Below are 277,988 nucleotides of genomic sequence, written 5' to 3' on the forward strand. Positions count from 1 at the left end.
GTATCTGAGCCAAAGCATATGTTGCATACAGTTGTTTGATAACTGACCAGTTGATTAAACCAGTAAAATCAGGTTTTGTGAATAGAATTGGACATAACAGGTCTATGTGGATATGTGTAGTCAGTATACTCCAATCAAGCATAACATTATGACCACTTGATTGTTTTTTTCAACCATTATACATGTTTTGCTCATTTAGGCATGTGGAAAAACTTTGTAGTTCTATAATTACAGACTTTAGTCCTTTTGTTTCTATGCATACTTTATTATTATCCTCCTTTCACCTTGTTCTTTGATGGTCAGGACCCCACAGGAGAGACCACCACAGAGCAGCTATTAGTTGAATGGTGGGTCCAGCATTCTCAGCACTGCAGTGGTGTTGATTAGTGTGTTAAGGCCAATTTATACTTCTGCGTTGAACCTATGCCATAGCCTATGCATATCTAGCGACAGTGTGCTATGCAGTGGTGCGCGTTTATACTTGTGCATGCACTTATCAGCAGCTAAGCGGGTTTTTACGTCATTAAAAACCTGGAAAAGTAATGGAATTTGAAAATAGCAATTCCCAGGCCTGGATAAGTTTTGGAAAAATAAACATATCCACAAAGTTTTGGAAATTTGCTCTACAAAAGATTGTGTTTCTGTTTATTGATGAAGAAAAACATTTTTTTTAGCTAACAAATACATCAGCTCAGAGTTATTTCAGTAATTTAGTCCTACACAATGGAGCTCTCAGGATCTGACACACATTTTATTATTGACGATTGTGTGTTAACATTTTTATCAGATTCATTTTAGGCCTACTATAATCAATTTCAATTATAGTTTTAGTTGATTTTTAGTTTTATTGTCCACGTTTGCACTGATGTTTAAAAATTGTATGTTCATGAAAATTTGCCTTGAAGATATGCAAAAATTCATATAATAATAATGGAAATATATTGGTTAAAAAGAGTATGAAACCTGAAACTGGCCTTTAGTGTGTTAGTGTGTGTTGTGCTGGTATGAGTGGATCAGACACAGCGGTGCTGCTGGAGTTTTTAAACACTGTAGCCTCAGTGAGCCTCCTTGTAGATGTATAGTCACAGAGACAGAAGCTCATCTGTGACTGCACAGTTTGTGTTGGCCATCCTCATCCACAGGATGCCGCTCACACACAGTCCAACAGTAACACTGAGGCAAGAAGACCCATATATAGCAGATTTACAACAACAAGGCCTACAAATTAGTTACTTTCTTTGTAACTAGGCATAACATTAACATATCTGCAGCAGGACAGCTTGTAGCTTGTTAAGGGCTGATATGGCAGAAGGTATTTTAAAAGTGTGATTTTGTAAACAATCATCCACTATTATTATGGCCCTTCCTAAAATATGCTTATTAACTGATTATTGATGTTAATATTTGTCTGAGCTGGAATGTGTCTAATATCAGTAAAGGGAGCCGTTTTAACCAGAGTTGTTAGTCTGCTAAACAAAATCAGAAGGCCAAAGACCAGTATACAGATCCTCATTTCATTCCCTTCTTTTTATAACTAGCTACCATCAATATCAGTTACATAGATATCACATAGTTCAGTATAGATAAATATTAAAGCCTGTAGACGAATGCTTAAAGTAGGCCGTCATCCAAGAATAATGATTTAGCACAACACTAGCGTAGTTTTTTTTTTTTTTTTTTTACTTTTGTAAACGTCTAATTAGGAGACACTTAGGTAGAAGTTATTTTTGAATACATATTGCCATGTACACAACATCTTCTTTTTTATGTCTTGCAAATCAATAAAGTCACAATAAACAAAAAAGTTTGGCCCTGCTCCCTCTGGGTGGGTAGATGGCACTCTCTCCCCACACTCACTACTATGGTGATGTCTGCAGCACAGGGCGTCTGTGAGCTGATGTACCGGAGCCGAGCCGCTGTGCTTTCCTCCAAGCGCGCTGGCTGCTCGGTAATGCTGCATCAGCAGCAGCTCGAAAAGAAGCGGTGGCTGGATTCACATGTATCGGAGGAAGCATGTGTTAGTCTTCACCCTCCTGGTGTGTTGGGGCATCACTAGTGATAGGGGGAGTCCTAATGAGTGGGTTGGGTAATTGGCCGTGTAAATTGGGGAGAAAATGGGAAAAATTAGAAATAAAATAAAAAAAACAAAACAAAAAAAAATTACGCAAAAGTTTCTAAATTACTAATACTGCAACAGCATCCTCAGCATCAATAGAAACTGTCATATTCTACAGTCTTATTTGATACAATTTGCCTAGATTTCCTTGATGCAACCATTTGTTCTTTAATGAGTATTTTAAATTAATATTGCTGGCACCTACAAATAATATTAAAACTGATGCACAAGTCAGTGTTCAGTATACATAATCAGAGGTTTGTTAAATATTTGTTTGTTGAGCACTCTGATGCTTCAGCAGAAAATGAATATTCCTAATATATGTGTATCTTCCCAAACTAGCTTGTCATTCACAGCATGTTTGACCACAAGATATCTAAAGTATTGAAGCTCTATCAGCATCTATAGCCACAGATAAAGTGATGCCAATATTACAAAATTTGGGCCTAGAGCTATCCTTTTGTAGATATTTTAGATATGCTGGCCATAACATTAACACCACCTTCTTGTTTCTGCATTTACAGTTCTGTAATTCCAGACAGTAGTCCAGCTGTAATATCCACACATACATATTAACATAAATAAACCATTAATAAGCATATTTTAGAAAGGGCCACAACAATAGGCTAAAAATACAAAATACTATTGTGTTCAAAAGCACACTTTTTCAAAACATTTATATGGCCTTCAGCCATATCAGCCCTTAACAAGCTACAAGCTATCCTGCTGTAGATATGTTTAAATGTCTAGTTGCAAAGAAAGTAACTGATGTGTAGGCCTTGTGTGTGTAAATCTGCTGTAGCTGGGTCTTGTTGCTTCCTGTACTTTGGGTACTTTTGTTTTGAAAAGTCTTTGGTCAGATATACACTGATTAAACATAACATTACGGCCATCTTCTTGTTTCTACACCCATTGTTTATTTTCTCAACTCCACTAATCCACCATATAGGATCAGTTTGTAATTCTATAGTTACAGATTGTAGTTCTGTATCTGTTTCTCTTCATACTTTATTAGTATCCTGCTTTTACACTGTTCTTCAAAGGTCAGGACCCCACAGGAAAAAAACACCACAGAGCAGCTATTATTATTATTATTTTTTTGCCTGGTGGGTCATTCATTCAGCACTGCAGTGACAGCACTGGCATGGTGCTGGCATGTTAGTGTGTGTAACATTCAATAATCATAGAACTACAAAAAGTGCTTCTATATGGTACATGAAGCTGACGAATTGGACAATGAGTGTAGAAACAGATAAAAATAGTTATTAATAGTTATTACAGTTATGGCTGATAGTTTACACTATATATTGTAATTGGAATCTTTGGGATAAGACTGGGTTAAAACTGTAGCCTAGGTATTTCCCTTATGTCACCTTTGTGGACAACATTATAAACAATGATTGTATTGTACATACATGAAATGTTTAGGTAAATATACATTATTATAGAGTTATAATGTTAACAAACATCTGTGCCTCATATGGGCCTCATATGCATCATGTCTATGCCAAAATAAGTCTAAGCCTTATATTTATATTTATTATGATAAGGCAGATACTTTAGAATTAATTTATTTACTGTGCCCAACAAGCAAGTATTTAACAAACATCTGTATTTGAATGCTTAGTTTTGTTTTTGTTGTTATATTGATTTGTATATTATATAGTCATTAAATTACCGTAAACTGATGATGACAGTGTAATATGAAGCTAAATCAATTAAAAAACATGGAGCTTTGGTAAACTTTTGACCACATAATGGCTATAAAAATCACTATAATAGTATAATAGATTAAACTTTTAAATCTTTCATGTTTATTAACCAGACAGCTGTTATTAGGCTTTTTTCATGTGCAGACAGATCTGTTATTGTTAAAGGTGTTTTGACTGAAAAGAGCAATCCTCTGAGTACCACCTGTCAGCTTCAGCACGCTCCTAATCACTCACGCTTCCTGCCTTTGCCACTAAGCAGCTAATTAATAATGATGTAATATCCCCATAATGACTCAAGCTCTCATTTCGGCTCCTGATTTGGAAACAGTTACCTGTTGGCACACGTCTAACGGGCCGCACCACACCTGTCACCTCCCTCAGGCCAGGGGAGGATGGTAACACTGAGGACGGTTTGAGACACCAACACTCCACCATGCCCCCCTCGGCCACGTGCCATTTAGACCACATGGCTGCCTCTCACCCCTCAGATCCAATTAAATCATGGCCTTGGGGCGTGCACTGATTAAAAACTGAAGCAAAGGCCCTGTTGCGGTGTGTCAGACTTCACAAACAACACACCTCAACCCCAGAGACCACTCTTTTGTTTGTTTTTGCCCGACTGCAACAGTCACTTTCCCCTCCAGAGACTGCCAACGGTGATCTTGCACAGACACATAGGCTCTCTTTATTGTCTTCTTTATTTGTTTAATGGGTGAACACTAATTGTTGATTGTTTTTTTTGGAACAATATGCTTTGGAATAAGTTGGTATTGCTCAATAATACAATAACAATCCCTGATCTTGCATCAGAAACTAATTAAATGTGTTTTCTATGCACCGAGTGTCCGATTTGTGGTGCAGATGAACTTACATGACCTTTTCAGCAAAATGTCTTAAACAAAATGTATTAAAATTATAATTGTAACACATTATAATGTGCATAATACAGTAAAGATCAATAGTAATTCTGATAATAGGTAATATGCATATTACATTCATATAATAGTCTGCTTTATAATAAATACACTTCAGACTGCATTAATATGTATGGTAAGCAATACTTACAAAATTTTTGACATGGCACCCTTTCATAATGTTTTGAATTAATTTTAGTGATTTAAAAAGATTGACAGCCAAAATCAAATCCACAAAAACTGGATGCTTAGTTGTCAGTTGCTTATTTTTTATAAAACAACAAACATTTTAATAAATGAATGTTATTTACTACTCACTATTACTGTTAGTGTTGTTTAGGTTATGTTTATGGTTATGATTATGTTTTGTGATGGTGTTCGTACAGAATTATAGACAAAGCACTTTGAGCCTATTTTCTTACTGTAACCCCAACAACAAAAATATTACTAAAAATGGAAAATAAAGTAAAATATGACAAAAACATATAAGAAGGCAGTAAGATACATAAACATTTCCGGGATGGTTGACGCTCACAAACTAAAATCACTAAGCATCCACCTAATTTTCCACCTAAGAAGTTATTTTATTTCACTACAGTTCATTTTTTAATAATAATAATAAAAAAATCTTCTCATTCAACCATCTCTTAAAATATGAAACAGCTTGTCAACCAAGTCAAAAATATTGCTTTTCTTGCTGCAGCCACGCCGGCCATCAGGGCCTGCTGCTGTATGGCAGGTAAAGACAGGGTTTTAACAGAATATCCAAAGATAGTCAAATTATGTTATGTGGTCATATTTAAACATACAGACCCAATGATAGGGCAAAAACTAATTAGAAATGGGACAAAGATACATTAGAAACCTTACACACATACTTCTAGTCTGGGTGAAATAAAACCTGTGTAAAATCTTAAGATATGTATCTGCAGTTCAATAACCACTGATGAATTCTAGACAGACTTCCTTTCCACATTTCTTCAGACAACAGCTGTGACTGAATTGGATCCCAATTTACATTTTAGGACACTATCAAGTAGATGAAGTGGAATTTGAACATGACTTGGATTGCATTGCATTGTTCCTAATAGGTCAATGACAGTTAGAAGACACTGGATGTCATGAATCTTCCACATTTTTCCATCAAGTAGTTTGGTAAGGGAAGGCCTATTTTTTGTAGTCATGAAAAAGCCATGTAAGGTTATCTGCGCCACTAATCTAACCCTCAGCGCACAGACAAGCACGTTAAATTAGTTTATGACTGTAGAAAAAACTGTATTCTGTTCAAGTCCAAGGTCAATCAGTAATGCACAAGACAAAATAAGTCAAAATGTCTTGCAGAATATTCATTTTACATTTATGAGGTTTTATACTAAGTTTTAATTTAGGGAGGCAAATGGTATTTGCATTAAAACATCAAATTTATTACAACAGTATGTAAACTGTATAACATTAGGCCATGTCAGTCATGACACGCTGTGAAAGTGGACACATTAGATCAGTTAAAATGATAACTTTCCTTTTTAACTTTTCCTTATTAATGCATATATGCAACCTATGCTCAAGTGAATGCCTAGATTGTAGATGTTTGTGTTAAATGTACAATAAACATTTTAGGGAAATTATCACCCCTTGCATAGAGAGGTTTACTGAAGTGAAAGGACATCATTTTATATGCTGGATCTGGAATGTATCTTGTTTATTTGAAATGTAAATTTGTTCATGTTTAGTATCATTTTATTGGTCTCAGTGCAAAAAGTACAATAGTCTCAGTAAAGATATGATAAAGATACCCTAAATGTGACATTTCTGAACTTTGGGAGAAATGTCTCCACTCTGAAGAGACTCTCCCCTTCCTGCTCATACAATTTTAATTGTCTTGTAAATCTGCTCTGGTTGGATATTTAAGGTAAGTGCATAGAAACAAAAAAAGGAGTTACAAAGGAGTTTGTCTGTAACCAAAAGATTTTCCATGCTCTGCATGTAACCACTATTCCAAATATACAACGCAATATTCGATTTAAAATAAATTATGCAATATTATTAACTGTTATCTTGTTTGACTTGGTCTTTTAGATTACTTTAGGAATATTGTAATATTGTCCCATATGCCTATGTATGTCACAATAAACCATTAACTGTTAATCTGTAGTGGTTGCTTTGTTGAGTATTTTTTCTAGTAGGCCTATGAGCCTAAGAGGTCTGTAGTCTGAGATTCTTTGAGATTTAGACTTTCATAGTTATGTTATGTTCTGAAACTGTTAATGTAAATGAGGTTCTGGACTGCTGAACATCTCAACCCAGGTATTGAGCTGCTTTCACATGTTTTGTAGTGTTGTTGTGCAGCTTTTATGCCTATATATCCTATTACTAAACAATTTAAACAGACCTGGTTTTGTTAGACAGAACCTAATTTTAGGAGGTGTGCTGCTTATAATGATTAACTGTTAACTTCCACTTAATTGGTATTTATAAAATTGGAGGCAGATTAGTTAAAATTAATAGCTCACCTAAATCTTATTTGAAGTACTGAAAAGACAGAAATGCATTGGGAAGACAATGCATAGGCCTGTTGGCTCTCCCCCTACAAAAGACTTTTACCATTTGTGGATTTGATCTGGTAATGTTAATCTTGGTTGTGTTCTTAAAATATAATGGTATAAGATGTACTAAAGGCATTTTTGCCTCTATTAGATGTGATTCGGATGCTTTTTGCTCATGTGTTACCATATGAATCTGGCTCACATATGGCTTGGTGAGTTAAACCTTAATTTCAGATGCATTGATGGTGCATTTGTGGTTGAATCAATATAATTATAATATTGTATAATATCTAGTAAGTGTGTTGTGTGCCATCTGGTATCACAGGATTGGATTTAACTTTTAAATCCTTGTTTTGGTCCTTTTTCCTTCTTTGGTAAAAAAAATCTTTATCAGCATTACATGATTGACAAGTTATTGCCTATTAGTGCTTTATGAAACATATCGTCGCTTTCCAATGAAAAACACTTATCTCCACCTTTGTCGATTTTTAGTTTACTATATAATTTGAACAGACAAACTGTCCCTTACACCGTGCCAAAATTTCTTGATGAACGGACCAATAGAAACTTTTTCAGAATTACCTGGAATAAACTCTTTTACATTGACTTCCATTAAAAGTTTACAAGGTTTTTTCTCTCTCCTGTAAAGTTGCTGTTTTGGAGATGTTTTTGGAGTATTTTTTTTTTACTGGACAGCGATGATATTCAAATGCATTTTTTTTCTAATATGACATCCTTGCACATACAGTCTTTCACCATTTAGGACAGAGTTATTGATAGTATAAATACATGAGATAATGGTACTGTTGTTCTGAGGCAGACATAAAGTTCTCAGCCAAAACATTAGGTGATGTTACTTATTTATTTTTTTTCCAGGACTTTAGACACTGCCAAAGCTGTTAAATATTAAGAACCTTTTTATGTAAAACTGAAATTTGTATTCATTTGTATGTACTGAAACTCTGTATTCAAATTATCCATTATAATTTAAATGGTGCAGCAAATCAAAAACATATTATGTACCCCTATCTGCAGTAAAACGCATGTGGTATGTATGTATTGTACTTCTCTGTGGTTTGTTTGTGTCTCTCAGCCGTGGTGTCAGAACTAACTAACATGAGCATTAAAAAGAATGTCCACTGGTGAATCTGAATATACAGATATAAAATGTGACTTAAAAAATGTACCTTAACAGAAATAAAATGAAATGAAATTATGTTAACTACAGCTTAAAAATGGTGAGTTTCTTTGATTTTACCAAATTGGAAACCTCTGGAATATAATCAAGAGGAAGATGGGTGATCCCAAGCCATCAAACCAAACTGAACTGCTTGAATTTTTGCACCAGGAGTGGCATAAAGTTATCCAAAAGCAGTGTGTAAGTCTGGTGCAGGAGAACATGCCAAGATGCATAAAAACTGTAATTAAAACCCAGGGTTATTCCACCAAATATTGATTTCTGAACTTTATGAATTATGAACTTGTTTTCTTTACATTATTTGAGGTCTGAAAGCTCTGCATCTTTTTTGTTATTTCAGCCATTTCTCATCTTCTGCAAATAAATGACAACATTTTTATTTGAAATTTGGAGAATGTAGTCCGTAGTTTATAGAATAAAACAACAATGTTCATTTTACTCAAACATATATATATAAATAGCAAAATCAGAGAAACTGATTCAGAAACTAAAGTGGAAACTGAAGTATCCACAGTTACTGTGTGGCATTGAGGCAGAGCATATCTTGGCCACCCCCACACCATGGGCAGAATGCTGCTCACTTTCTATTAAATTGAATAGCAGACTTCTCATTATTATTTTAAATTAAAATATCAAATAGGCAAAATGGGATTGAAAAGCCCACATTTCTGGTTTACTGGATTCCTAGATGCAAAACAGAACTAAAAACAACTTATTTGGCTCAATATATAGAAAGACTTTATATTCTCTGTGCCATGTGTAGATTAAGCTCACCCATTTATGTTTTTTGTTGTACTCTAAATGAGACTACTTGGGATCCTGATAGCATTGACATTTATATGTGCAGCAGACATTTTTTTATGATAAATGTAAAAGTCAAAAGAATTTATAGTTAATTAAACTATCAGTGATATTCCATGATTGCTTTATATCTGTATTAAAACAGTACATAAACTATATGGTACACCTCTTGCATCCATCCACTTATTTGTATCGCCAAGGAAATGTAATTTTTCATATTAATAGGTGTTTAACACCGAACAATCCATGCTATTTTAATGCTCCAACTACCCAGATGACACAACAATAATAGTAATACACTGACATGCCAAATGTCACATTAGATGGGACAAAAAGTAAGTCCCATTACTTTTGTTCTATGGAAGTCAAAGAACGCTGCATCAAGCTGTTTTGAATGTGGATGTGAGTTTTACCAGAGACGCTTTTCACCCAAGCAATTGTGAAAGGAAGCTGCTGATCATGATCATTATCACTTACTGTGGGTGGTAATTTAGCCTTCTGTGACATATTCCTGGTACACATAAGAAACTGTGGATTGAGGAATGTTAAATTACCACACAAGTTCCATCTGGCACCTACTATCAGGCCTCACTACCTCAGATTGCCTTGCAATGAGCATGCTGGCCAGTGTTTAACCTTACTTACAGTATACAGGTGTGGGTTTTCAAGATATCTGCTGAAGTAAAACTTCATTAATAATAATACATACTCATCTCAGTACTGTCCCATGGCATTAATATTCATATACATTTGTTCTTAAATGTCATTAGCAAGACAACAGTGTGTTGGATAATTACCACTAGGGGCACATACATGAAGGCTGACCCTAGGTGTCTAGCTTATTTGTTTGGTGTGTTTGTTTTCTAAAAAAAACATTTGGAAAGTTTTTATCTGGAGATTATTTTGGGGATTTGGCAGTCATTTGTGGTGCTGTGATTTTTCTTTTACCGTATACCGTATTTCCCACACTATAGAGAATAGGATAATGACGTCAGCAGACATGAACAATGCAGTGCATTGTGGGATTTTAGGGCACTGACACTATGGCAGAGGCAAGGCAAGTGGGGCGGTTCGGTTTTGTTTACGTATTTTAATGTACATTACGATTAAATGGTGAATGCTTGCTGTGTTATCAAGTGCCACAATTTCTCTCACGACCGCAGGGGGAAACGTATTGCAAACTAAGCGTGTTTTTTAGCTTTCCAGCTTGGAAGCAACACAGAGGATCACAGGTCAACAACATCAAACAACATTACCCAGTGTGGTCTAAGTGAAATACAAAAATAAAACACAAAAATGTATAATCTTACTGTTTTACACTAATCGCATTTAATTAGTTTTGTCAAAGTTGGCTACTTATAACTTATAAATTAAAGCTAGGTTTAGCTAATTATAACTTATAAATTATAGCTAGGTTAGCTAGTTATAACTTATAAATTAAAGCTAGGTTAGCTAGTCATAAATTAAAAAATTAAAGCTAGGTTAGCAAGTTATAACTTATAAATTAAAGCTAGGTTAGCTAGTTATAACTTTTAAAATTAAGCAAGGTTAGCTAGTCATAACTTTTAAATTAAAGCTAGGTAAGCTAGTCATAAATTAAAAAAAATAAAGCTAGGTTTAGCTAATTGTAACTTATGAATTAAAGCTAGGTTAGCTAGTTATAACTTAAAATTAAAGCTATAACTAGTTATTTATAACTTATGAATTAAAGCTAGGTTAGCTAGTTATAACTTATAAATTTAAGCTAGGTTAGCTAGTTATTTATAACTTATAAATTAAAGCTAGGTTAGCTAATTATAACTTATAAATTAAAGCTAGGTTAGCAGCTAACCTAGCTTTAATTTATAAGTTATAATTAGCTAACCTAGTTTAAATTCTTAAGTTAAAATTAGCTAAACCTAGCTTTATTTTTTTCATTTATGACTAGCTAACCTAGCTTTAATTTAAAAGTTATAACTAGCTAACCTAGCTTTAAATTAAAAGTTATAACTAGCTAACCGTTAGCTAGTTATAACTTTTAATTTAAAGCTAGGTTAGCTAGTTATAACTTTTAATTTAAAGCTAGGTTAGCTAGTTATAATTTAAAAATTAAAGCTAAGTTAGCTAATTATAACTTATAAATTAAAGCTAGGTTAGCTAATTATGAATTATAAATTAATGCTAGCTTAGCTAATTATAACTTATGAATTAAAGCTAGGTTAGCTTATTATAACTTAAAATTAAAGCTATAACTAGTTATATATAATTTATAACTTAAAGCTAGGTTAGCTAATTATAACTTATAAATCAAAGCTAGGTTAGCTAATTATGAATTATAAATTAAAGCTAGGTTACCTAGTTATTTGTAACTTATAAATTAAAGCTAGGATAGCTAGTTATAATTAAAAAATTAAAGCTAGGTTACCTAGTCATAAATTAAAAAAATAAAGGTAGGTTTAGTCAGCTACTCAGCTACACTTAGGAGCGCTACCCAGCCCTGCGTAGCAGCGCTAGCCAGCCCCGGTTAGCAGTGCTAGCCAGCCACGGTTAGCAGCATAACCAGCCCCGGTTAGCAGTGCTAGCTAACCCCTGGTTACCAGTGCTAGCCAGCCCTGGTTAGGAGCATAACCAGCCCCGGTTAGCAGTGCTAGCTAACCCCTGGTTACCAGTGCTAGCCAGCCCTGGTTAGCAGCATAACCAGCCCCGGTTAGCAGTGCTAGCTAACCCCTGGTTACCAGTGCTAGCCAGCCACGGTTAGCAGCATAACCAGCCCCGGTTAGCAGTGCTAGCTAACCCCTGGTTAGCAGTGCTAGCCAGCCACGGTTAGCAGTGCTAGCTAGCCCTGGTTAGGAGCATAGCCAGCCCCGGTTAGCAGCGCTAGCCAGCCTCGGTTAGCAGCGCTACTCAGCCACAGTTAGCCGGGCTACCCAGCTCAGGTTATCAGCATAGTGCAGCAACCAAATTTGGTCTGCCCTTGAGAACCAGCCATCTGGTCTGATGCCAGTTTTCTTGATCTTGAGCTGTGTTTAGGAGGAAGGACAAAAGCTAACCTGCTGTTGTGTTTCTTTGTTTATGTATGTATGGAATTGTTTGTATCCGTCGTTTGTCTACCAAACTGCCAAAGACAATTTACATGTAATTTTATTGAATGAATTGAATAGTCAACAAAGTTTTATGTAATTATTTTAAAACAAACCAAGCACACTGGCACTGAGTAAATAAGATCACATATTAATACGTTCACACAATATCCTGTCATGCATCTAGGATATTTAGTATATGGCAGTTAGGCCTTGATAATTAAAAATTGAAGGACCATGTGCCTTAAGGAATTTTCCACATTTTTTAATGGTCATGTCACCCTAGGCTAAATAAGCAGAGCATAAGAGGTTAAAGTAGCACTACTTTTTTGGCTAAGATTAATATTACCTTTCTACAAACCTATTCCGTGAAGCTCTCTACACACTGTTCTTGAGCTAATTTTAAAGGCCACATAAAGTTTGGAGGTTTGCAATGATGTGATGACCATTGCACACTATGTACCTCAGTACCCTGACCCAGCTTTGTTATGTTACGCTGACAGAGAGAGTGGATTTCATTCCACTTTGTTAGAATATCACTGAGAGTTGGCTGTAAAATATTTAGCAGCTTTCACAACTTAGTAGGAGCATTCTGATGCCTAGGTGCTTGGTTTTATACACATGTGGCCATGAAAGTAATTGAAATCTGATCTCAATGCCTTCGATGGGTAGGCGAATACGTTGGCTAATGTAGTGTAGTTTCAGCAGTGCTGTTTGTTATATTTATTGCAAATACTGTTTACTTGAAATCCACACAAATTAGGTTGGTTTTGAATGAGAGCGTCACTTTAAGAGGGTCGCTGCTTATGTTTTCTGCATCAGCAGAAATCCTACACAGTGCCTTGTGGTCTACTGAACAGCTCCTGGGAGAATAGCAACAATCTCCTGATACTATTAGACAGGATTAAGCAGGAAAAATAGCCCAGAGCCACAAAACAATATGTCTTTATTTTCACTCTGTCTCTGTGAAGATCGCCTGCAGCGTTAACAGTTATGAACTGCTCCCAAATGCCACTAAACAGCCTTTAATGACGCATTACTCCACAGGCTTAACTACCCTATAGAGAGAGCCTTAGGCTAGGTAGTACCTGAAAAGCACTGTCAAATGGCTTTCTCTTCTTCATTTTTAGAAAAAAAAGCCCATTTCCTTTACATGTAAGTACGTTACAGTAATCTGGTACACATTGGAGATTGCAATTTTAAGTATAGCACGGGAATATTAGATATAGGCTATTTGGAGCACTGTGAAATTTGGGTAACTGCTTTACAAGCTTCACATATTTAGCTGTTAATGTCAGATACTCCAAGGTGTCCTCTTGATCCTTCAGATCAAGAGGAAGAATCTTTGAGAGGAACCATGACTCAAAAGAAGAACCTATCCTTTTTCGGGTCAACACCAGATATCACAACAAATATCAATAAATTATTCTGTATTCTTCATGAACAGGGTGCACAGTGACAGAGTGGGCTGAAAGACACAATGACTATAAAGTACACTACATTGCCAAAAGTATTCACTCAGCCATCAAAATCATTGAACTCAGGTTCCAATCACTTCCATGTAGTATAAAACCAAGCACCAGGGGCCTCATGTACTAAAGGTGCGTACGCACGAAAACATTGCGTACGCCATATTTCACGCTCACGGGCAGATGTACTAAATTTGACTTGAACGTGAGAAAGTGCGTTCCCCCACGGCACTTTTGTTTCGGGCGTACGGATGCATTGAAATTACAACTATTAAGATATCCTTTACGCACACATTGTAGTAAGCCATTATTGGGTAAAATAAAGTAAATTAATAAGACAATTTCATTGGCTTCCTGAAATAATCGTTCAACGTGTTTCCACTTAGCCTAGATTATATAAACATGCATAAAATGTTGCGCTGGAGTTGGAGATGGCAGTGTTGACATTATTGCAAAATATTGCTAATGGCAGAATTCATTGAGAGCGCATTTTCCGTGACCATTATGTTTTTTTGGCTTATGATGATGACTGGCTTTTTAGATTTCCAAGAGTATAAGAGGATAAGACAAGCTGAGTGTGTGACGGGTGGCTTCTTGGTAAGCAACTCATTTAAATGAAAGCATTTATTATCCATCCTAGAATAATACATTTAAAACATGAGTAATTATTAGTTATTACGCTACGCGTCTTGCAACACTTTTCTTTCTTGACTTCCATATTATACTCTAACATATTATTGTTATTATTATTATTATAACATTATACTCTGCGTAATTGAGGGAGGAGACATGGCAGGTGTGATTTTTTCGCGCATATGCGCTTGATTTCAAGTTGATTGCGATGTAATAAGAGAAAGTACGTGGGATTCTGTCTACGCACGGTTTGATAAATCCGGATTTTTTGTGCGTACGGAACTTTTCAGGTCTGAGCATACAGAACATTTTAGTAGGAAGTCCACTCAAGTCTTAGTACATGAGACCCCTGGACTGCAAGTGGTCCAGCGGCTAAGTGCTGCCACTATGATCAAGAGGTCGCTGGTTTGAATCCTGGTCATGCAGCTTGCCATCAGCTGCAAGCATTGCCGCTGGCTACTCGGCAATACTACATCAGCAGCAGTTTGAAAAAGAAAGTCCAGGAGTCAAAACGCGGCAAGGCAAGAATCAGCCAACAAATCTGAAATAAGGTCAGTAAATGAGAAAAACAACACAAGCAAGGGTAACCAGGCAATACTCAGCAAGGTGTGTGCTGAGGGGAACAGGTGAGATCAATACTCTGGTGGCTTCTGGGTAGTGCAGTTTGCAGTGTCATGTGGTTGCATGAGGGGGTCAGTGTGGGGTGCATTCTGGGTAATGCAGTTCGGAGCCTGAGAGAGCACTCTTTTCACTCCTAGGGTGCAAGCCGCATTGGAACCAAATTGCTGCGCTTTCCTCCGAGTGCGCTGGTTGCTCGGCAATGCTGCATCAGCAGCAGTTTAAAAAAAGTGGCAATGGCTGACTTCATGTGCTAGTCTTCACCCTTGGTGAATTCCACTGGTGGTACAGTGATAGGATGGAAAATCCAGTCGTGGAATATCCACACAATTAAATATTCCACAGTAGGGCTGCCACGATTAGTCGACTAGTCACGATTATGTCGACTATTAAAATAGTCGACGACTAATTTAATAGTCGATTAGTCGTTTTTTTTTTTTTTCTTTGTTTTTCTCTCCAAACTGCTGCGACTGCCTTTCTGTCCTGGACGCACATGCGCAGTAGTGGAAACAGGGGTAGGTAGTGGACGACATCTCAGGACATTATACAGACAGGCTCTGGTTTCATGGCTACCCCGCTACAGAACTCAAAAGTGTGGGATCACCAAGAAAATAAAAGTGAAACGCGTGCAATGCAATATCTGCAATGAAGAACTTGCCTTCCTCGGCAGCACAACCGCGATGCACGAGCACCTGAAAAGGAGGCATGTTGTGGCTGATTAAATGACGAAGAAGCTAAATTGCTATTTAGCTGCTAAAATTAGCGTAAACAGAACGTTAACTTAGTACTTAACTTACTCATCTTGATAGCTTTAAAACAGAGGTCACTAATAGGCGGACCGCGATCCGGATCCGGACCCAGACGTTGTCACAAATGCCGTCCCAAACCGATAAACTACAGAGAAGGATTTCATTCTGACAGTGGCTTCTGTTTTCAGTACTTTTCGGTGCAGTAAACTCACAGATCAGTCATGTGTGGTGTAAAATCACCAAACGCTCTCCTCTGCCAATCAGATCTGTGCAGACCGCTGCCCTGTGTACGGTAATGTACACAATATCTGGACAGAGAGGCATTTTTTATTAATATACTTTTTTTCATAATAGTTCAAACAACCTCACGGTTGAGATGTTTCATAAATGCCAGTGCCTTATCCTTATTTTACACAGTTGTTTACACTTTATGCTAAACAGTAAAATAATTGTCTGTTACAACAAGCTGCATATTTCATTAAAGGTTTAATGAACTATGATTTTAATTGTTTTTATTTTTAGTTAGCATATAGCTGAAATCTAATGTTGGTTGTATAATAGCAGCTGCATTCTATTGTGATAAACTGTGTTTTATATTCAATTAACGTATGATCCGATTAGTCGACTAATCATAAAAAATAATCGGTGATTAGTCGACTATAAAAATAATCGTTTGTGGCAGCCCTATTCCACAGTCAACTGTCAGTGATATTATAACACATTGGAAGCCACTGGGAAGGCCAGCAACTCACATGGTCAATGTAAAATAACAGAGTGGGGTCAGTGGATGCTGAGGTGTATAGTGCACAGAGATCACCAAATATCTGCAGAGTTCAATTACTTCAGACTTCTGGACTTATTGTGTCCTTCAGATTAGCTCGGGAACAGTAGAGCATAGAGAGCTTCATGGAGTGGGTTTCCATGGCCGAACAGCTCCATCCAAGCCTTACATCACCAAACGCAATGCAGGTAAATGGATACTTTTGGAAAAATAGTGTACTAGAGAGCAGCTGATGCATAGAACAATTGGAGGCTTTTGAAGTTTGCTTGCTGCTTTCAATCTAATCTTGAAAAAGGGAGCGTGGAGTGTTCTTGCTGTGTACACTTTAAAACGGGGTGCAACTCTGTTTCCACTGAGCGATGTTCTCAAGGGCATTTGGTGGCCAATGTTGCACTGGCAGCTTGTGTTTGTTGGAGCAATATGTACAACATAAAAGTGAGAATGAGGGTGAGCCCTGCATTCGGTGCATGAGCACCGTCTGTCACTGTGCTCATCACAGTACGTCACGTAGAAAATGCTGCACTGTGGATTTTCAAGGCAGTGGATTTTAGGGGCAGTGTAAATTCGTCTCAGGCGGCTGGGTGTCTGGAGCTAGAATGCAGTGGAGTTTGTGTGTGTATGTGTGTGTGTGCGTACCTGTAGCATTCCTCTGTACTCTGATCTCTTCTCAGCTCCTCCAGCAGCAACCCTGTCGACTCATCCACCCTTCCAGCCTGCCTGTGGTGGCGGATGAGGGGAATATCACTCTGGGGGCTCTGTTCTCGCTCCACGATGCTGTTCTGGAATCACAGTGGACATTCAGCACTCAGCCTGAACTCGCTCAGTGCACTGGGTCAGTCACCTGCTAAGACATGCCTGGATTAACGCTTTTATAAAAAAATCTTCATATATGTATTTATTTATGCTTTTTATTAATATTTAAAACTTCCCATCTGTTCTACAACAGTATGCAAATGTTTGAACATCCGTGTTTAACTTGTTCAAGATGTTTGGTATATTTTTTATGTTCAAGTTTAAATATCATCTTCATCAGGATACTAAAATTTGACGACTAATTTTACAATTACTTGCAATTACTGCTTATTCTTATATAACATAAAGTGTTAACACTTTACAGTAGGGTGCATTAATTAACAGTACTTAAAACAGAATGTCACAGTTACTCATTACTTGACAGTAGTTAATCAATGTTAATCATTACAACTTTTTTTGTGAATGACCCAATTTATTATTATTTACAACATTCTTAAGCATTAAAATTCTGTTATGTTTAGTAAGTTCTTGAATAGTGTCAATTAATTAATTAATTAATTATCTGAGACATTAAAAAAACCTGTATTAATGTTTATTACTGTCATAAGTTCTGTTACTTGTGACCCTCATTGTGCAGTAGGTCAGTCACCTGCAAAGACATGCCTAGATTAATGCTTTTATATACAAAAAATAAATATGTGTATTTTTATGCTTTTTATTAATATGTATTCATTAATAGTCCATCTGTCTTTGCAACAATATACAAGTTTGGCTATGCTTGTTTAATGTCATGTTTTGTGCATTTTTCTAACTAAATATTCTCATAATTACAGTTAAATATGAAATTTGTCAGCAAATTTCTACTTATTATTGTGGAACATTAAATGTTAAAAATGTGCAGTATTCTTTGTACATGTTGCAAATTTGTTGAATTGTAAATTTTATGTAATTAAGCACAATAACAAGGTTATTGGGTTTTTTTTTTAAAGAATAGAACATCAGGAGCATCAAAACATGTAAAATATTTGCTTTTTTGAATACTGCAATTATTTTTAACACATGAAAAGTTTCATTACTTTCTGAGCTTACTAAAATGCAATTGCATTGACAGCACCAATATGCATTTACGTGGACATATATTTTTACATTAATATTTCAGCTCTTCTTGCGTCTGACAGGTTTAATTTCCGGACCTTCCGCTGGATGCAGACCATGATATTCGCGATAGAGAAGATCAACAGAGACACCCGTCTCTTGCCCAACATTAAACTGGGCTATAAGATCTATGACTCGTGCAGCTCACCTCTCCATGCGCTTCGCACAGCCGTGGAGCTGATGGGGGGGAGAGAGGAGGGGAGCAGTGGAACAGAGTGTCAGGGCAAGGTCCCAGTTGTCATTGGTGATGGTGGATCCACGTTATCAATGGTGGTTGCGCACTTTTTAGGTGTTTTCCAGGTGCCTCAGGTGAGAATATTACAGGTCATACTACGGCTGTGTTTTCACTATGCATAGTTTGCATAGTGTACACAATTGACTAATACCTTAACTTTATAGACACTTACTCTACTCCTTTTTTCTTTTTTCTGCTTCCTCTCTTCTCCAAAGGTCAGCTATTTCTCAAGCTGCGCATGTTTGAGCAACAAAAAGGCATTCTCCTCTTTTCTAAGAACCATGCCCAGTGACTTTTTCCAGGTGGATGCCCTGGCTCAGCTCGTACAGCACTTTGGATGGACCTGGGTGGGAACAGTGGCTGGCGATGATGCGTACGGCCGCGGGGGTGCCCAGATCTTTAACGACAAAGTCACCAAGCTGGGTGCATGCATTGCCTTTTATGAGATCATTCCCAAAAACCATGCCCCGGCTGAGATGAGCAGGATTGTCAAGCGTATCAGTGGGTCAGGGGCTCGAGTGGTGCTTGTGTTTGCTCTGGAGCAGGATGTGAAGGCTCTCTTCTCTGAGGCTCTGAAGCACAACCTTACTGGGATTCAGTGGCTGGCCAGCGAGGCGTGGATCACAGCAGCCGTAATCTCAACCCCGGAGTTCCACAGCATTCTTCAGGGCTCCATGGGCTTTGCCATACGCAGGGCTGATATACCCGAGTTGCGGCCTTTCTTGCTGCGTCTGAACCCCACCGCCTACTCGGACGACCCCTTCGTCCTGCAGTTCTGGGAGGAGATGTTTAAGTGCTCCCTTCACAATAGAAGCAGTGGGGCCATCTGTAATGGCTCTGAGAACTTGGCCAGTGTACAAAGCATTTACTCAGATGTCTCCCAGCTAAGGATCTCATATATTGTGTATAAAGCAGTATATGCGATTGCCTATGCTCTGAATGATATGATGAAGTGTGTGCCAGAGAGGGGACCCTTCCCTGGGGGAGCCTGCCCTGACACACGCAGCATTAAGCCATGGCAGGTAGAAATAATGATTTTCTCATTGAATTTATCTGTATAACCTGGTCTTTACTGTAGGCTCGACAAAAAACTTACTTAATTGAACTGTTACACAAATTAATTATCTTTTAGCTTCAGGTTTTTAGACGATACAGAAAATTAAAACATTTGAATAAGACATTTGACAAATTTTCAACAATTTCACCATGATTTATTTCCTTTTCTTTCAGTTAACTCATTTACTTTGTGAAGACCAATGAAAAATTACTAAAAATATACTTACTCTGCTCCCCAATGTTGTTCAATGTTAGAGCAAAAACTTAACAATATTTACTTAAAAAAGAAAAAAAACGAGACTATAAGTAAAAATACGTAAATCTTGTATTATCACACATTAACATTTGTCACAAGCCCTGTTTTTCACATTGTATATGCTTTCCCTTGCATATGCTATCTTGAACCCACCCACAATGCATTCCTCACTGCTCTTATCTTCTGTACTCAGCTCCTGTATTATCTGAAGAAAGTAGACTTCATTAATGAGTTTGGTGAACAGACCAAGTTTGATGAGAACGGTGACCCCGGGGCCATGTATGACCTGATCAACTGGCAGCTTTCAGAGTTTGGGGAGGTCCAGTATGCCACTGTTGGCACATTCGATGAAACTAAGACCACTAAACTAGTGATTGAGGCGAAAAAGATTGTTTGGAATGGTTATCAGAGACAAGTAAGCCAGTGTGAATTAGATTGCTTTCAATGTTTTATATTAACTGATTTTATATGTCTCATGTCCATTCTTAAGAAACTGATACATAGTGTAACTATACGTTAAATTCTGTCCCTGGAAAATAAAGGATTTATATCTCTTTAGTTGCCCTGCTCTCTGATCTACAGGTCCCTGTGTCTGTCTGCAGTAGCAGCTGTCCCCTGGGCACCAGGAAGGCCATTAGGCCAAGTTTCCCTGTCTGCTGCTTTGACTGCATTCTCTGTGCAGCTGGGGAGATTAGCAATCAGACAAGTAAGTCAGCTGGAGTAAGTAAGCTGCTGGATGTAAAGCCTTTACAGAGCTTGATTTATATGTATATAGTAAATATTAAATAAATTAAAGTATATACATATACACATATACACCAATAATTAGCCATGAATAATCCCACATCCCTCAACTGTCCAGTTTATCTTAAAAGTTGTGGATGGAGCAGGATCATTCCAGAGAACACAGTTCCACTGTTCCAATGCTTAATGCTGGGGGGACTTGTACCTCTAGCCCAGTGGTTCTCAAACATTTTAAGCCACGTACCAATTCACATGATGAACCACAAAAACTACCGCCTACTGGGGCTACTGTGCGGGCCTTGCTTGCTTTGCCAAAATCAAAATTTCTGATTATTGTTTCTGGTTACTCCAGTATTAATGCAGTATGCCTATTAAGACATCTCAGAAAGCTTGAGACATAAGGAAATAACTGGAGTGTAAGACAGTGTAGTGAACTACAATGACTACATGGTATCCCCTTATTAGTGCTGGAAAATTAATCAAACAGACTTCTGTCAGAAAACCTATAAAGAACTTTATGTGGCAGTGATTTTAATTTTTTACACTTCTATATTTTTCTATTTTCCACTTTTTTACAAGGAGGGTATGTTCACACGGTGTTTAACATAAAAGAAAAATTTGTCGATTTTTAGTTTAGTACATTATTTGCACAGAAAGACTGATCTTTACACTTCGTCAAAATTTCCTGAAATTTTCGGACATCATTAGGCATCAGTGATACACATTCCACAGTATGCGAACCACTTTTCTAGCAAATGCCAGGCTTTGTTCATGGTGCAAGTAGGCATGCTCCAGAGTGTCCTATTCTAAAAGCAATACATCTCTACAGGGACTAGACAGGCTATACGTATATGTGTGTGGATTTACAACACACACAATGGGATTCCACAATATTTAGACTACCCCTTATTGCAAAAATAAAAAATGCTGAAATGGATTGACAAGAATTTTTACAGCCCTTTTTATGTTAATTCACATTAAAATAATAGATACATCTGAATCTCGGTGTAGCTGTAATATGTCCTGTGCTTTTTCTTTGTTTTTTTTGTCAGATGCCGTAGAGTGTGTGACATGTCCACCTGAATTCTGGTCCAACCTGAAGAGGGACGCCTGCATACCCAAGCTGGTGGAGTTCCTGTCCTATGAAGACACCATGGGCATGGTTCTGCTGGCTGTGGCCCTCTTGGGATCCTGTGCCACTCTTGCCACTGCCCTCATCTTCGCCTGCAAGCGGCACACGCCCCTGGTCCGAGCCAACAACTCTGAACTGAGCTTCCTCATCCTCAGCTCTCTATGGCTGTGCTTCCTGTGTGCACTGGCCTTTATTGGGCAGCCCACTGCCTGGTCTTGCCAGTTGCGCCATACAGCCTTTGGCATCGCATTCTGCCTCTGCCTTTCTTGCATCCTGGGGAAGACCCTGGTGGTGCTGATGGCTTTTAAAGCCACTCTGCCAGGCAGCAATGCCATGAGGTGGTTTAGGCCTCCACAGCTGCGTGCTCTGATCTTTCTCTGCACTGCAGTGCAGATAGGGATTTGTGGTGCATGGTTAGGTTTGGCACCTCCTGTCCCCCGCAGGCTGATGACCCGGGAGTCCGCACGCATCATCCTAATGTGTGATATGGGCTCCACACTCGCCTTCTCCCTGGTGCTGGGCTACATTGGACTCCTGGCTGCCATCTGCTTTCTGCTGGCCTTCTTCGCCCGCAAACTTCCAGACAATTTTAATGAAGCCAAGTTCATCACCTTCAGCATGCTGATCTTCTGTGCTGTGTGGATCACCTTTGTTCCAGCATACGTCAGCTCTCCAGGGAAGTACACTGTGGCTGTGGAGGTCTTTGCCATTTTGGCCTCCAGTTACGGCCTTCTACTGTGCATCTTTGCCCCAAAGTGTTACATTATCTTACTCAGACCAGATAAGAACACAAGAAAGAACATGATGGCAAAGTAGTCAAGAAAAACTGCATGGACATTTACATAGAGAAAACACAATGAGTGATTTGGTGTGAAATGCTAAATGCCCCATTTAAGGTACATCACAAAATGTTTATATATGCCACTTGATGCCCAGGATATTTTTATGTTTTCTTTCTTTTAGGAGCCAATTATGATTACAGCAAAGTTACCACCCCTCAATGTCTGTAAGCGTGTCTATTAGGGGTGGGGATCTGTAGGCACCTTACTATTCAATAACAATGTAGAGTTTGCGATGCGATTATAAAACAAGTATCGGTGCATCTTGATGCATCTTTTTCTTCTATACAGCATTTCTTTTCTTCATTGCGTGACTACTTGGTACTTTTAAAGTAAACTTTTAATACTGATTAATACAAAAATTAATGATGTTAGAATAATATTAAAACCAGCTACAAGAAAAGCAGACACAAAAATGTTATGGCTACCCTGGTATGGTACTGTACGGAATTGGTTTTAATGTTGTGGCTGATCTCTGTTTGATCTGCAAGCTCGGTGTGTGTGTGTGTGTGTGTGTGTGTTAGAGTGAGTGTGTGTGTGTGTGTGTGTGAGAAAGAGAGAGTGCCTAAGAGTCTTAAGCACTGACACTCTGTTTCAACAATTTGGAGGAAAATGAAGCGTGGAGGAAGGTAGCAGGTGGCTCTATAGTTAGCTTGGTGGATTAGCGTTTGTGTTATCCGGACATAAATCAGTGTTGATACACAGCGCAAGCTGACACAAACACACTTACATAGAATTTGGGACAATATGAGGGAAATGTGAGATAAAATGTTATGCATACTTTAGAACAAGGAATTCAAGAGAACTAGGAAGTCAAAATGCGTTCTCGTTACAAAAAAACATACATGTTGGCAGGTCTAAAATAGATTTTTGCCATTTGTGAATCGATTCAGAATGATCACGTCCAAAACGAGATGCATCTACAGGCTAATTAATAACTCCACCCATTGCTTACTGAGTACAGCAATAACAAAAACATGTGCAAGCCTCCATCCACACGCTCCAGCCAACTGATTAGGTATGGCTGATTACATTAGTGTTTTTTGTCCTTGTGGACGATAAGGTGTGGTGGCACTCACCATAAATAACAGCATAGTGTCAAGAGTTCTATATGGCATACTAAGGCCTATTGTGGCCACATTCGATTATTCTATTAAAAAACAAAGAGCGTGTTCCAAGCTTTCTAATACTATTAATATTAGAACAAAAACATTACCCCAAATATTTAAGACGTCTGTATCTTTTTTCCTTCTCATAAAAATAAATACATTATTTTCATAAAAGTCTGACACCCTTTCACATCCAAAGACAAGTCATAAACCAGTCATAGGCTAAGATTTTGCCAAGACTGGGGAACTTGCAGGGTCAATTTTTGCAAGATTGCAACTAGATTCTTTATGAGAATATTATTTATTATTATAGATTATTATATATTTATTATTATTAAAAAAAACTTGCTCACTGCACAGCTCCAACAGTTTCTCCTCTTTTTGTACACTCTGAGCCATCGGCGGAGTCTCATCCATGCCCAGTTTCGCAAATGCTCCTTCGCTTGCCTAGCGGTTTCCTGTAGCTCTCCTATTGGTTGTTCACATTGTTCACATCACTTTTTGCGAGACACAAGTCTCAAGACTTATGATAATATTAAACACGGTTGATTACCGGTACACCAGGACGAGAAAAAGACTATAACCACCTAACACTAAACATTCGAGATAACACGACCGCTACTCCAGCAAGACTCTCATGATTTATCCCGACTCTGAAAATTTATCTGCAACAGTGAAATCACTTGAAAATAAATTTAAGTTAAATGTAAGATTGGCATTAGTTGCACTGCTGCAAATTGGATGTATTGGCTTTCAAAACACATACTGAAGTGGCAGAAAGAAGAACTGAAAATGTCAGATACAATTTGTGTTTTTCTGCTGTTCACATGTACACACAAACACATCTGTGTCACATGATAAATAAGAACAGATGGTGTAATAAACATTACACTAAAATGCAGATTTAGCAAAACATACATTGTGTATACAAGTACACTTAAATAATATCAATCCCCTCATCCAAAGCAAATGTACAGCTCAAATTTAGGGGTCCTAAACTTGATAAGAAAATAAGGAGAAATTAGTAGAAAACCAGGCAGAAACTAAAGAGTGAGGCTGCTGGAACTGTAAATGTAAAAAAATATCTGGTATGCTAAGATGGGTCAACTTAGCTCCAATACATCAGCTCACAGACGACTTGTGCTGTTCGACATCCCCCTTTGGAGTGATAAGGGGATCCCACCCAGAGAGCAAGGCCAGCTGATGGCAAGCCGCATCACTATCTTCCTCTAAAGCATGATCAACTTCCTCTGTTGATGATACAATCAACTTGGTTCCACTAAAACAGGGGCACACACACTTGGTGCTTTTTTCTGAAAAGCACCAAGGTTCTGAATAGAACCAGTTTAATAACCAGTTAACCAGAGTTATTCTGGTTGGAAAGTGCTGAGTATGCTTGTAGACACAAAAAAGCTGGACCCATATAGCTCACCCCTCAAAAACAGAACCTGTTTACTGAGTGAGAGGACTCATTCTTCCCAGTTCAACAAAAGCAGCCCTCTGCAAGGCAGACCCATTGAGCCAGGAAGCCTAAAACACTTGATGTTGATGACTATGAGATGATGTTACGGGCTAACCGTTGGTGTATGTATGATTTTGGAACTCATGCACGCATGCGTGTCCTTGCTTCAATGCATAACTCAGCCCACCGTTAAATTTCCCTACAGAGGGTCTTTTCATTCTTGTCCCTCTATAAATCTCCAGTCACTGCTGCTCTCCATACTAAACTCTGTGCGGGCCTCCGATGTGACCTGACGATCAGGACATGCAGCTCCTCCAGGTCACAACACTTCTGCTGATGCTGCTGCTGCTTATTCTCTTGTGTCCTGAACATTCTGCCTCTGAGATAGAATGTGAACGCTGGGCAGACCTGGACTCTGGAGTTTTCCAAAAGGAGGGCCAGATAATTCTGGCTGGATATTTTCCCATCCACTCTCAGGATGTTCCTCAGGAGCTGAGCTTTGAGAGTGCACCAGGCAAAACGAGATGCAAGGGGTAAAGACAACTGCTGGATAAAATACTCTGATGAACATACTCTGGATTTGCTGTGTTCTAAATGTATCTGTCACAGTGTTTAATTATGCAACCTGTCTGAAAATATAATGCTCAACTTGTTATTTTTGAAACATGTTAACATGTTAAATGTTTGAAAAATGTTAAATGTCTGGATTTGCACATAGAATATGCATAGCTATTGCCTGTATCAATTAAGGAAGGAATACCCACTGATCATGCCAAGAGACTTTGCTTGTGGGGGGGGGGGGGGGGGGGGATATGATATGAATATGATCTGTTCTACAGTTTAATTCATGACACCTTCACTGTCAGAACAAAACCATATAATGCCATATCTTTTCTTAAAAACACTCCAAAGATGCTTTTTGTTTGTTGTTGTTTGTTTGGTTAATTCATTTTTGCAATTATTTAAACTGGAACAATCTATGAACTCTATATTTCTGTAACCTTAAGGATGTGGTTCTATTCTTTGTGGTTCTAAAACCTAACCTAATCTGATAAATACTGTAAAACTTTGAAAAATACTTCTAAAATGTCAGGACTATTTCTGCCATGTAGCAAAAAGCCCTCACAGTAATAACAACTAACTTTGTTGTCTGCTTTTGATTGTCCTGTTGCTCCAGGTTTAACCTGCGTGCGTTCCGTTGGTCTCAGGCCATGATCTACTTCATTGAGGAGATCAACAGAAACCCTAACCTGCTGCCAAACATCACGCTGGGCTACAGGCTGTATGACCATTGCTGGCTGATGGCACAGTCTGTAAGATCATCCTTGTCTGTGGTCTCTCAATCCCTGAAGAGGAACAGTACAGGAGCGTGCTCATCACCTCCCATTCCTTTAATTATAGGAGACCCGTCATCCACCCTGTCTATGGGCATCGCCAGACTGCTCAATCTGTTCAAAGTCCCACTGGTGAGATTGCAAATTAACCGCATGCTCAAATGTGCATATTGTGGAAACGTTTCTTGCTTGCCTGTTCCAGATGATTTTCTCTCTGTTTTTTTTTCACAGGGAGCATTAACTTCGTCGTTTTGATATATATTTATAATTTTATGATTTCTGTTCATCATGCAATGGTCATGTTCATGCATTTGGTGTTTTTAAATAGTGTCAAAAGATATTAAGCTTAGGATTCTTGGTTGTTTGTCTTGAAAACATCCTCTCTCTCTCTCTCTCTGTTTTTCTCTCCTTTAATATTCCCAGGTTAGCTATTTTGCCTCATGTGCCTGCCTGAGCGATAAAAAGAAGTTCCCATACATCTTCCGTACAATCCCCAGTGACGCATATCAGGCCAGTGCTCTTGCCCGCCTCGTCAAGCACCTTGGTTGGACATGGATAGGCGCAATGGGGGGTGACGACGCTTATGGGCGAACTGCCTTGGAAATCTTCCTCGCTGAGGTGACTCGTCTGGGCCTGTGCACATCTTTCCGAGCCATCATTCCCAAAGTACCCACTCAGCAGCAAATTGAGAAATTTGTGAAGATAATTAGAGACTCTACAGCACGTGTGCTGGTGGCTTTCACCACTGAGGAAGACATTCAGCCTGTGATTGAAGAGATGATCAGGCAGAATGTAACGGACAGGCAGTGGGTCGGCAGTGAAGCGTGGGTAACTTCCACTCTCATCTCCTCTGGCTACCCCAATCTCAGTGGCACTATCGGTTTCGCCATCCGCAGGGCTGACATCCCCGGCCTCAAAAAATTCCTCCAAAATCTGCAACCTTTGGCTGAACCGTATAACCCTTCTGCTAGAGAATTCTGGGAAATGCAGTTCCAGTGCTCCTTTAATAAAGACTTACCACTCAGTATGGGAGATCTTGAGCACTATAACCGGACCTGCACCGGACAGGAGAGGATCGAGGACACTGACACCATCTACAATGATGTGTCCCAACTCCGAGTGACGTATAACCTGCACAAGGCAGTCTATGCTGTAGCACATGCACTACACAGCCTGCTTATGTGCCAGAAAGAAGAGGGAAATTCTGATCAGCAGAAGCAGTGTCCAGATATCCTTAAACTGCAGCCCTGGCAGGTACAACAAAGCCCAGATTATAACAGCAAATCTCAAATTATTAGCATGCTTAAATACATACAATTAGTTTTTACATAGTTTAACTTAAAACAATAGCAGGTCCTAAGGTGATGGCACATTTAATATGTTTTATTTTTCCCCAATATGTGAAAATAAGTAAATAAATAATAGCTGTTTCCTAAAATATATATATATATATATATATATATATATATATATATATATAAGTTTATTTTTCAGTATAAATTATTTTTATATATTTTTAGAATACTGTTTGCTTGTAACATCAACAAAATAGAATTTTATCTAAACCTTTGTACATGACTGTAGTATAAAGCAAATCAATATTTTTTCAGTTGACTTACTTTCAAAGATGTTCAATTTAGCACAGAAAAACCTTAAGTAACAGAACGAAACAAACTACATTTAAATATTGATGCTGCAATAAAGGCCCTTACATAAACACAACTTTAATTATTTTATGTATTTTCTCTTTACACTGCCAGAAAATTTTGATTGGATTTAAAAAATCCCCTGAAAATCAAAACTGTATTATAGTAAAATGTTGCTACATTTACTTTTTGTTCTTGTTTGCTAGGTGATTCCCTACCTAAAGAAAGTGAACTTCACCAACGAGTTTGGGGACTCTGTATATTTTGATGAGTTTGGGAACGCAGCGGGGTCGTATGATATTGTAAACTGGCACAAGGGAGCAGAGGGCAGGCCACTGGAGATTGTTAAAATTGGACGATTCGACTCCTACCTTGCAACTGAGCAGCAGCTAGTTCTCTATGAGGAGAACATTGTGTGGCATGATGGATCCAAGACGGTACGATTACTGACTGTTCTTGTGCACTGAGATTCATTTCAATTTAGTTATTTTAATAAGAGACATTTTATAGATATGACTGGTTTCCAGATAAAAAACAATTTGATTCTTGTTGGTAAATATTGATTCTGTTTAATTATGAATCGTATTTAAGCAATAGAACACGAGAGGGAGTGTGTTATCACGAATAATATATATACGCCGTTACTCGGCAACACGTCGGCGGAGTGATACAAGTTTAGTATGAGAAGGCCGTGATGTTATCACGAATATCATCACAGCTAGAACACTTCTCAACCAATCAGATTGTGAGGTCGGAACTAACTGTTGTATAAATTGTCAATAACACTGAATATTAAGTAATAATAATAATTTATAGAGGTTAATTCTCCAATAATCCTCTCTTTCTTCCATTTCCTGTACTCAGGTGCCTGTGTCTGTGTGCTCACCAAGCTGTCTGCCTGGCTACAGGAAGGCCACACGTAAAGGCCAGCCTCTCTGCTGCTATGATTGTGTGCCCTGTGCTGAGGGAAGCATCAGCAACAGCATAGGTAATCAGATGCGTAGTGGAGAACAATTTTAAGTCTTGCCTGCTTCAGCTAATTCAGAAGGGGTGCTACAATAAACTGAAGCAGGCAATCATAAAAAAGGTTTAATAGCAAAAGTATATTTTACAATTACAAACATTTTCCACTTGCTTTATTAAAATGTTTTCTAAAGTGTATACTTTTTATGTCCCATAACAGAATATGCAGGTTAGAAAGACTAAAGCTGAGTTAAAAACTCTCTGTCTGTCATAGAAAACCACGCACGCCTCTTTATCTCTATCTTCTAACCACAATAACATTGCCTCAGTCTCTCAGCTATCCTTTATCTTTCTGGTTTAAACACCCAACCAATGAGAATCACTGAGGTTCCCTTGCCATCTGATCCATACAATTTTAATACCAGAAAATCAGAATACCTTTTCTTTGATATGAAGCCACACCCATTCAGACATGTATGAAGACCCATACTTGAGTATAAGTTCTATCAAAAAAGTGACTTGAGCAGAAGTTAAAGTGTAAGTTTAGGCTTCACACTTTAGTGAGAATACTAAAGTATTCAACATATTTATACTTAAATATTGCAAGTAGTTTATTCAAACATTTACTACTTAAATTACAGTACTGTGCTATGTAGTTTTTACAGAAATCAGTGGAAAATTCTCAGAATGAAAGGCAGAACGGGTGAATCAGTTTGATCTCTTGATTCACTCAATGATTAGCAGCTTCATCAAACCCGGTGACAGGACAGAGCTTCTACCACTCTGGCTTCAGTGATAATGTGGGTTTGGAATGATTCTGAACATTTTTATAATTGTAAAGAGTACGATTCAGCACATTAAAAATGAATCTGAGTATTAAACTCATGTAAATTATATAGAGACAGATACAGCATTTAGTGCTTAAGTACAGTAATAAAATAGTATCCAAGGCACACAAAGATATGTTTAATTAAAAGTGAAAAAGATATTTTTTACTGCCTGCCCTCCCACCAATAGAAAAAATGTGGATGTGGGCCAAGCATAAGTTGAACCTATGTCTGTTCAGTGATTCTTATATCACTTGATATACTGTTTAATTTTTTTCTATACATATTGAAATAGACAAACAATTAACTTTTTAAACGTATTTTCTCAATTTTTCTCAATTAACAACCGTTTTGTGTTTTTCTCAGACCAGTCAGAGTGCACGTTCTGCCCCGAGGACCTCTGGTCCAATCCACAGCGTAACAGCTGTGTGGAGAAACAGATTGAGTTCCTGTCCTACACCGAGGGTTTCGGGATGGCCCTGGCAGCCACAGCCATCCTGGGAGTTGTTGCTACCTCTAGCGTGGCTGTTATTTTCCTCCGTCACCGTGACACGCCCCTGGTCCGTGCCAACAACTCTGAGCTGAGTTTCCTTCTGCTGCTGTCTCTCACTTTCTGCTTCCTGTGTGCCCTCACCTTCCTGGGCCAACCGTCACGCTGGGCCTGCCCACTCAGACGCACGGCTTTCGGTTTGACCTTTGCCCTATGCCTCTCTTGCCTGCTGAGCAAAACTCTGGTGGTCCTCATGGCCTTCAGGGCCACTCTGCCCGGCGACAACACTGCACGATGGTTCCGGCCCCCTCAGCAGCGAATGGGCGTGTTCCTGTGCTCGGCCTTACAGTGTGCCATCTGTGTGGCTTGGTTAACCACAGCCCCGCCTTATCCAGTGAAGAACAACTGGCTGTACAGAGACCGGATTATTCTAGAATGTCACCTGGGCTCTGTGGCGTTGTTCTGCTGTGTGCTCGGCTACATCGGCTGCCTCGCCTTCTTTTGCTTCATCCTGGCCTTTCTGGCTCGGAAGCTTCCAGGTAACTTTAATGAAGCTAAGTTCATCACATTCAGCATGCTCATATTCTGTGCAGTTTGGATCGCCTACATCCCAGCTTACGTCAGCTCTCCTGGGAAGTTCACTGTAGCTGTGGAGATATTTGCTATTTTAGCCTCTAGTTTTGGGGTACTTCTGTGCATTTTTGCCCCAAAATGTTACATCATCATCTTTATGCCTGAGAAGAATACCAAAAAGTATCTAATGTCTCAGAAAGTCAGGTGATCATAGAGCAGCTCATCACTCCTGACGAAGATCTACTATCCTGTTGACTTTAGTTTCAAACCTAAATTCAGTCCACTTGACTAATCTGATTATTGAATCCAGAAATCTGCTGTTTGCTAAATGAGGTGTGATAGATTTGTGTTGGAGGTGGAACCTGTATGAAGGTAGATCTCCAGGAAGAGGGTTGGTGATCACTACTCTAAATACTGTACTTTACTGAACACAGGAGGGGAAAAAATAAAAGTGTGTATTTTAAAATGCTGATCTCTTTCATGACTGAACTTCATATTTATTTATAATTACTTCATGTGAACAATGAGTACATAAATGGCTGATTAGCTAGAATAAAAAGGAGACCATTACTAGGCCTATTTATAAAACAAGTGCTTCCTTCCTGTTTTCACCACCAGAGAGCACTGATGTTCAAGTGAGCTCTCTCAGTAAGACAGAATTCCACACACAGCCCAGAACAAAAAGGATGAAACTACACAAGAGTTGAGTAAATCATTAATATTAGTGATGGACTGATCAGTGTTTTTGGGACCGATTTCGATTGCCATCGTCTTTCATCTCGAGCGGCTGATCATCGATACCAATCTTGGAGGGGGCCAAATGCCACATTAATGCCGCACAGGTGCCAGGCAATCCTGGTGCAGATTCACCTAATTACATCCACGCCTAAGCAAACACTGGTAATTTATGCTGATAGTAAATAAACAGAAGAGTGTTACTGACCAACACAAAGGCTTTCCAGAATTTTTATATTAATACCACAGGAATGGGTATCCCAACATCAGCCGCCTCACAGCCTGTTTTTCTGAGTCAGCTTACTGCTTAAAGGAGCTCATATTTACTGTTAATATATAACTAATAATATATTATTTTAAAAAAAGAACAACAGTAATTACAGCAATAAAACTGAGCTTTTAACTACATTTCCAAATAGTTGGGATGAGCAAAATCTGTGATGTTAATAAACAGTACAACATGGAAGATGACTATTTTCTTTTATAAAAATGTGACAGCGCTGCGTATTCTCCACTGATTTCCAATAACCCTTTTAATAACCTCAAATAGCCTTTAATAGTCTTCATTAGCCTTTAACAGTCTTACCTGGCTGCCATGTCCACTAAAACGCATAAATTCTGAGGTGAGCAGTGGGCAAACTGACCAACTGCAGTGTGGAGCTCAGGGTGGAAACAAAAGAAAACTTCTGCATATCTAGCTCTAAAAAAGTCTAAAAAGTGAACTATATTCCTCTAGCTCCTCTATTCCTCTGTGACTCCTGCTGCTGTTCGCTTGTGAGCTAACTATCTCTGTGACTCCTGCTGCTGTTAGCTTGTGAGCTAACTAGCTCTGTGACTCCTGCTGCTGTTAACTTGTGAGCTAACTAACTCTGTGACTCCTGCAGCTGTTAACTTGTGAGCTAACTATCTCTGTGACTCCTGCTGCTGTTAGCTTGTAAGCTAACTAGCTCCGTTACTCCTGCTGCTGTTAGCTTGTGTGCTAACTAGATCCGTTACTCCTGCTGCTGTTAGCTTGTGAACTAACTAACTCTGTGACTCCTGCTGCTGTTAACTTGTAAACTAACTAACTCTGTGACTCCTGCTGATGTTAGCTTGTGAGCTAACTAGCTCCGTTACTCCTGCTGCTGTTAGCTTGTGAACTAACTCTGTGACTCCTGCTGCTGTTAGCTTGTGAGCTAACTAGCTCCGTTAATCCTGCTGTTAGCTTGTGAGCTAACTAGCTCTGTGACTCCTGCTGCTAACTTGTGAACTAACTAACTCTGTGACTCCTGCTGATGTTAGCTTGTGAGCTAACTAGCTCCGTTACTCCTGCTGCTGTTAGCTTGTGAACTAACTAACTCTGTGACTCCTGCTGCTGTTAGCTTGTGAGCTAACTAACTCCGATACTCCTGCTGCTGTTAGCTTGTAAGCTAACTAGCTCCATTACTCCTGCTGCTGTTAACTTGTGAACTAACTAACTCTGTGACTCCTGCTGACGTTAGCTTGTGAGCTAACAAGCTCCGTTACTCCTGCTGCTGTTAGCTTGTGTGCTAACTAGATCCGTTACTCCTGCTGCTGTTAGCTTGTGAACTAACTAACTCTGTGACTCCTGCTGATGTTAGCTTGTGAGCTAACTAGCACAGATACTCCTGCTGCTATTAGCTTGTGAACTAACTAACTCTGTGACTCCTGCTGATGTTAGCTTGTGAGCTAACTAGCTTCGTTACTCCTGCTGCTGTTAGCTTGTGAACTAACTCCGTGACTCCTGCTGCTGTTAGCTTGTGAACTAACTAGCTCCGTTACTCCTGCTTCTGTTAGCTCCACATGAACTCTGTCGGTTTTGAATAAGAGGGTCACTTCTTGTCATACTATAAATCTTATCTCTGCATCAGCAGCAATCCTACACAGCGCCCTGTGGTCTATTGAACAGCTCCTGGGAGAACAGCAACAATCTCCTGATACTATTAGACAGGATTAAGCAGGAAAAATAGCCCAGAGCCACAAAACAATATGTCTTTATTCTCACTCTGTCTCTGTGAAAATCGCCTGCAGCGTTTACAGTTATGAACTGCTCCCAAATGCCACTAAACAGCCTTTAATGAGGAATTACTCCACAGGCTTCAGTAGACAGCCTTAGGCTAGGCAACACCTGAAGAGCACTGACAAAATGTCTACTTTTTCCCAGTCTTTGCCTCAGTCTTAGGGACTTACTATTTAACACTTGCCAAAAGGCTGGTGCACATCATAGTTTTAAGTGTAGTGCTGGAGCATCAGATCTAGGTAAAGAAAAATTAAAGTTATAATTTTGTTTTTTCTAAAAGTTGCTATTTTAGAGTCAGAAATGTTTTTGCATCATGATGGGGACCTATACACAATAGGAGGAAAGTGGTTTTAATGTAATGTGTGATTGCAGTACATGTATAAGTATTGAAAATATTAAAATTAGTAATGGCAATTGAAAAAAAAAAAATTAAGATTAATTACAACAATAGTCTTAACCGCACTTGTTCTTCTTCAGACACAACATTTTATATTAGATATTTAAATGAAAATGAAAAAAGAATGTAAGCAAATATATTTAAATTAGTGTTGTCAATTAAAATACTAGTATAAACTTGTAGGTTTGATGGGATATAAAGTCAACATAGAGATAAAGAATAAAGTATGCATGACAAGTTGAATAGAGAGAAGTTTCTCTTTTTTTACATTATTGTAAACATCTAAGCTTGGCTGTAAGGATTTTTGAAGTTTTAAAACTTAATTTGCTGAGTATAAAAGGGCGTTTTCACACCTTTATTTGGTTTCTATGTTTCGGCTCAGTTGATAAGTTTGTTTACTTGGACTGTTTTCTCCCTCTGTTTGGTTTGGTTTTACACAGGCATAAACCTAAACGCACCAATAAACCACACAAGCTCATTGTCTCCTCTATTATCTGGCTAATATATCAGATTAAACTGCACCTTATCAGAACTTTAGCTCAAATAAAAATCATTTTTCTACCAATAACTTTTGCAAATACATGGGCACAAAGATACTGTGTATATATAACAGTAATCTGGAGGCCCTGACAGTCCGTGAAGTGTTAGCCCTGTCTCACTGCTTTGTGATCTCTCAGAGGAGCCCAGGCATTGTCCCTTAGAGCACCTCAGTTAATGGGCAGCTGCTGCAGGATAATTAAAAACTCACTTAATGGCCTATTTTTGCTCACTGAATACAGCAATAACAAGCACACGCTAACGGCTCCATCCACACCCTCCTCTCCAGCTGACTGATTAGGTATGGCTGATTATATTAGTATTTTCCATCCTTATTGAATATGAGGTTTGGCCGTAATCAACAAACAAAAAACAGCATACTTAGATGACTAGAGTGTAAATCGTATGTGTCAATGCAATGTGTCATAAATTTGACATTTTCACCACTTTCTAATTTGATTAAGCTGTTTCCTTTAGTGTAGTTAAATGATTTTGAATAATATACACAAAAATAAAATATATATATATATATATATTATATAAAATATAAAAATTATAACTGCAAACATGAATGGTATCATTATAGGGCTGCCACGATTAGTCGACTAGTCACGATTATGTCGACTATTAAAATAGTCGACGACTAATTTAATAGTCGATTAGTCGTTTTTTTTTTTCTTTGTTTTTCTCTCCAAACTGCTGCGACTGCCTTTCTGTCCTGGACGCACATGCGCAGTAGTGGAAACCGGGGTAGGTAGTGGACGACATCTCAGGACATTATACAGACAGGCTCTGGTTTCATGGCTACCCCGCTACAGAACTCAAAAGTGTGGGATCACCAAGAAAATAAAAGTGAAACGCGTGCAATGCAATATCTGCAATGAAGAACTTGCCTTCCTCGGCAGCACAACCGCGATGCACGAGCACCTGAAAAGGAGGCATGTTGTGGCTGATTAAATGACGAAGAAGCTAAATTGCTATTTAGCTGCTAAAATTAGCGTAAACAGAGCGTTAACTTAGTACTTAACTTACTCATCTTGATAGCTTTAAAACAGAGGTCACTAATAGGCGGACCGCGATCCGGATCCAGACCCAGACGTTGTCACAAATGCCGTCCCAAACCGATAAACTACAGAGAAGGATTTCATTCTGACAGTGGCTTCTGTTTTCAGTGCTTTTCGGTGCAGTAAACTCACAGATCAGTCATGTGTGGTGTAAAATCACCAAACGCTCTCCTCTGCCAATCAGATCTGTGCAGACCGCTGCCCTGGCTAGTGAATTGGGACGCGGACGGGGAAAAACGCCTTTATAAAGAGATAGGGAGCCCAAGAACTGGCAGAAAAACAAGATCGGGCAGAAACTAAAGACACACTGAGTGCGACAGAGAGACGGTAATGTACACAATATCTGGACAGAGAGGCATTTTTTATTAATATACTTTTTTTTCATAATAGTTCAAACAACCTCACAGTTGAGATGTTTCATAAATGCCAGTGCCTTATCCTTATTTTACACAGTTGTTTACACTTTATGCTAAACAGTAAAATAATTGTCTGTTACAACAAGCTGCATATTTCATTAAAGGTTTAATGAACTATGATTTTAATTGTTTTTATTTTTAGTTAGCATATAGCTGAAATCTAATGATGGTTGTATAATAGCACCTGCATTCTATTGTGATAAACTGTGTTTTATATTCAATTAACGTATGATCCGATTAGTCGACTAATCATAAAAAATAATCGGTGATTAGTCGACTATAAAAATAATCGTCTGTGGCAGCCCTATATCATTAGTGATGCCCCAACACCAGGAGGGTGAAGACTAGAACATGCCTTCTCCAACACACGTGAAGCCAGCTACCACCTCTATTTTAAACTGATATGGATATCGGGAGTCACATGACACAATCTGGAAATGGACGCTTAATGGGAGACCTCTGATTTCTTTCTTATATCCGAAAAATTAATATCCGTAATTCTGTCTTGTAAAATTAGGAATATGATAATCTCAGACCATGCCTGTGTGACACTTCGTATGCAACCATTCACCCAAACAATAAAATCTTGTAGATGGAGGCTGCTAATGGGCGAATCATTTAGAACAGCCCTTAGTGCTTAGATTAAGATGTATTTAGAGATTAACCTAACTACGGCATCATCTGCAGCTGTGGCATTGCATACACTTAAGGCAGTTTTAATACACATTACAATATTACTGCAAAACAGTTGGAATTAGAACAGAGAATCAGTGTCACGGAAGCTAAATTTAAAATAGACTTGTCCAATGAGTCCTTACTCAAACTTTCGCAACTAAAATATAAGTTTAATACTCTTCTCTTACAAAAAGTTAAATTCAACTTGCCAGCTACATAAAAAAAACAGGAATGCTTAAGCACAATTTCAAGTATAAGAGGTCAATGTGGGGAACTTAGAACCTCTTACAAAAGAGATTAACAGATCATTTTATAATTTCTATACAAACCTTTACAGTACAGAGTTGTCAGTGGATGATAGTAAGATTGAATCTGTTCTTGACAAACTCAGTTTACCAGTATTAACAACAGACCAAAAAGAGGAGCTTGACAAACCCATTTCTGAGGAGGAAATTGTAGATGCGATTGCACTCTTAACCACTGGCAAATCACCTGGCTCAGATGGGTTTACAGTAGAATTTTACAAGACGTATTGTAAGGAATTAACTCCCTATTTAATGAATATGTATAAAGAATCCTTCACAAATGGCTTCCTTCTTCCAACCTTATCTGAGGCATTAATCTCTATCATCCTCAAGAAGGGTAAGGACCCACACAACTGTCAGAGTTATCGACCAATTTCTCTTAATAACTGTGATGCAAATATTCTAGATAAGGTCTTTAGGTGATAGATAAAGTAGTTGCAACACTGGTACATCCTGACTAGTAAACTGGCCGAGAGGACTATTGACAGACTTCTGGAGCCGCTCCATGGGGAGCCGAGTCTTTGCCACGAGTCGCAAAACGCTCCGCAGGGAGCCGAGTCTTCGCCACATGTCGCTAAACACTTCACGGGGAGCCGAGTCTTCAAAACGAGTCTTCGCCACGAGTCGCTAAACACTTCGCGGGGAGCAGTGTCTTCCCCGCAAGTTGCAAAACGCTCCGCTGGGAGCCGATTTTTCGCCACGAGTCGCTAAACACTCCGCGGGGAGCCGAGTCTTTGCCACAAGTCGCTAAAAGCTCCACGGGGAGACAAGTCTACGTCGCGAGTCGCTAAACGCTTCGTGGAGGGCAGAGTCTTCGCCACAAGTCGCTAAACGCTCCGCGGGGTGCCGAGTCTTTGCCACGAGTTGCTAAACGCTCCGCGGGGAGCCGAGTCTTCGCCACAAGTCGCTAAACTAACTGCAGGGAGCCGAGGGGAGCAGAGGGCAGGCCACTGGAGATTGTTAAAATCGGACGATTCGACTCCTACCTTCCAACTGGGCAGCAGCTAGTTCTCTATGAGGAGAACATTGTGTGGCATGATGGATCCAAGACTGTAAAATTACTGACTGTTCTTGTGCACTGAGATTTATTTCAATTTAGATATTTTAATTAGATTATACTAAGCCTGGGATTCAAGAGGTTAATTCTCCACTAATCTTCCCCTACTTCCATCTCCTTTACTCAGGTGCCTGTGTCTGTGTGCTCCCGACACTGTGTGGAGCCAAGTCTTCGCCGCGAGTCGCTAAATGCCCTGCGGGGAGCCGAGTCTTCTTTTAGAGCAAACTTAAAAGACTGCTCAATCTGCTTAAGGTGTTCTTTGGAAAGCATGTTAATTCATTGTGTTGCAGCTACATGGAGCTATTGAAGGGACATTTGGGGTACAGTGTCCCTATTTGCCCAGCCTATACGTTTTGGGAGGTCCAAGTCCTTTGATTTCCTTGACAGACTATAATTCTGATTAAATCCAGGCTTTAAGTGAATGGTACGAGTTAGTGGCGTCCTATTAAAGACTCTCTTTTAGGCTGATAGGGACACCTAATAAGTATTTTAAGAAATGGCAAAGAATCCTGGCTCATATTGGTAATCAGTTTACTCTGGTATTTACTACTGTGTATTTTAAGCAGGCTATGTCAATTGTACTATAGTAGCATTACCGAGTAGCCAGCGTGCTCAGAGGAAAGTGCAGTGACTCGCCTCCGATAAAGCAGCTCACAGACGCTTTTAGCCGACCAACATCACCCTAGGAGTGATGAGGGGAAAGAGCGCCATCTACCCACCCAGAAACAGCAAGGCCAATGCTGCTCTCTCTGGGCTCCGGTAGCTGATAGCGAGCTGCATGACTGCCTTCCTTTCAAGCATGATCAACTTCCTCTGTTGATGATGTAATTCTGTGTCATATCCTTGATTCCACTAAAACGGGTGCAAACTGGTGCGGGCAGGTTCACTGAAAAGCACCAAAGAACCAGATATTCTGGTCGACCCATATAGCTCAGCCCTCAATAATTTGAACAGGAACAGAACCTGTTTTCTGAGTGAGAGGATTCATTCTAACGAGTGCAACATAAGCTGCCCACTCCAAAGGCAGAACCATTTAGCGAGAAAAAAATTAAACATTTAATGTCAGGAGTACAGGAGTACGGAACTCATGCACGCATGCGTGTCCTTGCTTCAGTGCATAACTCAGCCCATTGTTTAATTTCCCTACAGAGGGGCTTTTCATTAATCTCCCTCTATAAATCTCCAGTCACTGCTGCTCTCCATACTAAACTCTGTGCGGGCCTCCGATGTGACCTGACGATCAGGACATGCAGCTCCTCCAGGTCACAACACTTCTGCTGATGCTGCTGCTGCTTATTCTCTTGTGCCCTGAACATTCTGCCTCTGAGATAGAATGTGAACGCTGGGCAGACCTGGACTCTGGAGTTTTCCAAAAGGAGGGCCAGATAATTCTGGCTGGATATTTTCCCATCCACTCTCAGGATGTTCCTCAGGAGCTGAGCTTTGAGAGTGCACCAGGCAAAACAAGATGCAAGGGGTAAAGACAACCGCTGGATAAAATTCCTTGATGAACATACTCTGGCTTTGCTGTGTTCTAAATTTCTGAATCTGCCACAATGTTTAATTATGCAACCTGTCTGAAAATATAATGCTCATCTTGTTATTTTTGATACATGTTGTTAAATGTCTGGATTTGCACATAGAATAAGCATAGCTATTGCCTGTATTAATTAAGGAATACCCACTGATCATGTCAACAGACCTAATGTTATATGATATTCTATATTATATATTTTTGTTATAGTAATAACAATTCATATTAATTAATTTTAATAACAACTAACTTTGTTGTCTGCTTTTGATTGTCCTGTTGCTCCAGGTTTAACCTTCGTTCGTTCCGTTGGTCTCAGGCCATGATCTACTTCATTGAGGAGATCAACAGAAACCCTAACCTGCTGCCAAACATTACGCTGGGATACAGGCTGTATGACCATTGCTGGATGGTGGCACAGTCTGTAAGATCATCTTTGTCTGTGGTCTCTCAATCCCTGAAGAGGAACAGTACAGGAGCGTGCTCATCTCCCCCCATTCCTTTAATTATAGGAGACCCGTCATCCAGCCTGTCTATGGGCATCTCCAGACTGCTCAATCTGTTTAAAGTCCCACTAGTGAGATGCAAATTAACTGTGTGCTCGAATGTGCATATTGTGAAAACATTTATTGTTAGCCTGTTCTATATGATTTTCTCTTTTTTTTTATATGTAACTGGAAATGTTTGCCCTTCATAATTTCTGTTTATCATGCAATGGTTATGTTCATGCATTTGGTGTTTTTTAAATAGTGCCAAAAGATATGAAGCTTAGGATTCTTTGTTGTTTGTCTTGAAAACATCCTCTCTCTCTCTCTCTCTCTCTCTGTTTTTCTCTCCTTTAATATTCCCAGGTTAGCTATTTTGCCTCATGTGCCTGCCTGAGCGATAAAAAGAAGTTCCCATACTTCTTCCGTACAATCCCCAGTGATGCGTATCAGGCCAGTGCTCTTGCCCGCCTCGTCAAGCACCTTGGTTGGACATGGATAGGCGCAATGGGGGGTGACGACGCCTATGGGCGAACTGCCTTGGAAATCTTCCTCGCTGAGGTGACTCGTCTGGGCCTGTGCACATCTTTCCAGGCCATTATTCCCAAAGTACCCACTCAGCAGCAACTCGAGAAATTAGTGAAGATAATTAAAGACTCCACAGCACGTGTGCTGGTGGCTTTCTCCCTTGAGGAAGACATTCAGCCTGTGATTGAAGAGATGATCAGGCAGAATGTAACAGACAGGCAGTGGGTTGCCAGTGAAGCGTGGGTAACTTCCACTCTCATCTCCTCTGGCTACCCCAATCTCAGTGGCACTATCGGTTTCGCCATCCGCAGGGCTGACATCCCCGGCCTCAAAAAATTCCTCCAAAATCTGCAACCTTTGGCTGAACCGTATAACCCTTCTGCTAGAGAATTCTGGGAAATACAGTTCCAGTGCTCCTTTAATAAAGACTTACCACTCGGTATGGGAGATCTTGAGCACTATAACCGAACCTGCACCGGACAGGAGAGGATCGAGGACACTGACACCATCTACAATGATGTGTCCCAACTCCGAGTGACGTATAACCTGCACAAGGCAGTCTATGCTGTAGCACATGCACTACACAACCTGCTTATGTGCCAGAAGGAAGGGGGCAGTTCTGATAAGCAGCAGCAGTGTCCAGATATCTATAACCTGCAGCCCTGGCAGGTATAACAAACCCCAGAGCAAATGTTTGTGGACCCCATGTCAAATTCTTAACATGCTTAAAAACAGACATTTTGTTTTTACATAGTTTAACTTAATACAATAGCAGGTCCATATGTGATGGCACATTTAATATGTAAATATTTTTTACCATTAATACAGGTTGTTGTTGTTTTTTAAATTATATTATAGTAAAATGTTGCTACAATTTTCTTTTTTCTGTTTGCTAGGTGATTCCCTACCTAAAGAAAGTGAACTTCACCAACGAGTTTGGGGACTCGGTATATTTTGATGAGTTTGGGAACGCAGCGGGGTCGTATGATATTGTAAACTGGCACAAGGGAGCAGAGGGCAGGCCACTGGAGATTGTTAAAATCGGACGATTCGACTCCTACCTTCCAACTGAGCAGCAGCTAGTTCTCTATGAGGAGAACATTGTGTGGCATGATGGATCCAAGACGGTAAAATTACTGACAGTTTTTGTGCACTAAGATTAATTTCAATTTAGTTATTTTAATAAGAGACATTTTATAGAATACTAAGCTCAATAGGTTAATTCTCCACTAATCGTCCCCTACTTCCATCTCCTTTACTAAGGTGCCTGTGTCTGTGTGCTCAGCAAGCTGTCTGCCCGGCTACAGGAAGGCCACACGTAAAGGCCAGCCTCTCTGCTGCTATGATTGTGTGCCCTGTGCTGAGGGGAGCATCAGCAACAGCATAGGTAATCAGATGAGTCGTGGAGAACAATGTTAAGTCTTGCCTGCTTCAGCTAATTCAGAAGGGTGCTACAATAAACTGAAGGAGGCAATAATAAAAAAAAAGTTTAATAGCAAAAGTATATTTTACTATTACAATAATTTATTACAATATTTTTCTATTTCCATCTTCTAATAAGATCAGCTTGATCGTTTAAATCACTTACGCAGGTTCATCAAATCTGGTGACAGTGCAGAGCATCTACCACTCTGGCTTTAGTGATGATATGGGTTTGGAATAATTCATAACATTTTTATAACTGTAACGAGTAACAATGCAACACATAAAACGTATCAAAGTATTAAACTCATGGAAAATATGTACTGATACAGCATTTTAGCACTTAAATACAGTAGTGAAGTAGTTCTAATTTGTTACTATACATCTCTGCATCCATGTATCCAAGAAACACACAGATATGTTTAATTAAAAGTGAAAAAGATCTTTTTTACTGCCTACCCTCCCACCAAGTGAAAAAAGTGTGGATGTCGGCCAAGCATAAGCTGAACGTAGGCCTGTCCAGTGATTCTTACATCAGTTGATAAACTGTTGATATATCAGCTGATATAATGTTTTTTTGTTCTATACATATTGAAACAGACAAACCCTAAACCCAGTGCCAAGTTCTGAATTTATTGGACGTGTTTCCTTAGTTAACATTCCCTCTTCCTGCCTGTTTTGTGTTTTTCTCAGACCAGTCGGAGTGCACGTCCTGCCCTGAGGACCTCTGGTCCAATCCACAGCGTAACAGCTGTGTGGAGAAACAGATTGAGTTCCTGTCCTACACCGAGGGTTTCGGGATGGCCCTGGCAGCCACAGCCATCGTGGGCGTTGTTGCTACCTCTAGCGTGGCTGTTATTTTCCTCCGTCACCGTGACACGCCCCTGGTCCGTGCCAACAACTCTGAGCTGAGTTTCCTTCTGCTGCTGTCTCTCACTTTCTGCTTCCTGTGTGCCCTCACCTTCCTGGGCCAACCGTCACGCTGGGCCTGCCCACTCAGACGCACGGCTTTCGGTTTGACCTTTGCCCTATGCCTCTCTTGCCTGCTGAGCAAAACTCTGGTGGTCCTCATGGCCTTCAGGGCCACTCTGCCCGGCGACAACACTGCACGCTGGTTCCGGCCCCCTCAGCAGCGAATGGGCGTGTTCCTGTGCTGGGCCTTACAGTGTGCCATCTGTGTGGCTTGGTTAACCACGGCCCCGCCTTATCCAGTGAAGAACAACTGGCTGTACAGAGACCGGATTATTCTAGAATGTCACCTGGGCTCTGTGGCGTTGTTCTGCTGTGTGCTCGGCTACATCGGCTGCCTCGCCGTCTTTTGCTTCATCCTGGCCTTTCTGGCTCGGAAGCTTCCAGGTAACTTTAATGAAGCTAAGTTCATCACATTCAGCATGCTCATATTCTGTGCAGTTTGGATCGCCTACATCCCAGCTTACGTCAGCTCTCCTGGGAAGTTCACTGTAGCTGTGGAGATATTTGCTATTTTAGCCTCTAGTTTTGGGGTACTTCTGTGCATTTTTGCCCCCAAATGTTACATCATCATCTTTATGCCTGAGAAGAATACCAAAAAGTATCTCATGTCTCAGAAAGTCAGGTGATCATAGAGCAGCTCATCACTCCTGACGAAGATCTACTATCCTGTTGACTTTAGTTTCAAACCTAAATTCAGTCCACTTGACTAATCTGATTATTGAATCCAGAAATCTGCTGTTTGCTAAATGAGGTGTGATAGATTTGTGTTGGAGGTGGAACCTGTATGAAGGTAGATCTCCAGGAAGAGGGTTGGTGATCACTACTCTAAATACTGTACTTTACTGAACACAGGAGGGGAAAAAATAAAAGTGTGTATTTTAAAATGCTGATCTCTTTCATGACTGAACTTCATATTTATTTATAATTACTTCATGTGAACAATGAGTACATAAATGGCTGATTAGCTAGAATAAAAAGGAGACCATTACTAGGCCTATTTATAAAACAAGTGCTTCCTTCCTGTTTTCACCACCAGAGAGCACTGATGTTCAAGTGAGCTCTCTCAGTAAGACAGAATTCCACACACAGCCCAGAACAAAAAGGATGAAACTACACAAGAGTTGAGGACAATCATTAATATGCATATTAAAAGGGATCCAGGGTTTTTAAATAATTCAAATGTATTCAAAGATGAAGCTATAAAAGCATTTTTACACTTCATTTATGTAACTATGCATATTGTCTCATCAAAAGTAATTCAAGTAGTAACTGAGAGGTTTATTTAAAATCCACATGAACTCTGTTGGTTTTGAATAAAAGGGTCACTTCTTGTCATACTATAAATCTTCTTTCTGCATCAGCAGCAATCCTTCACAGTGCCCTGTGGTCTACTGAACTGCTCCTGGGAGAACAGCAACAATCTCCTGATACTATTAGACAGGATTAAGCAGGAGAAATAGCCCAGAGCCACAAAACAACATCTTTATTCTTACTCTGTCTCTGTGAAGATGCCTGCAGCGTTTACAGTTATGAACTGCTCCCAAATGCCACTAAACAGCCTTTAATGGGGCATTACTCCACAGGCTTCAATAGACAGCCTTAGGCTAGGCAACACCTGAAGAGTACTGACAAAATGTCTCTTTTTTCCCCGCATTAAAGGGACTTTATTTAACCTAAAGGCTGGTGTACGTCATAGATTTTAAGTGTAGTGCTGGTGCTTCAGATCACGGTAAACGGAAATGAACTGTTAGATTAAAATATATGTTATAATTTTGTGTTTAATACGAAGTTGCTATTTTAAAATCAGAATTACTAGACAATAGGAGGAAGATAGTTTTATTGTAGTGTGTAATTGCAGTATTATTAAATAAATATTAAAACTTGTTCAAACCTTTTAAAATTTTGCATAAACAGTAATGCAATAAAGATAGGGCAGAACATCTGGGTAATCACTGTCAACAGTACTTTGACATTACTAATACATGGGTGCTTAAGTAATATTTCAACAAATAATTAATAGACACAAATTAAGACATTAATAATGTTAACTAAATGTTTATGCTTAAGAATGTTGTAAATAATAATGATTTAAATCATTATTATTTGTGATAATAATTAGTTGTAAAATTGTTGCAAGTACTGTTAATTAATGTACCCTTACTGTGATAAGTGTTACCACAAAGTATATTCTCTTTTAAATATGATTTATTTATTTCCCAATAAATAAACTTAAATCTATTTTTATTTAGAGGTTTATATTTGATAAAAATATATATTTATATAGCATAGTAAAGCACAGCAATTATAGCATTATTTGTTGTAATATTAGCAATGTCAATCAGTCAGTGAGCATTTCTTACATATGTGCACGTTTACTGGATGACCACTAAGAGGTGTTGTTGAGAAGAGTTTGTACGGTTCAATATTCTATCTCTGTAACTTTTCATTTTAGTGAAAATCATACTTTTCTACCAACAGAAACTGATGTTGTGACTATTCCTTTTACTATTTTTCTACCAATCACTAACTTTTGCAAACGCATATGCACAGACATACTGTCTATATTTCTCTCTCTGTCAGGCCTAACAGTCATCTGAAGGCCCTGACAGTCCGTGAAGTGTTAGCCCTGTCTCACTGCTTTGTGATCTCTCAGAGGAGCCCAGGCATTGTCCCTTAGAGCACCTCAGTTAATGGGCAGCTGCTACAGGCTAATTAAAAACTCACTGAATACAGCAATAACAAGCACATGCTAACGGCTCCATCCACACGCTCCGCTCCAGCTGACTGATTAGGTACGGCTGATTATATTAGTATTTTCCATCCTTGTTGATTATGAGGTTTGACCGTAATCAACAAACAAAAAAAACAGTATACTAAGACGTCTAGAGTCTAAATCTTTAACGTTACAAAACAATGCTGTATGTCATAAATATGACATTTTCTCCACATTTCAATTTGATTAAAATTGTTTACTTTGGTGCTTTTATTTAATTTTGAATAATTTACACATAAAAAAAATTAACTGAGTACATAAATAGATTGAAAACACAAATGATCAGAACACCCTTTAAAAGGTTTTTTTCACAGGGTCTTTAGTTTTATATACATTGTAAAACAGGGTTAAAAACAACTCAACCTGTCTAACACCACCTAACAATCCCATTATTTTTCTTTATGCATCAACTGTTTTTATTAGAGATGGACCGATCAGTGTTTTTGGGACCGATTTTGATACCGCCAATAGCGATCTTGGGCGGGTGCCAGGCAAACCTGGTACAGATTCTCCTAGTTACATTCAGGCCTAAGCAAACACTGGTAATTTATGCTGATTGTAAATAAACAGAAGAGTGTTACTGACCCAAAGCTAACTAGCTCCATTACTCCTGCTGCTGTTAGCTTGTGAGCTAACTAGCTACATTACTCCTGCTGCTGTTAGCTTGTGAGCTAACTAGCTCCATTACTCCTGCTGCTGTTAGCTTATGAACTAACTCTGTGACTCCTGCTGCTGTTAGCCTGTGAGCTAACTAGCTCTGTGACTCCTGCTGCTGTTAGCTCGTGAGCTAACTAGTTCCGTTACTCCTGCTGCTGTGAGCTTGTGAGCTAACTAGCTCCCTTACTCCTGCTGCTGTTAGCTTGTGAGCTAACTAACTCTGTGACTCCTGCTGCTGTTAGCTTGTAAGCTAACTAGCTCCCTTACTCCTGCTGCTGTTAGCTTGTGAGCTAAATAACTCAGTGACTCCTGCTGCTGTTAGCTTGTGAGCTAAATAACTCCGTGACTCCTGCTGCTGTTAGTTTGTGAGTTAACTAGCTCTGTTACTCCTGCTGCTGTTAGCTTGTGAGCTAACTAGCTCTGTCACTCCTGCTGCTGTTAGCTTGTGAACTAACTAGTTCTGTGACTCCTGCTGATGTTAGCTTGTGAGCTAACTAGCTCTGTTACTCCTGCTGATGTTAGCTTGTGAACTAACTAGTTCTGTGACTCCTGCTGCTGTGAGCTAACTAACTCTGTTACTGCTGCTGCTGTTAGCTTGTGAGATAACTAACTCTGTGACTCCTGCTGCTTTTAGCTTGTAAGCTAACTAGCTCCCTTACTCCTGCTGCTGTTAGCTTGTGAGCTAAATAACTCTGTGACTCCTGCTGCTGTTAGCTCGTGAGCTAACTAACTCTGTGAGTCATGTCAGTCAGTTTCTCTCAGTCGTAGATTTTTTTATTGGAGCGTTGAACTTTTTTTTTAGAGGCTGTCAGTCTAGCCCACCACAATTTCTGCACTCTCTCTTTACATTAGGAAAAAAATATATAAAACTTAAGCCACCAGAGGGAAATAGCCACTCCAGAATGTCCTCATGGTTTGTCTGGCCTCTAGAGGGTGCTCACGAGTCTCATAGAGCATTTGAGCAAAATCAGGGTTTTATAAATGCTTGATTATTTTATACTAAAATATGCATTTTTATAATAAAATTAACAATATTAAATGTTTAAAAAACACAAACATAATGTTTAAAGCGTTTAACTCCACTTAAGAGCTCACCCACAGACTTTCCTCAAACTGGCTTTGGCATTACCCAGCTTTGAGGAGTTGAAGGCTCCAACTTAAATACAGCTAACTACATTTCTGCATTTTTAAGGTGGAAAGAGAACATTTAAATAGACACTGGCAAGTGAGAAGCTAACTTTCTTGTCTGAACTTCATTATTTTTTTTTTATAAAAATGGAGCCAATTATTAGCAATGAAAGTCAGAATGGGAATATTTACTGGTAAACACAGTGGTTCCCTCTTTTTTCTGAAGGAATGTTAGCTAGCTAGCTTAGCTAAGTAAGTTAGCTTAGTTAGCTAGTTAGCGTTCTAAATAAACAGTCAATGTTTCAAGATAACTAAGCTAACTAGCTAACTATTTTATAAATATATATAAATATAGCAATCTCCTAAATGTGTGTTCAAATGAGCAATGTTGAGGATTTGGTAAGGGCAATGGCAGACCTAGGATTTTTTCTGAGTAAGGGGTCCATAATGGCCCACAATATTGAGTTAAGTGAAAATTGTTTGCATTTAAATTTTGTCTCCTTTATTTTTGTGTGTTTTTTGTGGATTTGAGCTAGAATAATGCTTATTTTGTTTTTGGCATACATAAGCCAATATGAAATACATGTACTTTTTTAGAAAAATAAAAAGGTAAACATTTGATTTTTAAATAAATTGAAGTTGTTAATTGAAAGTTAATTGAAATAAATTGAAAGTGACATATTTCTATTACTTTGTTACTGTCTATCGCTGCTAACCTTAATATTACATAATATGAGAATGAAAGAGAATTACTCTAGAAAAACTGTCCAACTGGCCCAACTCAGCACTTAGCCTTATTGGATGAATCTCTATGTTTGTCACACAGATCGTAAAGTCAGAGTTTGGCAACAACATGAATTGTGTCAGCAGTCCAGACTTATGAAGGGGGTGCAATGGTAAGGAAATGTTTTCTTACATTCTTACGCTTCACCTAATAGCTGCCTCTAATGTGTTAATGTGCTATTTTACAAGGCAAAAATTCAGCATTCTATATCTATATACGGTCTCTGAATAAAGAACATAGTTGTGACATATCAGAGAGTCCTTTCCATTAATTATATGTAATTACACATTTTTATAGTGAATTACAGACACACAAAGTAATAGTCCAATAAAGGTCCAGTATTTTAATTTAAGAGAAAATTCAAGAATTAATTAAATAATTGATTTAATAAAGGTTGAGTTTAATAGTTTTTTACAGTGTGTTTTCTGTGCTTTATAATCCTTCTTTCTCTCCAGTCTATAAGTGTTGGACACTGTTCAGGGTCATAAGGACAGAGAGCTGTTTTAGTTGTACTCTTGGAACTTATTTCGAGCTTCTTGATTGGCTAATCTTAGATTATATAAAATCGTGTCAAAGATACTTCAGTGAAAAATTAAAAAAGCAGAAAGTAATGCTGAAGGTTGATGACAGCAGCAGCAGATTTGCAGGAACGTGCAGTCTGTCCAAACAGACTAAAAGCACTGATCGATTCTTATCTTCATGTTCTTTCCAAATGTAAAAGGACTTCGTCGAAATGACTGACACAAAGCCATACGCTGGTGTCTTACAGCTAGTAAGCACAATTGGAAAAACACGAATGCGATTCATATGACGATAAATATTTCACCTGACAGTTTGGAACATGTCTAGTTACTTAAATTGCAATACTTTAGCAGAGACTGACAGCACAAATTGCATTCCACATGTTACAGTTTATTTGCCATGTAATCAAACTTTCCAAGATGTTTGTTTTTGTCTTTAGCGAACTTCCTTTGAACCTGCACGTCTGGCCAGGTTTGTTTGACAGATTTGTTCAAGCAAGAATGCTTGAGTTGTTGCAAGACACACTCCTCCACCTCCTCATATTGCCTCAAACATGCTGAAGCCCTTCAAGACAGTCCTTTTGGAACTGCTAAGAAAAACACAGCATGACCAGCTGGTCAAGGTGGTTCAGCAGGTTGCTTATCTTGACTCTAGACCAGCGTAAAGTATGTTTTAGGTGAAATGTGATTAGCATTAGCATCACCAGAAATTAGCATCACCAGGCCAGTTGACCAGCATTACCAAAATTAATTCAGTGGTCGATTAATCGTTTGTAATTTCACTGCACTACACAAAGTACATGGGATAGAAACACAATGTGGAGGAGTGAGGGCTGCTCACTTGTTCAGTTCACACAAATACATTTGATTACACCATTAAGCCTACATTTTATATTTGAGCTTCATTGATCATTATTTATTTGCTATGTGAAACTATGTGAGACTTTTGTCGAATAGCCCACCTCTGTTTTCCCCCAGCATTCCGAAATACAGAGCTTTTAATCGATGCTCCCAATGCTAGCCATAGGAGCATATAAATATTCTCTATTTTTACACCATTAACAAGCTCAATGTAGCTCCAAAAAAGGGTAACATTCACAGGTGTGCAGATTTAAACAGGTGAGGTAAACATGTATTAAAACAAAAGCCATGTTCACAGAAAGCAGAGATTGAGTGGATTCCAGATTAATTGGCAGACTTGTTGACTAATGGACTAATTTGAAAAATAATTGTCAGGTTATTTAAATACCAAATAATTTCAGCCCCAACCCTAGTTTACAATTAATGGATACAGTTTCTTCTGGATGACCAGCATTTAATCCTCCACGACCTTCTAAACACCCTCTAAAAGCCAGCTACCAGCAAAATACTATTGTATTGAGCTGGATTTTGCATTCAGATAAACCCAACAAATCATATAATAGCTAATGGTGCATCTGTGTTTGTGTGTGTGAACACACGCATGCATGTTTTTGCAGTAGTTCATAACTCAGCCCACCGTTTAATTTCCCTACAGAGGGGATTTTCATTTATCTGCGTCTATAAAACTCTCCAGTCACTGCTGCTCTCCATACTAAACTCTGTGCAGGCCTCTGATGTGACCTGACGATCAGGACATGCAGCTCCTCCAGGTCACAACACTTCTGCTGATGCTGCTGCTGCTTATTCTCCTGTGCCTCTCACACGGTGCCTCTGAGATGGACTGCGAGCGCTGGCAGGACCTGGACTCTGCGGTGGTCCATAAGGAGGGCCATGTGATTCTAGCTGGATTGCTTCCCATCCACTCTAAGGGAGAGGAGCAGGAGCTGAGCTTTGTGAGTTCACCAGGCAAGAGGAGATGCAGGGGGTAAAGACCATTGCCTCTTGAAATCCTTGGGGCTGAGAATGATAAAAGCCCTGTGGTTTTAATGTGATGCAGTGTGTTTTGCCAATAACTGATCCATTGTAATAATATGCTGGCTGTGCTGTCGACCCAAGATCATGTAATTTAACTTTGCATTAGGGCTGGTCAGTCAGATTGATGAAATTGTCATTAAGTTTATCTCAATATTTTGTAATTTTAGCATTTTCTGAGCCACCAGAAATAATTTTCATGATAAAAATGTGCATTGGAAATGCTCTAATGAAAAACATGTCAAACATTCTGGTTTTACAGAAGACAAAAATGTTCTTAACATGTTTAAATGGATGCCAATATTATTATTTCTTTTGCTATTCTGATACAGAATAATTTACACAATATTCAGAGCAGCTACAGGGTTCAAATGATGTAGAAACCTAAACATTGAAAAAAACATTGTGAATTTGTTATATGTTCGTTGCACAGGAGCAATATATTGCATATGTTTTACATTGTCTGCTACTGAATGTGAATGGTCATTTTTACCTGTAATGTGTAGATATGGTTTCGTTCTGACTTTGACAAAATGCCTTTTTTAGGGAATTGTAGATATATATATATATTTTTTGACACTTTCTCTATTTTTTGCCAATTTTTAAATGAAACATCTGAAAATCTGGACTCAGATTTTTGTAGCCTTTTAAAATATGTTTCTGCTTTTTTTGCTGGTACATTATGTCCATTATATTGCATACTGTAAATATATATCTTTAAGTATTGTAACTAGGGCTGAAATGTATATCATGAAATATTTTTATTTTAGTCGATACACTATAATTACAATATCAGTACAAACCATAAAAAACACAGAAAAATGCCAAAATGTTCACAATGGATGTTTGTACCTATAAACCTCTCAAAAAGGTATCAGCTAATTTATGCAGTGATGTGACAGATGCTGTATTATTATCTATTGAAAAGTCACAAATGTGTTTAAAAGTGTTATTGAAACATTTCCACTATTTATGTTGATGTTGAATTACTGTCCAGCATTAAGTTGAATATATTTATTCATATTGCTCATCCTTGTTGATTGCTGTCAGACCTGTTTACATTGAGCCAATGTGGCTGCTGGTTTTCAAATAACTGCCTGTCTGGAATGAAAACCTGTGGTCAAGTTTGACACCCGTGTTCTTGCTTATTTATGCAGTTTATGGTGTGTATTATTGGTGATAACCACTGACTTTGATCTGCTTTTGATTGTCCTGTTGCTCCAGGTTTAACCTGCGTGCGTTCCGTTGGTCTCAGGCCATGATCTACTTCATTGAGGAGATCAACAGAAATCCTAACCTGCTGCCAAACATCACGCTGGGCTACAGGCTGTATGACACCTGCTGGCTGGTGGCCCTGTCAATGAGATCGGCCTTGTCTGCTGTGTCTCAGCCCCTGAAGAGGAACAGCACAGGGGCGTGCTCATCTCCCAGTATCCCTGTAATCATAGGAGACTCTGGATCCTCCCTGACTATAGCCATCTCCAGACTGCTCAATCTGTTCAGAGTCCCACTGGTGAGACACAAATATGGCCATGTACTGTGTGTTTCTCCTGTGAGAAAGCCTTAATGTCTTAATTATAGTGTTGTCAATCTCTGAAAAAAATCTGATTAATCACAACAGAAAATGTGTAAATAATTGTGATTAATTTACCTTTTTTTCTTCTCTAAAACATTAAACTTTTTTTAAAGGGTATCTACATGTAAATTAATGATCAATGTTAGATTGGCAAACTTAAATTCTGTTTATATTATCGTGGTATCAATCACTGGAAAATTAATTGTATTAAACCTCTATGTATAAATGTTTTATTTTTGGGGGGGGAGAAAAAAACCCACTGTTTTTGTATTATTCCCCTAACAAAATTGTATAATGTTGCCCTGAGGCAAAAAAAGAAAAACATTACTTTAGTAAGCTAATTATACTTATTTGCATATTTGAGCAGATATAATTTTACCATATAATTGTATTGGTAAATTATTTTAAATTAATAATTTAAAGAATATTCTTATGTTAACAATTGCTGGCAGTGCATCCCATGTGGCTTTGGAGGATTGTTCCACAGACAGATCAAATGTCAAACACAAACCTACCCCTAAATGTATAGGACAAAGTCATGTATTTTGTTTTTAAAAAAACAAAAAAGTAAATAATATATAATCACCAGAAAAATGTTATGGTACCTCAGGGCAACACCATGCCATAGAGAATTAATCAAAAAATATTCTTTGTAACAATATATATATATATATATATATATATATATATATTTTTTTTTTTTTTTTTAATGCTGGTACTTTACTTTAATATAGTTTTATAATATCTTTGAGTAGTTCTGATGCTTTTAAAAAATATAATATTTTAATGTGCTGAGTTACTGAATTTAATGGGGAGCTTTAATGGAGAAAATAAATGTTAGTTTAGCTATATTCCACCTTTAACAACAGTAAGCAACATTCTTACACGTCTTATGTCACTAAAGGTAACTGCGTAGGCCAAGTCAGACCCTGCTAACTTTTTCACCTGATTAATTTGCATTTTAAAACAAAAAATAATTTTTAATGTTATCGGATGTTAACATTGACAGCACTACCTAATAATAATAATACCATTTCTTGAGTTCCATTCATTGTGGTACTGTTCATGCCCTGTAGAAGCAGTGGGCCTTTCCAGATGTAATAATAAATGGAGTTATTATGGGGTTCTATTATAACGATGTCTGTATAAAATCTCCTCTCTCCCCTCCCTCTCTTTCTTTCAATATTCCCAGGTAAGCTACTTTGCCTCATGTGCCTGCCTGAGCGACAGAAAGAACTTCCCCTACTTCTTCCGCACAGTCCCCAGTGACAACTACCAGGCCAGTGCTCTTGCCCGCCTCATAAAGCACTTTGGTTGGACGTGGGTAGGTGCGATGGGTGCTGATGATGCTTATGGGCGAACTGCCTTGGAGATGTTCAGTGCTGAAGTGACCCGTCTGGGCATGTGCTTGGCTTTTCGTGCCATAATTCCCAAAGTACCCACTCAGCAGCAACTACAGGAGCTTGTACAGATAATTCGAGACTCTACAGCACGTGTGCTGGTGGCTGTTGCTACTGAGGAGGACATGCAGCCCTTGATTGAAGAGATGATCAGGCAGAATGTAACGGGCAGGCAGTGGGTCGCCAGTGAAGCATGGGTAACATCCACTCTGTTCTCCACGATCTACCCCTCTCTCAGTGGCACCATCGGTTTCGCCATTCGCAGGGCTGACATCCCCGGCCTAAAAACATTCCTCCAAAATCTGCAACCACTAGCGGAACCATATAATCCTTCTGCCATTGAATTCTGGGAAACACAGTTCCAGTGCTCCTTTAATAAAGACTTACCACTCAGTATGGGCGACCCAGTCCAATTTAACCGGACCTGCACCGGACAGGAGAGGATCGAGGACACTGAGACCATCTACAATGATGTGTCCCAACTCCGAGTGACGTATAACCTGCACAAGGCAGTCTATGCTGTAGCACATGCACTACACAACCTGCTTATGTGCCAGAAGGAGGGGGGCAATTCTGATAAGCAGCAGCAGTGTCCAGATATTCTTAACCTGCAGCCCTGGCAGGTAGAACAAATCCCAGTATTCAGTGTTGTGTTTGGTTTAAAACAGGGCATTTCTGTCTGTCAATAACATATATGGAATTACTATTAAGTAAATAAGGCATTTAGATTTTTTTCTAATATTATTTAAGCAATAATACGCTCAAGGTATTGAGGCATAGGGACATGCCGCATGCCGAGTGTATTATTGGTATTTTACCACGGTTCCATTATCGCTGTTTAATGTTTTAAATTAATCTAAAGATTATAAAGAATAAACAAACAAACAAAAGAACAAATAAATAACTGATTGTGTTAAAAAAATCAAGGACTTCGAGATTTTTAAAAATTACTAAAAGAAGGAATTAAAAATATATAATGCAAAACATGAATAACGGCCATCATGTAAATTACTACATAAATACATAAATAATACTGAAGTACAGAAACAAATTACAATTACAAAAGTAGATATGGAACATATTCACAAAATTGATTCTGGCACATTCTGTGCATTATAATTGTAGTGTATAATTTTTCATACCATCAAAAAATGTAATAAAAAACATTTATTTTACTTTTTATTTAAAAACTGTACAGAGTAATTTGAGCTCTTCTTGAATGTGACGGTTCTGTGGTCCTGGGCTCAGTATTCTGAGTTTTTAGTATTTATACTGTCCCCAGCAACCCTGACCCATGTAACCAACTTATTAACAAGCACTTTCTGAGTTGATATGAGTGTGTTGGGGTTGAGGCGCATGGCTGTAATCTTTGAAACGATGTACATATCTTGCCTTTTCTTACTTGCTAGGTGATACAATACCTGAAGGAGGTGAACTTCACCAACATGTTTGGGGACACTGTAAATTTTGATGAGTATGGAGACCCTGCAGGGTCATACGATATCATAAACTGGCACAAAGGAGAGGAAGGCAGACCACTGGAGTTTGCTACAGTCGGACGCTTCGACTCCTCTCTACCAACTGAACAGCAGCTTGTGATCCACCAGGACAAACTCATGTGGCACGCGGGATCCAAGGAGGTGAAATCACTGTCTGCTTCAGATTAATATTTTCTATTTATTTTATATATTTTATAAATATATATATATATATATATATATATATATATATATATATATATATATATATATATATATATATATATATATATATATACATATATTAATGTGTTATTAATGTGTTATGTGGCATGTGTTATGCTTTGTCTGCCTTTTTACTGTTTTTTTGTAGTTAAAATATGAAATATTATGTCTCTTGGTAAACTGTGTGTCATAATTAAAAAGAAAACCATTTTAAATCCTTTGAAAAGGTTATACTACACATGAACTTGACTATATTTCATTGACTTAAACATTAATGAAAGATGTCCAGTGCCATGCATTTTATTTGATCTGTTACAGTGTTTAATATCAGAAACAAAAATTATAGTATATTAATATAATGTATTGTATATAAGATATTATTTTAGAATAATCATTACCTCTCTCTATTTCTGCCCCTCACTGGATCTCTTTCTGTACTGTTTTATTGTACTCAGGTGCCTGTGTCTATGTGCTCAGCTAGCTGTCTGCCAGGCTACAGGAAGGCCACGCGTAAGGGCGAACCTGTCTGCTGCTACGATTGCGTGCCCTGTGCTGAGGGCACCATCAGCAACAGCATAGGTATGTCCCAATGATACACTGTAAAAAACAAAACTTAAAAATGTTCTTCTTAATGTGATTTTTAAATCAGCTGAACAGGAAATTGCACTGTATGGCACTGTAAACTAGAGCAAACTAATTGCCTTAACTTACATTATTACGTTACATGTTAAAAGTTAGTCTAACTAAATAATATGTGTTGGCAAAATTATAAAAACTACATTGCACAAGAGTTTGACTCTTTAGTTGAATGGGGTCTACTGAGCAATTCTGCAGGGGTTTTCACCTGCTGTTTTATATTTTATGTTGTGTATTGGCAATGTCCTCCCACCTCTCACTCACCGTCAGTGTGTAGTCATTCTCCACAAATCTTTGGATTTGTATATGTGTTATATAACAGTTAACTGTCTGGCTCATAGTCTTCAGTGTTGAAGACTATAAGAGCAAGTTACTGTGTTTTGTGTTGCTGAGTGTGGCTATTTGCTGGTTTCCAGCTGGTTACATTTGCATTACTTTTTATGTTAATTTTTACATATTAAAGCAAATCTATTTTTATAAGGTGTACCAAATATTCGGAAACCCAAATTATTAGGTCAGCAATGGCAAAAAAAAAAACACTATATAATCAAGAATGAGTGAAAAGACAGAATCATTTATACAGAACTTTGACTAATTTATTCTATAAATAATATTTACGATATTATAACAATGGGATGAACAGCTGTTTTAACTGTTGAAATATTGGAAATCTAAGCTTACTGTAAATAACCAGAAGCGCTTTACTCATCCAGTGAGTAAAGAAACAAACAGTTTTGTGCTGAAATAGAAGGGAAACATGGTGACACCTTATGCTTCTTATGCATGAAAATAGACCAGAAAATAGACATTCATTAATAGTGCGCTTTAAAATACAATGCGCCTTATAGTCCATAAAATACGATAATGAAAACCTGCAATGTCTGATATTTTACCTTTGGATAAATGGATTAATTTTGTTTGATTTTGGTTTTGCCTAGAAGTTTTCATGTCTGTGCATGAGTGAAAACAAGTCATGGTAGCATAAAATAAGTGATCGTTGTTTAACACATTACCCGTAAGATGGGGGGCCAAACACTTTTAAAATGACTCTGAAACTGAAGGATTAAAAAAAATCTTCATATTCTAGCTGAAGAATGTTCATACTGCAAATGTGAAGTTTGGGTTTTTTATGATGTTTACTTCACATCTTTTTCTGAGTTTAATTGGCTGATTGCAAAGCAATGTTAACTGTTTACATGAATTCATGTAAATGTGTTGTTTGGATTACTGACAATTTGTGATGTTCTGCATTAATCGGATTATACACTCTATGTAAATGCACTCACTGTCTCTACAAACTCAAGTTCGTAGCAAGACTGTAGCACAGCAGTGCTTGTGGAACCCCTCTTGCTCATTTTTGTGTATTTAAAAGCTCTTTCAACACCTGTCATTCCTCTCTAACATAATAAGCCTTAAAATAAACCCTCTAATAAAATACACCATACAAACCACAAGCTTTTTAGTTAATGATTAATTTATAAGAAGTGTATTTATTTGAACATGGGTGCACGTGTAATGTAAGCCCTACTTTGTTCTAACAGACTGCTCCCAGATGTCTTGTGGACAGTGGTGTTCATGAAATATGATCCATTAAAACCCCCTGAAAGACCCCAAAGGGAAAAATAATGTTTATACAATGTATTGCAGTCCACCTTATAGTGTTAAGCTCTAGAGGTAATAGAGTACTAACTTATTTATTCAGGTAATGTTCCATACATATTTTGTGTTTTTCCTCAGACCAGTCAGAGTGCACGTTCTGCCCTGAGGACCTCTGGTCCAATCCACAGCGTAACAGCTGTGTTGAGAAACAGATTGAGTTCCTGTCCTACACCGAGGGTTTCGGGATGGCCCTGGCAGCCACAGCCATCCTGGGTGTTGTTGCGACGGTCACTGTGGCTACTATATTTCTCCGTCACCGTGACACGCCCCTGGTCCGTGCCAACAACTCCGAGCTGAGCTTCCTTCTGCTGCTGTCTCTCACGTTCTGCTTCCTGTGTGCCCTCACCTTCCTGGGCCAACCGTCACGCTGGGCCTGTCCACTCAGACGCACAGCTTTCGGTCTGACCTTTGCCCTCTGCCTCTCCTGTCTGCTGAGCAAAACTCTGGTGGTCCTCATGGCCTTCAGGGCCACTCTGCCCGGCGACAACACTGCACGCTGGTTCCGGCCCCCTCAGCAGCGAATGGGCGTGTTCCTGTGCTCGGCCTTACAGTGTGCCATCTGTGTGGCTTGGTTAACCACAGCCCCGCCTTATCCAGTGAAGAACAACTGGCTGTACAGAGACCGGATTATTCTAGAATGTCACCTGGGCTCTGTGGCGTTGTTCTGCTGTGTGCTCGGCTACATCGGCTGCCTCGCCGTCTTTTGCTTCATCCTGGCCTTTCTGGCTCGGAAGCTTCCAGGTAACTTTAATGAAGCTAAGTTCATCACATTCAGCATGCTCATATTCTGTGCAGTTTGGATCGCCTACATCCCAGCTTACGTCAGCTCTCCTGGGAAGTTCACTGTAGCTGTGGAGATATTTGCTATTTTAGCCTCTAGTTTTGGGGTACTTCTGTGCATTTTTGCCCCCAAATGTTACATCATCATCTTTATGCCTGAGAAGAATACCAAAAAGTATCTCATGTCTCAGAAAGTCAGCAGGTGATCATAGACCAGCCATAACTGTGCAGTGGGGTATGAAACCCAGCACAGTTTGCTGATTTGCCTGCTCTACACTGTAAAAAAAAATGAGATGTTAAAAAAAGGTAAGAAGTTTTAAGCAACAGGTGAATAAACTTTCTGTTCTGATAAGTAAATGGAACTTGTCTAAGCCACGTAAAATATACTTAAATAAATGATCACAGTATAACTAAAAACACAATGTTATGTCAACTTATTTTTTGTTCACACTCATTATTTACTCAAAATATTCAAGTTGATTATACTCCTTTAAAAAAAAACAAAAAAAAAAAACAACTAAATTCAATCAGTCTCCACACTAGCATTTAGCTATTTAGCCTGCTTATAACCTTCCAGCTCATCAGAAACTCACATATGAGCCAAAAGTAACTGAGAACTACCTAGTTATCTAACCACTATCAAAGTATTTCTACAATTACATTCTTATAATGTTATTTGGCATGTAAAATTTTTATATAACTTTTAGGAGAAAAAAAGCATTTAATGTTACTTTTTTGCCAGTCAAACAGCAATGACTTTATTTCCAAAACTAAATTCATTCACCTGACTCATCTCCCAGACATCTCTCAGCTTAATCTCAAGGAAGAAGGTTGGTGACCACTGCTCTATATACTGTACTGTACTTTACTGAACACAAGAAATAAAAATAAAATCATATATTTTAAAGCTTTGATCTTTTTTATTATTGGTCATTATATTTTTTATAATAACTTTGGGTGCAATTTATTATTCTTTCACACTTTAACATGTTTGTGTTGTTCTAATATTAAGATCATGAACTCGCATGGCTAAGTATTTATAGTTCCTCTAATACTAATATGAGTCTGAACACTTTGGAGAACCTGAGAATGCTGAAAAATAAAGCATTTTAATGAAACAGATTAAATAATGCTGTTATTTCTAGATTACCACTATCAGGCATTATAACATTTGTCAAGCAGTGTTTTCTGTTTTTTTACCACCAGAGAGTGCTGATGTTCCAATGTGCTCCATCAATTGAGAGCAGAGCTCAGCAAAGACCACAAAACAAGCCAGGCAGAGTAAACTGTTTCATGTACACACACCTAATGAAGCCTAGTCTCAAGCCATGTGCTCTGAGATGAAAGACGTGAAGCAGAAATCCTCTACATGGTGGTCTGTGTGTCATTCACAGAACCAGTAATCACTGGCATTTGTGAATCCTGGTGTTGCTCCAAACCCCCCAGCATGTGTTTTACATATGTACCAGTACTGTAATTCATATCAGTGCACCGGAGGCAGTGTACCAAAATCACCAACTTTTGAGTTAAAATTGTGAGCAGCTTTGAGTACCTATTAATGTGAATAGAAGCAGTACAAGTCAGTGTAATACCTCCAAGAGTACTATTGTACTATATATATTATTACAAATATATGTTGCTTACATATGCAAACATATAATATTTATAATACACAGCATATCTACTTACAGAAATATTTTACAGAATATTTACGGAAAAACAAGAATTACCTGCATTATATTACATTATATTACATCATATTGCCTTTCCATGGGCACAATGGTTAATGTTCAGTCTCACTTACATATCCGATACTGGAATGCAATATGATCATAAACATGATGTTTTTATTTATTCTTTTATTGATTCATTTATTGGTTTACAAAACTATAAAAATATTGAATCATCATAATTTTGCATAGTATTAAAGGGCTGCTAGATTTAATCAATTATTTGATTAATTGAGTTACTGTTTTAATGAGATTTTCAAAATAGAATAATCGAGATTATACATTTTTACACATAGAAATTGCTACAGGGAATTTGAGCTAAACTGCTGATAAGGACAAGTCTGTTAAAAAAATCTCTTATGGGGGCAGTTATTTTCATATTTTGTACTCTCTCTTAACTGCAATATTATTTTTGCACCTAGTTCAATATAAAAGTTGCTCGTAATGTTGAAAGTTGTTTGCTTGTCAAAAAGAATTTGTATTGGTTTCTTACAAATTGAATTATGCTTGTATGATTTTGATTCCATGGAGAAAAAAAAAGAAAATTAAACAATATTTTGCGTATTTGAAAGGTGCTGCTTGTTAACATTTTGGCTACTAATCTACTAATAAAAAAGAGAATCAATCAGAATAAATTCAGTTTTGTAACAACTACAAAAAAATACAAAAATAATCATAATCTACAATCATTTGTATATTTAAAAAAACATTGAAATTTCTCTTTTTTACAATATCGCCCAGCCCTAATATTAATAATCATCATGAAATTTATATTAACAGCTTATCCAAATAACCTTTTTTATTGTTGTATACTTTGATTGCCTTTTTTTCTTTAAAACTTCCTTACTTTTGCTCTTTACCTCCAGGCAAAACCCAGCTCTCCCTAACTCGATCTGTGTCCACTCCGCAGAGCTGTCCAACTCCTTTCTCAAAATCCGTTCTTGAGCTCTGACTGTTCCACTCTGTTGTTTGCAGAATGAACTGATTTAGGTCTGCATGTGTCTTTCAGTATTTTCAGTCTGTGCTGTAGTTATGTTGGTTGCGATGGTAACGAAGCAGGTGTGAAAACACTGCCTGGAAACCTGTTCACAGTGTGCTATCAGGTAGAAATCTGGTTTAAGCATTCTGATATCTGCAGTTATGAAATCCAAACCACATCTTAAAAAGCTTAAAGTTAAAAAAGTTTTTTATTTTCTGTTTGGACATGAGAAAGCATACATACATCTACATAGGTAATGATTGGTTTATAGTTTTGGGTAAAGCCTTTTCTGGACTATAGCATTTTAAATGAACAATTTCTTTTGAAAAGAAGATTTAGTTTAATTCTAAAAGGATAATTCTGGTGTGGAATGGACGAGTTAGGATAAGGGAACAAATTGCAAAATTAATTCCATGGAAATGCATGAATATTATAGAGATATTATTATAGAGTGCTGGTGAATATACATTATCTATGATGATGGGCATGGTGTCTTAAAATGAGGTTTACTGCTATCTTGGCAGTGGAAAACACAGGGGCATCATTGGCTAGATTCAACCTAGACAAATTTCTAGGTCAGACCTTTGTTGCTTATTGCTATCTTGGCAACACAGGCAGTCCACGTTTGCCCAACGGATGTACACCTCCGCTTATTACGCACACATTGAGATACAGCAATGCACAAATCAATAAACAGAATACAAAATAAACATAATGGGTGGGCATATAGATTTTTTTAAAGCCAGAGCTAATGATGCTAGCTAAATTGATGAATGAAGTAAAGAAATAAAAATGTTGCATGTGACTTCAAACAGAAAAGATGCATTATAGGGTTCCCTACAGTGTATATTTATTGAATGAAACAATTATATAATACATGCAGAGGGGTATCAAATTAAGTCTGTGTTAGGGGAGATTAGCTGCTAGTAGCCAAGTTAGTAGCTTACTTAACAGCTAGCTGCTTATACTACAAGTTAAGCAACAAAAGGGTTACAAGCCAGTAACACTGAACAACAAATCACCATAGTTTAGCAAACATTACCTTGTGGAAGTTAGTTTAAACTGGAAGAAGTGTTAAATTCACCCTTATATATCCCTGCCTCTCAAGTTCACAGTGACAGGACCTGTCGCACTGAACCAGAACGTCTCTGAATGAACGTTTCCAAACAGTCTGCCTATTTTTTATGACTCAAAGAACCTATCACAAATAAACAAGGAAATATCTTTAGCTTGCACAGCAAAAAGAGTTTTTGTGATTGGTTCAGAGATTTTATTTTTTTAGATAATTAAAAAAATAGTCGTTGCTCGCATCGCGCCTTGTTTCTAATTCTGCTGGGCGTATATTTTTTCTGATAATGGTTAAATAAACTATGCCGGACATCATCCCTCCAGCAGCACCATTAGTCACTGCTATCAATGCTAGCTAAAGCTTGCTCAGTCTTTGTCCTGGAGGCACACTGCCCTGTACATTTCACAGTGTGTCCTGCTTGCTGTTAAACACCCATAATAACTCGGTAAAGTGTTGATAAGGATCAAATTAGGTGGATCCGATGTGTGTAAAGCAGGTGAAACGCTATAATTTGCAGGGCAGTGAGTGTGTCAGGACCAGAGGAAACTACATTACATTACATTACATTACATTACATTTGGCAGACGCTTTTGTCCAAAGCGACTTACAATAGTCAAGTACAATGTAAAATAAGTTTAAAGGTAAAAACAACTTTGGATAGGGATAAAAGGAGGTCAAGGGGAATAATAGGATAGAGGAGTGAAGGAGGGGAAGAAGGAAATGAGGTTAGAAGTAGTTAGTGTGTTAGAGGTGTTAAGAGAGTAAGTGCTCTTTGAAGAGTTGTGTCTTCAGGAGTTTCTTAAAGATAGTGAGAGATTCTCCTGATCTAGTAGTGGAAGGTAGTTTGTTCCACCATTGAGGAGCTCTGTATGAGAACAGTCTGGATTGCTTTGTGTGAATGTTTGGCAAAGCGAGGCGACGTTCATTGGAGGAGCGCAGCAGCCGGGAGGTAGCGTAAGCCTTCAGGAGCGAGTGCAGGTAGGAAGGAGCCTGTTCTGTCATCACCTTGTAGGCGATTGTAAGAGCTTTGAATTTGATGCGAGCATCAACTGGTAGCCAGTGGAGCTCAATGAGCAGCGGGGTGACATGTGCCCGTTTTGGCTGGTTGAAGACCAGACGTGCTGCTGCATTCTGGATCATCTGGAGTGGTTTTACTACACAGGACGGGAAGCCAGTTAGCAGGGCATTGCAGTAGTCGAGGCGTGAGATGACGACCGCTTGCACCAGGAGTTGGTTGGCCTGTTGCGTCAAGAACGGTCTAATTTTTCGGATGTTATAGAGCGCAAAGCAGCAGGACCGAGCAACTGAGGCCACATGGTGCGTGAAGGAGAGTTGGTCATCAACCAGAACACCCAGGTTCCTAGCAACCTTTGTCAGTGAGAGAGAGAGAGAGTCGATACTTATAGAGAAGTTGTGTTGAAAAAATGGTTTTGCTGGTATAACCAGAAGTTCAGTCTTTGAGAGATTTAATTGAAGGTGATGCTCCTTCATCCATGAGGATATGTCAGAGAGACACTGCGATATCCGTGCAGAGATTGAGTGATCTTCAGGTGAGAACGACAGGTATAGCTGGGTGTCATCAGCAAAGCAATGGTAGGAAAATCCGTGTGAGCGGACAACCTGACCAAGAGAGGTGGTGTATATGGAGAAGAGAAGGGGTCCCAGTACCGAACCTTGGGGAACCCCAGTGGATAAGGAGTGGGCTGAGGACAGCTGTCCTTGCCACGACACCTTGAACGAGCGCCCAGTGAGGTACGATCTGAACCATGACAGCACATTGTCTGAGATCCCCATGTTTGAAAGTATAGTTAGGAGGAAGTCGTGGTTGACCGTGTCGAAGGCGGCCGAGAGGTCCAGCAGAATGAGCACTGAGGACTGTCCTGCAGCTCTAGCAGTTTTCAACGCTTCAGTCACAGACAACAGAGCCCTCTCAGTAGAGTGTCCTTTTTTGAATCCAGATTGGTTCTGGTCCAGGAGGTCATTCTGGGAAAGGAAGCCAGAGACCTGATTTAAAACTGCTCTCTCGAGTGTTTTAGAGAGAAAGGGTAGTAGTGAGACCGGTCTGTAGTTATCAACCTGGGCGGGGTTGAGAGAAGGCTTTTTAAGCAGTGGTGTCACGTGTGCTTGTTTGAAAGCAGTCGGGAATACACCAGAAGTTAAAGAGGCATTGATCGTGTGAGTGATAGCCGGAATGATTGCAGGTGCGATAGTTTGCAGTAGGTTTGAAGGAATTGGGTCAAGCGGACACGTAGTAGGACGGCTACGTGTTAGGAGAGCCAGTGTCTCGTTCTCAGTGAGAGGAGTGAACGAGGAGAAAGCAACGCCTTCGGTGGAGGGACACCGGGCAGTAGAGGATGTAGTAGGACTGCTACATTGTGCATCAGTAAACTGGTTGCTGATGGCCGCCACTTTGCCAGTAAAGAATGAGGCAAGTGTTTCAGCCGTAAGGCATGTAGCCGGAGGAGGAGGCGGAGGGTTGAGTAGTGATTTAAATGTAGCAAATAGTTTCCGGGAGTCTGTGAGAGAGCAGAATTTATTGTGATAAAATTCAGCTTTAGCAGAGGTTGGCTGAAAAAGAAGCCAGGAGCAGTTGGTAATTTTTTAGGTCTGCTTGTTTTTTGTTTTTTTGCCATTTTCTTTCGGCAGCTCGGAGTTTGCAGCGTAGTTCCCTGAGTGTGTCATTTTTAAGCCATGGCTGCGGTTTGTTTGAGCTAATGGCTCGAGATGTAAGAGGACAGAGGTTGTCCAAACAGGAGCTTAGTGTGGAGCAGAGAGTGTCAGTGGCATCATTTACATTGAGTGATGAAAATGAGCCTGGTGGAGGCATATTGTCAGTCACCAGCGAGGAGTACTGGTCTGCTGAGAGATCTCGAAGATTTCGGCGGAACGAGACCATAGTAGGAGTAGCTGTGGGTTTATTTGAAATATGAACATTGAGTTTCATAAAGTAGTGATCTGAGACTCGCTCGGTGGACTCGCGCAGGTAGACTCGCAGGTCTTTACCCGCGTTGGTCTTCATCCGAGAGGGTCTTCACACAACAGCTGACGCCTTCGGCTGACGCCTCGGCGAGTGTGAGTGACGAAATAGGATTCTAGATTGCGCACAGCTGCGGGCGATATAGGAAATCAGCGCCACCAGACTGTCTTTTAAAGCCGTGAGTAACGCCCCCGAGGTCTGCAAACAGAGAAAGTGTGAAAGAGGGGGTTTGCCACGCCCCGCTCAAGTGAGAATCGCCCAACCTTGTCCGAAAAAGCGCGCTGAAAAGCGCGTTTGCTGTTGCTGCTACAGCGTATCTGAAGTGAAAGTAAAGTAAAAAAAGTAAAAGAGCAGTCTGGTGTAGCTTGAAGTTCCTGCTAGCCCTGCTAGTGTGCCCTTGTCTAGCTAGCTAAATCTTGGCAACTACATTAGATCATATCATCTCTGCACCGTGATGCTTTTAAAACGTTATACACTCTGGGCTCACATTAAGACCCTGCCTGTACCATCTAGTGGTAACATGACAACACTACATACAACTGATTAAAAACAAGATGACAGGAATCCCAGTCAAAAGTTTCTACAGCCAGTTCAGGCAGAAACATGGTTCAAATAAAAATTTGAATCCAATTTTATGTTTGAAGCTAGTTTATTTACTTACTGTAGATAGATAAACATTTGTTTTTGGACTAATTGAGATCCTTCTTATCTCAAAGGATATATTTTTTACATTTTAAAATGAGATAATGTCCCTATATAAGGACATTGTTTTTTTTGTTGCAAAAATAACTTCCTGGATAAAGACAAAGTTTAGTCAAATACGTAGCTAAGAGAAATTATAAATGCACTTCAAGCAAACATCTGGGTCTCAGGAGGTTATAGAATTGCTCAAGGAACCCTTTAAGGCACCTACTAGGAAAATAATAGGAAATAAGAATAGGAAGTTGTGATTTGTGAAGATCTACTTCAGCATGGATGGGTAAACATATCTTAACTTCCTCAGGAAGCATGATGTTCAAGTGGATTGCCTCTTATGAAGTCATCACACGTTCCCTTTATCCATTTATTTCCAGTGGTCATAGGCCTTCAGGTGACAGCTCATCCTACCAGGTTTACAGGATGTCCACAAACGGGTAAAACCCCTTTTGACTGTCGTATGAAGAGTTTGGCCTCAGGGTTTCCTATCAAGTTAAGAACATGTGTTGAAGCCGCTGTGTTCACTTTGTGCCTGCTCTGTAACCGTCTCCTCACACCTCTAATGGGCTGGAAAATTAGTGTAAATAGCCTGCGGTGCTCCGCAGCTCCAATCCTGCTCTGGTAATGCCTGGTAATCTCTCACATGACCTCCCATTGCTCTCTGCACATCCCATTATGCATGTCTGCTGCCACTTTGCAAGCCTTCATTAAAATCTTTTTGTTTTAATTCTATTTTTTTACAGTGTGGTCTGATTGTTACTTTATTTGAGTAATATATTATTGTTCACATTGGTGCTTTTTGCAATCTTAATCCTGACAGCATGCTAAACAGATGTGCATGAGACTCTTTGTTCTGTCTAATTGTGACAAGACCCTGCACTTGGGAAAAGAGTCTTCTGGGTCGGATTCGTCTGACCTGTGTCTTTCGGAGCTTATTGGCTTTCATTAGAGTCTGTTCCTCAGAAAAAACAGCAATGCCAGTAAGGTGGAACTCGGTGTTCCCATCATCCCATAACTTGCTCATTGTTTCTAAGAAACAACATGTGGAAGTTTACTGTAATCACCAGATGGAGAAGTGACACATCCAACCCAATTACTGTAACTCATTAAACTTGGCTAGTCTTTCCCCAGAGAAGCCTGGAATGATGGAAGGGTATTAAAATAAGTGGAAATTCTGACATGTGTCTTACATAATGGACAGACTGTTGCACAATTATACAGTATCGTTGTGTATACAAGCGTTCTGCATAAGATATTTAACACAACACTGCCATTCTGAAAAAGAATTTACAAATCTGCACTGTTAGACTCAAGGGGGGATAGGTTGGGTTAACAGCCTCGCTAGTGCCCCCAATGGTTATGATTAAAAAAGAGTCACTATAAAAGAGACAAAGTGCCTCATTGTCCCCTGTTTTAAGGAGAAGAAAGTGAGAGTTTCTTTACTTTCAATAAATGATTATGATATGCCCTATTGATAAAAAAGTATAATGTCTCTTAATTTATAATGTGTCTTAATTTGTAATAAATTATGATTATATACTCTCTGGATAAATCAAAATGTAGAATGTGTCTTAATGAGTGCCCTACTGCCCCTCCATCAGAAAAAAATCTGTCTTTTTTGGGAACTTAGGGGTTGCTGTTGATATATCAACAAAGAAAACTTAACTCAATTCCCATGTGATCTAACTGCATAATGTTGCCCTTTGGCAACAAATATGAAAATCCCTGTTTTAGGGAGTAAATAAAAACAAAATATTTAAACCATGCTTTAAAATAGGCTTTTAAATATAGTTCTTTACAAAAAAAAAATATATATATATATATAAGAAATAATAATATGTATAATAATAAAATGTAATAATATTTTTTTTTGTTTTTGCCTGAGGTCAACACCCTGCCATAGGGGGTTAAAAAAGTAATTCCTTGCCAAGGCTATTCATTGAATTTTGGAAAGCAGAAAAACCTAATAAATGCAAATTGGTTTTAGGTAGTAAAGATGCTAACATTTCTGTTACTGTGTGCTGACTAGTTGGTGAGCTCAGGCTAAAGTTTGTAACTGGAATTTAAAAGCTTAAAAAATATGTGTTCACTGCTGAAACATTTGATGTTGCTCTGTGTTAAGGAAATAAGTACACTTTTTCGTATATAAATAATCAAACATTTATTTTGAGAACTAAGACATTGACCCAGGACATATTGCCAAATGTATATTTGGGCATATAGACATACACACATACACAGCAGGGCAATTAAGAGAAGCTAATTTATCTGATCATTTTGGTGAAGAAAAAAAAAAAAACACTAAAAAGTGATTTTGTGTTTTAGTCAGATGAACCAGTAATATTTCATTATACTACACATTCACCAAGGCTCTTTCGTCAGTGCTGGTTTGTAAAACATATATCTTTCATATTGGGACCTGGCAGCATCTAATTGCATATCAGTTATCATCAGTGTGTTGTCTTTCCACCAAAACTATAAAAAAAAGTGATATATTGAATCTCTGTCTCAGTGTTGTATGCAGTGAGTAGGGGCGTTTCAATCGCGGTTCGATTGAGCAGGTGTGAAAACAGTAATCACACTCGAGTGCGGCTCAAAAGAACCGGAGCGAGACCACCTCCACTAGGTCCCATCCCAAATGAACTCTGTAGCGGTTCGCTTGTGGTGAGAACATAATCCAGCTTTTAAATATAGTCAATTTATTTGAGCTAAACTGCTGATAATGTGCAGTATAAACTGATGTATTAGCCAGATAACGCTAATTATCACCACTAATAATAAACGCTGTGTCCATGCACGCGCGATCACTGCTCACAGCCGTGTGACTCGACTTACTATGTCTACATCTGTGCTGCAAGTAAAAACACTGTGTTTGAAAGCATAACGTTTCAGCGTTCAGTGTTTAAGCACAGATATACACGCTGGAACCCAGAATCTTCTCACTATATTTAATTTTTCGTATATTAATATTTACTCCCACACCAGACAGCTCTGACCAATCAGAGGACACAGCCTGCTCCTGTGTTTTATTGGTGTGCGTTTTGGTGCATTTAAGTTTATGCCTGTGTGAAACCAAACCAAACAATGGAGAAAATGCTCCAAATAAACAAACTTATCAACTGATTCAGACCAATGTCACCTTTATTTTGTGTTGCTGAAATGTGACTATGTTTAGATGTGAATGTGATTTGATCTAGTGCTATAGGATTATGTTTATATTATTGTGTTGTCAGTTTTTAAATAATTAAAGCTATAGTTTTAATTGTTTCTGTGAATAAGCAGATATTTACAAAAGTAAGTTGAGAAAATGAGCAATGTTAAGTTAATTTACTACCAATTTTGTAAAAATGTCAAACTAAACTCTTTAAACCCATAATACTGGAAATAACCAGTTGGGGAAAAAAAATAAGTTAAATAAACCATAAATAAACATGTTGTCTATGTGCTTTTTCTATTAATTTGAGTTGTCAAATATTTTTTTTAGTGCATATGTACAGTAAAGTGCTTTTTCTCTGATGATTCAATAGGATTTTCCATGTTTGTCCAACCAGTGCTTTTCTCAGAGGACCCTGCTTGATATCAAGTCTCTTCCTGTCTTTCATCTCTACTCTTTCTCCCTGATTGGAGCTCCAGTTGAGATGGGTCTTACGTGAGCCTCCCTCCTTTATTGTCTCCCACCAGATATATTCTAACATGGGGCAACAATGGGAGCATTCAGAGTGACTTTACTGGGGTCTTTGTTCAGCACTGTCGGGTCAGTAATGACTATGAGGCTCTCAGAACCAGAGCGACTGCTGATAACCCACAGCACTCTCAGAACCACTGAATGAATAGGCACTCTATCAGATCAGGGCAGTGTGGAGGTGTTTAGTCTATGTCAGACAGGGACAACAGGACAAGAGGAGCATTTTTGTGCATCTGCCTGCCGTGTGGTTTTGGATGACAGTGGTGAGGGGAGTGGTGGTTGCTGGAAGAGGACGGGGAGCAGGTCCAACAGAGAGATCAAGACCAGCTTCTTCTATTTGAGTTCTCTACAAGGTTTAGAGAGGGAAAAGACCCCAATAAACCCACTCAGAAATTTATTCTAAACCTTATTGGAAATTTTGTTCACCTCTCTGATTGATAATACTGAGCGTTTCAATTTCAAATATGTGTGTAAACATTGGGAGGCAGTTCGGAACACATGGAACAATTTAAAATATTTGGTTTGGATCTTAATATTGAAAAAAATATAGAGAATAATGAGCAATAATACTGAATTAGAAAAGTGTATCCCAGTTGTTTTTTAAGCTATAGCTAAGTTGTTACTATGGTGTTGCCATGATAAACCTGCTTGTTGCTATGGTGTTGCTAAGTGGTTGTTAGGTGGTTACTTTTGTATCAGTGGTGGTTGCTATGGTCTTCCTAAGTGGATGCTGGGTGGTTGCTAAACACCTACAGCCTCAGTGGGTCTTAGTATAGATTCAACTAGTAAGTCTGAAACTATACAGAGGGATAGACCTTTATTACTCAAACATTTCTGGCAAAATATAAATATTATCTTTAATTACTGTTTTTATGATAGTTTTGGATGCATATTCCAACTTTTCATCTTTTCAATTGATGATTTCATTTTTTATCATTATTATTATGTTTTTAAAATGTTTTTATTTATTTCATTTTTATATATGTGCTTATTTTAAACACACATACAATAATTACACATTATAAACTGAAGTCCTTATGCAAAATATGTTTATTTAGATTTATTAGACATTATTGGCAGCTTTCCTTTTTTTATGCAGCAAGACATGAAATTCAGTATTTTATATTTATTCTTTCCCTCATTACAACAAATATAATAGAAAAAAAACATAAGAGTCGAACTGTATTGTATTGACATAAAATGCATAAGTATTGAACATCTGTTATATATTAATATCAAATATTGTTCAAATATATTTTAAACACTATATAAACATATACATATGTTTTCTTCTCTCAAACCATATTAATGATGACTTGGCCTTTCTCAGCAGTTGTGATCCATACCATTGAAGGGCGGGTGGTTTTATTCAAGCATATTTTCTTTTGCATTAATATCATGTTATTTGCAGTGACGTAATTTTGCTTACATTTCCTTTATGCGTATCTATGCAATTTAATTTATTTCATTCAAAAACCTTAAAGGCCCTATGCAGTTACCTTTCAAATAAAGTGTTAATGCCTGAGTTTACTTACATCCATGCCATAAAATGAATTTTAAATACATTTACCATGACTCTGTTTTACAAGACTTTATAAGACTTAGTAAATTGCACAGTTTTGATATGAGGCAGACATCTTTATATATACACTACGAGTCAAATGTTTTAGAACACCCCCCTTTTTCCAGTGATTTTTGCCATTTAATTTCTTTAGGCCAAGTCAATAACTGGAAATGGTACAAAATCCAGTATACGAAATTTAGCAGTACTGCCAGAGCATTTAAGGGAAAAAACAAACTAAAAGCTGAAAAAAATAATGTAAAATGTTGGAAAAACAGCTGGTAAGTAACAACTGAAATAAACTGAACTCTAAAACTAGTCAACTTTAACTCTTTTCTTTTGAGAAATTACAGAAGAAGCCAAAGACAATGGTGAGTTATGTTTCCTACACCTTCTAAAGGCTCTTGGAAACTGGAGAAAACTGGTACAGGAAGAGGTCTGGCTGACCTACATGGCAACAACGCCTTTAGCTCAGCTTAACATAATTGGACTAAATCTCAATTTCAACAGTGAAGAGAAGATTTAGAGCTCTGACAGGTGAAGTGCAGTAATAAAGTCACTGCAAACAAGATGAGAAGGATGTAAAAAAACGCAGCTTGCCTGGATCATACAGCACTCCAACTGGACAATTTAAAAAACAGAGGTTTTCAAAACATTTGACCAGTAGTGTATAGTAACTATAATCATGTTTAGTTGGCTCATTCATCAACTACTGAAAGTCAGTCAGTAAAATCCCCCAACAGTCATTCATTACTTGGCCATCATGTTCTTCTTTGTATTCCTCTCTGGCCGGAATAAGATAATGTAACACTTTGGGGCAAAGATGCACAGTAGAAGTCCATAACTTGAGGCCAGGATAGCAAAGACCTCCACAGCCACAGTGTACTTCCCTGGAGAGCTGACGTATGCTGGAACAAAGGTGATCCACACAGCGCAGAAGATCAGCATGCTGAAGGTGATGAATTTGGCCTCATTGAAATTATCTGGAAGCTTCCGAGCGAAAAAGGCCAGCAGAAAGCAGACGGAAGCCAGCAGTCCGATGTAGCCCAGCACCAGGGAGAAGCCCACCACAGAGCCCACCGCACAGAGTAACACCACTCTGGCTCCAAGCTCACCTCCTGCAGTTTCTGTGGGTAGAGGTGGTGCCAGTGCCAGCCACAGCACACAGATCCCCACCTGCACCATCGTACAGAAGAAGATACCTGCTCTCTGCTGAAGAGGACCAAAGTACTTCATTAAGTTTGATCCAGGCAGAGTTGCTCTGAATGCAACCAGAACCACCACGGTCTTACTGAGCACACAGGCCAGACACACCACAAAACTGATCCCAAACAGAGTATGACGCAGCATACAGGACCAAGGAGCTGGACGGCCAATGAAAGCCAGAGCACACAGGAAACACAGCGTAAGAGACACAAGCAGCAGGAAGCTGAGCTCTGAGTTATTGGCGCGAACCAGGGGTGTATCTCGATGACGAATGAAGGCACCAAGGACACTTGTGGTAAGCACTGCCCCAGCAACAGACAGCGCAGCGAGGATGATGCCCATGTCATCTTGAAAGGAAAGGAACTCCTCTGACATTGGGATGCATTCTGTCCGATCTGTGTTGGACCAGAATCGATCTGGACATTTGGTGCATTCTGTAGAATCTGAGAAGAAACAGTCGTTGAACAGTTGTTATGCATGTGATAAATGATTTCCTTTTTGAGCTTGATTATTTCCCCTGTTTATCTGCTTAGTAGTTGTTGAAGATAAACTCGAAGAAACTGTCCTATTGTTTGAGCATTTATTTCATCATTACAAGCTTTTGTGTCTAAACTTATAAAGATCTCTGTATAACTTTTACTCATAACATTAAAAGATTCAAATGTTAAAAGCATCAATGCTACCCTGATATATTATAATACACTAAAAATATTGTAGTCTGTTTGCCAGGCATAACACCCTACACAATTATTTATTTAATTAATTCTCCCTCCCGAAAATACAGAAAAACACCAGCATTTATTATTTTTTTTATATCATGATTGCGGTAATGATTAATCACAGAATTTTCTAACATTGTCCAACACTGAACATTTTATTTAGATTTCATTACCCCATTATTAAAAACTTTAGTCTTAACAAGAAGAAAATTTTGATTAATCATGATTAGACACCACTCATTTTAATTTTGATAGTGTGTCTCTATAATTACAACCCAGCTGAACAACTCTTAACAACTGGGAGAAAGTAATGACATGTAACAGCTCAGTCCCACATCCTTAGCATTTAGAATTAAACATGCTCTTTTTTCAAGGTTTTTACCCAAGATTTCAAGGATTTCACCCAAGATTTCAAGGATTTTACTCAACCCATTGCCTGTTTTCATAGCTGAATGAAGTTTAGGACCAGCAGGTTCCAAGACAGCTTCTTCCCTCAGGTCAGCTGGTTTCTGAACAGCCAATAGCAGTGTTCAGTCCACTGTCCAGCATAAACTCTTTTTAACTCTCTCTCTCTACTAAGATAGTACTTCTCTAACAAACTTAATCTGGACTCTTGCATAGTTTACTTTCGCTTATTTTACCTACTTAGTTACTTACTTTAAAGTCACACTGCAACCAAGACTTTTACCCCTACTTATATTGTCACATACTTTTGGAATTATATATTATACGGTGTGTATGTCTATATGTACATACTGTATGTAAACAACTGTATATTTGCAGTTATATATCAATACCTTCAATAATGCAGTGCTATACTTATGTATAGTGCAAATTATATGTTTATATGTTTTTTGTGCATTCTGCTCTTATGATGGATCTAGCACATCCATTTTTTACTTACATGTACACCTATGTTACTGTAATATGACAGTAAAATTATTCAATTTGATTTAATTTGATTTGATTTAAGAGTACTTATACATTACCAGTAGCATTGCTGATCTCCCCTTTAGCACAGGGTATACAGTCGTAGCAGCAGATTGGCTTTCCTTTCTGCACAGCCTTCCTGGAGCCCGGGGGACAGCTCTCACTGCACACAGACACCGGCACCTCAATAGCAAAAGAAGAAGAAGAAGAAGAAGAAGAAGTCTCTGTCAACTTTACAGAAGTTTGTATTACTAGCAGAGGGGGCAGGAAAAGGACAGATAGCTTTATTTAGCTATTCCACAAGCATGTGCTCCTATTCCTTTCTTTTTCATGTTTAAGATAAATAGACATGCACAAACACAGGCTTATAACTACAGCGTACCTCTCCCACACTAGACAGGCACTCAACACTGGGATGCTATCTCTATCTGTTTCCTCTACAGGGATGATAATTAGGTTTCCTCAGGCGGTACCCTTATAGAGTCTCTCTCTCTCTCTCTGTGTTATGAGAAGGCCAGTTTAACACAAACAATTCTTTTGTTCCTTCTGAGCTTACTGATGAGTTTCTCTCTCTCTCTCTCTCTCTTTCTTTCTTTCTTCCTGGCTCTAAACCACAACTCGGCTCTGCTGGTCCCCCAGAGCTCAGATATGTGAAAAATGTGTCTACATAAATACAAGGCACTTCTCAAGGAAGTGTCAGTGACACTTTAGCTTTGGATTTAAAACTTACCAAGAAGCAGCACATTCTCAATTCTCAGAAATCTCACCTCATTATTCCAGCCTCCTCCCCAGACCACTTTTCCGAAGTCCATCTGGAAGTCTTGCTTTGGTCCTCTCGCCGCATCAAACTGCCCAACCTGAACAAACTCCACTTTCCCTTCAGCTCCCATGTGCCAATTAATGATGTCATATGAGGCAGATGGGTCCCCGTTTTCATCGAAGTAGACCAGTTCACCTTGTGGTGTTGTGAACTTTACTGTCTTTAGGTAGTGTACAAGCTTCCAACAAACAAAAATTATAGAATTAAACAATACAGTATGGGAAACATCCATTACAGAAGGCTTTCGACATTAGAAATGTGTTTTACTGTCTACGTTTAGCACAAATTATAATGTAGAAAAAAATTCAAAGACTACTCAAGTAGGTATTCATACATTACCTGTTTGGGTCGTACTGGATTGATATCAGGACACTCCCCATTCTCAAAAGGCCCTTTGCCAGGCTGGCAAGCCAACATGTCATGAATGGCATTGGCTATAGCATATACAGCCTTATAAACATTATAGTTGATATCGGAGTAGACCTCCCCTTGTTCCTCCACTTTCTCCAAGCCTGTGCACATCGGTCTTGGTGGTCCAGACTGGGTTTCCCCCCCAAATCTGCACCCAAACAGTTCCTCCCAAACACTCTGCACCAATGGATCATTAAGATGCTGTGGGTCAGGACTCAGTTGAGTCAGATAGAAGCCCAAACCTTGGATGTCAACCCTGCGCAAGGCAAAGCCTAGAGTGCCTGCCAAGCAATTTGCACTCAAAGCAGAGTGCTGGCTGGAGGTGCTCCAGGCTTCAGTAGCAATCCATTGCCTGTCAGTCACATTCTGCCTCACAACCTCCTTCAGCAAGACTTCCATGTCTGGGCTAATGGCAAAACTCACTACTACCATCGCACTGGAACTCTGGATTCTTTCCACAATTCTTCTGATCCTGATCTCTGCAAAAGACTTGGGAATGACCTCGATGTATTCCACACACACACCTGAATCTTTGAGCTCCTGCAGCAGAAGTTGTACGCCACTTTTCCCATAGGCATCATCTCCAGAGATAACCCCAACCCAGGACCATTTCATCAATCGTAGGAGACGGGCCATGGCTTTAGCCTGGAAGGCATCACTTGGAACAGTGCGAAAGAAGGTGGGGAACCTGGTTCGGTCACTGAGACATGCACAGGATGCAAAGTAGCTGACCTAAAAGCACACAAAGACCACAGAGAAACAACTCAAAGAAATAACATTTGATCAGTTTCAGAATTTACCACTTTCAATTTTTGATGAACAGATTAAGATTAAGGGGTTGACTTGAAGATGTACCATTGGGATGCCAAAAACACCCAGCGTATCAGCCACCACGATCGAAGCAGAGGAACGGGCATCACCAATAATTATGGGTACATTTGGAGCCATGGTACACTGTTCTCCAGACACTGTCTCCTCCATCCCTGTCACTAGCGACAAAGCAGCCCTCAGGGTGCTTCCCTCAGTCAGGCAAGTGTCTGCAGCCAAGTATCCCAGTGTGAGATTGGGCAACAGGGACTGGTCCCGGTTTATTTCCTCCACAGTAAAGATCATCGACTGAAGCCAACGGTATGAGCGCAAATCAGCACTAAAGCACAGAGAGATCAAGGCTTAATACAAGAAAATAAAAGAATATATATACAAAAAAACAATTAACTTCACACCCACCTTTGACACCGGCCTTCCTGCACTCTTTCTATAAAAGCATGGTCAGGTTCAGGACCTGCAAAATGAACAGGGAATAGACCCCCAATAATGACATCGCCCTTCTTATACAGACTTCCAGGGACAGACCTGCTCTGCAGATTACAGGGGATTTGCAAAGAGCATACACACACTGTCACTGCAAGAAGTCCCAGAATCCACAGCCATGCATCCACAGCCATTACCTGAAAATATAGAGAGTGATAAAGTGAAAGGTACATGGATTTTTGGGGGCTCACATCTCTTCCTGAAGAGAGAAAGAGGGAGAGAGAGAAGGGAGTGGTAGGAAGCTTCGCTTTAGTAGTGGAAAACTTGCCCAGAGCAAAAAAACATTTGGCGTAATTGGACGAAGTCCTGGTGGACCTGGAGTAATTTTCTAGGCCCTGCATAACAACTGAGCAAAGTGTATTATTTATGCAACATCATATTACACACAGTCAACAGGATGCTTTTGCATTTTGTACGGAAAAAACACGGTTCCAAAAATAGTCTTAACGACACTATTAGTGTACCATGCTCCATTTTACAGTGAGGTGCCAATTTGGGCCAACTTTATTTTTAAGGGGTAATACAAAGATTGCAAAAACAACAACAACAACAAAAAAAAGTTGCATCCAAAAGAAATCAACTAACAGGAATGAAACTTGGTGGGTATTCATGCCAGACATTAATGAAGTGACTCAGAATAGCAGCTAATCATCTTCACAGACAAGTCCTGCTTTTGTCTAAGTAAAGACGACCAAAGAATTCAGTCAATGTAGAGGCAAGATGGTTGCCAAAGTTAGAGGTTTGTTGTCCTGGTGCAAGACACTATTACCTTTGTTCTTCATGACAGTCACTTTTACAACCCAACATTATGTTAATGAGGTCCTGCAAAGAGTGACCTTGCCAATCAGTGCCTCCCTGATTGAAAATGTGTTGGATGCCGTTGGACACCCTGTCAAGGTTCTACTGCTAACATAAACAGTATAAAAACTTTGTATTAAAGCTGTATGGGATGGATAATTCAAGGATTACATTAGGAACCTCTACTCCTTTTTAGAAATGTGTTAAACACTGCTTCTGCAGTTGTAGCTCAATACACACGAACAAGATTTGGCCATATCAGTCTTAACTTTCACTAATTTATTGTTCATGTAGCTTTTATCTTCCATCAGAATAGCAGAATAGCAATCAAACACTGGGTGCAGCAATTTTTTTCACCAATTTTTCAACAGATTGGTGTACAACAATTGCTTTATGGGTTAGATGTACTAATTGTGGGTGTATGTTGTTCACGAAAGTAAGAGCACTCCTCAATCTTTACCCACAGGGAAACAAAGACAATTAAATCAAATTAACCAATCTGTGACATCAGGGTTAATCACTCTGTTTTTCCACAGCTGTGAGTTCATAATCTCTTTTGTCCTCAACACTTTTACCCTCTTTTGAGACACGCAACACACTGAGCACCATCACAGCTACATCTACAATATCAACTTGAGACCTTGTGCTCATTTTATGGAGCAATCTGGTTCAAAAGAGTTCTTAGACGACCTTCACATCTAAAAGGAAGCTTCAGATCCAGAGCATACTGTGCTAGTGTGCTATCTACGGCATTGTTAATGAAGTGGGACCCCTCTGAATAGGGAAGGTAAGAGCGAGGGAGAAAAAGAAGAGGACGGGTTGGTTCTTTTTTTGTAGCTTCTACTCTTGCAGAAAATTGGGCTCCTGATTGTAGTGCTCTCTCAGGTAATTACACACTAACTAGGCTCTCCACTGATCTCCACTTGAATCAATTTGGTGAGAGGAACTAACTTTAATTTAGCGTTACCCTTAGAAGCACAAGATAGGAGAATGACTCAGGATAGTGTCAAGTTCTTTTACCTGATTTACCTGATTTCTTTTACAGTCATACAAAATAAAATCTATAGCAGGGGTCAGAAATAGGCTGCCCACCGGCCAGATGTGGCCCACAAGCATGAAACATCTGACCTTTAAGGTTGTTTAAACTTCATTATAAACGATAATGAAAACAATAAAGAGTAAAATGCTTCTCTGGCAAGCTTCTGTTTACATTCCTCCCCTGTCTCTCTGTCACGCTTTAGTCACGTAACTTTAGTTTTGGCCCGTTCTTGGGCTCCCTATAAGGGTGTTTTTTTTCCAGTCATGTCCCAATTCACTAGCTAGGAAAGCAGTAGTGTATTGGACCGCGACCCTGGCGACACGGGTTCGATCTCACATGAGGAACGTGTGTTCATTTATTTATTTTTTCCTTTCTTCTTGGGTTTCCCTGCTTTGAGATCAACTGTTCAGCAATTGGGTTCAACAACAATCTGGGCTGCAGAGCTACTAGTCTGTATCACTCTATCCGATTACACTTTATTTTCCAAAAAAATATTTTTTTTGTGGCACACCAAATAATGGCTTGGAAAATAGCTGGTTCAGGGCCAAAATTAATTGCCAACCCCTGGTCTATAGTTTCCCGGACAGGGGTTAAGCCTAGTCCTAGACTACATGTCTCTTTCAATGCAAAATATCCGGGCTTTACAGTTCTGTATAGTTCTTGGTGAAACGTAATTCTTGTCCAGTAAACCAACCTTCTAAGAGACATTAATTCAACCTGTCAATTTCTCTCTTTGAGTTTTACATGTTGGACAGATCATGCTTTGCTCTGCAATTTTTTTAGTCTCTTGGGAACATTTAATTTCAGTGATCTGTTTAGTAGAGGTGTACGAAAACAAACAAAATTAAACACTTGGCCACAATTAGAATATTGAAAATTCGAATATTGAATCCATGTTTTTTTTACAGGTAATGTTTTCATTTTTTTTTACACTAAACAAATTAAATTGCCTAAATATACAGATCCAAAAAAAATACTTAAAAAAGATCAGTTTCTCTGATTTTACTGTTTAGTGGTATACATTTAAGAAAAAAAATAACATTGCTGTTTTATTTTATAAACTACTGACAACAATTATCCTGAAGTTTAAAAAAAAATAGTGTTATTTAGATTAATTTACTTTAGCAGTGCTATTTCAGTCATAATTGTAGCTCAGCTGTGCTATTTGAATGACCAACATTTACACACATTTGTTTTTTGGTAAACAAATAAACACTAAGGTGAAATTAGCTCTAAAGTGATTATCCTAGCCCTGTACAGCTTGTATCCCTCAGCTTGAATCAGACAGTTTCTAAAATGGTAGTAAACTGCTCCTGCTACTTATAAAGTACCCTGTCCCTTCATTAGAGGAACCTCTGGAATAGGATATTAAACATGAAACAAGTCATTGTTTTTGTTTTGGTAGTTTCGGTTGCCAAATACATGCTGGATCCTTACTGTTTAGCATCCAAAAACTATTTACTTTCTTAATTCTGTTATTGAGTTGATATTCTGGCCTCTGCTCTATCATGCTCTGCAAGTTATCCGAACAAAACCTCCCACTGGGGACAAGGAGAGACTGTACAGATTGAAGCCCAGCTGGAGGAGCCTCTCCTGGGAGAAGGATGAGGATAAGCTCTGGGTTCTTGACAGCTGGGACTTGCTCCCACTGAGAGTTGCACATACATAGCTTTTCACATACACACTCCTACATAATTGCATGCAAACACTGTACACACACACGCACCATCTACGTATATGTGTGACAATAGAGCATCCATTCCAGAGACTGATCTTATTTAGGTCTCCATTGTTGAGACCTGCTCAACATTTCAAAACCTACAGTTTAATAAGAACCCACACACTGATCCATTCTTGTTGTATCCATGTATTTCCAGAAGAGTGGATGGACAGGCTAGTTCAAGACTGCAGTTCCCCTGAGCAAGGTTTTTCCACTTGGCCTCACTGTTTGTGTGCATGTGATTATTTGACATAGCGTCTCCTCCTGAACAGTGAGGCACATTTTGGATGCTAAATGAGGACGTAAGGGACGGTGTTTAGTAGCCTCTTACTGCATTGCTGCCTGGAGGGCTATGCATTGCTGTTGAGGACCCTTACTACTCCATGTTCTTCGACAGACCCACACAGAAGCATGCTCCCGGAAGGTAGGCCATTACTGCATGATCAGGCTTCTTGAAACAATTACAACGTAGCATTTGCCAGGAGGCAGTTTAGCCTGAGTTAAGCCTTTTAAACCTAGTGTAACTAATTTAAAGATTAGTGTCTATATACAGCTGATATACAGCTCTGGAAAAAAAGAGACCACTTCAGTTTCTGAATCAGTTTCTCTTAGTTATTTATAGGTATATGTTTGAGTAAAATGAACATTGTGGTTTTATACTATTAACTATTTTATACTATAAAATTCCATTTAGAGGATTTTTTTTTTGCATAAAATGAGAAATGGTTGAAATAACAACAAAGATGCAGAGATTTTAGACCTCAAATAAAACAAAGAAAAATAAATATATTTATTAGTTTTAAGAGTTCAGAAATCAATATTTGGTGGAATTACCCTGGTTTTTAACCACAGTTTTCATGCATCTTGTGATTGTCTCCTCCACCAGTCTTACACACTGCTTTTGGATAACTTTATGCCTTTACTCCTGTTGCAAAAATTCAAGCAGTTCAGCTTGTTTTGATGGCTCGTGATCATCCATCTTCCTCTTGATTATATTCCAGAAGTTTTCAATTTGGTAAAGTTAAAGAAACTTATCATTTTTAAGTGGTCTCTTATTTTTTTTCCAGAGCTGTATATTTGTATGGATGGAGATTAACCAAGTAATTAACAGTTAGTTTTAACAGTTTTTTTAACTGTTAGCCTAATTAGAATTAATTTAAAATGCATTAGAGCAGTGTTCATTTTTTCACAACTATGACAAAAAAAATGTTGACGAGCTACTTTTCATGGTGAAAACAAAACGAGAGCAATATAAAAATTAATACTTGAAAATGAAAACTGACAAAATGTATTCCATTTTTTAACAAATAAAAACTTCAATCTAAAATGCTGACGAATTAAGCAATTATTTAAAATATATTTTTTTACTGACCAGTGACCGGAACAAAGCTGGTCCACACAGCCTCCACACAGGCATACAGCATAGGCATACTTCTATGTATTGGAGGAAAAATGATTTATGAGATTTGTTCAGCTGTGCTAACCTTGAACTAAACGCAAAATATGTGGATTAAAAATCTTATTTTCATCACCAAAACGTAAGGTAAGCTAAGGTTTCCTTTAGTTTTGTGGAGGCAGGTTTTGCACATAGCTCTGTTAGTTAGCTTAGCCGGCTAGTCTGTCTTTTTCCTAACCCTCACTGTTCCTGTTACAAAACCCTGAGGAAAAAACATCTCCCCTGTCTCTGTTAACACAGAGTTTACTTTGGGTTAAAAGTGTTAACAGTTAGGAGGGTTTATTGTGCTGAATATTTTACTAGCTAAGTACAGAAGATTATTTTAACTGTGTAGCTACATGTAAACAGAGATTGTTGTCTATGTAAAGTACTGTAAACCAACAGATAACCAGTAACTGTATACACCAGATAAACACTGCTGTTACTAGACTGAATGAGTTTCAGAAATATAGCTGTTAAGTAATGAATGGCTAGGCTACTGAAAGCCAGTAATGTTAGTATAAATCTGTACTGTGGTAAAATGTGTAATTTCACAAATTTAGCTTTAATTGTTTCATTATTTTTACAGATTAGTTGCTTTAAATCTTTTTTTTTTGTTAGCAGAATTTACAATGTAACAAAACGTTTTTTTTTAAATAAACATTAGCAATAAATAATCTCAAATTCTAAAAAAGGGAAAACTGTAAAATATGTAATACATATTTTTGATTGTACTTTTTTTCACAAAAACTAGACTAAATCTAACAATAAATAAATGATTAAATTGAGTAAAACATTTTAGTCAAAGACTTATACAAAACTAATTAAAATTACATTGTAATATTTATCATATTGAATATACTGCAAAAGCTGTAAAAGGCCAACTCAGTAATCTTACTTTGCCTGCTTGCATATATATATTTTTTTTTACCTACATTTAAACTGTATTTTCCACATGTAGCTGCTGCTGAGGAGTCCCCCACTTTGCTGCTGCCTGTGCTGCTGGTAGTGGGCTGGATCGTGGGCTGTGTGGTGGTCCTCTACTTCGTCTTTTTCTAGGTTAGTGAACACACTTTATTTTTAAATAGAATGCATATAATATGTGCAATCATAACATTAAGATCAAATATTATTTAAACAAATTACAACATGATTTTTAGACCTAATATTTCATTTCAAATATTCTATTCTGTGTTTAAATAAATGCTTTGATTATTTATTATGTAAAAATATTTTATTTCATGCACTAAAATTTTTGATTGGTGTGATTATGTATCAGCTGTATCAATTAGGGGTGGGCGATATTGCCCTAAAGTAATTTCATGATATTTCATGGTGTTTTTGCGATAACAACACTCTTGGTGATATTATTAAATAAAATTTAAAAAAAGAATACACTACTGCAACAAAATGAAAATTAAATCTTATTAGTGCATATGATATGAGATAATAATTGAGATATTAAATAAGCAAGTACTTTATCAGTTTGATTCAGAATGTTATGATACTAGTAATGCACTCCATATATCTCCATGTATCCAGAATTAAAGTAAAATAAATTCATCTGGACAGATATTATCTGCCTCTAGTAGATATATAATGGGGGAATGAGAACAGTGTGGATTTCTTTTTGTTAAAAACAGCAAAAAAGTAGTAACCTGATGTGATAGTTAGGGGTGGGTGATATGGCATGATATTTCAGGGTATAATTTCATTCATGATATTAAAGAATGTTGGCGATATTATTGCGTACAATACAATATGGCTCATCCCTAGTATCGTTGTTTTTAATTTCTAGTTTTGGGAAGGTTATTTTGCTAACCTTACTGTACTGAAAAGGTTGTGTTTGCAGAATGTTCCTGAAAACTTATTTATATTGTTGGATATCTGGCTTTAAGATAACAGTTTTAAACATATAATCATCTTTACACATATAATCAACAGCTTAAATCATATAACCAGGGCATGGATCCACTGTTTGAAAGTACATAGATATTGAGCTTCAGCATTTAAAAGCATCACTAATATCCATACTTAGATCATTTAAAAGCATCACTTACATCGATACTTATATCCATAGATGATCAGCATTTTTATGAATTATATCCATATATGTTAGTGTTTGTCTGAACTGATGAACTTAGGGGTCAATCATAGGCCGTCTCATCTGAGGGGAAATTTAGCAGACTCATTAGCAGACTCGAGGCTCACTTCCCCTTTTTGTTTTCCGTACTCAAGTGAGTCATGAGTCATTCGGCTGAGCAGAGCACAAATCATACTTACACATTTTCTGAATGTTTAGCTCTATAGCATAATGAACCAAAATCTTGCAATAAATATTACATATCGCCATTTAATTATGCAATAATCTATACTTATTTTGTTAGGAGCAGTATACATCTAAAGCATGCATTAATTAGTAAGATCGATATGAAAGCTCAACGTGCAGAAGTCTAAGCTCCTCTTTGGCAATGACGAAAGGCGACAAGACTAAAACCTTAGTCTAACACTTTAGTCTCGGAACGCGACAAACGGAGATTAAGCTCTCAGATTAGAATTGATGGGTTTCGGAGATAACAGGTTCGGAGAAATGTGCGAAGATCGCAGCGAAGATCAAAATCCCAGGTCCAAGAAATGCGGGTTTCAGAAACAACAAGTCCGAGAAATGCTGAATCATGCCTTCATTTTTTAATATAAAAGTCGAGTCAGATGAGCACGAGGTCAGAAAGATTTGGGGAGTCAATACATTATGTGTTTGCATGCCTGTAAAATCTTTCTCCAGACCGGTCTGTAATAAAATTGTAAGTTCACTGTTCATCCTGATTCTCCGTGTCTGCATTTTATTTGAATCAACGAAGAACACGCAGGACAACAGAAGAGATTGTCCACAATATAAACTTCTTTTTTTTTTCACCTAATATCACATGCCTATATCTTAAAGATTTCTATTCAATCATTACACTAAAGGGTTTCATATTTAATAAGAAATATTATTGAAAATCTTAATTGTAATTGTAATAGAAAATATTGTACAAAATTGAAATCTGCAATAGTGAAAATATAATTAATTAAAAGCCAGAAAACATGCGCTTTCCTGAATTTCATTTTAAAATCAATATTTTCATCAAGACATATTAAACATTTCATTTCCCCAAAACCTTTCGTTTCGCTGTGTCTGCGTCTAGTTTTTATGTTTGTCTGGTATTTAATAGTTGAGTAGAAAATAAACAGGTAGCTTCCCCAAGTGTACTGTAGAACTTTCAAAAGTTTTTTAGAATGTAAAATTACTTATTTTACTGCAGAGACAAGGGTTTTTGTGTCACCTACACTTATATACCATATATGAGTAAGGGCCTGTTAAAGGGTTAACTGATTTCAAACAACATATTTTTGCAACCAAGCCTTCTGTTTATTTATTTATTTTTTTGCTATTTCATCATGCTCTCTATTGTATTTCCAGATAATAATAATAATAAGTAGATGAGTAGTAATGGTCTAAAAGGAATTGGTACATTTTCAGTGTTAAATCAATACTATTTGTGTTAAATTTACACTGTGGGCATTACATTTTAACACTCTCCTTGTTAATTGACAAACCAATAGCATTAATATTTAACTGGGAATTCTGCTGTTTAAAACAATACAATGTTTAGTGATAATATGCAACATTACAAAAAAAAAACATTTATAATAAATTGTGTTGAATTCAATTTTTTTTTCTTTGATAAAAAGGAAAAAGTTTGTTTGGAGTTTTTAATCTGTTATGTTGATCACAGTGAAAGTACAGTGACAGCAGCAGAGCACTTTTCTCAAAAAGGCGAAAAAACATGGAAGTGGAAATGTAAATTAGATGGAAATTTGCGCCCCACTGGAACGGCACCCACTCAGATTTTGAGCTCGTGTTTTGATGGTGACATGTTTTCCTCACAGGTTAAAACACAAGGTCAGTCCGGTATGAGTTATTTTTAGGTTAAGTGCCTCACTCAGCTGTTCAATTGCAGCAGTTCAGCCCTGTTATCTCTCAGAGCTGAGCTGAACAGGGAATTAACCACTGAGCTTCCAGAACAGAGACCAGCGTGTGCTGAGAGTGACCTCTGACCTGAGCCACCACTGCAGGTCTCAGCTAATGTGCAAAAAATAGGTAACAGTTCCTATGAAGCCTGTATTCTTAATGCATTACGAATGCATTTATAATGTACTAAATTGTACATTACAAAAGTACCAGTCAAAGGTTTGGAGACACCTTCTCATTTAATGTTTTTATTTTTAATATTTATGTTAAAAGAATGCTGAAGTTATCCAGACTATGAAGAAACACATAAGGGATCATGTAGTAACTTGTGAGTGTTAAACAAACCAAATAACCAAAGTATTTAGGTGCTCTTATATGGGGTGCTGTTAACTTGCTGGTAACTCTGATGAACTTCTGTGCAACTTCTGTGCAACAGAGGTCGCATTCTTGCTCTTCCTTTTCTGGGGAGGTCCTGATGAGAGCCAGTTTCATCATAATGTTATTGATGGTCTTTGCGAATGCACTGAATGTTCTTGAAATGTTTTGGATTGATTGATCTACATTTATTAAAGTATTTTTTCTGTACGTATTTAAGTAGTTATGTTAAATATTATAAATGCTTAAATTACTTTAGCATATATTATAATGTGTTGTTGTACACTCTACATCAAGTGACAGATGTCCATCATAGGAATATATTAATAGTGACAGATGATTTTTACCCAGACGTGTAAGATACTGCATATGTATACCATGTTTATAATGCTTTATAAATGCATGTAAACTTTATACATGTAACAAATGTCCTTTCTGTTCTCTTCTGTCTACAGGGAGGAAGCAGAAGATCCTGATCAAGACTTTAATGCATCTCATATATTATGTAAAAGTATTATTATAAAGGTAATCAGGTACCAGGCCACTTTCTACAAAAAGCCTAAATTGATTCTCCAAAGCTTTTAGTACACAGGAAAACATCATAATGTTGATCCAGCATAACTGTCTGTCATGGATACCTGTATTTATTGTTTTTCATTAGTAGATGTTTTTTTCTTTGTATAAATGGGGCCATAATAACAGAAAATGACTCATTTGCATACCACAGTAAATGTCAATGATATTTCCTGTCCCCATTATCGTAAGAGAGGAAAAAGCTGTGTAATCTCAGAAAGAGCTACAGTACCTAACACAAACATGTTAATCACTGCGCATCTCAGAATTCACTAATCCATTAATCATTTATTCTATCCAGCAATCCCCAACACACTGTTTATACTACCAGCAGAACTTTATTTATATACTATAAAGCTAGAATTGTATATTGCTGTGGAAAGGTTTGAAAACACTTCCAGTTTTACTATATATTTTTGTAATTTTATGTAAAATAATTTCTAACTTTAACAATGTGAAGTTAACTGTTAAAAAGTAATGCACTGTAAAATGTATTACAAGTGAACACTATGATTATCTTTTTGCATACAGTTTGAGTATGAAAAAATGTTCTTAATATTCATTTTATTTCACTTTTAATGTTTAACAATCTACAAATAATTTTAGTTTTTGAATACAGCTTTATGTTTTTTTAAACCTGTAAAATTAAACATGCTGTACATTGACCCAACCCTGTTTAATATTAATAACAACATTTATTTCAGACATTTTAATACAGCTATGTCAATAAATATTTGATGATGGAATTACAAACTACCAAACAATACTGAAGAAATGGCTCTTAGTTTTGTTGTAACCACTGCGGCCTATCAGTAACAACTATTATGGAATTTATATGAACAACTCTAATTGATATTGTCTCAGTTGTTTAATTGATTTCTGAATAAATATTTGGAGGTTTTGGGATATTATTTTTGTCATCATTCAGAAGTTTCTCATGCAAAAATAAAATGCCATGTTTATCTGTTATGCTAATGGTACAGAATAAACGGTACTGTAAATAATGAACATGAATATAAAAAATACAAAACAGATGTAGATGTTATTCAATCATTTATGTAGTTAGTTATGAAGTTACCATTTGGTCAAATAGACATTTTCCATGATCTACTCCTATAAACTGAAACTTAGTTTAAATCTCAATTAAAACAATGATGAATTTTATAGTTGTACTTCCAAAGATCTAAGATCAGGATATGTTGAGTCCAAGTCAAGACTGAGACTTTGATTAGGTTTTTTTATCATATAAATATATTAAGAAGAAACAGAAATAAAATAATGAATAAAACAGAAAGAAAATAATGTATAACTTTATTAGTATTATCAATAATTATACACCAATTATAGACCAAGACCAGACTTGAGTACTTCTACACTACTACTACTACTACTACTACTACTACTACTACTACTACTACTACTACTACTACTACACTATTGTTTGTAATTTCGATCACGCATAACATAGAGGCACTAACAGTCTAGTCCACTAATGCACTAGTCCACTCTGTCTTTTCCTGTGTTATTAGGAATCAGTTATATTGACGTGCTTGCTATTGAATAAGTCTCCTCCTTGTTGTCCTCTTTGACCCATCTCTATTTCTCTTCTATTTTTACTGTCAGCAGCCAACACTGATTAATATACATCCCCACACAAGCCTATAAGCACTTTGGGCCCATTCAGTGTCACATAAAATTACATGCAGAGAAAGACCACAAAACCAATCAACCTCTTGAGAACCTTCAGACCTTAACCTGTCGTTGGAAGATCAGGCACTGGATGCATGCACTCCACTGGATCATTTTACTAAATACTGTGCCTTTTGGCGATCATTAAAATTAATTTGACTATTCCTTAAATTTATAAAACATCAGACTACACAAAAATCATATTTTACAGCTTTATAACTTTTTTTTGACCTTTTCATTCTTACGTTTTATTTTCTGTCATGCTTATGTCCTCCCTGTTATGGTAAACTGCACTACAGGGTGGCCAATTTTAGCGCAGATTCACATTTGATGAAAGTGTGATTGACCTAGATTTGTAAATATTGTAAATTCCTCATGATGACCTTGTTCAATTTCAAAGATGCATTTTGATTTCGCAAAATTATTTTAATTACCGTGATAGTTTACCACGACACTATGTATGGAGAGAATCTGAGAAATAATAAGTGACATTTTTATTATTATTTATTGCTGAACATTCGGCAGCCAGTGTTTTCAGTCTCTTAAACATAAAACTGTGTTAAGGTTGTGATGTCAAAGTTTACTTTCTTAAAGGGGCAGGGTTATCCCAAGTAGACATCTTTAAATAGCTTGCTTTTCTTAAATAGCTAAATTGATAGTTTAAATACCTACTTTTAAAAATCTTTAACCAGGCTGCACTGCAGACTGCAGGCAATAACCCATCCACCCACCCATCCATCAAAGGAAACTGTATAAAATGTTGAAAGAGGTTAATATTCCTCTGTGTTTGTAATAATGTGTTAATTTAGAGTAATTTCGACTAAATAAAAAAAACATATTGTTACACAGTGTTTGCAGTGTTTGTCTGCGATTTAAAAACAAGTATGCTGCAACACAAAAGGCAATCTCACCATCAAAACTCACCTTATTGCACTGTCTGCCTGCACCCACCACAGAAAAATGACTGCTAAGAAGAAGACTCAAAAGTCTACCACCTGTAAATGAGCTCTTTTTATATTGCTAAACACAGCACGTGCTCCCGCCCCTGTGCGTCATCGAAAACAGCAAAAATCTACCTGTTTTCTCAAGTTACCAGAGGGAAATCGCTCTGAGACGACTGAGACGAGGCAGCTGCCACCTGCATTAGTGCTGGAATAGACTAGGCCTAATTGGCAACATGTTACTGCACCTTTAGTATCGGCACCCTAATGAATGTCCATGTCGGCGGGTGGCTTATTTTGGCAGCAGGCTGAATTTCTGAGTTTTAAGGTGATAAATCAAACTTTTGCTACAGTAGATTACTGTGTGCATGGGATAGGGTAATCAAATTGATTTATCAGAGCTGCCTCAGGCCTCTGCCTCATTATCTATGATTGTATGAGCTCCATTTCAAATGCATTTCCATTTGTGGATTTCCTATTTCTTATTACTTCTATTGTGTTTGTGAGTGTTGTGGTCAAGACCACTAGAGTCAGGACCAATATTTTAGTAGTCAAGTTCAAATCAAGGCAGAGTGGTTGAGACCACAAAGATTTTTTCATCATATATACAGCTCTGGAAAAAAAGAGACCACTTAAAAGGGATGAGTTTCTTTGATTTTACCAAATTGAAAACCTCTGGAATATAATCAAGAGGAAGATGGATGATCACAAGCCATCAAACCAAACTGAACTGCTTGAATTCTTGCACCAGGAGTAAAGGCATAAAGTTATCCAAAAGCAGTGTGTAAGACTGGTGGAGGAGAACATGCCAAGATGCATGAAAACTGTGATTAAAAACCAGGGTAATTCCACCAAATATTGATTTCTGACCTTTTAAAACTTTATGAATATGAACTTGTTTCATTTGCATTATTTGAGGTCTGAAAGTTCTGCATCTTTTTTGTTATTTTAGCCATTTCTCATTTTCTGCAAGTAAATGCTCTAAATGACATTATTTTTATTTGGAATTTGGAAGAAATGTTGTCTGTGGTGTATAGAATACAACAACAATGTTCATTTTACTCAAACATACACCTATAAATATCAAAATCAGTGAAAGTGATTCAGAAACTGAAGTGGTCTCCTATTTTTTTAGGGCTGTATAAATATATTTCATCTTCTTCTTTCTGTTTCTCTGCATACTTTATTGTCCTTCTTTTATCCTTCAGGGCCACCGCAGAGCAGGTATTATTTGGCTGGTGGGTCATTAATTCTCAGCACTGCATTGACTGCACTGACGTGGTGGTGGTGTGTTAGTAGTGTGTGTTATGCTGGTACGAGTACGGATCAGACACGGCAGTGCTGCTACAGTTCTTAAACACCTCTGTGTCACTGCTGGACTGATAAAAATCCATTAATCAGTAATTTCTAGTGAGCAGCATCATGAGGTCAGTGTTCTGTGGGCAGCGGCGTCATTAATGTTGACTAATTTTAAAATGATCAAAAAAGCTTTGTGAGGTACACTTAAAAATGAGGTAGCAGTAAGTAAAACTAGTGCGTCGTTTTTTTTCAGAGTGTATTTGCTAAATATCAGTCAAACATTTGCTAGAGTGGATGACCGTGTGCATGTTAAAGGACTATAAAATTGATTTCTCACGCCTTAGTCTCATTATCTCTGCTTGTATGAGCTCTGTTTCAAGTGTATCTCAGATTTATTAAGGGAAGTTACTGTTCCGCCAAAACAAACTCCTCAAGCGTGGATTGGCCCTGAACAATGCAAGTACACTGATGTCTCTCTCTCTCTCTCCCTTTCTCTCTCTCTCTCTCTCTCAGCCGCTCGCTCTCACTCTTTTTGAGTACTGTTGTTGATGTGAAGTGCTCGCTGCTCGGTGTCGTGAGTGCATGGGGAGAGGAGCAGTGAAAGGTTGCGTGGAGAGCCAGACACTTCCCAAACATCAGGTGCTAGGAAGGATGCTGTTGCTATGGCAACAGAGGAATCGCTAGCCTCTTTTGGCAATTAGCGTTTCTGTAAGATGAGCTTGTTTGGGGTGGTGTGGGTGTGAGATTCACCATGTGAGGTCTCCAGAAAGGTGAAGGCGAACAGGCTTTTGTAACCTGGCTTCTGTAGTATGAAGGTTCGAGTTCATGCCTGGTGTTACTTAGTGCTAAATGTTGGAAGGCTGTTAACAGCGTGGAAGGCTTTCCAACGGAGATACTGTATCAAACTCGAGAAGTGTACTTTTTTATCACTTTTTTTATATTATTAAACCTTTTGTTCCTAGATTGGAAAGCCAATTATATGATCCGTCTGCATATGAACCCCCATCACTTCTAATGCTCTTTGAATCGGAGCTTTCAAAAGGGTGAGAAGGAGAAAAATGTTTCCAGCCACCAGTTTAACCAGTGTTAAACTAGCTGTGACTGTTCTAGTAAGCCAGTCCTGCCTCTGAATTTCATAGACCAATTAGTTTCGAGTTTCGTTCCCCTCTGTAGAGCCTATTTTGGGTCGATTTCTGATGACCCGGACCTGATTTTGCTGAGTAAAATGAACATTGTTGTTTTATTCAATATACCGAAATTCCAAATAAAAATATTGTAATTTAGAGCATTTGTTTGCAGAAAATGAGAAATGGCTGAAATAACAAAAGAGATGCAGAGCTTTCAGACCTCAAAAATGCAAAGAAAGCAAGTTCAAATTAATAAAGTTTTAAAAGGTCAGAAATCATTATTTGGTGGAATAACCCTGGTTTTTAATTATAGTTTTCATGTATCTTGGCATGTTCCCCTCCACCAGTCTTACACACTGCTTTTGGATAACTTTATGCCTTTACTCCTGGTGCAAAAATTCAAGCAATTCAGCTTGGTTTGATGGCTTGTGACCATCCATCTTTCTCTTGATTATATTCCATAGATCCTCAGATAATAGTGACAGCACCTTAGTCTGCACAGAGCTGGGAGCCCCAGAAATGTACTTCTTATTTGTAACCTCGAAGCCTGAGCCTGTATTTAAAATAATTTTCAATTAAAGGTCAATGTGAATTTTAAATGGGCCTTTTTGATTTGTTTGTTCATCTTCTCAGCCATATTAACCCCATCATTTGATGTAATTCATGACAAAACATCTGAAAGTGTTTGATATACACCAGCCCACACGTCCGTTCCTAGTTGCACAAACAAACATTTTTTTCTTTCTAATTTTAACCCATGTTCTCCCCAATTTGGAAGGCAAACCTATCCTATTCTCATGCAAATATACTCTTCCATCACTATACAGTAGACAGAAGAGCACATGTCTCTTTAGTTTTTATTTGTAATCTTACGAGTACCTGGATGTCTGAGTCTTGGCTTTAGATTTAGGATTGATGTCAGCAAATGCTATTCAATTGCTATTCCCAATAATTAATGCTATTTATAAGCGTAAACATTTGTTTTTACGTAATCTTAGGCTGAAATATACTGTACGTCATATATCCATCCCCCATCCTGTGCCTCCAGTACTTCTAGGATTTTAATTCCCTTCCCCTCTACGTTTTGGAACGAGTATCACTTTTCATGAGTCAATTAAGTCCTGAAGGGTTTGACCTCTCAGAACTGAGCCATCTACAGGGCTGTGAGGAAAACCAGATCTTTGGCTTGTACATTTCTTGTAAATTTAAAATAATAGGGTTTGAAGTGTGTTCAGAATTGGCCAACATCTTTAAGGATGCAATCATTTCATGTGGCACCATCATATTGCTGTTTGCTGGCTCATTTGCAGAAACCACAGGCATTTAAGACAGAAAATATTTGCCAATGCTGTTTTCTGTATTTTAATGATTTACCCCACATGCATTCTTTTACCAAGGGCTGGGAATCGCGATGTGTTCATTCTTAGAAATCTAATTTATTTATTGCGTAAAAAAAAAAGACCTGGACCTACAAAGAATTGAAATGAAATTGTTTGCAACTGCCAGCTATAGACATATGGCACTCATAAGAGGTCCTGTCTCCCAAGTATTCCCAGCCCTGTTGGTCTTTCTCTTAAAAGCACACCCTGACATTTGAATATTTGAGAGCTCTCCAGGTGCAAAGCCACATTTAACCACAAGCACAATTACCTGCTAATTCCAGGCAACCTTAAAGCCCACAGATTTCTCCAACACCTAGGAACAGAGCAGTGCTCAGCCACTTAACCAGGCAGGGTTTAAAGAAACATCTGGCACGGCTTACTGGCCCATAGATCTTAATGAACAGTCTTGAACACCCCAGTGTTTTGAGTGTGAGCATTGTGTAAGTGTTGGTTCAGTACGAAATCTATATCTGCAGCAGTTTATGATCAGCCCTCCAGGTTTAACCACTTTTATTTTGCGTAATTTTGCCCACAAATGTTTGAGGAATGCAGTAAGCTGACCCAGAAGCATGGAGTGTTCTCTCTTCTATGTGGGACAGATCATTAAGCCTGATGGGATATAGAGTTTCTAGATGGGTTTTAATGTCTGTAGAAGTGCTAATGATTTGGCAGTTAGGAGAATGTCCTCCGGTGTAAATTCCATATCAGATCAGGAACATTCTCACCTGTAAATCTCCACAGTTTCTCTATTCCACAGACTAATCTAGGTCAACAGTTATGGATGGTGGATTTGACGACAGCAGCCCTCCGGCCTGGAAATTTTGAAGAGTCTTCTGCTTGAGTTGTGTTCTACAAATTTCACTAAGGTGCATGCAGTCCTCCTCCAAACCACAAGAAAGCACAGCTGGAATAGTGTTCTGCTTCTGTAGGTTGCCTGGGTTGAGGAAACTTTCTTAGGTACCTGTGAGGAACAAACGCCAAAATACCATCTGGTAATGTAACCAGTAATTTCTCACATAGTAAACAGTCCTGGTCAAAAATGTTGGAGGTTTTTCTCCCAGAAAATGATTGCAGTTGCACATATTGTGCTATACACCTGTTTATTTCCTTTGTGTGTATTGGTACAACCCAAAAAAAATACATTATTTCACACAAACGGCATACTGGCACATTGTTAAAATTGTGGGTGAATAAACTTTGTTTTAAGCATGTGATGCTTGTGTGAGCAATATAAGAATCACACCCGAAACTAACCCAAAATGTACGCGAGTAAGAAATCCTTCTGGGAAAATGTCAGAAGGACAGATGAGGCCAAGCAAAAAAAAAATGGTTGAAATGAATTATCCAAGGGCTCTGAGTGGTCCAGTGGACTAAGACACAGCCACTATGATCAGGACATTGCTGGTTTGTATCCTGTTCATGCAGCTTGCCATAAGCTACCGGAGTCCTGAGAGAGCACAATTGGCCTTGCCCTCTCTGGGTGGGTAGATGGCGCTCTCTTCCCACATCTCTCCAAAGGATGATGTTGATTAGCACAAGGCATCTGTGAGCTGTTGTATCGGAACCGAGTCGCTGCACTGTGATGCTACTCGGCATTGCTGCATCAGCTGCAGTTTGAAAAGAGGCGGAGTCTGACTTCACATGTATCGGAGGAGGCATGTGCTAGTCTTCCTCCTGGTGTTGGGACATGACTAGTGTAAATTGGTAGAAAAAGGGATAAAAATTAGAAATATCATTCTGCTGCTTACTGTATAAAGAAACCAACACAGTACCTACAGTCAAATATGGTGAAGGCTTAACGATGTTTGGGGTTGTTTTGCTTCCTCTGGGTACTCCGTACCCTGTCAGTGTGCAAGGCATCATGAAATCTGAAGGTTACCAAAGGATTTTGGTCACAGTAAAGGGCAAAGTGTCAGAAAGCTGGGTTTGCATCCTAGGACAGTTTCCTTTGCTGAGAAGCGCAGAAGTGCTGCACTTTAAAGATAGCAAGTCGCCAAAGTCATAGCACACCTGGCTCTTAATGGGGATGGCGGGTGACACGGTGATTGGTTTATTGCATGTTACGCCCAAAACACACCTATGATTAATTAAGAGAATTGGTGCTTGCCTTTTGCTTGTTTCGAGCCTCACAAAGCATACTTTTCCTGTCGTTACAGTAGCAAAGTTGACGGCACATGTTTGAGAAAATGTGTGCATTTTTTTAGTATGAAAATTAGCACACATTTATAAACTATGCTCCATATAAACCCATTTATTTTGGACTCACTCGGGAGCGCACTCTGGGGGCCCGACGAACCCAGAAGAGATTTTTGAGTGGGTATAACTCTTTTATAGAAATTCTCTGTTTGTATCAAGAAACAGTAATAGTTATAGTGGTAAAAGCAGTTATATAAGCAGTTTTAAGAGCAGAAACAAGTAGTGGAAGTGTGTGTGGTATATTCTGTGTGCGTATGTGCGGCTTGGGGGGTAAATATATGTGTGTATGCTTGTAAGGAAGGTGATGAGTGTGACAGAATGTGTGTGTGTGGATGGCTAAGTAGAAGCGCTGAGTGTTTCTTTTGTGCGTGTGTATTTATGTGTGTGTATATATGTGTGTCTGACGGATTACAGATTGCCGTGATTCGCAGAACGCAGTGAGCTGTGGACGGCGGTCCGCTCTGCTCGGCCTTCCAGACATACCGTGGCTTTGTGCCACCACATGCCAGTACCGCGGCACTGCAGGGGGTCACCCAGGGGTCGATCCGTGGCAGGGGTCACGTCAAGGCAAATTGTAAGAGAAAAGGAGCAGGGAAGGTGTGGAGGTGAGTTTTGGACAGTTTTCCAGCGCTGGGACACGGCCCCCTGCCTGCCCTGCACCCCCGCTGCATGTACCGCTCACTTTCTGAGAAGAGTGGGGAAGGGAAGGCTGAAACGTCAGAAGCCTCATTAGCGCCTGGACACTGCTGTTACTGCTGACTGGGAAAGGTCATGCTGCTGGCGTGGCAGGCTGCCCAAACTTTAACCGCACTCTCAGATCCTCAGATCAAGCCCCCCTGCTCACAATCTGTCTGTCCTGCACACACCGCTCTCACGTTTTAGTCCCTGTGAAAATAAAAACATTATTGCACTGCTCTGGTCAAAAGAAGAGCTTCTTGTCCTCACCAATACCTGTTTTGTTAGGTCCCCTACAGTACAGTCAAAAGTTTGGACAAACATTTTCATTCAATGATTTTATAGTTTTTTCCTACATTGTAAATACATACTGAAATCATCCAGACTATGAAGGAACACATAAGGAATCATATAGTAACTTAAAAGTGTTCAACCAACCAAAATGTATGTGGCTCTTATCTGGGGTGCTGTTAACTTGAATTTTCTGTAGCTGGTAACTATGACAAGCTTATCCTGTGCAACAGACGTGGTCCTAATGAGTGCCAGTTTCATCATAATGTTTTTGATGGTCTTTGAGACTATACTTGAAGATATTTTTGTTAAGTTCTTGTTAATGTTTCGGATGGACAGAGCTTCATTTCTTAAAGTATTTTTTTTCTTTTCTTACTGTAGTTAGTGTTTATTAGGAACGGCTGCACACACCCCAGAGCTGTGTGATTATATCATTCTAACTTGTGCAACTTTATTTAAAACACAGTTTGATTGATTACTTTGCTATATTGTGATTATAACACCCTAGCTTTGTATAAAATAAAAATAGCATACATCACAGACCATTTTCTTGAGCCTAACTCGACCTGGCCCGAGGAAAGTGAGGGGAAATCTCTGCCCAAGTTTGGGTCAGGCATCGGGTCAGGCTCAGGCAGAGAATCTAAACTCTTTTCTACTGTGAATGTTTTTATTTGCATTTATTTTACATTTAGCACATTATTTTACACGCTTTACGCAACATTTTTGAATTAATGTTTCCACAAATTTCCACTGTAAAAATGGTAATTAAAGACGAATGATTGGTGCCTGACGAACTTTTATAACCAATCACTGGCCATATTACTGACACAGGAGAAGGTGAAAAGCAGCCAGATGGCTGAGTATGTAGGACTGTCAGCATGTGCCCCAGATCTTGAAGAGAGGAAGAGGATCTAAGCCAGGTCATGGTGCCCTTTTAGCACAACTTACCGTCTCTCACATTCAGCTGCTCACACCTGCTGAGCTCCAGAATGATGCACTGCACAAATATATAAATTAAAGAGTTGGAGGCTGAGTGCTGGTTCACAGTGGCACAGTTCTGAAAGAGGCGTGTAATTACTGTGCCTGTAGGAGTGTAGGTAAGAGGTGCTGATTGGGCTACAGAGGAGTCAACCCTTAGACTTCCTTCCCAAGCAAAACCAGCTCCTAAAAATGGGGAAACACATTTTCTGGGAGCCATTTGTGATTGCTAGCAAAAATATCTTGGGTTTTATATTAGCGATTTATAGGCGTTCCATAAAATGTGCATCACACAGCTGGATTTAGTGCATATCCGTATTTCTTTGGTATCGTAAGGATACAAAAAGCATGCCTTGCACAGCTCGAAACATGCAAAAGGCAAGTATTAATTCTGTTGTGTTTTGGGCGTAACATAAAAATGAACCAATTAACCATTCACTTGCCATTCTCTTTAGGAGCAAGGTGCGCTCTGAGTTTCGAGCATTGATATCTTAAAGGCGCAGCGCTTTGAGCGTCTTAGCAGAGGATACAGACCAAATTTTGGCATAGTGTAAGGGACAGTTGTGTGTTTAAATTATGTTTTTTTTTTTTACGAAAAATTTAGATTTTGAAACTTGATTTTTATTGGACAGCGACAAAGTAGAATACACATCTTTTAAACCCATGTCACAGGCGCAGAGTGGTCCAGCGGGCTAAAGCGCTGCCACTATGAGCAGGAGGTCGCAGATTCAAACCCCCGCTTACGCAGCATTGCCGTCAAGCTGCCGGCGTTCAGAGGGAGCAAAATTGGCCCTGCTCCCTCCGGGTGGGTAGATGGCGCTCTCTCCCCACACCTCTCCTAGGGAGATGTCTGCAGCACAGGGCGTCTGTGAGCTGATGTATCAGAACCGAGCCGCTGCGCTTTCCTCCGAGTGCACAGTGATGCTGCTCTGCAATGCTGAATCAGCAGCAGCTCGAAAAGAGGCGGAGTCTGACTTCACATGTATCGGAGGAAGCATGTGTTAGTCTTCACCCTCCTGGTGTGTTGGGGCATTACTAGTGATAGGGGGAGTCCTAATGAGTGGGTTGGGTAATTGGTCGTGTAAATTGGGAAGAAAATGAGAAAAATTAGAAATAAAATAAAATAAAAAAACCCATGTCACTGTTAGTGGCTGACTTGTGTGATATTTACAGTAGATGGCGTGAAATGGACTTGGGGTGTATGTAGAGAAAAATAATAACGAGTACTTATTTTAACATGTTATTTAAGGGATTTCTTTTACCTATGTTGTGGTAATATGTATTCAAGTGTATTCATTGGACTTTTTATGTACAGCACTTTGGTCAGTGTAGGCTGTGTAAAGAGTGCTTTATAAAGCTTAGCTTCTTACTTACTTCAATGGCACAAAAAATGGGTAGGATACTCTATATAAATAGGCTTATAAAATAAATTAAATATTGACTTTTATAGATTCACATCATGGCCACTTGTTACAATATGTGCTATCTTTTTAAAAATAATTTGTGATTTTTTTATTTAGGATTTTTGAAATCAGTAGCATGTTGGTGACAGTAAGCCCAGCAAAAATACATAAAAATACAGAGAGAGAGACACAGTTTTGAATTGACAATTTATTATTAAAACAAACTTCTCTTCTTGAAGATGCTCATTATTACAAAGTATCTAAATACAGGCATCTGAGGTATATCTGTCTGCGTGTGTACAAGTTGAGATGGATTTCTTCAGACTCAAGTGTTTGTGAGGATGAAGGACGGTGAACAGAGACTAAATGTACCCAACAGCATGAAGGCCCTCGAGGTTTACAATTAAACAAACGAACAGAGAAAAAAATAATGCATTTTTAGTTGTTTGTTTGGTTGGTTTCTGTTCAGGACACATAATACATCAGAAATCCAGTGATTAATGATTTATAGCTTTTCCAACAGAAGCAGAGAAAGGAAAAAAATATACATCTCATACAGCTCATAAACGAGTCATACATCTCGTACAAGTCTAACAAGACAAGCAAGTTAACAACATAACATGAAAGTGAATATCTAGAAATATAGAGAAACTTTTGGTCATTCTACCAGTGTGGTGGTAAAAATCCAACATGACTCTTAAGTCAAAATGTGTATAAACCACAGAAAGCAGAAGTTATGACATATGTTGTTCTAAAATAACTAACATAAATACATGATAATTCCTTTTATAAACAATTCTGAATCAAATTCTAAATTTGGTTTTAATGTTTCAATAACCTGAATAATATTATTAGTAATAATAACATTACAATTACAAGTATAACGAGACTTACAAGCAGGAAATCATATATCTTCTTCAAATATATCACAATGGGGCCACGTTTCAATTCCAGCACTCATATTTGAACCCACTATTATAAACTATGTTAAATTGTGTTTCATTTCTGTGCTAATGACTAATACAAATATGACCAATAATTCTGATTTCTCTAAGAGAAATTGTTCCAGCCTGATTTCATGTTTAAAGGTAAATATTCACATTTCTGAATAGAGATTTTTTTCCCTCCTAAAATATTAATGTGAAACCCACAGTGAGTGAAACTTTTCTTTTGTAGTTCTGATGAATATGGCCATTTTTGGTCAGTGCATCAAGTGAATGTAAAGAACACATAGAAGTATGTGGGCAGTGATGGTTACCACCTTCAAAACAGATACAGTACCAGTCAAAAGTATTAAAAAAATATACTCTTAAGTGAAGCATTTAGGTGCTCTTATCTGGGGTGCTGTTGCCTTGCTATATCTGAGGCTGGTCTAATAACTCTAATAAAATTATCTTGTGCAACAGAGGTAACTCTTGGTCTTTCTTTCCTAGGACGATCCTGATGAGAGCCAGTTTCATCATAATGTTTTTGATGGTCTTTATGACTACACTTGAGGATACTTTCAAAGTTCTTGAAATTTTTGGGATTGACTGATCTTCTTTTCCTAATATATATATATATATATATATATATATATATATATATATATATATATATATATATATATATATATATATATATATATATATATATTAGGAAAAGAAGATCAGTCAATCCCAAAAAGCAAAAAAAAAAAAAAAAAAAAATATATATATATATATATATATATATATTTTTTTTTTTTTTTTTGCTTTACTTAGTTGAGTAAAATGCTTTTTACTGTATACCAACTCTACCACTTCACAACTTTACAACTGATGCTCTCAAATGTTAACCATTAATGATGCTTTCAAATAAAACACTTTAAGAGGCAACAAATTTAAGTCATTAACTCTTGATAGGTTCAGCACAGCTGTTAACTGAAATCCCTTTCAGGTGACTAAGTTATAAAGCTGACTGAGAAAAAAACAAGATGAAAAGAGGTGCTACTTTAAAGAACGTTAAACATAAAACATATTCTGTTTTGTTTAACACATTTCTGTTTATTTAATAATTCCATATGTTTTCTGTCATAGTTTGGATGACATTAGCATTAATCTACAATACATAACATTGTAAACTAATGAGAAAACACTCAATTTTAAGGGTGTGTCCAGACTTTTGACTGGTACTGAATATTCCTTTTTTTTTTTAGATATAAAGATAGTCTAAATGAGTCACATACTCTATTCACACTCATATCCTGCTTGCTACCACAATGGTAGAATGACCCCGTTGCTATCTGCACTGTAGAGAAGATGAGGCTGTTTTTGACAGTGGTTGGGAAAGTAGCATCAGACTCACTGCAACTGAAATCCCACAGGGTTGATCGTTAGCGTCTTTGGCATGAATGACAGTCGTTTATGTTGAGTTAAGCTGAACGTATGCACTGAAGCTTTGCACTTTCGAAACAGACCATTGTGGCGAAAGCACTGGATTATCTTAAGGCATTCTCGCTTTGATGTTCAATAGGTAGAAGAACCATTTATCACATGCTCGCACACACTCACACCTTCATACTTCAAGGCCACCATACGGCTTAAAGTAAGATACCTCACACACACACACACACACACACATCTCACTCACACTGTGCGTATACCTATACACCTTGGCATATTAATATCCTTTCATCTTCAACTCAATTATTCTTGAAAAATATGCAGTTTGAAGAAATATCATATTCTGTGCAATGTACATAAACCACTAAACACTTAACGTGTGTGAATCAGTTGATGGATCAATCCATAAAGCTGGCGATTTGGCGAGTAATATGGTTACAGATCTGAAGGGCTTCTTACGCTTTACAGTATGCTTATACTGTTTACATGTACTGGCCACTTCATTAAAACCACCTCTCTGTTTTATGAGCTGCACTTCCTAGTAATTAAACTTTTTCTTCACGTTTCCCTTGTTATTGTTTTGAATTTTACAAAGTTGGTGCACTTCGTAGTTCCATAGTTACAGACTGCATTCCTGTATCTGTTTCTCTGCAAACTTTATTATTATCCCCCTTTCAGCCTGTACTTCAATAAAGCAGCTAATATTTGGATGGTGATTCATTCTCAGCACTCAGCACTGTAGCATGGTGGTGGTTAGTGTGTTAGTTGTGTGTGTTGAGGTGGTATGAGTGGATCAGACACGGCAGTGCGGCTGGAGTTCTTAAACACCTCAGTAACACTGTTGGCTTTACATCTGCAAGGTGGAATAACTAGGTGTGAGGGTCTAATAAAGAGAGGAGGACAGTCAGAGGACACAGCGTTTAAAAACACCAGCAGCACTGCTGTGTCAGATCCAATTATTCCAGAACTACACGCACTCACATTCTAACACCCTACATACTAATCACCACCATGCCAGTGCAGACGTACCAACCTTGATTTTTTTTTATAAGTACACAGCAGCCCCAACCCCTCCACACTCCCCCAACGATAACAAAACAAAATTTTAATAAGTATAACAAGTAGTATATATATTATAATAAGAATAACAACTGGTTACTCAATATTATAATGTAAACTATATACTTATATAACTTATATATAAATATACATTTTTGTATTTATTTGAAACGAACAAACATTAGGTGTGAACCAAGTGACCTACCACATTTTCTTAAGCTTTTAATAATGACCATCTAAATGTAAATTAAGAATCAGTGATAGGTTGGCAAAATGAAATTATATTAATATTAGTGGTGTCAATCACAAAAAAAAAAATGTATTAATCGCAATCACAATATTCTGTGATTAATCATTAATCATAGTTAAAATCATGATTCATTATATTTAATGCAGGTATTTCCCTGCATTATTGTGAGAGGACAGTAATAATAGTGTGGTGTGGTTTAGGTCTGGCAGAATCCATTGTTTTTTTTTACTGTATTATAATAGGGCAGGGCAGTTAGATGCTTTTTTTTTTAATGAGAATATTGTAATGTGCTGAGTTACTGAGTTTAACTGGGAGCTTTAATGAAGCAAATAAACGCTAGTGTAACTGCAGAAACGTGCCTTTAGCTGTGTGTGTGTGTGAGAGAGAGAGAGAGAGAGAGAGAGAGAGAGAGAGAGAAAGAGAAAGAGAGAGAGAGAAAGAGAGAGAGAGAGAGAGAGAGAGAGAGAGTGCCTGGGAGTCTTCAGCGAGGCATCGCTGTGTTGACAGTTTGGAGGAAAACGAAGCGTGGATGAAAGCAGCTGATGGCTCGATAGATAGCTTGCTGGATTAGCATTCATGCTAACCGACCATAAACCAGCGTTGATAAGCAAGGAAAATGCGAGATGAAATGATATGCGTAGCTTAGAACTTGGTATCATACAAAATGAGTACTTGTCACCCCAATAATAGCTGCTCTGTGGTGGTCTCTCCTGTGGGGTCCTAGCCACTGAAGAATAGAATAAAGTGAGGATAATAATACAGTCTATAATTACAGAACTACAGAGTGCTCCTATATGATCTGTGCAGTTGATAAAATGTATAATCGATGAGGAAACTAAGAGGTGGTACTAATATTATGGCTGATTGGTATGCTTGCATCATTATCCATCTAATGTTTAAAAAAAAAACCAGAACATTTAAAACAGAAGACGTGTGAAGTTAGGTTATTTGAAACCTATCGCATATTTAGCCTACTGAATTATAATAATCTGAATGTGCTATACTAAATGTACTCGTCTTCATCATTTGTATTATCTTCCTTGAGGCCCGTGATGTTATATTTTTTGGCATGTATGCAAAATATTGTATGGGACAGAGAGGTCTAATACTAAATCAGCTGATCAACGATAAATAAAGTTGCTATATGTAAATATTGATTCTCGAGATAAATATTTACCATAGAAAATGCTACTGATCTCCCCGATTCACAGTTTGACTTGATATTGACATGAACAGATTTAAACCGAACAAAAAAAAACCCTTTACACTGATTGCCTTTAGGTCTGGTAGAACATCACCATTATATAAACAGCAAAAACCACAGATCATGTGATGACCTGACGGACTAAAATCAACTAATCAGACTGACATGTAGGAGTGGACTAAGACTGCGTCCCATATATACATGATTGAAGTGCACTGGTGAAGTTGAATCGTATGTACCCTGTGAAGAACACCAGAGAACATTTCCAGCCTGGACCACGGTGGTCCCACAGTCAGAAGAGAGAAGAGAGGGCTCTCTGAACACAATCTTCCTGTTCTCTCCACACGGGCGGTGATCACCACACCCGGCAAGTCTTTTCAGGCACCATGTAGTCGTTTCTCTGGCACTGGAAAGCTTTGGCAAACTCTGGGAAATTCTGCAAAGATCCAAGAACCCTGTGCAGAACAGGATTATAAAAAGACAGATTATTCAGAAGCTGAACTGAAGCTTAAAGGCAAAAACATTAGATATTAAGGTGATTATTAGGGCAGCACGATAAAGGAAAAAGTTGGCATTGCATTTTTTTTTTTGGCGATATATATCGCAATATTAAACAATGCAGGACCCGTGACAGCACCCACGCGCTGTCTTGCGACAGAGATCCAGGCTGACCGAGGTAAACAGCAAAACAACAACAATCAAGCATTGAAACAGCCTTTTAAAAGGTAAATAAGAGCGTTTTTCTGGAATTAAAAACATGATTTTGGCTGTAACTGGAAATATCTGTGCAAAACTGTGCTAGACTGAGATGCACAGCTTTGGACAGGCTGTCTGCACTGCGTTCACAAGCACGTGTCCAGCCATGTGGAGGCCATGCGTTTACCTCATGTTTACCCCCAATCATCATGCGCACATCGTGATGACGATACTTAGTGACTAGCCCTAGTGACTATGCAATTACATTATGTCAATAATTTTTAAAAAATATACCCTGCTAAAGGCTTAGCTTAGTTCTTACTAATATACAGTACGTTTTTGAGTCTGATGGTTTAGCCAGTCTTTAAGCATAATTAAACTAACCAAGCTAAACAACTAGTTTGATAAATCTTGACCAGGACCATTCTGATTGGTCAACTTGACCAGCATGACCAGCAAGATCACAATGGTTACCAGCATGACCCACAAGACCAAGCATGACCCAATTCCAATGCAACATACTCTATACTAGCCAAGACTTGAGCCCAATCCCATTTCACCCTATTATACCCCTTGGCCCTACCACTTAGTCCTACCCCTCTGTTTTGCGTGTGCCGCCTAGGAGTAAGCTGTTCTTATTCTTGTTAGGCTGGAGGGGTAGGAGGAAGTGTTGAGGTCATGTGACCCTTCAAACAAAGGCACACTCAAATAAGAGGCTATTACAATCATTGACAAGATGGCGGCACAAGTGACCAAAGAAATCCGCAAATTAAAGTATTTTCCTTGTTAAAAATGACGATAACCATTATATTGCCAATGTTTTATGGCCATTTTCTTTATACCAAACATTAAATAATGTGCTAGTAGTTTCTGATCCATCTTAAATGCTGTGACATATGGCAGAGACTGATGTATTTAAGATGGAATTGAAACATTCAATAAAATAAAATACAAGCTATTTTCAGCCTCCAATCACAGAGGAATTAAGCAATGACCAATAAAAATGAACGGCTGCACCACCTTCCCTCTTTTTGAAGACATACAATGCCCTAAAATTAACTTAAGTCCTGCAGATTGCAGGTTGCTGAACTTCAACATTAGCTCAGCAAGGTTGCAGCCTTCAGGTTCTTGAAGGGTGGTCCCAATTTTTTTTTCCAAGGGGAAGGGTTACACTTGAAAACAAGGGGTAGGGTTACAAATTAGAAACGGGATGTTGAGCTAGCTTAGCAGTAGAGGTATAGTATGGAATGTTCAGTATTTTTTCGCATAGATCATCTGTTTTTTTAATCACTTTGACCATCAAAGACCAGTTAGACCATTTGAAACCAGCTACCAGCAAAAGTGTGTAAAAATGTGGTCGTACCTAAACTTCCCTGGACTGTGTACATCAGTTTTGATGGAATTAACAGCATGTTCCGGTCTGTGTGTTCCACACCAAATCTGCAGAATAGAAATATTAAACATGTTATTCAATATGGATGCCAGTTCTCTCTAGAAGCATTTGGGTAGTGGGTCATTTTCAGCACCTCAGTGACTCTGATATGGTGTTAGTTTGTTAGTGTGCGTTCAGTACTAGTGGATCAGACAGAGCAATGCTGCTGGAGTTCTTAAACATCTCACCTCAACTGGTGCAGCCTGTTATGCAATGTTATGTAACTGTTGTCTTATTAGTAAGAACATGGTTCATTTCATACCTGAGCAAAATTCAGGAAGAAAAGCTGCTCATGGTTTAGATCAAGTCCAGGCAAAGGAGCTTCTTTCCCATGCTTCTTGACATAGTTCTGGTATGCCTGGAACAAACACAGCATGTTTTTAATCAGCATTTTGTGTCAGTTTTGCCAGATTTCACACAAGTCTACAATACGCCCCAATATGGCTAAATGTCTGTCAGAAGAACATGGGCATGCACTGACCACAGGCCCCAATTTCCCAAAAATGTTTCCCAAAAGCATCTCAGCGTTAAGATCATCTTAACTGGTAGAGAAAGTGTTCATTCTAATGCTCTCCGCAATTATTTAAAAGCAATGTTTTCCTATGATGCTTCTGGGAAAGACAGTTTGGTTTTATAGATGCCTTTCTAATGCATTATGTTGCAATTTTATGCAATTTTAAGCTAATTCTGCTTTAAACCCCATGTCTCCATCCTAAACAAGTGCCTTAAAGTGCTTTCTTCTGTGGCCTGAACGTGAAAGCCACCCCTGTCTGATGTCCCACCATACACTCTAAGAAATATAAGTACAGATTTGTACTTAAAAGAGTACAAAGCTTGTCGCTGGGGCTGTACCTTATATTGAGGCACAAAAAAGTACCTTTCAGTGAAAGTCCTTTTTTGTACCCATGGTTTTTGTGCCAGTAAAGATTATAAAGATTATAAACATCATCATCAACTAAATATGGCTCAAAAACTTGATGATACAAAATTGTCTGGCTTTCAAATAAAAAAATGTGCAATTTAAATATATATAGTTTATTAGTACAGTGATGCAGAATACTGAATGTACCCTTTGGCAGGTTAAATGGTACAAATTTGTACTTATTGCTGTTAGAAATGACTTTGTACTTCAGAGGGAACAAATCTGACCCTGTAAAGACCAATATTGTACCTTTGAGGGTACAATTATAAAGAGTGTACCTTCGAGTACAAAAAAGTACTCATATCGTACCTCTGTTTTTTAGAGTGTAATAAACAAGAACATTGTGAATGAAGAGGAGGCCAATATAGGGAGCTCAACTGGAACATTGCATTTATCGCATGCAGATGTCAGAATTTTAACACAATCAAGTCCAGTCCCCCTTCTGATTGCAATAAATCACTGCATATTAGTATCTAATATGATCTAATGATGGCATCGGTCTGGAACATGAGCAAAAACATGCGCTGAGGTCTGTCCAACATTTCTCTGAGGCAATTGTCTCCTGGGGGAGAAACAGGACAACAAAGTACTGATGGTCTGTACTCACTTGATAAGATTGCCGAATGCCCCCGTTGTCCGCAATATTCTCTCCAAGCGTGTTATTCCCATTCAGCTGCTCATACAAAAGGACAGCGGAGAGAAAGAGGGACAGAATAGTAAAGGGAAAAATTATGATAAAAACAGAATAGAGTCAGAAAATAACAGTAATTTGGAGCTCTTTCTACATCTTGTGAAAATCACAGCTTTCTCGAGTTCCAGGAAAACCACTGGACAAAAAGCAGAGCAGAATACCATTAACAACTTATCAGGAGGCGATGGACATTCTCTGACAAATACAGGAGAACCTGCTGTGGCAACAAGGGATGCAGGCTTGAAAATCAGGGCTTTTTTATGGCCGAACCAATTTTTCAGACAGCATTACATTTTCTTCTTGTATCTACAGTCTTATACAATCTAAATCATCAGTGCAAATGCTTTGCAAAACATTTAGTGTGGCAATGGCTTAGATTGTTGTTACACATTCTCAGACCTTTATTTACAGCATATCAACAGTTCTAAGTAGAAAATCTTTGGCATTATATATTTTCTCTATAATAAAAAGTCTCACCTTAAAGACAGTTCTCAAAAATTAGTTAAATATCTAAAAAATAAAGAATTTGATAAACACAAGACAGGGAAAGGCTATACGAATACAGACAAGGTGGTTCTGGTTGGGGTTTATACAGTGAGAAATGCCAATAAAGCTACCTTGAAACTTGAAGTGAGAGAAAAGAGGGAGAGAGACACAGACAGAGTGAGATTTAGGTGGTGGGAGAAGGGGGTTGCTGGATTCCCCGTCATGCTTTTTTTATATTATATAACAAAAGTTGAGTGAAAGATCTCTAATGGTTGACAAGAAGGAGAGGTGATTGAGGTCATTGAGATCCTAAAATTTCAGTCACCCTAGTGTTAAGAAGTGACAGTTCAGGGGAAGGTAAGATTAGATGGGAATAGAAGTGCTCCATATGCTGGTAAGAAAGGCAAATCAAAAACCCCATATGACTGCCAATAACCTGCATGGAAGTTTCACTGTGTCAAGAAAATGGTGCACTGTTCTAATCATTGCAACCACCTTCACCTTCAACTATTGTTACATAAGCCATATAACCATATTACCATATTACCAACTGTGTTTACACTGTTTCTGGAGCTGTTTCTGCAGGTTAAAAAGACTCGTCTCCCAATCAAAACAGACAGATCAATCCCATTTATATAATATAAACCTGCCCTGATGTACCTGATCAGCCAGTAACTAATTATTTGTTTTTACTTGTATTCACTAATTTAGGATTGCAGGACTTACTGTAAGTGATAATACATGAAAAAAATAGCTAACTAGTTTGCTAGAAGCTGGATGTAGAGGATAGACATAATTTAGTACAGTATTTTATGTTGGTACATTAAAGCAGTTTCTGCTCACTGCCTCTAAATTGTGTTTTTTTTCCCACCAGATCCAACTGACCAGCTAATAAACAATCCTTTACTGAGTTTACCTGTTAAAATCCCTTAGCCCACTGTGGACCATAACTCATAACTCGTACTCCCGAGCTGTTTTTATTATAAAATAAAGATTTTTAATTGTCTAGGCCCCTTGGAACTGATCTTTATGAATATTTATTTAAATAATTTGTTCATTTGTATTATACAAGGTAAAAGAACAAATGAGAAACAAGTGAATTGTTTACATTATTACATGAAATTCATTTAGGCTGTATTATAAGAATTACATATGTAGGAATGTCCACAACATTTCAGTGTCAACAAAGGTAGACCTATTAGATTCTGATTATCTTATTGTAGTTTGTAAGGGGTTCACAGGTGGTTATTTTAGATTTCTTGTAAAACAGTCTTAAAAAGTAAGGAAAACTGAACCTCAGTTGGGTTGGTGTGACGGCTCAAAGTGGGCGGCGGAACATTTCCCTTATTTTTAAATTCAAAACTTGACAGGTATGCCTTCACCTGTATTTTAAATTATATTTTGGATTTCATGTCATTTCTGTTTTTGGTTGTCCACACTATAAAAAAATTATCTGGATACAATCTAGAAATACACAAATCAGAAATCTGAACAAAACCTAAATATTTTGAAATAATTTATTATATTGAATTAATTGAACATTCATGAATGAATTAAAAGCAGTAGGGTATGCCTCATTTTAAAATAACTCCTCCTAATATGCCACAATAACACACATTAGTCAAATGCAGTTTGTTCAACAAATCAAACAAACAATAAATAAGATTCTCAGTCAGACACAAAGCACAGAAAGGATGGAATAAGAACCTACATTCTGTCCATTTGCCAGATCCCAGGAGAAGCTGCTGTACTGGTCCACGATACATTTGGAGAGCTCCTGGAACTTCTGTGTGGAGGACGGTGTCCACCAGTCCTTCAGATCTCCATCCTTATCAAAGTTGCGCCCTATTGGTGTAGACATCATTGGATTAGAAACATTTTAAACAAAGCATAAATTCCAGAAAACTTAAATATTTAGTAAGAGAAGTCTTTGTTACCATTGTCGTCAAAGCCGTGGGTGATCTCATGACCAATCACCATGCCAATGCCACCATAGTTGAGTGACCACGGCTGGCCTTTACCAAAGAACGGAGGCTGAAGAATGCCGGCTGGGAATACTGAGAGAGCAAAGCTTGTCATCAATTTTTTGAAAAACTCAATGAATGATTTAAAATGATTTTTATTTTAAAAATATTCCGTTACCTATTTGGTTTCTGCTGGACGAATAGAATGCATTGACCACTGCTGCCCCCGAGATCCACCTTGAGTTAACGGGCGACACATTTCAAGTTAATAGAGTCCATATTTCAAGTTAATGTTTTATGACCGTTCTTTATTAATATGGGGTTTTATGACAGTCATTAAACTTGAGAATGAGAGAATGACTTGCTATTTTTAAACAAGCCATTTGTCATTAGTGTGCACAGACTATGAGAATGATCTTTTTTTCAGAAGTAGACTTTCAGCTCTAACTGGCCACTGCAGTCTAGGAGCCCTATTTTAGCAATCTGTGGTTAATTCATTAACCGCGCACTGTACAGCTTGATTTAGGGCGTGTCAATGTGTCTTTGCTATAGTAACGATGAGAAAAGTATGCTTTATGTGGCTCGAAACGTGCGAAAGCCATGCACTAATTCTCTAAATTAATAATGGGTGTGTTTTGCATGTAAAATCTGTTCATATTTATTTATTGTTGATGTAAAAGTTGGGTTTGTGCTCTGCTGTGTGTCCTTGTGTGTATAAAAAGCCAGGGTGTACGTGCGGGATGGGCTTGTATGGTGTTTAAATGTGTAGCCAAGATAGCAAAAGTTGCATGATGTCTGACTGTTGTCTAGGTTGTTTTCAGTCAGTGGCGCACCTGTGTTTTCTATTGTCACGATGTCAATACACCAGAAATTTACCTGAACACACCTCATGTAGAGACCACTATGCTCACAGGTGTAAGAATATTCACAAGATTCATTGCTATTTAAACAATGCAGGCACAAGGAGTAAAACATTTTTTTTTTCTTTTTATGGGGTGTAAGATAGCAATGAGCATCGTAATGCGCCTTGATTAATAAGCCGATTTCAGTTATAAGGTGGCCAGTTTTAAACTCACTCACAAGATAACCCCTTACTATGTTCCTCACAGTGGAAACTGACAGGTTAAATCTCTGAGACAACTTTTTGTATCCTTCCCCTGAACAACTATGTTGAACAATCTTTGTTTTTAGATCATTTGAGAGTTGTTTTGATGAGCCCATGATGCCACTCTTCAGAGGAGATTCGAATAGGAGAACAACTTGCAATTGGCCACCTTAAATACCTTTTCTCATGATTGGATAGACCTGGCTATGAAGTTCAAAGCTCAATGAGGTTACCAAACCAATTTTGTGCTTCAGTAAGTCAGTAAAAAGTAGTTAGGAGTATTCAAATCAATACAATGATAAGGGTGCCCATACTTTTGCACCGGTCAAATTTTGGTTTAATGCATATTGCACATTTTCTGTTTCTACAATAAACCATTTGAAACTCATTTCAATCCTGAAATATTACTGTGTCCATCAGTTATTAGATATATCAAACTGAAATGGCTGTTGCAAACACCCAAATATTTACAACTAAAAATGATTAAGATTAATAGGGATGCCCAAACTTTTTCATATGACTGTACAGATATGTACCCAGAGGTTTTCTATTATATTTGAGGTGTCAGTGTACACAAACTGTTTTAATGCAATATTTTACAAACAGGGCTCCAGGACTAATTTCTACAGAAAAGGTCAAAGAAGTGAAAACTCTCTTACTCTTCTTTATTCACTTTCACCCTCAGCCTCTTCAGCCGTTTCTTCTGACCAAACTCCAGATTCTTCAGGATGTTTTCAAAGTATTCGTCTGAACTGTAGCTGAGCTGTAAATGTTAGAAAGAGCGTTTGAAAAAGATGCATTATTTATGGAGATACACCTAAATACACCAACAACTGTTTCTTGTGTAAAGACACTATAGGGACAAAAGTAAGACACCTTCTCATTTATTGTTCCTTCCAAAGGAAAAGGTTTTCTACAAGACTTTAGAGCATTGCTTACTTATTCGTTTAACAAACAAATGACTTGTATGTAAAGTGCATTCCCAAGCACTTTTTTTAGGATATATCAGTTGGTTGCTAGGCAGTGTAAGGCATTGATAGGTCTTTAAAAAAGTGATCCTAACCAGTTGCTATACATTCTTTTGTGGCTGCTAAGGTGTTGCTATGTGGTTGCTACAATATCCTCAATTATCCTGAAGTGCAGTCGCAAAGACCATGAGAAATATTATGATGAAACTGGCTCTCATCAGGACCGACCCAGGAAAGGAAGACTAGATAAACAGGATAAGTTAATCAGAGTTACCAGCTGCAGAAACCACAAGTTAACAGCTTAACCCCAGATAAGAGCACCTAAATGCTTCACATAGTATTTTTGGTTTGTTTAGTACTTTTAAGTTACTACATGATTCCTTTTGTATTTCTTCATAGGACTTCAGTGTTAATTTATGATGTAGAAAAACAATTTAAACACTGAATGAGAAGGTATTTTCAAACTTTTGACTGGTACTGTACATGCCCAGCATTTCCAGTAAAAAATAAGTAAAAAAAAATCATTATTTTTTGTGTTTTCTATCACAACTTCAGAAACTCACTTCTTTATATTCCTCGTCCAGGTACGTGTCATTCATGATGTTTTCAGAGAAGCCAATTCTCTCTCGAATGGCTCGTGCCTGCAAGCAGGAAACAGTAAATATGAATCATTGACTTGTTTACAGAAACTTTGAGCGCATTCACAAACTGGAATATGGTTGTTATTGTTTGATTTCTACTGATTACACTGTTGCTGCCCTGAAGACAGCAGCCAAATTTATTAAAGTACAACTCCACTTCCTGTCTGCACAACTTTATTTACACAGGAAGTGTTTAACTCACCTTCTCCTCAGCTGCTTTACTGGTGTCTAGGTCCATCCAGGTGAGGTCATTAAGGTTGCTTACGAACACCTCTCTGATGTTGACGATCATCTCATCCATCTGGGCCAATCAGAAATCAGCAAGTTAAGCACATAACACACATGTAATGTATTAATGCATTTTAACGTCCTATCCCAAGTTATTGTCGCTAAATGCAATCAAATCGTCACAGCAATGCTCTTGTAAAATCTAGCAGAAAGTTTGCTTTACCTTAACAGGATAACTGGATTTACTATTTTAAAAAAAAATGATGCTCTCAAACACACACAAAGGCAAAACTATTTAAGTAATTAAATAGTTTGATAAGTTCAACACTGCTGTTAACTGAAAACCATTTCAACAGGTGACTCTACCTCATAAAACTGACTGAGAAAATCCAGCTAAGATGTTCAAATCTGTCATCTAAGCAAGAGGTGCTACTTTAAAGAATCTAAAATATAAAAAAATATTCTGGTTTGTTTAACAGTTTTCTGTTTACTAAATAATTCCATATGTTTTTCTTCATAGTTTTGATGACTTTAGTATAAATCTACAATGCAGAACCTTTCAAAATATTGAAAAAACACTGGATTTAAGGAGTGTCCAAACTTCTGACTGGTACTAAATTGTACAATAAGTTGATAACATAATTATTGTCATAATAATTAGCAATTACTGTGACAGGCCTAAAACTACCATAAAACTTCTAAAATGTAATTAAAAATCAAAATAAATACATTATAAATAAGATGTAAACACTGTTTCCACACAAAGTTGACATACAGTCTTGATAACATTAACATTACCTTGCTAGCATTCTTGTTAAGGTATAAAATAATAGACATAGGAGATATAGAGGTCAGCTAAAATCACTGACGTCTATAAATACAGCTCTGGAAAAGAGACCACTTATAAAAAGGATGAGTTTCTTTGATTTTACCAAAATTCAAAACCTCTGAAATATATGCACTGATTTTTCCACCAGGAGTGGCATAAAGTTACCAAAAAGCAGTATGTAAGACTGGTGGAGGAGGACATGCCAAGATGCATGAAAACTGTGATTAAAAACCAGGGTTATTCCACCAAATATTGATTTCTGAACTCTTAAAACTTTATGAATATGAACTTGTTTCCTTTGCATTATTTAAGGTCTGAAAGCTCTGCATCTTTTTTATTATTTTGGCCATTTCTCATTTTCTGCTAATAAATGCTCTAAATGACAATATTTTTATTTGGAATTTGGAAGAAATGTTGCCTCTTTAGTTTCTAGAATAAAAAATAAACATATACCTATAAATAGCAAAATCAGAAACTGATTTAGAAATTGAAGCGGTCTCTTATTTTTTTCCAAAGCTGAATATATTGTATGATGAAGTTGATAATGTAATTATGATGATAGGCATGTTGTTATGATGATACATATGTTGTCCTCAAAGCAGCTTTCCAGCTTTCCAAGAATATGAAGAAAAATTGTGAGTAGGAAGAAACATGTGATGTTATAAAGTATGTGGTGATAAAAATGGATTTGCATTTATGTGATATTTAAGATGGATTTGACTTTTACGTCAAATAAAACAAGTCTTTGAGTACACAGACGTGAACTCTTAACAAGAGTAATGTCTCAGCATTGAGCCCTGTGCTACACTGAGTAATGATATCACTCTGAAGCCGCTGGCCGTATCAGTAAAAATATAGTGTGGAGTTTACGTCACTGCTGGAGCGCTTTGTTGATGTTCGTCAGGCGAGTTCACGGCTCTGAGTTTAGGCGCAGCTGGAAACGACAGCTAGGAGGCGAGCCAAGACCTGGCGGAGACGGAGAGGAGATTACGGGAGGCGTGTCTCATAGCGCTGTTGGTTATCACACGGGATAAGCCGGCACTTTAAATGTTATGGATTGCTCTGACGTGCTGTTAGGCGCACTGTGTTCTTTGTCAGAGGTTTAGAGGTGATTGTGCGCCGCTGCATCAATCTGAAAATAGCTCCGCACGCACAGACTGTACTTGGGCGCTGGAGGTCCGACTCTGACGCCGCACTGCTTCATATCATGGGGGCTGTTTTGATTGGACTCTCCGTGAAGCCTCGTTCTCTAATTCATAAAGGTACTGGCAGGGGTTCAGATCTGGAGTTCACCTTTAGCCTAATAGAGGCCTGCATGTGAATATCTGTACTGATATCCATGTGACTGAAGATACAGATGGGTAGAGGGGTGACGGCCTGCGGATAGGCCAATGAGAGGTCACATGTTCTCATAGACACACACATTAACACACACCCACACACACACACACACATATATCAACAACAGAACAAGTTAAGGAATTTCATACTATGGTTCTCGGTTCTCATCTCTTGCCAGTGTATTTCAGTGTTTACCCTGCTAACTACACACCTGATCCACCTAGTAGGGCTTCAAGATACTATGTAAATATTGATACACTTGAATATAGTGATATAATGTTTCTCGATATTGTATAGATTCTCAAAAAAAAAAATAAAAAATACAACTTTAACTAATAATGTACACATTGTACAAAAAAACGGACTTTATAAATATAATAAAGTTTATTTAAGTATTATTTTCAAGAATAATTTAGAAGTAATTCACTCTAGTTACTTAAGAATTTTACATAAAATATATGCACTATTTGGTGTTTCTTTTTAATTGTTTGTGGTCAAATACATTTGTAAATTTAGTCTAAATACTAAAGTAAAATTTACAACATTTTTGTATTTTTTTATTTTTGTGAGAAGCCAAACTGAAAACTGCAAGTAAAAGGTCCCTCACAGGAGCCACGCATGCACAGTGAGGTCAGCTTTTGTTCCATGAGATGCAAAACTTAGTAACAAGCTTAAATATTTGGTTAAAAGATAGATCTCTCTTGTTTTGTCCTTGATACCTTATCTTGTTGATTGTACTATGTTATTTTTTTTGACTGGAAAACGAAGATGCATTACTTTATTGTGGCAAAACAATAAAACATTTTCAAGTTGTTATTAAAAACTTGTTTTAAAGTGTGTTACTTCAAATCTGTGTTTTTTTAGAAAATGATATGCCATGTATTAACACCTACTGAAATGAATACTACAATAAATAAAATATTTGGCAGCTAAGCATTACTAAACAATTTCAAAATTCCTACTATTTACTACTATTACGTAAATAATAGAAGCCATCGGAGAATGTGGTGCTACATTGTTTTTGTAAAACCTACTAAGATACACTGAATAAAAGTGAATTAAATAAAGGTGTTGCAAAGTAACATTTATTACTAAAATTGTAGTTAAATATACTTTGAATTGTAAAGTAAATATTACTTGAATATATGCTCTGTTAAATTTACTTCCTGTTTTTATTTGGAAAAACTGTCCTAAGTTTTTTCTTTTTTTTTTTAAGTAAATGCTACTCTGCATTTTTTTCAGTGCATGCAAGTTTTATTTAGTGCTGTATTTAAACTCCAGACCACTAGATGACGATATTTTATTCTGTCGTCAGCTAATAGATACCCCTAAAGTATTCAGCTATGGCGTGTATAGCCATGTGCAGAGAGCTTAAGTATGGATTTGGATTTCACAGTAAGAAATATACTGTTATGATCAAAAAAGAGCTATGCCCTTTGCAAAACTTGCCTCACTAAAGTCAAATATTCAGGAAATACAACAAATCTGAGGGCATATTTAGCGAGACACCATTCTGATATGCAAAAGGCTAATGCTAAACAGATTCCTCTCAACTTACTCTGGAAGAAGCTCACACGCTTAAGTTACCACTGAGCTCAGATCATGCAACAAAATAACTCAAGCAGTTTGTTGCAATTTAATTTGTGAAGATATGCACCATCTCAGTGTTGTTGAGAATAAAGGCTTGCGTGATTTAGTGCCCACGCTGGAGCAACAACAACATGTTGTCTCTATAACGCTGGTAAATTTACACCCAGCATCTATCTGCACTGTAGAAACCAGAGGCGGAGCCCACCTACACACTTACTCCTGAAAACATTTGAGTTCACTTAACTCATCAGGTTTTATAGTGTATAATTGGCTTCATAACTAATGACAACCAGTCTAGAAAATTTATTTGCATAATTAAACATTTTTCCTACAAATCTAACGATGAACTGACCAATTGAAATTCTCAAAAATTGGAGATATATATATTTTTTTACTTCAATTAAAAAGTTTTTACAAGATTTTTTGCATTACATCACCATATACAATAATGTTTGCCACCATATTGAACAACTTAAGCTGGCAATCAACTTTGATGTTATGGTTAAATCAATGTTGGATTTGGTGTTGATTTTTAAAAAAGTGCATCAGCGTTGATATGGCAACCTTGTTCCAATACTGTACGTTTTAACCTTTAATAAACCATATCTCACTAAAATCAGTAAATCGTATGGTTAACAGTGTTAATAATAAACGTACATCACTGTAGTAAAGCTGAGTATAAAGAAAGTTACCTATCACCACTACCAATCTGATTACTGAACACATGATCTCAAAAACACTAAAACAATAAAACTAATAGAATATGAACATTCCCCCAGTTATGGTGAAGAAGAATTGGTGGCAAATTAAAAATTAGTTACCGCAAATGGAAGTAAAAACACTTTTTAATACCTCCATCCAACAGTTTTTTTTTTAATTATTGTATGCTGATGTAATGTAAAATGCTTATTTAATAGGCAGAAAGTTTAGGGACATTATATTGATTCAACGTTTAAGCTGTGCTGACCCCTCCCCCATCCCCCCGAGCCCCTCACTCTGAACCTCACACAGCTAATCCACACAGCGGCTCCTCTCCCATTTGCTTTTAAATATTTAATTGTTAGCATAATTTGAATGCAACAAAATTTAAAAGCAATGATTTTAATAAACATTAGCAGTAAATAATCTTAAAATAACAACAAATATGAAGTAGAAAAACAGTAAAACATATGTAATACTTTTTATATGACCAAAGTTTATTAGACTAAAACTAGACTAAAATGTTTGTTTTCATTCGACTAAAACTTGACTAAAACTAATAATATCCGATAGACTAGAATGTAACTAAAACTATTATACATTTTAGTCAAAAGATTAAGACTAAAACTGTATCAATATCACCTGAAAAAATGAACACTGTGATATACTATTGTATTTTGCTTTATGCAGTTGCCTGCATTCAGGAAAGGGAATAATCCTTTGATTAAATATATTTTTATTAAAAATATAATTGCTATTGCAATTAAATTTAAACAGACAAATAATGTAAAGGGTCAGATTTTTTTTTTAATGTTTATATATTTCTCCCCTTGTACTTGTTTTAAGGGCCAAACATGTGGGGGGGTTCTGGACCTGTGTGGATGTATAATGATTTTTTTTTTAATTAATGTAAAAGCTGTCTGAGCACCTTGTGCCCACCTGGCAAGTTGTGAACATCCTAGTGTCTGTCCACAAGGCTCTGAGCCTGCTATTGAGCTTGGTCATAACTTTCTTATTCTGTCACTTCTGAGTAAAAAGAAATCTTTAAGTGTAGCAGAAAGTGATTTGATTTATATTGTGATATATATATATATATATATATATATATATATATATATTTTTCCATATCACCCAGCCCTAATTCAATGTTAAAATTTCAACATCCATTTAACATTAAATGTTGTTTCAACGTTGTTTCAATGTTGAATCAACAACAGACATTACTTTAATCATATTTCAAACACATTTCAATGTTGAAGGTCGGTTGTGTGCCAGCTGGGCAGGAAGTGGTTCTATATAGAATGAGGTTCCAAGAAGCCAGAGAATTACGCTTTAATGGTGTAGCCACATCCACACACACACACACACACACACACTAGCTGTACTGGTTATGAAATATGTCTACAGCCAGAAAAATACACATGTAGACACACACACACACATTTTCTGCTGCCCAGGCGAGGGGCCCAGAAGGGCCAGGTGATTAATGGGGTGTTAAGGGCTGTACTTTATGATAGGTGCTGCAGATCCACCATGCAGCTTCTCTTACACGAGTACGAGGAAACGAACGTGTCGGACGTCAGCCTGCACATGACTGCGTGTGCTGCACACTCCATCAACTCCTAATCCGTCCCTCGGCAGCGGCGGACATGCAGTAATCACAGACACATGAGCCCTACCACGAACACGAGTGCTATCTAAGGACTGCATGTTCCAGCACTGAGCAATAAATGATCTAAATCAAACTCTTTTATGCTCAAACTGTGCTTGAGCAACACTGTACGGACAAAATAGACTTGTTTATAACAAAATCAGGGGTATATTTGTCTGGCTTTTGTTGGAGTAACTGTCTCTACTGTCCAGAAAAGGCTTTCTAGTAGATTTCAGAGCATAGCTGTGAGGGTTTGATTGCATTCAGTGACAAGGATGTTCCCTTATCCCCATCAAAATGAATAGAGCACCATCATTCTAGTAAACACAGTTCCTCTGCTCCAGAGCTCAGTACTGGGGGCTTTATACCCTCTGGCCCATGTTTTGCATTAGGCATGAAGCCAATAGGGTCATATTTATTATCTGCACCAGGATAGAGTTCTATTCTATTTTCAGTACTCCTCTACAGGGGATAGACAAGATGTGTGTGTGTGTGTGTGTGTGTGTGTGCATTTGCACATCTGTGTAAAGTAGCAGTGCAATACATTCCTTAGAAGACGTGTCCTTAAATATTTGGACATAAAGTGTTAAAGTGTACACTAATGTGCCAGATGCTGTGAGACAGGAACAACGGTGGTGTCCCTTAACTTTTGCCATATCCCATGGAAGCTAAAAACCACTAACCTGACTTGTGGGATATACATCTCTGGAAAAAAACAAGGGAGCACTTCAGTTTCTGAATCAGTTTCTCTGATTTTGCTATTTATAGGTATACTTTCTTTTGAGTAAAATGAACTTTGTTGTTTTATTCTATAAACTACAGACAACATTTCTCCCAAATTTCAAATAAAAATATTGTCGTTTAGAGCATTTATTTGCAGAAAATGAGAAATGGCTGAAATAACAAAAAAAGCAGAGCTTTCAGACCTCAAATAATACAAAGAAAATGATTAAAAGTTTTAAGAGTTCAGAAATCAATATTTTGCTGAATAACCCTGGTTTTTAATCACAGTTTTCGTGCATCTTGGCATGTTCTCCTCCACCAGTCTTACACACTGCTTTTGGATAACTTTATTTCACTCCTGTTGCAAAAATTCAAGCAGTTCAGTTTGGTTTAATGGCTTGTGATCATACATCTTCCTCTTGATTATATTCCAGAGGTTTTCAATTTGGTAAAATAAAAAAAATTAAATTTGTTTATGTGTGTGGGGTAGATGTGATTTTTGCCAGGGTCAACCGTCTGTCTGGATGGACAGTTCTAGCCAGATGACACTGGACATGATAATTACCACCAACCCAACTGTGCTGTAATCTGTGAGATGTAATGATTTCTGTGGCATATTTCTGGTTACCTGAAGAATGTTAAATGCTTGCAGAACTTCAATAACAAGATAACACCTCACAGCATATACAGGTGTGGGTGTTCCCAAGCTGTCTTCCGAGGTAACATTTAACGGTCAGTTTTAAAGACTTATCCCATGACAATTCAGAACTAAATTATCTCATTTGGTCCTACAAAAGGTTGTTTGAGGAATTACACTGAAGAAAAACATGCGTGAAGAACCTTTATATTAGTTCTACATCTTTAAGCCTTTTCTGTTTTCACACACACACACACACACACACGCATACATGTCAGTGGATTACCATGTCTTTGCTATCTCCAGCGAAGGCCTCATCTACATACAGTCTGCCCACAGCATTCTCCATATTGTTGTTGACGTAGATGGCACACTGTCTCCACACTGCTGCCTCAGACGTGGTCCCAGAGATGGCCTGAGAGAGAGAACATGAGGAGGAAAAGAAAAAAAGAGGGGAAGGAATGATTTCAGGGAGCTCCGGTCCGTGAAAGAGCTCATTGTGGTCTGTTACTGATACAGCATCACAGACTCTGATCAAAAGTCCACTTTACTCTAAGAGCCAGAGAGAAAAAGAGAGAGAGAAAGAGGGGAAGTGACAATGACCTTTCTAAAAGCTTTCCTGGTGTCTCTGTACGATCTGCTCAAGCCAACAACCATGTTCATGGCATATCGCCACACCATGTAGTTCTGGATATCTCTGGAAAAAAAATACATACAAACACACAGTGGCTAATGTCAACTGACATTGGTTTACATATAGTGAGTAATAAAACCGTCAACAGGGCTAGCTTTGATAGTGTCTGGGTAAGAAATCACATAGCAAAGGGTTGACTCCAATATGAATATGTGTCAATAATTTGGAATGCCTATATTGTGTATTGCTAATACAAATAAAAAAAATTAATCCCACATTTTTTAATTAAGAAGAGCGTTAAAACTGAGCTCTTTAAAAACATTTTCAGGCTGTTTAAATGAGGGAAATCTAACATTGGTAAATTAGGCTACGAGAATGATGTCTGAAGGACTTTCCTGTAATCTAATATAATTTAACATGGTTTAAGAATATAAAATATATGGCATCACATGAATGTCAAAAGTCGGGGGGCGCAAAAATACCAGGTGAAAAAAATTAACAAGCGTGTTTTAACATTTTGCGTAAAAAAAAAGAAAATGTTGCTCTCGAGCTTCATTTTTCTCCTCTCGGGTGTTTTTTTTCCTCGCATGCTGTGTGAATTACCTGCAGCTGCAGTTTGTGCTCGACTGAGTGTTTTGCACTCGAGTTTTGAAAGGGGTGGTTTTGACAGTTTGGGGGCGGAGTCAGGGTCACCACCCTCAGCAAACGCTATTGGCTGATATCTCCAGGGTTCGTGATGAACAGCCTACCTCCACAAGCCGGAGGAGGGCGGGGAAAGTAGTTTCTCCTTACTGTATAATATAATATAATTTTGATGGAGTGGACAGAGTACAGTATATTCCTAAGCCAGCTAGTTAAACTAGCTTTAGCAATGTTAATAAATTAGTGAAACCTGTTTAAACTCACTTCAGCATTCTTTCTGCAGTAATTTAACCCACCCTAGTCTGGTGTCAAATGTGTTTAGAATAATTTCCGGATATTGTAATACTGTAATAATTTGCTGGCCCTAGGGATCCTCTATTAAAATACGGGAGACTCCCTGAACATCTGTGATAGGTGAGATTTCTGTAACTGCTTTTCAAAGAGTGACTAAAATTTTGTGAGCACCCACATCCTGTGGCACCTTAAATGCACATGCAGAAAAAGAAATTCAGCACATCGGACACATCGTCATATTTACAAAATAAATATGTAATGAATACAATAAATTATTTGCTGAATAAAAAAACAGAATATAGAATTAAATTGACCTGTTAATGTTATAACAAAAATTTCCAACAAAGTTCATCTCTTAGCCTAAGACCAACACTGTCTACATATTAAATAAAGCTGCAAAATCATCCCATTTTGGATTCATCATGGTTGTGATATGTGATATGATATCTGATAGAAAATCTTTAGAAACATGTCTTCAAACATGGAATGGTTGCCATATGTACCATCTAATGAGGTCTGTTACCTCCTTATCCCAATACTAAAAACCTTCCTCACTGCTGTCATCCATTTCCCTTTCTCGTCAGTGAATGATTCAATGTAAAAATCACATAAATTTCAGTCTGGTTGATCAGATCACATTAGATGTGTCACATTGCTGAGTATAAGTAGGGGCCAAATTGGAATGGAAAATGTGAGATTCTGTTTACACAGCGACACATGTCATAAATGAAGAAAAATATTGGATTTTGGCCCGTTTCATCTGCTGTGCAAAAATGTGAATGAATATTTTAAATTTTACAAGGATCACAAACAGCAACTTTTCTGGTTCATATTAGATTGATGATATGCAAAAATCATTCAGATGAAAAGCACACTTGGTCACGTATGCACTGTTGCTGTAGGTCTCTGTATATCTAACTCACCTCTTTGTGTACTTGGCCAGGACTTGGTTGAGGCGTCTCAGATAGTTAGGGGCGTAAACGATCACCTGCTCGCTGTCTGTAATCGGAATGCTGACCGTATCCATGATCTTATTGGTGAAGAGTGTCCAGTTGAAAACCTAAAGGGGGGCAGAGAGAGATTAAACTTAATGTCTGAAGTGAAATGCAGACTTTTGTACACTCATTAAACACTTAAATCCAAGCCTCACACTGAACCCTCATTCTCATAATTATCCACTTTTATTTTCTAACATGAGCTTTATGAGGTTCAGTAGATTATCACTGAATGCAGCACATAACTCAGAGCACAGAACAGAAGCACGTCAGAGAATGTGTCATTAATGCATACAGAAGATGATATAAAATGTTCTCCTCTGATTTCTTGAGAAAATGTTTTTTTTTGTAAAATCCTGTGGGAATGTTTTGTTCTTAAACCAGTGAAAAATGTTTTGCTCCTGCAGAGAGCAACAAACTTCTTACTGTAGACTCGAACTCCAGCGTGAAGTTGGTGTTGAGGGTCTCCAGGGGCATCTTGTTGTAGAGCAGAACAGGATTGTTTCTATCTTCTGGTGTGTCTGTTGCCTGAGGGAGCAAGCAGAAGCGTTAGGAAGATGGGCAGAAGATTTTACATGCTGAGAGAAAATAGTTGTAGAGGAGAACTCAAGGAAAAACAAAATGTTTTTATTTCCCTTCATATTTCCTAACTTTAATCCAATGCATTATAGCCTTTCCTTAAGTTATTATTGTAAGAGTTGTTATTGTGTAGAGTCACATTGTATTACCAAAGATGTAGAGTGTGATGTTCATTGCTGTCTTACACCCCGTCAACATTTAAAGCAGCACTAGGTAGGATTTCCTTGATTTTTTATCTTTTTAAAGAAGTAAAATTACAGCTTAAACTCACTGCAGCGCTGCATTGAGGTGTAATAGGAGGAATAGCGGTGCTCTCGTGTCTGTGCCGGAGCTCCTCTGAGCTCAAACCAGACTGTGTAATTTTTCCGAGGCGGCCGCGACCAACACTCGCGAGAACTGCGACCTGCTTTCCGACCTTTAGTTCTAACAGTTCTACAAGAACTACTGGTTCATTCTTTACAAACTAACATACAGACACTCTGGCAGAAGCTGGAAAGAGACCGAATATGTCTGTGAAAGCTAGAAAAACGAGAAAGAGAAACTAATCCGCCTGAAACATTTATTATTCTCTACAACTGTAGGGGGAGCCCACGAGCACAAAATCTCAATCCTACCTAGTGGAGCTTTGAATAGTGAAGTAGCTGAATAGCTTGTGAATATATATGTGGTGATGAGTCTGAAAGTGAGGTGTGTTCAGGTAAATATCTGTCGTACTGCTATCTTGGCAACTGAAAACACAAGTGTGCCAATGACTGAAAACAACCTAGGCAAACGGCAACAGTCAGACGTTCATTGCTATTTTGGCAGTGAATTGTCAACCTAGGCTTGTGCCTGATGTACATACACCCCCACTTGTTATGCACACATTGACATGAAGCAGTGCACGAACCCATAGAATTTTACATTTATTACATCAACAATAAACAGAATGAAAAAGCATGAACAAGCAGGTTATTTTTTTCGCCTGCTGAGAACTGTATGACACATCCAGGTAGCTGCACTCCTGAAATAGCAATGCGCCAAAGTCACTGCGCACCTGACCCTTAAAGTAAATGGCAAGTGACACACTGATTGGTTAAATGCACGTTACTCCTCAAAACACACCCATGATTAATTACGAAAATAAGTACATGCCTTTTGCTTGTTTCGAGCCACACAAGGTGTACTTTTCCAGTTGTTAAGAAAGCAAAGACACACTTAATCTCTCTTAATCAAGCTGAGACTACATATAGAAAATAGGATTAGGCTTAGCTAGTTAAATTAAATTTGATTTTTAAAGTATTAATACTCAGTGCTAAAGTTTCTACATCATGCAAACATATGTATTTCAGTATTAATTAAGCGGCATTCTGTGTTAAATAAAGCTTTCTCTGGAATTCATGTTAGTCTCAAGGGCAGTAGTTCATTTTCAGCAGCTGAAATAAGCTCAAATCTAGCTTTACACATATATGGGTCAATCTGATAAGTGGTGGTAAATGCCTTTAGACTTTCCTGTGTATCCAAACATGTTTGAAAAAAAAAAAAAAAAAAAAAAAAATATATATATATATATATATATATATATATATATATATATATATATATATATATATATATATATATATATATATATAGGATTTTTTTTCTAAAAAACCTTTCAGGTGTTTTTTTTTCTATGACAGTGTTATTCATTAGTTACTAATGGTGCACACAAAATAGTAAATCTTCAAATGGACCTTGGTCAATGGACTGCTGACTATTGTACAGTCTTAACAAAATCAGATTAACCCAGTTCTTGGGTATTTGTTTACTAATGTGGTTATTCAAACCATTGCATGGTCATAATGTTAAGTAGGAGTAATGGACCATGGATAATCCACAATCAGTACAGCTCACACCTCACGAATCGGAACGCATGTAGAACACAGATCAACTGGAAAAATCCATAAACAAAAAAATAAACAATGTGTTTAATGTCACATGAACGAGGCATGTAGCAGTGTCATGGCATTTTTTTTTCCAACATTGTAAATGAATACTGAAGTCATCCAGACTATGAAGGAACACATAAGGAATCATGTAGTAACTTAAAAGTGTTCAACAAACCAAAATACTCTTTGAAGCATTGAGGTGCTCTTATCTTGAGGTTTTACCATAATCTGGATTATAACATTACTCAAATAGAGATATTCACTGTATTCCAACTCTACCTCTTCACAACTTTACAAATGATGCTCTCAAACACATTAAGAGACAAGAAATTAAATTAACTAACTCTTGATAAGTTTGGCACAGCTGTTAACTGAAAGCCTGAATTCCAGAAGACTCTTCCTCATAAAACTGACTGAGAAAATCCAGCCAAGATGTGCAAAACCATCATCTTGCACTTGCAAAGGTGCACCATCAAGCAAAGGGTGCAACTTTGAATAATCTAAAATATAAAACATATTCTGATTTGTTTAACACTCTTTTTTACTACAAGTACTAAAAAGGTGGAGTCTGGTGTACCTGTCAAACATTTTTTATCTGCTGTAAATCTGATGTTTCCTTTTTTGGTTTCAATCACTTTATTAAATCAATCGCAAGAATATTGGAATATTAGATCTGTAGACGACCTGTAAAATTGTGCACCATGCAGCTTGATTTATGCTATATTAGTCTGTCTTTGCTATCATTACGATGGGAAAAGTACGCATTGTGAGACTCAAAATGTGAAAATGGCATGCAAGGTGTGCTCAGACTTTTATTTTATATATAATTTTATTTCAGATTTTTCCCTATTTTCTCCCAATTTGGCTATCCAATTGTCCCACGCTCGGAGGAAAGCATAACAGCTAGGTTCCGATACATAAGCTCACAGACGCCTCGCCCTGCCCAGTGCCACCTTTAAGCGTGATGGGGAGAGAGCGCCATCTACCCACACGGAGGAAGCAGGGCCAATTGTGCTCCCTCTGAGCGCCGGCAGCTGATGGCAAAGCTGCATAAGTGGGGGTTCGAACCTGCGACCTCCCGCTCATAGTGGCAGCGCTTTAGACCACTGGACCACTTAGCGCCCTGCGCATTGCTATTTAACTGTTGCTGTGGAAACTGACCTGCTGGTTTATGCTGTGAAGGTGCGTGAGCAGCTTATTTACGGGAACAGCAATGTTATTTAATTTTTTTATTCTGTTTATTGTCGATGTAAAAGTTGGGTCTGTGCACTGCTGTGGGTCCTTGTGTGTGTGTGTATAAAGAGGTGGGGGTGTACTCATGTTAAGTGCACTCAGTGCACCTGAGTTGCCAAGATAGCAATGAACATATGCTTGATGACTGCTGTCTTGGTAGCTTTCATACAGTGGTGCACCTGTATTTACCTGAACACAGGTACAACGCCCATAATTGTAGATACATTCACAAGCTCCATTACTATTTAAATGACGTAGATGCAAGGTGTGAAAACTGTCTGACTGCTTTGTGCAGGGTGTAAGATAGATCACTAGATCAATAGAGTTCCTTTTGTGTTTTTTTTTTATAACAATAATAAATGAGTCTATCAAATATATTAATAATAGGAGTGTAAGACAAATATAGGAGTCATAAATATGCAATTATTTTGAATACTCATTACAGATCCCTTTATGTTTTAATAAACGAAAAGCAAATTCATTTTTTCCGAAATTGAAAAATGATATGATACAATCAGTGAGATTTGTGATCCATTACAGAACTAACATTAAGCTTAGGCAATAAACATCACAACACAAAACACAACTGTAACATTTCACCTAGTAAGGAAACAAACAAAAATAAACTAATAATAGAGCCAATTCAAAACAATATCTCCAAAATGACAGCTCACAAAAAATCATCTGTCAATGACTGACAGCAGCACTTTTCATGCAGATAGTAAAATATCCTCGTTAGGGGTGTGCCATATCATATCGTACACGATAATATCGTCATTTTTTTTACATTGTGAACGATATTATACCCTGAAATACCGTGCCATATCACCCACCCCTAATTATCACATCAGGGTGCTACTTTTTTGCTGTTTTTAGCAAAAGAAAAAATCACACTGTTCTCACTTCCCATTATATATCTACTAGACACAGATTATATCTGTCCAGTATCATTTTTTTTAAATACTGGATATATAGAGATATGCAGAATGCATTAATAGTGCCATGACATTCTGGATTATTGACTTCTGTTACAAATCTGATAAATTTCTTGTATTTTTTAATATCTCAGTTAGGGGTGTGCCATATACCATATGCAATAAGAAAATTTAGTATTAATTTTGGTGCAGTAGTGTATTCTTGAAATAATTTTTTAAATTCAGTATTTCGTCATATCGTCAAGAGTATCGTTATCGCGATAATACCATGACATATCGTGATATTATTTTAGGGCCATATCGCCCACCCCTAGTCCTCGTCTTCTTTAGTTATAAATGAGCAAACATTTTAGAGCAGTGTTTTTTTCCTTTAAACATCACAATCTGTTCACTGTACGCTGTGTAAATCCCACAGCCTGCCTGTTGAAGCTGTAACTGATTTTCTCTCAGTGCTGGAGTGTGCACAGTGCACTCAGACAGCTCTCAGAAAAGTGAAGAGTACTCAGAGTGCCCGAAATACAGCCAGTTAAAGAGCAGGGGTTTGGCTGTGACATCACCTTCAGCACCAACAAACAGATTTACAAGGCCCGCGCTGCGCTCACTGTAAATGTCAGGAGAGTCATGCGCTCACTGAATAATAAAACACAGCAGCACTGCCACATGTGGAGCGAGAACACACCACTGATTTCCAAGACTCCATTCTAATCATATTCAGCCTTTGGTGATTGTTTCATTGCAGAAGAATACTAACAGAACCCAACAGGACCAAACTCACTGCCCTGATTTATACCTACAGAACACAACATACAGTCCACAGCTCTTTTATTTGTGTTAATTAATGTAATTACATATCATATATACAGTTCTAGTTAGAATAGGTGTATGGACTGTAGAAAACAAAACATAAAGTTCATAAAGTTCTTTGCACAAAACTACTCTCAAATAAAGAGATTTCACCAGCTCTAATCCTGCCAGTTTTAGTCCCTTTCAGAATGAGCTGTTTAAGGGCTCTGTCACTTTTATGCAAATAAGCTGTTGTTGGCCACACCCCATGTTTATGCTGAGTTTTTTTTTTCATGCGTTAGTGTAAAACGAACAAGCTTTAAGTTCATGCTTAACTACGATAGAAACACAAAACACATGATCTGAGTTGTCTCCCTCATCTGCTGACTTGCCACAGAGAGTAGGTACAGATCCCTCAGTCAGACAAAGTCTGCTGGCTAATCCTGCTCTGTATTGTCTGAGGTTCTCAACCAAAATAAACAAAATGACATTTCTCCAATTGATGGGTGATGGTAGTACTCTCATGGTAGTTAAAGGGTAAGAGGTGGTGCCGGTGTGTTTCTGTGCAGAATTCCTTATTGTGACATCATAATCAGGGACCCATCCAAAACATATTTACTTGTAATATTACATACAGTAGCTCTGAATGTAAGTGTATCTGAAGCATATGAACCCAGGTCCACTAACATACAATCTATAAATACAAAATATATGGGACGTTTATCAGATGGAACAAATGACATATACACTCCAATATAGGCTCCAAAAACAGATTTTCACTAAGAAGATGTGCTGATGTGCTTATGTGCATTACCAGTACTTATTGATATCCTTTATAGTCCATCTCTTATCTGTACATTTCTTTTTAAATGCTCAGTGTGACTATGAATCTTTCAGGAGTGAATTTTTTAGTTTATTTTTTTATTGTACTTATTTTATTAATTATTTTATCGTTGTATGTTTTTTCTTAAACTGCTGTAACATTGTTGTAAATAACACAAAATACTAAAGACGAAGGATACGTAAAAATGTATTTGTATTGAATTAAACAGTACAATGTAAAATAAATGAACAATAATTAAAAATAAATAAATAAATAAATAAATAATTGATCCATTCTAACGGCTCATAGAAGCATATAACGCTTTTAACTGCTTCACAGAAAACGGATGGATGATTTTTTTTTTTTGCACTTGGAACGTTTATAGGGAGAGTTTTGTCGCCTTTAATTAAATTAATTTAATTAATTAAGTAATTGATCTGTGTAATTTAACAGTGATTACATCACCAGTAGTTATTTTGTCATAATTACACTGATCTGCAGTGGGGAGAAACTTACATTCACAATCAGTGGAAAGCTGTACAAATAATTAATTATATGCTAAAAATAAACTAATAATAAAATGTTATTTTTAATTATTTTGGCAATTAGAGTTGAATTAGTGATTCGTGTGAAAGTGTGATTAGTGTTTGTTATTGCACCACAAATACTACTTACGTTAGCCAGCTCTTTCTCCAGCAACATCACTCTGGTCACCTCCTGCCTAATAGTGGTTTCATTCGCATCCAGATTCTTGTCTTTTCGGACCAGAATGGCCAGATCAACCATGAAGTTCTCGTAAGTGACACAGGCCTGCAAACAAATACAAACCCATGTCAAGCAGGAGTGAAAAGCTAGACATCTCAGCAGACCTGTTGCAACAAGGCAAGTAAACCAAGACAACAAACTGTGTGAGCACCCTTTAACCCTTGTGTGTTCATTTTTCATCAAATGATACTAAAAAATATTTTTTCTAACTCAAACTCATTGGCATTGGCTCATTTTTTATGAAAAACATATATCAAAACACATTTTCGATAAACACACACTGTACCCCCCCCCCCACACACACATTTATATTACATACAGTATGTTTGGCCAAGGGCTAATAAACATTGCTTCATTTGTAAATTTGAAACTAAACAAATTTTCTTCTCATATCTTGAGTTTAATTCATTTTCTTTTACATTTTATGTAAAAGAAAACTAATAAAAAAGAGTAGCACTTTTTGAAAGAAATGTAACATAAGAAAGGTAAAGGGCAAATATTAACCATGTAAGCTGTTTATATTGCTTGCAATTTAGGTGCAGCAAGCATGTGTAAAGCATTTTAATGTAGAATTGCTTAATTTTGCTGAATTAAATACAAGTAACAAAGTAAACGAGTAACAAAAATATGAACACCACACAAGGGTTAAATTCTGGAACAGTCAGTGCAGGAAGTTGAAGGGCACTGTACTATAAGAATCCCCCTCAATGATGTCCTCTCACTACTTTCTGACAGTAGCCAGCTAGCCAAGTTCGTTATTCCTGCAGCCGGCAAAATATGGAGCTTCAGCAATCCTGAAGCGATGAAGTGATGAAGTTATACATCAAGAAAGCTAGAAAAGAAGAAAGAAGAGGAAGAAAGAGGAAGAAAATAAAAATTTTTGCCTGGGGCTTCCAAATGCCTTGAAACAGCCCTGCATTTTAAAAATCAATGTTGTCAGTAAAATGATAAAGATCAATATGGTGGCTAATAAATATGAAATACACTGATTCTAACTGATTATAAAAATGGGTTAAAAATGCTTAAAAAGTTATTTTTTTGTAAAAGTTTATATTTTTGTAAAAAGGTTAAAAATATTTTTGGGAGCTTATCATTTCTTGCTTTGACGTCCTTGCAGGCTGTGTCCCTCTAAGATGGACGGTGTGTATCTGCCGCTCTCTAAAATATATATTTTTTTTATCTATATTTAGTTAAAAACTTTAAAACATTGTTCTACAACTTTATACAATATCTAGTGCTTTACTCATTGTACAGTTTTGATTAGAAATGCTAACTTTATCGAGTTATTGTCTGGACACGTGCTTCACACACGCAAGCTGTGTTATATAACTCATACTTTCAATAGAAAAATGTGAATTCAACTAATTTTTATTATTTTATTTTTTACAACCTCATTTTGTTATACCTGCAGACGTACATTGCAAGATTTGAAGATTTATTCGTCCTAAAAAAAACTGTTTCAGAATAAACAGAGTGGAAAGCAGCCCTGGTTTGAGACTCATTCAATGGCCAAACAGTGGTCGTTACACAACACATTAAAATTTCTTCTTAAAGGTTTTTTTTAAAGGTTTTTCATTACAGCACTGTACAAGTACTGTGTCCCATGACTTTTGCCATGTTCCATAGAAGCTCAGGAATGCTGCACTGACCTGTGGGATACATGCATGTGTTGCAGGGGGTTTCCAGGGGTGGAAATGCTGTTAAATTATGAACTAGTATATGCCCTCCTTATGTTTGACCCCCCTTGTTATTTAGGAAGCGTTTAGGGCCTCCGGGGAAGCATTATGAAAGCTAATTGGGTTAATCTGCCTATCTTTCTACCTCCCACCCTCCCCGTCTCACTCTTTCTCCCCGCTTTTTCTCTCCATCCCCTGAGACAGTTCGATCTACCTATGAATATTTATACTCGGTGATCAGTTGAAGTCAACAGAGGCAGAAGAGGACAGGAAGTCCAATACAAACGCTTCCATCTGGTGCGTCCGGCCTCATTTCCACTCTGCGTTGGTTCTAATTACACGCCGAATCTGGAAAGCATTATGGACGAGGCCTGATTTGAATAATAATAAGAATTGGGTCCAAACAATGGCTGCCGCAGGGGCTGGGCTGGACTCTCAGAGCTCAAAGCGACGGAGGAACGGATGGAGAAAAATGAAAGAAGGAGGTTTTTCATTAATTATTGTTTGGTTTGGGGTTGAAGGGCCTGGTTGAAGGTTGTCTATAATAGGTTTAGGCGATAAACTTGCTGTCTACTTCTAGATCTAAGCTGTGTTCCTGTCTTCTTCCTTAATTTTTCCCAACATTTCCTACAGGCTTTGATCATCCCAGTGATGATCAATCTTGGTCCTGGAATTCAGCTTCCTGCCTAATGCCACACACCTGATCCAGGTAATTAAGGCATTCAGAAACATATGTTTTTTTCTTTCTTTGTCCTTCCTGTTCCTATCCTGCTTTTCTGCCTCTTTCTGTCTTTTCCCCAGTCTTTGTTTGTTTTTTCCTTCCATGTGCTCTTTAAGCATGTGGCCCTGTTTTGTTGTTGCCCTTCTCCACCCTTGCCCTGCTCTGTTATCAGTATTCTCACCTGTGGTTGTTTTTTATTACCCCGCCCCCTTGTTACCTGTCCCAGGTGTTCCCAGTCACCCAGTATATATTCTTTTAGTTTACTCTTGTGTTTAATAAATAAATTAGGGCGTTTTCACACCAGCACTATTTGGTCCGGTTAAAACGAATTCTGGTCCGTTTGTATCTTTAGTGCTGTTTGATTGAGCAGGTGTGAAAACAGTAATCACACTCGGGTGCGGATCAAAAGAACCGGACTGAGACCACCTAGAGGAAGAGGTCTCAGTCCCGTCCCAAATGAACTCTAGAGCGGTTGGCTTGTGGTGAGAACGTGATTGGAACTCGATCCGATACAGCTATTAAATATAGTTGTTTAATTTGAACAAACGCTATATGTGTTGCTGCCCCCTGGTCTTGTCAGTATCACCTAAAAAAAAAAATCATGTGCAGTTTGTGGAATCTATGAATGTGGCACTAATGTGCAGTGATGTCAGTGACACTTTTCAGTAATGAGTAATCTAATGCGTTACTATTTCTAATCCAGTAATCAGATTAAAATTACTTATCCACGACACTATGCTTTACTATGTTGCCGTTTTCCTTAGTAAAAAGATGTTTACAGTCGTCACTTTACAACCACACTTAACACCAAAATTACAACAGGCTAGCGAGCTAACAAGCTAACAGGCTGAAACTAGCACCCTGGCTCAACACACACACACACACACAGCGAGCCCCCCTCTCTCTTCACCTAACACACACACAGACCCCATGCTCTCTCCACCTCACATACACACACACACCCACACATAGTGAGCCTCCCTCTTTCTCCACCTCAAACACACATAGAGATCCCATGCTTTCTCGCCGGGCCAGCAAAACTGTTATGTTGAAGGTGCAGTAAATTAAAGGTAACTAGTTAATCAGTAATTACTTAAAAAAAGTAACTATGCCATCACTGCTTACATGTTTGCAACACAAAAAAAAACAACTAAACACTAGGGGTGGGAATCGATTACTATCTCACGATTCGATTCGATTCCGATTTTGGGGGCCACGATTCGATTCAAAATCGATTTTTGATTCAAAACGATTTGAATTATAAATATTTCTGCTTCTGGCTTATGAATCGTATTGAAAAAAAACCCTCCATAATATACACTGGTCCTGGAGCAAGTAATGTGTTACAAAAACAATAAAATGTGCAGGAATGTGGGTCCTCAGTGACAGAGGAATCACTGGGATATCACAATGACGTTAATGAACAATAAATACATAAATAAATAACACTGCTTTATTACCAGGCTACTAGCGGTGGTGTGTAGGTGACGCTGCTGGGCTGATGTGATGATAGCAGTGGAGCGCTAAAGTTCAGGAGCAGCTGCTGATTAACTAGTTAATTTAAGGTGGTTGTATTTCTTCAGAAAGGGGGCAGGAGGTGGAGAAATTAATTCATATTGTCCATTCCTTAATTCCTCTGTGATGAGGAGCTGAAATTAGCTCTGATTAGCTTATTGTTATTTTTCCGTTCCGCCTTAAATGCTGCAGCCCGCTGCCACCTGTAGCGTTATTTAAGGTGGAACTGGAAAGTTAGCTAGTTAGCTAGCTAACAGTTACTGAAACTAACTACTAGCGATCTTTTTTATGCTTGTTATGAAGCATTCTGCCATAAAACATTGAAACTACACGTTAATCTAAGGTAATATAGTGCTTGTTCTGCCATCTTACCGGTGATTCTCAAACACCTACGCTCTGTGTGTGTCTGGAAGATCTCCAAAGGGACAAGCGCTATCCCCAGGGTTGCCAGGTCCAACAAAAATACCCAGCCCAAAATCAGTCTAAAACCCGCCCCTCAGAATCGATTTTGGGACATTTTAAATCGATTCTGAATCGTAGTAAATGAGAATCAAGATTCTTATGTGAATCGATTTTTTGGCACACCTCTACTAAACACTGTAGTAAAAATAATTTATCTGTAATATTAACATATTGCTCACCGCTGTAACGTTAGAAAGAAAGGGAAAAAAAAAGAAAAAGAAATAATGTGTTTTCTAAAGCCCACCTGTGCTCTAAGCTGTTATTACTGGCAGATCTTACCTCCTCGTAGGGTCCAGTGCAGATGTAGTAGTCTCTGGAGGGCAGGCCGAGACTTGGCTGGTCGAACTGGCAGAGAGAATCAGAGGCAAACATACAATCAGCCATTCATCCACTCAGCAGAAACCCAATGCATCCACTCCACGACCTGCCCCACTGAACGTGTATCAGTTACTGTGATTAAGATGGAAAAGCACTTTTAAGCTCCGGTTAAGCTCTCCCCAGCTCCATAAACACAGGGTCCGCTTGTTCCTGGAGATTTTGTGATTGTGGGTCTTTGGCTTGTGTGTTCAGAACTGTTCTACTCAAGCTTTCTGAAATTAAGATGACTGGAAATGGGTAAGAGACTGAAAGAAAAGGAAACAATCCCTTCAAATGTTTTACAAATGTGAACCTAATTTCCAGAACATTAAGTAATTAGGGTTAATAGTCACTGTTTCCATTAATTACTGCTGTCTGTAAGCTCCTGAAGAAGCTTAAGCTGAACAGCATGAGACAGTGAATAGTGTATATATATATTGTATATTTATACAGTACATTTCATGATCAATGTCACAGATTAGGATCTGAGTCTCTTCTGAGTGAGTCAATGGCAACAATGGCAAGGGAAATTCTTCAGATCATGAGGAAAAAACCTTAGAAACCACGACTCAAAAGAGGATCCCATTCACTGCAGTATACGTAGATGCAAAATATACTAGATTACATAGGACAAAATAACTCCACACTATTCAGTTCTGAGGGAAAGGATTTCCTGACAGGATTTCACATAGTTATTTGGGATTAGTAGGATGTAACAAGTATAGAAAATTAACTTTGTCTTTGTACAGGAACTTCTTTTTGCACAAACAGAATGTCCTTATATGGGGGCAGTAGATTATTTTAACATTTTAAATTATCTTTGCCATTTGGGATCAGAAAAATCCAATTAGTCCAAAAAACTAAATTGTAGCTTTCTACAGTAAGTAAATAAACTAGTTTTAAATATAAATTTGGATGAGATTTTTTTTACCTGGCCCATGTTTCTGTCTGGGCTGGCTGTAGAAACTTTCGACTGGGATTCCCAAAATCTTGTTTTCAATCAATTGACTGTAATTTTGTCATCTGACCACTAAATGGTGTGAACAGTGTCTCTATATGAGGCCAAATGGTCCAACTCTTCACTCTTCACCTCATGATCATGAACTAGGATTTACATACTACTACACTCCCATCAATATATAGAGTATAAGCTTTCGTAGACTATCTACAATAATTTTTGTAAATCATACAGGAACTTTGTTTCTTGTACAGGGTTTAGACAATGAAACTGAAACACCTGGTTTTAGACCACAATAACTTACTGTCCCGACAGACAGTTCTGGTGGAAACAGGAGAGTTGAGGTGCACATTGAATTCTGCCGTGATTTGGGCAGTCGTAGTTTTATGTTTTTTGGATACAATCTGGGTTAGCACTCGAACATCCCTTTCAGACAGCTTCCTCTTACAGCGTCCACAGTTAATCCTGTTGGATGTGGTTGGTCCTTCTTGGTGGTATGCTGACATTACCCTGGATACCGTGGCTCTTGATACATCACAAAGACTTGCTGTCTTGGTCACAGATGTTCCAGCAAGACGTGCACCAACAATTTGTCCTCTTTTGAACTCTGCTATGTCACCCATAATGTTGTGTGCATTGCAATATTTTGAGCAAAACTGTGCTCTTACCCTGCTAATTGAACCTTCACACTCTAATCTTACTTGTGCAATGTGCAATTAATGAAGATTGGCTACCAGGCTTCTCCAATTTACCAAGATGTTTCAGTTTCATTGTCCAACCCCTGCAACTTATCCAGTCAGATCACAGACTAATCACAATGCAGAATACTTCCAGTTCCAGACTAAAACTAGACAGAGGGATGAAGAGCAGTTTTGCACACCTACATGAATGATATGGGCATTGGAGTCTCTGTCATCTGTGCCGATGAAAAAGCTGATCAGCACTTGCTTTCCATATTTCTCATTCAGCCTGGCTATAGAGCTCTCCACTGTCCAGGATGTTCCTGAGAGAAAGGTACAACAAACGTTACTTTCGTTATTGATTACACTTTTCTTCAACAAATAAAAACGAAAATGTCAAATACTGATTAATGGAGAAATATATTATATTATATATTTGTAAAACTAATAACTTAATGACAAAATGTGACTAAAACTGTTATACATTTTAGTCAAAAGACAAAAACTAGACTAAAACTATTAATAACTAAATGACTAAAATGTGACTAAAACTGTTATATAGTTTAGTTAAAAGACTAAAACTAGACTAAAACTATTAATAACTAAAAGTGACAGTGTTATACATTTTAATCAAAAGACTAAAACTAGACTAAAACTACTAATAACTAAATGACTAAAATGTGACTAAAACTGTTATACAGTTTAGTTAAAATACTAAAACTAGACTGATATTAATAATAATTAAATGACAAAAATGTGACTAAAACTGTTATACATTTTAGTCAAAAGAGCAAAACTAGACTAAAATTAATAATAAATACATGACTAAAATGTGACCAAAACTGTTTTACAGTTTATGCAAAAGACTAAAACTAGACTAAAACTCATAACTAAATGACTAAAAAGTGACTAAAACTGTTATGCAGTTTAGTTAAAAGACTAAAACTAGACTGATACTAATAATAATTAAATGACAAAAATGTGACTAAAACTGTTATACAGTTTAGTTAAAAGACTAAAACTAGACTAAAACTATTTATAACTAAATGACTAAAATGTAACTAAAACTGCTATACAAGTTTAGTCAAAAGACTAAAACTAGACTAAAACGAATAACTAAATAATTAAAAAGTGACTAATACTGTGATACAAGTTTAGTCAAAAGACTAAAACTAGACTAAAACTATGAATAACTAAATAACTAAAATGTGACTAAAACTGTTAAACATTTTAGTCAAAAGACGAAAACTAGACTGATACTAATAATAACTAACTGACTAAAATGTGAATAAAACTGTTATACAGTTTAGTCAATAGACTAAACCTAGACTAAAACTACTAATAACTAAATAAGTGACTAATACTGTTATACAAGTTTAGTCAAAAGACTAAAACTAGACTAAAACTATTAATAACTAAATGACTAAAATGTAACTAAAACTGCTATACAGTTTAGTTAAAATACTAAAACTAGACTGATACTAATAATAATTAAATAACAAAAATGTGACTTGTTATACATTTTAGTCAAAAGACTAAAACTAGACTAAAACTAAAAATCTCTAAATGACTAAAATGTGACTAAAACTGTTATACAAGTTTAGTCAAAAGACTAAAACTAGACGAAAACTAATAACTAAATAACTAAAAAGTGACTAATATTGTTATACAAGTTTAGTCAAAATACTAAAACTAGACTAAATCAAAGCTTTTAAATTTAACACTGGGTACAGCAGACAGTAGAGAGATGAGGATCAGTTTAAGTTTAGTAGTGTTTGGTGGGGTGATATCCTGTGGTAGGCTGTGATATAGTAATCACATACCGAATGTGGTGTCCCAGTCATCCGTTGCTAAGGGCCACTCGAAGACATCTGGCAGCATTGTGAGCAGAGGCGTTCCACCTCTCTGCTCAATGAGACCTGTCAGAAAAACGCAGAAATATTCCACAACACTCATCTCATCTCAACTCTCACAGAGCTCTGGATATTACAGACAGCGGCTCGTTCTCTGCCCACATTATTCACATTATTCTGTCTGCAGATTACACTCAGCTTTCCCTCTTTATACACTCATAAATACACCTACATCAAAGAAACATAGCTTCAGAAATAGCTGCACCCAGAAGGAAGTATCAGGTTGCAGTGGTATCCTACATAAGAACATGTGTAACATACAGTGAGTAACGTCCAGTACTGTTAAACCAAAACCAAAATACTCAATGAAGTACTTGTGGTTTCTGAGGCTCATAACTCTGATGAACTTATCCTATGCAACAAAGGCAACTCTTGGTCTTTCTTTCCTGGGGCGGTCCTGATGAGAGCCAGTTTTATCATATCATTTGATGGTCTTTAAACATACTTTCAGAGTTCATAAAAAATCTGTAATGTTTTTCTTTACTTAGTTGAGTAGTTCTTGCCATAATATGGATTAAAACTAGCAGTGTCAATCGATTCAAAAATGTAATCTGTTTAATCACAACAAAATTCTGTGATTAACTGCGATTAATCGCATTTGTTTGTCTTCAGATGCAACTTTTTATAGTGGATATTTAAAAGTGAATAATAATAGAATGAATGTAGGAAATGAAAAACGCAATTATACGTATATTAGTGGTGTCAATTAAAATACTAGTATATACTTATATGTTTGAGGGGAGATAAAATCAGTGTAGGGTGCTGGAATAAAGCATGCATGATAAATTGCACTGTAAATGTCAGCGCGGGTGTGTGTGTGTGTGTGTTTGTGTGTGCATGCATGTGAGAAAGAGAGAGAGAGAGAGAGAGAGAGAGAGAGATAGAGAGAGAAATATAGAGAGAAATAGAGAAATATATATATATATATATATATATATATATATATATATAGAGAGAGAGAGAGAGAGAGAGAAATAGAGAGAGAAATAGATATATAGATATATATTTACATTTATATAGAGAGAAATAAAGAGAGAAATAGAGAGAGACAGAGAGAGAGAAATATATATATATATATATATATATATATATATATATAGAGAGAGAGAGAGAGAGACAGGGAAATATAGAGAGAAATAGAGAGAGAGAGAGAAATATATATATATGTATATATATATATATATACATATATATATATATATATAGAGAGAGAGAAATATATATATATATATGTATATATATATATACATATATATATATAGAGAGAGAGAGAGAAATAAAGAGAGAAATAGAGAGAAACAGAGAGATAGAGAAATATATATATATATATAGAGAGAGAGAGAGAAATAAAGAGAGAAATACGGCGGAAGTAGGGGTCAAACTTGGTGCCTTAATTAAATTGCATTAAAAAAAAAGTGACGCGTTACTGATCCCAAATTAAATTGCAAATTCAGTGAAAGGCGTGATGACACTACCCTGCGCATCCTCACTGACATACTCGAGGACAAATTATCTCCTCTACATGGCTTGAAATCCACTTACTCACTTCAACAGCAGCGGGAATATGGAGCTAATATTTAGCTGAGCTAAACTAAAAGACTCTCTTTTATTCCTTGTGCTCTTAAATTGCTTCTTAGGTGACTTATTTAGTTATTTTATGATAAATGCTCTGAAGCTAACTGTTTCTGTTTAAAACATTTCAGGTCTCACTGCTTAAAAAATATTTTTATGCTGATGCGTCCTGTCTCGTCATATTTAATAAATTATTATTATTATTATTATTTATTATTATTATTATTATTATTATATAAATTGTAAATTGTTAGTGGTAAAACTACCTATATTTATATATTATTTTTGTGTTCAATTTAAAGACTGTCCCTTATTAATGTTGTTGTAATTTTTGCCTTTTAATTTGTGCCTTATTTTAGTATGTAAAGCATCTCTGAGAATCTTGAAAAGCGCTATATAAATAAAATGTATTATTATTATTATTATTATTATTATTATTATTATAAATGATACTGATACCTCATCCCATGAATCAGGCCTTCTGAATGTGTGAAGTATCGCAACAAACTGTCTTGGTTATCTTGGGGCTGACCATGCTGCCTCCACCAAGACTAAAGCTAAACTCATCCATTAAAAAATGATCTGCTGCCATTCATGACACAGTCTGACACGACTCCCCACCAAGTTTCATTCCTGTTGGCTTTAGTTTTTAACGCTGAATCTTAGGGGTGTGACGAGATCTCATGGCACGAGATTTCTCGTCAAGCTTAAACCTGTCTTGCGGGGAAAAAAATTGTAGGTGAGCTCCGCGGTACAGTAAAAAAGCTCTGAGCGACAGTTTAAAAGCTCCGCGGTACAGTTAAAGAGCTCCGCGGTACAGTTAAAAACCAGTATGTATTTGATTTTGTCAAATGAAACTATAGTTTACAATTTTTCATTTTTGACGTTTTCTTTAAATTTTATTTGTAAATCTCGTCTCGTAGCCCAGTATCGTGTCTCGTCTCGTCTCGTGATATTAGTGTCTCGTCACACCCCTACTAAATCTATATGAAGTTGTAAAATCTGATGTTTGTTACCTGACAAGCTGGTGAGATGCTAACAGACAGCCAGAAGTACATTAAAGTTATTGGTATTGGTTTTGTCATTGATCCAAATGGCCTTCAGCCTTGTCTCTGGACTTACTTTCATTAGTGCAGGACCTGTAGAGGGTCTTGGCTTTGGCTAAAGAGCTGCTCCCAGCACCGCTCCCAGCATCCTCTCTTTCCAGCACTCCTGCAGAGATGAAAGATAAACAGGCTTCAGATCAGCAGCTCCAAGGCTCATACATCTAAAAAGCTTGACTGTTTTTATTTTTTATTTTTTAATATGCAAGAAGTATTATATTACTGGATACTACATTTAAACTCCAAAGGACAGTGGGAGGTTCTGGACTCTGGTGACTACTTTATGTACTTTACATGTAACACTTTATTTGAAGGGGACTTACATGGGGTTTTATAACACATTCATAAGCACTGAACAATGCATTTCTAAAGCACTATTTGAATAATTATGAATAGCTTTTTCCAGTACCTTCAACATAAAAAAGACATTGTATATAACAAATTAGTCTGTGTTGAAATAACAGTCAGCAATGTTAAATATCTAACTCAATTATTTTACATTCAATTAATTTAAATATATATTTTTAACACTCTCGTTTTCTCTCTACTTCTCTCTCTATCTCTCTCTGTACTTGTCACTCTCGTTTTCTCACTACTACCCTCTATTTCTCTCTGTACTTCTCACTCTCGTTTTCACTCTACTTCTCTCTATTTCTCTCTCTCTATCTCTCTCTGTACTTCTCACTCTCGTTTTCACTCTACTTCTCTCCATTTCTCTCTCTATCTCTCTCTGTACTTGTCACTCTTGTTTTCTCACTACTTCCCTCTATTTCTCTCTGTACTTGTCACTCTCGTTTTCACTCTACTTCTCTCTACTTCTCTCTCTATCTCTCTCTGTACTTGTTACTCTCATTTTCTCTCTATTTCTCTCTGTACTTCTCACTCTTGTTTTTTCTCTACTTCTCTCTATTTCTCTCTCTCTGTACTTGTCACTCTCGTTTTCTCTCTACTTCTCTCTCTCTCTATTTCTCTCTGTACTTGTCACTCTCGTTTTCTCTCTACTTCTCTCTACTTCTCTCTCTCTCTCTGTACTTCTCACTCTCGTTTTCACTCTACTTCTCTCTATTTCTCTCTCTATCTCTCTCTGTACTTGTCACTCTCGTTTTCTCACTACTTCCCTCTATTTCTCTCTGCACTTGTCACTCTCGTTTTCACTCTACTTCTCTCTACTTCTCTCTCTCTATCTCTCTCTGTACTTGTTACTCTCATTTTCTCTCTATTTCTCTCTGTACTTCTGACTCTTGTTTTTTCTCTACTTCTCTCTATTTCTCTCTCTCTGTACTTGTCACTCTCGTTTTCTCTCTACTTCTCTCTCTCTATTTCTCTCTGTACTTGTCACTCTCGTTTTCTCTCTACTTCTCTCTCTATTTCTCTCTGTACTTGTCACTCTCGTTTTCTCTCTACTTCTCTCTCTATTTCTCTCTGTACTTGTCACTCTTGTTTTCACTCTACTTCTCTCTATTTCTCTCTCTATATCTCTCTCTGTACTTGTCACTCTCGTTTTCACTCTACTTCTCTCTATTTCTCTCTCTCTATCTCTCTCTGTACTTGTTACTCTCGTTTTCTCTCTATTTCTCTCTCTCTATCTCTCTCTGTACTTGTTACTCTCATTTTCTCTCGTTTTCTCTCTATTTCTCTCTGTACTTCTCACTCTCGTTTTTTCTCTACTTCTCTCTATTTCTCTCTCTCTGTACTTGTCACTCTCGTTTTCTCTCTAATTCTCTCTCTCTATCTCTCTCTGTACTTGTCACTCTCATTTTCTCTCTACTTCTCTCTCTATCTCTCTCTGTACTTGTCACTCTCGTTTTCTCTCTACTTCTCTCTATTTCTCTCTCTCTATCTCTCTCTATACTTGTCACTCTCGTTTTCTCACTACTTCTCTCTATTTCTCTCTCTCTATCTCTCTCTGTACTTGTTACTCTTGTTTTCTCTCGCTCTATCTATTTCTCTCTCTCTATTTCTTTCTGTACTTGTGACTCTTGTTTTCTCTCTGCTTTTCTCTATTTCTCTCTTTCTCTATTTCTCTCTTTCTCTCTCTGCAGCTCTATTATCTAAACATATTTGCATTTTTAAGGCTAATGATACAACACAGCATCGTTTGTGTCACCAATTACATGATCTTTCATGATCAGTGAAAACACTTCAAAGGAAAAGGAAAGAATATGGATGAGAAAATGGATAAAGACAGACATGTAATGTATAACATCACATCACACTTTTCTACTCTCCACGTTTTGCGCTCTCATTGGCTGAAGCAAGTCGTTACTCTTTTTTCCAGTTGCAGCACTTTTCACGCTATCAGATTTAGAGTTGCTAAAATTAAACCTGATAAATACTTGTTGGGGGTTTATGTGGCATCAGAGATCACTTGGCTAGAACACATCTTTCAGCAGTTTACACAGCGACTGAGCTATTGTTGAAAAAAAAATCTTCCTTAAAATATAAAAGAAATATTTAATCTTTAACGGGCGTGTTGGCTATTTTTATGCTGAACAGATAATCACTGAGCTTCAGGAAGATTGCTAAGCATAGTTAGGTAGTTTACTAGAGTAGTAGAGATTGACATTTTGGACATTGAAATGCAATTTTTTTACTGATCAGCTAAAGAGTAAGACTCGTCATCACTTGCTACTGTGTGTCAATCTGGCACCAGAGCTTCGCATCTGGGGAGGAGCATTTCTTTACTGATTGTTCCTTTAAGGTCATTTAAAATAGTTAATGCTAACTACTTGGGATTTTCTTATTCCTCTTTTTCACAGACAATATTAAAAATCATATAAAAATTGGTATTCCCAAAAATGATTAGTTTAGATAGATGAAATAGGATGGATAAAAGGCATTTTTTTATGGATGCAACCCACATACTCAGCTCTGCTGCTCATCTCACAAATCAACATTTAAGCAGGAAATTAACAGACTTTACAATGGTATATATGATTTATCGGCAAGAAGCATTGTTACAACAAAAGAAATAATCTACCAAACACACATTTCATTCCTTTTTGTGCTAAAATATGTTTGTGTCCCCTTTAAATCAACACCATTTATGTAAAATTAACACTAAGAGTGTCAAAATGAACACTATCAGTTCTGATTTAACCCTGAAAGTGTATATTGGCAAACAAAAATAACTTCACTTTGTAGACTCCCTATCTAAGGATAATACATTTCGCTGGGAACTAACTGATCTAGAGAAGTTTCTAATCAAACCTGATGGTATGTCATGCTATGACTCATTAAGGTATTTTTGGGAGAGGGACCTCTCTTTTACATTTGATGATGATACGTGGAACAATATTTATTGGAAAATATTTCCCAGAGGTACCTCTTATTATTCAAGAACAGGTTTTACCTTTAACACCGACACGCCTTAATAAGATGTTTGGATGTGTATCTCCAATGTGTCCCAAGTGCAAAACTGATCAGGGTACACTTATGCATTGGTTTTGAAACTGTGAAAAAATGTAAAGAGAGATACATCAAGTTGTTATAAAAATTAAATGGGAATGAAGCTTATCTGTTGGACGTTTTATCATATCCGGCCAAAAAATGCAATTTACTGCTGTGGATATCTCCAGTGGTTCCTTCACTCAATATCTGGCTGATACTGGCATCAAACCTTCACCCACTGAAGAAACTCACAAAATCGAATTCTGTACAATTTGGTCATCAGTCTGGAAAATACTGGATGATCTGTGATTCTTTCTTCTGTATCATATCTGTATTTAATTTCATTTTGCCCTTTCTTACTCTTTTTTTATCTATTTCAGTTTAGGTACTATGTTAACTCCCTCTGGTACTGATGTGGCGTGAGATTTTAAATCTGTTCTGAAACAACTGTAATGTTTGTAAAATTCAATAAACACTTACTGAGCTTTATTCTAAATGAAAGTGACCTGCTCTGCTCAAGTGTCTCAGCTTACATGTGTACAATAGACCCAGACTGATTGCTCTGCTGCTGCACACCTAACTGCATATTGCTGCACTGGCTTAACTGGATGTGTGATTCGTTTAATGGATATTTAAAGAAACAGTTTTGCAAAAGAAAGAAAGAAAAATTAACATTATTATTTTTTTTTTTGACATATGAACATTTTTATCCAACATTTTTATAACAACTTGATGTACATCACTCCAAAATGTTTGTTTTTTTCTTAGGAAAGCTTTTGTAAATCCAGCCCCATCACATTTTTCTCACTTAGCTATTCACAATAACAGACCTTTTTAAACAAATCTACTCAAACTGTTGCATGCCGCTGGAGATTAAGGGGTTAATCTGAGGCCTGAAGTAAATCATTGTGTCAGTGTGAAGTCTGAGATGAGGATCTATTACAGCTGAGGCTCGGGGTCTGAGTAACAGAAGTGTTGCGGAACAGTCACGCAAGGACAGCTTCAGGCTAAACCGGCACTGCTCCTCAGAACGGGAACTTCCTTCAGAAAATGAAGCTCTGACTGCAGGCTGAGTCACGCAGCCCGCAGCCTCCGACACAGGGGGGACGCCCGGCCTCGTTTCAGCTCCAAACTCCGCGGTGTTGATACAAACACACACTCAGAATTTGGTTGCGGGCTGAATACAGACCGAGTATTGCTCTGAAAATGAAATATTTAACCAATTGAATTATTAATGCAATTCAATGAATCATTGATTCTGCAAGTCATTACTTTATTACAGCGTATGAGCAATTTCTGATGACATCTATATAAAATACACGGCCGAGGTCTTAATCCTGAGCCCTGAGCCGGAGGCGTGGCCTCAGTGTTTTTGTGGTAGAGTGGAGGGCTTTCTGCTGTGTGCAGTGTTCAGGCTCTGATTTGGTTTTAATTAGGGCTTGTGTTTGAATGCTTCCTGAGAAAGGGCAGAGATCATGTGTGTGTGATTGGATTAGAGGCCGCCTGGTGTGTGTGTGGTACGCTCCCCTACAGCTTCAGAGACTCTCTCAATATCTGTCTCTGGATATTTCCACACACACATAACTCTCTCACCTATTCGTTATTCGTCTTTTTAAATACTCTTCTGACAGACGTTGATTTAGAATTACCTGGATTAATCAGGATTCTGGTGATCAGGAGCCGATTGCTTTGTACTATTGATACTTTCTTGTTTTATACTTTCTACTTTCTATTGATACTTTGTACTATTCCAGAATTTCCATCTGGGATCAATAAAGTATTTATCTATCTATATATTGATGTTAATGATTATGAAGTTTACTGTTTACTGTATTGGCAAATAAATGATTGTTCCATAAGAGCCCTGCTGAACAATGACAAGTCTTGCCAGCCTGTTTCAGAAGCATTACCATCATCACCATGCTGGTTAACCAACAAAACACATTGTTCATATTGAGTTTGCTGGTCTATTAGCATGATGTGCTAGACCAAGCTAATCAACTAGCACAACCACACTCCCATACAACATACAAACACAGGCCAAATGCTAATTAATCAGCTAGTTTACCAGTATTCAGTATGTTTTTACCTGTATGGCCAGCTTTTCAACCACCCTGACCATCTAAATAAAGCTACCAGCGAATACTGATAAAACTAGTGCTTCCATTCATAGATAGAATTCTAAACAGCAAGCTTTCTAAATGTACCTAGACTATGTTACTGCCATATCTTAGGTGAGATTGATGTGAGGATGACGTGAGGTTGTATTATTTCCACTAATTTAATCATATTGGATGGTTTATGTTAAATATAGTGCTTTGGATATAACTCCTGTTCCAGTGCATGTTTTATCTCACCTGCTCAAGTCTGCACACCTGTAGGTTTTGCCTTGTGGCTCAGTCTCCGCCTTAACATAAAGTACCAGTCAACACATTTCTATTAAAACATAACTACATTGTAATAGTAAGTAATACTAAAATGTTCCAGATTGTGAAGAAAACCACATGGAAACGTGTTAAACAAACCAGAATGATCAGTTATAAGGTTGTGAAGAGTTAAGAGTTATACACTGTAGAGTATACAGTGGATAGCTTTATTTGTTTAATGTTCTAATCCATATTATGACAAGAACTACTCAACTAAATACAAAATAATACATAAAAATATATACTTTAAAAATGAAGGTCAGTCAATCTGAAAAGTTTCAAGTTTCAACTTTGAAAGTATCCTCAATTGTATTAGCAAAAAACACTAAAATTCTATGATGAAACTGGCACTTATCAGGACCGCCCCAGGAAAGAAAGAGCAAGAGTTACCTCTTTTGCACAGGATGAGTTTATCAGAGTTACCAGCCTCAGAAAAATATCTTGGTTTGTTTAACACATTTAAGTTAATTACATTATTCAGTCTTTTTTATAGTGTTTTTTATTCAGTATTCATTTACAATGTAGGGAAAAAAAGAATTAAACACTGAAAAAGAACGTACATCCAAGAAGAAGTTCCCAAACTAGATGGAACTCCAATGTATAAAACATACTAGGGGTGGGCGATATGGCTCTAAAATAATATCACAATATTTCAGGGTATTTTTGCGATAACGATATACTTGGCGATATGGGAAAACAGAAATAATTCATTCATTTCAGGAATATAGTATAATAGTATAACAGAATAATCATAATGTGGCAAAATAAATAATATAGCATAAAATAATATAATGCAGCAAATAATATTGCAGAATATTTAGTGCATGCATATAAACTGCAAACTAAAACAATTATAATAAATACAACTAAAGCTTCACAGCAAATAATAGACTACTTTTAAGACAGAACAGCCCTATTATCACGATATGGATTTTTAATATCATGATATTTCTGTGTCACGATTTATTGTATACGATATAATATTGCCCACCCCTAAAACATACAATTAATAGCGTAATAAAATATATTTGATTTAACTACCTGAGAAAGCGGTCCCTCCCCCACTGTGTTTCTGTCCCCAGAACTTTGTGTAGACAATGAAACATGGAGACGACAAACTTTTATAATCAACATTGTTGATTATGTTGATTAATAACTGCGGCCCTAATTCCTAGTTGGTAATCAGTCAAATTATTCAGTTATTAATGTTTTTTAGCGTAGTGCTAAAAAAATGGCCAGTATTTTTCATCATTTGCTCTATTTCATCCATGAATGTGTCAAAAAGCTCTAACCATAGTGCTCACTGTTGCTCTAAATTTGTCCAGTCCTGCTTAAAAATTAAATTAGAATTTTCTATAATTCTGCATAAATATGACCTAAAATATAACCGTTCCAACAGCCTTCTGGCATGTCCACGTGATCTTTAGCAAACTGCAGTCGAGCAGCAATGTTCTTTTTGGAGAGAAGTGGCTTTTTTTCTTTGCAACCCGGTCATGCAAACTATTGTTGTTCAGTCTTCTCCTGATGGTGAACTTATGAACATTAACATTTGCCAATAGAAGAGGGAGGCCTTCAGTTGCTTAGAAGTTACCCTGGGGTCCTTCGAGAGCTCACCATTTTTATTACACATCTTGCTCTTGTAGTAGTCTTTGTTGGTCAATCACTGTCAATCTGGAATTTCTGACTGTGAACTGGTGGAGTCCAAACTCTTTAGACACATACTTTTGCCGCTCACAAATATGTAATATTGGATGAATTTCCTTGATAAATGAATGAGCAAGAACAATATATATTTGTCTTGTTTGTTTAACAGGGTTCTCTTTATCTGCTTTCAGGACATGTATGGAAATCTGATGATGTTTTATGTCATATTGACGCAGAAATATAGAAAAACTTTCCTAAAGCCTTCACAAACTTTCAAGCACCACTGCAGTGACTTTCAGAACCTCCTATCTGACCCACATCTGTCCACAAAGTCCTCTGTGTCCCAGACTGGAAACAGCATGTCCCCGCAGCGTCTCCACCATCTTTGCATGAGCTCCACAGCTGATTCTCCACCAGCTACACCCTCACCACTCACAGTGAGCCCTGCACACCATTCATTTTAAAACTCCTGAGTGATTTGATGAGAACCTGGTCCGGATTCAGAGACGCAATACAATCCTGTCAGTCACAGCCACGGTGAGCGCTGCATGAGCTTCCTGTGATGTCACGGCTATCGGTATGTTTTTGATAATCTGGGTAAGAGGATGGGAATTGATCCCTGTTTGACGGGAACGTTCCCAACTGTGGTCATTTCTTTGTCAGCTTGGTGCAGATTACTGCCGGTAAAGCTTAGCCCCTCAGTCACAGGCTGGCCTAGTCTGCAGAGGTAAAGGTGCAGGTCAGAGGAACTGTGCAAAAGTGCAACATGGCTTTACTCCTCAGAATGGTGGGAAAGTGCAGAGTCTCTAAGACTGGCAGCAGGAGGCCAAACTGCCCACAACCCACAATTCACTTAGTTTAATTTTCTGTCCATTCTCTTGCCATCTTTATCTCTTTTTTATCCTCTATAGCTTTAATCTGCCTTAATCTCTTCTACATTCTTTTCTGCACCGAAAAAAGCAAGGATTTAAGACTTTTTCTTCACAGCAAATAAAGAACATCAATGGACATCTTTCATTTTAATCAGTTAATTGGCGATATATTAAACATATATATTTTTGAAAATCTTACGTTACCTCCCGCCCGCTGCGCTCCTCCAATGAACGTCACCTCGCTTTGCCAAACATTCTCAAAAAGCAATCCAGACTGTTCTCATACAGAGTTCCCCAATGGTGGAACAAACTTCCTTCCACTACCAGATCAGGAGCGTCTCTCACTATCTTTAATAAACTCCTGAAGACAGAGCTCTTCAAAGAGCACTTACTCTCCTAAAACCTCTAACTAACTACCTTCTACTACCAGATCAGAAGAATCTCTCACTATCTTTAATAAACTCCTGAAGACAGAGCTCTTCAAAGAGCACCTACTCTCCTAACACCTCTAACTAACTACCTTCTACTACCAGATCAGGAGAATCTCTCACTATCTTTAATAAACTCCCGAAGACAGAGCTCTTCAAAGAGCTCTTGCTCTCCTAACACCTCTAACTAACTACCTTCTACTACCAGATCAGAAGAATCTCTCACTATCTTTAATAAACTCCTGAAGACAGAGCTCTTCAAAAAGCACTTACTCTCCTAACACCTCTAACTAACTACCTTCTACTACCAGATCAGGAGAATCTCTCACTATCTTTAATAAACTCCTGAAGACAGAGCTCTTCAAAGAGCACTTACTCTCCTAACACCTCTAACTAACTAACTACTTCTAACCTCATTTCCTTCTTCCCCTCCTTCACTCCTCTATTCATTTATTTCCCTTTGACCTCCTTTAGGCCCTGTCTAAAGATGTTTTTTCTATTAATTTTGTACTTCACTATTGCCAAATGTAATGTAATGTAATGTAAAAAATCATTTTGTGAACTCTAATTAATCTAGTTTAAAATGTCATATTATACAAACAAATTTGAAAGAATTATGTATTTTCTGATGCTTCCTACATTCGCAGCCTTTAGAACTGTCCAGCTATTACGATTTTCAGTAAAATGACTGAAGGTACAGTACTGTGCAAAAGTTTTAGGCAGCAAAGTAAATTACACTAATCCATTTATCTCAGCAATATGAGTGTTTTCATCCGAAAAAAGCACCACATATGATTTAAACAGATGCAAATAAACATACATACAGTAAAACGTAACAAGGAATTCTCATTTTTAACTAAGTATGTTTTATCCTGCGAGCCAAGCTGAAGAACAAAGTGTAGAGATTCCAGATTTCTCCTGGATGCTCCTCAGCCAGCATGTGTACATGTTCAGTTCCATCAGCAGCTCACCTGATTTACCAATTTACCAAACCAGGTGTTAATATGATGAGAAATAACTCTATTAAACTCAGATGAGGAGATATTAGGAGATGTTTTAAGGAGAACAGGGCTGTAAAAGAACTGCTTTTTTGTAAAATTGCTGTTTGTATTTATTGTAATGCTGAGCTAATGTGTTTTACTGTGCTAAAAAACCCACTTAATTCAATGTTTTATATATATTTATAGTAAAGCACATATATATTTTAAACATATTTGTTATGTACACTACTGGTCAACAGTTTTAGTAAAAAAAAAACACTACAAAACCCACAATATAATTCTCTCTCCCACCATATCTCTCTCTCTCTACCAAATCTGCATTACAATCTTCAGACTTTAAACTAACTGTTTTAAGCCTAATTTCTATGTTCTTTAACCAGGCATTGCAAGTTTTGTGTCTGTCTTTCATTTTAAACTAGGGCTGCCTGATATTACCACTGCAATAATGCAATAATAACAATTTGTTTATTATTTTTTTATTATATATATATATAGATATATATATTTGAATGTTAAAAAAATACAGTGATTATCATCCAATTTGACCAGAAATCAAGGATTCCACTTTGTAAGATATAAACAAAACCACCTAGGCATCTAAGATTAGAGTAGAATAAATTTTACAAAAATCTGCTAAAACTATAAACATTGAAATTTCCTTTGTATCAAGAAACTTGTAGCATGACGTGTGATTTAATCTGCCTTAATTAACATTGTTTAACAAAATGCTCATATTTCAAGCTGTGTCCAACCTAAGCTGAGAGTTGGTAGTGGTGAGTTTTGGTTTGGTATAATGTAATGCCTAGAGATAATAATGATATTAAATTAAAATCCTGATTTAAACCCAAGAGACTTGTGAACTTTTCTGCTGCACAGAAAAAAAAAAAACAGCTCCAGCTCACATGAGGCTGCAAGTGATCTAAAATGTGTTCACGGTTTGTTTCAGGCTTATTGCAGGTTTATTAGCTTCCCCAAACTGACACGTTTTAGGAGTGAGTTATTGGTAGATACGCAGTTACTGCTATTGTAAAACTGACACCTGCGAGGCCATGTGTCACCAAACGGCAACACAGCCTCACAAACATGTTTTCGATAGAGTTGGCGAGATAAGACTTTTATGGACTCGTGAGGACAAAGTCACAGCTCATTTTAGAGCTATCTGCAGTCTGACGCGTCAGTATCATAGTATATCTCAGTCTGCACTGGCTAAATTGCACTGTGAGCTGATTTCAGGTTTTATCTGATTTATGATGTGTCAAGTAATATCAGCAAAGTACTTTTTATGATCAGCTTCCTACCAGAAAGCAGTAAATTCCATCCCACGTCACCTCGTGTTCTCTATAACACATTCACACAACGCACAGCAATAATAACATAAATACAGTGGCTTCCCTCGTAAAAAAAAAGTTTATTAAGTATATATTTTAAAAGTATACTTAACATGGAAAAGTACATACTTTTTAAAATAAAAAAATGTACTTAAATCCATACTAAAAGTACTATTTTGGGACAAATTATGGTAATTTAAGAATATTTCAGTTAATTAAGCTATATTTAAACACAATAATAGAATAATTAATAAAAGCTTTTGATTGATTTTTTAAACAACTTCTAAGAACTGTTTTTTAATACACATAAGCACATGTATACAACTTAATGCTACTAAAGCTAAAGTGCATTTTAAGCAGTATTTAAAGCCACTATATATTTTTTCTATCAACACAATGTTTAATTTAAAGCACTGCTTTAAAATATGTTATGGAAATACAAAAAAAAAGTATTTAATGTGTATTTTTATAAAGTATATTAAATTGAAAATGCACTTTTAGTTTTTTTTACCTAATTTTAATTTGAACATATTTTTATAGTACACGTGCTTGTCACAATTACACATTGGTTAACTACAAACTTAAAGCAGCATTAGGTAAGATTTCCTTGATTTTTGATGTTTTTAAAGAAGTGAAATTACAGCTTGAAACTCACTGCAGCGCTGCATTGAGGTGTAATAGGCAGAATAGCGGTGCTCTCGTGTCTCTGCCTGAGCTCCTCTCACGACCAACTCTCACGAGAACTGCGACCTGCTTTCCGACCTTTAGTTCTAACAGTTCTACAAGGACTACTGGTTCATTCTTTACAAACTAACATACAGACACTCTGGCAGAAGCTGGAAAGAGACCGAATATATCTGTGAAAACCAGAAAACGAGAAAGAGAAACTAATCCGCCTGAAACATTTATTACACTCTGTAGGGGGAGCCCACAAGCACAAAATCTCAATCCTACCTAATGTATTTTATTAAGATTATTAAGTGATAGACCAACATAAAGTAGCACATAAATGGAAGTGGAACGAAAATTATACATGTTTTCTGAAATTTAATTTAAAAAAAAATCTGAAAAGTGTGATGTGCAAAAGTATTCAGCCTCTCTAAAACCCCTAAATAAAATCCAGTGCAATCAATCACCTTTAGAAGTCACTTAATCAGTTAATAGTTGGTAGAGTCCAGCTGTGTGTAATTTAGTCCCAGTACAAATATTAACACCTGTTGTGTGGAGACCTCAGTGGTTTGTTAGAGAACACTAGTAAACAAACAGCGTCACGAAGACCAAGGAACTCATGCTTTAAGCATCCCAAGAAGCACTGTACAATCCATCATCCAAAAATGGGAAAAGTATTCTACAATCACAAACCTAGCAATAACATGGCCCTCCACCTAAACTGACAGATCAAGCCAAGGGAGCGCTGGTCAGCCAAGAAGCAGCAAAGAGGCCCATGGTCACTCTGGAGGAGCTGCAGAGATCCACAGCTCAGGTGGGAGAATCTGTCCACAGGACAATTATAAGTTGTGCACTCCACAAACCTGGCCTTTATGGAAGAGTGGCAAGAAGAAAACCATTGTTGAAAGAAAGACGTAAAAAGTGATGTTTGCAGTTTGACACAAGCCATGTAGGGGACACAGAAAACATGCGAAAGAAGATGCTGTTGTCAGATGAGACCAGAACATGGTTAAGACTTTTTGGCCAAAATGCAATACGCTACTGTTTGTGTGAAGGAAAAGTAACACTGCTCCTCACCCTGCATACACCATTCACACCACTGTGAAACATGGTGGAGGCAGCATCATGCTGTAAGGATGATTTCTTCAGCAGGGACAGGGAAGCTGGTCAGAGTTGATGGGAAGATGGATGGAGCTACAAAACAGGGCAATCCTAGAAGAAAACTTGTGGGAGGCTGCAAAAGATTTTAGAGTGGGAAATAGATTCACCTTCCAGCAACACAATGACTCTAAACAACAGAGGAATTATTTATATCAAAGAATATTCATGTGTTAGAATGGCCCAGTCAAAATCCTAAAACTGACCTAAATCCCATTGAGCTTCTGTGACAAGATATGAAAACTGCTGTTCACAGATGCTCTCCATCCAACCTGGCTGAGCTTGAGCTGTTTTGCAAAGGAAAATGGCCAAAATCTCAATCTCTAGATTAAAGTAGAGTTAGGTTATAAAAACATATCCCAAGCTTTGAGCAACTTCAAACCTAAAAAAGAACATGCCCGTCCCTCTTAGCTAACAGATCACGCAAGGAGAGCACTGATCAGAGAAGCAGCCAAGAGGCCCATGGTCACTCTGGAGGAGCTGCAGAAATCCACAGCTCGGGTAAGAAAATCTGTCTACAGGACAATTATAAGTCGAGCACTCCACAAATCAGGACTTTATAAAAGTGTGGCTTAAAGAAAACTATTGTTGAAAGAAAGAGATAGGAAGTATCGTTTTCAGTTTGACAAAGTTAAACTTTTCGGCCAATGCAAAGGGCTATGTCTACTGGAAAAGTAACACTAAACATGTCATGCCCACTGCGAAACATGGTGGTGGCAGCATGGCAGAGACAAACCCCAAAAGACTTGCATCTGTACATTTTGAAAAACATGTATAATTTTCGTTCCACTTTGTGTTGGTCTGTCACATAAAATCTTTATAAAATAAAACACGAGGTATTAATACTTTAGTAAGCCACTGTAAAACCGTAATATCTCACTGTACTTTCCCAACAAATCACGCTTATTTATAGCAGGTTCATAGCAGTCATACAGCAAGCTCAGCCCAAGCCTTTCACCTGCAGCCAGAAGCTGTCGCGATGCTAGTAACCGTGAACTCGTGCTGACAGATGCCGAGGAAGGGCAGCCAAGGCGGCAGAGGCTTGAGCGCTAATTACATCCAAACCTCTAATCAAGCCTCTAAATAAGCTCTTATTTTCACATCAACTTTCCATTTAATTCCTGCAAAGGTCAGCGCTCTGGAAAAGCTAACAAGGGGATTTGGCTTCAAAACATTTGTTTCTCTGGGGGAAGTGGAGGCCCGCTCTGCTTTGGCCCCGGCCCCCGGGTAATTATTTTCATTTCTCAGTGTTTGTCGTGATGTGTATCCCTTTGACGCTCCAATGATTAGCGGTAATAGACCGGAGGAGCTCAAATTAAATTATTACCAAGAGGTGAGCTTTCAAACGTCTCATTAATTTAATTACGACATCGGAGCTTTCTGATGACAATCTGCGACCCATTGTTGTTTAAATCAAACCCGACTGTTGTTCCACCAAAGGCTCATCATCATGATACTGTTGATTCCAGCATTCAATCAGCACATGATTGGTTTAATGAAGACTTTACACGTTTATAATGTTTTGTACTGTTAATTATCAAGAGTCAGAGAGGAGACAGAGAGGAGGACTGATGGACAGAAGTAGTGCAGAACTGTGCAAAAGTTCTAGGCACCTAAACAATTTTTAAAACATATTTAAATCAATTCATCTCAAAAAAACTCACATTAGAACAGATGCAGATTGTACTGTACATTAGGGGTGGGCGATATGGCTCTAAAATAATATCACGATATTTCAGGGTATTTTCACGATAACGATATACTTGGCGATATAGGAAAACTAAAATAATTCATTCATTTCAGGAATATAGTATAATAGTATAACAGAATAATCATAATGTGGCAAAATAAATAATATAGCATAAAATAATATAATGCAGCAAATAATATTGCAGAATATTTAGTGCATGCATATAAACTGCAAACTAAAACAATTATAATAAATACACCTAAAGCTTCACAGTAAATAATAGACTACTTTTAAAACAGAACAGCCCTATTATCACGATATGGATTTTTAATATCATGATATTTCTGTGTCACGATATATTGTATACGATAAAATATTGCCCACCCCTACTAAACATAAGTACAGTAAAAATATTTGGCTTGGTTCCAGATTTATGTGATTTAACATCGGAAAGCACATATTAACCCAACCAGGTGTTGATATGATGTTAACTATAAATAATACTAGTCTCATATACGCAAAGCTCTGGAGCTTTAAAGGAGCAGTCAATGGGAAATGAGAGCAAGCATGTAAAATGGTTACAGCAGTCCAATTTGAAAACGCTAGAGAGCGTTGTCTACCCCGCCCACCCCTTCACAGACACTAAGCTTACTCAGGGTGTCAGGCAGAGGACACGGAACCTACGTGAACATGTGCAAGACAAGTTCAATAACTTCTACCACCACAAGTAACGTTATAAACCAGTTCAATAACTTTATCAGCAGTTAGCTAGCTAGCTTTATGTACTTTTAGCTGTGTTAGCCTAAGCTAAGTCTGTTATATTGAAAAAAACTCCCTCTGCTTTCAAAACACACACCCTAGAGTTAGACAGGGTTCTTGCACCATTTTAAAAGTCGAGTTTAATGCTTCTAAGAACTTTTTTGGACCTTTTTTAGTCATATTTTCTTTGGTAGAAAATAATTTGTTGTACAGGAAATCAAAATTTGACACAGCTAACTCGCCGCTATGCTATCTAGCTCGCTGCTAACCTTACTTCTCTCCCTGGTAACATAGCTAACTCGCCGCTAATTTAATTACGCTAGCATGGTAGCTAGGTCACCGCTAATGTTACAACAAAATACAAAAAAAAAAAAAAAACAAGGAAGGAGTGTGTAGGCACCTGCTCATCTAGCCTTCCTTCTCAAATCAATGGTAGTAATCCAGAGTTTACCCCAATCTGCAGCAGTTTGCTTCAGGTACAGCCCCAACTCTGCTGGGAGGGCTTTACACTAAATGATGGTATCCTTCTGGGAGGATCTGAATGCGTTACATTAAAGAGAGCAGTTGTGAGGCCAGGTACTTAGCTAACTGTTGGATGATTAGTTATGGATCACAAACATCACTGTAAATCCTCCCAACGGTATTGGAAGTCCTTCATCAATACAGAAAACACAGACCCACTGATCTATAGTCCACACTGCTGAGGAGGGATTAAACCCTTTTAGCTAATGATTAGCATTAGGCATAAAGAAGCTTTTTTGCAACTACTCACTATCTTGACGTATGCCTTTTCCAGCAATACTGACAGCTTCAACACTACTATACTCTACTTGCTTTTTGATAGCAGGTACCTGATTCATTTTCCGTTACAACAGCTCACCTGTTCCTTGTTGCACCATCCAGCTCTACCAAGTCAAGGAACAACTGTACCTCTTCAAATAAGCTTGGCATCATTTTATGAGCTGCCATTGTGAGTCAAATGAAAGCAAAATTGATCGCTACTGTCGTTTGGAAATTTTACAAATAGCTAGTTTTCATTGCACATAGTGCTGGGCGGTATACCGGTTAATTTGGTATACCGCAGGGTGAACTAGAACCGGTATGAGTTTCTCTCATACCGCCACACCGCTAGAGGGCGCTGCTGAACAGCACCATCAAAAAAGAGAGTCAAACACTGGTCTAGATCCATCTTGCAGAGAAATCAGAACACCTCCTGCTGCTGTTTCTACTGTATGAGTGTTTTTATCCCAGTAAAATAGAGCAGTAACTACAGCCCTTTTAAATATCTTAATACTGTAGCTTGAAGGATGATTTTAATCTATTTTTTAACTGGAGAGAGAAGAGAACTGTAGCTGATTTTAATACTGTAATGCTTGTAATGGCTTCAGGAATAAAATATAATAATTTAATATTATACTTGTATCTAACTTGTGCAATAGAACTTTTGAGAAATATCTCTTCGAATACTTAAACATTTAGTATTTTAGGTTTGCTTATAGTGTTTATGAAACTATTTATTAAAATATTGGTACCACTTTAAAATAAGACTACCTTTATAAAGGGTTTATAAATGGGTTACAATTTGTTTATTAATGGTTACTAATTAGGTTGTAAATGCCTTAAAAATGATTAATAATCAGTTATAACACATACGTAGAAAGGGCAACAATGACCTGTTGTTTGCCAAATAGTGAACCCACAGCCGTCTATATTGTTGCCCTTTCTACGAATGTGTTATAACTGATTATTAATGATTTTTAAGGCATTTACAACCTAATTATTAACCATTAATAAACTAATTGTAAACCATTTCTAAACCCTTTATAAAGGTAGTCTTATTTTAAAGTGGTACCAAAATATGTAATTTTGTAATGGGAGCCGTGTTAAATTTGTTAGTGTATGTTAATGTAGTTTTTTACATTCTTTAGCTATTTTTCTGATAATAAAATCTGATTTCTTCATATATTGTGTAATTTTAAGGGACAAAGTAAACTCAATACTAATAAAAGCCTTAATTTAAAGCCTTAGTGTTTTGTATGTACTCTTAACAGAACAGTAACTCACAAACCTATATTACAGCCTAATCATGCAAAAAATTATAATAAAAAAATAAAAATAAAAATACAGTGATATACCGTGAAACCATCAGAATCTTGAAAAATACCATGATATGCATTTTTGGCCATACTGCTCAGCACTAACTGGAAGTTTACAATTGGATGCCAGGTACTAAACTGTCCTAATGGAATAGCTAAGGATCTACTTGACTCTACTCTGATTTTAGTACCTGGCTCCTGGTTCCTTTTCCATTACCATAGTTCACCTCTTTTCCTTGTGGTTTCCAGCTCTAATTATATTATTCTGATGGCAAACAATCCAAGGAAAGTGTATATGTAATGCACTTCTTCAAAAAGAATAGAATGATAATTAGCTCTGATCAATCTGTCAGGTATATTTTTAGTCACTGCTCAGCTTGCCTAGACCCGCTGGCAGGTAGGCATTAAAAAGCTACACAGTTCCAGGTACCAGGTACCAAATTTTCCTAATAAAAGAGCAAAAGATCTGAGTAGAGCAAAGTTGAGTAGTGTAATGTAGGTACTATGCAGTGGAAAAGAGCCATTAGTTAGAATTAGAACAAACTACAAAGGCAGTCCAAATACTTTTAGACATAGTCCTGTACTGCATGATGTTCTGTGGTCATTGTTGAATAGCTGTATCTGCCTCAACCAGCTAAATGTGATGTTAGATAACGCTAATAAATAGTAGACTATTAACAACATGAATGATAAAACGAGCATTTGCACAACTGATCAGGTGCATGTTGTAAAAATATTATTCTGGCAAATGCTTTATATAAAGTCTTGCCCTGGTATCTTATAAAGCCTTCCAAAAAAACTATCATAGCCTCCATATATAACATATGAGAAACATGTGAAAGATACAGGCCGTTCAAGGCTAGAATAGCAGCATTAGCTGAACTAGCTAATTTTGCTTAGTGTTGCTAACTAAAACAGCTAGTGCTTTTATTTTTCAAACCTCTAGTGAAAATGCAACTAGTTTTAAATCTTTCAATTTATTAAATAAAAAATTTGGTTTCTAACCTTCAACCAAATGTTTTATTTTTTTTCGGTTTTAGCCAAATAAAATCATTTTAGTCCATCCCTACCTTCCACAGTCCTATTAAATGCCTATTTCAGATCCTGTCCTGCACTAGGCTTTGCTCGATCCACACTGTCCAAACCCCAACCACTACCATCTCAACCACAAAAATCATCAGCATCACTTCCCCTGCACTCTCAAGGCTCCCCCAGGACCACACTCGTAAATCAGGCCTCATGCTGGAGGTAATCAGCCTCTTGGTCCTGCTCACATGCTTCCCGTAGCTGTAGGTGCTGGAAGACCCCTGTTGAGACAATCACACTCTGCCTATGCTCCAGATATGCACTCCCAATGTCCTTTATCTAAATGCAAAGGACAGGAATTGAGTCTGGTCCCTCAGAGGAGTTTATACAGGAATATTCTAATGTTCTAACAAGCAGACATGTGTATGTGTCTGTCTCATTCAGTATTCTGATGTAGGCAGAGGCTTGTTCCAGCTCTGTATAATAAACTATGTATGTGCTGCATGTACTAAATATATGGACAAAAGTATTGGGAGACCAGAGTATTGCTGTAAGAATTTGATTGCATTTAGATACAAGAGTTTTAGTGAAGTAAGAATGTTGGACGATCACCAGCCCACCCATCCCCAACTCACTCCTAAAAAAACTGGATGGAGCTCCATCATTCCAGAGAATACAGTTCCACTGCTCTACAGCTCAATGCTGGGGGCTTTATACCCCTCTAGTTCAAAACTCTACAACACAACCTGTGTACTGTATTTTTTGCACTATAAGGCGCACCATATTATAAGGCACACATTATCAATAAACGTCTATTTTCTGGTCTATTTTTAAAAGGCGCATTATGCAACACTAGTAAAGAACAGGGGTGTTGCCATGTTTTCCTTCTAAATCAGCAGCTGTAAAGGTAAGATAAATAAACAAAACTGTAATTCTTTAAAAAACATTTTATTTTAAAGTCAAACAAGCACTGAAAACTGTTTATTAGGGTAAATAACGCTCTTACATTTATTTATAGTAAGCCTAGATTTCCAGATTTCAACTAGGTGCAGCAGAATTAGCATCAGCAGCCAACCGCTAGCAGCTAGCGGTTCATCCCACGTAGCTTGTGTTAACAAGAATATTATAATAAATAGCAATGTTCACTTATTACCATTTTCAGTATCAAATTCCTCTTCCTCTTCTGTTTAATTTGCTTTCCTTCCCGTTTGGCCACAAGATAGCATCTACAGTTCTACCAGCTAATCTGTGTTTGGCTCGTCTCAGTTCCCTAATGAAACTGTACTGAATCCAGATGTCACTGTGCAGCTCAGGATGGCTGGTATTCGTGCAAAAAAAGAAAATATATAAAATGCTAAGCACAGATATTATTAATGAGGAGATCATTCATAAAGAGTACTTCTTGTACCGTTTTACCAAGTATCTGTTATGGATGAAAAAAATGAACCAGCAAATCAAGTTGTTATTGGATCTAAGAGTGGAGGAGAGTCCTATAGAGTACTATACAGGAAGCCTACACTTGATGTGGAGATCTGTGCAGTCGCAGTAGCCACACCAAGACCCATAAAATCACTATTTTCTGCACTATTGAGCCAAATGCTACAAACTCTTCAACATGTATCAGATTTAAGTGATTTAAAATGTGTTAATATGTTGTTAAATTGGTCATTTTACTCTTACTTCCCAGTATTTTGTTCTCACTCCATTCATAGAGATAGGAGGCTGGTCTTGCATGACCTGTGGCATTGTAAAGATTTTACCTTTGAGCACCACCTCAAGTTCGTCTCGGAGGATGTCGAAGGTGCTGTAGCGTGAACTAGTCTCGGGGATGATGTTCTTCTTCAGCCAGCCTCCACAGGCATACTGGTAGAAGTTGTCGCATGGGTCGACTGAAGGGTCCATGTTCTCAATGAGACGGGAGGCTAAATTAGGTGGAGACAGATTCACACAGGTTCAGATGAGTATTAATCAATTCAGAGGAAATATTGCAAGAGAAAGAGGAAGGGGGTCTCAAACAACACCTAATACAGGAGTATGTTCTTAATATCTGTTGATAACATACTTGAAAACAAGTGCAAAACTACTGGGACACCAAAGTTTATCCTGCTTTTGTTGGAGTTACTGTTTCTACCCTTTGTTTTTAGCACCTCCAACTCCCTAACTCATTCCAAAAGTATTGGATGGTACACCATCATTCCAAAGAACACAGTTCCAACATTCTCCTGTGGAGCCGCATTAGTCCCACAGGAGTACCATCTAGGCCCCATGTACAGTGTCCAAATCAGATGGGTCTCATGTTTAACTCCTTCTGTTCCAATCAATGACACACTCCGGAAAATTTAAGAGACCACTTCAGCTTCTGAATCAGTTTCTATGATTTTGCTATTTATAGGTATATGTTTGAGTAAATGAACATGATGTTTTATTCTATAAACTACAGACAACAATTATACCAAATTCCAACTAAAAATATCCTTATTAAGAGAATTTATTTGCAGAAAATGAGAAATGGACGAAATGACAAAAAAAGATGCAGAGATTCAGACCTCAGATAATGCACAGAAAACAAGTTCATATTCATTTAAGTTTTAAGAGTTCAGAAATCAATATTTGATGGAATAACCCTGTTTTTTAATCACAGTTTTCATGCATCTTGGCATGTCCCCTCCACCACTCTTACACACTGCTTTTGGATAACTTTATGCCTTTACTCCTGGGGCAGACATTCAAGCAGTTCAGTTTGGTTTGATGGCTTCTGATCATCCATCCTTCTCTTGATTATATTCAAGAGGTTTTCAATTTGGTAAAATAAAAAAAAAACTCGTAATTTTTAAGTGGTCCCTTATTTTTTTCCAGAGCTGTACACATTGTGGGCCACAAATGTTCTGGTTTCTAGCTGGGTTACACTTACATTTTTTTTTTTTTTTTTTTTTTTAACATATTCAGAATTTAGAAACATACATGTACAGGAGATAGATAAACATTCAACTGACAGGGAATTCTGTTACTCTTACAGAGTTTGTTCCAAATCTTGACTAGTATAGAATCTCCAATAGACAACCTTACTTCCCATGCACACATATTTCAGTGTCAAACTAGACTTTACCCACTCTGTCCAAAGTGCTTCTGGGAGTGTAAAATGTGCTTACCTGACTTTGTGCAGTCAGCTGTAGTGCAAACCCCATCTAGGATAGATCAAAACATGCAAGAAGTTAGTCTTTCATGGGGCAAACCAGTTAATGTACAATGCTGAGGATGCAATGTTCATGAGAATCATTAGTGATTGATTACAAACCCTAATAAAGCTTTATGGACTATGATCGTGAACATGTGAGCATCGCAGTGCTCACACTCAGTTAAGGTTAAATCCAAGGACTAGCTTATAACAGCAGTAATAGTCATCTTGCAGCCTGAATTCACAGGCTTTAGGGTCCTTGAACTACACAGCCATCTAAGCTCTGTTTGTTCCTCTGTGATGCCACAGCCATCCATGTGGCTAAGATGTTCAGTTGTTCAAAGACATCAAACTAGTCATTATAAATATTGAATGAATGAATTACTTAAGCTAAACTTTTACAGCGCCATTCTAGAAACCCAAGGGCGCTTTACAATTTACACATTTTACACACAACCATTCATACTCAGCACTCATCCACACACTGCTGAGAAGCGGCAGCCAATAGCGCACAACGTACTCACAACCGGAAACGACCGTCCACCTGGAGGACTGCATCATGCACTACAACGTTTTACCCAGGACAGAGTGCCAATCCATATCTGGGCACAGTCATACATACATTTTATACACAAAAAAATCCTATACATACATATACACATCAATTTAGAGTATTCAATTTTCCTGGGCAATTTAGAGTACCCAATTTACTTGATCTCCATGTTTTTGGACTGTGGGAGGAAACCAGAGTCTCTGGAGGAAACCTATGCAGACACAGGGAAAACATGGAAACTCCACCCAGATAGGGACTTGAACCCAACACTCCAGTGCTGGGAGTTTGGAGAGCCAAATATTGATGTTGTTTGCATCATCTGACTTGAAGAACACTCCTAGCACTGGTACAATATAGGGGAAAACTATTGCATCAAGTAAGTGAGATTTGGAAACGCCTAAAATTGAGTGAAACTTGGGTTAAAATCTTCTAAAACAACAGGTCTCACACTTTCAAAAACCAATGCATTTTGAAGCAGGGTGCCTTTTTAGACATTAGGCAGTTTGCATGAACATTCATGAACTTCCATTACTTGTTAGCTAGCCCTACTCTCAAAAACAGCCTGTGTAGCTCAAGCTGGTCAAACTGCTGATGCCCACCATGGGAACGTTTTTGATTGGGATTGATTTTTGTTTGGTTGGTCTAGAAGCATGCTTAACATGCCAAGCAACAAAAATAACTAAGTTGGTCACCCAGCATGACCAGCCAGACCAAACTGATCATACAATATGACCACAATCACCATACCAGAAGAGAAGTTACCCACAACAACCATGACCAAGCTCGTCAATCAGGATAACCCATATCATATTGTTTCAATCGTATTGTTTCGTATCGTATCAAATCGTGTCAAATATCAATACTTGTATTGAAACATAGGTGATCTAAACTCCTTACTGCTCAACCCTTGTTGAATAGTAACATCAAAAAAATCCATAATTCCTGGTATTTGTCTATTTAAGAAGTATTGTATCCTCTTAAATAACACAGATACCATGATGTATTGTAGAGAATTGTTGTCTTGCTTGCAATAAACAGCAATGAGTATTGCAGAACCACAGAATCACAGTATCGTGATATCATCGATATCATGGGCAATGTATCGTGATAATATCGTATCGTGTGATTCCCTGTGATTCCAACCCCTAGTAGGGTGCCTTTGTCTCCAGCTTGACCATCTTAGAACCAATTCAGAACTAATTCCCAGCAAAAGCTGGTCTTGAGCTTTGAATTTTCAGTAGAGCCTCATTCTGTAGCTCCCAGTGCAAAACCAGTGAGGCAACCAAACATACCTTGGCTGAGTGTCTAAATATTTTGATTCAATGATTATTATTATTAATATTATTTTTCCTTATACTTTAAGCAAGCCGTGTAGGTAACCACAAGTCATTACACTGCATGCTCAAGTAATCCAGCGATTTTGGCAGGGAGACACTCAGACCTTTGCTCCCTCCTCAGTTTTCTTACACCTCCTGAACACGACGCCAAGCTCTGGTGCTGGTGTTCACTTCACTCTTAAAAAAACACAGCAAATACAAATATGACGAAAACGCACAGGAAAATCACGCTGCACTGCAAATTCCTCTCTGTTCAAGAGGATTTGTCGCTTTCTGGGAATGTAAGCTTCCCCTAATCCAGATAATATCCAGGCAAAGTTGCCTTGAAATTCATCTCATCTCAGTGGGTAAAGGACCCTAAAAGCTCTGGAGAAGCGTCTGCCAGGCCACGTAACCGACTCTGAGGAGCGCACTCACCGCTCTGCGTAGCGAAGAGGATGATGAGGGCCACCACCACGACGAAGAGCAGGGAGACGATGGTCAGGAGGCCGATCTCCAGCGACGTCCAGCGAGACTTCTTCTTCTGCGTGTTGTTGTCGGCCATGGCGCGCTGTCCTTCTGGAGCAGCCTGTAGCAACTCACCTGAGCCAGACAGAGAGAAGAAAGAAAGGGAAATCAGAGCGTGTGAGAGCGAGATAGAGAGAAAGAGAGTAAGAGAGAGAGAGAGATCAGGTTAAAATAAAGAAGAAGAAAGAAAAAAAAAAGCTAAAGGCAGTACAGTGCAGGGCAGGTTATCCTCCAGAGCAGAGCTGGCAGAGTGTGCAGGCTGTGTAGAGCAGCGTACCTCTGGAACAGTAACGCAACGGTAAAGCTAGAGTCACACAACTGCTCTGTTCTCCAGCCTTCGGACAAATGAGCAGTCAGAGCGGCTCTGGCTGTGAGCTGTTAAAGTTATCTCAACAGCCAATTAATCCTTGATCACTCTGTGACATGTGCACATGCTCACACACACTCACACAAACGCACACACACACATACACACACACACACACACACACACACACACTTCCAAGCTTCAGAAGTGGCCTAAATGAGATGGGCAGGACATGGATGAGAGGACAAAGTCTCTTAAAGTCTCCTTTTGAAGGAGGAGTGACCAAGAGGTCACAACACACACACACACTCACATACACACACACACACACACACACTTACTCACACATAAACGCACCAATTGTTTAGTACAATATATACACAGATAAAGCAAACATTATGACATAATGACAAGACACACTGTCCATTTTTTTCATTGTGCATCAAAAGTGCTAAAGTATTCACATTCTTTACTCAGGCAGAAGTATAGATACTAGAGTTTAAAAAAACATCTGTAGAAGTTGAAATATCACCTCTATTACATGCTTTCGAAATTACCTTATAGTACAAAAATAAGTAATAAATAAGTATAAAAATAAGTATAAAAATAAAAGGGATGTAAGGGAAAAAATATATATTAATGACAAAAGAATAGCCTGTGCCACCAGGGCCTATAGTGCACTATGCCCCCCTCCCCTAAAACACATTTTTCTAAATGCCATAATGACTATAATGTTATATTAAATTGTTAATGTTAAAAAAAAATTGCGATGCCCTATGCTCCCTGTTTCAGTTGCTTATATACTATTGAAAATGAATGCATTTTAGTACAATGCAAAAGTATTAAAGATATGTTCAGTTGGGTTTATGTCTGGAGGCATGCTATCTATCTATCTATCTATCTGTCTGTCTGTCTGTCTGTCTGTCTGTCTGTCTATCTATCTATCTATCTATCTATCTATCTATTTGTCTTCAGCAAACTGTTTGCAGGCTTTCTTGTGCGTCAGCTACAGAAGAGGATTCCTCCTCGGACACTGCCATGCAGACAGAGTTGATGCTCTGTTCACTTCTTTAAGCACTCATGCGTCTATTTCTTAAAACAAACCACTGGATATTACGCTGAATGCATGGACTCAATTTCTTTGGTCGACCCTGGGGAGGCCTGTTCTGAGTGGAACCCGGCCTGAAAAACTATTGTATGATCTTGGCCATTGTGCTGTATCTCAGTTTAGTGTGTTAGCAATCTTCTTATAGCCTAGGCCATCTTTGTGGAGAGCAACAATCCTGTTTCCCACATCCTCAGAGAGTTCTTTGCCATGAAGTGCCATGTTAAATATCCAGTGGCGGGTATGAGAGAATTGTACCCAAAACACCAAATTTAACACATCTGCTCCCCATTCATACCTGAGACCTTGTCAGACTAATAAATCACATAATACCAGGAAGGTTTAGACATTAATATCTGTGTTTTGAGATATTCTGAGGGCACTGCAAATTTACACTTTTATACAAGCTATATAATAAATTATTTATAAAACTGTGAGGGATGTACTCACTATTGTAAGATATTGTGTGAAGTAAAAGATAGTGGGCTTCATTTATCTACATTTATCTGCTGTGTGAACACAGCCTCAGCATGTGCTGTGCTTATCTAATCTAATAATAACATGTTCCCTTCAGAATGCTGTATGTTCTCATCTATAACATAACAAGAATTTACTAAACCTTCTTGTACCTTCATTAAAAAGTAATAGTAGTGCCTTTTCAGATAAGGAAATATGTGTATATGACTCACATACACACACACACACACACACACACACACGCACACAACCATTGGTGATCTTTAAACTCGTGACAGACAACAAATCCGACTGGAACTGGTTAATGTGGTTTATTTTCCTCCTCCGGGGGGGCCTGCTTCTAAAGCAGCTAAGCTAATCATCTGTGGTGGGTAAGATCCAGCTCTTGTGTTACGCCAGACCCACTTAGAGCATTTGTTGCCAAAAAGCTCTATCTTTGTTTCATCTGACCAAAGCACACGGTCCCAGTTGAAGTCCCAGTACCGCTTAGCAAACTCCAAACGTTTGCGTTTATGATTGTGAGTGAGAAATGGTTTCTTCCGTGCATGCCTCCCAAACAGCTTGTTGGCATGTAGATAGCGCCTGATGGTTGTTTTGGAGACTTTGTGACCCCAAGAAGCTACCATTTGTTGCAATTCTGTAACAGTGAGCTTTGGAGAACTTTTTATTTCTCTTATCATCCTCCTCACTGTGCGTGGTGGCAAAATAAACTTGCGTCCTCGTCCAGGCTTGTTTACCACTGTTCCAGTTGTTTTAAACTTCTTAATAATTCCTCTGACAGTAGATATGGACAGGTGTAGGCGAGTAGCGATTTTCTTGTAGCCATTGCCTGACTTGTGAAGGTCAACACACATCTGCCTCACTTGAATGGTATGTTCCTTTGTCTTTCCCATGTTGAAGATAAATGGCCTCTGTGTCACGTCATATTTATACCCCAGGGAAACAGGAAGTTGTGAATTACTAATTAAATGTTCCTACATACTCTGATCAACTTCGTAAACCACTGTAGAAGTGACAGAAATACTTTTATTAAATTTATTTCCTAAGAATTGTTAGGGGTGCCAATAATTGTGGAACAGGTGATTTTATGAAGAATAATTATTTCTTAGTCAGGGATTTTATTTCCCCCTTAAAATTTACTTGAGTTAAAGGTTGTATTTTACTCTTTTTTCCATCGTGGTCCTATATTATTTTGAACAAAACTCAATTTATGAGAAGCTAAAGAACACATCTTAACCAGGGGTGCCAATAATTATGGAGGGCACTGTATATGTTTGAACACCCTTGCTCTAATTACCTATTCCTCATAATTTGGGGGTTGGCAATACAGCGCTAAAATAAAATCATAACATTATAAGATATTTTTGCTGTAATGGTAGTCTTGGTAATATAACACTTCTGATATACAGCTCTAGAAAAAAAATAAGAGACCACTTAAATTGTATTAGTTTCTTTGATTTTACCAAATTAAAAAATCTCTTGAATATAATCAAGAGGAAGTTGGATGATCACAAGCCCTCAAACCAAGCTGAACTGCATGAATTTTATGCACCAGGAGTAAAGGCATAAAGTTATCCAAAAGCAGTGTGTAAGAGTGGTGGAGGAGAACATGATGCCAAGATGCATGAAAACAGGGTTATTCCACCAAATATTGATTTCTGAACTTCTAAAATATGAACTTGTTTTCTTTGCATTATTTGAGGTCTGAGAGCTCTGCATCTTTATTGTTATTTCAGCCATTTCTTATTTTCTGCAATAAATGCTCTAAATTACAATATTTTTATTTGGAATTTGGGAGAAATGTTGTCTGTAGTTTATAGAATAAAACAACAATGTTCATTTTACTCAAACATATACCTATAAATAGCAAAATCAGAGAAACAGATTTAGAAACTGAAGTGGTCTCTTAATTGGTTCCAGAACTGTATTTTAAGAATATACGAATGCAACAAAATGTAAAAAAAAAAAAAAAGTATAATACGTAACCTAATTTACTAGGACTTTGTCTGAAACACTAATAGAATAAATACACAAAAATAACTACCACAATTCTAAAGTGCAGAATATTAAGTGAATGCATGTAAACTGTGGAAATAATATAATTATCAATAGCATCATAATTGTAGGCGATTGTGATAATATCATTAAGTGAGATGTCCTTGGATCCCCAAACCAATGGAATATATTACCTTAATTCAAAAAAGTTGCGTAAATTAGGGGGTTAGAATTTAGAACTTGAAGGTAGTTTGGAAAATTTGGCAACATTTTTAAGCATGTTAAGTGGCTATAGGAAGAGTATTGAATATTTTAAAGATGCATTCTCTCAGATAACAAAGCAGGCACAGATTAATTAATCTGCAAAAAAAAACTGCCCCCAAAAACTGTGGTACAATTTGAGAAAATGTCTTAATATTTCTCAATGTAAAAATTGTGAATGCTTCAGATATACCACCATATACAGTATACACTCTACAAAACAGAGGTATGACATGAGTACTTTTTTGTACTCAAAGGTACACTCTTCATAATTGTACCCTCAAAGGTACAATATTGGTCTTTACAGGGTCAGATTTGTTCCCTCTGAAGTACAAAGTAATTTCTAACAGCAATAAGTACAAATTTGTACCATTTAACCTGCAGCCAAAGGGTACATTCAGTATTCTGTATCACTGCACTAAAGAACAATATATATTTTAATTTCACATTTTTTATTTGAAAGCCAGACAATTTTGGATCATCAAGTTTTTGAGCCATATTTAGTTGATGATAATGTTTATTATCTTTATAATCTTTACTGGCACAAAAACCATGGGTACAAAAAAGGACTTTCACTGAAAGGTACTTTTTTGTACCTCAATATAAGGTACAGCCCCAGCGACAAGCTTTGTACTCTTTTAAGTACAAATCTGTACTTACTTTTCTTAGTGTGTACAACAATATTAAAAGATTTAAATAAATATCTGTATGTGTTGGGGACAAGGCAGACAGTCAGTATTGGATGCTGGTGATCTTCGGGCCCTCAGGTGGCACTGTGTTAAAAACAGGCTACCAAAACAATCTACCAAAAATCTGAAGAAAAAAATCACAGTGCAAATCCAAAACTGCAGGTTAAATCTGGATCATAAAGAAAAACCCACATGTCAACACAATTCCAGAAACATCACCAACTTCTCTGAGCCACAGCTCATTGCATGACCTGAATAGTATTGCCACATTGGTCCACCAGTGTGTTTAGCCTTGCCTTAATAAAATTGGTGAACTAGCTTGATAAAAAAAAAAGAGTTCACAACCAGCTTGGTGCTGATTAGCTATATTAGATTAGCTAGTAAATCAAAATCAAATGATAACATGCACTATGCTGGTCAATAACCTAACCAGCTTTTTTACTACGGGTGTAAATCACAGGGCATCTCATAATATCATATTACCACAATACATTGGGCACAATAACAATGATATCACAATACTGTGATTCTTCAATACTCGACACAAGACATTTTCTACAATTATGGATTCATTGGTATCAGTTTCATAGTTTTCAATTTGGAAACCAAATATATTCAAACAGATTAATTTGATTATTGCTTCCTTGTGGAAAAATGAATAACAGTTTAGCGTGCATATCATTGCCGTCCAATGAAAAACTAGTATCTCCATTTTTGTTGATTTGTACTTTGCTACAGATGCAATGTGAACACAAAGACTGTCTCTTACACTGTGTCAACATTTCTTACAAAAAAAATAAACTCTTTTTGCGTTGACTTCCATTGAAAGTTAAGAACATTTTATCTCTCTCCTGCATAGTTGCTATAGAAGTTTTGGAGATACATGTTTTTCACTGGACAGTGATGATATGGTTCAATAAAAATCTCAATATCTGAAACCACGTATAAACTATACAATATATCGAGAAAGCAATATTTTGTCCCACCTCTATTGCTTACCAGTACAGGGTATGTTCTTTTGCTTGGCTGTGCAGCTTTTCAGCCACCCTGACCAAGACCAACTTGAAGACCATCTGAAACCAGGGTAATAACTGTTGTAACTGTTGTGTTTCTGAAGGTTAAGAGCCACTGTAGTGCTTTGTGCTGATTGAAACTGTCTGCATCACTAGATTGGCAATTCTAGGTGGCATTAGGTTTTGATCTGCATATTTTGAGCACATATTTCTTGATTTCTAAAGCTCATCCAATAGTACCTTTTTTATTATCTGATTCAAATATTCATATTTACAGGGTTTAGACAATGAAACTGAAACACCTGGTTTTAGACCACAATAATTTATTATGGTGACGGACAGTTCTGTTGGAAACAGGAGAGTTGAGGTACACATTGAATTCTGCCGTGATTTGTTCAGCCGTGGTTTTATGTATTTTGGATACAATCTGGGTTAGCACACAAACATCTCTTTCAGACAGCTTCCTCTTACAGCGTCCACAGTTAATCCTGTTGGATGTGGTTGGTCCAGCAAAGTCTTGCTGTCTTGGTTACAGGTGCGCCAGCAAGACGTGCACCAACAATTTGTCCTCTTTTGAACTCTGGTATGTCACCCATAATGTGTTGCATTGCAATATTTTGAGTAAAACTGTGCTCTTACCCTGCTAATTGAACCTTCACACTCTGCTCTTACTGTTACTGGTGCAATGTGCAATTAATGAAGATTGGCCACCAGTCTGGTTTAATTTAGCCATGAAACCTCCCACACTAAAATGACAGGTGTTTCAGTTTCATTGTCCAACCCCTGTATATATACTCAAAGTCCCCATACATCAGAAATCAAGCCAGAGCTTCAGTGAATAGAGAATTCTTTTCACTCGGCTTGGACGGTCCATGTGCCGTAAAGCTGAAGCTGAATATGATCTATGGAAGCAGGGGAAGACTGGCATGTGATTAGTCAGCTCATGAATCCAGGGATGAGCAGTGTGTATGTGTGTGTGTATGTCTGGGGGTATTTAAGTGAGTATGTGTGTGTGTGTTGGGTCCAGCGTATTTAGTCAAGCCGGAGAGAGATGATGATTCTCCGGATGCTTCCTCGCCGAGGCCTATCATTTCCCTGTGAATGTGTAAGATATTAAAATCCAGTAATCCTTCACCCTTAATCCTCTTCAAAGCACAGCCTGAAGTGCGCAATCAGTGTTTGGTTCCCCCGAAGTGTGTGTCTGTGTGTGTGTGTGAGTGTGGCTGAACTGAAATTACTCTTTTGAGAACACATATTTACTTCTTTTGAGTGTGTTGCCTATTCCAGTGCATTGCAGTTACAGCGTGCATTCTGTCAACTTTGGCTGTTCCATTAAACTCAATTATTCAGACTCATAATGATCATGATCAACAGATCCACTGTGATCTCATGGCTACTGTAACATTATAAACTTTTTTTAAATGCACATGAGCTGTGTCTTTTCATGGAACAACACTTATGCACATATTAATACGTCTGTTTTTTATGTTGCTGGTGTTGAGCCAAATTCCGATTCCCTGCCAAAATTGTACTCCCCTTAAGCGATGTCCTCTGGTTTGTAGGGAAGGAAAACTCAATAATTCTTCATAAACAAACAAAAAAAAGAATTTCAAATAAAGCAGAGTCAGATATTGTCAGAGTGAGAATTCGGTGCTTCGCTGGTGCGGGCTAATGACTACAGTGCCAAATGTATGCATTAAATCCAATCTGAATTAGGGCTGCAAATTTTAGTCTTTAATAATTATTCATTTATAACAGACCCGCACTCACAAAATTTACAATCAACTCATCTGTGTCTCTAAAAGTCCCCAAACACAACTCATTACATATTCAATCTCTAAATATCAGTACTTTTCACATGTAAACATCTTCTGGACATTTATAGAACATTTACCATATTTCAAAATGTATTATAAGGCGCACTATCAATGAATGTCTATTTTCTGGTCTGTTTTCATACAGAAGGCACACCAGATTATAAAGCACCTAAGTAAACAAAACCGTAATTCTAAAAAACTTCTAAAACATTTCCTTTCAAAGTCAAACGAGCGCTGGATGTTAATCTTCACAGATTTCTCTCTTGAAAACTGTCCATTTGGGTGAGTAAAGCACTTCTGTTTATTTACAGTAAGCTTAGATTTCCAATATTTTCAACAGCGCAGTTAGCAGCAGCGCTAGCTACAGTCAGCAGCACTCAACACTTAACACAAAACACAAAACACAAAGAAACACAAGCATAATCTGCTGTACCCATACTTAGGGGTGGGCAATATTATATCGTATACAATATATCGTGACACAGAAATATCATGATATTAAAAATCCATATCGTGATAATAGAGATGTTCTGTTTTAAAAGTAGTCTATTATTTACTGTGAAGCTTTAGGTGTATTTATTGTATAATTGTTTTAGTTGGCCGTTTATATGCATGCACTAAATATTCTGCAATATTTTTGGCTGCATTATATTATTTAATGCTATATTATTTATTTTGCCACATTATGATTATTCTGTTATACTATTATACTATATTCCTGAAATTAATTAATTATTTTAGTTTTCCTATATCACCAAGTATATCGTTATCGCAAAAATACCCTGAAATATTGTGATATTATTTTAGAGCCATATCGCCCACCCCTACCCATACTGTTGCACGATGCATATGCACATCAGAATTCAGTGCGACACTGGTGCTTACATGCATACAGAGAGAAAGATGCATGAAATCTGTTATGAATTAATTCATTAGTGACCTGTTTTATCATTACTGAATGTGTTGTTATAAATCAACATATAATATCCACAGCCATTAGCTTCTCTAAGCAACTGTCTATCACTCTGAAAATTGTTGTTGTGAAAGATAAGGTGTAACTGAATAATTATTAAGAATTATTATTATTATCAATATATTTGCAGCATTTAGTGGCATAGTGTAAAGCCATATGATGTATGCCAAGTACACAGTGACACTGTGGATTAAGAAATATAAAATGCTACACAACTACAGAAATGTAATATCCCATCCATTTGTACCCATTCTTTCAGACCTCACTCCAACTCCCATAATTCCCATTCGCCTACCACGAGCAGACAAGCATTCCCAAGTCATCCCCTGAGATAACAATTGATAATTAATTAAAATACTGTTATGCTACTTTTCACATGTACTATCAGTGTGTAGCTATAACAGAAATTTTGTTAGACATTTTATGTACCCAAACTTTTGCATGTCTTTGTATTCAAATGCTCCCTTTTGTTACATAATCTCACACCACCTGCATTTATATTACAGTGAGTCTGAACTTTTAATACATGAAGCTACAACTGCACTGATCTGCCAGCTGCAAGTTTTCCTAAAACCTGCCCAAAAGAAGCTGAATCTTGTCCGAAAAGGTTGTCCAAACATTAACATTTAAAACACTTAAAATCACTGAAGATAATAAGCACACGTGCAAATCTTCTGTCAGCTCATTTCTCATAAATACTCGTACTTAGCTTGTGAAAACAGTATTTTAAGACCATTTTTAGAACATTCTGGATGTTTCCTTATGCGGGCTATCAGGGACATGTCAGCAAACTTGATAGACTGCCTCTACTGCCCCAGTCTGTCCCTAGATTACCAATGACGCAAAACCACAATCAATATACATTCATTCAGAAGATGCCTATTCATTTTCTGCTGTCTAAAATCCAATTATTACACTTCACTTCAAAACTCAATTTTTTTTGTGTGCTTTTTTATTTTCACTTGGGTCTCCACTTGATCAATTGAGAGAAATGCCATTTCAGTTATTGTTTTTTTGTTGAGAACCTCAGACAGTGCACAATACAGCAGGATTATCCAGCAGACTTCGTCTGAGGGAGGGATCTGTATCTACTGTCCGTGGCAAGTCAGTTTCACATTCCACACTTAGAACTAGCACAGCAAATTTACCTACCATGATTTTGGAAGATGGGAAAAAAACAGAGTACCTAAAGGACACAGGGAGAACGCACCAACCCCACACAGACAGTGACCACAATGAGGATCGAACCCACAACCAAAAACCGCCAAACCACACACTACCTATAGTGCCACCATGCCATTTTTAAACTTTTATAACATTAAAAATTGGAAATGACTTAAAACAATGTAAAGACACTATCAATTAATACTATCATTCTACCAACATAATAGTTTATCTCAATATAAAGAGATACACTAATAAGTGATAACATTAAAACCACTGACAGAGGAAGTGAATTATCTTGTTAAAATAGCTCCTGGAACAAGGACTGGAAATACAGGCAGCATGTGAACTACGCAATATTAAACTATACAATCTTTAAAAAAAAAGAAGAGACATTGGATAGTGCCTCAAATAAGTGCCTTTTAAAAAAGCGTTAAAAGTTATACCTGTGAGTCTAATAAATATATTGGATATTAAATTACTCACTGTCAGACAGGTTGTTTTAATTAATAGATTTTTCTTTTTATAACACCTTTATATCAACAAACATCGATTTATTACTCATGGTAACACTTCAAAATAAATTAAATAACAGTACTTTCTAATTACTAACTGCCACTAGTTATAACTACATAATTATTTATTACAATTATTACAACTGAGGTCTCAATTCATTATTATGTACAACATTCCCAAGCATTTAAATTTAGTAATGTTTAACAATGTCTTAACATTTTCAATTTTCAGTTAATAATTAGTTTAGATATTACTTAAACATTTAACAATGTTTATTACTGTCATAATTACTATTATTTGTGACACTTACTGTAAAGTGTTACAAAGCTTTTTACTACTTTACTATTTTATTATCAAATATTAAAATAACAGTGAACACAGGTATAGAAATTAAATATGGGAGAAATGACAATCATAAGACTTTACAGTTTTTTTTGTTGTTGTTTTTTTTCCAGTTTGGAGACTGCCCCCTAGCGCACATGTTCACACCATAAGCCGGTACGTTGCCAGGTAGCCTGTACATATTTACAGATTTGCATTAATAGAAGTGTAATTACACCTTTTCAAAAACTCCACTGATAAAGCACAGACTTTCTTTACATTAAAAATAATAAAAAAATACTTTACAATCCCAAACGTTATCACTAATTTAAGCAATTTCCTTAAAAGCAACAGGATTGAGTTACAGTATGCTCCGGTAAGGAGGAAAGTGGAACTGATATAAAAGTGCAGCAGGCCGCCCTAAACTGAGTTTTATTATAGCCTATAAATGCTCTGTCCATAGAAATAAACTGCATGGTTTGGCTCGGATTATTTCCAATACAGCGCAGATCTTTGTTAGTTGTTGTTGTATTTCATCCAGTGACATGTGATGCTGTATAGTGGGAGGTAGGGCAGTTTAAAAGACATTTACATGGCTTTCATTTGACTTAACCATAAATACTTTCCCTTTTTTGGATCTTAAGGGGTGTTTTTACGGATTTGGAGGGGAGATCCGGCCAACTGACCACATGATGTCAAACTAAATGCACCAGGCTTTTGCCTGCATTTGTTTTGTATTGTAAAATATATTTGATAAAAAATATAATTACCTACCTAAATTAATGAAATTAGACAGTAGACAGTAGATTTCATGGTTCCATTAATTAAAGAGAGTTGTTCAGGTTCTAAAGCAGCAAAGTAGCCCTAGACCATTCCGCTTCTTTTCTGAAATTATGGGTTAGTTTTATGCCAGATGTAACCCTTTACATCCTGTTACACAAATTCCATAAAGTTCCACTTCCCAAAGTCCTTGGGATCATCAAAGGGTTTGTTGAAAAATGTGACACAGGCCTTTGTGTTCTTTTTGTGTTTCTTGCCTTGAAACTCTTCTATAAATACCTTTTTTGCCCAGTTTCTTTTTTGTCATTGAATTTTTAACACTGACCTTAACTTAGGCAAGTGAGACCTGCAGTTCTTTAAATGTTGTTCTGGAATCTTTTGTGACCTCCTGGATGAGTTTTAATGCCCTTTTGGAGTAATTTCGGTGAGTTGGTAACTCCTGTGAAGGTTCACCAGTGTTCCATGTTATCTTTATTTGTGAATAATAGCTCTCACTGTGTCGTGTGGAATTCCAAAGGCTTAGAAATAACTTTGTTACCTTTTCCAGACTAATAAATGTCAATTACTTTTAAAGGTTTTCATATCTGCTTTTGAATTTCTTCAGATCGAGGCATAATGTGTTGCTTATTGAGATTTTTTAATCTGCTCCATATTGTCAGACAGGTTCTATTTAAGAGATTTCTTGATTCTACAGATCTGGCAGTAAACAGACCTGGTTGTGGATAGTGAAATTGAACTCTTGAGCTTTACTTTTTCACACAGGACCAGGTTGGTTTGGATTGTTTTATTCCTTTAATATGTGGTGAGTAAGCTAAACAGAGCAATTCTGGAAATTAGGATTGGGGAAAATTAATTTAAAAAAATAGTTTGACTCATGCTGTTGACTATAAGTAATCTGCACAGTTTCAATGCAGTTGAAAAAAGAAAAAAATATATGTTAATACTTTATATTGGATGATTTATTACATGAAAAGTTTCTTGATAAAAGGAAAAAGGATAAAATATGAGAACATACTTTTATGTTTAGGTTGAGTGTAATTGGACATGTAATAAGAAATAATAAGAGGTCTTTTATATGGGTTTTTTATGCAAAAAAATGTATGAGAATTGGCTATACCGTGATATACAGTACGTACATGTTGTTATCGGGATATGCAACGGCCTTTAGTGGGATAAAAAAATGTGTCATATCACATGGCCCTAAACAATTTTAGTCCAGTGGTCCTTAAAGACACAATGCTTAGCAAGTGCAGCAACACTCTAATGAAGCCTTAGATAATATAGGGTTAAATGAGCTGATTTAAGGAACTCTTTCTATGGCCGCCTCTGTTAGTCTGTTTCCTTTACCACATGGAGAGCTGCTCTCGTTCCTGGATACTTGAGGAGCAGAACTGGCCGCCCAGTCGCCTCTGGCCATCTCCAAGAACATGAGAACAGCTCGTACACTCTCACACAGTTTAACTAGCGAGCTAAACTGCACTCGCCTTCTCCAGAGTGAAACACTGTCTACCAGACTGCCTGTGTGTATTCCCCGCTGGAGTATTTTTAGAACAATTAAACCTGTCTCGCCATAAATCTCCACCAGAGGACTTTATTGAAATTGGTTTATGAAGTTTATGAGAAATCGCAGCCTTGAGTGAATTACCCACATTGAATTTACTTTTAATAAGTGCAGAATATGCAGACAAATTCAGTTCTGAGTTTATGAACAAGTCAAGTAAGGCAAGGAGTGAAGGCAAAGGCAGTTTTCCATTCTTTCCCTTCTGAATTTTACTGTTCTTCCCTTCCTGAGTTTACCCCTTTATGCATGCAATGAGAATTTCTTTTAAAATATCAGATTTAGCATCAGCAGCCGGAGTCCGAGAGAGCACATTTAGCCATGCTCTCTCTGGGTTAGTAGGTGGCTCTCTCACCTCACATTACACCCAAGGAAATGTTGGTTAGCAAAGGCGTCTGTCTCTTCTTTAAATTCTGAGACGGTCAATGCAGGGAAGTACAAAGCCACTGTTACCAGGCCCCTCCCACTAGTTGCTGACAGCAGCCAGCCAGGTTTGTTATTCCTGCAGCTGGCAAAACATGAAGCTTCAGCCATTAAGAAGCCAGAAAAGAAAGGAGAGAAGGGAAGATGAAGAAAAAAACAGGACAGCGGTAAATGATGATTTACAGTGAATAATATATATCTACATATCTTGTACGAATGGTGCAATTTAGCAGCAGGTAGGCTAGCAACAACATATACAGGTAATGCTTTTGTTGGCTACCTGCCTGGCAGTCTGTTCCAGATTTTTTTTTTTATTTAATGACATGATACTGCAATTGCCTGAAGTTTTTAACTTAATTTTGCTTGGGGCCCCCAAATGCCTTGAAACAGCCCTGAGTGTCCAGCTGAACAAATTATATATATCGTCGCTGTCCAATGAAAAACAAGTATCTCCATTTTTGTGGATTTTTAGTTTACTACATAATTTGAACAGACAGACTGTCACACTGTGCTTAAAATTCTTGATGAATGGACCAATAGAAATACTTAAATATGTCCTTTTACATTGACTTCCATTGAAAGTTTAGAAGGTTCTTTCTCTCTCCTGTAAAGTTGCTGTTTTGGAGATGCTTATTTTTCATTGGACAGCAATGATATTAAATCGTTTTCACACATGAACACACAAGCACACCTGCTAGCAAGTTCCTGTCCAAGTTGCTGGTGGAATATGGAGCTAGCATTCATTTCCACTATTAACAATTTAAGTTATTTTTTATCATGAGTATCACATCATATTGTCAGGTATTATGAAGGAGCGGGGAGAGGATGCGGAGAGCGGGCGCAAATGTGAGTTAATATTTATTATAGAAAAAAAACAAATAAACAAACAAACAAAACAAAAAAAACACGGAACCTGACCGGCGTAAAAAAGACACAAACGCAGACGATGGAAAACGGAAACAAAGAGAACTGTTTATACACACACAGAAGGGTAGAGAAAACAAGAAACACCTGAAGACAGGTAATGAGGGGCCGGAGATTACATTACATTACATTACATTACATTACATTACATTTGGCAGACGCTTTTGTCCAAAGCGACTGTAAGATGTACAGTGTAAAATAAGTTTAAAGGTAAAAACAACTTTGGATAGGGATCAAAGGAGGTCAAAAAGGAATAATAGGATAGAGGAGTGAAGGAGGGGAAGGAGGAAATGAGGTTAGAAGTAGTTAGTGTGTTAGAGGTGTTAGGAGAGTAAGTGCTCTTTGAAGAGCTCTGTCTTCAGGAGTTTCTTAAAGATAGTGAGAGATTCTCCTGATCTGGTAGTGGAAGGTAGTTTGTTCCACCATTGGGGAACTCTGTATGAGAACAGTCTGGACTGCTTTGTGTGAATGTTTGGCAAAGCGAGGCGACGTTCACTGGAGGAGCGCAGCGGCCGGGAGGTAGCGTAAGCCTTCAGGAGCGAGTGCAGGTAGGAAGGAGCCTGTTCTGTCATCACCTTGTAGGCGATTGTAAGAGTTTTGAATTTGATGCGAGCATCAACTGGTAGCCAATGGAGCTCAATGAGCAGCGGGGTGACATGTGCCCGTTTTGGCTGGTTGAAGACCAGACGTGCTGCTGCGTTCTGGATCATCTGGAGTGGTTTTACTACACAGTACTGGCAGGGAACAGAGCAAAAATGTGATTTTTTTTTTATTAATACAAAACATTTTATCTAATATAAATATGATTTCAGAAGAAAGTATGCACAGAAATCTGTTGTGGTTAATCTGATATTTTTTAATAACACCACCAGTTGTTGTAATTGTACAGCACAGTGGCAGTGATGTAGCTGACTTGCCTGGGTGCCATACATGTTGGTTTATGTAGTACAAAATAAAATTAAAATAAAAAATGTTCTCAGCTTAATTACATCAACTTGACCCATATATGGTTAGAAAGGGCAGAACTTACTCTGACTATGACTCAAAAGTGTCCAAGGAAAAAGTGTAAAACTACCAAATTAAAGCTAGGTATAAGGTGTGTGCACATCTTTAAATAGTTAAATAGTTACATTTTTGTATATAGTTTTCATTGTTGTCCTAAATAAAAGTGTTTTTTCTCATCATTTTGTGGAATAACTCTTCATTATAATATTTATTGTTATTATAAGCAGCTGAAAATAAATATCTAGTATAGTAAATCAGTTTTGTTATTAGTTGGAATATTATTGGCCATATTGGTCCTGATCAAAATACTGAAAGGCAAAGGCTGCTCTGAGTGTCAGGTTTTTAGTATTTACATGTATCCTAGTGGTGTGATTATCAAGAAAAATTTTGTCCGTCTGATGCTCTCCATGTATTTTATCAAAGTAATAATAAACCATGTAATGTAAAGTATCATCAATATTCTTCTGCTTTCAACTTATTTACACTCTAGTCTAACCATTTTTGAAAAGATATCTTAGGTGTGAATATATTTAAAATCTATACATTCGAAAATAAGTAAAAAAAAAAAAAAAAAACAGGCGCTTGGTAAAATTTTGACCAAAACATGTTGAGTTTCAAGGAAATATAACAATTCTGCTTCCTTTTACATTTTAAATGATTACATTTTTGATCAGCGGTATTGGTTTCTGGAGTAAAAGAGCTCAGGGCATGTGTCTGTTTGATAAAGTTACTGTGTTATAAGACCTAAAAGAGGAACTGACAAAAACAGAGAAAAAACACACCAAAACAGCCTAGAGTTCAAAGGGTTAAGATACTTGGCTTTAAACCATAAAAACATAAAATTAACAAAAAATACTATTACAAACTAACTGTACAGTGCAGGCATGTTTACAGACCCCTAGAAGGGACTGCAGACTGTACAAGTGCCCTCTTGGCAGGTGTGTAAAGTAATTGTTTTATACGGCCATTACTCAAAAACTCTTTCAGCTTGGCGAGGCTCGATCTCCCTCAGGAACAGAGCTAGGGGGGTCTGCCTGCTCTCCACCAGTTCCATCGCTCCAAACTCCTTTAAATCTCTTGTGTGAACACACATTACAGTGATGGATTCCTCGCCAATAAAACACTGAAATGTGTTTAGGAAAGTGCCACATTGCATCATAATGTGGTTATTTTCAGCACAATGTTGGCACAACGCTGGGGCACTAATAACCTGCCAAATCAAGCTGTTGTTGTTTTATAGAGGTTTTAAAAGGGTTTGTGCCAGAAACTGGGAGAGAAGTGAAAACAGAGACTTGTAATTCTGGTTCACAGTTGTTAAACAGTGTAGTGGATAACTGGCTCGGATAACAGCTGACAGGAGTTAAAGGAGACATATTAAAACTTTTTTTTACAGAAAGAACAGACCTTTAGAATAGGTCTATGGACTATACAAAACATGTTTGTGAAGTTCTTTGCACAAAATTAGAATAAGCCGTTTAAGGGCTCTGTCACTTTTATGCAAATAAGCTGTTGCTGGTTGTTGTGTGTGAATCAGTGTGGAAACCTTATCATCAGTACTTTTAAAAATTATGAAAGAAAGCTATGGATAAAGATCAGTTTGGGATACTGTGCACATGGATTTTTATGGCTTTATTAAGAATAATGTGTCATAGATTATCTCACACTTCGATCGCAATTTAGGTTGTAATAATCAAACATGTTAAAAAGTAGCGGAGGGTCATTAATTAGCTCGAAGCTCAGTCAAGGGGTACTTGATTGAGACGCTGACACTCTCAAACAAACAGATTATCTGTTCTACAATTGCATTTGATTCACCTTTGGATTTACCATTGTTATTTGCATCTTTCTTGTAATGTCACAAGACACATAACTATAATTTCTGTTACTAAGTGATGGGGTTCATCATTATGGAATCTCTGTTTGATATATAAATCACTATATTCAGTAATTTACAATCTACAATTCTTTTGTGATTTTTTTATTTAGCACTAGATAAAAAAAATAAAAATCCAAAATATTTTCAAAACTTATTTCTGAAATGCTGACTGAAATAATGGAAGTTAATGTAGAAATTTTACTTCAAGACAATATAGAGTATTTCTTTTCATCAAAAATAATAGCTTGTGTTTTAGAGTGTATATTCCCTTAACTTATACTATAACTTCTCTGTACATACAAAATACTCATCAGGTACAAGCTAAGTTCAACTTAGCTGTAAAGCTAAACTAAGTTAGCTAAACAAAATTTTCATTTCTTTATTTGTATTCGGGCTGTATTATAAAGCATTACCTTATTAAACCTGACAGGTTTAATAATTTGAGTTGTTTTGGTCAACTTCTTATAATCCCTATAAGACCATGATCTGAAAAATGATCAAAATCAATTGAGGTATATATTATAATATTATAATTATAATTATAATATTGTGGTAGGCCCCTGGGGTTAGGGGCGTGACCACTGTGACCCGGAAGGAGGAAGCTCACAGAGATACACAGACACGGGGAGTAAATGAACTCAAATCATACCTTTTATTTTAAATGCCCTCCACCACACCCAAAAACAACTCAAAACATAACTCAGCCCAATGGGGCTCTAGAGTCTGTGGAATTACTTAGTTTTACTTTAAAGGCTAAATACGAGTCCGTGCAGCCTCAGCCCTCAGCTCCCCAGTAAAAGTCCTCCCAAATGATGGCGGAGGCTGAGTATATATGCCTGTCTCAACTGGCGGCTCGGGGCACCAGGACAGGTGGAGCGGCTGCTCTCGGCACCGGAACAGGTGGAGCGGCTGCTCTCTGCACCGGGACAGGTGGAGCGGCTGCTCTCGGCACCGGGGCTGGCTGAGCGGATGCTCCCGATAGCGCCGGGCCTTGCGGAGCGGCGGCTCTCGGTAGCGCCGGGGCTTGTGGAGCGGCGGCTCTCGGTAGCGCCGGGGCTTGTGGAGCGGCGGCTCTCGGTAGCGTCGGGGCTTGTGGAGCGGCGGCTCTCGGTAGCGCCGGGGCTTGTGGAGCGGCGGCTCTCGGTAGCGCCGGGGCTTGTGGAGCGGCGGCTCTTGGTAGCGCCGGGGCTTGTGGAGCGGCGGCTCTCGGTAGCGCCGGGGCTTGTGGAGTGGCGGCTCTCGGTAGCGCCGGGGCTTGTGGAGCGGCGGCTCTCGGTAGCGCCGGGGCTTGTGGAGCGGCGGCTCTCGGTAGCGCCGGGGCTTGTGGAGCGGCGGCTTGTGGAGCGGCGGCTCTCGGTAGCGCCGGGGCTTGTGGAGCGGCGGCTCTCGGTAGCGCCGGGGCTTGTGGAGCGGCGGCTCTCGGTAGCGCCGGGGCTTGTGGAGCGGCGGCTCTCGGTAGCGCCGGGGCTTGTGGAGCGGTGGCTCTCGGTAGCGCCGGGGCTGGATGAGCGGTGGCTCTAGGTAGCGTCGGGGCGAGGCGTCCACTGCTGCTGCAGCCGCCTCTCGCTGAACTCAAATCATACCTTTTATTTTAAATGCCCTCCACCACACCCAAAAACAACTCAAAACATAACTCAGCCCAATGGGGCTCTAGAGTCTGTAGAATTACTTAGTTTTACTTTAAAGGCTAAATACGAGTCCGTGCAGCCTCAGCCCTCAGCTCCCCAGTAAAAGTCCTCCCAAATGATGGCGGAGGCTGAGTATATATGCCTGTCTCAACTGGCGGCTCAATCAGCCCTCATGCGGGCCAGCTGAGACAGGCATGGCTTTGCGCTCTGGCGTGGGGCGGACCCACAACTCCCCCGCCTCCTCAAGCCACAATATATATATATAGTATAGCATTGTTCTTCAGCAAACAGCACACAAGCACAAGAGAGATAGATCAAAAGCACCGCCTCCACATAGCAAAGCTAGTTTTAACTCAGTTTTACACTTTAGACCCCTGAGGGACACAATGAAAAAATCCCATATGCTCACCACAAACATTCATAAGTTAACAGCTTTTTTATAGAAAACAAAAGCGTGTGTGTTTAGTTGTGGCAGAAATGTGCAGACTACTTAAAGAGACTTAAAGAGACCCCCTGATTTTAGGCGACACTCTCGGTTCAAATGTGAAAAATGTGAAAAGAAAATAGAAGGGCTGGTTTGGGAGGGGCACAGGGTGATGTATGGGTTTTAGGGGTGGGGCAGGGGGAAGAGCTATGAGCTATGATAGCAATGAGATGCCGCAGATGGATGGACGTCACTGGAGGGGCGGTATTATTAATTGACTGATTTTGCAAATTGAAAGGGGGCGCTGGAGAGGCGGAAATAATCGTAGTGAAAGCATATTTTAAAAGTTAGGAAATGTTTATAACATTTTTAAGCAGGACTGGTATGTTTCCCAACTTTAAAGCAACACATTTCAGGTATCAAGGAAAAAATATGGCTTAGAGTTTAGTGCCTCTTTAAAATATAATATTACTGATTATCCAGGTTAAATTATTTTTAAATGTTTCAGGAAAATGAATGTACCAAACTAACACAGGGAAATTATTGTTCAATTATGAAACTGCTCTAAACTACATACAGTAACTTCAAATGAAAAAACATGTTTTTTTTTAGAAAACTTAGATTTCACTGTAGATAGTCTATAGCAGAGGTCATCAATTAGTTTTGGGCACGGGCCAGATATTTTCCAAGCCATTACGTGGCCGGCCACGAAAAAAAAATCTGTTTTTGTAAAATGAAGCAGGTAAACCCAGGAAGAAAGGAAAAAATAAATAAATAAACACAACACTCCTCACGGGGGATCGAACACGAGTTGTCAGGGTCGCAGTCCAGTATACTACCGCTGCCCACTACAAACACTGATGCTTTTCTGGATCAGATCAGAGAGATATCATCAGAAACTACAGTACTCAGGATACAGCAGGCAGAGCGGGAAGTGCTGTGGAATCTGATCTGATGGTGGGTGGGTGTGCGGTGTGTGGTAGATGCGTCACCGTGTGCCAACTCGTCATTCTGACATAAAGAATCCCGGCAGCCCTGGATAAGATATCGCCTGAGGTATGCAAACACATGGGTGGCTTCAAAGCTCCAGGGGGAGGGCCCTCAGCCAGATAAAGTAGGGTTAATCAACTCATCTGAATACGACAAGAGGAGAGGAGGGTTATATGATGGATCTAGAAAAGTTAGAAGGTCCCACAATGCACACTGACACCTACAACTACACTAACTAGTATCTGAACTAGCATCATGTCCCATGACTTTTGAAATATTCAATAGAGAGGATCAGAGTTTGCTCACAGTACCAATTCTAGCCAGATGCCACTGGTCACAATCATTACCATCCACTGCACTGTCCACTGTTGGTGGTAATGCCTTCTATGAGGCACAACTTCAAAAATGGAATGTCCCATTCATCTGCACCCACTATCAGGCCTCACTCCAACTCTGATAATTCACACTGCCTTGCCAGGAGCCTGCTGGCCTGTGTTCAACCTCACTCACAACAAAACACCTCACAACTTATAGAGGTGTGGACATTCCCAATCTGTCCCCTGCTTAAACATTTCCAGATCAATATACTGTACAGTCTGCTGTACCATAACACTGATATCGTCTCCTACCCCACCTAGCTCGATTTTTTTATCAGGCTTATTTAATTTAGTAGCAAGCTTGCATACCTAAATGATAAATAAATGAAACTGCTTTAATATTATGCTCCTGTGCAATTTTAGAGATTTATAAGCATTTTTAGAATTTTTTTTACAAAAACTAAGATGCTTCCAGAATGATTAAGAGCACTGTTTGCAAAATAAATAATAATAAAAATTGCCATCCAGAATGGCTCAAATTTCAAAAGTGCTGATTGCATCACAACATAGAAAACGTACATTTTATTTTACAAACGTCATGATGCTCACTGCTATTTTACACTTTGTTAACAGTCGATTTTCACGACTTTCACCCATGCCGTTGAAATAGAAGTGAGGTGTGTTTAGGTAAATATTTAGCATGTTTCTATCTTGGGAAATACAGGTGCTCCACTGACTGATTAAAACCCTGACAACAGTCAGCCGCATTGCGCACCCTTAGCGCATGTATACCCACTCTTATTACACACACAAAAAACACACTGCAGCATGCAAATCCAGCTTTTACATCAACAATAACACTTATTGGCATGGCGTTGAGTAAAGGGGTATGCAGTCCCCAGCATTGAGCTGTGGAGCAGTGGAAATGTGTTCACTGGAATGATGGTGCTCCATGAGCTGTGGAGTCATTCCTGGAATGTCAAATATAAAACCTAGAAACACCTTTAGGTTTGGAGTTTATAAAAGAGAGAGTATTCATTAGGGTAATACAATTAGTTAGGGTACAAACAATTACACAGTCTGTAGCTACGACTATAATAGTCAGTATCAGACACTTCATTATCAGGTGGGTGGAGAAGTTGTAATTCTGGAGGTGAGAAAGCTCTATTTCTTGTTTTTTTTTTTTTTTTTTTTTCTTGCTCACACTCAGTGCTGTGAAAAGCTCACCATGGTTCTATAGTAGAGACTTATGCATCACACATCAAAAATCACTAATCTTATATCACACATTAATATTGATGCACCAAACATTTAGACAATAAAATGATTCTGCCAATGTTGATCAGATCGCAACAAACTGGTATGTTAAAAGTGTTCGATAAAGCTACTTCACTTGTTTGCAGTGACATACACTTTCCTTTAAAGAACGTCACTTACACGCTCTCTAAAACAATGTACAGAAGGATCTGCATGGGTCCAGATGTGATAAGACCTATGATGATGACTGTGGGCCTTCGCCATAGACTTTAACTTATTATTATATTCAATATATATGATAGGGCTGCAACTGATACAAATTTGTCAGTTATTTGTTTAGATTACTATTTTTTTTTCATTACAGCCCTAAATACTATTGAGATCTGTCTTCTTGAATTCTTGTCTCTGGAGTCGTTCTGTTAGAAATATAAGAAATATAAGTTTGATTAATTTGGGGATTTCTTTAAAACTCAAGACAAATTACATTTAAACTATTTACTTTATGCAAGGATGAAAGCCGTTTTTTGTTTTTGGTAGTTGGTATTTAACCAAATATTTTCCTTTTGGTGCTTCCAAATTAGTGCTGGACGATATGGCCAAAATTTATATCACGATTTATTCCTTACCTTTGGTCGATACGATATAATTTCGAAATCGATATAAATACTTTGAAGGCCTCAGAAAAACTGCTAAGAAAGCACAAAAACTATACCACCATATTGAAACATTTCTTATTTAGCCATAATTACCGATATCAAATTATTGTCAAGGCCTAATTCGAATATATCTCTATACACTGCCTGACCAAAAAAAAGGTCACCCACTTTAATATTTCATTGGACCGCCTTTAACTTTGACTTTAACTTTCTTTGCAGCACACATTCACTGTGGCAATTTTTCGATAAGCTTCTGTCACCAGATTTATTTCAATCAGGTTTTGCATTAATTTAGCTTTGCTGATGGTAGAGTCTGACCGCTGCACAAAGACTTCTCCATCCAGCACATCCCAAAGACTCTCAATGGGGCTTCGGTCTGGACCATGTGTGAAAATGATGATCTCATGCTCTCTGAATCACTCTTTCACAATTCCAGCCCCATGAATCCTGGCATTGTTCATCTTGGAATATGGCCGTGCCATCAGGGAAGAAAAAAATCCATTGATGCATTAACCTGGTCTATATTCAGTATATTCAGGTAGTCAGCTGACCTCATTCTTTCAGCACATACTGTTGCTGAACCTAAACCTGCAGACCAACTGCAGCATCAACCCCACATCATTTACTTACTTAAATCCAGGTGGAGACTTTTTTTTGTCCAGACTGTGTATCTATATTTTACACATATTACACTACTAAATAAGAATACTGTCTTGTATGCCAGGGCTGATTTTCCCTACGACTCCACACACACAGACCTAGAGGAAGTCACACACTCCTCCACAGACCAACAGGCACTCACCCATGTGACCCGCTGAAAACACCACCATCACACACTTTCTGCATTCCCAGAACCATATCCTCACACACAGTGTGTCTAGTTCTTGTAGAGAGAAGTACTGCCAATAGAATAGGACTCTCTGGAGCAGATAAACATCAACCTGTTGGCACCATGCATGAAGCCAGGCATGGGCTAGAGGGGTATATCCAGTATGGGTAGGAAACACAGGGTACGTATCTTACACTAAAATATTATTATCACAATATGTTGCCCACAATAACGATAATATCATAATACTGTGATTATGCAATACCTGAAACAAATGACCTAATCTGAGTTACTGAAGAGGATAAAATACTCCTAAATAATCACATAGAAGGAATAATGGATTTATTGCTGTCAGTTTCACAGATGGCAACCAATCCTCTTCTCTGCAGCTTTACCCTATTCATTTGATTATAGCGACACCATGTAATGTAATGAAGCAGTGATTTTAATATGTCTAATTGGGAGAGGGTAGGTCCAAAGCACCTAAGTTTCAATAAAAATAATATTGATATTTGACGCCACAAATCGATAATGTATTGTAAACTAAACAGATGCAATATATATGAATATCAATATTTTTTCCACTAAAATCATTTCAATCAATCAATCTTTATTTTCACTCAGGAAAAACATTGAGGGTGACCCTTATTTACAATGTTGCCTGCCGAGCATTAATAACATCAAAGGGATTGAACACATTTAATAATAATTTAGAAAGAATAAGAAAAAAATAGTAAAAAATAATAAAAAAAAAATAAAAAGTACTAATTTTAAATAAACATTTAATAAAATTATATATGTAAAACAGAAAGTTCTAAAATATCATAAAAAAACAAATTTGACACATAAAAAAGTAAAAAAAAAATATATATAAAATGTATAATATAGTAAATAGATAATAGTAAAAGTAAAGTAAAATGTTACAAATGATAAGAAGTGATTAAATGAATAATAGAACTAAGAACAAAAAAAAAAAAAACCTTAAAATAAAATTAAAAAAATAAAAAAATAAAAGTAATAATAAAAATGTTCGGGCTTATAAGAACTTTGGTGCTTTGCAGCAAACCAGCCCGCGTTTCCACCGGTTTTAGTGGAACTGTCAAAACATCACATCATACGTCATCAACAGAGGGTGTTGCACAGCGTTGTACAAACAGACACACCCACAACCGTGCGAGCTGAAGACCCTGGTATTCTTCATTTCCCGTTGCAAACAAACGATTTCAGATCCTTTTTTTGTTGGTGGAAACGTGGCGAACTGTTCGAAATTAGGTTCGCAAACCAGAACGGTGCTGTTTCCACTTCGGTGAAAAAGCGCTAAGATTTAAGCTGTGGAGCAGCAAACAGGGATAAACATTTTTATGTTGACCCACCACTAGGGTTGTTCCATATCGTATCGTACACAATAATATCACCAACATTTTTGAATATCTTGAATATCAACTTGAACTATCACATCAGGGTACGACTTTTTTACTTTTTTAGAAAAAGAAAAATGTACATTCTTCTCATTTCTCATTATATATCTACTATTCAGTACTGTTCAATATCACTTATTTTACTTTAGTCCTGAATATATAGGAATATTTGGAGTGCATTAATTTTATTAGTATCTTGACATTCTGGATCATTGACTTCTGTTACAAATCTGATCAAATTCTTGTATTTTTTAACATCTCAGTTATGAGGTGTGCCATATCATACGTATACAATATTACAATTACATTTTTATTTCAGTATTGTATTCTTGAAATAATTTTTTGTCATATGGGATATTTATCATTATTGTAAAAATACATTGAAATTAGGGGTGGGCGATATTGCCCTAAAATAATATCACGATATTTCATGGTATTTTTGCGATAACGATACTCTTGGCAATATGACAAAACACTGATTTTTTTTTTCAAGAATACACTACTGCACAATACTAATAATGCACTCCATATATCTCTATATTTCCAGTACTGCAGTTAAATGAATAATACTGTACAGATATAATTTCTCTCTAGTAGATATATAATGGGAAATGAGAACAGTGTGAGTTTTTCTTTTGCTAAAAACAGCAAAAAAGTAGAACCTGAGGTGATAATAAGGGATGGGTGATATGGCACGGTATTTCAGGGTTTAATATCGTTGACAATATCTTTTTTTTTGGTGATATTATCGCGTACGATATGATATGGCACAACCCTAATGGAAATATTGTGATATTATTTTAGAGCCATATCGCCCACCCCCACCCACCACCATGTTTAACAGCAGAGCCCAGGAGAAACCCCTAAATGGTCTTGACCTAGAGTGCCTTAAGTATTACATTAAGCAATAAAATTGTTTATTCTTTCATGGTGCAAACACTATATGGCAAAAGTATTGGGACTCCTGCTCATTCAATGGTTACTAAAAATAATGAATCGAACATTTGATGGGTTAATTGTCTTTACTGTTTAGGTAAGATATTCTGCTTAATTTTGAACCATGGCTGTAAGGAACAATTTGCATTCAGAAACAAGATCAATAGTGACGTCAGAATGCTAGATTACATCCCAACTAGGGCTGTGACGAGACATTAATTTCACGAGACGAGACGAGACACGATACTGGGTTCATGAGACGAGACGAGACGAGACGAGATTTAAAAACAAAAATTTTAAGAAAACGTCAAAAATGAAAAATAGCTTGAAAACTAGAGTTTTATTTGACAAAATCATATAACGCAAACGAGACAGAAATAAGAACAGGTCTTATATAGGCAAACAATAAGTGCAAACCACAAACAGTCATATTAAGTCTATGGTTTGTGTTTTTTCCTCCTAAATCTCTTGTAATTTAACTATGCATAACAATAATCAGTCATATTAAGACTATGGTTGAAGTGCAAACAGAGACAGAACATTTACTAAATACAGTACAGAGCTAAGGGATTAGTACAACTGCCTATAAACAGTCACGTGTAGGATTTACTTACAGTATTTACATATGGTATGTGTGTTGTTGGTCACTCTGTTACCGTTTATTGTTTCCACTGGTGTAAAAATGCAGCCAGACTTACAACTTAAAAGTAGCAGAACCATCTTCTATGTAAATGCCCAAATGTTCCTCTACTGCTGAGAGCTGCTTTCATCGCTCAGCCACCACACGCTATCACTATCGCTACTGGGTTGCCAGATCCCTCTTAAAAAGTCCACACTTACCTGTTTTTTTCCCGCAAGACAGGTTTAAGCCTGATGAGAAATATCTTCAGGTTTTAATCTTGTGCCACGAGATCTGGTCACGAGACTCCTAATCCCAACCCATCCCCAACTCATCCCAAAAGCACTGGATGGAGCTCCATCATTCCAGAGAACACAGTTCCACTGTTCCACAGCTCAATACTGTGGGTTTTACACCCCTCTAACCCATTTCTGGCATAAGACATGATGCCAGTAGGTTCATGCTTATCTGCTGCAGAGTGCTATTCAATTGGATAAATTCTATGTAGACAATAGCACAGCTGTGTCAGCACTGGGTTTAGTCTATATTAAGACATGTCCACATTCATATACATGTATAAGATACAGGAAAAGGGGAGTGTGCAGTATCCTCAGCTTAGACTACATAAAGGTTAAACTCTCCAGTACTGTGTAGTGAATTAAAGGAGCAGTCCTGATCAGACACATCTTTTCTGTACTGTCAGCTCCCACAAACAGTTATTACTGTTATTTCAACATGTCCCTCTGTACTTACTAGAAAGTCACCCGGTGACTCAGCGCACTTCTAATAGAAATCACCGGCCTGTAAATTTGGATGAAACTTCCTAAGAACAGCTTAGGCAAGACGCTCTCTCATGCGTGACTCACGCTAGGACATGCAGTGCTGGTGTGTAATGGTCAAGCCCGCTGGCTTCTAATAGAATGTGCAATGCCTGTAGGTTTCTATAAGAATTGAGTTTCCAGTTAACAGGTTTTTAGTTCTTAAATACATATAAACATATTGTTGTGGATGCAGATGTGGCAAAATTTAATTAAATTAAATTGAAATAAATTAGACTGATCGACTGGATAGTGCTAATGAGACTAATGAGAATTGACCTGCAGTACCAGTCAAAAGTCCGGCCACATCTTCTTATTTAATGTTTATATTTTTTTATTATTTCCCTACATTGTAAATTTATACTGAAGTCATCTAGACTTTGAACAAACACATAAGGAATCATGTAATCATGTGTAATTTAAAAAATACTCTGGTAACTCTGATGAACTTATCCTGTACAACAGAAGTAACTCTTGCTGTTCCTTTCCTGGGACTGTCCTGATGAGAGCCAGTTTCATCATAAAGTTTTTGATGGTCTTTGTGACTGCACTTGAGGATACTTTCAAAGTTAAACAAATATATACATTTGTTGGATTTACTGACCTTCATTTTTTAAAGTATCTGTTTCTTTACTTAATTGAGTATTTCTTGACATAATATGGATTATAACATTACTTAAATAGAGCTATTCACTGTATACCTGTAACTCTACCTCTTCACAACTTTACAACTGATGCTCTTAAATTAAAATTAAGAAGCAAGAAATTCAAGTAATTAACTCTTGATAAGTTCAGCACAGCTGTTAACTGAAAGAAAGTACAGGTGCTACTTTGAAAAAACTAAAATATTAAACATATTCTGGTTTCTTCAACATTTTTTTATTTACTCAATAATTTCCTATGTTTTTCTTCATAGTTTAGAAGACTTTAGTATTAATCTACAATGTAGAACATTTTAAAATAATGAAAAACCACTAAATTTAAGTTAAGTGTCCAAACGTTTGACTGTCACTGTAAATTGAACTGAAGTAAAATGATTATCTAAATAGAGCTAAAAAGCTTGAATAGCTCCAAGTTAAATTTGATTGAATAAATTTAAAATAAACTTCAAGCATTAAGAACGGCTTAACTTAGAGAGTGATTGCTCAGTGTAAAGCTCACTGGATTGTCTAAGAATTACCTTAGGGTTAAGAACCTTTTGGGAAACTCAGTCCTGATCTAAACGGGACTTATAATCTGGATAGCACTGAAGAGCCAGATCAGACAGTACAGCCCACCATAACACCCACCGGCTCCTAGCAAAAGCCTTCCTAACGCCATCAGAAAGCAGAAGACACTGCGAGTGCAGACAAAAGCTGACCTCTTCACTGATCCTATTAACCCTTAAACCCCAGTGACCTGTTGACTGGTCCTGAATTTAGCTATGCACTCATTCATTTCTTCATTACTGCAATACTTTTATAGAGGTTCCTGTATCAGTCTTGGAAAACCTAGTAGAAAATATATAACCTTACCATTAACCCTTCAAAATCAGATGTTCCTTTATACGTAGTTTCTAAATATTAGTTAATTTATTTATTTTGATGTATCTTTAAAAATCAGTCAATTAAAGGCATCAACATTAACTATTGTACATGTTCAGTGTATTAATTAATGACTAATGCTAGGTTAATTACTAACTACTAATGGTTTAGTAAAGCAGGTTTAATTGACCACTAATAAATTGGGAGTCCAAACCATGGACTCTAAAAGCTTGCTAATTGGCTCATAACTACATTTCAGCATCAATTAGCATTAGCATTAATTTCACCAGCCCTAAAGCTGAACCTTGGGAGTCTCCACATCTAAACCATGTATTAAACAAGTAATCTTATAGACCACCAACCTCCAATGGTCAAACTTAATCCTCCAAGTATCACAATCACACACAAGTCCTTTCATAAGAACACACGTACCACACACATACTCATACATGCTGCTTTAGCAGTCTGTACGCTAACATGATTTGATTACTACAGTGTCAACATGGTATCTCCTAGAACCCTAGAATAACTATTCAGCTATTCATCAAAATTTAGAAACTACTACAAATAGTTTGGTAGCTGGTTGGTTTAGCATATTTTGTGAAGTTCCATAAGACCTAAGGTTTATTCCATAATTTTGAATTGTTTATATGAATCAGTTTATAAGGTCAAATAATAATAATAATAAAAGAAAACATTAGTTGAATTCTAAAGCCTTTGGCATTAACCCCATAAACATTGTGCACAGGCTCATCCTTTAGTTCTTCAGTCTCTTAACTACATTACTGTCACATTTAGCATCAACTTTACCAGCCCTAAAGCTGAACCTTGGGGTCTTCCTAACTTGTGCTAAACTGAACAGTTGTCAGATAATTCATACTGGGTTCTCACCCTGGCTTTTTAATCTTGGGTAAGCTAACATAAGAATTCCCTTCCTCTTATTGTGGCAATAATTATTAAAAGTATTCTGTCAAAAGATGATCTTCAAAAAGATCAAACTTGACATAAAAAGCTTTATATTGTTTTATATTCTTTGAAAGTTAGTGCAACATGATTTTTTTCCAATCATATTAACCCCTTAATGTCTGTGCCTAGGCTCTCAATTAGCATCAACCATAAATCTGAACCCTGGTGGGTCTCCATAACATGTGCTAAACTGAATGGTTGCCAAATAATTCATACTGAGATCGGCACCCTTTGCTCCAGAGGCACCATTGCATGGTTCTTGTCCTGATCCTGGCTTTCTAAACTTGGATAAGCAAACATAAGAATTTCCCTGTGCTGCATAAGTATTATGGTACTCAAATGCGTAATGTTTTCATATCCAAAATGATAACTGAAAATGATTGCAGTTTCATTGTAAGTTGATGCAACAAAGCTTAAGATTTTAATTAAATTATTTTAAATTATTTCCATGGATTAGTTTATCGGATCAAAAAAAGGAAAAAAAAAGAAAACGAACAATGTTCCAAAGCCTTGGAGATCAACCCCGTAAAACCTGTGCACAGGTTCATACTTCAGTTCTTCACTCTCATAACTACCCTGCTGCCACAATCAGCATCAATTTCACCAGCCCTAAAGCTGAACCCTGGGGGACTCCACAGCATGTGCTAAACTGAATGGTTGCCAAATAATTCATACAGAGATCCGCATTACTGTGAATAATAACTCAATACTAAACCCACAAGGTTCAGTGATCCTAACGCACCTGGCTGTGCACTCCTGAGCGCGTGCGCACACACACACACACACACACACACATGCACACAAGCGCCACAAACAGTGCATGGAGATGCGTGCACGCGCGCAGCTTATAGCAGCAGAAACTTTAACTGCTGCGTTTGCAAGCGCGTGCGTTTGGTGCCAATAAAAAATGACACCCCCACTAAACCCACCCCCTTCACACACACACACATAAACACACACGCGCGCGCGCGAGCATATACACACATAAGCAGCACCGGTAACTCACCAGGGGTCTCTGGAAATTTGCGGTCGATGATATAAATGGGCATCACCGAGCGCTCAGCCGTCCATCCACAGGCGCGAGAAAGACGAGGGCAGCGCGCGCGCACCTCGTGCTCTGTGTCTTCGGCTCCGCTACACGCGCGCGCTCGGTGTGTGTGTGTGTGTGTGTTTGTGACTGGTACTCCTCTATCACACACTCCGCTCAGCTGGACCCGGCTGCACACAAAACCCCAGCACGAGCCGCGAGCACAGACAGATCTGAAGCGCTGGAAGAGAGTGTGTTCGTGTGCGCGCGCGCGTGTGTGTGATTGAGTGTGTGCGCGCGCGCTGGTGTATAATGCTGCCTCCCCCCGTAGGAGGCACTGAGGAGGGACCTGCGACCAGCGAGTGCGACCTAAAGAGGGGGCGGGAAGCACGAGGGCACAGGAGAAGAGACTCCTCTCGCTGTGTTCAGGAGTGTGTGCGCGCTCGCGCGTGTGTGTATGACAGACAGACAGACAGACAGACAGACATAGATAGATAGATAGATAGATAGATAGATAGATAGATAGATAGATAGATAGATAGATAGATAGATAGATAGATAGATAGATAGACCATCACCGATCTTCCACTAAATTTCATTTGATGACCAGGTGTTGAGCAAAGCTGAAAATTGAAAGAGAAGATGACCTTAACCCCAGGCCTCTATAGTCCAATTCTTATGATCTTTTGCAAACTTCAGCCTGGCTCTTCTTTACGTCTCATTGAAGAAGGTCCTTTTTCTAGCTTGAGTCCTGCCTGTGAGAGATTGTTTTGAACTGTTATTTTCATGCACTTTACCCCAGCTGCCATTTGCCATTCCTTTTATAGGTCACTTGATGTCATCTGTCGGTTGCTGACTGACATTCAAATAAGTTGACGGTCAATTCCCAGACCTGAACCAGACTGAAAAACCTGTGAATGTAATCATTTAAGATGTAAGTTGGTCACAAGTCTTCAAACAATGCTAAACTGCTTGATTTTTTTTGTGCCAGGAGTGGAATAAGGTCACCCAAAAGCAATGTGAAAGACTTGTGTAGAGCATGCCAAGATGCATGAAAGCTGTGATTAAAATTCGAAACATTTCTGAACTCTTAAAACATTAGCATTGTTGTTTGTGCTTTATTTAAGGTTAGAAAGCACTGTGCCTTTTTCATTATTTTAACCATTTCTTATTTTCTGCAAACAAATGTTATACATGACAATTTTTGTATTCGTAATTTGGGAGAAATGTTGTCAGTAGTTTATAGAATAAAAAGACAATGTTCATTTTACTCAAACATAAACCTATAAATAGCAAAATCAGAGAAACAAACAACCTTCAATCTGACTGTTTGCCAAAATCTAATCTTACTTCTCTCCAACCTGTAATCTGACTCTTCTTTAATCTGACTGCTACTCAATGTCTAGTTTAACAGTTCTCTGAGGAGGGACCTGCCCAGCATGTGCAACTTAAAGATGGACAGGGAAGCAAGAGGGCAAAGAGGAAGGGATATTAGGAATGTGTGTGTGTGTGTGTGTGTGTGTGTGTGTGTGTGTGTGTGTGTGTGTATCATGCATAATAGATAGATCTAAGAACATCAGTGCAGTATGTTATAAATTACACTGGCAATAACAGTGCTTAAATTAAATATGCAAACAGTGCAAATTTCTACTTTAGTGACTATAGATCAGTTAATTGTGTTAAATCCTCACATGTAGAGAACAGTTGGTATTTTCAATGTTAAGATGAAATTTCTTAAAGATACAAATAAATAAATAAATAAAAAAACATTAGCAGGGTTCCAAAGCCTAGGCTGAAGTCAAGGTATGCAGCACTATGCTATATATAGACTGCTCCAGAGTGAAGGACCCTTCAAATACAGCCTAGAAATGAAGTCGCGACTGATGTACCCTTCTTCATTGGCAGATACCCTATACAAACAATGCCAATAAAAAGATGTTAGCTTTAAAACATGTTTTTCACACATACACATACACTAAAAAATCCTGTAAATCCATCCTGTGGTTGCAAGGAGCTGGACCTTTTTGATGAAATCCCCATGCAGACTCATTTTACTGTGGCTGTGTCTAAAACACAACAAATACTGATTTTATTTTAAATGCTATCCAGCAGTAAACTCTGCCATTTTGAGATACAAGGTTTTTGCGTAACTACAATATATACACACGTGTACGAGTTGTTTATAAACTATTTTTTCTTTTCTAATCTGTTTGTTTACTAGCATGTATTGTTTTGAAGTTTTGGCTGCTGATTACTGAAAGCATGCACGCACACACACACACACACACACTCACAGGCAGTGTTCTATTATCTCAGGCATGCAGTGACCCAGGTGGAGGGAGTGGGGGGGGGGGCTGCTTATCATTTCCCACGTCCTTCACAAATGCTCTGCTGCTGTGGTGCAGTGGGGGACACTAAAACCCTGCCACATGCCACAGATTCAACACACTGCCCAGAGCTCGCCAACCACGCCACCTACGCCACTCCCACCACTTCCCCATTCTTCTCTCAGTACTGCCTGCAGATACAGCACCAGCAATACCAAGCACAACCTGCCAAACTAAATACATATTAAACGTGTTATTAAACTCCAGTCTTTTCCCAAAGACTGTTCTCCAATCTCTAGTCTACTCTGTTCTCCAATCTGACTGTTCTCTAAACCTCCAATCTGACTGTTCTCCAACCTCCAATCTGACTGTTCTCCGGTCTCCAATCTGACTGTTCTCCGGTCTCCAATCTGACTGTTCTCCCATCTCCAATCTGACTGTTCTCCCATCTCCAATCTGACTGTTCTCCGGTCTTCAATCTGACTGTTCTCCCATCTCCAATCTGACTGCTCTCCCATCTCCAATCTGACTGTTCTCCGGTCTCCAATCTGACTGTTCTCCCATCTCCAATCTGACTGTTCTCTGGTCTCCAATCTGACTGTTCTCCAATCTCTATTCAGACTGTTCTTCAGTCTCTATTCAGACTGTTCACTAATCTTTAATCTGACTGTTCTCCAATTTCCAACCTGACAACTCTTCAATCTCCAATCTCACTCTTCCCCAAACTCTTTCTCAAAGAATGTTCTCCAATCTCTATTCTTACTGTTCTCCAACCTCCAATCTGACTGTTTCCCGGTCTCCAATCTGACTGTTCTCCAATCTCCAATCTGACTGTTCTCCAATCTCCAATCTGACTGTTCTCCAACCTCCAATCTGACTGTTCTCCAACCTCCAATCTGACTGTTTCCCGGTCTCCAATCTGACTGTTCTCCAATCTCCAATCTGACTGTTCTCCAATCTCCAATCTGACTGTTCTCCAACCTCCAATCTGACTGTTCTCCAACCTCCAATCTGACTGTTTCCCGGTCTCCAATCTGACTCTTCTCCAATCTCCAATTTGACTGTTCTCCAATCTCCAATCTGACTGTTCTCCAATCTCCAATCAGACTGTTCTCCAGTCTCCAATCTGACTGTTCTCTAATCTGACTCTTCTCCAGTCTCCAATCTGACTGTTATCCAGTCTCCAATCTGACTGTTCTCTAATCTGACTCTTCTCCAGTCTCCAATCTGACTGTTATCCAGTCTCCAATCTGACTGTTCTCCAGTCTCCAATCTGACTGCTCTTCAGTCTCCAGTCGGACTGTTCTTCGATGTCCAGTCTGACTGTTCTCCAATTTCCAATCTGACAGTTCTACAAAATCCAATTTGACTGTTTTCTACATTCTTACTGCTGACCAGCTACAAGACTGACTATTCTACAGGCTCCAATCTCACTGTTCTCCAGTATCAAGCCTGATTATTTTGCAGTCTCAAATCTGACTGCTCTTAAATTTCCAATCTGACAGTTCTCCAAGCACCAACCTGGCTGTTCTCCTATTTCGAATATGACTGTTCTCCAGTCTCAAATTTGACTGTTCTCCAAACTGTAATCTGACTGTTCCCCAATCCTCAATTTAATCAATATAAAATCTGACTTCTGTTTTCAAACCTCTAATCTGACTTTTCTCTTAAATTGAATAAATACTAAGTCACATATATTTTGTTTTATTTAGATACAATACATGCCCTTTTAAGAATGCATAGAGTGAAATTAGGTTACATCATTTGCTGACAGAGTTTGTCTAGTCCCTGTAGTGAAGTACTGGCACTAGAATAGTAGTAATGAAGTATTATGCCTTATGCAGGTGAGGGTTAGAGAGGGGTATAAAGCCCCCACACATTGAGCTGTGGAGCAGTGGACCTGTGCTGTCTGGCATGATGGAGCTCCATCCAATATTTTGTTTGTGTATGTTCTTATCTTTATGCTTTTGTCTAGTCAGTGTATTAGATATTAGAATAATGTTTGAATGTAAAAAAGTTACACATTGCAAGAAACATATTTTGTTAGTTTCAGTTTCAGTAAAATACTTATATATTATCTCTTATTTTAACAATTATTAAAGTTATTTCAACAGTTCCTCTCATGATCCCTTCCAGTATAGATGAGCTATTTATTTATATTATCTGAACCAAATGGAGTCACACTATTCGTATGGCAGGGGTATAGTGGGCATCATACTGGGTACAGGCAGAATGTTCCTGGACTGGTCTGTGTGAGGACCAGTTCTGGCTGTTAGTGTCTGAGTGTGCTTCCTCTAACCGCTGCCCCTGAGCAAGCCCACAGCTGCCCCCAGGGTGTTTGAACAGGGCATGTTTCATCATGGCGCCCTGTCCTGCCCTGCATCCAAACATGGACCATGTGAAAGAACACGAGGTGCTGCATTTCCTACAATAAATGATTTTTTAAAAATCTCATTCATTACCCAGGTAGTATATACAGATATTAGGGTTTAAAATACTTCTGTAGAAGTTGAAGTATCAACTCAAGCTTTTTACTCAAGTAAAATTGTAAAGGTACTGCTTTCAAAACTACTTAAAGTATAAAAGTAAAAGTAATATTAAGAACAAAGGTTGCAAAACACCCCCAAAACACATTTTTCTAAAAGCCATAACGAATATAATGTTATCTCAAAATTTTAATGTTGATACATTTCAGATGCACTAGGCTCCCTGTTTCAGCTGCACATATACCCATTGTAAATTGATGTATTTAAGTACAATATAATTATATTAAAGAAGCTTAGTATGACTGGAGTCTGACTATGTGATAAAATAGAAGTAAAAGGTTGTCTGAAAAATAATTACTCTAGTAAAGTATAGATTACCAAAACATCTACTTAAGTAAGTTTTTTTAACAGTATTTGTACTTCATTACTTGGCACATCTGGAAATGAAATGCATTCTCTAACTCCATCTGACCAACATTTATGTACAAAATGAGCAACATATGTGCAAAATAATCAATTCAACACAATGTAACATAGTTTCATTCAGAATGGCCACTCTCAGAGAATGCAAGTCACCAACATTTTTATGAGAAAACCTTGAACTCAGACTGAAAAACTTTGGTGACTCTGGACTCCTACCACAGTCCGAAAACACAGAGCTGAATTGGTCATTCTAAAATTGCTCGGGTGTGTTTATGTCAGTATGCCCAGGAATTGATTGGCTCTCTATCCTGATTAAAACCCACATAGTGCCTGCTGCTTATTGCAAGTTTGTGTTGTTGGAGTGTAAAGTATTGAGGGTTCTGGAAAGGTGTTTTATACGTTTAACTTTCATTAATTAATTATTTTCATACATCTATGTTTGTAAATGAGATATAAGGTGTTCGGCCTACAGATCTGGAGAATCTTCTTAAATCTCCAGAAACTTTAATGTATTATAACATGTATTTTTTTAACAATATATTTTTGTCCCTGCTGAAGTAAAGCATCCCCCCAGCGTGATGCTGCCACCACCATGTTTCACAGTGGGGATGATGTATTCATGGTGATGAGCAGTGTTAGTGCTTTTCATTTAGACCAAAAAGTTCGGTCTAAAACTTTGGTCTCATCTGACCACACAGCACCTTCTCCCACATTTTTGCCGTGTTGCCAACCGTTAACTGCACTTCTTATGTCTTTTCTTTCAATGATGTTTTTCTTCCTGACACTCTTCCATAAAGGCCTGATTTGTTGAGTGCACAAATTATAGTTACCCTTTCGACACATTCTCTCACCTCAGCTGTGGATCTCTGCAGCTCCTCCAGAGTTACCATAGGCCTCTTGGCTGCTTCTTGGCTGACCAGTGCTCTCTTTGCTTAATCTGTCAGTTTGGGTGGACGGCCATGTCTTGGAAAGTTTGCTGTAGTAGATTTCCATTCCATTTTTCCATTTTTGGATGAGGGATTGAACAGTGCTCTTTGGTGTGCTCAAAGCTTGGGCTATGTTTCTATAACCTAACCCTGCTTTAAACTTAGAGGCCCATTTCAAAATGAGCGTTATCAGAATCACGTCAAGATGGCGGCTCAATCAGCCAAAGAAAACCCCAATTGTATTATTATTATTTTTTAAATAAAAGAATATATTTTGTGCCTTTTTATCATAACAAGGATACGTTATGTTGTTTTTCTTGGTAACACAGCAGGAGTAAAGCATACTGTACTTTTTGGCTCCATCACTTAATTACTTACATTTCCACCCCTGATAACCAGTGTGAGCTAAAACCTCCACTGTCATCCACACGGGAAACATCTGCTGGGAGTAACCAGCAATAAGGTGGTATCTTGTGTTTAACACGCAGCAGCTGCTGAAAACAGTTTAGGTTTCGGTCCTTGGCGCCAGTTTCAGTAACCATTATACATGCATTAAGTAATGAAAGACTCATCTCTGCTAAGACGTAATGCTCTGCAGTCCGAGGTGCCGGACCCCTCGAGACCGAGACCCAGATAGATTAATAGCTACGGTTTCTATTTTAGGAACTCTTTCCTTTTTTAGACTGTCAAGACAAGATCCTGACCAAGACTTTCTGTGTGCGCAGGCTGGACGGCATGAGAGCAACATGTGCAACATTTAGCATGCACAAACTTTAATGGCAAAAGTATTGTGACAGTTGCTCATTTAATGTTTCTTCTGCAAAATCAAGATATAAAAAAGAGTTAATCTTGCTTTTGTTGGAGTAACTGTCTCTACTGTCCAGGAAATGCTTCTGCTAGATTGTAGAGCATTGTTTGTATGAGGGAATGATAACCAGCTTGATCACATGATCACAAAGGTTCCAAACTCCCTGCCTCAGCAGTTTTTCAAACTTTTTTAGTTGGAGACCCTCCTTTGTGGATGGGGCCACTTTGGCCCCCCAACCCCCCACCAAAAAAATAAATCTTTACAATGTTTCTTTATGATTTTTTTTTTTTTTTTTTGCTAAATCAGATAATGATTAATGCACATCAATTCATTCACACCAAACCAGGATGTACAGAACCCGTCAGTCCCAGATGGCCCTTGTTGGACTCAAAGGTGTGAAAAGTATTCACATTCATTACTTATGTTTAAGTATATATAGACACTAGGGTTTAAAATACTTCTGTAGAAGTTAAAGTCCAAACCCAAGCTTTTTACTCAAGTAAAAATGTAAAAGTACTGATTTTAAAACTACTTAAAGTATAAAAGTAAAAATAATTTAAGCTCCAGGCCTATTTTTACCATTTTCCGCCTGAAATTACATACTCACATTTGAAGGCTTATCACTCCAATATTAAATAACTTAGAGTCAATTCTATTGATTAATATTACTTAGAAGCCTTTACACAATTCATTTAAGGCGTTTTAATTATTCAATTGAACATGTAATGGGCAAAATATGGTAAAAACAGGAAATTTTTTAGGCACTTTTCAGATTTTCTATTTTATTTTTTTATTTTCAGACACATAAAATTAACTATTTATATGGAACAAGGGTTTTGACAGCTCTATATTTTGCTATAATGTGTTTACAATCATCATATAAAATTTTAAACTGCTACCTTTTACTGATTAGGAATTATAGTGATTTGAACCAATAATGGTCTTTTCTTTCTTCAAAGGACTGGAAACTTTATAATAATAAAAACTACCACTTTTATAACTCATTTTGCAGTAAACTCTGGGTTTTTGTGTGGTCTACTCATATACAAACAGAAATCCGCAGTGTCTCTTTAAGAGCGGTTGTTCTGCAGAGTGGAAAGTCTATTAGACTCAGGGTCTGTGGCCAAGCATCTTCCTTCCTTTGCCTTTCAGCTGGCCGAGCTCGCCACCCGATTGGCTGACAGACCTCATTTGCATACCGTCATGTCCAGTAGGCTCCGCCCTGTCTGGCTGTGCGCCAGATTCGGCGTAGCGTCGAATAAAATGCTTTTAATTTAGCAATTAAAGTTTAGATTCCGTCTCACATTATTCCTGGCGCGGGGGGGATATAACTGTGGATTATAGGAGACTGGATTGATGGATTGAAGGTAAGAGAGTGGGGGACGCGCTGGTGGGTGTTGGGGGGGTGGGGGGAGTGACTTTAGGTTACTACAGGACAAAATCTGAGCAGATTTCAATTCTGAACACACGCGGTGACGCGCTCTTTCAGCTCTAATTCAAATGTACATCCTACAGTAAAACGGAGCACAGTTTCGGAATCCGGAAGGGCAGACGATTCGAATGGTGTATATCATGTCCGCATTCGATCAAATATGGACGTACGATAAACGGAAATATGAAAATTATGATTTAATATTTTCATAACCAAGGCATATTTCGCCCTAAATGTTTATTTTGAAAGGAGATACAGCTAAATAGGCTATATAACTGAAAATCAGAGATTCTAAGCTTTAAAATGGTATATTGGGTGTCTATATTGAACCTATAACTATTCATAAACACAGCCAGATATTAAATATCATATTTTTCTGGCCCGCCGGCGGGCCAGGGCGTGTTAAGAGGTTAAGGGGGAAAATGCCTATAGCTTATAGTGCACTACCCCGCTCCTCAAAACACATTTTCTAAAAACTATAATGACTATAATATCATATTAACATTTAACAGTTAATGTTGATAAATTCAAGATGCACTAAGCTCTTTTTTCAGCTGCATATATGTTCATTAAAAATGACTGTATTTTATTACAATGTAAACATACTAAATAAGTTTAGCTGAAAGTTTGGCTCGAGTTCCCTCTAGTTTCTTGAGCTACAGATCATCTTCATACAAAACATTTAGACCATATCAGTTTCTGAATCAGTTTCTCAGATTTTGCTATTTATATGTATATGTTTGAGTAAAAGGAACATTGATGTTTTATTCTATAAACTACGGACAGCATTTCTACCAAAATCCAAATAAAAATATTGTCATTTAGAGCATTTATTTGCAGAAAATGAGAAATGGCTGAAATAACAAAAAAAGATGCAGAGCTTTCAGACCTCAAATAATACACAGAAAACAAGTTCATATTTATAAAGTTTTTCATGCATCTTGGCATCATGTTCTCCTCCAACAGTCTTGCACACTGCTTTTGGATAACTTTATGCCACTCCTGTTGCAAAAATTCAAAGAGTTCAGCTTGGTTTGATGGCTTGTGATCACCCATCTTCCTCTTGATTACATTCCAGAGGTTTTTAATTTGGTAAAATCAAAGAAACCTAATTTGTAGGTGGTCTCTTATTTTGGTACCACAATTAGTTTATTAATGGTTACTAATTAGGTTGTAAATGCCTTAAAATCATTAATAATCAGTTATAACACATTCGTAGAAAGGGCAACAATATAGATGGCTGTGTGTTCACTATTTGGCAAACAACAGGTCATTGTTGCCCTTTCTATGTATGTGTTATAACTGATTATTAATGATTTTTAAGGCATTTACAACATAATTAGTAACTATTAATAAACTTATTGTAAACCATCTATAAACCCTTTATAAAGATAGTCTTATTTTATTTTATTTTGTGCAGGTGTGATGGATCACATATAAACCAATAGGCTGTTGTAATGGTATATGTATATCTAGATCCAATCACAGTTGGGTTCACTCTATACAAATCTGGATAGAGAGATTTATCTGGATAAATGTTTTTTTTTCTGAATGATGAGAAGCCAGAATAAAAACAAGCTGAAGTGAAATAGGAGTAATGGGACTATTTCTAAAATAAAGTAGATGAGAAGAAAGTTGAGATAATTGTGTGAAAATGTAAGGAGAATGAGTAAGTCGTCTGAATAGTAATTAGTCCTGTAAGTGAGGTAATGAAGTTTTTGTACTTGACACCTCTGGTTGGACTGATCAACCAACCAGCATGAACCGGCATTAAAGGAAGCAAGAAAAACCCTGAAGACGTTTCAGTAAAGAGACTAGAGTCCCGCTGGGATGCCGCTATGCTTATTTGAGGTTGCTTTGGGTGTTGGTGGAGAGCATTTTCCAAAATAAAGGTATGCTTTGAGTTAATTTAATCCCTGTGTCTGTGTCGCTCTGTGCCTCCTAACTACCAGGTCATGGCGTCCACACCCTATCCCCAGGGGTGCTGTTTTAATATATACCCCATTGTGGCCCCCCAGTTTGAGAACCTCTGCCCTAACTCATCTGAAAAGTACTGTCTGGATGGAGCTCCATCATTCCAGAGAACACAGATCCACTGCTCCACATCTCAATACTGAGGCTTTTAAACCTTCCTAAAAACCCATACCTGGCATTTGGCACTGTGCCATTTTATTAAGCTTTACTATTTGCTTCATAGAGGCTTATTCCACTGGAATGACTAGAAAAGCTGTGTGTGTCCATTCGCATATCTGTGTCAGAAATGGGTGCAACTTCCCAGCTAACAGAGAACACAATAACAAAGTTTAGAATAGTTTTAAAAATGTTTCAATAACGTTCTGAAAACGTCTGGCATAATAATGGTTTGCATGTTATTAGAATGTTTCTCACCTAACATTCCCAGCTAGATGAATCATAACATTATGGAGATGTTAAAAGTAACATTCCCAAAACAAAAAAGAAAACATTAAGTACAACCAGAAAACGTGACACAATAAACCTTCTATTATTTGGCCATACAGTATAGATTGGTGTTAAAAAAAAATACAAAAATTTAAACCCTAAAAAAATATCTCAATTGAAATTTAAAAGAACCATTAAGGATTATATTTTCTGCTGTAACTCATAAAATGATCAGGATGTATCATCAGATATTAAGGAAACATTCATTTCATGAATTTCAGCACTGACAGCCCTTTACAGCAGAGCTTCAGCCAGTATTTTCTTATTTGAACTTTATGAAAAGTCATGGAAATCTGTGTAGGATGTAGCCTCTGAATCTGGCCACCACCAATCTTCCAGTCCCATTTCCACACTCAGGGTTGCCAGATATAGACAACGACAAGGAAGTAGTGAGCTGCAGCCATGGAAACGAGTGGCGATTGGCTATTTTTCTGCTGAACAGGTAATCACTAAGCTTCAGTAAGGTTGCTGATCATAGCTGGCATTGTAGAGATGGGCCTTTTGGACACTGAAGCTTATATAGATTTACTGATCAGTGACAGAGTAAGACTCATCGATGCTTGTCACTGTGTGTCAATCTGGCAACCCGCATGAGTTTTGTGTCTTGTGAGGAGCAAGTGGAGCAGTATTTCACATGCTTGCTCGCATTTTTTACTGATCACTCTGATTTAGGAATAAAAAACCTAGTACGTATATCAGGCTACATGATGCGGTAAACTGGGCAATGCTGTGACCATCCAGGCCGGAGATTCAATTTGAGACCCACCGTTCTCCATCTTTTCCCACATTTCTTTCTCCTGACTGTAAAATGCCCCATCTCTTGGACCGCTTCCTGCTCTAATTGTGCATGCATTCCTGTAGGGAGCTGTGGTATTCGGGCTTTGGCCGGGGCTCAGTGCTCTTCCCGTGCCTGAGTCTGGACGATCTGTTTGGTATTAACGTGCTGGCATGGCCTCCTCCTCCTCCAGCTCCCCAGACAAATTTCTCGATTCGCCTTTCCGTCCTCCTCGAATTACCGCCGGCTACGAGGAAGCATCATGCCAGACCCAATTTACCACGGCACCAACAAACGACCGGCCCGAGCCGGCCACCCCGAGTCCAGTCAAGGTGAACCTCTCCACAGGAAACCTCAACAATGGCAAGCTATTAATGTCGTCGTTGACTCGGTCGTAAAGTCCCTCTTCCTGTTGAAGGAGCTCTGATTAGGGATGGGAATAAACCTGTGCAGGGGTTAGAAATATTCACAGGCAATAATGATTAAAGAGCTCAGGACTGATCGCTGCAAAATGGCTGGGCTGTCTTCAGACGAACCGTGCTGTGCAGTTCTGTGATATCTGCCTCAGAGTTTCAGCCTAACGGTGGGATATCAAGGAGAATGTGTTAGTATGAGTTGGTTATCCCAGCTAAATGCTTAAAAACGACTTACTGACTTGAATTTACAGTTTCCTTTTAGATCTTACAAATAAAATACTTAATTAAGCTTTATATTCTCCGACATTTCACAAGTTCAGAAGTTATGGTTAGCTGTAATGGTCAGCCCACAGTGTGTTGCTTTCCTGGAACTTCTGCAAAATTGAAGGCAGACTGGAGAATTCCTGTATTTTCGGGATGCACTGTATGTTGTGAAAAAACAAATGCTGACACTTTACTTGGATGATCCATTTTATGGGCTTGTTGATGCTTAACTGACATTCAACTAACACTGAATTGAATGTCCATTAAATTTAACTTAACCCTATGTTGAATGTAAATGATTCAAAATAGAACCTAACCCTACTGCTAACTCTAACCTTAACCCTTTATCAACTCTAAAATCGAACCTTACACCTAACCCTTACCCTAACCTTAACCTAAGCTTAAATTCTAACTCAATTCTAAACCCAATCCTAAAATATTAAGATAAGCGTTTGGATTAGAGTTGAATGTAGGGTTATATTCAATAGAGAATCATTTACTTTCACCTTTCAGTTCATTTGCATTTAATAGACATGTAGTTGAATGTTAGTTGAATGTCAGTTGAGCATCAAAGAGGAGCATCCATGTAAGGTGTTACCAAACAAATTATTTTAGACTGTTTTAAAAAACAATTCTGATCCCACAGGTAGGGTCGTACTTGTGGGTAAGGGTAAAAAAAAACAAAATGCCAAAATTTGGTTCTGGAAAAATGTAATATGTTTACATTAACATGCTAAAATGATTAAAAGATGGCTACACAACATAATTACATAATTCCTCCTGATGCTAACACCAGCATTCAAAACAACAGTAAACACCACTGACCCACTTTCATTTTCAGCCATACATGCCAGTACATGCCAGTGCAATAACAGTGCCTCCACCATGTTCAACAAAAGATGTGATTATAGCTTTTTGGATTATGAATTCTTCCTTTCATCTGTCCAAAACAAAAAATCACGCCTTCTATGGCATCCCAATCTAATTAAAAATTTGGTTTCAGAAGAAGTCCTGGAAGATTCTTCCTTTCCCTCTCCATGTAGAAAACCTTTGGTGGGATCAGGGTTGGCGCTAGACATATGCGTGCCCTAAACACAAATGCTTTGTGGTTTCACCCCCGCCCCTCCCAGAGGTTTGACCTCTCATTACTCCAAAATGCTACAGGAATAGTAAATAATGATGAACTTCATGAGGCTTCTTCAAGGGTTTTATAGTGTCAGTTTGATTTGCTGTTTTATTAGGAGCCTTAATTATTGAAATTTAATAGTAGCCATAATGTGAGACAGGGCTAATACCTTTAGGATACAAATCCTGTATTTTCAAATGAGATTTTATTAACTTTCATATTTAGTTCTAGGTTGTATTCATATCTAATGAATATGAATGTAGTTCTAGGTGTGTGTATTCAAATTCCCACAGCTATTTCACATCCAACAAAGTGCACTACATAAGGGAGGGAGGGTGATTTGAGACAGGTCCTCACAAACAACACTGCATTTTCTATTGCTTTCTGGAAGAGTGAACAATGTGCAATAAGCATTTCTTTTACAAATAAAATTTTAGGCTGCTTTTTAACACTGCTCAGATCAGGGCTCGTGTTAGCTTTAGGAGCACCACCCCATCCCCCATGAATTTGGAACAGATCTTGGAAAGACATCCCCATTTATAAAGAGGATTTTTACATTTTTGCTTATTTTTTAAAATAAATGTAAATATTTTTTCTTTCTTTCAATTTAGCTTGGCCAGTTAATCCATCCATTCACTAGGACTATTCAATTGCAATGCCTCCGAAACTAGAAGAGTGAGGACAAGCACCTACCCCTATGATACTTTGAAAGCTACTAAACGACTTTAAAATTTGGTTTCAAAAGGAGTCCTGGAAGATTCTGAGGTATCCATCCCAGTCACCAGCCTTTTACCCAATAGAAAGCTATTGGAGGCCTTTGAAGAGTGAGGGCAAACACTTGCCTCGTCCAATACATGTGAGCCTATTGCCTCTTTTCCAACTGCTACCATTGTAGCATCAATAGACAGACACGTTCAGAGGAAAGCGCTGAATCCCCAGCTCTGATAAAGCAACTAACCTGTGTGATACCTGTGCCAGCCAGCCTTTTAATTGGGGTGATGAGAGGAGAAAACATGGCCAATTAGGCTGTCTCAGACTCTGGCTGCTGATGGTGAAGCAGCATGAACTGGGATTCAAACTTGTGATGTATCTTTTACTTTAGTAAAGAATTGGGTGGATGTAGCTTTATTTGTCATTTGCCACCACATCTTATGTTGCCCATTTCCATTTATTTTCAGAGTTAAAATAGTAGCCATTTATGTCAGAGCAGAAAACTGTGTTTATGTGACAGTGAATGGATAGTAAAAAGTCCATTACCGGTCTGTGACTAAGGGTCATAAAGCAATACTGCTGTGGGTGATGAGATCATATCAAATTGATGTGCCATGTGATTAAATGTCTTCTCACTGTAACCAACCTGTGCAGTTTTCACTGAGAAAAGCAATTTATTTTCAGAGGGCTGGTGGATAAAGCTTGTTTATAGCCCAATTCATCCAGACGCAGACCGGAGACGTCATCTAAAGGGGGGTTTTACAATAGGAAATTACCATCAGCAGTGTAATTTAGTCCAAAACTAGGCTTAATTTCGCCCGGAGAACCAATGCAGGGCCACATGTTTAAGCGTGTTGTTTGTAGGCCAAATGGAGACAAGTACTTACTGTTCTTTTCACATCTGAATTGCTGGTTTCGGGAGGATCTGCTGTGCGCCCAGTCTAATGGGGTTTAATAGCAGGAGAGAATAGCAGGCCGTGCAAGTAGAGCGTGAACTCAGCCATAAGCCGATCCACTCTGTCGCGCGAACAAGCTAACAAGCCACATTAAAAACAACCCAAAGTGCTTTTTAGAGGCTCAGTTTGTCATTAGGCTATTTGGCGTAAGTTGTTTCGTCCCTAATGATCATAAAACAGATGGCACACATTCTGTAAAACTGCCAATTAGTGTAGTGTTATGAGCTGGTATTCATGAGCTCGTATAAACCTGCCCAAAACAGCTGAGCAAATGCTTGCACAGTATGTACAGTCAGGTCCAGAAATATTTGGACAGTAAAATAATTTTTGTAATTTTGATTGTGTACACAGCGTCAGTTCATTTGAAATTAATTGGGAATTATAACCTTTTTTGTATGGTCTTTTCATTTACACTGGTCCAACAGTTTTCATTATAAATTTAATAAATATATTTAAAACCTTTGCAGTTCACAAATACTTGAAGTCTGGAACTCATGGACATCACCAAATGTTGGGTTTCCTCTGTTGAGACTTATCCCCTGGCCTCCTACAGTTGTTGCTTGACATATTTCACACTTAATTTTCTCCAATGAGTTCTCCAATGGTGGAACAAACTACCTTCCACTACCAGATCAAAAGAATCTCTCGCTATCTTTAGTAAACTCCTGAAGACAGAGCTCTTCAAAGAGCACTTACTCTCCTAACACCTCTAACTAACTACCTTCTACTACCAGATCAGGAGAATCTCTCACTATCTTTAATACACTCCTGAAGACAGAGCTCTTCAAAGAGCACTTACTCTCCTAACACCTCTAACTAACTACCTTCCACTACCAGATCAGGAGCGTCCCTCACTATCTTTAATAAACTCCTGAAGACAGAGCTCTTCAAAGAGCACTTACTCTCCTAACACCTCTAACTAACTACCTTCCACTACCAGATCAGGAGAATCCCTCACTATCTTTAATAAACTCCTGAAGACAGAGCTCTTCAAAGAGCACTTACTCTCCTAACACCTCTAACTAACTACCTTCTACTACCAGATCAGGAGAATCCCTCACTATCTTTAATAAACTTCTGAAGACAGAGCTCTTCAAAGAGCACTTACTCTCCTAACACCTCGAACACAATAACTACTTCTAACCTCATTTCCTTCTTCCCCTCCTTCACTCCTCTATCCCATTATTTCTCTTTGACCTCCATTAAGCTCTATCTAAAAATGCTTTACCTTTAACTTCTATTACTTTTGTACTTTACTATTGTAAGTTGCTTTGGACAAAATCATCTGCCAAATGTAATGTAATGTAATGTAATGTAAATGATTGGAGGTCAGTTGGCTACTTTCTAAACTAGACTTATAGCTCTCTACAACATAATTCCTCCTGCTGCTAACATCAGCATTCAAAACAACAGTAAACACCACTGACCCACTTTCATTTTCAGCCATACATGCCAATACATGCTAATGCAATAACAGTGCCTCCACCATGTTTAACAAAAGATGTGATATAGCTTTTTAGATTATGAATTCTTCCTTTCCTTCTCCACACTCAAGTTTATCTTGCTTTCATCTGTCCAAAAAACTGTTATGCCTTCAGTGACATCAACAAGCTTGGTTTTAGAAGAAGTTCTGGAAGATTCATCCTTTCCTTTATCTCTATAGCCAACCTTTGGGGGGATCAGGGCCATGATAACAGGTGATATACATTTTGGTACCCTAAACACAAATGCTTTGTGGTCTCAGGTTTGGCAACCTAGGAACCCAGTCCACCAAATGGTACAGTGATGTCACTTAATACTTCATTAATTAACTATCATTAATACAGTGGATATGGTTCTTCAAGGATTTATTGGTGTCATTTGATAACCGTTTGATTTTTTTTTTTTTTTTTGGTTTTATAGAACTCCAAATTCTGCTTTATTCTGTTTAGAATGCTACAGTAATATCACATGTCACTTTTTAAAGAGATAATTTGCACATTTAGTGGTATGATATGATAACACTTTGATTGTCATGTTTTATAGGACTCCAAATTCTGGTTTATATACAATTAAATAGGTAATGTTCTACATTTGCCAAGATTTCAGTGGTGCCATTAGTAAACACTTTGATTTTCTTCTTTAACAAGACTTTAAATAGTGGTCTATAAATAACATAGGGTTTAAAATATAGTGAATTCAACCAATTTTGTTTTGTAAGAGAAGAAGAGGTCTGCATTTCCAAAATGTTCTACAGATAGGTAGTTGTCTTTCTGCTGTATATTTGTTAATAAGGCTAGAGCATAAGCATTAGCATTAGCGGCTATCCGTTAGCGGGCAATGCTAATGCTGCTTCAGCAGTGGTAGCCAGGGTTAGCAGCATGCTACAGGATGATAATACTCACCTCTGATTAGGGAAATAGTGGTTAGCGGCTAATGTTAATGCTACTCCAGCCCGGGGGTGCTAGAGAACTAAACTGAAACTCCTGTTTAAACTCTGTCTCCCTCCACCCATCCTCAAACTCTTCTATAGAGGGACCATTGAGAGCATCTTGAGCAGCTGCATCACTGCCTGGTTTGGGACCTGCACCGTCTCTGACCGCAAGACCCTCCAGCGTATTGTGAGGACAGCTGAGAGGATCATCGGCGTCTCTCTCCCCTCCATCACGGACATCTACACCACCCGCAGCATCCGCAAAGCAACCAGCATTGTGAATGACCCCACCCATCCCTCACACAAACTGTTCTCCCTCCTGCCTTCGGGAAGAAGGTACCGCAGCATCCGGTCCAGCACGACCAGATTCTGCAACAGCTTCTACCCCCAAGCCATCAGACTCCTCAACTGCAAACTGATGGTTTTTCTGTACATGCACACACACTCTTACCCCACTTACCCCAGAAAATGGAAAGCACTAAAAACCCTACTACCTCACTGGAGGTAATTACTACCTCACTGGTCTTTTTTGCACACTGCATAATTTGCACACTGTCTTGTTATTTATTATTCTTTGTCTGTATTGTATTGTATTGTCTGTCTGCACTTTTGTACTGTTGCACTATTGTTCTGTCTACACTGTGTTTATGTGCACCATGGTCCCTGGAGGAACGTTGTTTCGTTTCACTGTGTACTCTGTATATAGCTGAAATGACAATAAAAAACACTTTGACTTTGACTTTGATACTGTACTTCAGCAGAGTGGCTTTACTGCTTCTTAATACCTGACTGGAAAAATTCATACATAAGGTGCACTGGATCATAAGGCGCACTGATGATTTTTGGGAAAATTTAAGTATTTTAAGTGCGTTTTATATTGCGAAACATACGGTAGGTAAATGTCCTTTCAAATTGGGTAAAAATGTGGTAAAAAGGTATTATCAAAAGTATTTATATCATTTTTAATAATAATGTAATGCTGTATTACACTATGTATCCAACATAAGTCAGTGAGTAGGTATGAACTCTTTCTTACACCCCTCCTCCACTAGTCTAGACACACAATGGTCTGGCCAAATGGGTTTTATAGGCAATTTGCCTCTATAACACACACTCTCTCACACACACACACACACACACACACACACACACACACACACACACACACATAGACACACAGACAAAACAAAAACAGACTCACACATAAGTACACATATTTGTTCTTTTGCCCCAGATCCCACATTGAAAAAAATACACAGTGTTAACACCACTTACATCCAACACACACACACACACACACACACACACACACATACACATATATGTGCACATACCACCTGCCTGGGCCCTATAAATCCTATAAGTACTGCGAGAAGCCGGAGTTACCCTTGTCGGAGTGAATAGTGCCCTGTAATAATGCACTGTGTTATTTTAACCAGTCAAGTGCCAAAAGACCCTACTTATAGGGAAACAGAGTACAGTGGACTGTGGAATGCCAGCTTAAGAAAGACACAAACACAAAACAAATATACACTCACTCAAACACACTCTAACACACACACACACACACACACACATATATTACCCAGCATCTGGCTCCACAGACACTAGTATATGGGCCAGGATTTAGGTGTTTTGGTGTGTGGTGTGTTCCCAAAGCCACAGTCTTAGTCAACAAAGCAACCACAGCCCTTCCTAAATTGCTGAAGATTTTCCACCTGTTTGAACGTGCAGTAGCGGATGAGTGGATCAGACAGCCTGAACAAAAAAAACAAACAGACACAGCCCATTCACACAGACAAAGGAAAAAAAATAATGGATCGAAAACCATCAAAACCATGTCTTTTTTTTAAAGGCCACCCATTACGCCATCTGAGCATCACAAGGTCTTTCAGCATTGTGACAGATAGACTTTTCTGACAACTAAACCTTTCACGCTTTAAAAATCCAATTTTTAAGGTAGCTTAAGAAAAAAGAATCTTACCTCACCTTTACTTTGACCTTTTTTTAATTCAATTAAATTCAGTTCAATTCAATGTCATTTAATGTCATTATACTAATTACAGGGATTTGCAGTGTAACAAAACATGGTTGGCTTCTTCTAAAGGTGTCAAAAGTAGAAATATAGATACTAGTGCAGGGGTGTCCAAACTATGTTTCCTTTTTTGAAGCGGCCCGCGAGGTATTTTAGAAATAGAATGAGAGTTAGCCCGCTGTTAAGCAGGTTTTTATAATGTGAGATTCAAAGTTTGAAAGCTAGGTGTCAGAAATGGGCCAAAGAGTCTAAAAGCAGAGAGAGTGCGCATTTCTAGCGCAGAAAAACGGGCCAAAGAATCTAAAAGCGGAGAGAGTGCGCATTTCTAGCACAGAAAAATGGGCCAAAGAGTCTAAAAGCGGAGAGAGTGCGCATTTCTAGCACAGAAAAACGGGGCAAAGAGTCTAAAAGCAGAGAGAGTGCGCATTTCTAGCGCAGAAAACGGGCCAAAGAGTCTAAAAGCGGAGAGAGTGCGCAGTTTTAGCGCAGAAAAAGGGCAAAAGAGTCTAAAAGTTGCCGTAATTAAGGAGTTTAATATTAAGAGAAATCATGAAATTAAACATCAATTTGAAAAATCTCAGTTTACACAACACTGTCAAAGATAAAGATAGTAAGTCAAGTAAAATGGTGTGTAAATGAAATAATCAGGAAAAAAGTATTAATTAAAGTGGTATATTTCATTATTTGTTTTATTACAGAGTGTGGCCCGTGACTTCAAATATATTTCTCCTTCTGGCCCCCAACAAAAAAAGTTTGGACATCCCTGTACTAGAGGTTTAAAATACTTTTGCAGAAATTAAAAGTATCAGTTCAAGCTTTTTACACAAGTAAAAGTGTAAAAGTACTGCTTTGAAAACTACTTAAAGTATAAAAATGAAAGTAATGTAAGGAGAAAAAATGCTATTCAGGACAAAAGCTTAGGCCACACCACAGAGTCCTACAGTGCCTCCTCTCCCCAAAACACATTTTCTAAAAGCCATAATGACCAGAATCTTACATTAAAAATGTTACTGTTGATAAATTTGGGATGCACTAGGCTGTTCCCTGTTTTAGCTGCATATATGCTCATTGTTAATGGATGTATTTTAGTAGAATGTAAATATATTAAAGAAGCTTAGCTGGATGTTTGTCTCGAGGTCTTGAAACATTAAAACAACCCAAATGGTTAAAAATCTCTGGAGCCCCTGGATAAATCCATCTCTCGGCATATCACAGTTCATTGTAATGCTGTAGAAAATAACAAATATGGTTTATATCTCAGTGAATTGCTTGCTGACATGATCGATGATTGGTCATTTTGGCGATTGTGTTTTACGCTTGTTCCTCTGTATGAACCATAGACTGTGTATAGCAACAGATGGACAGAGCATCATCTGTCAAAAGTGAAGCCATCACAGGTCGGGCGCCCCCTGCTGTTCGGTTGCAGAAAGCTGTGTAACCCCACCCATCCCCATAGGTTTCAATGGCAAAACAGACGACCTTCAAATCACGTTTTTTTTTTCGATATACTGTAATTCTACCTCAATTATTTAAATGCAGCAGCTACTGTAACCTCTGCTTATATTTTCAAATTTTTATATCCCCACAGAATTTTTTTTTTAAAACGTTATTCAGCCCTATTCAAAAAGGTGTGGTTATTGTAAAAGGGCTGGGTTACACCTAGCCGGGTTGGACCAACGACTGTATGGGTGGAACCATAGACTGTGTGAGCTCTGTGGAGGCAGCCCTCAGGGGCGGGGTTATTTAAATGAGTAGGCTGTCTCTCCACAGTCTTTCTCCCTCCTCTGGTCTCTACTGCGCAGACTCGGGTATCAGGATCGCCATCATGGCGGAAGATTTTGGCTTCATTTTCATTGAATGAATGGGAACGGTGACACAGCGTCCATCTTTTTTACAGTCTACAAAGGCCAAATGATTATATAGCTAAAGGAGCTAGTGTGTAGTCCTCAGACCAACATATGGTCTTCACCATTTCCTTAAAATATAAGCCAGGATCTTATGGTACAAAGGTCACGCAAATGTGAAGCCAATCAGTGGATACAGATGCCATTAAGCCCCTCCCCACTGAACAATTCTTTGACCCAAGTACTGTTAGCTAACTGTGCTAAGAAATCCAGAAATGTTTGTTAACATTTCGTTCCAAACCTTGACTGTGTTGAAAAGCTACTGGAATGCTAAAGTGGAAAAGAGGCCATTTTATCCCAGTCAATATTGTACATACAGCAAGCGTCAAGGTTCTTCAACCGCAAAGCAAAGCGTGAAGCAGACAGAGATGCTCTGTTTTAACAATGAATGATCCCTTCAGACCGCTAAACAAACTACCAGTGGGCCGTACCTCAGGATGTGGTCTGAGCTTCGTTTGTTTGCGGATTGGTTGAGATGGTTTGTGAGTTTGTTTGACGTGTCCACATGCACACAATAGGAGCTGAGTCATCAATCTGAGACCACTTGAAACGTTAAAACAACCCAAGTGGTTAAACAACCTCTGGAGCCCCTGGATTCATCCCTCTCTCCACATATCACAGTTCATTGTAATGATGTAGAAGCTAATCAGTAATGATGGAGAAAAATAACAAATATGGTTCATACCTCAGTGAATTGCTTGCTGACTTGACCGATGACTGGTCATTGTGGCGACTGTGTTTTCCACACTTGTTCCTCTGTTTGACAGGATCTGCTGCTGGTAAATGGTGTGTATTGCAAGTGAGGGGTGTGTAGTTTCCTAATCCTGTGCCAGTTTTTACAGTTTTTTTATTTTTTTATTTTGGGTTAAGAATGGGAAAGAGTGAGATTAAGAGAAAGAAACAAGGTAAAGCTGCTTATGTAGGCGTCCTTAATCGTATATATTTTTTAAAAAGACTTTTACGCTAGCAACAGCTGACATAAATAAACCTTTATAGACTTGTAGACTCTATTCACAATCAGATGTCAGAACACCAGACAGTGACCAAGTTTGATCAAAGTTTACTTTCAAACATTTGATTAAAGCATAATATTAATGTACTTTTAATATATTTTAAGTAAGTACATAAATCTGTGTATTTACAGCATACTTAGACATTTCTCAATATGTTTTAAGTACAATTAAGTATATTTATTTTCAACAGGGTATGAAAGGGTTAAATACACAAAGAGCACATTCCCTACTTTTAAGCATAAATATTATACGTGATATTACTGTAACATTTTTGTAGTAATGGGAGATCAAAAATGCCTATTTGGTTTTATTGTTGTTATTATTATTATATATGTATTTTTTTGGGAGAAGTTATGCTAATGGCGCCCAAATGGCTATGGCCCTGATACTGTCAGTGTTGCCAACTCCTCAGTAAGGAAAGTAGCTGTCCTTGGCTGTCCTAAAAGTCGCTAGAAGTCGCTAAATGACGTCATCGCCTAATTTGCATAATACATGTTTTTGAAGCTGTAAAGGATTAGGGTTGTGGGAGAGAAAAAAGTGTGTAAAAAACACCATAAATGTGTTAGAAATGTTACAAATGAACAACTTCTGGGGTTTTTTAAATAGGAGGTCACTTTTTTACAGTAACTTCATTTTTGTGTGAATTACATAAAGTCGTTTTTTGCCATGTTCTTAAATGTTATTATAAGAGCAGCAGTTAGCCGGATCTGTTGTTCTACGTTTTTTTAGTTTGTTTGTTTTATTTTATTTTTATTTTTTACGTTTTCTTAAGTTTTCTTTATTTTTAAACCTATCATAGACAAATTGTTCAATGGTTCAATAGATATTTAGCTTTTTATAAAGAAGCAGACTGCACTGTGAGTGGTGTGGGGCGGGGCGGGGCGGGGCTCATGGCAGCGCCCGCTGCAGCGCGGAGGACAGTAACTAAAGAGCGCGTGTTCATCTCAGAGTTGCCAAAAAGTCTCCAATAACACGATAAAAAGTCGCTAGTTTTGTCGCTAGTCGCTTTAAAAAAAAAAAGTCGCTGGAGGGTCTGAAAAGTCGCTAAATATAGCGACAAAGTCGCTAAGTTGGCAACACTGGATACTGTGTTTGTGTGTTATTCAAATGTGTATTGTCAAACTAACCAATGGAGAAGAAGAAATACATTTTAATTATTTTTTTTGTATTATAATGTACTGTATTGTAATTGTCATGTACACTGATCACCAAATCACCACAGTGACCAGACTTCCAAGGGTTAAAGTGTCCCAGAGAGCCAGCCATCCCTGCTGTGTGTTTCTGTGCCCTCCTCCCTCATCAAAGTGAGCATGTTAAGTGGCTGATAGATAGGGGAAGCTATCTAAGTGCATTCCTGTGGGTGTGTCACTGATCCGCCACCCATGGCAAGCGTGGATATCATCTCCTAATGCAGAGTGATGAGTGCTCTGATCTGCTTTAGATACTGATCAGTGAGGGTATAACAGCCCATTCACTATTACACAAATCACATAGACCTGCAAATGAGTGAGCAAACGTGTTACGTGTAACGGGTCTGTGTTAAATCCTGGCCTGCATTTCTCCCTCTCAGGCCTGCAGGGCTACAACTGGTTCATTAATGAGCTGTTGAGTTGAATGGAGTTTGATTGAGCAAGAGAAATGCTAGACTGTTGCTGTTAAATCTCAGAATTAAATGGTTACCATATTGTGTTTAGGGGACATTCTATTAAATCCGGTGGTTATTGGTTTCCACTACTGTCAGCCAAGAACAGAAGGCTGAGGACAGCATCAAACTTGATCAGGGGTGTCCAAACTACCATTTGCGGCCCGTTTCCTTTTTTGGAGCGGCCCGCGAGGTATTTTAGAAATGGAATGAAAGTTGGCCCGCTGTTAACCAGGTTTTTATAATGTGAGATTCAAAGTTTGAACGCTAGGTGTCAGAAACGGGCCAAAGAGTCTAAAATCAGAGAGAGTGTGCATTTCAAGCGCAGAAAATCGGGCCAAAGAGTCTAAAAGCGGAGAGGGTGCGCATTTCTAGCGCAGAAAAACAGGGCCAAAGAGTCTAAAAGCGGAGAGAGTGCGCATTTCTAGCGCAGAAAAACAGGGCCAAAGAGTCTAAAAGCGGAGAGAGTGCGCATTTCTAGCGCAGAAAAACAGGGCCAAAGAGTCTAAAAGCGGAGAGAGTGCGCATTTCTAGCGCAGAAAAACGGGCCAAAGAGTCTAAAAGTTTAATATTAATAGACATCATGAAATTAAACCTTAATTTAAAAAATCTTAGTTTACACAACACTGTCAAAGATAAAGATAGTAAGTCAAGTAAAATGGTGTGTAAATGAAATAATCAGGAAAAAAGTATTATTTAAAGTGGTATATTTCATTATTTGTTTTATTACAGAGTGTGGCCCGTGACTTCAAATATATTTCTCCTTCTGGCCCCAACAAAAAAAGTTTGGGCACCCCTGTACTAGATGGTTGATAACAGGAGAAATGTTGCCTGTTCTGGTGAATCTGAATTGATAGATAGATAAGACCTTCCATAGCTTTTCTATTTATAGCTCAGTGAATTGCTTGCTGACATTATCGATGATTAGTCATTGTGGTAACTGTGTTTTCAGACCTGTTTCCCTGTTTAACAGCAAGTGCTGCATGTGAACAGTGCACATTGCAATGGGTGGTGTGGAGTTTCCTAATCCTTTGCAAGTATTTAATAATCGTGTGTCAGGGTAAGAGATAGAAAGAAGCTTAAGTTGCTTATTTGGGTGTTTTATACTGTGTAGGGTGTATAAACCTTTATAAACTTATACTAGTCTTAACCAGATGTCAGAACACCCAACAGTAATTAAGTTTCAACAATCTAGCTGATGAATTAAGGTTATGCCATAGAATTAGAGATATTAGAGACAGTCCCTCTACTTTATGCAGTGTAACTCTGGAGCCTGTTGCTACCACCACCATGCTTAACAGTAAGAATAGTTTTCTTGGTGTTGAATTTCATATTAACTCATTCTCTCATATGGATAGGGCCTTCCATTTCTGAAGTTGTTCAGGTGTTTAACATTTTAAATGTTCAATCCACAGTGTAGTGTCGTTTACCGCTGTCTCTTTGCTGTGAAGATGCTTGAAGATGAGGAAGAAGACACCGCAGACATTGCCTTAAGTGTAATACCTATATTTATAAAAAAATACTAAGACAATATCTTTAAGGCTTCCTAGGCCAGCCTTGGAGAGAGATATTTGCCAATTTGATGTCCCTGCCCTCTCTCCCCTCCCCACTCTTGGGGACCTGTTTATATATGGTGTTAATAGGTACACATCTGGAAACATTTAAGCCATACATAGCCATAGACAGTCATAGGCGGAGTCTACCTAAAGTACATACATTAGTGAAGAGCGTGAAGAGAAATTAAAGAGAATATAAAGAAAATACATGTGCTGAAAATATACTTCAGTAGCATCAAAGAAGGCATTACCACCACCAGTGGACAGCAGAGTGGGTGGTAATGATCATGAATGTCGGCCACCCCTTGACAGATGCCTAAGTAGATGAAAATCTGTGTTTTTCACTTAACCTGTCAGTGGTGCTGTAATGTAATGACTGATCAGTGAAGAATTTGCAATGATTCCACACCTTCTCATTCAATGTTTTTTCTGTATTCAGTTTATTTTATACAATTTAGATGAATATAAAAGACATGAAAATAATTAAGCGTCACGTAAAGAATTACACAGTAACTAAAAACATTGTTTGTCCTCCACAATCCCCTGATCTAAATCTGATGAACTGAGATGATGATTTGAGGTGATTTAATTGGGATGAGCTGGAGCTTCACAGCATTAAAAAAGTCAGCAACTATTGTCCAGAACCTCCAGAAACTCCTTCAAGATGCTGAGTCCGATCACCTCTGAATTGAGAAGGACCTAGAGCTTAGCATGGTTAGCAGGTAATGCTATTGTAGCTCCTCTATCAGTGTTAGCCAGGGTTACCAGCAAAAGAACGTAGAGCTAGAACTTACTGCTCTATCCTCAGTGCCTCACGCTAAACTGAAACTCTTGTATAACGCTCTACTTCAGCGGAGTGGTTTTACTGCTCCTTACAACCTGACTGGTAGAATTTAGACATAGGACGCACTGGATTATAAGACGAAAAATTAAAAGAAATTTAAGTGCACCTTATAGTGCGAAAAGTATGGTAACCTGTACACTACAGTATACTTATTGTATTAGTATAATTGAACTTAAAAGTGCTTAAAAGTTGTTGTTTTTTTATCATATCCTGTTGCTTCACCCGCACTGCCTGGCTTTCAGTGACATTTACTGTGAAATGCAAAATCATGCTGACAGTTTAGAATAAGACATTTTTTATATGGTACTCAATGACACCTCTGTTCTACAAAACAAATTTGCTGTGTTGGTGAGCAGTGGAGATACCAGGCTGTTTACTGTAAATGAGCTTTGATATAAAGTCTAAGGCTAAAGATAATACTTGCTGTTTTTTACTAAAGAAAATGTCAAAAAAAAAAAAAAAAAAAAAAACGCACAGCAAGTTTATCTCTACCCTGAAACAAAGGCCATTTTTACCTACTCACTGTATTTCAGTGTTTGGTGCGTGACTCATCCCGAAGCTCTTACCCAACATCTTTCTTAATTTCCTTTCAATTTCATGGTAAAATGCAAATCACCTGTCCGTCTGGGCAAGAAGCGATTACACAACATTCCACTGAACTGTCACACTCAATATGCTTAACCTTTAGATGCACTAGTTACTTTACCTTACACTCTTCCATAAATTCTATAAATTTGTATAATAATATGTCCTTATGAAAAGTCAGTAGTGTTATATGTGTTTTGTGTGTGTGTGTGTGGGGGGGGGGGGGGGGGGGTCGTGAGAGGTTATGGTTGTGTATAACTGTCCAGTTCCTCTCTTCTTGCCCTCTTGTCTTGTCATAGTATGCATTTGTGACAAATACATGCAATACATCCACTAAAGCACAATACAGTAATCTATAGTGGTATAAAAAGTTTGATCATTTTCATGTTTTTCCTTTATTAATCATTGGTTGTTCAGATCAGCAATTTCAGTTAAACATATAATTAAATCAAATGAACACAGTGATATTTGAGTAGTGAAATGAAGTTAATAGTATTTACAGAAAGTGTGCAATAATTCTTTAAACTAAATTAGGAAGGTGCATAAATTTGGGAACCCCAACAGAAAAAATTACATCAATATTTCGTTGATCCTCCTTTTGCAAAAGTAACAGCCTCTGAACTCTTCCTATAGCTGCAGATGAGAGTCTGGCTTCTGGTTGAAGGTATTTTAGATCATTCTTCTTTATAAAACACCTCCAGTTCAGTCAGATTTGATTCAGGTTTCTGATCATGAACAGCCTGCTTTAAATCCCACCACAGATTTTCGATGATATTCAGGTCTGGGGACTGAGATGATCTGAGATGATCATTCCAGAATGTTGTACTTGTTCCTCTGCATGAATGCTTTAGTAGATTTAGTGTTTAGGGTCGTTGTCTTGTTGAAATATCCAGCCCCGGCGTTTAACTTCAACTTTTTTCGCACTGGTTCTTAAACATTGTTCTCAAAAATCTGCTGATATTGACTGAAATCCATGCGACTCTCCACTTTAACAAGATTCCCAGTACCTGCACTGATCACACAGCTCCACAGCATGATGAACCACCACCAGATTTTAATGTGGGTAGCTTTAAGTGTTTGTCTTGGAATGCATAAATAACCGCGCACCAAATAACAAATAACTGACTTGTCTAAATGTGCTTTAGCATACCTCAAGCAACTCTGTTTGTGGTGCAGAAAAGGCCTCTTCTGCATTACTCTCCCATACAGCCTCTCTATGTTCCTCACAGTGGAAACTGACAGCTGAAATCTCTGAGGTTTGAGTTTTTTGTATTCTTCCCGTAAACCATGATGTTGAACAATCTTTATTTTCAGGTCATTTGAGAGTTTTGTGTTTTGAGGCTCATGTTGCCACTCTTCAGAGAAAATGCAGAGGAGAAAAACCTGAAATTGGCCACTGTATCGCCATGAGAATGCAAAAATGTTTCTCCTGATGCCCTATAAGAAGACTCCCAGAGGCTTCTTTTGGGTAGTGTACCTCTTGGTGAGAAGCTTGGTGAGTTGAGTGCTAGACATGATGCTTTTGAAGAACTTCAGATTTTGAGAGAGGGTGAATCTTTGGACTGGGAGAAGCTGCTATCAGCATCTAGGTCATCTTTCAGTGAGCCACCACCTGTGGCGTCATGAACAAGGAACGTGAATGGTTACTGACTAGAATCATATCATCTTTATCAATGAATGCATGAATGCTGTTTGGGATTCAGTGAAGGACGGGCTTGAGTGGAGGTCTTGTGGTCAGCTTTGCTGTGGAAAGACATCTGACACTGGCCCAACTGCTGGCGTGTTGATATGGGGAGACATTGTATACAACAGTCAGTCACCCATAGTAGTGATATGAGAAACACTAACAGCTAAGCAATATATGCAGGAAATCCTGCAAATCAGTGGTGTGTAGTGAGGCCCTTCTAACCCTTCAGAGAAGGGGTGACAATAAGTGCATGTAAATAATTACATAATTTTTATTCAGGAAATATATATTATAGCTATTATAAGTGTAGGAATTTATTTTATAAATTAACTGAAATAAAAAAACAGCAACTACTTCAAAGCATTAGTCAGGTGTTTTTCAGTTGCTACAGGACTCTTATCTGACTGACAGCGGTTTTAACCAATCAAAGCTTTTTAAAATGGCTTCTGCCCCGCGTGACTGCGTGCCCCTTCTCCTGATTTTGAGAAGGGTGTAGTAATGAATCTATTAGCAAAGTCGAAGCAAGTCTAACCAATCAGATTCATGATTTTCACTCCGGGGGCCCCCATGGCTGCCTAACCCCTTCTCAGCGCTGTGTTGAAGGTGTTATGCGTTGTTTAGTCATAAACGGAGCTCATGCTGGATGAATTCAATAGTTAGCGAACTATCATGGAATTGCGGCTGCAAATGAGACAGATATTGTGTCATTATTTTAAAAGGCTAAACTAAATCACAATAAAAGGCCACCTGACCGGTGAGTTTTTGTGTGTACTTAATGTTTTGGCTGCCCTGGTGTACTGTAGACATACAAATGAGGTTGTACTTGTAGGCAAATTAAGCATTTATTGTTGGGTCTATTGTATACTTTTGTAGTTTGTAACTGTATTTGTGGGCTGTTGATTTGTAAGTCAAGAGAGAATATGCAGTTATTGTAATATTTATCTATGTGTTGGTCGGCCGGCGTATGGGGGGTGGTTGCAGAAGGGGTACCCACTGTATTCACTGCATGCCACTGCTGCAAATACATGTGTTGCCTCTCATTGCAGGGTTATCAACCAGCATTTTTCAGCAGGATAATGCTCCTCCACACATAGCAAGAGTTTCCAAGGAATGTCTCAACCAGATTGCAACCATTCCTTGGCCTGCCCAATCACCAGATTTATAACTAATCAAGCGTGGGAGCAGCCGGGGTGCCAGCTTAAGCAGCCTGTGAGTATAGAGCATTATCTACATTATCTGCAATCCGAGCTGCAACATCTGTGGATAAATGTGCTGAAGGATGCCATACGGAACCTGTAAGCCTTCGTGGTGCACTGTATCTCATCTCGTATCCAGGCTAGATGTGCTCAACAGGGTACTACAGCCTCCTAGAGACCCATTACAGTTGTTGGTCATTATAGTCTGTCTGTGTAAAAGCTTTAAGACAAATGTTTAACAAAGGTTTTCGATAGGTATCAACTGTTACATACACTACCAGTCAAAAGTATGTACAAAAAATATATATATATATTTTATTTTTTCCCTAATGAATATTGAAGTCATCCAGACTATGAAGGAACACATAAGGAATCATGTATTTACTTAAAGGTGTTAAACAAACCAAAATACTCTGTAAAGCTGTTAGGTGCTCTTATCTTGGGTTTTCTCAACTTGCAGATTCTAAGGTTGGTAACTTTGATAAACTTATCCCGTGCTACTTTTTAGGGTCCTGATGAGAGCCAGTTTCATCATAGCGTTTTATGGTCTTTGTGACTGCTCTTGAGGATACTTTGACATTGTAAGTATGAGCAGCAGATGAACAAGAGCGTGAAAGGCTAGTATTCCCTAGTGTCCCCTTCTCTTTATTATAGGGGGTTGAAAGTTAATTAAAAATGCAGTAAAAAAGACAGAAAAATACAGCTCTGGAAAAAATAAGAGAACACTTCAAAATGATGAGTTTCTTTGATTTTACCAAATTAAAATCCTGGATGATTACAGCCATCAAACCAAACTGAACTGCTTGATTTTTTGCACCAGGAGTAAAGGCATAAACTTATCCAAAAGCAGTGTGTAAGACTGGTGGAGGAGTACATGCCAAGATGCATGAAAACTGTGATTAAAAACCAGGGTTATTCCACCAAATATTGATTTCTGAACTTTTAAAACGCTGCATTATTTGAGGTCTTTTTTGTTATTTTAGCTATTTCTTATTTTCTGCAAATAATGCTCCAAATGACAATAGTTCTTAATATTTTTGGAATTTGGGAGAAATGTTGTCTGTAGTTTATAGAATAAAAGAACAATGTTCATTTCACTCAAACATATACCTATAAATAGCAAAATCAGACAAACTGATTTACAAACTAAAGTAGTCTCTTAATTTTTTCTTCCAGAGCTATATGTAAATCATATTGGTGCTTTGCTGCCACGTTCAACACTCAATGCAAGCACTTTCTTTTCACTCCTGTCCCCCTCTGTGAGAGTGACCGACAAACCATCAAAGTGTGCGGCTAGTGAATAGTGTACGATCTCAATAATGACCAGCACATTCCTGAGAGAAGAAACAATGGATCAGAAAAGAATTCAAGTGTTTTATTTCTCTGTGTCTTTTAATCATTTTTTCCATTTAGACGCTGCCCAAGAAGGAGGAAACCACAGGCCACAAATCCACGGGGAGCCATGTTAGAGAGAGAGAGAAATTCAAGCTGACTGACCACAAAACACCACACATTACTCTCGAGCATGTGTGTGTGTGTGTGGGGGAGAGTGAGAGATTAAAATCTGACTGTGTTTATAATATATGCAGTGGGTCAATAAACCCTATAGAATAGAAACCTATACCCAAACCTTTTCTCAGAAGAACATAAAATAAATGTTTTACTGGGAAACCGAAAGGCAGGTTGGCCCTTAGTGCAGATCAGGTGTTATTGCTTCTACAACAGTTAAAAATGTGGAAGCACCGCCCTCTGCTGTTCAAATGGAGGAAGTTTTCCTTTAAATAAGCTTCAAGATTCAAGATTCAAGTACAGGTGTACATGTGAGTGAAAAACTTGGGTGCAGATTCCCACTAATATGCAGAGAACAATCATTACAATAAGTATAAAAAAATAAAATATAATATAAAATAAGATATACAGATACTTTTATAGCATAAACAATATACACAGTACACTCAATAACAATACACATAATAACTTACACTATAGACAAATATTGCACAGAAATATGTTAAGTAAGAGTGAATAAGTAAATATAAAATGCTATGTAGATATGCAGATATGCAGAGTGTGTGTGGAAATGAGGAAGTAGTCCAGTAGGTGACAGAATAACTATGAGTAAGTGCAGGTAAGGAATGAGTTGATTCCTGATGAGCCTGATTTCTTTCCCATTTTGAAAAAAAAAAAAAAAACAAATTGAAACAGTGTACATTCAATATTTATTTATTTTTTTACATACAGTAGCAGTCAAAAGTTTGTACACACCTTTCAAGAAATCCATTCAAGAGATAACTCGCTCTTCTTTTCTTCAGGCAGTCATAATAAGAGCCAGTTTCATCATAAAGTTGTTAATGGTTTTTCAAGGAGCATTGCTGTATTGTAGTTGCATTTGGTTGAAAAGATTGAAATAAGGAGTAAAGGTCAGAATGTTAGTTAACTTATTGGATGGTACCCCTCTCATGAGTTTGAATTTTTTACATGTTTGTCACTCTTAAATGTTTCAGATCATCAAACAAATAAAAAAATAGTCAAAGACAACACAAGTAAACACAAAATGCAGTTTTTAAATGAAGGTTTTTATTATTAAAAGAGGAAAAAAAACAAACCATGACCCTGTGGGAAAAAGTGTTTGGCCCCAGTTAAAACATATTAACTGTGGTTTATCACACCTGAGTTGCATTTCTTTAACCACACCCAGGCCTGATTACTGCCACACCTGTTCTCAATCAAGAAATCACTTAAATATGACCTGCCTGACAAAGCAAAGTAGACCAAAAGATACTCAACAGCATGCCAATATCCACAGAAATTCAGGAACAAATGAGAAAGAGAGCAACTGAGATCTATCAATCTGGAAAAGGTTAAAATGCCATTTCTAACGTTGTGGGACTCCAGTGAACCACAGTAAAAGCCATTATCCACAAATAGCGAAAACGTTTACCCCAAGAGGACAACCATGACTTATCCGAGAGGTCACACAAGACTGTGCAACATCATCCAAAGAACTGCAGGACTCTCTTACCTCAGTTAAAATCAGTGATCATGACTTCACTACAAGAAAGAGACTGGGTTAAAATGGCCAAGACAAAAAACACTGCTGAAAACATCTTGATGATCCCCAAGACTTTTGGAAAAACACTCTGTGGACTGACGTGACAAAAGTTGAACTTTTTAGAAGGTATTTGTCCCATTACATCTGGCATAAAAGTAACACCCAATTTCAGAAAAAGAACATCATGCCTACAGTAAACCATGGTCTTGGTATTGTCTGGGGCTGTTTTGCTGCTTTAGGACCAGGACAACTTTCTGAGATAAATGGAACCATGAATTCCACTGTCTGCAGTTGTGAGCAATTATGAGTATGATTAGCGCTGAAATGTTGTCACTATAAGTAAAATACCTTCTGCTACATACTGAGAACAGCAGGTCTTCAGTGAGCTTGCATTTGCCATCATGGTTTTCCTAGACCTCATGCTCATGTGCTAAACACAAGGTCCAATCCAGTCCATCCCATTAAATGATCTTGGCATTTTATTAACATTGGCCTATTTTGCAGTCTGCTGCACTACAATTCCCAGCATGCACTGCAATGTAAAAAATATCAAGAGAATCAATGTGAAACCAAAAATATATGACCTAAAACATGATCAGGCATGTGCTAAAAGTATATAAAGAGAACCATGTTACAAATGAAATAAAAAGACTTGTATTTAGTCATTTATTTATCAAGGAAAGTGATCCAATATAGATGAAATAAGAGTCAGGTCTTTTTAATAAATGGGACTACAATCAGGTGTGAATGGGCAGATCCTGTTTTATTTAAATAACAGGGATTTTATTAATAAGTCTGCTTTTCACAACACATGTGTGGAGGTGTATCATAGCAAAAGGAGATTTCTGAGAACAATAGAACAAGAGTTGTTGATGCTCATCATGCTGTAATATGTAATAAAACCATCTCTAAAGGGTTTGGACTCCACCAGTCCACAGCAGGACAGATTGTTTCCCTCCCCAGGACTGGTCGACCAAAAAAACACTAAGAGCAAGACGTCTGCGAGATCACAAAGGACCCGAGGGGAACTTCTAAGCAACTGAAGGCCTCTCTCACATTGGCTAGTGTTAATGTTCATCAGGATAACACTGGACAACAATGGGGTGCAAGGCAGAGAAAGCTACCGTTCTCCAAAATAAAAAATAGCTGCTCGTCTGCGGTTTGCTAAAGATCAAATACACAAGCCAGAATGCTATTGAAAGAATATTTGTGAATGTATAAAACCAAAATAGAATGATTTGGTTAAAATGAAAATCATTATCTTTGGATTCCAGCATAAGAACTTCATCCCATCTGTGAAACATGGTGGTGGTAGTGTCATGGTTATGACCTGTTTTGCTGCATCTGGGCCAGGACGACTTGTCTTAATTAATGGAATAATGAATTCTGAATTATATTAGAGAATTTTAGAGGCAAATATCAGGACAGCTGTTCATGAATGGAATCTCAAGGGAAGGTGGGTCATGCAGAAAGACAATGTCCCTAAGCACAGAAGCCGTTTTACCAAGAGTAGTTCAAGAAGAATAAAGTTAAGATTTTGAGAACGGCCATGTCAATGTGCTGAGCTTAATTTAATGGAAATGTTGTGGATGGACCTGAACCGAGCAGTTAATGTGAGGAAACTCACCAACATCCCAGATTTAAAGCTGTTCTATATGGAGGAATGGTCTAAAATTCCTCCAAGCCGGTGTTCAAGACTGATTAACATTTACTGAAAATGTTTAGTTACAGTTTTTTTTTACACCAGATACTGAAAGCAAAGGTTCACATACTTTTTCCACTGATGAATATGTAAAGCAGAATGGACTGTGTTTAATAAATTCCTCATTATGCTCAATGATTCAGTATATAGTAATATTTTTACAGTTCACTGGTGTTGTGCAGGTGAAGCTTCCTCAGTGCTCTGTACTTTGGCAGGTGGAATTCCCTCTGTGTATTATTCTCCGCTTCATTAAGGGACTCAGAAAATGCAGAAGTGCCTGAGGGACAGGTGATTACGCATTAATTATTTACACACTGCTCCTTAAAGACACTTACACATGGGCTTTTCAGTGGGAGAGAGAGAGAGAGAGAGAGAGAGAGAGAGAGAGAGAGCACTCATGTTCTTTGTGGAAATACTGCAACAACCATGTCAAAATTAGTATTAGCCATAAATATAACCGGATAAATGTTGGGGCAGTAGAGAAAATGCTAATAAAAACGCACATTTTGCAATTTTTTCTTGAACAAATATTCCCTGATATTTATGCCATTGTAGACAATATGAACCCGAAATACTATACATTATATTGCTGTCTACACTTTAATGTTCTTGAGCTAATCTGAAGCTACATGAAATTTGAAGGTCTGTAGTGATTTGACTCTGCAGAAAGTTGGTGATCTCTGTGCACTCTCAACATCTCAACATCTGCTGACCCTACTATATTATTTAACACTGACAGAGCCAGTTGTTTTCATTCCCTGTTACTTTCACTTTATTATAATTTAACTCACAGTTACACAGGTGCTACATTCTATCACGATACCACGCTGGAATTCACTCAGCTCCTGAGAGCGTCCCATTATTTTCTATATACATACAGTACTGTAATCACAGTTTTCATGCATCTTGGCATGTTCTCCTCCGCCAGTCTTACACACTGCTTTTGGATAACTTTGTGCCACACCTGGTGCCAAAACTCAAGCAGCTCAGCTTGGTTTGATGGCTTGTGACCATCCATTTTCCTCTTGATCATATTTCAATTTGGTAAAATCAAAAACTCATAGTTTTTTAAGTGTTCTATTTTTTTTCAAAGCTGTATATTTTTTTTCCTGTTTATGGTTAGTTGGTGAGTTAGGATTAGTTTCTCTCTTAGTTTGCTTTTTTATTTGATAAAATTGGGTTGATTTTTGGGTTAGAGTGAGTTTTCTTTCGATTGTTTGTAAATAGTTGTAAATATATTTTTGAATTTTTAAACACTTGAGTCTTGTCTTTTTTTTTTCTTTTTTTTATTTACACATTTAATTCCCACTCTAACTTTTTTGCCTACACTGCTGAATCTGTCATAACATATCTTTTTCCAAATTGGGGTTGTACATATAAAATAAATTTAGGATAAATTTTTTTTTAAGAATAGAAAAATACCATTTTTCAATTTAATTGTATACATTTTTAAACAAACGTTTTCATCAACTCTTCAGAGGTTTTGGGGTGCTGAGCAGCAGGGTTGGTGTGAGTTATGTGATGTCAGAAGAATTAGAAACCACACTGCAGTCAGATAGCGCTCTCTAGTGGTTTCCAGTTGAATCACCAGGCTTTCAGAAGGAAAGATGTGATGTCACCAGGCCAAAAGTCCACCTATGTTTTATCAGAGGTTCAGAGCATCAGAGCAATTTTACTGTTTTAATTACAGGTTATCTGGTCATTAGTTGGTAAATAACTGACTGCTCATTCATTTTACTGCTGTATTTACCAGCAAATATGATTAGGATAGAATGTCTTTTGGTACATTGTTGTCACATGAACAGATGTACTCATTTTTGTGAGATACTGTATATAATGTTGGTATGCTGAAATGGTCCCTCTCTGTGGATGTCTGGTGCAAATCACTACACTCTTAAAACACACGTGTTGAAAATAACACAACTTGTGTTGTTTTTTAACACATCTCTATGTCCAGAATGGGACAACAGAACTTTTGTTAATATTAACACATTATGTGTGTTGCAGTATTTAACATAACGTTTGTGTAAATGTTTGCAACAGGTTTTTGTGTTACTTCACAGTGAATCAACACGTGTTGTGTAACTGTTCCTAGTAGCTTACAATTAGAAAAATATACAAACACAAGATTACATATCGACATGAATTTTATTTTTCGATCACACACACATACATCAGTTGCCAATACATAAAATGTCACCATGTAGAAAAATTAATAAAAGTACAAATAATACCAAGTTTACAGTTAGATTGAACTTTGCACATTTGTATCATATTAAGTGCTTTTCAGAATCACAGCAAGTGTACATACTGAGAAGTAAAACATTTACAAAGTTTTTAAGATGAACATTTTCATATTCCTGTCTTCTCCAAAATGTATACCATTCACACCAGTTGTTTGTGAATCACATAAATCACACAGTTATTTGTGAAGCATGCAAGGCTTTCGTCTTGGAGGGGAATTGCAACATGATCGTTTGTCGCCACAATGATGTACTGGACCCCTGCGTTGGGGTTTCCAAGACTCACCAAGCGTGGTTGCTTCATTTGAGTTGACGAATCATCGGCAGTGCGAGGGGTTTGCAGAAGAGTAGTGATGCTGGTTCCCATCTGAAAAATTAACAGTGCAGGCAAAATAAATGTTAGTGATGCAGTTATTAGGACTGTAACGATACATTCAACTTATGAATCGGTTTGTGTCACCCCACGATTTTTTAAATAAATCTTTTTAAATTAATTAATTTGCTTTTTTCACATTTGCCAACATTTTGAAATAAAATCTTGAATAAAAACTATGATAGTTTATAGGTAGAATAGGCTACAAAAGGCTACTAATATTTTTTTTAAAAGGCAGCTTGCATAAGTACAGGCTTTTATCTTGCTGTACTAGAGGATGCTTGCCATTAGTGCCAGGTTCATTATAACTAATTCAGGCCCATCTTACCGGCTTTATCTCCAACATGTAGGATATCGCTGACTTGACGCTGCATTTACTCCATCCTTTGCTCCTTCCTGATGCAGTGGGAGGTAGACAATGGATCAGCATTTGAGGGCTCTGAAGCATTTTGATTCTGCACAAAAGAAAGAAAATAAGAAAAGAAAATCCCAAACACATAGGCATTTTTTAATCCAAAGACAGTCACTAGTAAACCATGTTAACTTAACCTTGAGGTAGTGGTAAATCATCTAATAGAATAGCCTGGATGCCTTATTTTCTTAACTAAATCACATCTGTGGGCTATCTTTTAGCAGGTTTATCCCTTCCTGTAGGTCAACCAAGCCAGGATTGTCACTTAACCATGTTCATGAAATACCCCCAGTTCAGCTTTAGTGATTCACAAGTAAACTACCTAGTTAATTACCTACCTACCTATGTCCCTAGCATGCTTAGCTTAGAATCTACTAGCCTACTGAGTGAACTCTCAGTGTTACCGTCAAAAGCATTTGTTGTCTTCTGAGGTCAATGACAACCTTCTACCTTAAGTTTCACTAACTATTGTTAAACTACTAAACCCTGACATCTTCATCCTCTAACGGAGGTTATTTTCCCTTGGTCACTGCTGCCAAGCTAATGTTCCTTCGTCATACTAGCTAGCTAGCTAGCCAAACTGGAAGTTTTTCAACACAATGTTTTCACCAAACTATATCTGTCACGTTAACACTGCGAAACAAACGCATTCATATTACTGTCTTTATGAGCAATGTCACCTCCACTCAATCACACGTACCTTGACTTATAAGTGACGAATTTCCAAGCTCTCGCTCGTCGACTCAAGCAAGCTCCTCGGAGAAACTGCTCACTCACAGGAAACTGTAGTTCATCATCCAACCACTAGTCGGAGCTGCAGTAGCCCAAGCCCCGCTGTCTTTACACCAGTCACAGAGCTACAGCCCAGCCACGGGCTACAGGGCTCAGCTTTTCTTAAATTAATCAAAGTAGAAAATAAAGGTTTTAACCCCACTAACTGGATAATACAGCTCTCTACGCTTCATCTTTCAGCCCAACCAGATAACAGCAGCAGTTTAGAGCAGCCGTCACGGAGTCACTGCTCGGATTACATTATAAACAGGTCAGTTAGCGCGCTGCTAACCTCATGATGTTTATAACTACGGAGTTCACTGGACACACCACGGCTGCAAGGTAAGACTGTTGAAGGCTACTGAAGACTATTAAAGGCTATTGGAGGTTATTGAAAGGGTTATTGGGGGCAGAAATCAGTACAGGCTGGTTATTTAAGTCAGCGTTTCTCAACCTTTTTTATATCACGACACCCTTTAAATATATGCGAGAAGTCACGGCACCCCAGTTTACGGGGGGGGGGAGGGGGTGGGTGCTGGCGCAGTACTTCAGTTGAGAAGGGGGGGGGGGTTTGGGGGGTGCTGGCGCAGTACTTCAGGTGAGAACGAGGGGTGTTGCTGGCGGAATATGAAATAAAATAGCGCGTGCATCGCGTGGGGGACAAAAACTCTACAGTGTGTCCCAATTTAGGGGCTGCATCCTTCTGAGTCTGTATTCGAAGACAGATTGCGTCACAGCTGCGCAGTAATACACCGCCTCTGTGGGTCGCATCCTTCAGAGTATGCTGCCTGTGAATTGGGACACACCCCGACACGAGCTGACTCTGGAAAGGAAATATGCACGTGAGGCGCAATATTTTGACGGCACCCCCGATGAAGCCAGACGGCACCCCAGGGTGCCGTTGAGAAACACTGATTTAAGTGATTCATGTCCTCGTCCTTTGCTGCAGTGAAACTGTGACTAGCGTTGTCACAGTGATGTTTGTTATCGTCATTTAAACAGATTTTGTCAGGTAACGTTATTGTCTTATACATATTTACACATAACTTAACGTTATATCTCTCCTAAAAAGCGTTTATTTTGGTCAGTAACACTCTTGTTTATTTACTAGCAGCGTAAATTACCAGTGTTTGCTTAGTGGTGAAAGCTTTTTAACTGTTTCGCGGAGTTCACTGCGACAGTAGCTTCACCCAAATTTATTTATTTATTTTTTTAATGAGAATCGATTCAGAATCGTTCAATGTTAGATTCGTGATTCGCGACTCTCTCTTTCTCTTTCCGCCTCGTGTTAGGCTAGTTAACATCCACGGCTCTCCCCTCTGTTCTCTGAATGCTACCTACATTTATGTTTGAGTGCTTAGAACTGCTAATAAATGAAAGAAGTGCTTGGGAACTCACCCTGGACTCCTGTGACTTGCTTTGAAAGAAAACCAAGTGAAGTAAAAGTGGGTATCACCCTAGAGCAGTTATGTCTAGCCCAAAGAACTACAAGCTCCACTGGTTCCTGTCCACAGCCGGGAGAAACAACTGCCAGGAGAAAAAAAAAAAAGGTGACGCGTGATAGGAGGTGAGCTCCGCGGTACAGTTAAAAAGCTCCGCGGGAGAGTAGGTGAACTCTGCGGTACAGTTAAAAAGCTCCGCGGGAGAGTAGGTAAGCTCCGCGGGAGAGTAGGTGAACTCCGCGGTACAGTTAAAAAGCTCCGCGGGAGAGTAGGTAAGCTCCGCGGGAGAGTAGGTAAGCTCCGCGGGAGAGTAGGTGAACTCCGCGGTACAGTTAAAAAGCTCCGCGCGAGAGTAGGTGAACTCCGCGGTCAGTGTTGGGAGTAATGGCGTTACTAACGCCGTTACTTTTTTTCAGTAACGAGTAATCTAACTAATTACTATGACTGTAACTATAACGCCGTTACCATTTCCGACACCCCCTTACTGCACATTACTTTAGCAGCTCTATGAACTTTTTTTTTTTTTTTACTTCGCTTTGCCCTGGTTAACCCCTCCTCTGTCCGGTGAACTTGAGCTTCTGGCCGCTGTGCCTGTGGTTTGGCGTGGTGAAGTGAGGCACAATTGTGACGATTTGCTGCTCTAATCAATTCAGTGATTGCCGTGGACAACCCAAGTTCCGAATTAAGGACGTTAAGCTCTTTTTAGCTGCTCCGGTTTTTGTGGTGCTGCTGCTTTCTATTTTAGAGCTTAGATTCTCTGCCCGAATCCCACCTGACCTGAGGACCGACCCGAAATCAGGCTCCTATTTTTATTTTATATAAAGCTCTGGTGTGATAATCACAATGTTGCTAAGTAACCAATTATTATTGTTCACTAAAGTGAACGAAATAGCGAAAACTGAAAGTGAAAAACATTTGTGTTAACTGAATCTAATAAAAACGGTAATTAAAAGGAAAAACATAACTATCTCGAACTGTATTTTGTGTTTATAACTAAAACGAACTGAAATTACTGATAGAATACCCTCATTTTTGTGTTTAATTTATTTATAAGCGCTGTTGTACAGCGGAGTTGTACAGCGGGAGTTGTTGTGTTCTTGTGTAAAGCGCTAGCGCTAGCAAGCCCACCCTAAAATGAACAGAAAAAATAAAAACAAAATAAAATTAAACTATTATAAAAATGAAAAATGTAATCACGTAGCTCTGGGCGCATGTGAACTCCTCTGCGTTTGACTTGCAGCATTGTGTGTAGCTGTTCTTAAAAATCATTTAAATTAAATAATAGTTCTATGCTTCTATGTTACAGTGTTAATTAACATAATTCTGATTTTATTTCGCTCATTCAATCAGCCCGAAAACAGACAGTTTATGGGGCGCATCGGGTCGGGCTCATAATGACAGTTTATGGTTCGGGCTTGGGCAGAATGTGCACGGGCTCCGGCTGGGTCGGATTTTTTGGGCACGATCTAAGCTCTATTCTCTTTTGGTGAAGCTGTTATATTAATACCATTTTAACGGGCATTAAATTGTTGTTTTTGTCCATTATTTTGTTTTATATATACATATTTCTTTTGAGTGTGGCTTGGTTTGTTAAATTTCATCCCCAGACGTGTTTTTCCGCTTTTTTCAGTATTACAAGTTTTAGTAATTTTCTTTGGTTGTGTGGAGAATTTCGTTTTATTTTTTTGAAATTCGTTAGATTATATTTTTGTCAACATTTTGGGTTTATTTTCGTTTGTTATTTTTTGTTATTTTTCTAATAATAATAGTAAATGCATAATTGATTTCCTTTTTTTGACGGGCGAATAATAAAAAGTAACGCGATAGTTACTTTAACTGGTAACTAATTACTTTTATAGTGGAGTAACTCCGTTAGTAACTCAGTTACTTTTTTGGAGAAGTAACGAGTAACTATAACTAATTACTTTTTCAAAGTAACGTGCCCAACACTGTCCGCGGTACAGTTAAAAAGCTCCGCGCGACAGAAGGTGAACTCCACGGTACAGTTAAAAAGCTCCGCGCGAGAGTAGGGGAACTCCGCGGTACAGTTAAAAAGCTAATTTTTTGTACATAATTATATCTAATGTTCCACAGCTTGTGGCTGTGTAACATTGATGAGTGTTTTCCAGTTTTAACATTGTCTTCCTTTTAGAAATGAATTCAGGATTAGTTAACCATGCTAAAAATTAGCCATTCATTATTGTTGCAAATAGTGCTGGACGATATGGCCAAAATTTATATCACGATATATTCCTTAAATTTCGGTCGATACGATATAATTTCGATATCTATCTATATATAATTTCGATCTATCTATCTATCTATCTATCTATCTATCTATCTATCTATCTATCTATCTAATGGAAATCTGTACCTACTACTGTCTGAAAATTTAATTTAAGACATTGAAACCTCCTTTCACAAAAACTGTAATACTTTAGAAATAAAAGTAGTCAAAATAAATGAATGCTCAATATTATTTGCATATAGCAAAATAATAACATGACATCCCTGTCAAACATAAGCCTATATAACTATTACCAATAAAAATAACTTTAAATTACAACAGAGGCAGAGCTTTTTATTCTTTGTGAACAAATTTAACAGATTAAAACAAGTGTTTCAACTAGGACATAGAATACAATAAGCCTTTATATACATAAAAGCAACAAGATTTTCCCGTAAAATAAACAAACCTACAGGCTTTATCAACTATGAATAACTTAGTTACAACATAAGCTATAAAAGTGCTTCAGTCAGTATAAGAAAAATATTGTATGTAGTGGAGTTGCTTGAAGTGGTGGAACAGATTAGATGTATTAACATTACCGCTGCTGGTCGGCTGCACTCTCCGGCACAATTTGCAGCAAAGCGGCAAGGGAGCGGACCCGCGGGCGAGCGAGCGGACCCGCGAGCGTTCCCGCGGCCGGCCTCGAGGACCCGCGAGCGGACCCGCGGCCGGCCTCGAGGATCCGGGGCCGACCGAATCGAGTCTACCTTAGCCTTGGATCCGCTCGTCGAGACATGTGTGCTGCGTAGCGAAGCGGACCCGAGCCTAGCCATTTTAACCTAGCCTTTCCTAGCCTAGCCTATTTGGCTACGTGCCTGTGTGGTTACGTCATCACGCATTGACGTAGCCCAGCTACGGGGGCTGAATGTGTTGAGCTCTGCGGCGAGCTGACGCCAGTAAAAAACGCCTGTCCGTGATTCTAATACATATCGATATACCACAAAACTGATATCACCGTTATTGAAACATTTCTTATCGCGATAAATACCGATATCGAATTATTGTCCAGGCCTAGTTGCAAAAAGATTTAATACAGTAAGGAACCTAAGTTTATTGTTTTAAATAAATGTTCTATTTTTTTAAATTGTCCTTTCATCTTTTTATCTTATTATTGTGGCACTGTCACTAAATTGTACTTTCACAATGTGAGAGAGAATGAGTGAGAACAAGCATCAGGTATATCTGTCTAATTCTCAAACGGCAAAACATCTGCTATGTTAATCTAGGAGTAAGTCAGTGTAGAAAGCATAAATATAAATCCATATAAATGTCAGAAAAAATATAGCTAGTAACTAATAGTTACTGTGCGCAAGTATATTTTATTTTATAGTTACGGCTGGTAAACTACTGTGTGTAGCTAAATAGCCAACAAAATGGAGCCCTCTGAAGCGAGGAGAAACATTACGTAAGGTGAGCTAAATTTGGTCCAATGCGAAGGACAGTCAGAGGTATGGAGCTAATTCAAGTTAGTTGTTGATAGAAACAACACGTGTGTCGACTTTGCAGAGTGTGTTAAGTGCAGAGTGCTATAAGCTTAAAATAAAGGCTATAAAATAAGGCTATATGCTTAAAATAAAAAAAATTGTTTGTTCAGAAAGCATTTTATATTCTTAAACATCGTTAATTATATTTTTAGAAATTATAATAATTATTAATTAATTATAAATAAATTAATTATTAATTTTAAATGATTGTTAGTTTGGTTCAATAAGTGTCACGTCTTGGCCTCGTCTCGTGTCTCTGTGTGCATTCCCCACGTGACCTGTGCTCCCCTGTGTCTCCCGTCTCAGTACTTTTCCACATGTGTTTCTAATTTGTAGCTCCGCCCCTCGTTACCTGTTTCCCCAGGTGTTCATTGTTTCATGTTTAGTATAAATAGTACTTGTTAGTCTACGTTTGCTGTCGGTCTTTGCACCTTCCCCCGTTGTTTGTCTTGCCACGTTCGCTATAGTTATTTCCACGTTCTCTAGTTCTTCGTTTTGTATTTATCTCCGTTTATTCCCTGTATATTTCTAGTTTGTTTTCTTGTTTGGTTATCGGTCACGTTATTTCTAGTCACGTTAAGTTCCTGTTAGTTTCTTTGTTTATGTTGTATATATTTACGTATTTATCCCTTGTATATATTTCCTCGCCCTGTTTTGTTATTATCTGTTTCACGTTTTTTCCCTGTTTGTTTATGCACCTATTTATATCCGTTATTCCCCTGTTTGTTTATTTGTTTCTTTGTTATTTAATAAAGTTTGTCTTACCCGCGTTTACGTCCGCCTCCCGTCTGGTCCCGCGTTACAATAAGTGTGCAGGGCATAGCCATTTTTTTGTGTTTTTGGACAGGCTATTTGCTAAATGTTTGTTTGTTAAGAAAGTATTTTATATTCTTAAACCATGTTAAATTATATTAGATTAGAGGAAGGTCATTCCGACATAATTTTTGTGGCGCAGTACTTCAGGTGAGAACGAGGGGTGTTGCTGGCGGAATATGAAATAAAATAGCGCGTGCATCGCGTGGGGGACAAAAACTTTACAGTGTGTCCCAATTTAGGGGCTGCATCCTTCAGAGGCTGTATTCGAAGACAGATTGCGTCACAGCTGCGCAGTAATACACCGCCTCTGTGGGTCGCATCCTTCAGAGTATGCTGCCTGTGAATTGGGACACACCCCGACACGAGCTGACTCTGGAAAGGAAATATGCACGTGAGGCGCAATATTTTGACGGCACCCCCGATGAAGCCAGACGGCACCCCAGGGTGCCGCGGCACCCTGGTTGAGAAACACTGCTTTAGAGGAGTGTTTCTAACTCTGCTCCTTTATCTTCAATAAATAAAAACATAATAATCTAATTTCCTTGTGGTAAATGACTATTTCAGTAGTTCCACTAGTAATTAATGTATTTATCACACTGTTGATATTATAATATCTAATCTGTTCACAGAGAACAGCATCTCTGGTGTTCAGCTGAAGCTCCTCTACGATGGAGTCTCATCTCTCCACATCTGGAGGAGAACCCCCTGTCCCATAGTGAGTAACTGAACATCAGTCCTGAACACCAGCTCCACTAATGAGTCTCTGATCCTGGAAGATCTCGTGATCATTCAGAATTCTCCTTCACCATCTGAAGAGTCTTTGTGAGATCATGTGCTGCAGAAAGTATTATAATATATGTAATTTAATTATTAATCATGATTCAGATCAGCTTTATTTTCACATCACATGAGTACAGGTTAACAGGTGAGTAAAAAAAAGTAGGTGCATGATCCCACTGAGTATATACACAGTTGCAAGAAAATTATGTGAACCCTTTGGGATTACTTGTATTTCTGCATACATTGGCATTTAATGTGTTCTGATCTTCAGCTAAGTCACAACAATAGACAAACACAGTCTGCTTAAACTAATACCACACACAAATGTACATGTTTGCATGGTTTTATTGAAGACATGTTAATAAAAAAAAGGAGATAAACTTTGCTAATCACTGTCAAACCAGATGTGCGACCATGATGAATTTATTGCCATTGATAAAAAAATGTTGTAACGTAATATTTATCTGCTTGAGACTGCTTTATTTATGATGACTCTGCAGTTTTCTTATCTGTTTATAAAGCATGTTTTTATTTGATCTCATTTACAGACTGCAGAAACCCACAGCCGAACCTCCAGAACCCAGCTATGTGTCTATGAAGAGTAACAACTCAATTATTCAACCTCTTACCTTCAGTAATAAAGGAGAACCTCCAGAACCCAGCTATGTGTCTATGAAAAGTAACAACTCAATGATTCAATGTCTTACCTTCAGTAATAAAGGAGAACCTCCAGCATCCAGGTTTGTGTTTAGGAAGAGTGGCAACTCAGTGTTTGACACATGTCTTGTGATAATTTATACCTAGTTTATTATGACAACCTACACATATCATGCTTCCAAGGAATCGATCTACCATGAAAACTCATAACATGATAACCATAAAAATAACATTATTCATTTAGCCCTGGTCAGAATGAATAAATTGTCAGGCATACCTTCATCCTGACTCTCTTTTTTTGATTACCTCTTTTTGGATTTATCCTGTATTATAGTACTTTTATTAATTCATTTTTTTATTAAAATTGTAATAATTATATTTCAATCAAAAAACATAAAAGAAAAAAGTATATGGGGGTTAATTAAATTCAAATTGACAGTAAAATTGAGAATGTATAATGATAATAAACATATACATCAGCGTTTACAAAACCTTAACATAGTTAATGGCCTAAGTCCTACTTTTTTCTTTTGATTAAGATTATATTTCTTAAACTTTAAATTTCTTAGTTTCTGCACCATTTACTTTACGTGCATTTTTTACACCAATAGAACGATTTAGGAGTTTAAGAGAAAATCAGGGAAATGTATGATCCAGTAACAGATGAGAATGACACGTTTTATTGATGTATTCTATGAATTTAAAATATAAATTAATTAATTTGTAAACTTTATAGAGTGTGAGACTGGAACATTAACACGCTCTGAAAACCTTTTCTTCATATATTTGATATTTAGACATTTCATCTTTCTTAACAGTGGGAGGAGTGGTCTTGTCCAGGATCAGTCCAGGTGTGGAGTGTGTGAGCAGGTTCTGACAGATCCAGTCTCGATCACCTGTGGACACAGTTTCTGCAGACGGTGTATCAACAGCTTCAGGAATAGAACTGCTCTGTCAGAAGACTTTATTTGTCCCTGCTGCAGAAAGAGATCTACAACACTTCCTGTTTTACATCCAGACATAGAGGAGTCTATAAATCAGGATTCCTATCAACTAGTGGATGATGTTCTGCAGAGTGTCTTACAGAAACATAAAACCAGCATGAAGAACAGATACAAGAGCTTATAAGAGGGAATCAAAACACCAGAGAATAGAACCCTCCTGAACAGTATTTACACTCAGCTCTACATCATAGAGGGAGAGAGTGAAGTAGTGAATAAAGAACATGAGGTTCTACAGATGGAGAAAAAATCCAGCAGATACTTACAGGACACTCCAATCAACTGCTCAGATATCTTTAAACCTGTAGAAGATCCTAAAGGAGAACCTGAAAATGAGAACATGGCGGATAGTGGTCTCAGATAGATCAAAAGACAAGAAGATGAAAGACTAAAGAAGATCAGAACTGTTCTGACTAAAGGAATTGCTGGAATTGGGAAAACTGTCTCTGTGCAGAAGTTAATTCTGGACTGGGCTGAAGGAAAAGCCAATCAGGATGTAGATTTCATGTTTGTGTTCCCACTCCGAGAGCTGAACCTGATTAAAGAAGATCAGTACAGTCTTCATACTCTGTGTGCTTTCAACCCTGATCTCAAATATCTGGTCCCTAAGATCTACGATACATGCAGAGTTGTGTTCATCCTTGATGGACTGGATGAAAGCAGAATTCCACTGAACTTTGTGGAGTGTGAGAAAGTGTCTGATGTAACCATGACATCATCAGTTGATGTGTTGATTACAAACCTTCTTAAAGGAGAGCTGCTGCCCTTTGCTCACATCTGGATCACCTCCCGTCCAGCAGCAGCCAATCAGATTCCTTCTTGATACATCAGCCGTGTGACAGAAATTCAGGGGTTTAATGATCCACAGAAGGAGGAGTACTTCAGGAAGAAGATCAGTGACCAAGACCAAGCCCAGAAAATCATGTCCCACATTAAGACAGCGAGAAGCCTCCGCATCATGTGCCACATTACCATCTTCTGCTGGATCTCAGCCACTGTGCTTCAGCAAATCCTGACACAGAGTGATACAGAAATCCCTAAAACTCTGACTGAAATGTACTGCCACTTCCTGATCACTCAGACCAGCATAAAGAATGAGAAGTATGGGGAAAGCTATGATAGGGATCCAGAGAAACTGCTGGAATCCAACAGAACTGTGCTTCTGAAACTGGCTAAACTGGCTTTTAAACAGCTGATGATGTGGAACGTGATGTTCTATGAAGAGGACCTGAGAGAGAGAGCGGTATTGATCTCACAGAGGCCTCAGTGTATTCTGGGATCTGCACTGAGATTTTTAGGGAGGAATGTGTGCTTTATCAGAGGAAGGTCTACAGCTTTGTTCATCTGAGCTTTCAGGAGTTCCTGGCTGCTCTCTATGTGTTTCACTGCTACTTGATCAAGAACAATAAGGCACTGGAAGTTTTTAATCCTTGGTTCATTAGGTGGACTGAAAATGTTCCACTGGATAAGCTCCTGTGTGTAGCAGTGGATAAAGTCTTAAAGAGCCAGAATGGACACCTGGATCTGTTCCTCCGTTTCCTGCTGGGCATCTCACTGGAGTCCGGTCAGAAGATCCTACAGGGGCTCCTGATCAACACAGAGAGCAGCTCAGAGAGCATCAACAGAACAGTGCAGCACATCAAAGAATCAATGGAAAATGAATATCTTCCTAATGACAGATCTGTTAACCTGTCCCTCTGTCTGACTGAAGTAAAAGACCAGCATTTATCCAGAAAGATTCAGGAGTTCCTAAAATCATAGAAACGCTCAGAAAATAAACTGTATATAGCAGAGTGTTCAGCTCTGTGCTACATGCTGCAGATCTCAGAGGAGGTGCTGGATGAGTTAGACCTGAAGAAACACTGCACATCAGAGAACATTTAAATGAAACTGCTTCCAGCTGTGAACAACTGCAGAAAGGCTCTGTGAGTATCTAAATGTATATAATGTGAATGTGTTTATTATTTATGTATCCCTTTCTAATGAATTCTACATTCATGGACTTCCAAGTTGCAACCATTGCTGCTGCTGATGTGCAAATGTACACATAGTGTATGTAGTCTCAGTAGAGAAGTGCTGGCAATAGATTAGGACTCTTAAGAAACAGATATGCTGGAACCTACTGCCACCATGTCTAATGCCAAGCCTGGGATAGAGTAATATAACACTGGGATGACTAAAATGTCAGGAGCTTGTGAAAATCACCCTATTTCTTGTCAACTATTAGAGTAATTAGTTATTATTATCTATTTTCTATTTGTTCAAACAAGGTGTGTTATTAAAGTTTACTCATATTAAAGTGATTTTATATAAAATAATTAGCTGTGGCTTTTAAAAACACGACCAAGGTGTTTCATAAAATTAATAAATTATTTACCCTACTTACTTAAAAGTTCTTAATAGTGTAACATGTTGATAAACTGTTTGCATTATCTAGAATTTTTGTAATTAGCTAATGTTTAGATATCTAAAATAACGTTTCATTTTAAAATAATTTTCATTTATAACATTATGGCATATTTATAACCTATGTCTAATTTTTTTTTTACCTATGTCTTCCTTCTTCTTGCCTGCTTTTGCTGCAGGGTCAGAATTCCCATTCTAACTATGGCAAGCTGTTCTACTTGCTCAACTGGCATCTGCCAAACTGGATTAAAATAAATACTTATTTTAAAAAATCTACATAAATAAATAAACAATAAATTACCTAAATATGTATAACTATTAACGTTAAACTGCAAACCGAATTCTAAAAAAGTTGTCACTGTGCAGATGTAAATAATATAACTATATTAGAATGCAGAGATTTGCAAATCTCATATCAAAAAAACATTTTCCTTTTTTAATGAAAAAAATTATTCATTTAGATCCTGAAACAGTTTTGATAAATGATGTGGAAAAGCAAAATTCTGAGTTTATTTTAGTTATTTAGTTTATTATTTCAGATGTTTAGGCTTAAGGATGCTCACAATTCCTTTGGCTGTAGCAACAGCACGAGAACAAGAGAAAGCACATTTACATAAAATCTTAAATTAAAGCTTCATCAATCCCAGTGACAGTGCAGAGAATCTACTGCTCTGGCTTTAATGATAATGCCGTAATTATGAGAAAGTATCTTTTTATTATGTCGTTCAAACGACATAATATGTCTTAATTATAAAAACATCTCGTAATTACGAGAAGTTCTTTGTGTGTCTACCACCGCACTACAGCATTTCTCAGACTTAATGCCGCACTTAATTGAATTAATATAATTCTATTTTACACTTGGCTTAATTCACAAGGAAATCTTAGTGTCACTGAGCGGCATTGATGGCATTTTCATAAGCATTTAAACACGGCAAAGGATTTTGAATCTCAGCTTTTAAACAGCCGTAAAAAATAAACCAGACCTCTCTGTAAAAATCCTAAAGTCAGGCAGACTCATACGCCTCTGATTCATAAGCTCACACTGCACTGACACGCTGCGATATAGGAGTTCACACTGCAGGACAAACACAGCCCGTAGCCAGAGCTCTTTCTGTGTATATGCGCTCGGTTCAGCAGAAACAGGGCAGTTTTCTTAAGTCCTGAAACAAAATGACAGATTATGAACTGTAACATTAAAGCATGAGTATGCAGCAGTAGAGCTTAGATCCAGCCCAAAAAATCCAGCCAGACCTGGCCCGACCGGACCCGCTCCATTGTCAATTAAAATAATGGTATACACTTGTATGTTTGAGAGGAGATAAAATCAACATAAGGTGCTGGAATAAAGAATGCATGATAAATTGGACTGTAAAATTGATTGTGAGGATTTATGAATTCGAACTTACCGTAATTTGAATATTTAAAAAATATCAGAGATGAGGAGCAGTGCAGTGCAGGAGTGCGGGCGTGTGTGTGTGTGTATGCGTGTGTGTGTGTGTTTGTGTGCTCACTGCAGTTCCAGAGCTGTGTGATTACAACATTCTAACTTGTGCAACTTTTTTTGAAAAACATTTTGATTTGTTACTGCTGTATTGTGTATATCACGCCATAGCTTTATATAAAATAAAAAATAGCAATAACAAACAGAGCCCGACCGACCCGCCTGAGGAAAGTGCTGGGAAAGTGCTGGGAATTCTCATCACCATGGTCACATATATTAAAATATAAAATATATGAAATAACGTAATAAATATCGTCGGATTGAGTGTAGTTTAAACACCAAAGCAATGGTATTAAAATATACTATTATCACTGTTTTTACTAAAATGTTTTATTGTTTGGGCAAAATGCGCTGCACCTTGTCTCTCGCAGCTCGGAACTGAGTTAAAAAAAATCATTTTTTGAAAAAGTGTTTTATATTCTTAAACATTTTATTATATTAAAGAGTAGTCAGTCATTGTAAATTATGGAATTGTTCTTGGTCTATTTCGGTTTAATGAGTGTACAGTACAAAGCCTGATTTGTTGTTTTTTTGTGTTTTGCTATAGGCTATATATTTAAAAAAAAATGTTTGTTCAGAAAATGTTTTATATTTTTAGACATTGTTAATTATATTAGAGTAGATGGGAAGGTCAGTTCTTAATAAACATTTTTATTAAATAACAGGTCTATAGCAGGTTCTTTAGTGTTGCAAATGTTAATTAACATCCTTCTGAACGGATAGCGCTCATTCAAAAAGTCTGCCTGGCTTTAGGATTTATACAGAGAGGTCTGGTTTATTTTTTACGGCTGTTTAAACGGCAAGACTCAAAATCCTTCGCAGTGTTTAAATGCTTATTAAAATGCCATCAATGCCGCTCAGTGACACTAAGATTTCCTTGTGAATTAAGCCAAGTGTAAAATAGAATTTTATTAATTCAATTAACTGTGACATTAAGTCGGAGAAATGCTGTAGTGCTGTGATAGACACACATAAAACTTCTCATAATTACGAGATATTTATTTCATAGTTACGGCATAATGTGTCGTTTTAACGGTTGATTAAAATAAGTACATTTTATTACGTATTTTTATGTTTTTGTCTGGGACAAAATTTTGTAAAGCCCAGTTTAGCCAGAAATAAAGGAACTTAGCACATCTAACAACAAAGCAAACATTTGGAGCACTTGGGGCTTTTATTTTAACTGGAGAGCAAGTTCCCTGACAGAGTCAGAAGGCTGAACTGCTTGGAGAAGGAGGGGATACGTAAATTCTGTCCGTTTTGCATATGAAAGGCCTGAGGAATTACGTTAGCGCCTAGCGCTGCCACACACTATACAACGTTTTTGGTCGGCATTTTTTCAGCATTACGCATGCTTTATGCGCCGTCAGACCCAGGCGAATTCTGACCTATTTGGCTTGCCATATACACACACATGCGCACACAGACACCCTGCGTTCGTGACGAGTCGCTTGTGTCTCCCCGATTTTGTCCCTTGTGGGCGTGACAAGCTCAACGTTCACGTGTATCATGATCCAGCCTCCGACAAGAAAAAAGGCACAAAAAAGGAACGAAAAAAAAGGTTTAATAAATGTTTCTAGTAAATATGTATTTGTTAACTAAATTAAGATTACTAAAATGATTAATAATAAATATAATTATAAAATTTTATATATATAAGCTATACCATCCAGTAAATTTGATTCCCGCTTGAGAAATATACATGTATACATGAAACATATGGTATAAACATGAGGAATCCCTTGGCCACTTTAATTTTACAGCTATAACTCTTGAGCTTGCTAGACTCTTGGTTGTTTCTGTGATTTACCTGCCATTCCCGCAGATCGATGTCCACCCCATTCAACAGAATGCACAGCAAAAGGAACCAAAAGTTCAGAGAGCAGAAGCCTGAGGACCTCGGACCGCCTTGTATGTGATTGGTCCAAAGATTGGGTTAGAATGTCGCTTCACTGCATCATAAATCATTTGCATAAAGTTGAGAAAATTTCAACTTCTTGTTGCTTTGCCGCTTTGTCGATTGTCGGCTCTCACTTGTCACCTCTCACATGTCGCAGCGACAAATCGCACCCTGCCATAGGAAATGAATGGTGGCCTGTCGCGTTGTCGCTTTCCAGTGTGAATGAAGGGGCACACGCACGCAGAAACATACAGGACGTATGTGGAGTGGGACATCCCGTCAGACAACAGTAGAATAAAGAGGTGTTTAATATAGTGTGTGTGGGCGTGCGCGTGTGTGTGCTCAGCGGAGACAACGTAGATTATCTTTGGTGGTTTCTGAGCCCCTAAGAAGGACTGATGACGTCCCTGGTAATGAGTAACGAAGTAGGACGTTAAAATGTATCGGAGTAAAAGTATTAAACTCAGGGAAAATATGTAGTGAATTAAAAGTGGAAGTTTCAACAGTTCTTAAATAAATATTTGGTGTATTTTATATATATATATATTTTTTAGTCTTTGTCAGTTTATGGTGGAAAGACTTTAATGTGCTTATTTTATACCTAGTAATTTATAGACTGGTATATCTAAAATGGTCAATTGTAGAGATAGCATGAACAGATTTATTTAGTCTCTTTTTAGTGGTGTGTTAGTGAATGAACCATATTACCAATGAAAGAAACACTAGGTTAATATATATTTTTTTGTTTTTGAAAACATTAATCATGGAGTTGCTGAAAACATTAAATCCATTAAAGGCAGTGGAAATTATCCAGTATCTGTTGATTTACTAAGTAACATTTGTAATGATAAGCCTGCAGAACGCAAAAATATGAACAAGTAATGTAATTTGTCCATAAATCTTATTAGATCATTAATGTGGAGTTTTCTTCCATTGTTTTAACTGTACTATGTTTACTCTTTCTTTGCAGACTAGCTGACTGTAATCTCACAGTGAAACACTGTGAAACTCAATGCTCTGCTCTGAAATTAGAAAACTCCTCCCTGATAGAGCTGGACCTCAGTAACAATGACCTGCAGGATTCAGGAGTGGAGCTGCTCTCTGCTGGACTGAAGAGTTTACACTGTAAACTGCAGAAACCCAGGTGAGTTTCCAATTGGGTGTGTGCCATATAATATCATGCACAATACCATGCTAAAAACCTAAATATTTTGTTACTTGCTGTGATTTTTTTAGTACCGTTGTGGTACCGTGGCTCAATCTTGAGTTATTGAATTTAAAGCATTATTTGAAATAAATGTAAATTCGCATAAAATCAACCATACAGTGAAAGAAACGTTGTGGTACCGTGGCCCAATCTTGAGTTATTGAATTTAAAGCATTATTTGCCATTAATAAAAATTCATATAAAATCAACCATACAGTGAAAGTTGCCTAAAGTCGCACATGTGATGCCAATCTTGGGTAATTTAATTTAAACCATTATTTAATATAAATAAAAATTCATAAAAAAATCAACGATGTTGTGTAGGTTGCCGAAAGTCGCACACATGATAGCCTAAGAAAGTCTCTTTCAAACAATGGCAGAACCGTTGTGGTAGTATGTCCCAATCTTGAGTTATTGAATTTTAAGCATTATTTAATATAAATAAAAATTCATAAAAAATCAACGATAACGTGTACGTTGCCGAAAGTCGCACACATGATAGGTTAAGACAGTCTCTTTCAAACGATGGCAGAAGCGTTGTGGTAGTATGTCCCAATCTTGAGTTATTGAATTTTAAGCATTATTTAATATAAATAAAAATTCATAAAAAATCAACGATAACGTGTACGTTGCCGAAAGTCGCACACATGATAGGTTAAGACAGTCTCTTTCAAACAATGGCAGAACCTTTGTGGTAGTATGTGCCAATCTTGAGTTATTGAATTTTAAGCATTATTTAATATAAATAAAAATTCATAAAAAATCAACGATAACGTGTACGTTGCCGAAATTCGCACACATGATAGGTTAAGACAGTCTCTTTCAAACAATGGCAGAACCTTTGTGGTAGTATGTGCCAATCTTGAGTTATTGAATTTTAAGCATTATTTAATATAAATAAAAATTCATAAAAAATCAACGATAACGTGTACGTTGCCGAAAGTCGCACACATGATAGAATAAGACAGTCGCTTTCAAACGATGGCAGAACCGTTGTGGTAGTATGTCGCAATCTTGAGTTATTGAATTTTAAGCATTATTTCATATAAATAAAAATTCATAAAAAATCAACGATAACGTGTACGTTGCCGAAAGTCGCACACATGATAGAATAAGACAGTCTCTTTCAAACGATGGCAGAACCGTTGTGGTAGTATGTCCCAATCTTGAGTTATTGAATTTTAAGCATTATTTAATATAAATAAAAATTCATAAAAAATCAACGATAGCGTGTACGTTGCCGAAAGTCGCACACATGATAGGTTAAGACAGTCTCTTTCAAACAATGGCAGAACCTTTGTGGTAGTATGTGCCAATCTTGAGTTATTGAATTTTAAGCATTATTTAATATAAATAAAAATTCATAAAAAATCAACGATAACGTGTACGTTGCCGAAAGTCGCACACATGATAGAATAAGACAGTCTCTTTCAAACAAAGGCAGAACCGTTGTGGTAGTATGTCCCAATCTTGAGTTATTGAATTTTAAGCATTATTTAGAATAAATAAAAATTCATAAAAAATCAACGATAATGTGTACGTTGCCGAATGTCGCACACATGATAGAATAAGACAGTCTCTTTCAAACGATGGCAGAACCGTTGTGGTAGTATGTGCCAATCTTGAGTTATTGAATTTTAAGCATTATTTAATATAAATAAAAATTCATAAAAAATCAACGATAGCGTGTACGTTGCCGAAAGTCGCACACATGATAGGTTAAGACAGTCTCTTTCAAACAATGGCAGAACCTTTGTGGTAGTATGTGCCAATCTTGAGTTATTGAATTTTAAGCATTATTTAATATAAATAAAAATTCATAAAAAATCAACGATAACGTGTACGTTGCCGAAAGTCGCACACATGATAGAATAAGACAGTCGCTTTCAAACGATGGCAGAACCGTTGTGGTAGTATGTCGCAATCTTGAGTTATTGAATTTTAAGCATTATTTCATATAAATAAAAATTCATAAAAAATCAACGATAGCGTGTACGTTGCCGAACGTCGCACACATGATAGGTTAAGACAGTCTCTTTCAAACAAAGGCAGAACCGTTGTGGTAGTATGTGCCAATCTTGAGTTATTGAATTTTAAGCATTATTTAATATAAATAAAAATTCATAAAAAATCAACGATAGCGTGTACGTTGCCGAAAGTCGCACACATGATAGGTTAAGACAGTCTCTTTCAAACAATGGCAGAACCTTTGTGGTAGTATGTGCCAATCTTGAGTTATTGAATTTTAAGCATTATTTAATATAAATAAAAATTCATAAAAAATCAACGATAACGTGTACGTTGCCGAAAGTCGCACACATGATAGAATAAGACAGTCTCTTTCAAACGATGGCAGAACCGTTGTGGTAGTATGTCCCAATCTTGAGTTATTGAATTTTAAGCATTATTTAATATAAATAAAAATTCATAAAAAATCAACGATAGCGTGTACGTTGCCGAAAGTCGCACACATGATAGGTTAAGACAGTCTCTTTCAAACAATGGCAGAACCTTTGTGGTAGTATGTGCCAATCTTGAGTTATTGAATTTTAAGCATTATTTAATATAAATAAAAATTCATAAAAAATCAACGATAACGTGTACGTTGCCGAAAGTCGCACACATGATAGAATAAGACAGTCTCTTTCAAACAAAGGCAGAACCGTTGTGGTAGTATGTCCCAATCTTGAGTTATTGAATTTTAAGCATTATTTAGAATAAATAAAAATTCATAAAAAATCAACGATAATGTGTACGTTGCCGAATGTCGCACACATGATAGAATAAGACAGTCTCTTTCAAACAATGGCAGAACCTTTGTGGTAGTATGTGCCAATCTTGAGTTATTGAATTTTAAGCATTATTTAATATAAATAAAAATTCATAAAAAATCAACGATAGCGTGTACGTTGCCGAAAGTCGCACACATGATAGGTTAAGACAGTCTCTTTCAAAGGATGGCAGAAGCGTTGTGGTAGTATGTGCCAATCTTGAGTTATTGAATTTTAAGCATTATTTAATATAAATAAAAATTCATAAAAAATCAACGATAACGTGTACGTTGCCGAAAGTGGCACACATGATAGAATAAGACAGTCTCTTTCAAACGATGGCAGAACCGTTGTGGTAGTATGTCCCAATCTTGAGTTATTGAATTTTAAGCATTATTTAATATAAATAAAAATTCATAAAAAATCAACGATAGCGTGTACGTTGCCGAAAGTCGCACACATGATAGGTTAAGACAGTCTCTTTCAAACGATGGCAGAACCGTTGTGGTAGTATGTCCCAATCTTGAGTTATTGAATTTTAAGCATTATTTAATATAAATAAAAATTCATAAAAAATCAACGATAGCGTGTACGTTGCCGAAAGTCGCACACATGATAGGTTAAGACAGTCTCTTTCAAACAATGGCAGAACCTTTGTGGTAGTATGTGCCAATCTTGAGTTATTGAATTTTAAGCATTATTTAATATAAATAAAAATTCATAAAAAATCAACGATAACGTGTACGTTGCCGAAAGTCGCACACATGATAGGTTAAGACAGTCTCTTTCAAACAATGGCAGAACCTTTGTGGTAGTATGTGCCAATCTTGAGTTATTGAATTTTAAGCATTATTTAATATAAATAAAAATTCATAAAAAATCAACGATAACGTGTACGTTGCCGAAAGTCGCACACATGATAGAATAAGACAGTCGCTTTCAAACGATGGCAGAACCGTTGTGGTAGTATGTCGCAATCTTGAGTTATTGAATTTTAAGCATTATTTCATATAAATAAAAATTCATAAAAAATCAACGATAGCGTGTACGTTGCCGAACGTCGCACACATGATAGGTTAAGACAGTCTCTTTCAAACAAAGGCAGAACCGTTGTGGTAGTATGTGCCAATCTTGAGTTATTGAATTTTAAGCATTATTTAATATAAATAAAAATTCATAAAAAATCAACGATAGCGTGTACGTTGCCGAAAGTCGCACACATGATAGGTTAAGACAGTCTCTTTCAAACAATGGCAGAACCTTTGTGGTAGTATGTGCCAATCTTGAGTTATTGAATTTTAAGCATTATTTAATATAAATAAAAATTCATAAAAAATCAACGATAACGTGTACGTTGCCGAAAGTCGCACACATGATAGAATAAGACAGTCTCTTTCAAACGATGGCAGAACCGTTGTGGTAGTATGTCCCAATCTTGAGTTATTGAATTTTAAGCATTATTTAATATAAATAAAAATTCATAAAAAATCAACGATAGCGTGTACGTTGCCGAAAGTCGCACACATGATAGGTTAAGACAGTCTCTTTCAAACAATGGCAGAACCTTTGTGGTAGTATGTGCCAATCTTGAGTTATTGAATTTTAAGCATTATTTAATATAAATAAAAATTCATAAAAAATCAACGATAGCGTGTACGTTGCCGAAAGTCGCACACATGATAGGTTAAGACAGTCTCTTTCAAAGGATGGCAGAAGCGTTGTGGTAGTATGTGCCAATCTTGAGTTATTGAATTTTAAGCATTATTTAATATAAATAAAAATTCATAAAAAATCAACGATAACGTGTACGTTGCCGAAAGTCGCACACATGATAGAATAAGACAGTCTCTTTCAAACGATGGCAGAACCGTTGTGGTAGTATGTCCCAATCTTGAGTTATTGAATTTTAAGCATTATTTAATATAAATAAAAATTCATAAAAAATCAACGATAGCGTGTACGTTGCCGAAAGTCGCACACATGATAGGTTAAGACAGTCTCTTTCAAACGATGGCAGAAACGTTGTGGTAGTATGTCCCAATCTTGAGTTATTGAATTTTAAGCATTATTTAATATAAATAAAAATTCATAAAAAATCAACGATAACGTGTACGTTGCCGAAAGTCGCACACATGATAGAATAAGACAGTCTCTTTCAAACAATGGCAGAACCGTTGTGGTAGTATGTCCCAATCTTGAGTTATTGAATTTTAAGCATTATTTAATATAAATAAAAATTCATAAAAAATCAACGATAACGTGTACGTTGCCGAAAGTCGCACACATGATAGAATAAGACAGTCTCTTTCAAACGATGGCAGAACCGTTGTGGTAGTATGTCCCAATCTTGAGTTATTGAATTTTAAGCATTATTTAATATAAATAAAAATTCATAAAAAATCAACGATAGCGTGTACGTTGCCGAAAGTCGCACACATGATAGGTTAAGACAGTCTCTTTCAAACAATGGCAGAACCTTTGTGGTAGTATGTGCCAATCTTGAGTTATTGAATTTTAAGCATTATTTAATATAAATAAAAATTCATAAAAAATCAACGATAACGTGTACGTTGCCGAAAGTCGCACACATGATAGAATAAGACAGTCTCTTTCAAACAAAGGCAGAACCGTTGTGGTAGTATGTCCCAATCTTGAGTTATTGAATTTTAAGCATTATTTAGAATAAATAAAAATTCATAAAAAATCAACGATAATGTGTACGTTGCCGAATGTCGCACACATGATAGAATAAGACAGTCTCTTTCAAACAATGGCAGAACCTTTGTGGTAGTATGTGCCAATCTTGAGTTATTGAATTTTAAGCATTATTTAATATAAATAAAAATTCATAAAAAATCAACGATAGCGTGTACGTTGCCGAAAGTCGCACACATGATAGGTTAAGACAGTCTCTTTCAAAGGATGGCAGAAGCGTTGTGGTAGTATGTGCCAATCTTGAGTTATTGAATTTTAAGCATTATTTAATATAAATAAAAATTCATAAAAAATCAACGATAACGTGTACGTTGCCGAAAGTCGCACACATGATAGAATAAGACAGTCTCTTTCAAACGATGGCAGAACCGTTGTGGTAGTATGTCCCAATCTTGAGTTATTGAATTTTAAGCATTATTTAATATAAATAAAAATTCATAAAAAATCAACGATAGCGTGTACGTTGCCGAAAGTCGCACACATGATAGGTTAAGACAGTCTCTTTCAAACGATGGCAGAAACGTTGTGGTAGTATGTCCCAATCTTGAGTTATTGAATTTTAAGCATTATTTAATATAAATAAAAATTCATAAAAAATCAACGATAACGTGTACGTTGCCGAAAGTCGCACACATGATAGAATAAGACAGTCTCTTTCAAACAATGGCAGAACCGTTGTGGTAGTATGTCCCAATCTTGAGTTATTGAATTTTAAGCATTATTTAATATAAATAAAAATTCATAAAAAATCAACGATAACGTGTACGTTGCCGAAAGTCGCACACATGATAGGTTAAGACAGTCTCTTTCAAACAATGGCAGAACCTTTGTGGTAGTATGTGCCAATCTTGAGTTATTGAATTTTAAGCATTATTTAATATAAATAAAAATTCATAAAAAATCAACGATAACGTGTACGTTGCCGAAAGTCGCACACATGATAGAATAAGACAGTCTCTTTCAAACAATGGCAGAACCGTTGTGGTAGTATGTCCCAATCTTGAGTTATTGAATTTTAAGCATTATTTAATATAAATAAAAATTCATAAAAAATCAACGATAGCGTGTACGTTGCCGAAAGTCGCACACATGATAGGTTAAGACAGTCTCTTTCAAACAATGTCAGAACCTTTGTGGTAGTATGTGCCAATCTTGAGTTATTGAATTTTAAGCATTATTTAATATAAATAAAAATTCATAAAAAATCAACGATAACGTGTACGTTGCCGAAAGTCGCACACATGATAGGTTAAGACAGTCTCTTTCAAACAATGGCAGAACCTTTGTGGTAGTATGTCCCAATCTTGAGTTATTGAATTTTAAGCATTATTTAGAATAAATAAAAATTCATAAAAAATCAACGATAATGTGTACGTTGCCGAATGTCGCACACATGATAGAATAAGACAGTCTCTTTCAAACAATGGCAGAACCTTTGTGGTAGTATGTGCCAATCTTGAGTTATTGAATTTTAAGCATTATTTAATATAAATAAAAATTCATAAAAAATCAACGATAGCGTGTACGTTGCCGAAAGTCGCACACCTGATAGGTTAAGACAGTCTCTTTCAAAGGATGGCAGAAGCGTTGTGGTAGTATGTGCCAATCTTGAGTTATTGAATTTTAAGCATTATTTAATATAAATAAAAATTCATAAAAAATCAACGATAACGTGTACGTTGCCGAAAGTCGCACACATGATAGAATAAGACAGTCTCTTTCAAACGATGGCAGAACCGTTGTGGTAGTATGTCGCAATCTTGAGTTATTGAATTTTAAGCATTATTTAATATAAATAAAAATTCATAAAAAATCAACGATAGCGTGTACGTTGCCGAACGTCGCACACATGATAGGTTAAGACAGTCTCTTTCAAACAAAGGCAGAACCGTTGTGGTAGTATGTCCCAATCTTGAGTTATTGAATTTTAAGCATTATTTAGAATAAATACAAATTCATAAAAAATCAACGATAATGTGTACGTTGCCGAATGTCGCACACATGATAGAATAAGACAGTCTCTTTCAAACAATGGCAGAACCTTTGTGGTAGTATGTGCCAATCTTGAGTTATTGAATTTTAAGCATTATTTAATATAAATAAAAATTCATAAAAAATCAACGATAACGTGTACGTTGCCGAAATTCGCACACATGATAGGTTAAGACAGTCTCTTTCAAACAATGGCAGAACATTTGTGGTAGTATGTGCCAATCTTGAGTTATTGAATTTTAAGCATTATTTAATATAAATAAAAATTCATAAAAAATCAACGATAACGTGTACGTTGCCGAAAGTCGCACACATAATAGGTTAAGACAGTCTCTTTCAAACAATGGCAGAACCTTTGTGGTAGTATGTGCCAATCTTGAGTTATTGAATTTTAAGCATTATTTAATATAAATAAAAATTCATAAAAAATCAACGATAACGTGTACGTTGCCGAAATTCTCACACATGATAGGTTAAGACAGTCTCTTTCAAACGAAGGCAGAACCGTTGTGGTAGTATGTCCCAATCTTGAGTTATTGAATTTTAAGCATTATTTAGAATAAATAAAAATTCATAAAAAATCAACGATAATGTGTACGTTGCCGAATGTCGCACACATGATAGAATAAGACAGTCTCTTTCAAACAATGGCAGAACCTTTGTGGTAGTATGTGCCAATCTTGAGTTATTGAATTTTAAGCATTATTTAATATAAATAAAAATTCATAAAAAATCAACGATAACGTGTACGTTGCCGAAATTCGCACACATGATAGGTTAAGACAGTCTCTTTCAAACAATGGCAGAACATTTGTGGTAGTATGTGCCAATCTTGAGTTATTGAATTTTAAGCATTATTTAATATAAATAAAAATTCATAAAAAATCAACGATAATGTGTACGTTGCCGAAAGTCGCACACATGATAGATTAACACAGTCAGTCGCACACTTGATAGCTTAAGACAGTCTCTTTCAAACGATGGCAGAACCGTTGTGGTAGTATGTGCCAATCTTGAGTTATTGAATTTTAAGCATTATTTAATATAAATAAAAATTCATAAAAAATCAACGATAACGTGTACGTTGCCGAATGTCGCACACATGATAGAATAAGACAGTCTCTTTCAAACAATGGCAGAACCTTTGTGGTAGTATGTGCCAATCTTGAGTTATTGAATTTTAAGCATTATTTAATATAAATAAAAATTCATAAAAAATCAACGATAACGTGTACGTTGCCGAAAGTCGCACACATGATAGGTTAAGACAGTCTCTTTCAAATGATGGCAGAACCGTTGTGGTAGTATGTGCCAATCTTGAGTTATTGAATTTTAAGCATTATTTAATATAAATAAAAATTCATAAAAAATCAACGATAACGTGTACGTTGCCGAAAGTCGCACACATGATAGGTTAAGACAGTCTCTTTCAAACGATGGCAGAACCGTTGTGGTAGTATGTGCCAATCTTGAGTTATTGAATTTTAAGCATTATTTAATATAAATAAAAATTCATAAAAAATCAACGATAACGTGTACGTTGCCGAAAGTCGCACACATAATAGGTTAAGACAGTCTCTTTCAAACAATGGCAGAACCTTTGTGGTAGTATGTGCCAATCTTGAGTTATTGAATTTTAAGCATTATTTAATATAAATAAAAATTCATAAAAAATCAACGATAACGTGTACGTTGCCGAAAGTCGCACACATGATAGGTTAAGACAGTCTCTTTCAAACGATGGCAGAACCGTTGTGGTAGTATTTCGCAATCTTGAGTTATTGAATTTTAAGCATTATTTAATATAAATAAAAATTCATAAAAAATCAACGATAACGTGTACGTTGCCGAAAGTCGCACACATGATAGAATAAGACAGTCTCTTTCAAACGATGGCAGAAACGTTGTGGTCGTATGTCGCAATCTTGAGTTATTGAATTTTAAGCATTATTTAATATAAATAAAAATTCATAAAAAATCAACGATAGCGTGTACGTTGCCGAAAGTCGCACACATGATAGGTTAAGACAGTCTCTTTCAAACGATGGCAGAACCGTTGTGGTAGTATGTGCCAATCTTGAGTTATTGAATTTTAAGCATTATTTAATATAAATAAAAATTCATAAAAAATCAACGATAATTTGTACGTTGCCGAAAGTCGCACACATGATAGGTTAAGACAGTCTCTTTCAAACGATGGCAGAACCGTTGTGGTAGTATGTGCCAATCTTGACTTATTGAATTTTAAGCATTATTTTATATAAATAAAAATTCATAAAAAATCAACGATAATGTGTACGTTGCCGAAAGTCGCACACATGATAGATTAACACAGTCAGTCGCACACTTGATAGCTTAAGACAGTCTCTTTCAAACGATGGCAGAACCGTTGTGTTAGTATGTGCCAATCTTGACTTATTGAATTTTAAGCATTATTTAATATAAATAAAAATTCATAAAAAATCAACGATAACGTGTACGTTGGCGAAAGTCGCACTGATGATAGGTTAAGACAGTCTCTTTCAAACGATGGCAGAACCGTTGTGGTAGTATGTGCCAATCTTGAGTAATTTAACTTTAAGCATTATTAAAAATCAACCATAGAGTGTAAGTTTCCAAAAGTCGCACACATGATAGCCTAAAACAGACTCTTTTAAATGATGGTATGTTCCGGTCCCCCCTCTTCTTTGTGATATGGTATGTTCCGGTCTCCCCCCCTCCCCACCCCCCCATGTGAAATGTTTTTTTCCGTTCCCCCCCCCTACTGTGTGAAATGGTATGTTCTGGTCCCATAAAAATTCATATAAAATCAACCATGCAGTGAAAGTTGGCCAATCTCGCACACGTGATAGCCAAAGACAATCTCTTTCAGATGGTAGAACCATTGTGATGGTTTGGGTCAATCTTGAGTTATTTAATTTTAAGTATTATTTAATATAAATAAAAATTCATATAAAATCAACCATACAGTAAAAGTTGCCGAAAGTCGCACATGTGATAGCCAAAGACAGACTCTTTCAGACGGTGGCAGAACCGTCGTGGTACCTTGGCCCAATCTTGGTTATTGAATTTAAAGCATTATTTGCTCATAAAGGCCTTGTGCTGATCCGCATCACGCTTGGAGTGATGAGGAGAAAGAGTGCCATTTACCCACCCAGAGAGAGACAGGGCAATTGATCTCCCTCGCGGCTCTGATGGCAAGCTACATGAACAGGATTCAAACAGGATTCGTATCTAGCTATTGTTGAGCCACCGCTTATATATTTTAATTTATTAACTATATATTAATTTCTCTGTACTAATGCTCTGGTCAGGTCTGGATGGTTGAAGTAATTTTTATGGGTTTTTTTTGTAAAATATTGTAATAACATATCACAGGCTGGTTATTTTTTGTAGTTGTTGTTATTGAAGTTGTTTGTATTGTCGTCCTGTAAAGAGGACTGCAAGAGCACAGCACAGAATGATCAATGAGGTGAGGAAGAGTCCTAGAGTTTCAGCTAAAGACTTACAGTGATCTCTGGGGCATGCTAACATATTTGTTGACAAACCTACAATAAAGAAAACATTAAACAAGAATGGAGCTCATCGGAGGACACCACGGAGGAAGCCACTGCTGTGCATTGCTGCATGTTTAAAGTTTGCCAAAGAGCACCTGGATGTTCCACAGCAGTACTGGCTAAATATACTGTGGACAGATGAAACCAAAATTTAGTTGTTTGGAAGAAAAACACAGCGCTTTGTGCGGAGAGGAAAAAAGGCACAGCCCACAATCATCAAAACCTCATCCCAACTGTGAAATATGGTGGAGGGTGAATATCATGGTTTGGGGCTGCTTTGCTGCCTCAGGGCCTGGACAGATTGCCGTCTTCAACTGGAAAATGAATTCCCAAGTTTGACAAGAAATTTTGCAAGAAAAATTTAGACCATCTGTCTGCCAACTGATATTCAACGGAGGATGGATGATGCAACAACGACCCAAAACATACAAGTAAATCAACAACTGAACGGCTTCAACAGAAGAAAATACACCTTCTGGAGAGTCCTTACCTCAGCCCAATTGAAATGCTGTGGCATGACCTCGAGAGAGCGATTCACACCAGATAACCCAAGAATATTGCTGAACTAAAACAGTTTTGTGAAGAGAAATGGTCCAAAATTCCTCCTGACCGTTGTGCAGGTCTGATCTGCAACTACAGGAAACGTTTGGTTAAGGTTATTGCTACCAAAGGTTCACATACTTTTTCCACCCTGCACTGTGAATGTTAACATTTTGTGTTCAATAAAACCATGCAAACATATATATTTTTGTGGTATTAGTTTAAGCAGACTGTGTTGGTCTCTTGTTGTGAAGATCAGAACACATTTAATTACCAATTTATGCAGAAATCCAAGTAATCCTAAGGGGTTCACATACATTTTCTTGCAACTATAAATGTACCTCCTACTTCAGTAAACTGTAAGCCACAATTTTATTACAATTCACCCTTTCTCGTCTTGAGTAGTAACTAAAGTATGGGTGTGATGAGATCTCACAAGACTAAAGTGGGCATACACATGGCTCTCTGTATCTGCTTACGTTAAAATGTTCCGTGTTCCGTAAATTGCATCATCTGCCGAGCCTAGTGTTCCCACTCATACATTCCTGCCATCACGTTTTTAAATGCAGTGCAATGCAAAATTGCAAACATGTGCAGAACCCTGACCTAGTTGGAGGGTTGTGTGTGTGTATTTGTGTGTAAGGGAGAGAGAGTCTGAATACTGATTACAATGTTCATTTATTTACTTGATTGTGATTATTTAATACATTATTTAATAACTAGTTAATTTACATTAATACCTTCCGCCTGTTTGTGTGTGTTTGTGTATTGGTGTGTTTGTGTTTAGGGTGGAAAATAGAGGGAAAATCAGAATCAAACCAGGACTAAAGAAATGTAAGTTCACACACAGACTTAACACACACACACACACACACACACAAACACCCACTCACACACACATACAAACACACACACACAAACACACACACTCTCTCTCTGTATCAGTGCAGTGTGTGTAATGTGTGTTCTTCTGTTCAGACGGCTGTGATTTGACACTGGATCCAAACACAGCACACCCTCGTCTCTCTCTGAGTGAGAAGAACAGGATGGCGGTGAGGAGAGAGGAGCTGGAGTCATATCCTGATCATCCAGAGGGGTTTAATGTGTATCTGCAGGTTCTGAGTAGAGAGAGTTTTACTGGGCGCTGTTACTGGGAGGCTGAGTGGAGTGGGAGGGGAGGAGCTAAATTAGTTCTGAGTTATAAAACCATCCGCAGGAAAGGAGTGAGTTTTGACTGTCAGTTTGGATGGAATAGAAACTCCATGAGTCTGTTCTGCTCTGATAATGAATACTCTGTTCATCACAATCTAAACATCACTAAACTCCGCCCTCCTCCCTTCGGCTGTAGGAGAGTAGGAGTGTATGTGGACTGTCCCTCCGGCATTCTGTCCTTCTACAGCGTCTCCTCTGATACACACACACACACACACACTCACACACATTCTACACCACATTCACTCAGCCCCTCTATGCAGGATTTGCTGTTTATGATGACTCCTCAGTGTCTGTGTGTGACATAGATTAACCTTTCCGGTGTGTGTGTGTGAGTGTGTGTGAGTGAATGTTTGTGTAAGTGTAAGTATGAGTAAGTATGTGATTGTGAGGGTGAGTGAATGTGATAGTGTGTATGAGTGTATGGGTGTGTGAGTGGTGAAGGGTGTGATTGGAGATAACCACACCTTCACACTCTTATTCTTAAATGTTTTATACATTTATATATACAGTTATTATTTTTACTGTTCACATTATAATTCACTTAATAACCTTATGATCTCTGCTCTCTTTTTAACTGTCACTATGACAAGGCTTTGGAGGTTGTTTTTACTTTTTCAGGAATCAGGAAGGTCAGAGTGTTTTCATCAACAATGAGAGCTGTGAGGAGAACGTGACCCTGAGTGGCAGAGAAGCTTCACTGCTTTTCTGCTGTTCTGGGACCAGTGCATATGAACTAGGAGACAACAAGCTCTCTGAGTGAAGTGCTGGGAACCTCTCCTCAGATAGCCAGCGCATGCCTGTTCTACACGGCGTAAAGTCGCACACAGGCCAGAAGATCTTTCCATCCACTCTTTTCCTCCGTTTCATCTTCTCACAGACTTTAGGACACTTAAGGACTGTCTGCTGTTTTCATGAAGGACACAGCGCTGAACAACATCATGATAAGAACAGACAGGCTGGAGCGGATCACGTCATTAAAACTGGACAACATGCTGTTAACTGGACTTTGCTGACGTAATCATATTGATAAGTTCTGTTCAATCACGTCATTTGCATAAATGTATAACTGCTTGGATGAAGTCTGAGGAGTTCTCTCTGTCCCTCGACTGGCTTTAGTTTCTTTCTCTTTCTTTCTCTCTCTCTCTCTCTCTCTCTCTCTCTCTCTCTTTCTCTCTCTTTCTCTCTCTCTCTCTCTCTCTCTCTCTCTCTCTCTCTCTCTCTTCTCTCTCTTTCTCTCTCTCTCTGGGTTGCGAATGTGTTGATCTATCAAGATTGTATTCGTTGATGTACTTTTACTCTTTTCTAATATATATCTATTTTTTTTTGTTCCTTTTATATATCTGTAATGCTGAAACTATTTTTCAAGTAAACTTTAATATATTTTAAATTCTAAGCTCTGACTCATTGGTCATCATTTCATGTTCTGAGATTTCTCACATCCGAATTTTATCTAAGTCATGCTGTGGTAAATTACCCTACAGCTTTTGGTGTTTCTGCCCGGTTGTGATAAAAAAAAAAAAAAAAAAAAGAATGATGCTGCTTTGGGCCTGTAATTTATGGACCTTCTATACTGTCATGACCAACTGCTGTGTAAGGTAGGTTACATTTAATTAAGTAATATCAAAAGGGCTGGCACTGGGAGTTAAGGTGACTTGCGAGATGATGCCCTGGTCCTGGAACAGTACCGGACCAGGGGGGGCTTTTTGGCCTGTTTGCCTTATGGTTCGGGGGTCCTGGAACAGTACCGGTCCTAGAAACCGGCCATAAAGGTGTTTGTGTGGCAGTTGGTGGTTTGGTCCTGGAACAGTACCGGTCCAAACGGAGCTTAGAGCTCGTACCTTATAGTTCGGGGGTCCTGGAGCAGTACCTCGACCACAGAACCTGGCTATAAGAGTAGTGTATACCAATATTGTCGTAGTCGCGACGCTTTTTCGTCTTGCATGATCCTTATCTCCCAAGTGTTCAAAGGTGGTGCACCACCACAGCAGATTAGGAGAGGATGAGATCTTACCATCAGATGAGGTAGAGAAATATACCAATATTATATATGGCGCCAAATATAGATTAGATTAGGTAGTGTGAGGCAGTGTGAGGCTATGTAAGGGAAAGTAAAGTAAACACAGTTGCAGAAAAGGATTCTTCACTTGGTCATGGTAGTTGTGGTCTTTGTGTCTATGGTCGTTTTAATCCCAGTTCTAACGATTATTTGGTAAAATTAATGTATAAAGAAGGTTTTCAGCATTACAGAAGACCTATGTGTGTCTATATGTGTCATGTCTTTATGGAGGCTGTGTGTGTGTGGGTTTAATTCTGGAACTGAGGTACATTGCAATCATTTTTAAATCAGTTTTGGACCCGACACCATTTATTCTGTCCGGAAACCTGTGGGAGGTGGTGAGTTGTCTCAGTAATTTCTATAAAATGTTTAAAAAATGATATACATCTTAATATTTTATCATCCTATACATCCTAAAGGTGGTGATGGAATTTTAATTTTTGGCTAGATTTATTTTTGTAATGATGGCTAAACTTCTTTACACAATTTTGAAACACATATTTTGAGAAATTCAGCTCAGTTTAGCCAAATTTGGACCACATCACTAGATTTCTTTTAGACCAATCCAGCAAATTTTTTAAAATATATACATGTATTAAAAGAAATTAAAATAAGTTGGCAGCACTGATTCTGGTTTCAGACTTGCCTAAGTCGATAGCACAAAATGGTTCAAACTCTGTTAATGGTTTAACCCCTTAACATGTCTTGTCCCATATATGGGCTACAGGGGTTTGTACCACCTACATGTTACTTGGAGAAGCTGGTTGTTTTCTCTCTACTTCACTAAATAATTCCAGATCAGTAACAGTAATCAACCCAAATTTTTATTCAGGAAAATCTAATTTTATGATTTTTTTTCATTATATTTTGACATCATCAGATTTACTTAAACATTTTTTATATGTTCTATTAAAATTGCAATTATGCTTTTCAGTAAAGTCCCTCCTCAAACATGAAAGCTTATGTAATTCTTATATAGAAATCCTCAAGATTTAGTGGTGTAATGTCAAGAATCCTGGCCTGTTAAAGAGTTAAACAGGTAACCAATAGCAGAGTTGACTATGAATGAAACCTTGCTATACCTTGAGATGTTGTAATGAACCTGCAGTTCTAGAATGGAAAACGTCTGTGTGTGTGTGTGTTTATGTAGTGCTGTTCAAAAGTTTGGAATCGTTAGCATATAAACACAATATACATATATTAAAGTAGGGCAGAATATTGAGCCATGCTGGTACTGTTCAATGTAACACGTTTCATTATCTTTATGGAGAATGCTGTAGAATTCTGAGGATGGCAGTTTAGACTGCTTCATGTTTAAATAGTAGTGATGAGTTTTGTACAAATGTCCACATTGTGAAAGTCATCCCTGATGGAAACAGAAAAGAGATGAGGATTCCAGGGTTTTGAGACAGTGTGTGTGTGTGTGTGTTTCTGTGTGTGTTGAATGAAGCAGTGAGAGAGATAGACAAAACATCTCTTCTCTGCTATCTTCTATCACATTTGGTGTGTGTGTGTGTGTGTCTGTGCGTGTGTGAAAGTGTGTATGTTTCTAACATTTGTCTAACTCTGATATTCTATAAGCGAATCTAATGATGAATATAATGTGTGTGTGGCTGTGTCAGAATCGCTCCCTATTCCAGAAATAGTGCACTATATAGTGTGTAAACCATTTTTGCAGTACTGTTTAAAACCCCAGCAGTACATTCTATTCCCTATATAGTTCACTATGAAACAACCTAATGCATCACAAAATTTAGAAATTCCAAAATATACTATAATGCAATGCAGTGCTGTTGTATTAGACGTCCTCAGAGCAGGACAAACATGGTTTATTGTTTGGTTGTTCCATAATTCGTTCAGTAAATAGAAAATGCTACATAGTGAAAGAGTTAATGAGTGAGCCATTCTGAACACAGCTTCTGTCTTCATGTGGTTTAGGCCTTTTCTATTCTTATTCTTTTCTTATTGAGACTGATTTCAGCTGAGTCTCAGCTGAATGAGATTTAAAGAATACACATATCTAATTTCTCTTGTGGTTCTCGTGTATCTCAGTCTATGCTGACCTTTTGATTCTCTTAGGGTGTACTCACACTAGGCAATCCGAACCGTGCCCGGGCACGGTTACCTCCCAAAGCACGGTTCGTTTGGGAAGTGTGATCGCTCCGAACCGGGCCCGCTTGGAGAGGTGGGCCCGAGCACGGTTCACTTGGACCCGGGCACGGTACAGATGCAGTGTGAGCGCAAACCGTGCCCAGGCACGGATCAAGATGACGTCAGTGACACATTTTATTATTACTTGAGTTTTATGTTTCGCTCCTTTGGTCACTATTTATGTATATAGCAAGTACGTCTACCTTACTGATGAACGTGAATTGTAGTCCGCGAGTAAAGCTGCAAATTTCTCCCTGGACGTCTGCTGCTTGTGTAAAAACCTTCTTACACGTGCAGCACGATTAGCAGTAAATCGTTGTGTTGCACAATCAATGAATCTCTGGTTCAGTTGCGTATTTGCACGCCCAAAACGACTCCAGAGAAACAAAAACAACAGTACAATCCTGAACTCCATTGTTTTGCGCGCGCATACTGTTCTTCAAAACAAAAGTCACCTGTTGACGAAAGCGTGCTCGAGCACGGATCGTTTAGCGCAGTGTGAGTGCAGGCCTGCGGGGGAGTGGGGAGGGGGCCGAACCGTGCTCCGGCACGATTCAACCCAACCGGGCCTAGTGTGAGTACACCCTTAATGAGGATAGTAGATTTAAGAAACCAGTAAGGAAAGATCTTACTTTCTTTGGAAAGGTGTAATTTGACAAACTTAGTATTGGATCTATTACGAGCTGCAGTGAATTGGGTCTCTCTTTCTGACTTTTAAACAAGGAGACATCAGATGTCTTTAAAAAAAAAAACAAAGCTTTCTGTTTTGCTTTCCATATGTTTTCTATTTCTGGCAATGAAGAACTTGCTTGCATATTCTTGGCTATATTTTGAGTCCCCATCAGAGCACAACAATATAATGACAATGTTTATACAGTTTAGGAATATCAAGCATCGTTTGGCTGGAAATAATTTTTGTTTTAGTTATTTCATGAGGCTAAACAATTTTTAACCATATTATAGAATTCATTTCAGGATTTATTTTTTATTATTATTTTTTCTTTTGAGTTTTTTTTTTTTGGAGGGATTTTTCTCTTTTGACTGAATGTTGCTCAGTGCTGTTTTCTGGGTGTTTGAGAAGGCGGCGGTGGTGCTCATCACAGGAGTTTTGACCCTCAGAGACAGGGTCCTCTGCAACAGTACTGTGAACATCATCTGAACCAGAGCACTTCATGAGGAGAGTCTCAGATGAGAGACTATGTTTGGTCCAGCTGTCGGTCGATGGCTGGACTGCATCTTCACCGGACCTGCTGTGATTGAAATGTTACAGCACTGGTCCAGGAAACTGGTTTCAGATCTGGAAGAACTGAGCGATCAGAGACCGCTTCAGACAGCACCTGCTCAACCATCAACACCACCCACCCCCAGCAGCCAATCAGCCCAGTGGATTCACCCCTCAGCCTGAGCCAGCAACGGAGACGTGAGACCAGATTTTTTATTTTTTATTTTTATGCCTGTGTACTTTTTTTTTCATTAAAAGGAGTGATTTTATTTAATTTTTGATGTTTATGCCTCATGTAGAAAATGTTTGGTTAAACTTTAAATCTGGTGGTGACTCAAATTATGACTGTTTTACCTTTCTTTTTAAGAAAAAAAAAAGTATGTATATGTGTATATATGTATATATGTGTGTGTACATATAAATATATATATATATGTATGTGTGTATGTATGTATATGTATATATATGTATATATATATATATATGTATTTATATATATATATATATACATATATATATTTAATTGTAAATAGTAGCCAAACATGGTTGCTGGGCAGATTAATACATTAGAGGCCTATCGCTTACTGGCCCTCAATTTTCACTGCAAAGTTCTTTTAGGTTTATATTACGTAATTTATGTTGTCTAATGACTATGATTTGTATAAAACATTTTCAACAAATATCATCTCCGCTTAGGCTTATGTAAGGGAAGTTGTTTACTGGCTTTTGACAAAATTAATACATATAAACTCAGATGTAGTTGTAACTAGCTAAAGTAACCAAGCATGCTGGCTTAAATAAAAATCAACCATTTAAAATCTTATTAATACATCAATGTAGACTATCAACTACAAAAAGAGCTTTGTTTGCTCCAAAAGCTTTAAAAAAAATAGGGTAAGATAGAAATCTTTCTCTTATATGTGCATTAATATTAATTAATTCAATATATATAATAATAACTAGCTTGCTAAACCACCAGCTAACAGTCTTGCAACTATGCCAAACAAGTGAAACTTAAATATGTTTTTATTTTTGCAATTAATTTACAGGTAGCACAGTTCGCAAAAAAACATATATTGGAACTGAACAAGAAAAATAAATATTAGGCCAATAACTTCAAGCAGGACCACTGCAGCTCATAGGTTTGAAATCACTGCCATAGAAACTAGTTAGTCTAAACTTAGGTGGACCATGCCTACAACAGCTTGTGGACACAACTCCACACACATTTAAATTCTAACATCAGCCAAATGTTTTTAGACTCAGGTTAACAGACGGAAAATAAGTTTACATAGTATATAGAGGAAATGCACTGACTGCATCATACTCATCAGAGTTTTTGGAGGAACTGAACTCTCTATTTAATAACTAAAATAAAAAAGGGGTGTTTTATGCTTTTTGTGTGTTCGCCCTCAAATAACAGCACTAATCAGACTAAATATTCTGAACAATGCTTTAAGGATTTCTGAGTATGTGTAAAGTTGAGGATTGTTTGTCTACAGATTGGCATTAAGAATTTTGGCACATAACAAACTATTTTAAAATAAATAAAACTAAGATTAATCTGAAGTGCACAAATAAGTTTTAGATGTGCTTCAAAGGAAGAACTGGGTGATCCCTGATGGATATAAACTGATAGAGAGTTACAAATCTTTGGTGCATAAATACAGAATGCAACGCTAAATGTTCTCAACAAATGAGCTGGAATTGTCGATCTGTCAGGAGTCCTGATATATACTTAGCTGCTAAGCCATTAAGAGATTTTTACACTTTTTACACTAAATGAATATTAAAATCCAATCTAAATAATCTTCTCTCTTTTTTTTGTGTGTGTGTGAGTTAGAACTGTAGCTGCAGCATTTTGACCAAGATGTAATTTGTAAATTGTAGAGAATAATAATTGTAATCCAGAGAATAATGCATTACAATAGTCTAATCAAAACAAAGGTGTAGATCAGCTTCTCAGCATCTAGTGTAAGAAAATGTCTAATTAATGTATAAAAAATATACATTATTATGGTTGAAGATTAAATTAGACAATGTGAAAGGTTAAAAGAAAATAAGAAGGCATTTGATAAATAAATGTTGAGACTATGTATTCTATAGTCTAGAGCAAAAACAGTGACAATGTTGAAAAACATTGACTTGATTTTAACACTTTTATAACTTTATGTTGTAATTCTGAAAAAAAAAAAAGAGAAAGTTAATGTAGTAAAAAATTGTTTATGAATCTTCTCAGATCCATGGTGGGCATAACGAGGCAGGGAGAGTCCGGCGTGGGGACTGGTGTGCAATAGGCCCCAGCATGTCCACAGCTGAGATGAAGAAACACTTGTTCTCATACTCTGTATGCGGACACTTGTCATTACTCCCGGGGCTTCTTAGGCGTTATGTAGACCATCATGGAATCTTGGATGATTCCATTTGGTCTAGAAGGGGGGAGTGAAGGGTGTGATTGGAGATAACCACACCTTCACACTCTTATTCTTAAATGTTTTATACATTTATATATACAGTTATTATTTTTACTGTTCACATTATAATTCACTTAATAACCTTATGATCTCTGCTCTCTTTTTAACTGTCACTATGACAAGGCTTTGGAGGTTGTTTTTACTTTTTCAGGAATCAGGAAGGTCAGAGTGTTTTCATCAACAATGAGAGCTGTGAGGAGAACGTGACCCTGAGTGGCAGAGAAGCTTCACTGCTTTTCTGCTGTTCTGGGACCAGTGCATATGAACTAGGAGACAACAAGCTCTCTGAGTGAAGTGCTGGGAACCTCTCCTCAGATAGCCAGCGCATGCCTGTTCTACACGGCGTAAAGTCGCACACAGGCCAGAAGATCTTTCCATCCACTCTTTTCCTCCGTTTCATCTTCTCACAGACTTTAGGACACTTAAGGACTGTCTGCTGTTTTCATGAAGGACACAGCGCTGAACAACATCATGATAAGAACAGACAGGCTGGAGCGGATCACGTCATTAAAACTGGACAACATGCTGTTAACTGGACTTTGCTGACGTAATCATATTGATAAGTTCTGTTCAATCACGTCATTTGCATAAATGTATAACTGCTTGGATGAAGTCTGAGGAGTTCTCTCTGTCCCTCGACTGGCTTTAGTTTCTTTCTCTTTCTCTCTCTCTCTCTCTCTCTCTCTCTCTCTCTCTCTCTCTCTCTTTCTCTCTCTTTCTCTCTCTCTCTGGGTTGCGAATGTGTTGATCTATCAAGATTGTATTCGTTGATGTACTTTTACTCTTTTCTAATATATATCTATTTTTTTTGTTCCTTTTATATATCTGTAATGCTGAAACTATTTTTCAAGTAAACTTTAATATATTTTAAATTCTAAGCTCTGACTCATTGGTCATCATTTCATGTTCTGAGATTTCTCACATCCGAGTTTTATCTAAGTCATGCTGTGGTAAATTACCCTACAGTGGAGTGATTTTGCGAGTGTGAGTATGAATGTAAGTGAGTAAGTGTGAGTGAGTGATTGTGGGAGTGAGTGATTGAGTTTGAGTATAAGTGAGAGATTGTGTGAGTATGTGTGTGTGTGTGATTGTGTAAGTGTGAGTATGTTTGATTTCCTGATTGTGAGTTTGAGTATGAGTATAAGTGTGTGTAATTGTGTGATTGTGTGAGTGTAAGGGCTCTAGACTGACTTTTTGCACTGGTTACACTGCTGTGCCTAATTTTTTTTCTTAGGTGCACCAGGAAATTGTTTTAATTGCATCGCATTTAACACTATGGTTTTAAAAGTTCACTTTTTTTAAAATCACTGTCCATATAGGCAATTGAAATAAAGGTACATGCAGTGATGGTATAGTTACTTTGAAAAAGTAATCCGATTACTGATTACTCCTTTAAAAAGTAACTTAGTTACTTTATGGATTACTTGATTTTAAAAGTAACTAAGTTACTTTACAAGTTACTTTATTAGTTACTTTAAGCAGCTGCACACACCACGTCCCGCCGCCTTAACATAAAAATTATAACCAGTTTTGCCAATACTCCCTTTATTGGAAAAAGCATTTTTAACAGCATCAATGTATCTCTAGACATTTAAAGTTGAACTATTTATTTTTATAAAATTAAAAGACCATTTCTCTTGAATTAACTTAACATAAATAATTTTTTTTATAAAAAAATAAAATATGGTCTTTCTTGATTTCACTTAACATAAATACTTGTTTTTATAAAAAAATATATAAAATAAAGAAAGTCTTTCTTGACCTGACATATTTAACACTGTAAAACTGAATATTGAACCTGTTGTTCTCTGCAGGGCAGCAAGGAGTGGTTTGATAAAACAAAACGGAGTGCTGTCCGGGTCCGGACCCAGACGTGGTCCAATGCGGACCCAAACCGATAAACTACTGAGAAGGATTTAATTTTGACAGTGTTCATTTAAAGCGTCAGAACTTTTCTTGTCTTTACGGTATACGCACTCTGCGGCATGGGAAACTCACAGACCAATCACGTGTGGTGTAAAATCTTCAAACGCTCTCCTCTGCCAATCAGATCTGTGCAGACCGCTGCCCTGGCTAGTGAATTGGGACGTGGCCGGGAAAACCCGCCTTTATAAAGGGATAGGGAGCCCGAGAACTGGCGGAAAAACGAGAATGGGCGGAAACTAAAAACACGCCGAGCGCGCGCGAGAGAGAGACAGGGGAGAAAGCGAGACGCGTGTGATTGGGGGAGAGCGGAGGGGGATGGGGAAGGGAACGCGGTGTGTGTGTGTGTGTGTGTGTGAGGTGGAGAGAGAGAGAGAGAGAGAGAGAGAGTAACGCACAGTGACTTGGATAAGTAACTTTAATCTGATTACTGCATTGGAAATAGTAACGCGTTAGATTACTCGTTACTGAAAAAAAAGAGTCAGATTAGAGTAACGCGTTACTAACATCACTGCTTGGGACCCTGTGTCAGCGTGAGGCTGCCGTAAAAAAAAAGCCTTTTTAATTTATTTAGACAGCAGTCATATTCATATTGTTCTACCCAGCTACTGATGCATCTGTAACTCTTTACAATCAGGGTAAAAAATAACAGTACTTACGACTGTAATAAACATTAAGTGGTAATTAAGTGGTAAATATTATTTAACATTTCTAAATTGTAATGCTTAAGAATGTTGTAAATAAAGATGAATTGCGATATCAGTTTTAACATTTTGTAGGAATTAATATCTTAACTAGTGTCATAATAATAATTAGTTGAGGCATTCTAACATAAGTATGGTTAAACAATGTAAATTAATTGTAAAGTGCTACTGATGCATCTGAGGCCAAATATCTTAAAGCAGGATTCCTCTACTGTAATTGTATATTTTGGTTTGTGGTAGACAGATTTACCTCAAACCAAAAGGATAGGTATGTGGTTTTAGCAGGTGTCCATTTCTGTCATAATCAAGTGATCACCATGAATTTATTTTGAAAGTTACATTTTTTGTAGCTTGTATTTTTTTCCTTTTCAAATTTCATATTGTTTTTACAGACCATTTGTACTGAAAGATGTTACTGATCTCTATGTATCACATGCAGAGGGGGAACAAAACAAAAAAGTTTTAGATTTGATTTGCTCACTTGGCATTTTTTGAAAGGCAAAATAATGTAGTAATATGCTCAAAATCATGTAACTTAAATATATAATTATATTAAATTATGGTCCTCCAACCTCTGTGGAGTTGTGGGTGCTAATTTGTAATTTGAACAAGTATTTCTAATAAAACAAATGTTTTATTAATGTATAATTTATGTTATTGGATGAATAAAGGGATACTGCAGTGTCTCATGGAACCTGGTAAGACAAGCAGACTGTAAGAACTGTGATTTGTTTTCTCTGTTCTTCTAGTGTGTATGCTGACCTCGGACAGTACTTCTGAAATGCTAATGCTTATCTTTTGGAATTTGATTCCTTTGATTCTTATTTTTTAAAGCATCAGAAAGTTATCAGTATATTTCTGTATGCAGGGCTTAATTTTGCACATGTAAATCCCAAAGCTTTAATCGTTTTAAAAGTTGTATATAGATATTTCTCAGAGTTGCACAGACAATTGTAGGCAGACCACCAGTCACAATAAATTTGAATGAATAACCTTCAATAATAAATTACTGGCCAATACATTGAGGTAACATTTCATGATCAGCCTCAAACCTACTATCCCATGACTTGTAGAAGTAATGTCAGTGTAATTCCTAAGTGGTCAAACATCACATAGAGTTGTTGAAAATTACACTTTGGTTTTAAGTATAACAAAAAGGTGTAACAACACTGAGAGCCTTTGCATATTACCAGATACATTATTTATATAAATTCAATTAAAGGAATAACTTTCACTGAAATACAAAACTGAAATTGTCCTTGGAGCTGACATGACCTTATCCACCTTATCATATTTGGGAATATGAGACACCTGGGATAATCAGCTTTTAACTTCAGAACATCTCTGTTCATTACATTAATAATAAATCAATAATTTCTGATTTATTCTTTCAGTGTTTAGTTGAAGTGTTAAAAAGTGGTTGAATGTGGGCATCAAATCCACATTTAATAAAATATTAAAAAAATTTTTTCCATAAACACATTTCAAGAAACTTAGCGATAGTGTGATCAAATAAACAGACAAAAGTGATAGCAATAAAAAAACATTTATTGACAAAGTTAAGAAACAAACAAAATTAAGAACAGTTAAAAAAAAAAAAAAAAAAAAAAAAAAAGTGTCCAAACCTCTTTTGAGTAAGCACAAAGGAGACAGCGGCAAAGAAAATTCTCTCAGAAAGAGAGATAGAAACCTTGAGAGGAACCCATACTCCTTGGGTCAATACACAAATTAAAAATGTAAAAATCTGAAAAAGACAAAGAGCATAAACATTAAATGAAACAAAAATATATACAATGCAAATATAAAATCCTGTATAAAGACATACAATTAATAAACCCGCCTTTAATTTTATAAAAAAATAAATAAAAAATAATGTATAATTAAGTACAGAAAGATTAATAGTAAAATAGTAAAAGGTAAGTACAATATTAATTGATTAAAGCACTAAAAGACAAACGTTAAAATGTTTTTAATGAATATAAGCCCAAAATAAGACTAAAACACCAATACAATAACCATTAATAAAGCAAGTAACTAAGCAATAAAAGAAATATATGCAAAAAGTGTATGGATTAAAACACTAACAGTATACTACATAAAGATAAATACAGTTAAGTAATTAATAAACATCAAAAGATAAACAATATCAAGATAAAAGGATTAAAGCCTTAAGTACATGAACACAAATACAAAACAGGAAGCAATTAAAAGCATACAATACACAAAACGATTAAAACATTTATATAGTTAAAGAAAATCATTACCTTTTTAAAAGTATGGAATCAATAGCTTTATTAATACCTGCTATTTTCCTTAGGTGTGTTTTATAAAAAAAAAACCTCTAAACTAGAGTATAGAGCTGGGCGATATGGCCGAAAAAAAAAATCTTAGATTTTTTTTTTCTTTAATCCAATTTTCGATTTAAATCGATTTTTTCCCCCTACTAAAAATCAAACTAAAGATTATAAAGAAATGGTTAAAAACTAGTTCTTATTTAATTTGTTTTCACTTAAAATGTTCCATTTGTGGTTAAAGTGCAACCAGAAACAAGCAAAAAAAACTATTGTAAACAGTGAGAACATCTAGTGACTTTTAGAAAGCTTTCTCCAACATAGTTTAGGTACTGACACAATGCACCCTCAAACTTAAAAAATAAATAAATAAATAAGCACACCCTTAAAAACAAATAGAAATAAATAAAATGGTGCCCTTTTTTGATAAAACTTACAAAGTAGACAATAGAAAACAAGTACAATTTATATGCTCTTAAGTAAATACTTTTCCCTATTGGGCTAGAATAGCAAAACAAAGCATTTAAATAAGTGCCAGTGTTCTATAAAATGAGATCTTTTCTCATGAATATGCAAAACATCTTAACTTGTAGTGCATACAAAACCTGGTACACGGTTGGAAGATGTGCCAGGGACAGTTCCTTGATTAACGTTGAATGGTGAACTGGTGCTGCTGCTGCGTTCATTCCTATGGTAGCAGCACTTCTCCCACTCCGCTACATGCTTCTGTTTAAGGTATAGTGATAAATTGATTCACCTTACAGCGAGGACCGGTTTGGTCTACGTCCGACGCCGCAAAACCGAACCAACTCCAGATCACGGAGCTAGTTGCTCTTAAGCTCCGCCGTCATGTGTTTTGTGTATGTGTGTGTGTGTGTGTGCACATGTGTGTTTGTGCGTGCAAGGGAGGGAGTGAGGGAGGGGCAGGGGGTGCGCGCTGGAGGGAGGGAGGTATGGAGGGAGCTAGCTAAGCTCACTCTGTGCCCACAGAGGAGCGTCTGTGGTGAAAAAGAAAACTCAGAGAAAATCGATTTTCATAAAAACACATTGTCCTTAACTATAAATTCGAATTTATCGATAAAATCGATTAATCGCCCAGCTCTACTAGAGAACTCTCTAAACTAGAGATTGAAAATATAGATTTTTTAAAATTATTATTATTGTTTTATATGGTACCTGACTGAGGTGTGCCTGATGTGGTGGCTGTGTCGTGGTGTATACTTAGCCAGGGGTCATAGAGCAGATGGTGGAGAGATGATCTGAGACTTCTTTGAGGTGATCTCCGTGCTGGTGTTGAAGGGTCACCTCTCACACACAGCAGGATGATTCCTATCTGCAACACTGTGGAGGATTTGGCCTCATGGGTAAACCACTCATGAGGAAGGTCCTGAAAAGTAAATTAGAGACAGTGACTGAGCGTTAAGGAATGTTTTTGACCTGAATCTCTATTCAGTAATGGTAGCTTCTACGAAGACAGCCTGTAGTGTTCACTGAAAACCCATACCAGAAGAACAGAAGATGAAGGCGTGGTTCCTAACTGTACATCTGAACCAGGATGTTCTATGGCTTGAGGTCACAGTGCAGAACCCCTCTGGCATGGACCTCAATCACGCCTTCAACTAGCTGCCTTAGAAGTACCTGCAGAGTACACAGAGCACATTCTAGTAAAGTTAAATTGGCTGAAATTTATCCCAACATTTGCAAAACTTGTGATTGTCGGCACGCTGCCACGTTCAATTAAAAAAATATATAAGTACCTACAGAGTGTAAGAAACAGACAGAAGGAAATTACAGCCGCTATAGAACAGGCAAACAGTTATTCAGTGGGTAGCTGCTACATTAAGGGTGAAGAGAGAAGAGTGTTCAGGTACCTAACGATTTTCCAATGATTTCACAGTTGCAGACAAATTTCCAGAGTCAGGATAAAATCACGAGAGTCTGGCTAGAGTCGAGCTGCAGTTGAGTTGCGGTCGTGTCATCTCAATCGAAACAGGTGGTAAATCATTCCGTCCCTTAATTAGTTCCCCCGGTAAGTCAGTGATAAGAACAAATAGAGTAATAATATTAAGCTATTAATGTATTAACATATATATTCATCATCTTACATTTTTAAACTATTATTTTTTAAGCTAACTTTTGTAAAATGCATATTTACAGTTTTTTTAAGCCGAGCTGCCTCAGCGTACTCTGAGAATTGTAACGATGTTTCTGTCTAATATTTTATTTTATATACAGTTTTTAGTTTTGATTTAGGTATGTTCTTAAATCATTGTTTCAATAATAATTAATTTATTAATAAAAACATAAGGGACAACTTGGATGTGTTCCTTTTTTTCCATTGCCAAAATATTGGATTAAGAAAAATAAACGACTGACTCAGAGGCTAAAAATGTGATTGGGACTTACCGCTCTGCACTACCATCTCAACATCCTGGGACCCTCCACTGCTGCTGATCTTCCTCTTTTGGGTGGGGATGGAGAAGGTGGCCAGTGCTTCAGCTGGAGCTCCAGGACACTGAGGATGTTGTGTCTTTTGGAACTGGGCCTGATTTTACAGAACAGAAACAAAACAGTTCATGGTAGCTGTATCAATTTATCCAATAAAGTAGATCTACAGGTCTTACTTTATATAAATAAAACTAACCGACATAAAATAGAATGAATAAAATATATATTTTTTAAAACACACAGGCCTGCATGAAAATGTTCAGGACATCCAGAATGGCAAGTATTTAAAAACACGGTCCAGTGTTAATTTTTAGTAACATGTTTAAAGTCTATACTATCTAAGACAGTGAGACAAA

General features: G+C 37.7%; 8 protein-coding genes, 1 long non-coding RNA gene and 1 pseudogene across 14 annotated transcripts in view; 7 read left to right on the forward strand and 3 right to left on the reverse strand.

Moving 5' to 3' along the window:
- Window positions 1-17,059: 17,059 nt before the first annotated feature.
- On the forward strand, window positions 17,060-23,252 carry LOC103042810 (extracellular calcium-sensing receptor). The gene is made up of 6 exons (XM_022667307.2): window positions 17,060-17,425; window positions 18,525-18,810; window positions 18,952-19,758; window positions 20,242-20,463; window positions 20,631-20,754; window positions 21,845-23,252. The coding sequence occupies exons 1-6, from the start codon at window positions 17,190-17,192 to the stop codon at window positions 22,738-22,740; spliced, it is 2,571 nt and encodes an 856-aa protein (XP_022523028.2). The 5' UTR covers window positions 17,060-17,189; the 3' UTR covers window positions 22,741-23,252.
- A 2,281-nt stretch (window positions 23,253-25,533) lies between these two features.
- Window positions 25,534-31,633, forward strand: LOC111191702 (extracellular calcium-sensing receptor-like). Its single transcript, XM_022667312.2, has 6 exons — window positions 25,534-25,867; window positions 26,512-26,800; window positions 27,092-27,922; window positions 28,521-28,751; window positions 29,179-29,302; window positions 30,471-31,633. The coding sequence occupies exons 1-6, from the start codon at window positions 25,638-25,640 to the stop codon at window positions 31,373-31,375; spliced, it is 2,610 nt and encodes an 869-aa protein (XP_022523033.2). The 5' UTR covers window positions 25,534-25,637; the 3' UTR covers window positions 31,376-31,633.
- A 7,650-nt stretch (window positions 31,634-39,283) lies between these two features.
- On the forward strand, window positions 39,284-44,195 carry LOC103039619 (extracellular calcium-sensing receptor-like). Of its 2 annotated transcripts, none has more exons than XM_007231542.4 (6): window positions 39,284-39,850; window positions 40,193-40,481; window positions 40,756-41,586; window positions 41,814-42,044; window positions 42,181-42,304; window positions 43,033-44,195. In XM_007231542.4, exons 1-6 carry the CDS (start codon window positions 39,621-39,623, stop codon window positions 43,935-43,937), a joined length of 2,610 nt encoding a protein of 869 aa, XP_007231604.3. In that variant the 5' UTR covers window positions 39,284-39,620; the 3' UTR covers window positions 43,938-44,195. The 2 variants fall into 2 exon arrangements, with proteins under 2 accessions (XP_007231604.3, XP_007231605.4); XM_007231543.4 differs by having other exon boundaries at window positions 39,285-39,850; window positions 40,193-40,328.
- A 6,558-nt stretch (window positions 44,196-50,753) lies between these two features.
- On the forward strand, window positions 50,754-59,261 carry LOC103042506 (extracellular calcium-sensing receptor). Of its 2 annotated transcripts, none has more exons than XM_007231551.4 (6): window positions 50,754-51,020; window positions 52,292-52,580; window positions 53,836-54,666; window positions 55,453-55,683; window positions 56,202-56,325; window positions 58,120-59,261. In XM_007231551.4, exons 1-6 carry the CDS (start codon window positions 50,791-50,793, stop codon window positions 59,025-59,027), a joined length of 2,613 nt encoding a protein of 870 aa, XP_007231613.3. In that variant the 5' UTR covers window positions 50,754-50,790; the 3' UTR covers window positions 59,028-59,261. The 2 variants fall into 2 exon arrangements, with proteins under 2 accessions (XP_007231613.3, XP_022523029.2); XM_022667308.2 differs by having other exon boundaries at window positions 50,874-50,988.
- An 11,749-nt stretch (window positions 59,262-71,010) lies between these two features.
- LOC103042190 (extracellular calcium-sensing receptor-like) lies at window positions 71,011-77,221 on the reverse strand. The gene is made up of 6 exons (XM_022667310.2): window positions 76,832-77,221; window positions 76,460-76,751; window positions 75,533-76,336; window positions 75,141-75,371; window positions 74,433-74,556; window positions 71,011-73,167 (listed from the first exon to the last, which is right to left on the reverse strand). Exons 1-6 carry the CDS (start codon window positions 77,086-77,088, stop codon window positions 72,269-72,271), a joined length of 2,607 nt encoding a protein of 868 aa, XP_022523031.2. The 5' UTR covers window positions 77,089-77,221; the 3' UTR covers window positions 71,011-72,268.
- Window positions 77,222-80,623: 3,402 nt separating this feature from the next.
- Window positions 80,624-87,753, forward strand: LOC111191701 (sarcoplasmic/endoplasmic reticulum calcium ATPase regulator DWORF-like). The gene is made up of 3 exons (XM_022667311.2): window positions 80,624-80,896; window positions 82,869-82,966; window positions 86,750-87,753. The coding sequence occupies exons 1-2, from the start codon at window positions 80,884-80,886 to the stop codon at window positions 82,964-82,966; spliced, it is 111 nt and encodes a 36-aa protein (XP_022523032.2). The 5' UTR covers window positions 80,624-80,883; the 3' UTR covers window positions 86,750-87,753.
- A 12,809-nt stretch (window positions 87,754-100,562) lies between these two features.
- Window positions 100,563-195,883, reverse strand: LOC103041883 (neprilysin). Of its 3 annotated transcripts, none has more exons than XM_049483423.1 (23): window positions 195,528-195,883; window positions 164,847-165,011; window positions 162,514-162,549; window positions 161,125-161,286; window positions 140,897-140,986; window positions 138,113-138,208; window positions 136,494-136,612; window positions 134,574-134,639; window positions 129,831-129,965; window positions 123,319-123,420; window positions 122,821-122,957; window positions 120,931-121,024; window positions 120,614-120,742; window positions 112,832-112,930; window positions 112,552-112,629; window positions 111,680-111,783; window positions 110,094-110,152; window positions 109,889-110,008; window positions 109,663-109,796; window positions 107,382-107,447; window positions 106,115-106,210; window positions 105,784-105,860; window positions 100,563-104,179 (listed from the first exon to the last, which is right to left on the reverse strand). In XM_049483423.1, the coding sequence occupies exons 1-23, from the start codon at window positions 195,568-195,570 to the stop codon at window positions 104,080-104,082; spliced, it is 2,307 nt and encodes a 768-aa protein (XP_049339380.1). In that variant the 5' UTR covers window positions 195,571-195,883; the 3' UTR covers window positions 100,563-104,079. The 3 variants fall into 3 exon arrangements, with proteins under 3 accessions (XP_049339380.1, XP_049339382.1, XP_049339381.1); XM_049483425.1 differs by lacking the exon at window positions 195,528-195,883 and adding an exon at window positions 165,214-165,402; XM_049483424.1 differs by lacking the exon at window positions 195,528-195,883 and adding an exon at window positions 165,148-165,402.
- Window positions 195,884-241,386: 45,503 nt separating this feature from the next.
- LOC125804524 (NLR family CARD domain-containing protein 3-like) lies at window positions 241,387-244,485 on the forward strand (annotated as a pseudogene).
- A 3,898-nt stretch (window positions 244,486-248,383) lies between these two features.
- On the forward strand, window positions 248,384-263,756 carry LOC125804525 (stonustoxin subunit beta-like). Its single transcript, XM_049483272.1, has 4 exons — window positions 248,384-248,668; window positions 249,337-249,510; window positions 261,936-261,982; window positions 262,127-263,756. Exons 1-4 carry the CDS (start codon window positions 248,589-248,591, stop codon window positions 262,666-262,668), a joined length of 843 nt encoding a protein of 280 aa, XP_049339229.1. The 5' UTR covers window positions 248,384-248,588; the 3' UTR covers window positions 262,669-263,756.
- Window positions 263,757-274,420: 10,664 nt separating this feature from the next.
- The window catches only part of LOC125804527 (uncharacterized), a 6,690-nt gene continuing 3,122 nt past the window's right edge, over window positions 274,421-277,988 (reverse strand). For both annotated transcript variants that reach the window (XR_007440622.1, XR_007440621.1), the window contains 3 exons: window positions 277,591-277,729; window positions 276,689-276,822; window positions 274,421-276,571 (listed from right to left, as the gene is read on the reverse strand). This is a non-coding gene — a long non-coding RNA (uncharacterized LOC125804527). The remainder of the gene's footprint in view (window positions 276,572-276,688; window positions 276,823-277,590; window positions 277,730-277,988) is intronic.

This window comes from Astyanax mexicanus, chromosome 9 (genome assembly GCF_023375975.1).
Source record: "Astyanax mexicanus isolate ESR-SI-001 chromosome 9, AstMex3_surface, whole genome shotgun sequence".
Classification (NCBI taxonomy): domain Eukaryota; kingdom Metazoa; phylum Chordata; class Actinopteri; order Characiformes; family Acestrorhamphidae; genus Astyanax; species Astyanax mexicanus.

Coding starts and splice junctions, on each gene's coding strand:
- LOC103042810 (XM_022667307.2), top strand. CDS start 17,190: ATGCAGTGGAGTTTGTGTGTGTATGTGTGTGTGTGCGTACCTGTAGCA. Junction 17,426..18,524: donor GAACTCGCTCAGTGCACTGG/GTCAGTCACCTG, acceptor TGCGTCTGACAG/GTTTAATTTCCGGACCTTCC. Junction 20,755..21,844: donor GGAGATTAGCAATCAGACAA/GTAAGTCAGCTG, acceptor TTTTTTTGTCAG/ATGCCGTAGAGTGTGTGACA.
- LOC111191702 (XM_022667312.2), top strand. CDS start 25,638: ATGCAGCTCCTCCAGGTCACAACACTTCTGCTGATGCTGCTGCTGCTT. Junction 25,868..26,511: donor GGCAAAACGAGATGCAAGGG/GTAAAGACAACT, acceptor CTGTTGCTCCAG/GTTTAACCTGCGTGCGTTCC. Junction 26,801..27,091: donor ATCTGTTCAAAGTCCCACTG/GTGAGATTGCAA, acceptor TAATATTCCCAG/GTTAGCTATTTTGCCTCATG.
- LOC103039619 (XM_007231542.4), top strand. CDS start 39,621: ATGCAGCTCCTCCAGGTCACAACACTTCTGCTGATGCTGCTGCTGCTT. Junction 40,482..40,755: donor ATCTGTTTAAAGTCCCACTA/GTGAGATGCAAA, acceptor TAATATTCCCAG/GTTAGCTATTTTGCCTCATG. Junction 42,305..43,032: donor GAGCATCAGCAACAGCATAG/GTAATCAGATGA, acceptor TGTTTTTCTCAG/ACCAGTCGGAGTGCACGTCC.
- LOC103042506 (XM_007231551.4), top strand. CDS start 50,791: ATGCAGCTCCTCCAGGTCACAACACTTCTGCTGATGCTGCTGCTGCTT. Junction 51,021..52,291: donor GGCAAGAGGAGATGCAGGGG/GTAAAGACCATT, acceptor CTGTTGCTCCAG/GTTTAACCTGCGTGCGTTCC. Junction 52,581..53,835: donor ATCTGTTCAGAGTCCCACTG/GTGAGACACAAA, acceptor CAATATTCCCAG/GTAAGCTACTTTGCCTCATG.
- LOC103042190 (XM_022667310.2), bottom strand. CDS start 77,088: ATGTACCTTTCACTTTATCACTCTCTATATTTTCAGGTAATGGCTGTG. Junction 75,372..75,532: donor ATCCAGTACGACCCAAACAG/GTAATGTATGAA, acceptor GTTTGTTGGAAG/CTTGTACACTACCTAAAGAC. Junction 74,557..75,140: donor GAGGAGGCTGGAATAATGAG/GTGAGATTTCTG, acceptor TTTGCTATTGAG/GTGCCGGTGTCTGTGTGCAG.
- LOC103041883 (XM_049483423.1), bottom strand. CDS start 195,570: ATGCCCATTTATATCATCGACCGCAAATTTCCAGAGACCCCTG. Junction 121,025..122,820: donor CTGGCCAAGTACACAAAGAG/GTGAGTTAGATA, acceptor TTTTTTTTCCAG/AGATATCCAGAACTACATGG. Junction 109,797..109,888: donor CCACGGCTTTGACGACAATG/GTAACAAAGACT, acceptor CTACACCAATAG/GGCGCAACTTTGATAAGGAT.
- LOC125804525 (XM_049483272.1), top strand. CDS start 248,589: ATGAAGGGGCACACGCACGCAGAAACATACAGGACGTATGTGGAGTGG. Junction 248,669..249,336: donor GACAACAGTAGAATAAAGAG/GTGTTTAATATA, acceptor CTTTCTTTGCAG/ACTAGCTGACTGTAATCTCA. Junction 261,983..262,126: donor CAAACCAGGACTAAAGAAAT/GTAAGTTCACAC, acceptor TCTTCTGTTCAG/ACGGCTGTGATTTGACACTG.